The sequence below is a fragment of the Acipenser ruthenus genome, chromosome 41 (genome assembly GCF_902713425.1).
Source record: "Acipenser ruthenus chromosome 41, fAciRut3.2 maternal haplotype, whole genome shotgun sequence".
Taxonomy (NCBI): domain Eukaryota; kingdom Metazoa; phylum Chordata; class Actinopteri; order Acipenseriformes; family Acipenseridae; genus Acipenser; species Acipenser ruthenus.
Genome location: NC_081229.1, coordinates 5,500,552 through 5,788,909, shown reverse-complemented (window position 1 = coordinate 5,788,909; position 288,358 = coordinate 5,500,552). Strand labels below are relative to the sequence as shown.

At 42.7% G+C, this 288,358-nt stretch overlaps 7 protein-coding genes, 2 long non-coding RNA genes and 1 pseudogene across 16 annotated transcripts; 4 read left to right on the top strand and 6 right to left on the bottom strand.

The window, feature by feature from the left end:
* The first annotated feature begins 3,821 nt into the window (after positions 1–3,821).
* Positions 3,822–11,456, top strand: LOC117962313 (zinc finger and BTB domain-containing protein 12-like). The gene is made up of 4 exons (XM_034919339.2): positions 3,822–4,186; positions 6,507–6,813; positions 7,651–8,082; positions 9,005–11,456. Exons 2-4 carry the CDS (start codon positions 6,580–6,582, stop codon positions 10,118–10,120), a joined length of 1,782 nt encoding a protein of 593 aa, XP_034775230.1. The 5' UTR covers positions 3,822–4,186; positions 6,507–6,579; the 3' UTR covers positions 10,121–11,456.
* Positions 11,457–11,539: 83 nt separating this feature from the next.
* Positions 11,540–62,353, bottom strand: LOC117434001 (complement factor B-like). The gene is made up of 18 exons (XM_059010721.1): positions 62,273–62,353; positions 50,653–50,871; positions 50,010–50,195; positions 49,610–49,783; positions 44,990–45,091; positions 40,341–40,474; positions 39,933–40,068; positions 39,502–39,633; positions 39,258–39,356; positions 32,921–33,058; positions 31,776–31,888; positions 31,423–31,573; positions 30,256–30,409; positions 25,245–25,324; positions 24,327–24,421; positions 14,463–14,604; positions 14,316–14,365; positions 11,540–12,099 (listed from the first exon to the last, which is right to left on the bottom strand). The coding sequence occupies exons 1-18, from the start codon at positions 62,328–62,330 to the stop codon at positions 11,935–11,937; spliced, it is 2,328 nt and encodes a 775-aa protein (XP_058866704.1). The 5' UTR covers positions 62,331–62,353; the 3' UTR covers positions 11,540–11,934.
* A 20,741-nt stretch (positions 62,354–83,094) lies between these two features.
* LOC131709062 (uncharacterized) lies at positions 83,095–95,083 on the top strand. The gene is made up of 3 exons (XR_009311363.1): positions 83,095–84,022; positions 92,680–92,809; positions 94,440–95,083. It is a non-coding gene; the product is annotated as an uncharacterized LOC131709062 (long non-coding RNA).
* LOC117964906 (complement factor B-like) lies at positions 88,965–126,435 on the bottom strand. Of its 2 annotated transcripts, XM_059010751.1 has the most exons (18): positions 126,357–126,435; positions 120,323–120,541; positions 119,274–119,459; positions 118,694–118,867; positions 111,153–111,254; positions 109,978–110,111; positions 109,571–109,706; positions 109,136–109,267; positions 107,333–107,431; positions 100,595–100,732; positions 98,439–98,551; positions 98,091–98,241; positions 97,160–97,313; positions 95,539–95,618; positions 95,077–95,171; positions 90,346–90,487; positions 90,199–90,248; positions 88,965–89,256 (listed from the first exon to the last, which is right to left on the bottom strand). In XM_059010751.1, exons 1-18 carry the CDS (start codon positions 126,412–126,414, stop codon positions 89,092–89,094), a joined length of 2,328 nt encoding a protein of 775 aa, XP_058866734.1. In that variant the 5' UTR covers positions 126,415–126,435; the 3' UTR covers positions 88,965–89,091. The 2 variants fall into 2 exon arrangements, with proteins under 2 accessions (XP_058866734.1, XP_058866735.1); XM_059010752.1 differs by lacking the exons at positions 98,091–98,241; positions 98,439–98,551.
* Positions 126,436–128,429: 1,994 nt separating this feature from the next.
* Positions 128,430–146,482, bottom strand: LOC117433872 (complement factor B). The gene is made up of 18 exons (XM_059010750.1): positions 146,344–146,482; positions 145,403–145,666; positions 139,892–140,077; positions 139,566–139,739; positions 139,331–139,429; positions 137,734–137,867; positions 136,915–137,056; positions 136,146–136,277; positions 135,730–135,834; positions 135,433–135,570; positions 134,857–134,972; positions 134,219–134,345; positions 133,951–134,101; positions 132,523–132,599; positions 132,185–132,306; positions 130,329–130,461; positions 129,336–129,385; positions 128,430–128,707 (listed from the first exon to the last, which is right to left on the bottom strand). The coding sequence occupies exons 1-18, from the start codon at positions 146,402–146,404 to the stop codon at positions 128,513–128,515; spliced, it is 2,406 nt and encodes an 801-aa protein (XP_058866733.1). The 5' UTR covers positions 146,405–146,482; the 3' UTR covers positions 128,430–128,512.
* A 7,160-nt stretch (positions 146,483–153,642) lies between these two features.
* LOC117962311 (negative elongation factor E-like) lies at positions 153,643–162,114 on the bottom strand. Of its 3 annotated transcripts, XM_034919344.2 has the most exons (11): positions 161,795–162,114; positions 161,622–161,697; positions 159,381–159,450; positions 158,912–159,057; positions 158,526–158,600; positions 158,011–158,048; positions 156,062–156,252; positions 155,546–155,690; positions 155,332–155,386; positions 154,939–155,041; positions 153,643–154,347 (listed from the first exon to the last, which is right to left on the bottom strand). In XM_034919344.2, the coding sequence occupies exons 2-11, from the start codon at positions 161,694–161,696 to the stop codon at positions 154,274–154,276; spliced, it is 972 nt and encodes a 323-aa protein (XP_034775235.2). In that variant the 5' UTR covers position 161,697; positions 161,795–162,114; the 3' UTR covers positions 153,643–154,273. The 3 variants fall into 3 exon arrangements, with proteins under 3 accessions (XP_034775235.2, XP_034775233.2, XP_034775234.2); XM_034919342.2 differs by having other exon boundaries at positions 159,381–159,532; positions 161,622–162,114; XM_034919343.2 differs by having other exon boundaries at positions 161,622–162,114.
* A 91-nt stretch (positions 162,115–162,205) lies between these two features.
* On the top strand, positions 162,206–195,230 carry LOC117964940 (superkiller complex protein 2-like). The gene is made up of 29 exons (XM_059010467.1): positions 162,206–162,313; positions 162,959–163,074; positions 166,123–166,244; positions 166,625–166,742; positions 167,108–167,222; positions 167,576–167,650; positions 169,705–169,758; positions 170,602–170,777; positions 171,191–171,343; positions 172,852–172,997; positions 173,182–173,328; positions 174,433–174,517; positions 178,132–178,238; positions 178,646–178,792; positions 179,474–179,570; positions 179,842–180,054; positions 181,458–181,568; positions 184,239–184,350; positions 184,596–184,714; positions 185,017–185,154; positions 186,410–186,547; positions 187,612–187,716; positions 188,121–188,265; positions 190,706–190,832; positions 193,161–193,371; positions 193,812–193,922; positions 194,138–194,356; positions 194,586–194,726; positions 194,989–195,230. Exons 1-29 carry the CDS (start codon positions 162,289–162,291, stop codon positions 195,187–195,189), a joined length of 3,774 nt encoding a protein of 1,257 aa, XP_058866450.1. The 5' UTR covers positions 162,206–162,288; the 3' UTR covers positions 195,190–195,230.
* Positions 195,231–208,065: 12,835 nt separating this feature from the next.
* On the top strand, positions 208,066–241,081 carry LOC131709110 (putative C-type lectin domain family 20 member A). 5 transcript variants are annotated; one of them, XM_059011036.1, is made up of 14 exons: positions 208,066–208,390; positions 218,214–218,261; positions 219,444–219,833; positions 222,104–222,142; positions 231,204–231,245; positions 236,317–236,358; positions 236,540–236,581; positions 236,673–236,714; positions 238,552–238,593; positions 238,748–238,789; positions 238,944–238,985; positions 239,212–239,253; positions 240,070–240,158; positions 240,369–241,081. In XM_059011036.1, exons 1-14 carry the CDS (start codon positions 208,306–208,308, stop codon positions 240,486–240,488), a joined length of 1,107 nt encoding a protein of 368 aa, XP_058867019.1. In that variant the 5' UTR covers positions 208,066–208,305; the 3' UTR covers positions 240,489–241,081. The 5 variants fall into 5 exon arrangements, with proteins under 5 accessions (XP_058867019.1, XP_058867020.1, XP_058867021.1 ...); XM_059011037.1 differs by lacking the exon at positions 238,748–238,789 and having other exon boundaries at positions 208,067–208,390; XM_059011038.1 differs by lacking the exon at positions 238,944–238,985 and having other exon boundaries at positions 208,067–208,390.
* Positions 241,082–253,074: 11,993 nt separating this feature from the next.
* On the bottom strand, positions 253,075–255,565 carry LOC131709077 (uncharacterized). The gene is made up of 4 exons (XR_009311367.1): positions 255,519–255,565; positions 253,538–253,579; positions 253,342–253,383; positions 253,075–253,116 (listed from the first exon to the last, which is right to left on the bottom strand). It is a non-coding gene; the product is annotated as an uncharacterized LOC131709077 (long non-coding RNA).
* Positions 255,566–266,345: 10,780 nt separating this feature from the next.
* The window catches only part of LOC117962851 (superkiller complex protein 2-like), a 23,233-nt pseudogene continuing 1,220 nt past the window's right edge, over positions 266,346–288,358 (bottom strand).

The window sequence follows — 288,358 nt, the reverse complement described above, 5'->3', positions numbered from 1 at the left end:
TTTTCCCCTTTCCCGGGTGTCTCACAAACCACGCCCTTTCTCATAGCGCGCCCGCATCTTCTCTTATCTGACCCCGCCTCGCAACGCTGCTCTGCAAAGTACTGGCAGACTGGTGACGTATGGCTGAGGTAGTCGATACATTTCGATAAGGTGAAGCCATCCTCGTTGCCATAATGGGTAGGGGCAAGTAGCCTGTGTCCTCTCGTGATGGTTTGAAGTGCAGGCGGACAGACTGGGTGCGTTCACGGAGATCATTCTGCGCAGGTTCTGTGCAGAATCTGACCAATTTAGCCAATGGGTGCGTTCACGGAGATCATTCTTAGAAGATCATTGGCTAAATTGGTCAGATTCTGCCTCCATCAACGCACCCATATGTCCAATACTCCAGGAGGCTGTTTCCGAAGCAACTTTACCGAAACAGCCTCGTAAGGCGGTTGTAAGTGCAGCCTTTGCAAACTGCAGTGTTTCCCGAATACCAGCGTAACTCCAGTCGCTCTTGAACTACTGCTTGAGTTCACGATGGCGTGAGACTCGACCTGTCCGTGAATGCTGTGTCGTGCACTGTGGGGACGCAAACGACAGAACTTAGCAAGGGCTGCTGTGCGGGGCAGTTGCTCAGACACGCCAGCAGCACCAGTGCAGAAGTCCTCGGAGTCGGCTCCTGCAATATTAAACGTTCAATAAATCCTGCCATTGCTTGCGAACCTCTTTGCCTCGCGGAGGACCATGTGTTTGAACCACTTTCATTGCAATTTCTTTCCACTTCTTTTTTGTTTGTTTGGTCACGTTATTTATTAGTTTACAGAATAATATATCCTTGTTTATTTCTACTTAATAGTTTTACCTACTTTGGGGTAAATTTGTTTTCCCTGCATTAATCAACCAGCGGTGTATTTTTCGTTTGATTTACTAGAAAACTTGCTACTTCATAAATTGGGTTCAAATGTGTTTCCCAACAAAGCCCTGAAGAAGCTCTTCAAAGCTTAACGATGCACGCGAACATCACGAACAAGCTTCACCAGCGGCGGAGGAAGCAGAAGATGAGCCCCGCTCAGGACCTTATTGTGCCCCATTGTAGTCAATGCAATGCCTAATATGAGTTCCACAGCAAGAAACACGGTGTTTTTAGTGCTTATTTTGCCACGTTATGTTGAACTCCTGGTAAAGTCAAACTCAACAGCTTGTCTCAGGTTTTGCCCTTTCTGTTTGTGGTAATATTAAAAGGATGACCCTTAAATTCCACATGTAGCTCTGGAACCTGACCACCAGGTGGTGCCAAAAACAAGCAGCATTCTGTTTTTATTATTTGTATTAGTTTTCCATAGAAGTGTATACATTCATCGCATGATATACAAAGTGCACAAGAAGGGAGAATTCAAAATAAAAGATACAGGCATGTAGCAATATATTCAGATGCAATCATAAGATGTACAAAGCAAAACCAAATCCTATATATATATATATATATATATATATATATATATATATATATATATATATATATATATATATAAAATAAAAACTATAAAAACGAATCAAACAAATGCTTCCAGTGTTTTTTTTTTCTTTTTTTAAACAATGCTGTATTTTGATAGTTTTTATATTTATGGGTGTGGCATTATGAAATACAAAATATTTATTAAAAAAGCACAGCGAAGAAAAATGTGCATTTGTGACTTTTCTGAATGATAATCATCCGATTGTGAAGCTGAGCCCTAAACTGTAGGTAGGGTTCATTTATAAAAAAAAATAAAGAAAGAAATAAAAATTAAATTAAATGCTAGATACTTTGAAAAAGACTACTTAAAACTTTGTAGTTGAATTGTAGTTTCTTCCAGAATGTATAATTTGGGAGAGAATGTTTTGAATGTGCTATGGCCCCCTGAAAGTTATGACATTATTTTGTCAGCTACGAACGCTTTGAGAACTCTCAATGAGACCCGTTTGGACAGCTTTGATATACATGTTCCCGGGTTCTCCAGCGGTGGTGGGTGTATACAGCTTCTCGGGTTCGTATTCTTTTCACTCAGACGGGTTTCCCGTTGAGTTGGTGATACGTAGACACGCCAACAACGTTGGTCTCCATGACAGCACGTAGCCCCCAGTCGTTTTGTCCGTCGCGAATTAAAGGGGAATGTTGTTCTAGGGTGCGGCAGGATGTCCTATGTTAGAACTGGAACGGAGGGTTCTGTGTAATTGAGTTATTGAGTAATTAGACTCACGCATAAGTGAATTGGTTTGTACCATGGGCTGTGCACGATCCGAAGGACGGATGACACTATTCGGTGTATAAAGTTCTACTGTTGGCCTAATGGTTTTTTATAGTGCTGTTCGAACTGCATTTCACAGATTGTGTAAAGGAAATAAATACTACAGGACTGCCCAAATCATAAATTGCAAGTGTATTCAAAAGAAAAAAAAATTACAATATTTAAAATGACAACTGAACACACACACACACACACAAACTGACACACACACACACACACACACACACACACACACACACAAACACACACACACACACACACACACACACACACACACACACACACACACACAGCACACACACAGCACACACACGTATAACATGCCTTCAAGGGAAAGTGTGTTTGAAAACAAACACTGGAGGTGCTTATAAGCTTCTTATGCCATGGCAACTCCACTCACTCATTTCTATTGTGCTCCTGTGTTTGTGATGTCATTTACTACAGAGATACCGATGTGACAATCTATTGCTTTCTATTGAACCCTTCGGGCATCGTGGTATTGAGGGTATTTATCCCTTTGTTTGACTTTATCCTTCTGTATTGTACATGATCTCATTTTATTTCTTCTAAAACTATAAACTGTAGGTCATTCATGTTTTGTTCATTTTGATGAAGTGTAACTATTGGTTCATTTACTTTTTATTTCTTCTGTTTCATCGGTGGTTCTCTATTCTTTTATATAATGTTGTACCCGACTCCCCTACATATTTTATGTTGTTACATTTCTGGCAAAATCTACCATAACAAGCTTGCTAGTTTGCATGAAGAGTTTCTTATGACTGAATATCTGTTTCCTCTATTTGTGATTTCACTTTGATCTTTATAAATATATATATGTGCCTAGTTTACATGTTCTCTTACAGGTTAAGTCCTTTAATGTGTCAGTGATGTTTACTGTGGACCAAAATGTCAACTAAATTAACATCCCTTCTAAAAGCCACTACTGGTGCATTTGGAAAAATTAGTTTCATTCTTTCTGAATTATGAAGTATATGTAAATGCTCCTAAAGTATTTCTGAAACAATATGCATCTAAATGGTATTCTTTCAGCCTTCTTTTCTCTTGTCTTATACTCAATGGTTCATTTCTATTGAGTTTGTCAAACTGGTTTAATTTAATTCCCTCTCAAATATCTGTTCTTATATCCACTTTTTTTAAGATTTATTTTTAAACCCTTTCCCTGGTTTTTATAGTCATTTTCATCAAAACAGATCATTGTTATCCTTATACCCAGTTCTTTAGGAATGTTATTTTGATATATATATATATATATATATATATATATATATATATATATATATATATATATATATATATATATATATGATATGTAGATTACATATGTAGCTACTGATGCATCAGTAGGTTGCAGTAAAGATCTGTGTACTGTTAATAGATTCTTGGTCAAGTTTAACCAAGGAATCGAAGAATTCAATTTCAGATTTTGCCACCGTAGATTCATTGCAACGTTTTTTTTTTTTGTCATTTTTGTACACTGCAGTTATACCTTTTCAAAACTCTCTCACTCTCTGTATATATTGGTCGCCGTCAGAAAACCACTGCAACCTTCCCCTTTAAGCTTGTTTTGTGTTCGTTGCTTGTGCGGAGGAGAGCTGAGAGAGAGGTTCGCTCTCCTCGCGGGATCGAGAACAAAACCAGAACAAAGAACTGAAACACAAACTGGGAAGGGCGACCCGAGGAGAGAGAGACAGAGAGACAGAGAAACGAGGCGACACGAAAGCACTGTAATCAACACCGCCAAACAATCAAACTGAAGCACTCATTTCATGAATTAATGCACTGCCTAACAGAGGGATAAGCCACGGGCTGAACCGTGCCGGGCTGTTGGGTTTTATTAACAGAATAGCGAGGCTGGCCCGAGGTCTTTACTGGAGGACACGGACTGAGAGGCTGCGGTAGGTACAGACCATGACATCATCACAGTAGCGCTCCGCCAGCACCTGCTTTATATTGAGTGCATAGTCGAGATTTCACTCCAGAATGTGCGGGGAGCAAAACAGATTCACAGCTACTGAAACGTGGCAACAGCTTTTTTTGGTGATGGCTACATTTTTGCGTTGTCTTTTTCGTACGAAACGTTTCCTCTGCACCTCCACACACGAGACGGGTATCGCTGCAGACCGCAACCTCATCCAGCGCAGCTCATCGAGGACAGCGCTCTCGTGGTCATGCGTGCGCGGCTGTTGATTACGTCATGCTCCATCGGTACAGCACGATCACATGTTGAGGTTAATCACTTTGTTTTGCGTTTGGATCATTCGCAGTGCTACTGAGGAACACCATTATTAACAAACTCACAGATATTGTTAAGTAATTAAAGTGATCTGACGTGCGGTTTTGACGGGACAGTGCCACTTTTGGAACACTGGTCCCAGTGTCCCCAGAGCCTTTCTTGGGACGCAAAAGTTTTTTTCCCCGGAGTTATCACGTTGTATTGTATTGTATTTTCATGCCGGTTTCATGAAGTTTTTCAGTTCCAATCAGTAATATGTTTTTCAATACCAATCAATGATAAAAAGAAAGCCTGTCCTGTCAATTTGAAAACATCTCTGTGTATTTTACATAGACTAATGCTTATATCAAGGAGGATTAAATAGTATTTCTTTCGTAGGTAACGAAGTGACAGCATTTCATTTGATCAGAAAAGGAATATGATTTAATCTTATTACAGCTGGATCCATGTCTCTCAAAAAAACTCCAGCCAAGATTAGCAAAGAAATTAGCCTTGGTGAAATGCGTAGTTATCGAATTCAGATTGTCAGAAGATGCTTTCTCATGCTCATTGATTATACCGAAAAACTGCGTAATTGAAAATAACGGAATAGGCAGGACATTTCAATGAACACGTTTTGAACAGGCTCCTTTCCGTTTTAAGTGATACCTGTCAGCTTACAGCATGTTGAAGGGGTTGGTTTGGAAATACTATTCAGAGAAGCTCAAAGGGTTTGCCTACGTGGATTACTGTGTACCAGACTTAACAACTACTTCACAAGGACATTCCCATCTGTGCAATCAGGGCAGCTTCTAAACAAAACTCAGAGAAGCTGATTATCAGTGAAAAGGCAGGGAAGCTTCTGGGTGATGCCGTGCCTTCATTTATTGCAAACAGTCAAAAGATATTTAACCCATTTCATCACCTTTAGGCTTCCCACAACATCATATAAAATGCATGTCTTGTTTAATAGTAGAAAGTGGGTGAAAACAATTGTTTCCTAGTGTTAATCACGGTACACTAATGATCCAAGCAGAAACTGCAATAGGAAAAAAATATACAGAACAAATGCCATGCCATATTAAATGTAGTAATACATAGAAATATTGAGATACTGTAAAGCCTAAATATTTGTGACCGAGATATTTGGCTAATCACACTCATAAAACCTATTTTGCTCCAGAAATGTTGGCGACCTGTTGCAATATACGAGCTATATATTTATCATACGTGAAAAACACATAATAAAAGGCTTGCAAATATTCATGGCTTTACAGTATACATACAGGAAGGGCCTGGTTTGCAGACTGGACTGGAGGATAGTATAGAGATAGATAAAAAGAGAGAGAGACGTCTTGAAAGAGAGAGGAGAAGATGCAGTTTCTTAGGCAGAAAAGGGACTAGATTTGCTGCACTAGTCAGCAATAAAATAGATTTTTTTGTAAATGGAGAATCTCTGAATTTGATTTTATTGAATTGCTACTGTGTAATAAATATACTTGTTGTGTAGAAGTGAAATTATAAAGACTAAGATCATTTATTCATTCACAAAAGCCTGGTTTTATCCAGGCAGGTTTGCATGGCGGATGTATAAAACACACACTTGTGTATATATCTGATCCTATTCATTGTACTATATTTTTATTTAATTATTTTTGTTTTTTCTTCATCAGTCAAAAGGTAAGCAGCAGCAACTGTCTGTAAATGACAGGAAATAATAACATGATCACTGGAGTGCTTTAAAATCCATTCTCTCACTAACCTTAATAACATGATCACTGGAGTGTTTTAAAATCCATTCTCTTACCTCTTATTAACTTTAATAACATTTCCGCTGCCCCCCATTTTTTTTTTTACTGTAAAGAGATTCAGTATTTCAAATGTAAGCTATCCATTTTTTTTAATATTGTTTTTATTAGTGTCCTGCCTGCAACTTTGCATAGCTTTACATTCTCTCTCTCTCTCTCTCTCTCTCTCTCTCTCTCTCTCTCTCTCTCTCACAGGGTATTAATGTAATACTTGTTTTGATAATAATAAGGTTAATTATAAGAGAAAGTGTCTTCAGTATTAATTGCAATGATGGCTCTGCTGCCCTCTGGTGGCCCGACTGAGATACTGCGCTTCCAGCTGCCCGGCCATGGAGCCGCCACTCTGCGGAACACGAACCAGCTGCGCTCCGACCAGCGCTTCTGTGACATCACCATCGTCGCCAACGACAACCTCAAGTTCCGGGGTCACAGGGTCATCTTAGCCGCCTGCTCCCCCTTTCTCCGAGACCAGTTCCTGCTGAACCCCTCCTCGGAGCTGCAGGTACACTGTTTGAAATGAAGGCCATTCTAAACAGCCTCTCCCATAACCATCCTCAGTGGTGCAGGAGTGGCTTGCGATGGCTAGCAGTGTTGATCACACTGGCCTCGCTCAGTGACAGTCCCCATCTGCTCCTTTTGATGGCAATGTATCAGTCCTCTCCAATATCAAGGAAACCCATTTATTCAGTATTAAAGGTAGAATAGGCAGGTTGTAGAAAAATAAACAAGTCTCCCACGTATCGTTCATCTTGCATGGTTTTCAATTCTTGTTTTGTTTCTGTTTTTGATCAGAACTTATTTTTCAAAAGCTTGAGCTCAGCAAGAATCATAGCAATATGTTCTCTACTAAAGACCTCTCTCCCCTCTCCTCTCTCCTCTCTCTCCTCTCCCCTCTCCCCTCCCCTATCCCCTCTCCTCTCTCTCTTCTCCTCTCCCCTCTCCCCTCTCCCCTCCCCTCTCCTCTCCTCTCCCCTCTCCTCCCCTCTACTCTCTCCTCCTCTCTCTCCTCTCCCCTCTCCTCCCCTCCCTTCTCCCCTCCCCTCTCCCCTCTCCTCTCCTCTCCCCTCTCCTCTCTCTGTCCTCTCTCCTCTCCTCCCCTCTACTCTCTCCTCCCCTCTACTCTCTCCTCCCCTATCCCCTCTCCTCTCTCTCCTCTCCCCTCTCCTCCCCTCCCCTCTCCCCTCTCCTCTCTCTCCTCTCCCCTCTCCTCCCCTCCCCTCTCCCCTCTCCTTCTCCCCTCTACTCTCTCCTCCCCTCTCCTCTCTCCTCTCCTCCCCTCTCTCTCCTCTCCTCTCTCCTCTCCTATCCCCTCTCCTTTCTCTCCTCCCCTCTCCCCCAGGTGTCTCTCCTGCACAGCTCACGCATCGTGGCTGACCTGCTGCTCTCCTGCTACACGGGGCTCCTGGAGTTCGGGGTGCGTGACATTGTCAACTACCTGACAGCAGCGAGTTACCTGCAGATGGAGCATGTGGTAGAGAAGTGCCGCGCCGCTCTCACACAGTTCATCGAGCCGCAGATACACAGCCTGCATGAGGGGGCTCCTGGGGCGAGCGCAGGGTCGAAGGGCAAGGCAGGGGCGGGAGGAGGTAACCCGGGCAACAGGAAAGGGGCGGGGCTGACCAAGCAACAGAAACACCCGGTGCAGGCACTGTCCCACTCACACCAGTCAAACCAGTCCCAGCCCAGTCCGTTCCAGCTCCTGCAGCACAGTCACCAGCATACCCGCTACCAGCACACTACTGGACAGGCTGAGAACCCAGAGGAGCTGAAGGTATTGGGAATGGGGAGGCTGACCCTGGGAATGAGGAGGGTGACTCTGGGAATGAGAGGGGTGGCTCTGAGAATGAGGAGGATGACTCTGGGAATGGGGGGGTGACTCTGGGAATGGGGGGAGGGTGACTCTGGGAATGAGAGGGGTGGCTCTGAGAATGGGGAGGCTGACTCTGGGAATGGGGAGGCTGACTCTGGGAATGGGGGGAGGGTGACTCTGGGAATGGGGGGAGGGTGACTCTGGGAATGAGAGGGGTGGCTCTGAGAATGAGGAGGATGACTCTGGGAATGGGGGGGTGACTCTGGGAATGGGGGAGGGTGACTCTGGGAATGAGAGGGGTGGCTCTGAGAATGGGGAGGCTGACTCTGGGAATGGGGAGGCTGACTCTGGGAATGGGGGGAGGGTGACTCTGGGAATGGGGGGAGGGTGACTCTGGGAATGAGAGGGGTGGCTCTGAGAATGGGGAGGCTGACTGGGAATGAGGAGGATGACTTTGGGAATGAAGAGTCTGACTCTGGGAATGGGGTGGGTGACTCTGGGAATGGGGAGGCTGACCCTGGGAATGGTTATACTGTACGTTTGAAGTAATTAAAAGTCAACAATAATCCGCACACTGCTATTTGAAGAGTGGCAATAAAAAACCACTACAAAATTATGCAAAGAACTTTATTTGTAGAACAGGCAAAAGTTGTGTTTTTATTGCCACTCTTCAAATAGCAGTGTGAGGATTATTGTGGACTTTTAATTACTTCATGCATTTGGAGATCTACGCACCTGGTTTTGTTTGTTTGTTTGGATTTCGCTTTTAAGGCGCAGTAAGGACTTCATCTAAAATTATACTGTACGTTTACCATAGTTTACCATGGTTTGTTTTTTAATATACGTTACCATAGCTCTCTGTGCTTGTCTCTCCGTTCCGCAGGTCAAAGTGGAGGAATTCCCTGAAGATTGCGCGGACGACTTTGAAGATGAGTATGAGGAGCTGTCCGACGTGTGCATCGTGGAGGATGGAGGGAGCATGGGGGGATGGATGGGGAGGGAGAGAGAAAGGGAGGAGGGGGTGGAGGCCGAGGGAGGAGGCAGTGAAATCCTAAACAAGGAGGAGGAAGAGGAGGAGGATAACAAAGAGACACTGATGACAACAAATGAAGCCCAGACGACATCGACAACAACAGCCAGGAGCAGCGGCAGCCCCAAGACGAGGGGCAGGAAGCCGACGCTGTGGGATTACAGGCGCCAGCAGCAGGGCATTCTGGGAAGGGAAGGGACGCCTATCCAGGAAGGAGACGGGGTTCACTCCACGGGAGAGGGGCTGGGAGGCGGAGGTGGGGAGGAGGAAGAGGGAGGAGGGGAGTCGAGTCTGGGAGAGGAAAGGGAGGAAGAGAGGGGCTTCAAATCCTATTACCAACCCCTACAGGAGCATCACCTCGGGGAAGGACATGGCCTGGCAGAGGTGGAGGAGGAGGGCTGTGTAGGTTTGGAGTGCCCGGAGGATGCTGCCCGTAGAGTGGGCTCCACCTCTTCCAGCTACGAGGGATCCTCCTCCTTCTCCGTGGAAATGGCCCAGAGGGATTTCCTAGCCCCGCATTGCGGGCTGTTCCCACCCCAGCAGCAGCCCCCCGTCTCGCTGGGCTCTTCGGGGGTCAAAACCATCAAGTGCAGCCGGTGTGAGGAGTTCTTCCAGAGCGTGGAGAGGCTGGTGACGCACATGCGTGCCTCACACTGCGTGTTCATGTGCCCGCGCTGCGGGAAGCAGTTCAACCACACCAGCAACCTGAACCGCCACATGAACGTACACCGCGGCATCAAGTCCCACGCCTGCCACGTGTGCGCCAAGAGCTTCACGCAGAAGTCCACTCTGTACGACCACATGAACCTGCACAGCGGCGAGCGGCCCTACCGCTGCTCCTACTGCCACGTGAGGTTCGCACACAAGCCAGCCATCCGCCGCCACCTGAAGGAGCAACATGGCAAGACCACCGCCGAGAACTGCATGGACGCCAACAGTGTGGCAGAGATCAACGTGGTGGTGCGCTGAGAGGAGGGGGGAGAGAGGAGAGGAGAGGAGGCTGAGGAAACTGGTTTAAATAAGTGTAGTGGTGTGCTAGGAACCTGCTGTAGGCTTAGTAACTAACTACAACAAACAAACACATTGTATGTATGTGCAAACAAGCACATTGTCAGTACTGGATATTGTTCACCAGTCATGTTTGCAGGCATCTGCATTTTAATTTGGGGGAGGAGGTGATAGACAGGGAAAGAGTTTTTGCATGGCAGAGATCAGCATGGTGGTGCGATGAGAGGGGGAAGGAGGAGAGGGATAGAATAGGACAGAGACGGGGAGAGGGAGACAACAATGCATATCAGTAAGTATTATAAAGATATGAAAGGATGTGATGAAACTGCACAACATTCAGCACACTCCAGTGACTTTTCTATGACATCAATCAGTGAGACGGGTAAAGGGAGAGATGGAGAGAGAATCTCTTATTTTTTAGGGAGGTGACAATGTTTGTAGTTTGTTTTATTTACCACTCCATGATTCAAACTTGTAAACATGCAACACAATAAACAAGATCGGACCTTCTCAAGGTGGTGGCTACAAGCAGACAACACGGTTCACTGATTACCAGTCACTGTTACGCTGGGGTACAGTTGTTTCAGAGGGACAGGTCACTGTTACGCTGGGGTACAGTTGTTTCAGAGGGACAGGTCACTGTTACGCTGGGGTACAGTTGTTTCAGAGGGACAGGTCACTGTTACGCTGGGGTACAGTTGTTTCAGAGGGTACAGGGCACTGTTATGCTGGGGTACAGTTGTTTCAGAGGGACAGGTCATTCTTACGCTGGGGTACAGTTGTTTCAGAGGGACAGGTCACTGTTACGCTGGGGTACAGTTGTTTCAGAGGGACAGGTCACTGTTACGCTGGGGTACAGTTGTTTCAGAGGGACAGGTCACTGTTACGCTGGGGTACAGTTGTTTCAGAGGGACAGGTCACTGTTACGCTGGGGTACAGTTGTTTCAGAGGGACAGGTCACTGTTACGCTGGGGTACAGTTGTTTCAGAGGGACAGGTCACTGCTACGCTGGGGTACAGTTGTTTCAGAGGGACAGGTCACTGTTACGCTGGGGTACAGTTGGTTAAGTTCAGACATGATTCTCAGAGCTCTATTGAGTTCACAGAGTTGATTTAAAAAATGCTGTGATTAGCCTCCCCCCGCCTTGCTTCCATGAGAATCCACTGTGAGTTGTATTAACCGTCTCGGCATTAGAATTATGTTTTTTACTCGTGTAAATAAGGTTTTTAACAAATCTGCTTCAGAAGAATAAAACAGATTCTGTGTTTTTATTAAAAAATGTTTTTTTGTCATTTTGTTCTATGCTTCATAACTGAAAAGTATAAACTATATTTGTACCCCTTTGCTTATAAACTGAATACACGTTTACCTTAATGTGTGCAACTTTTATTTAGGACAAGAAATGTGGTCTGTTATATATCTTTTTAAAAAAGCAGTACAAATGGAAATCACAGTAAACTCAATGCTACTGGACTCAAACTCTGAACTGAGACTACCCCACTAAACAAAAACAGACATTATCAAAAGAGACATGAAGAAATGTATTTCAATATTACATTCACCGGATCAATACTGGATAAGATATCATAACCCTGACATGTTTTACTGAGCCTCTTCTGGTGTAAAGCAGTGAATGGTCAATAACACAGAGTTTCCTTTGGCCTTGTTTATTATTATTAACATGTTTCTTATAAAACTGTTTGTTAGCAAGCCAATGAAAAGTGCAGAAGATGCAGAAGACGGCTCTGAAAGATTTACAGTTGAGTACATGCTGGTTATTGGATGAAGTTCAGGTCTTTTGGTTCATTTGTTCCCAGTTTATCTCTCAAGAAGTCCTGCACCTCAAAGAGATTAATATGATAATCTCGGGAGTCTTTCTCAGTGGGTTGCCTCCTGCCTCCAACACAAAGATTCTTGTTCCCCCAGCTTATAACTCCCACCTGAAAACAGAGGAAAACAATGCATTCAAAGCATGTTGTTTTTAACTTAGTTTTAAACAGAGCAGACTGCATGATGAGCTCCGGTACATCGGGGTGCATGAAACCCCCACAATCACAAGCAGACATAATGAGGTGCTTTTTTACAGCTGCCCAGTCAGTTGCGCTGAATATTTTGTAGCGAGCTCTTAAATCTAGTCTGATTAGTCTGATTAGGACTAATACAAATCTACATATGGATGCATTTCAGTAATATATTAACATGGAAGTACATCAGAGTACCGCTGCAATGCATCAATAGAAAAGCTGCTTCAATAGTCATGAACAGCTTGTACCCCAATGCAATCCGAGACATCTGTAGGAGGCTCGGAGTGTAGGATTAAGGGCTGCTGAAGATTGGTTTATAAATCAAGGCACATCTCATGTTCACCGTTCCAGAGTGCAGCAGACAGACGGGCGGATGCATTGCAGTGCACAGGGATCCCATTTCCAGGAAATGACTGATAGGCAGTTGTTATATAATATAGCCACACCGAATTGGGGTTTATGTCGCTATCTGAAAATACTGAACACAGTGATAGTGAAAGGCCCTTATACAGTGAAATACAGGACTTGCACAATTGTACGGTCAACGTGGGTTAACCGTGGATTAAGCAAGTCAGTGATTTTGAATGGTGGAATTGCGAGCGAGCACTGCATACTGTAAATGCACCAGTTTCTTTTAGATTATATCTTAGTAAGTTTATTGATTTATATAGCGCCTTTCATACAACAGTATCTCAAATTGCTTTACAAGTCAAGTCAAATTAGAATAAAATCAACTAAAACAATTAAAAAACATGAACATGAAAAAGTTTAGTAAAATAAATCAAAACACCAAAAAAATGTTAGTAGAGAAATAAAATTAGAAGAAAGAACACTTAACATTTTGTATAAAATGCTCGTCTAAAAAAGTGAGTTTTTAATCTTGATTTAAAAATATTAAGTGACTCTGCATCTTGTAAGGATATTTTTTGTCAAGTTATAATGTATGAATTATTATAAAGACTACTCTTTGCAGTTATGAAGCCAGACTGTATTTTAGCGGTTGTGTGAACTGGCATTCTGTGAGACCTGGGAGAATTGCAATGTGGTCTCACAGTCCTTGTCTTGAGGAGGTGATGATTGCTTGTCCTGAAGTGATTAACATATCTTCAATGGTACTGCATCTACTTTTGATTGCTCTTTGAAACAGTCTTTTGTATCTCTGATCAGCACATTATTTGCCAGACATGTCTCCTCTCTCATTAGCATTGTTGCCCACCACAAAACTATATACACTATACACCACAAAACTATACACACTGGTTTGCAGAAGTATTCACCCCCTAGCTCTTTCGCGTTTCCTTATTGTCTTAATCTTTGGGAGGGACAGGAGACCAGAATCAGCCTACCTTAAAGCAGGTCTAGGTACATATAGGGACAAGAGCTGTTTTAGATAATCAGGTGCCAGGCCATGAACTGTTTTGTATGGAGTTATGTGGTGACTTTTCCTATTTTTTTGCTAAGTACCCATGCCGCTTTATTTGAACAAGCTGTTTCCGTGAAAAGGCAACCCAGCAAAAAGAGCATTGCAGTAATCAAGTCTAGATGAGACAGAAGCATGACTTAGCTTCTCAAGCAATGAAAGACAAGATCTAATCTTAGCAATATTTCGTTGATGATAAAAAGACACTTTGGTGACATTACGGACATAAATCAGAATCAAATCTGAATCCCACATTTCTGGTCTCTGATTTGTGGTTTGAAGTTAAATTACTCAACTCTGTTTAGAGAATTAGCAAATTCTATTTGTTGCTGAGAACCCAAAAATCAAAACTTCTGTCTTATCTGAGTTTAACTGCAAAACATTTTAAGGCATCCAGATCATTTCTCTTCTAAACATTGCAGTGCATCCATTTCATGCCGCCTCCTGCAACAATGACATATTATGTTGTAAAATGTATTGTCCAGTTGATTTCTGACTAATGATGTGGGATTAAAACGTTCAAAAGGGTCTGCAATATGTTTCAAACATACGCTGCGATACAGACAGCAGGGGACACAGACAGGTAATGTACTGAGTTTTTGTACACGTTGCAGGGTGTCCTGTAACGCTGCATGATTTTATTAGAAAGCTGTAACAGCAGCAGGAGCACACGCGCAGTCAGGAGGGTAGTTGGATTCCTGCTTGTACTGACCTGAAACATTCTTCTTTTCTTCTCGAGAAACAGGGAGCCCCCAGAATCACCTGTAAACACAACAGAGGCGTGATGTGGTTTTATTACTGTACCAAAATCAGAGAAAACAACAAAAGTCAAGACCCTTCTCTCAGTGTGGGAATGTACCTTTGCAGGTTACGTCATCTATCACTGGGTCTGTGCCTCCAGTGCACAGGAATCTGTCCGTCACAACGTCAGGCCAGTCTATACCAGGAACATCCTTATAGATTGGGGCTTTCAGTGCGTCTTTATAGCATTGCTGTTTGAGCTGTCAAACAGAAAAAAAGAGAATCTTGATTCGAAAAGTCAGAAAGAAACAGGAAGGCTTTTAAAGGAACCGTGACATCTTTAAAATCCATTCTCTTACCTCTTATCTTTCTTAACGTTATTATCATCATCTCAGCCCTCTCCTTTTGAATAAGTGTTACCCACGGTATCTTTTAAAACCCATTCTCTTACCTCTTATTAGCACCAGCAACAATATCACTGGCCCCCTTTAAAGGAGTGCTAAGAAAGGCTCTTCCATTTGATCTTTGGACACTTGGTTGTATTTCTGAAAGGCGAATCCGCCCCTTAATCAAATATGTAATTATCAACACATACATACAGTGCCTATAGAAAGTCTACACCTCCTTTCAAAATTTTCACCTTTTGTTGACTTATAGCCTGGAATTAAAATGCATTAAAATAGTTTTTATTTCATTTATCTAGACATTCTACCCCACAACTTCCAAGTGAAAAAAATATTCTAGAAATGTGTAGGAAATTAATTAAAAATAAAAACTGAAATATCTTGGTTGGATAAGTGTCCACCCCCCTTGTAATAGCAATCCTAAATTAGCTCAGGTGTAACCAATCGCCTTCAAAATCACACACCAAGTGGCCTCCACCGGTGTTGAATTGTAGTGATTCACATGAATTCAGGATACATTCAGCAGTTCCTGTAGGTTCCCTCTGCTGGGTAGTGCATTTCAAAGCAAAGACTCAACCATGAGCACCAAGGCGCTTTCAAAAGAACTCCGGGACAAAGTTTAAAGGCACAGATCAGGGGATGGGTATAAAAATATCAATGGCCTTGAATATCCCTTGGAGCATGGTCAAGACGATTATTAAGAAGTGGAAGGTGTATGGCACCACCAAGACCCTGCCTAGATCAGGCTGTCCCTCCAAACTGGATGACCGAGCAAGAAGGACACTGATCAGAGAGGCTACAAAGATGCCAATGGCAACTTTGCAAGAGCTACAGGCTTTCATGGCCAAGACTGGTCAAAGTGTGCATGTGACAACAATATCCCAAGTACTCCACAAATCTGGCCTGTATGGTAGGGTAACAAGAAGGAAGCCATTACTTAAGAAAGCCCACCTTGAATCCTGTTTGAAGTATGAAAAAAAAAACACTCAGGAGATTCTGTAGCCATGTGGCAAAAAGTTTTGTGGTCTGATGAAACTAAAATGGAACTTTTTTGGCTAAATGTAAAGCGTTATGTTTGGTGCATCACCCAAAGAACACCATCCCTACTGTGAGCATGGTGGTGGCATCATGTTATGGGGATGTTTCACATCGGCAGGGACAGGGGCACATGTCAGGATAGAAGGGAAAATGAATGGAGCAAAGTACAGAAAAGTCCTTGAGGAAAACCTCTGCAAGAAAGCTGAAAAAGGGACGGAAGTTCACCTTTCAGCATGACAACAACCCAAAGCACACAGCTAAAGCTACACTGGAGTGGCTAAGGAACAAAAAAGGTAAATGTCCTTGAGTGGCCCAGTCAGAGCCCCGACCTAAATCCAAACGAAAATTTGTGGCATGACTTGAAGATTGCTGTCCATCAACGCTCCCCAAGGAACTTGACAGAGCTTGAACAGTTTTGTAAAGAAGAATGGTCAAATGTTGCCAAATCTAGGTGTGCAAAGTTGGTAGAGACCTATCCCAACAGACTCACAGTTGTAATTGCTGCCAAAGATTCTTCCATCAAGTATTAACTCAGGGGGGTGTAGACAATTATGATCTTTCAGTTTTGTATTTTTAATATATAATTTTTTTCTAAATAAAAACTTTTTTCCCCTTAAAAGTGTGGAGTATGATGTGTAGATAAGTGGAAAAAATCTAAATGCTAAAAAAAAATCTAAAAATTTAAATGCATGAACCTCTGAGGCACTGACACAACAAAATGTGAAAAAAGTTCAAGGGGGTGTAGACTTTCTATAGGCACTGTATACCCCCTCTCATCCATGCTCTGTATCAACACATATATATATATATATATATATATATACCCCCTCTCATCCACGCTCTTTATCGTTCATTTGTTTGGTATCGTTTCATCTGTTTGGTTTTGTACTCTCACATTATGGGGTTGTGTTGCTGTTCTCATCCTACCTTCGCATTATGGATTCGACTTCTCCAATGGTAGACCCAGCTCTAGGTTTCGGCAGGAAAAGGTAGCCGGCTGGTGTCTCGACAGGAATCGTCTAACACAAAATCCATTTTCCTGCATTCTGCTGTGATCCTCCATTCTACAGTTTCTGGTTTAGACCAGCGATTACCAGTCCAGTCACTCTGTCGCAGACCATCCCTTGGTCCAGGAAACTCCATGCTCAAATTCGCGAAGGTAAGAACGCAAATGTAGTCATATTGTTACTTTATTCCTTGTAATGTATGTCTGCAGCTCTCCGCTTGTTCAAAGAGTTAACTCTTCTGGAATTGTTTTATCTTTAGTCCTTAGAGACAGCTCTCTTCCCCTGTCAGGAATGCGTCAATGTTTTTCTATGGGGTAGCCAAACCTCTTGAGCAGTCATACTTGCAACAGGATCACAACATAACATTCATAATCTACAAATCAGTCTTTCCATCCTACGCTCCTGATAATAACAGGGTGGTCATCTTTGCGATTTGTGGAGACTTTGAAGCTCCATTGGACGTGGAAACACTCAAACATGCTCGAATGTTTTGGACGGACGTGTAGCAGACAAAACGTTTTATTGAGGTATGTGCATGTTTTGCGATCATGAATGCTGGGATGATCTAGCATAGGTTTCGGGACTGCTGCATAGGGGATGCACATGCTCTCTCCTTCTTGTGAGAGATTGAAGAAAAAACAAACAAAAATAACACACATTGTTCTCTGGTACTGGAGTCGTCGTTTTCATCAGAGTTGAAGTTACAGCTGAAGTGGCAGCTGCAGACCATGGTATCACATACCATATAAAACATTGCTATTGGACACACATTACGTTACAACCAAGTCTGATATAGTTGTGATCCTTATTCTAAGACAATCTGCATAAACAGAGTGCTTGTGATGCACTGTGCAGAGCAGTGTGGTGCTGTGCCCGAGCTGTGCTGTGCTGTGCTTCACTGTGCGTGCGCTGTGTTGTGCAGCAGTCATTTTCAATGCTTCATTTTGTATTACACTGGCAGGGTTGTTTTAATATGTTTTACCAAATCACCCGCCTCGACAGGTCGTTGACACTCTGCCTCGCCTCAGATCAGACGTAATATTATTCGAAGCAGCAAAGTTAATGTTAAACAATACCATCCAGCAAACACACAGTGCCGTTTTCATCATACATGCAGCTAGTGCAGTGATGCTCATTCTGTTCCATACGCCTGCTTTCTCTAAATGTCAACCATCCGTTTTCATTGCCTCTACCCCGATAAACTGGAATGTATCCACTCACTCACACACTCAATTCTTCCAGATCAACGAACAATTCAAACAGTAACTTCTTCGCTCGCAGGGCATTTCAAATTCGTCATTTGCATTATTTCTCAAGGCAGGACATATCTCGTCTCATCGCATTGTATCTATAGTTAACAATACTTGTTTTGAATTTCTCAGGATCAAACTGGATTCACTTAAAATCCTTTCTGAAATAATAGGATGGTAAGAAGTTCATTCATACATCTACAGTATTTATAAAGTCTCTGCTTTATTTTCTCCTTTTTGATTTTTAGAAAAACCACAATGTTTCTGAACAGGATCCTGTACTCAGTGGTGCATCAGAGTACATTACAAAGAGACATTTTACAAAGCTGCTTTGCGGCCTCAGAGACTGTTATGTTTGGTTTCTTTAAACGATAACTGTCCATCTTTATGCTTCAAACCCCTGATAAACTGGAGCGTATCCATCACTCACTCTTACCAATCTTACAGATCAACGGGCGATTTCAAAACGGTAACTCTTCACGACTGGGGCATTTCAGTTTTGTCATTTGCATTATTCCTCAAGGCAAATCACGTCTCTCACTCGTATACTACAGTAAACACTACTTGCAGCTGCACAGTATGCTTTACATATGGATGTAGGAGCAGCCCTCTTATTTCAATTCACTTTGAAGCGGGATTCATGATAATCTATCTACCATGACAATAATTAATAGCTCTCCTGCCTGTCAGTATGGATTGGGTCTCCCAGAACGTGGCTCGCTCTACGGCCCGTACCGACTCTCCAGCCTTTTTCTGAGCCCACTAATGACTAGACATAAATATATATATATATATATATATATATATATATATATATATATATATATATATATATATATATATATACACACAGTACTGTGCAAAAGTTTTAGGCAGCTGTGAAAAAATGCTGTAAAGTAAGAATGCTTTCAAAAATAGACATGTTAATAGTTTATATTTATCAATTAACAAAATGCAAAGTGAGTGAACAGAAGAAAAATCGCAATCAAATCCATATTTGGTGTGACCACCCTTTGCCTTCAAAACAGCATCAATTCTTCTAGGTACACTTGCACACAGTTTTTGAAGGAACTCGGCAGGTAGGTTGGCCCAAACATCTTGGAGAACTAACCACAGTTCTTCTGTGGATTTAGGCAGCCTCAGTTTCTTCTCTCTCTTCATGTAATCCAAGACAGACTCGATGATGTTGAGATCAGGGCTCTGTGGGGGCCATACCATCACTTCCAGGACTCCTTGTTCTTCTTTACGCTGAAGATAGTTCTTAATGACTTTCGCTGTATGTTTGGGGTCGTTGTCATGCTGCAGAATAAATTTGGGGCCATCAGATGCCTCCCTGATGGTATTGCATGATGGATAAGTATCTGCCTGTACTTCTCAGCATTGAGGAGACAATTAATTCTGACCAAATCCCCAACTCCATTTGCAGAAATGCAGCCCCAAACTTGCAAGGAACCTCCACCATGCTTCACTGTTGCCTGCAGACACTCATTCGTGTACCGCTCTCCAGCCCTTTGGCGAACAAACTGCCTTCTGCTACAGCCAAATATTTCAAATTTTGACTCATCAGTCCAGAGCACCTGCTGCCATTTTTCTGCACCCCAGTTCCTGTGTTTTCGTGCATAGTTGAGTCGCTTGGCCTTGTTTCCACGTCGGAGGTATGGCTTTTTGGCTGCAAGTCTTCCATGAAGGCCACTTCTGACCAGACTTCTCCAGACAGTAGATGGATGTACCAGGGTCCCACTGTTTTCTGCCAATTCTGAGCTGATGGCACTGCTGGACATCTTCCGATTGCGAAGGGAAGTAAGCATGATGTGTCTTTCATCTGCTGCAGTAAGTTTCCTTGGCCGACCACTGCGTCTACGGTCCTCAACGTTGCCCGTTTCTTTGTGCTTCTTCAAAAGAGCTTGGACAGCACATCTGGAAACCCCTGTCTGCCTTGAAATTTCTGCATGGGAGAGACCTTGCTGATGGAGTATAACTACCTTGTGTCTTGTTGCTGTGCTCAGTCTTGCCATGGTGTATGACTTTTGACAGTAAACTGTCTTCAGCAACCTCACCTTGTTAGCTGAGTTTGGCTGTTCCTCACCCAGTTTTATTCCTCCTACACAGCTGTTTCTGTTTCAGTTAATGATTGTGTTTCAACCTACATATTGAATTGATGATCATTAGCACCTGTTTGGTATAATTGTTTAATCATACACCTGACTATATGCCTACAAAATCCCTGACTTTGTGCAAGTGTACCTAGAAGAATTGATGCTGTTTTGAAGGCAAAGGGTGGTCACACCAAATATGGATTTGATTGCGATTTTTCTTCTGTTCACTCACTTTGCATTTTGTTAATTGATAAATATAATCTATTAACATGTCTATTTTTGAAAGCATTCTTACTTTACAGCATTTTTTTCACACCTGCCTGTATATATATATATATATATATATATATATATATATATATATATATATATATATATATATATATATATATATACAGTGCCTTGCATAAGTATTCACCTCCCTTGGATTTTTCCACATTTTGTAGTGTCACAACCTGGAATTAAAATGGATTTAATTAGGATTTTTTGTCACTGATCTACACAAAATAGTCCATAATGTTGAAGTGGGGAAAAAAATCTACATATTTTTCAAAATTATTTACAAATAAAAAACTGAAAAGTCTTGATTGCATAAGTATTCACCCCCTTTGCTGTGACACCCCTAAATAAGGTCTGGTGCAACCATTTGCCTTCAGAAGTCACATAATTAGTTGAATGGATTCCACCTGTGTGCAATTAAGGTGTTTCACATGATCTCAGATTAAATACACCTGTTTCTGGAAGGCCCCAGAGTTAGAGAGCATATCTAAACAAACAGCATCATGAAGACCAAGGAGCTATCAATACAAGTCCGGGATAAAGTTCTGGAGAAGCACCAGTCAGGGTTGGGTTATAAAAAAATATCCCAAACTTTGAACATACCCTGGAGCACCGTTAAATCCATTATTAAAAAATGGAAAGAATATGGCACAACTGCGACTCTGCCTAGAAAAGGCCGTCCACCAAAACTCAGTGACCAGGTAAGGAGGGCATTAGTCAGAGAAGCAACCAAGAGGCCAATGGTAACTCTGAAGGAGCTGGAGAGATCCACAGCTGAGATGGGAGAAACCGTCCATGGGACAACTATAACCAGGACGCTCCACAAAGCTGGGCTTTATGGAAGAGTGGCGAGAAGAAAGCCATTGCTGAAAAAAACCCATATCAAATCCCGTTTGGATTTTGCCAAAAGGCATGTGGGAGACACAGCAAACATGTGGAAAAAGGTTCTCTGGTCTGATGAGACCAAAATTGAACTTTTTGGCCTTAGCGCAAAACGCTATGTGTGGCGCAAAGCCAACACTGCTCATCACCCTGAGAACACCATCCCCACGGTGAAGCATGGTGGTGACAGCATCATGTTATGGGGATGCTTTTCATCGGCAAGGTCTGGGAAACTGGTCAGGATTTAGGGCAAGATGGATGGAACCAAATACAGGGAAATTCTAGAGGAAAACCTGTTTCAGTCTGCAAGAGACCTGGGACTGGGGCGGAGGTTCACCTTCCAGCAGGACAATGACCCTAAACACACAGCCAAAGCTACACTGGAGTGGTTTAAAAACAAGACCCTGAATGTCTTAGAATGGCCCAGTCAAAGCCCAGACCTCAATCTGATTGAGAATCTGTGGCAAGACTTGAAAACTGCTGTTCACCAACGGTCCCCATCCAACTTGACAGAGCTTGAGCAATTTTGCCAAGAAGAATGGACAAAAATTGCAGGATCCAGATGTGCAAAGCTGGTAGAGACTTACCCAAAAAGACTCACAGCTGTAATTGCTGCCAAAGGTGCTTCTACCAAGTATTGACTCAGGGGGGTGAATACTTATGCAACCAACAAATGTCTTTTTTTTTGTTTAATTATCTTTTGTGTCACAATAAAAAATATTTTGCACCTTCAGAGTGTTAAGTATGTTGTGTAAATGGTAAAAATCCCAATTAAATCCATTTTAATTCCAAAATGTGGAAAAGTCCAAGGAGGGTGAATACTTATGCAAGGCACTGTATATATACTGTAGGTGCTGTCTAATCTACTGGGATTAGAAAAAAAAACGTAGCAAGGTAGTATTGGTGGACTGTCAATAAAAACTCAAATTCGCAAATCACAGCTGACAGGTTGTCTATAAGAACATAAGAAAGTTTATAAACAAGAGGAGGCCATTCAGCCCATCTTGCTCGTTTGGTTGTTAGTAGCTTACAACATTACTAGGGAATTGGTTCCAGACCCTCACAATTCTCTATGTAAAAAAGTGCCTCCTATTTTCTGTTCTGAATGTCCCTTTATCTAATCTCCATTTGTGACCCATGGTCCTTGTTTCTTTTTTCAGGTTAAAAAAGTCAACATTGCCAATACCTTTTAGGATTTTGAATGTTTGAATCAGATCGCCACGTAGTCTTCTTTGTTCAAGACTGAATAGATTCAATTCTTTTAGCCTGTCTGCATACGACATGCCTTTTAAACCAGGGATAATTTTAGTTGCTCTTCTTTGCACTCTTTCTAGAGCAGCAATATCCTTTTTGTAATGAGGTGACCAGAACTGAACACAATATTCCAGGTGAGGTCTTACTAATGCATTGTAAAGTTTTAACATTACTTCCCTTGATTTAAATCTAACACTCCTCACAATATATCTGAGTTGTAACGAATGCATTTTTACAGTGGCCTAATTTTTGAGATGCAGACATGTGTTTTTTTATAGAAATGTTTTCATACTAACTTTTGTACTTGATAACATTCATTTAAAAATCCAATTGATGCCTATGATTAATCAAATTGATTAATCTTGTTACATAATTGATTTATTTAAAAAAGAAAAAAGTTTTTGACCAATTCAGATTTTGCTGTATTTATTATTTTGAAAAGGATTTCTTCATGTTGTGCTGCACAGTCTAGCACCAGAGCCCAGTAAACCCTAGCGCCAGCACTGTTTCAGTCAGATCACCTCCGGAAAATTCTACTGTAGCAATGCAATCCACATCGCTTTTCACATACGTCGTTAACAATGTCACTTTCGTTAATCGCCGTTCAATAATGCTCCATCATGTCGACTACTGAAAATTCTACTATAGAAGTGATTACTCTTGCTTACTCAATGCAATCATGTCTCTACGATATGTCGTTACTGATCAGGTCGACAATCTCACTTCAATACTCGCAGATAATGTTCCCCCTTTTAAGTCACTACCTTGTATACAAATGTTGCTGCGGAATATTCAAAGATCTGCTCCCAACCTTCATCTTCCAAGCCACCTATCACAAAGGAGTCCTGGAGTCCCTCGTCAGCACTCTACAAGTGGGATGCTTCTCCACATTCAAGGATGTCCTTTTGGAGTTCCTCTGTGCGGCAAAATCACTTCCTGAAACCAGTCCCTTGATCCATCCTCTGCATCGGAGACCTCAAACTTCAATCTCAGGTCTTGTATTCCTTACATTTTAAAGCACTCAATCATATTATTTGTCCTTTTTCTTATCTTTCTAGCTACCTATCAATGCGTCCTGCTGTAGTTCATACAATCCCCTTTTCTTCACCCAGAGGGAACATGCTCTCCAGGACTTGATTCATTAATTATATCACTTATCTCTTGTCTGTGCTGGACATTATCTGTACGTTTATAATATGTAGATAAAATGTTTAGCTCTTGACTACCATAAGGAAATCTTGTATATATTATGTACATGTATAACATGTATATGAATATATATGCAGTCAAAAAATGTTTAGCAAATAATGCCTGAATGCGCTCTCTTATGGAATGTAGTATTCTTTTTGGCATCTGTGTAATGTTAGGTCTGGGTTTTTGTTTTGTTCCCTTCACTTTTTTATCTTATTTTATTGGTGGCCAAATGAGGCGGGCTGCACTTGCAGTTCAACACAAGCTAAAAACCTCTTGTAGACCCAGTTCAAGAAAGCTTCAAGATACCAGCTGTCATGCAAGGCTACACTGGAACGTTGACAGGCACATTTAGACATACCCTCCCGTACTCTATTATTAATAGGGTCATTTTTATTTGGAAGGAAAATTCCTCTTACTAAAAGAAAATTAACCTCATCTAAACCCAAATTGCAGGAAAGGTACTAATAACATAGTGTGCCAAAAAAGAGAGACTTATTTTTGCATTCACCCTGCCAATGTTAACAAAGCTATTAGGAGGTACACAAATTGATTTTAAAGCTGTTTTCAGATCCACCCACCTCTTTTCTTAGTTTAATTTTTACGTCCTTTTTATCTGATTTATATGTCAGGAAGCTTGCGTCCTCAGTAGCAAGGTCTGGCAGTAGAGTCTCACCTGTGAGGAAAGAAAGTGAAATATTGATATTGTAGATCCACTCTTTGTCTGTCATTGTAGTGCCTCTGTCTGTCTGTCTGTCTGTCTGTCTGACATTGTAGTGCCACTGTCTGTCTGTCTGCCATTGTAGTGCCACTGTCTCTGTCTGTCTGTCTGCCATTGTAGTGCCACTGTCTGTCTGTCTGTCTGTCTGTCTGTCTGTCTGTCATTGTAGTGCCTCTGTCTGTGTCTGTCTGTCTGTCTGCCATTGTAGTGCCACTGTCTGTCTGTCTGTCTGTCTGCCATTGTAGTGCCACTGTCTCTGTCTGTCTGTCTGCCATTGTAGTGCCACTGTCTGTCTGTCTGTCTGTCTGTCATTGTAGTGCCAATGTCTGTCTGTCTATCTGTCTGTCTGTCTGTCTGCCATTGCAGTGCCACTGTCTGTCTGTCTGTCTGTCTGTCTGTCTGTCTGCCATTGTAGTGCCACTGTCTGTCTGTGTCTGTCTGTGTGTCTCTCTGTCTGTCTGTCTGTCTGTCATTGTAGTGCCACTGTCTGTCTGTCTGTCTGTCTGTCTGTCTGTCTGTCATTGTAGTGCCACTGTCTTTCTGTCTGTCTGTTTATACTTGTGCTACCATTACCCCATGTATAATATAGAACCATTGCCACAGAAGTTCCACTGTTTGTTTGACATTGAACATCAAACATACAGTAGTTAGCATACTGTGGTCCCATTCTACCAATGGCAGCCTCATCCCATTGTAGCTGCCCTATACTTGTGCTAACAAAGACCTTTCACAGAAAGTAAAATCTGAGTGGAGCATGAAAGAGGGAAAGTGAGTTTACCATGCTGTTTGCAGGTCGTTGTCTTTTTATCAAGTCTCAGCGCTCCAGAGGCCTGCTCAGTGCAGGGGATGCAGATTGGCCTAAAAGGAAACAAGCAGTCTTGTTACCATACTGAGGAAATCAGCCAGTTTCTAAACAATTAAAGCACACAATATTAACAAAGTATGTCCAGTAGGGGAGTGGTCAGAAATGAGGGGGGGTCACTGTTACTGTACTGTGCTACTGTGTGGTCTGTATCAGTGGCCAGATGTTAAAACAATGTGGCAGTGAAAGGGTTTGTTTTTACTGGACAGCAGGATACAACTGTGTACCAGTCACAGGTCAATGCCACACTCACCAGCACATTTACAATGGAGGGTTGATATAGCCCTGCAAATATGAAGTCACTACCTCAAATAGGATCTGAGACATGGATCCTGTGATGATGGCAGCTCTGCAAATAAACTGGTGAAAAACGCTTCATTTCTCTTGTGCGATACCCACAATCAAACTTGAGTGAAAGTACCACAGAATACAGTTGTGTGCTGAGAATGAAGGTGTATTCTTGAAATCCTTTGTAAGAAGAAACTTAGTAAAGTTCTTAAGACGTTATTTAAGATCTTCCTAAGATCCTTCTTAAGTGTAGTTCTCCAGATTTTCTTACAATCTTCTTAAAAAAGCAACTATCTACATTTTGCTGTAAAAAGCATTTGTGGCCTAACTCCCTGTGGCAACAGCCAGCTCTATTTTTATACTAGCCAAAACCTGCACTTCTGCCTTGGGAACCTACATGGAAGCTGTGATTAGTACGATGGCTTCTGAAAAAAAAACATACCACATGGAGCAGAGCATGTTCTTGAAAGAGTTTAAACACAGTCACAGAAAATTCAAATGTAAAATGATGAATAATGCTGGCTGCACAGCAGAAGCAGGGAGCTAAATTAGGATCATGCCTGCCCTCTCGCTCCTTGCTTCGGCTACTGTGCCCTAGTCATCAGCTTCCCGATTTCCATTACACGAGAGTAGATGTTAAAACTTCATGCTGATTTGAACTCGGCTCTCGCCAAGATAAGCACCAACTAAGACGTAGCTTTACAGTAAACTAATGTGATCCATAGGTGTCTCCATCCATTTGCTCTTCCTTCCATATGATGATGTAGATATCCTTCTGTCTTTTGTTGATGGCTGAAGTGTAATGCTGGCTCCAGGGATCAGATTATTTTGCCTCCCTAGCGCATCAGCACACACAACGGCTACGATGGTGGCTCAACCACAGTGCGGTCTCCCCAGCGCATCAGCATGACAACCGTCTGGATTGAGCTAAGTAGGATACATCTCTGGGGTCTTCAAGTGGGCACCTTCCTTCCTCTGTGTTTCATCGACTAGCCCACGACACCTCAAGAGGGCTCGACGGTGATGCTGGCGTCCCAGCATCACTCCCCTCCGTCCCCCACTCAACTCAGCCCAGCTTACTTACCCGTACATCAGCATTTCTTTCTTTCTATTGTGCTTGAGATCCCCAGCCAGAATCTTTCCGTCTCAACCATAGCCAGTTGCTGCTCCTCTCTGCTGCTTCAGATAAGTTCTTCACTGTGCGACGCAACTCTTGGCCACTGAATCCGACGTCTCTGAGAAACCGGGTTGTAGAGTGTGCCACAAATCCTCAACAACCCACCTCCACTGGGTAAACCCGGACTCTCCATCCTCGCTGTTCCGCTTCAGTGGCTAGTTGAGCATACCGCAGTTTCTTCCTCTCATACGCCTCATCTACAGCATCCTCCCATGGCACTGTTAACTCTACCAGGTGAACAAGGCGTGCTGATCCAGACCACAAGACAATATCTGGTTGAAGGTTAGTGGTGGCAATCTCAGGTGGAAAAATAAGCCGTTGACCAACATCTGCCGGCATTTTCCAGTCTCTAGCAGCTTCCAGTTGTCCTGGGCGAGGATTGGTTTTAACACCTTTTCTTGGTGGTTTCTCTCCTGGACGGAGGAATGTTGTCTTTTGTGTGTAATGTTTTGATGGAACAGGTGGCAACTTATTGGTCATGTTACGCTTGTCTTTCAATGCTAAAGCCAAACATCGCAGTACCTGGTCATGGCGCCAAGTAAACCGTCCTTGGCTAAGAGTCACCTTACATCCTGTCAAAATGTGCCTTAATGTTGCAGGTGATGAACACAAAGGACATGAGGGATCCTCTCCTACCCAGAGGAAACTGATCCTGCTCTGTTCCATTCACCATAGGTCTTGCCAGCCAATCTTGCTTTGTTCCACACTCTCCCATCTCATCCATTCTCCCTGCTTGGCCTGGGAAATGGCCTTTATACACCTCATCCTCTCCTCCTGCTTTTGCACCTCGTTGACTACCATCTTCCTCCGTTGAGCTGGGGCTGCCTTGTGCCATGTAGGAGGAGCTGAACTGAGACCAAGACCCCCTCTTCCATGCTGAACTTGCCCCATGATATCACCAATTCGAAGGGCAGCCTTTGCATCCTCCACAGCTTTCTTTGCCGCCCACTTTCTTCCAGTTTTCAGCGCAGGTGCTGCTTCCCTTACGCATTTGTCGCATGACTCTACTAATGTAATTTCCAGTCTGACCTTGGCGCACTTAAACTCCTCGGTTAGAGTGGATGCTGGTAGCTGCAGTATTCCTTTACCATAAAGTCCCACTCTACTGAGGCAGCGTGGAACTTCCAACCATTTCCTGATGTATGAACTGATTAAGGCTTCCAGCTTCTCTACTGTTGTCAAAGAAACCTCGTACACAGTCAGTGGCCACAGCAACCTCGGCAGTAGACCAAACTGAAAGCACCAGAGTTTTAGTTTGCTTGGTAAAGCGCTGCTGTCTATGCTCTTCAACCCTTCCACTGCTTGTTGTCTAACTTCTCCCACACGAACTGTGTCCTTTAGATCCCCGTCGTACCATCTCCCAAGACTCTTCACTGGCTTCTCAGACACTGTTGGTATTGCCTCACCATTAATGAAGAACATTTTATCTACTACCTTCCCTTTAATTATAGAGATGCTCCTTGATTTAGTGGGCTTGAATTGCATTCGTGCCCATTCAATGTTATTGGTTAATTTGCCCAATAACCGATTAGTGCAGGCTACTGTTGTAGTCATGGTTGTCATGTCATCCATGTATGCTCCAATTGGTGGTAGTCGCATTCCAGAAGCCAAGCGCTCTCCTCCCACTACCCATTTTGATGCCCTAATGATTAATTCCATTGCCATTGTAAAAGCCAGTGGAGAAATGGTGCATCCTGCCATTATTCCAACTTCTAGGCATTACCATATAGTGCTGAGTTCTGAAGTTGAAAAACTAAATTGCAAATCTCCAGAGTAGGCTTTCACTAAATTTGTTATTGTCATCGGTACACTGAAAAAATCAAATGCTGCCCAAAGTAGTTCATGTGGCACTGAACCATATGCATTAGCCAAATCCAGGAATGTCACATGGAGCTCCTTCCTCTCCTTTTTAGCTGATTGAATTTGTTACCAGATCACATTGATGTGTTCTAAGCATCCTGGGAAACCTGGAATGCCCGCTCTGTGTACTGAAGTGTCAATGAAGCAGTTCTTTAATAGGTAAGTTGACAATCTCTGAGCAATAATGCTGAAGAAAATCTTGCCTTCTAAGTTTAATAGGGAAATAGGGCGAAACTGACTGATGCTTGTAGAATCTTTTTCTTTAGGTATAAAGACTCCACCTGCTCGGCGCCATGCTCTTGGTGCAGCCTGTTTTTCCCATGCCACTTTCATCAATTTCCACAGGATTTGTAGAACTCCTGAAGCACTCTTGTACACTCTGTACGGAACTCCATTAGGCCCTGGTGATGATGAAGCCCTTGCTTTTTTCACAGCTTGCTCTACTTCTTTCCACTTAGGTGCACAGTCCTCCATTTGGTATTCTGGTGGATTGATAGGTGGGATGTCTGAAGGAATTGACATAGGCTCCTGCCTTTTTTGAATCTGTGTGTATTTCCTCCAAATATCTCTCCAGCTCAAACTTAGATGCTTTTAGTGTGCCATTCTTCTCACTGGTGAATAACTTCTTTACAAATTTGAATGGGTCTTTATAAAAGTTAGTTCTCGCACGCTCCTTCTTTTTGTAGCATTTCCGTAGGCGCTCAGCTCTGCGCAATGTTGCAAGCTTATCTTTTATGACCCTTTGTAAGAGACTTAGTCCCTCCTTCTGACTTTGTTCTGCTCTTCTCCATTGTTTCCTCAGCTGTCTCCTTTCTCTAACTAAGCGTTCAATCTCCTGCTGCCGTCTAGACTTTCCAGGAATAGTTTGTACTTTTTCCTTCCTTTTTTCAACTCCAAACCTCTCACTTCCATATGCGTAGATGATGTCCCCAAATTTATCCAGCTTCTTTTCAACATTTCCACTTAACCTTTCCAATGAGTTAGTCCTGCATAACGTATTACCTTTTGGACTGATGATAGGCTTTTTAGAAGAAAAAATAAGGTTATATTTCTCACAAATAGTCTTGCAGTATTCAGCAGCATTTTCAAAAGGATGAAATGCTTTCACACATTTATTAAGCTTAGAAGGAGATAAAATGATGAAACTATATAAGCAGATTGTCAGATTAAAATATATATTGTACTTGGACAAGAAATAGAAACACCTGCCAGGACACTGTCAATAGGGTGCAGCTATTTATCCTTCAGGGAGTCATCCCTTTTCAGACTGTACCTCCTGAATTATGGAATTTATGTAGCCTAGTGTTGGATAAGGAAGCACCTGCCAACCAAGCACCTATGGTGCTATCAGCTGTCTATCAAAGTCTGTCAGATCTCTTGCCCATGGTGATTGAAATTAACTTGCAACAGGGAAATGCAACTTTTATATATTGCATAACAAATGAATCAGTCATGTGAGGTTCAGCCCACTACACATAATATATCAAAGTTTACAGTTTTGTTAATAATAATAGTTCTGCTAGTTCTGCTAACTTTTAAATGTATTTCTTCTCCATATCTAATAAGAGCTACTCATTTACAAAAAGGACTTTGCTATCTTACCGCACATTTTTCGAAAAGAGAATTGTAGGGTTTTTTCCGTCACTCTTCAGTTCAATCAGTGCAACGTCGTAGTCGTAGTATTCGGAAATGTTTTCAGCTTTCTTTTTTGCAATGTTATATTCGGGATGAATGTAAATCTGCTCCACATCTTTAACTGTTGAGAAAAAAGAATGGAAAAATGAATGGAACTTGTTTGTTTAATGTGTATCGGTGTTTCATATACGAAAGGGGCAACACATCAGGTCAGAATCACTGGAATGTTCTATTTTAGCTGCTCCACGAGGGAGGGTTTTATAGGAGCTGCTCCACGAGGGAGGGTTTTATTGGAGCTGCTCCACGAGGGAGGGTTTTATTGGAGCTGCTCCACGAGGGAGGGTTTTATCTTAGCTGCTCCACGAGGGAGGGTTTTATTGGAGATGCTCCACGAGGGAGGGTTTTATCTTAGCTGCTCCACGAGGGAGGGTTTTATTGGAGATGCTCCACGAGGGAGGGTTTTATCTTAGCTGCTCCACGAGGGAGGGTTTTATTGGAGATGCTCCATGAGGGAGGGTTTTATTGGAGCTGCTCCACGAGGGAGGGTTTTATTGGAGCTGCTCCACGAGGGAGGGTTTTATAGGAGCTGCTCCACGAGGGAGGGTTTTATTGGAGCTGCTCCACGAGGGAGGGTTTTATCTTAGCTGCTCCACGAGGGAGGGTTTTATTGGAGATGCTCCATGAGGGAGGGTTTTATTGGAGCTGCTCCACGAGGGAGGGTTTTATTGGAGATGCTCCATGAGGGAGGGTTTTATCTTAGCTGCTCCACGAGGGAGGGTTTTATTGGAGATGCTCCACGAGGGAGGGTTTTATCTTAGCTGCTCCACGAGGGAGGGTTTTATTGGAGATGCTCCATGAGGGAGGGTTTTATCTTAGCTGCTCCATGAGGGAGGGTTTTATTGGAGATGCTCCACGAGGGAGGGTTTTATTGGAGCTGCTCCATGAGGGAGGGTTTTATCTTAGCTGCTCCACGAGGGAGGGTTTTATTGGAGCTGCTCCACGAGGGAGGGTTTTATTGGAGATGCTCCACGAGGGAGGGTTTTATTGGAGATGCTCCATGAGGGAATGTTTTATTGGAGCTGCTCCACGAGGGAGGGGTTTATTGGAGCTGCTCCACGAGGGAGGGTTTCTGACCTTTAGAGCGGCCAGGAGTGCCAATCGTGGAGTCATCGATTATCACCTTCACATCCTTCGCCTGCTCCTCTGTGGTGAAGCAGTGAGCCGAGGTCAGGACGTGGCGCTCGCTGACGACGGCTCCTTTACAGTCCTCCTTCCCGCTTTGCCGCTGCGATGACACAAGTTTACAGAGAACAGTGAGGCTGCTGTGAAATAGGGTGTAGTGGAGTATACTGTAGGGAAGTATGGTGTAGTGTAGAATAGGATTGTGAAGTGGTCTAGTGTACAATAGTGTTGTGAAGTGATGTAGTGTACAATAGTGTTGTGAAGGGTGGTGTAGTGTACAACAGAAAATAATATGTTAGTCTTACTGTTATCGTGATGGAGACGTGCCAGGGGTACTTTTCTTTCTTTGTTTTCTCTGATTCTGATTCTTTGTCATACTCCCGGTACAGCCCACACAGACCCACGCTGTCAGATTCATCTGCACATACAGCACAACGTATGAATACAAATATATATGCAATCTAAAGTACATTTAATTTACTGAAACTAAAAGAAAAAGACTATACAGTCGCAAAGAAGATGAAAAATGTTTACGATTCAATAATTCACACATTTGGTTCATTCACTGCTGGTCTGTGTGCTAGGACAGTACACTGTACATGCCCTGCCTGTATTGTCCTGTATGAGGGCCTGTGGAAGGATGGCTGGCAATTCACTGACACACAAGGGAGACAGAAGTTTGATTTGAAAACACTGTACTGCTGTTTTTATTTTAGCCCGCAGAGGGCGCTGTTGTCCGTGGCCTGAGTACTGGCAACGGTACACAGGACCACAGGAATACCAATACTGGTAAACAGTTAAAAGCTGGCGCACTCACAGGTGCTCAAAATAATAATGAAAACAAAAGGTGAAATGAAAAGGGAAAATAAAACACAGTAATAAAACTACAAAATAAAGGTGCTGCTCACACAGTGCCCCCACTGCCGCTAATCCGGTCAGCTTGGGATCTCCGTCCTATGCTGTTATGCACTATACACTGGGGTGGCCAAGGTTCCCCTATCACTACACACGTACCCTCGGGTACGTAACAATATATTTTAATAAATGGTTTATTTATTGCTGGCTGTCTTCCTCAGCCGTGCTTGCCTGTTTTGGTCGCTCGCTCCAACCACTGGGCTTCTCAGCCAGCGTCTCTGTGTGTTTCCAATCACAGCCACCCGAATGCACAACCAATCGCAGTTCTTATGGGCCAAGCAATCCCACAAGGCCCGCCTCTCAACCACTCAGAGAGAGGGAAAGCCAACACACCCTCTTCCCCACCTCTCCGTGTCATCACCATGACCGACAGGCGGATCTTATGAGACTGCTGCCCTCTTCCTGCAGAACCACGCATACGCCAGATAGTCAGCACAGATCTCCCCTGTTACAGGGCCCTTCATTCATTTAATTTTGATATACAGGGGAGCACTGCACTGTACTGTACTGTACTGTACCTCACTCATTGGCTCACCTATCATCTGCTCGAAAGTCTCTGCCAGTTTCTCAGGGTTTTCCAGTTTGAAAACGTGCTTCTCTTTGTCCTTCTTTGACGCGATCAGATTGATTTCATCCTCATCAATGTCTTCACCAACTCCAAAAACGTAAATATCTGTAGGGGGTGAGATACAGAATAAAGGTCTTTCTGCTAACCTCCACTTGTTCAAAATGCTGCAGCCCTGTGTTTAAACTCCATCTCAACTCAGCATCATCATCACTCCAGTCTTTAAATCTCTGCACTGATTGACAGTTTTAAAACTGCTTTAGGAGATTGGGACACAGGCAGCTGTAAGTAGCTGGCATCCTTCCACTCTGCTTGACCCTCTTCAATCCGGGTTCTGCCCTGAACACTGCACAGAGACCGCCCTCCTCTGTGTAACTGACTCTCTGCTCTCTGCTCAGGTTGCCTCCCTCCTCTCCATTCTAATTATCATTGAGCTCTCCTCTGCCTTTTATCATGCTATTCTCCTCTCATCTCTCTGACTTGAGCATCTCAGGCCTGGTTATCTTTCTTAACACTCTTTCGAGGGTTCCTGGTGTGGCTATCTCTCTTCTCCTCACTCCTCTCTGCAGGTGTAACTCAAGGATCTGCCCTGTGGCCCCACACCTGTTCTCACTCTACACGCATTCGCTAGGTACTCATCTCCTATTTTGGTTACTCCTACCACCTTTATGCTGATGATGCCCAGATCATCCTCTCCTTTCCCTCCTTTGATTCCCACATCTCCTCCCGCATGTCAGACTCTCAGCTATCCCAACCTGGACACATTCACATCACAAACTCAACCTCTAAATCTGATCTCCTCTACTTTCCTTCTGCTTCCTCTCCCTCCTCTGACCTCTCCATCTCAGTATCCCTCTATCACTCTTTCTCCATCTCCTTCTGCTAAAAACCTGTGTGTTACTCTTGACCCCTCCCTCTCCTACTCCCTGTCATGCACTTGCAGCTTCTTTCCTAGCAACATCTACTGAATCTGTCCTCACCACTTATAATACCCAACTCCTGGTCCAAGCTCTTGTACTCTCCAGACTCGACTACTGTAACTCTCTCTGTGCTGGTTCCCCATCTTTGGCTAGTGCCCCCTTCAGCCCATTCCAAATTCTGCTGCTTGTCTTGTTTTTTCCAAACCTTGCTACTCTCATGCTACCCCTCTGCTTCGCACCCTGCACTGGCTACCAATCTCTGCTCGCATTCAATTCAAGACCCTTGTTCTTGCCTATCGCTCTCTTCACCAGACTGCCCCCTCCTATCTCCCAATCCCTTGTGTCTCCCTACACCCCCTCTCGCCCTCTCCGCTCCTACTGTACAGGCAGACTGGTCAGTCTTCCCTCCACTCTCTATCCTCCCATGCCTGCTCCCTCTATTCCCTAGAACCTCTGGGGTGGAACCAGCTATAGGAGAACTTCCGCCCAATTCAGACGCTGAGCAAAATAATCTGTTATACAAAGACATTAGAAGTATGTGTAGAAAAGGAGAAGCCATACTAATGGGGGATTTCAACTTCACCCATATAAAATGGGAAAACCCAGTGGGGAGCACGACGGACGAAATTGAAATGGTGGAAATGACAAATGACTGATTCCTAACGCAATTTGTCAAGGCACCGACTAGAGGGGAGGCATGCCTTGATTTAGTCTTTTCAAATAACGAAGACAGAATAACTAAAACAGAGGTCAAAGAGCCATTGGCAAACTCAGACCATAACATGGTCTCATTTGAAGTGTTTTTTAAAACCCCAGAAGTAATGACTAAAGCTAAGGTTTACAATTTTAGAAAAGCAAACTATGAAGGTATGAAACAGAGACTAACAGAAGTAGATTGTAGTAAAATAGAGAAAACATCCACAGAAAAAGGATGGCTGTTTTTTAAAAATGTAGTACTAGAGGCGCAAAACAACTACATCCAAAAGTAGACAAATCTAAATCTAAAACAAAATGGCCAAAATGGTTTAATAGATTAATTAAAAAAAAAATCATAGAATGTCATTGCTCCCGCGGCCCACCTGGGACTAAATAAATAGATCAAATACATACAACCATGCATACATTAAATTAAAAAAATAGACTAGTGAGCACCAAATACTTACCAAATTATTTAGTTTTCAAGCTTTCACTCAGCAAAATTGTACTTATTAAAAACGTTTTCCATACATTCATTACATTTATTTGTGTGCTAACAAAACCTGAACAATAACTCCTAATCAATAACTCCTAATCAATAACTCCTAATCAATAACTCCTGCCGTGTTGTTTAATTTGCCCTGGCATTTTTTATTTATTTTTTTAAATATCGAATATCGACTAGCTACTCATTTTGGTAAAATACAGCTGTTGCATTGTGCCCGAGTTTTTAATTAATTCAGATTCGCAATTTAGCTGTTGAAAAAAACTAAAAACATACCGGTATAAATTAGTGGCAGTTACTGGTGCTATGTTTTGAATGCAGTTTATTCATATTGTCACTTTACAGTGCTGGCAGGATGCAGCCTGCTTGTTTCTCCCCCAGTCGACTGTATAATTATTAAAAGTGAACTCCACCACTGCAGGTACTTTAATGTACTCTCCATGTTGTTGTTGCTTTGTTTTTTTCTCTGTCAAAACTCAACAATCACTATTTTCCTCAGTAATGGTCTTAACAACCATGGCAGACACCTGTTTATGTGCACAATGACAAGGTGACTGCGTGCGTTAGAGAGGGGCTGCATGTAGTCCAGTGGTTAAAGAAAAGGGCTTGTAACCAGAAGGTCCCGGTTCAAATCCCGGCTCAGCCACTGACTCATTATGTGACCCTGAGCAAGTCACTTAACCTCCTTGTGCTCCGTCTTTCAGGTGAGATGTAGTTGTTAGTGACTCTGCAGCTGATGCATAGTTCACACACCTGAGTCTCTGTAAGTCGCCTTGGATAAAGGCATCTGTTAAATAAAATGTAATGAAATAAGTTTGTTATTGATTTTATCATAAAAACAATGACGTGAGTCAGATGGAGACACTTTTGCGTGACTCGAGTCGAGTCACGTCTTTTGAGCAGGGAGTCGAGTAGAGTCGAGTCTTTGCTTGCAGGGACTCGAGTCAAGTCGAGTCATTTGATGGCAATGACTCGAGTCGAGTCCAGTCACGAAAAATTGCGACTTGATTCTGAGTCAAGTCAAGTCACTGACTCGAGTCATTACAACTCTGGTGTTCACCATAAATGACATAGTTTATAAATATTAGAAGTAATTATCATAACATGTTTTGCCTTGTACCGATTTACCACATTGCCAGAATTTGCATGAAAGTTTCTAAAATGGCAAGAGATGTGTGGGACAGTAGGGATTAACATTAAACAAACAGGAACCAGAAAGTGCTGCTTCAGATTTGGTAAGCGAGTCAGAATTGGGATACAGATACAGGTGTGCTTCACGCTTTTCAAACACAGATCCAACTTGCAAGGTACTTGTTAAGTATAGCGATCAATGTTTTGTTTTGTTGTGAGGCGAGCTCCACGCCCTCTATGGCCGGACCATCGGTGGCTCTTGGAGCCCCAGAGCCCCTCCTCCATGACCTGTCCCAGGACCCCCTGCTAGGCATCCCCGATGCATAGGCCGCCCACAGTCGCTTCCCATCTCCGCAAGCAAGAAGGGTGAAGCGTTCCAAGCAGGCAAGGGACATTATGGACCTCAAGGCCCAGATGGCCCAGGTCCTAGAGCTCTTGGCTAAACAGGCGCCGGTGGCCCAGGCCCCTGTCCAGGCCACGCTGCAGCCCCAATTGCCATACTTCCCCTCCCCCAGAGGAGTTCAGGGTGGATGGGAAGGGGCGTCTCAGCTGGCGCAAGAGGACATGCTCTCCATAGCGGCCTCTGGGGAGAACCATGCCGGTCCGCTTTCCAGATGCAGGTGATGGCTCCTCACCCTCAGAAGTTCCCGGCCTTCTCAGACTTAATGGAGGAGGTATGCTCCTCCTGGGATCGTCCAGCCTCGGGTCCAAGTGTGCTGAAACAGGCTGCACCACTTGTCTCCTTAGAAGGCGCGGATAAGCTTGGCCTAGCGGAGTTCCCCCGGTTAGACTCTACCATCGCGGCCCTAGTTAAGGCCCCGTTGGTGGGTGGGTTGGCTAGAGACCCGGTGTGCCCAAACCCTCAATGTAAGGTGACAGAAATGCATCTCAAGCAGGCGTATGCAGCAGAAGCTCAGGAAACACGCCTGTCTAATACAGCGAGAGTGCTTACTGCTTACATGGACGGTGTACTGCACGAGGCCCTGCTCCCTGAGTTACGTCTCCTGTCCAGCACACTGCTGCAGATCACCGGTCTCCAAGGGCATGCTCATGACCGGAGCCTGGCTAGCTTGATTGTGACTCGTAGACAGCTATGACTGTCACAAGCCAGAGTTCCTGATGCGGATAAGGCCGCACTGCTTGACGCACATACCTTTGGGCCAGCCATGGAGCAGATCTTACAGAGATCCCACCGGGAATGCGAGGCGTCCCGGCAGGTGGCAGCATTGCTACCTCTCTGTGAATCCACGTGGGGCAGGTCAAGCTGCTGGCAAGCTCCTCAGACGCGGACTGTCACTAGTACAGTTCCAGACCACATGGCTCCACTGGGTGACCTAAGGCATCGCCTACAGGGCACACCACCAGCTAGCAACTGGGCCCAACCGGCAGGCAGGTGGAAAGCAGGACATGGCCAGTCCACACACCAGCATCACAGGAAGCGTTTTCAGGGCCAGCGACCTAAACAGCCACCCTAAACTGCCCAGCCTCAGCCTCAGCAGGCCGAGCAGGGCCCCTGAAGGCTGACGGCTTTAGACCCCCTTTTTGGCACAAAAGCTGCAGTAATGGCGCACTTGCACCTCAGACTCCTGGGTGCTCGCCACCGTGCAAAACGATTACGTGCTTCAGTTCCGCTTGGGACCTCCTCCCTTTCGAGGCACCACGAATACTGTCGTGACACACCCTCTCCAGGCCTCTGTACTTCAGAAGGAAGTGGCCACCTTGCTGTGCAAGTGAGCCATTCGTCTCATAGACCCCACCTCCCACGGAGAGGTGTACTACTCAAGGTATTTTCTGGTACCTAAAAAGAATGGTGGCTTTCGCCCCATCTTAGACCTGAGGCTCCTCAACGGGTTCTTAAAAGAAAGGAAGTTCCAAATGCTGAGGCACCGTTACATTCTCCAGTCTGTCCGGTCGGACGACTGGTTCACCACCGTGGACTTACGGGACGCGTACTTTCACGTTCCCATTTGTCCAGAGCACAGAAATTATCTCCTCTTCTCTTTTCAAGGAAGCATTACGAGTTTGCTGTGCTGTCATTCAGCCTCTCCCTAGCTCCTTGTACGTTTTCAAAGTGCGTGGACGCTTTCCTGGCTCCCCTACGGCTCATATGCTGCCATTCCTTCTCCCTCGCGACGGCTCTGGTATACATTATCCCATACGTTGGGTCTTGGTGGTCGTCTTCGAATTGAAATGGAACGTTAGGTTACTTACCATAACCCTGGTTCCCTGAAAGAGAAGACAACCACCAACCATGAGGTCGCATCGGTCACCCTCAAGGGTTCGACGGAAAAACATAAATGGCTTCCTTTGGACCGAGTGCATCATCTCAGGAAGGGGCCTACCTGCAGCTCTGGTATAGAGAGCGCAGCAATACCTACCAAATGGGCAGGCATATCCCATACGTAATGTCTTGGTGGCCATCTTCTCTTTCAGGGAACCAGGGTTAAGTAACCTAGGTTTTAGACAAACAACTTTAGCAAGTGGTGAAGGAAAAGCTTTTTATAAATCTTTATTTTTCACAGCAGCACTATAGTTAATGAAGCCACGTTCCAAACACATATACATCGTAAATAAGCTCTGTATTGCAAAGGCTGGAAGTATGTATTTGAAAAATAATGACATCATTAATATTTATGAACATAACAAACACTGCAGTCACATATGCCAACATTGTTCAATGAATGTAAACATTTCTAAATATGCATTAACAAATGGTGGTATGGAATAAAGAGCAGTTTTTTCTTCATCAGCACCACAGCAAGGCAATCGCTAGGGCTATCGTTTTCTTAAAGGGAATGTCAGTAGCTCCTGATTTACAAGCAGCTTTCACCTCCCACTTTTTCTTCACTGGTCAGTGCTAACGAAATTCCGCCAGCGCTGCTCAAACTCCCTTCAAAATCACAGCATGAAGGGAGCAGTGCAATCCAGTAAGCACTTTTACGTTTGCGTTTCATCAAAATCAAGCTGAGTTATATTACTGTTTTAGGATTTACTAACCGCTGTGTTTCTTTTTTAAAGAAATGTTTTGGCAATACGCCCCACATTTTTCTCTTACCCAAGAACTCCTCTCTGATGTGTCCAGGGTTTGTGATACCCAACAAGGAGCGCATCTGCCTCACAGCATCCTCGGGTTTACCTCCCATATTCTTCTTTCCTGAGGGGTGGGAAATCATACAGTATTTCAACAATAATAAGGTTACCAGCCAAGCAGGCAAACATTTCAGCTAATGCCTTCTTCAGTGTTATTGATGGAAACATGTGATTGATTATCGAATACATAGATATATAAATAGCAATACCGTCAGTGATGAGCAGAACAACGTTCCTGACTTCTTCAAACTCATTTTTCATTCTAGCTTTCAGAAACGACATATCCTTATATACAGTGTCCAGGGCTTCTTTGATATTGGTTCCAGACTGCTCCTGGTGCACTGAAACAATAAGCACACATCCCAACATGGACAGGTGACACTTCTGTAGTGTTAGGGTGTCTTGATTTAAATAGGATTACTAAGTGTTATGTTACAACACTGCCATCTAGGGGAATGGGGATGTTACTTCAGCGTGGGGAATGTGAATGATACTTAATAAAGCCGGGTTGTTCAGTTTATACTCCCACTCCCATCCTCTTTAGTAATTACACAACTTCAACCTCCTAAACTCTGAGTCACAGTAAAATGAAAAGCTATTTTGTCAAAGGCACTGAAAGGGTGATCAAAACAAGACTCACCAGAAAAATCAAAGTCACTCAGCTGGCTGTATGCTTTGGATATGTCAATTGTTTCGTCCACAATATCCACAATCTTCTCAGCATTTGTTGCAAAAGTCACAATGCCCCATTTTGGCTCAACTTCATAAGAACTAATCTGGGAGGAAAGAACAGAAAAAACAGAACAAGATAAAGGCATACTGTTAACGGGTTGCAATATGCAAATATGTTCCTTTTTTTTACTGTCCCCTACAGGAGAGACTGCCTTTACAAGCAGGGGGAGGGTGTGTACAGAGATCCCAGTTAGACAGGAGCTGAGCGACCCAGGGCAGCTTTTAAACTGCTTTACACTGCCCCCTACAGGAGAGAATGTGCCTTTACAATCAGAGGGAGGGGTTTACATGGAGCCCAGTTGGACAGAAGTTTTACCTTGTCCATAAAGTCCAGAGCGCATTTCTTTGACTTTTCAAAATCCTCTTCTCCGACACTTTCAGAAGCATCTAAGATGATGTAGATGTGAAGTTTCCCTCCTTTCTTGAGGACTATCTTTCTTCCAAGTTGTTCTACAAAGAGCAGGCAGCAAAACAAAAAAGTGTGTCAGTAACATTCATACCAGAAGAAATGTAATTCAATGAGAAATGCTTCAAATGAAAGTCAGTTGAAAAAGACTTTCAGTCATACCATGTGTCACTGAATTCATTAAGTTTCCTTTAGTGTTTCATACTGTACATAGTGTACAAAGTGTTTGTCTAAACTTTGTCAACTCTGCTTAGGATTTAAAAAACAATGTTTATTTTATTTATTTATATAGCACCTTTCACACAAAGTGTCTCAAAGTGCTTTACAATACAATAAAAAACAACAACAACATCAGAATTTAACACAATTTTTACAGCAAAATTGGTAATATTAATAAAAAGTAAGCAACAACTCAGTTAAAAACAGAAATACAGTGAACAAATTAAAAATAATAATAGATTGATACATAAAATCAGGATTCAAAAGCTAATCTAAAAAAATGAGTTTTTAACCTCGACTTAAACATGCAGTGACTCTGCTTCTCTGATGTCGGATGGCAATCTATTCCTCAGTCTTAGTACTTTATTATAGCTGAAAGCTCTTTCATCCTTTCTCTTGGTCTTGGTCTTTGGAACAAGCAGAAGAGTGTAGTCGGCTGACCTTAGAGCACGGACAGGTGCAGGTGGGCACAGGAGCTCTTTAGATAGTCAGGAGCCAGACCATGGAGAACGCCTTGTAAGTCAGCAGCAAGACCTTCAAATCAATTCTAAAACGTACTGGAAGCCAGTGAAGTGCAGCCAACACTGGAGTTATGTGCTCTCTTTCCTTTGTTCTACTTAGCACCCTGGCAGCTGCATTTTGAACAAGCTGCAAATGGCATGTTGTCCATGTCCTCCTTTGTAAAAACCTTAGTAATCATTTAATATATTTGCTATTTTTTTTCTTCGTCTATGACTTTGCCATTACCTTTGTTGAAGCTGACACCCTGGGATCCTTCAAGAAGCTGCTTGATGAGATTCTGGGATGAATAAGCTACTAACAACCAAATGAGCAAGATGGGCTGAATGGCCTCCTCTCGTTTGTAAACTTTCTTATTTTCTTATGTTCTTATTTGTGTCTCTTAGACATTTACCTCTTCTTTGAATGTTTTCTTGCTGTTATAATATTGGAAAAACATTCTGGAATTGGTTTTAACCCCCTTAGCAATATTGATTTCTATCTCTCTCTTGGCCTTTCTAACTTCCTTTTTGACTTGTGTTTGCAGTTCCAAGTACTCTTTCTGTGTACTTTGTTTTTGGTCCCTTTTAAATGCTCTGTAAAGTGCCTTTTTTCACTGATTTTTTTTTTAAAAATTGACTATTAAACCATTTTGGCCATTTTGTTTTAGATTTAGATTTGTCTACTTTTGGGATGTACTTGTTTTGTGCCTCTAGTACTACATTTTGAAAAAAACGGTCATCCTTTTTCTGTGGATGTGTGGCAATGTGCCCCGTGGTGTATAGATTGGTACACGGGATATAAATGGGTCTGTGTTTCACGTGTGATTTAAAAGTGTAGATTTGTATTTAGGCACGAAGAGGGCACAAATCACTTCACATGCTGGTTAAATGTAATATGTGAGCACGGGGTTGCACGTAATGAATTCACGTGCTGGGATTCAAGTGAATAATTAATTAGTAATTGAATCCCAGCACAACAGTATATATAGAGACACATAGCTCTCACTCGGGGGTTGGGTGTTCGGTGAGTGGAGAACGGGATTGGAGACGGAGGTAATTGTGAATTTTAAAAGTAAATAGTTAAAGTATCTGCTCACCGTGTTTGTTTGTCTGTCTAGTCCGTTTTGTTCGTCTATTTATTTTGGCTACAAGTGCCGTGTCCTGTTTTGTGCTGTGTTTTGTTGTTTCAAACCTTTTATTTTCTGTTCTGTTTATTAAATGCTGAGTGAAAGCATTCGCTCAGCTTCACCAAACCACACCTCTCTGTCTGTTTATTTCCTGCTTCTGGTCTGACGCCACCCACTCCGGCCATCTTTGTGACAGGATGTTTTCTCTATTTTACTCCAATCTACTTCTGTTAGTCTCTGTTTCATACCTTCATAGTTTGCTTTTGTAAAATTGTAAACCTTAGCTTTGGTCATTTCTTTTGGGGTTTTAAAAATCACTTCAAATGAGACCATGTTGTCTCTGACCTCTGTTTTAGTTATTCTGTCTTCATTATTTGAAAAGACTAAATCAAGGCATGCCTCCCCTCATTTCCACCATTTCAATTTCGTCCGCTCCTCACCAGGTTTTCCCATTTTATACGGGGGAAGTTGAAATCCCCCATTAGTATGGCTTCTCCTTTGCTATACACATTTCTAATGTCATTGTATAACAGATTATTTTGCTCGGCATCTGAATTTGGCGGTCTATAATATGTTCCTATTATTATGCCCTTTGAATTTATGTCCATTATTTCTTTGTCCAGATTTAACACCTGGGCTTCAATACTATTTCTGATGTATAGCGCTACCCCTCCGCCTCTTCTGTCCTGCCTGGCTTTCCTATACAGTGTGTACCCACTAATATTATATTCATCTCCATCACTCTCAGAAAACCAAGTTTCTGTAACACCTATCACATCGTAGTTACTTAGTGCAGTAGCTTCAAGTTCTAACATTTTGTTTCTGAGACTATAGGGGCAGAGCTGTGAATATTAACAACCCTGTGAGAGGCTCTGCTTTCCTGGGTGAGGGGCAGAGCTGTGAATATTAACACCCCTTTGAGAGGCTCTGCTTTCCTGGGTGAGGGGCAGCATGTGAATATTAACACCCCTGTGAGAGGCTCTGCTTTCCTGGGTGAGGGGCAGCGCTGTGAATATTAACACCCCTGTGAGAGGCTCTGCTTTCCTGGGTGAGGGGCAGAGCTGTGAATATTAACACCCCTGTGAGAGGCTCTGCTTTCCTGGGTGAGGGGCAGAGCTGTGAATATTAACACCCCTGTGAGAGTCTCTGCTTTCCTGGGTGAGGGGCAGCGCTGTGAATATTAACACCCCTGTGAGAGGCTCTGCTTTCCTGGGTGAGGGGCAGCGCTGTGAATATTAACACCCCTGTGAGCGGCTCTGCTTTCCTGGGTGAGGGGCAGCGCTGTGAATATTAACACCCCTGTGAGAGTCTCTGCTTTCCTGGGTGAGGGGCAGCGCTGTGAATATTAACACCCCTGTGAGAGTCTCTGCTTTCCTGGGTGAGGGGCAGCGCTGTGAATATTAACACCCCTGTGAGAGCTCTGCTTTCCTGGGTGAGGGGCAGCGCTGTGAATATTAACACCCCTGTGAGAGGCTCTGCTTTCCTGGGTGAGGGGCAGCGCTGTGAATATTAACACCCCTGTGAGAGGCTCTGCTTTCCTGGGTGAGGGGCAGCGCTGTGAATATTAACACCCCTGTAAGAGTCTCTGCTTTCCTGGGTGAGGGGCAGCACTGTGAATATTAACACCCCTGTGAGAGGCTCTGCTTTCCTGGGTGAGGGGCAGCGCTGTGAATATTAACACCCCTGTTAGAGGCTCTGCTTTCCTGGGTGAGGGGCAGAGCTGTGAATATTAACACCCCTGTGAGAGGCTCTGCTTTCCTGGGTGAGGGGCAGCGCTGTGAATATTAACACCCCTGTGAGAGGCTCTGCTTTCCTGGGTGAGGGGCAGTGCTGTGAATATTAACACCCCTGTGAGAGTCTCTGCTCTCCTGGGTGAGGGGCAGCGCTGTGAATATTAACACCCCTGTTAGAGGCTCTGCTTTCCTGGGTGAGGGGCAGAGCTGTGAATATTAACACCCCTGTGAGAGGCTCTGCTTTCCTGGGTGAGGGGCAGCGCTGTGAATATTAACACCCCTGTGAGAGGCTCTGCTTTCCTGGGTGAGGGGCAGAGCTGTGAATATTAACACCCCTGTGAGAGGCTCTGCTTTCCTGGGTGAGAGGCAGCTGTGAATATTAACACCCCTGTGAGAGGCTCTGCTTTCCTGGGTGAGGTGCAGAGCTGTGAATATTAACACCCCTGTGAGAGGCTCTGCTTTCCTGGGTGAGGGGCAGCGCTGTGAATATTAACACCCCTGTGAGAGGCTCTGCTTTCCTGGGTGAGGGGCAGCGCTGTGAATATTAACACCCCTGTGAGAGGCTCTGCTTTCCTGGGTGAGGGGCAGCGCTGTGAATATTAACACCCCTGTGAGAGGCTCTGCTTTCCTGGGTGAGGGGCAGCGCTGTGAATATTAACACCCCTGTGAGAGGCTCTGCTTTCCTGGGTGAGGGACAGCGTTGTGAATATTAACACCCCTGTGAGAGGCTCTGCTTTCCTGGGTGAGGGGCAGCGCTGTGAATATTAACACCCCTGTGAGAGGCTCTGCTTTCCTGGGTGAGGGGCAGCGCTGTGAATATTAACACCCCTGTGAGAGGCTCTGCTTTCCTGGGTGAGGGGCAGCGCTGTGAATATTAACACCCCTGTGAGAGGCTCTGCTTTCCTGGGTGAGGGGCAGCGTTGTGAATATTAACACCCCTGTGAGAGGCTCTGCTTTCCTGGGTGACGAGCACCTCTTACCTTCACTAGGAGGTGTGTCTGAATCTGCTACATGGAGCAGCGCATTGAGGGAGGTTGAGAAGCCTTGAGAGGCCTCCTCTGGTGTGTCATAGGTGTTCTTGTCTGCAAACACAAGAAACAAACAGACACCACAAAATGTTACACACGGGTTTGTATTATTAAAATGGGTAAGGTGACCATATGGCTCCGTGTTCAGCAGGACGGTTTGGGATAGTTCGGGCTTTTCAACTCACAACCCAATGCATTGTGGTAAGCATAGTCCTGCTTCTCTTAAAGGTAAGAATGGTACCTGAGATAGGTAAAACGTACCAGAATGCATTGGGTTGCGAGTTGAAAAGTCTGAACTGTCCCAAACTGTCCCGCTGAACATAGAGCCATATGGACATCTTAAAAATAGGGGTATGTGCCAGTCTTGGCTACTTCTGCCAATTAAAAGTGTTTTAAAATCACGAGAAGGAACTATAACAGTCTATGACAATTGTTTTGTCTAGACGTCTTTCTGTACATGAAGTGAGGCAGGGAAGCATATTAGCGTTGCACAGCAGGTGAGGTATTTGTGCACGGAAGCCTGTGCAGCGCTGATATACTTCCTGACTATGAGCCTTTGCAGTATTTTCCCCCTACATTTGCCTTTTAAAGACAGTCTCTGTTTAAATGTTTTCTAATTGGATATTGCTAATATCCCGTCCAGAACGAACTGCACTAGTGCTCCACCTCCGCTCTGGCGTGTTTATGGGCCTTGCACATCTGTCTAAACGACCCAATAACAGAATGTAAACAGGGACACATTTTGCAGGAAACCCTCACAATTATTAACGTGACCCGATGATAAATAGCTACAGTCGCGCTGCCACATGCAAGACTGTAAACACTTTGTTACAATGCCATTCCTGTATATTTGCCACTGTGAAACACGATGAAATATGTAACAAAGCAATACCTTATTTGGAAACACTTTATAATAAAATGCTGCTTATTAATGTTTTATAAGTGTTTTATAAATATATATAATAGATTCTTACACCTTTTCTTGGTGGTTGCTTTCCTGGATGGAGGAATATTGTCTTTTGTGTGTAATACTTTGATGGAACTGGTGGCAACTTATTGGTTATGTTACGCTTGTCTTCCAATGCTGAGGCCAAACATCGCAGCACCTGGTCATGGCATCACGTAAACCGGCCTTGGCTAAGACCCACCTTACATCCTGTCAAAATGTGCCTTAATGTTACAAGTGATGAACACAAAGGACATGAGGGATCCTTACCTACCCAGAGGTTTAAGTTCTGTGGTGATGGGAGAACATCATATGTTGACCTGATGAGGAAACTGATCCTGCTCTGTTCCATTGTCCATAGGTCTTGCCAGCCGATCTTGCGTTGTTCCACACTCTCCCATCTCATCCATTCTCCCTGCATGGCCTGGGAAGTGGTCTTTATGCACCTCATCCTCTCCTCCTGCTTTTGCACTTCGTTGACTACCAGCTTCCTCGGTTGAGCTGGGGCTGCCTTGTGCCATGTAGGAGGAGCTGAACTGAGACCAAGACCCCTTCTTCCATGCTGAACTTGCCCCATGATATCAACAATTCGAAGGGCAGCCTTTGCATCTTTCACGGCTTTCTGTGCCGCCCTCTTTCTTCCAGTTGTCAACACAGGTGCTGCCTCCCTTACTCTGTGCACTTAAACTCCTCCGTTAGAGCGGAGACTGGTAGCTGTAGTATTCCTTTACCATAAAGTTTCTGAGGCAGCGTGGAAGTCCCAACCGTTTCCTGACGTATGAACTGATTAAAGCTTCCAGCTTCTCAACTGTTGTCAAAGAAACCTCATACATAGTCAGTGGCCACAGCATCCTTGGCAGTAGACCAAACGACAGCACCAGAGTTTCAGTTTGGCCAGTAAAGCGCTGCTATGCTCTTCAACCCTTTCACTGCTTGTTGTCTAATTTCTCCCACATGAACTGTGTCCTTTAGAACCCCGTCGTACCAATTCCCAAGCGCTCTACTCCCACTACCCATTTTGATGCCCTAATAATTACTTCCATTGCCATGGTAAAAGCCAGTGGAGAAATGGTGCATCCTGCCATTATTCCAACTTCTAGGCATTGCCATGTAGTGCTGAATTCTGAAGTTGAAAAACTAAATTGCAAATCTCCAAAGTAGGCTTTCACTAAATTTGTTATTGTCATCGGTACACTGAAAAAATCAAATGCTGCCCAAAGAAGTTCATGTGGCACTGAACCATATGCATTAGTCAAATCCAGGAATGTCACATGGAGCTCCTTCCTCTCCTTTTTAGCTGATTGAATTTGTTGCCAGATCATGCTGAAACCTGGAATGCCCGCTTTGTGTACTGAAGTGTCAATGAAGCAGTTCTTTAATAGGTAAGTTGACAATCTCTGAGCAATAATGCTGAAGAAAATCTTGCCTTCCACATTTAATAGGGAAATAGGGCGAAACTGACTGATGCTTGTAGAATCTTTTTCTTTAGGTATAAAGACTCCACCTGCTCGGCGTCATGCTCGTGGTACAACCTGTTTTTCCCATGTCACTTTCACCAATTTCCACAGGATTCGTAGAACTCCAGAAGCACTCTTGAACACTCTGTATGGAACTCCATTAGTCCCTAGAGATGATGACGCCTTTGCTTTTTCACAACTTGCTCTACTTCTTTCCACTTAGGAGCACATATAGGAGCAATATAACCGTGAAACTCCATCTTCACCAGACATCTGAATTTGGCTCCGAGCCAAGCAGGACCGGGGGCAGGGGTAGGATTTTCGTCATTATGTTGCGTCAGTCAGTACACTCCAGAAAGACAAACAACAAACAACATGACAGGCAGCGAGTGTGATGAGAGGAAAGTACAGCCTGGGATGCTGAGGAAGTGCAGGCTCTAGCTGGTGAAATAAAGCCTTGAACAGAAACAAGTGTCTTTTAAGTTTTCTGCCTTCTCTGAAAAGTTACAATATATACATTGCATAATGTGGTGCCATTGCAGATCCCATCACCACACCTTGAATTTGTAAATAATATGTGCTTTCAAATCTACTTAAAACTAAAGATATTTTAGGAACTGCAAATAAGTTGCAAGAAATGTGTTGCATTTTCTAATCCGATTTTGCAAAGAAACCGAGTCGCAGAATTGCGAGAGAGGCAGGATTTCCCAATCGAGCTGTGTGACGGGGTGCCCACCCCTTGTGTATATTATATACGATGTGTTTGTATTATTATTATTGTATTTGTATGCGGGGGGACAAAGCCGTCCATCCTAATCATTATTATTGTGTTATGTGCGGGCGGTCGAGCACCGTCTGTCTTTTATTATTTACTATTTGAGCCTTATAATGTATAGTCAGCCTGTCTTATTATGTATAGTCAGCCTGTCTTATAATGTATAGTCAGCCTGTCTTATAATGTATAGTCAGCCTGTCTTATAATGTATAGTCAGCCTGTCTTATAATGTACAGTCAGCCTGTCTTATAATGTATAGTCAGCCTGTCTTATAATGTATAGTCAGTGTGGATGGGGCTAATACCCCATCCCTAAAAACTCTCGTGGGAATGTGTCTGGAGCCTTAATAAGGTCATTTATTAATAGGTAATTAAGGCTCCAGCCATAAATATAAAAGGACCCACTCTCGACTCATTAGGGGAAGAGTGTCCGAGGTGAGACAAGAGATAAGAGACATGAGTCTGAATTGAGAGAAAACAACTGCTATATATCCAAAATACACATGTTTTTCGTTATTGTTTATTTGTTTGGCCGCCGTGCCCTTTTGTTTTGAAAAAGTGTTTTTTTTGTTTAAGCTGTTTGTTTATTATTTTAATAAAACACTGAGCACAGCCGTAGCGCTTCAGTTTCAGCCCGGACCTTTTTGTCGTGTTGCACTTCTTCCCGGTCTGTGATGTCACCACACCTGCACACTACAACCACTCTGACACAAGCTGTATTTATTTTTTTTATCTTAAAATAAGCTTTATTGTTTGGTACGGTGTGCTGTGTGAGAAACAGACATTATTATTGTATGTATATGAATGAACTGTGCATTTATTTGAAACAAATCAAATAAAGAAAATCCGCCATTAAACATGTAATTGTATTTTAATGTGTGGCGCTTGCCATTCAAACGATAGCCTATGGATATACACTAATATGGCAAACCGCATTGCATCAGAAGGGGAAAGTTTTAAACATATTATTCACTGAGACAAATAACCAGAGCTTTCTAGGTGCACCGTTGCTTCTGTATTCTTTTGTGAGCTGGAAAGGAAACGTGTGCTAACATAAGAGGATTCCTTTTCTCAACTTAAAGTTAAATATCATTAACTTTGACAAAATAACATTCCTGGTGGCTACAGTAATTTTGCCATAACCTCTGGATCCACAACTCAAATACAGCAGCTCTTAATACTGCATAATCTACCTACGACTTGAGACACTTGTTGCGTGTGACGTCAGCTGCATGGCTCGGCTATGCAGTGAAAAACCAACCTGGTTTCTCCTGAGCCATGCGGGGGTTGTTCGGCTCTGCCCCGGCATGGCTCAGTTGTACAGTGGAAAAGAGGTATAAGACAGATGTCATTTGCAGATCTGTGCTCTTTATAAACCCGCTGCTTTGCACTCACAGTAGCAGGCTGGCTCGGTGCCAGTCCACTCATGGTTCTCCTGGCACTCCCGCTTTGCAGACCCGAACATGAAGAGGCCTCTGTCGCACCGGTAGGTCACCTTGTCATCGATCCCGAACCTGTCCCCTGTCCTGCGGGAGCCGGGTGGGGTGCCTGGGTTAGGACAGTGTTCTGCTGTGCAGGGAGGGAGGGATCAAGAGGGCAACGTCACACACAAGGTTAAAGGGGAGCCAATTAATGATGAGTATGAAGCACAGACCGGACACTCTCCCCTCCCTCCTTCCTCCCCTCTCCCCCTCAATCACAACCATTGTCACACTCTCTCCTCCCCTCCCTCTCCCTCTTTCCCCTTTCCCCTCTTCCCTCTCTCTCTACCCTCTCTCTCGCTCCTCTCACTCACAGCCGTTGTCACAGATGGGGTTCTCTCCATTCCATTTCCCGTTGGGCTGGCAGGTTCGAGTGGGGGACCCCCGTAGCTGGTACCCCTCAAAGCAGCTGTAGGAGGTGATGTTTCCCACAAGGTACTCCCTCAGCATGGGCTCCATCGACCCGTGCTCCAGTCTGGAAGGGTCTGGGCAGCTGATCCCTGAGAGTCAGAGAGAGACACAGAAAGAATCACTCACACACGGCCCATGCAGTCCAGGGTAGGGCTTCACTCAGTACAGTTAAATCATTCTTTTCAGGGAGGTAGTTTGATTATCCAGACTCCCACCCACCATCCCACACATTATAAATATTAAAATCAAACTCAAATTAAATTCAATGAGATAGACCTTTGCCATGGAGTTTGCAGAGTTTGTTGTGTGTTTCTGTGGTAAATTCAGAGAGACTCAAGGGAAATTCAATGACAAACATTTCAATGTCTTCAATCAGAAGGGCTTCCCATAAAGCATCTGTCATCGAGTTTGCTGGGTTGTAGTGTTACTGAAAGAAGCGTATTAAACTCAATGGCAAATCACATCTACAGCAAGAAAGGAAATTTTAGTTGGGTGAGTTTGCTGAGTTTGTGGTGCTGCTCCTGTGACGGTTCGCCCGGGACTCACACTTGCAGACCACCTTGCTGACTGTGCCCCCCGTCGGTGTCTTCAGGGGGCTCCAGCGCCCATAGCGATTGCACTTCTGGCTCTGCACGGGGTAGGGGTACATGCCCTGGGGGCAGCTGTACTTCACCACGCTGCTGCGGCTCACGCCAGTCGGCCAGTAGCTGCCCCCGTTAATCTTGATGGAGTCCATAGCGCAGTCAACAGTCCTACGACGAGGGCCTGAGGGAAACACAGGCACACAGTTAGAGACACAGCGATAACCAGAGAGACACAGACACACATGGGACAGAGAGAGAGACACAGACAGAGACAGACAAACAGAGATAATTCTAGATAGAGACACCCACAAAACCAAATACTTCCTCATATTGATATGTATCGGTGAAAGTGATGGCTTTGCAGGGGTGACGTGAGACCAGAAACAGAAACCAAAACAATGAATGGCGGGTGAAAGGAGGCGCAGTGGCGCTCAATGCTTTTTAAATAATAGAAAATAAAAGATTTAAACAAACACAAAACTAGACAAACAAAAAGGAGCGTTGGCCAAACAAATAAACAATAAACTGACAACAAACAAGTATTGTGCTGGTTTTGGATTAGCAACAATTAATCAATTAATAAACTCGGGAGATCTGCGTGAGGTTTTTATGAATGGGGATTTTAACCCCATCCATGTGACTATATATTATGAGACCAGCTTTTCACCGGTCTCACGCAACAAATAATAATATCGGACGGCTTTAGTCTGTCTGCACACAAACATATATATATATATATATATATATATATATATATATAAAAATCATAATACAAATACAATAATAAACAAAGGGGCGGGACACTCCGCCACAGTATCAAAATACGATCACAGGTTACATTTGTAGATATGTCGGAAAAATAATATTTGTGACAATAAAGATTCGTGGCAACTAGGTTTGTTTCACATTTATCCCACATGAATTATGAAAAGTCTTTTCACATTATAGCAAAAATATAAAAGTTTGTTTGTATTTTGGAATCATCTGTCTCTATCAGCGTTCTGTCAAGCATATTTTTTTGGTTGTTGTCCGAGTAACAATCACAACTTCCTGTTGCTGTTGTCTGTGCCTGTTTGACGCTGACAATGGGGGCGTTGCCCACGAGTGTATGTGGCAAATGTGAGCTGTATTAGGGACTGCTATGTTCACAGCAGAGCAAAAAACAGACCAAAGCTATCACAGAGCTCCTTCTGGAGCAGGACGGCTGGACCTGGGCTGGACCTGAGCCGGCTGCTTACACAATAAAAAAGACCTCTCAGTCAGCTTAACAGTGGCTAGTGTAAATGGGGTACAAGTCCTCCTATTCACCTGAAGGTGTGTGCCTGCCCGTGATCCCAGAGGAAAGGTAAAATACCTGACTCCTAATGCTTGTTGCTACATGTGTATAATGATAATGTTAAGAATAATGTGTCTAACTGCTGAATATTGGAACCAATAAAGAGAACTATGTTCAACTTTTAACCATCAATTGGACATGAATCATTATAAACCAGTGCTGTTCAAAATCAATCGCTGACTAGACACAGGTGCAGTCTAGATATAACATGGCTATGAGTACCAGAGAATAGGACATTACAGTAATCAATTCTGGAAGATACAAAAGCATGCACCAATTTCTCAGTGTCTGAGTGGGAAAGAATACTTCTCAATTTGGTGATATTTCTTTGATGATAAAAATACATTTCAGTAATATTCCAGATGTGTGTCTCAAAAGAAAGATTTGGGTTGAAGATCACACCCACATTCCTCATTTCACCTGCAAGTTCTATCTCTACCTCCATCTCCACTTCCACCTCCATCTCTATCTCCACCTCCATCTTCATCTCCACCTCTATCTTCACCTTCACCTCCATCTCCATCTCCACCTCCATCTCCATCTCCATCTCCATCTCCATCTCCATCTCCATCTCCACCTCCATCTCCACCTCTATGTCCACCTCTTCCTCCATCTCCATCTCCACCTCCACCTTTATGTCCACCTCCATCTCTATCTCCATCTCCACCTCCATCTCCATCTCCATCTCCATCTCCATCTCCACCTCCACCTCTATGTCCACCTCCACCTCCATCTCCACCTCCACCTCCACCTCTATCTCTACATACACATAAGAACATAAGAAAGTTTACAAACGAGAGGAGGTGATCAGGCCCATCTTGCTCTTTTGGTTGTTAGTAGCTTATTGATCCCAGAATCTCATCAAGCAGCTTCTTCAAGGATCACAGGGTGTCATCTTCAACAACATTACTGGGGAGTTGGTTCCAGACCCTCACTCTTGTTTCTTTTTTCAGGTAGAAAAAGTACCCTGGGTCGACACTGTCAATACCTTTCAGAATTTTGAATGCTTGAATCAGATCACTGTGTAGTCTTCTTTGTTCAAGACTGAATAGATTCAATTATTTTAGCCTGTCTGCATACGCCCTTTAAACCCGGGATAATCTGGGTCCCTCTTCTTTCCCCTCTTTCTAGAGCAGCAATATCCTTTTTGTAACGAGGTGAGCAGAACTGAACACAATATTCTAGGTGAGGTCTTACTAATTGTGACGGGGATGTAATAGGGACCCACTGTAATCCGCCCTCCCGATCTCTTGTGGCGTTGCATAGGGCAGCCCGAAGTCGGGGCGAGCGACCTGAAAATGATCATACTGGGAGTTCTGGTGTGGTTGGTCGTTTCGCCCTGACGCGGAACCGCGTGGTCACCAAGCTCGCTTTCTGCAGTCAGCTGTGCTGTGTCCGCCGGTTGGCTGAGGTGGGGGCATTAGCTGATTGCAGAGGCGGGGTTGGGCAGTATTTAGGCTGCGCTGTTTCTGCATTCGGGCTCTCTGTCCTGGGTTAGCAACAGGAGTGCGCTGTGCTGTTGTGTGTGTGTTGCTACTTTCCTCTGCTCCTATTCCAGATCCCTGAACAGGCGGCTGCCTGTGTCCCAACTACTTTCTCCTTCTCTTCTCGAGTGTGTGCTTCGGAGGTACACGGAAGTCTCGTTTCCACTCAGGGCAGTGAGTGCTGGAGTATGCCGCAGCTAGTGTTGGAAGGAGCAAACTGCAGACACAGCGCCACCACCACTAACGTGGCCCTTTAACCCTTTGCGGTCCATTGTCGGACCTGATCTGACATTGCAATTATTCCTATCCGGTCCATTGTCGGACCCTGTCCGACATCATCAAAAAAACGCAAAAAACGGGTTTCTAGTCGTTTTTTCTCCGGAAAAAGCAGAGAAAACCATTCAATGGCCGAGTGGGAGCGACAGGAGCCGAGACAAGCCGATAATTTTTTTTTTTTTTTTAGATGTTATAGTAATAAAATAATGACTTGGATTGCATTATTGAGGAGTTTGGTGATAAAACGAGTGATCGATATGTACGACTATTATTATTATTATTATTATTTATTTCTTAGCATATGTGAAAGCGATAGCAAACGAAAGGGTGGGGCGGGCTGGAGATGCCTAGTGAGTGCTTTGTTGATATGCCGGGCCTTTTAAACCCATTTGACTGTGGAAAAAAATACTTTTAAACAGCGCATCTAAAATTAACTGCGCATGTGAAAATAAATTGGACCTGACGCGCCTGACGCGCATTTAATAAATAGACTGCAAAGGGTTAAAGAACGACAGCTACTATCTTTTTGGTGTTCTATATTATTATTGTGTGGGACTTGTTTGTTTACTCTTTTTATTCTTAACCCGGTTCTACCATAGTTGGTACTACCAGGGGTTTTGTGTTTATTTTTGTAATACCTGCTACCCTGCCTGGGTGCTGACTGTGGCTTTGGCCCTGTTGTTTTTTTTTGTTTATTTTTAATCAATAAACCACTACTCAGTCGCCAGGTTTGCCCACAAGCTTCCTGTGTGTGTGACGTCATTGCTGGTCCTCCATAAGACTACACATACTACCCTCTAACACGTGGTTTTAGAAGTGGGATGTCTTTGGACCAGCACACCCTGAAGGCCCTCCTACAGGACCAGGAGCGACACCGGGACGGAGGAGCGAGATGCACAGCGGGATGTCGAGAGGATGGCCCACATGTTGGAGATCTCAGAGAAGGTGGCGGCGATGTGCCAAGCGGTGCAGTCCCTGGTACTAGCACAGACTCAGGCGCCCACGGCAGCAGCACCAGCGGGGCAGCCGCTGCCTAAGATTCGGCTTCAAAAGATGACGTCTGAGGACGACCCAGAAGCGTTCCTCACGACGTTTGAACGGGTCGCCGAAGCGTCGTCTTGGCCGGTTGAGTGTTGGGCGGCGCAGCTTGCCACATGCCTGTCGGGAGAAGCACAGGCAGCCTACCGGGCCCTGAGCAATGAAGCTGCCAGGGACTATCAGCAAGTGAAGGTGGTTATACTACAACGGCTGAATATCACCCCTGAGTCTCACTGCTGTCAATTCCGACAATATGTCCGGCTGAAGGGAGCCCGCCCGCGCATCATCGCTCAACAGCTCTGGGACCACCTCACTCAATGGCTGTGACCCGGGGAACGTACCAAACAACAGTTGATGGAGTCGGTGGCTGTCGACCAGTTCTTGTCGGTGTTGGAACCAGGAACCCGGGACTGGGTGGCCAGGAACACCCCAAACACCATGGAGCGAGCAGTGGAACTGGCGGAGGCGTATGAAGATGCAGCCCTTCGACAGGACCCCAGCCCGGCTCCAGTGAAACTGAAGGCCCCGACTCCAGCCCCCCGACCCCCACCGAAGCCGGTGGCTTCCATCGACCCATCGGGCGCCTCGCCTCCAAAGTGGAGAATGAGGTTAGCCCCCAGCTGGGCTAGATCATCTCCCTGGAACTCACCAAGTGGTGGGGTAGGGAACAAGCAGCCGGCGTCAGTAACGCCACCCCCTCTCATCTGCTTCCGGTGCCACTGGGCATATTGCCAGGATGTGTCCCGCCGCCATGGAATGTGATGTGGCCTCTCGCTATCCAGCTGCACTGGAGGGTGAGTACCGGGGAAAGGGACGGAAGGGGCCTTGCATTGTGTCTGTGGTTATTGGGAAAGTGAGCACCCACGCTTTAGTGGACTCGGGGTGCAACCACACCATAATTCGTGAAGCTCTCATGGAGGGGGTGGCTGGGTGGCCGCAGGGAACTGTGGCAATTTCGTGTATCCACGGAGACACCAAGCTATACCCAACCACTAAAGTTAGATTGACCATAGATGGTCAGACGTGCCATGTAGTTGTGGCCGTCGAGAAGTGGGTTCCGTACCCTATAATTTTGGGTCGAGACTGGCCTTATTACTCAGAGCTTAAGGTTAGAACGACCCGGCCACCGACTGGAGAAGGGGTGGCCTCAGTGGGAGATTCAATTGGCCGGATCTTTCCGCTGAAAGCCGATATGTTTACCGCTAAGTTCCGGCCCCGTAAAACTAAACAAGAGCGAAGGGCCGAGAAACTGGAGTGGGCAGTATCAAGGCAAGGCTGAGGGCTTGTGGGAGAGTCTCCTCAGCTTACCAAACGGAAACTGAAGGGGGTGGGTGTTCAGTATGACCAGCGGGAACTGGCTACTGAGGAGCCCAGGGCGGAAGCTACCGAACCTCCGCTCGACATGCCGCGAGTATGGGACCGGGATGTGGACCTAGAGTAGGAGCAAGCTAACGACCCCACTCTGGTGCACATCCGGGGGCTGGTCCGGTCTGTCGAGGGGAAGGAAGTTGACGGTTGCGGGCCGCTCACATTTCCTCACTTCGTCATGGCTGGGCACCTACTGTATAGGGTATCCCAAGCCCCGGGCACAGGACAGACCGTAACACAATTATTGGTTCCGGGGTCTTTTCGCCGAGAGGTCATGCGACTAGCACATGACATTCCATTTTCAGGCCAACTGGGCTGGGAAAAAACCCTGGAACGGATATTGGCCCGGTTTTATTGGATGGGACTGCACGATGATGTGAGGAGATATGTGGCGGAGTGTCCCGAGTGCCAGAGGGTGGCACCGGCTCGAGTTTGCCCGGCTCCGCTGGTCCCAGTGCACCTTGTGGGAACCCCCTTTGAACGAATAGTGGTAGACATAGTGGGGCCGGTGCAACCCGCCGACTCTGGATACACGCACATTCTAGTAGTGGTGGATTATGCTACGCGATATCCAGAGGCGGTGCCGCTCCGGTCCACTAGTGCTGTCGCTATAGCGAAATAACTAGTACAGATTATGTCAAGAGTAGGGATCCCCAAAGAGATTCTGACGGACCAGGGAACCAACTTTATGTCAGACACCTTGAAAAAGGTATCAAATTCTAAAAATTCGCCCCATCAGGACGTCTGTGTACCATCCTCAGACTGATGGACTGGTGGAGTGCTTTAATCAAACTTTAATGCAGATGTTGAGGCGATTTGTAGATCAGGAACAGAAGCATTGGATGCGGCTCCTTCCTTTCCTTATGTTCGCTGTGAGAGAGTTGCCACAGAGCTTCCCGTTCGAGCTGCTGTACGGGAGACAACCCCGAGGCATCCTCGATCTAGTGCGTGAGGGTTGGGAGGAGCAGACAACTTCTTCAAAAAATGTAGTTAAATATGTGCTACTGCTCCGAGACCCCCTGGAATTGGTCGGTCGATTGGCTCAAGAGAACCTACGTAACGCTCAGCAATTGCAACAGCAACAGTACAATAAAAAAGCTAGAATTCGGACCTTTTGCTTCTTAGGTAGCTTAGGTACTGTTGCTTCTTCCGTCCTCGGAATCGAAACTGTTTGCCAAGTGGCAAGGCCCATATGAGGTGGTGCGGGCAGTGGGAAAAGTTAATTATGAGATTAGGCAGCCCGGCCACCGTAGACCCCTCCAAATTTACCATATAAATTTCTTAAAGCCGTGGATAGAGAGAGGCCTTGTTTATTACCCACGATAGCCCCGGCGAGGATTTTGGTCCTGAAGTGGGGCCACTGGGTCAGACAGTTTCGATTATGATGGGGGAACAGTTGCTTCCCCGGCAGAAGGTAGAGCTGAGGTCATTGATTGAGGAATTCAATTGAGGGCAGCAGTGTGGAGTAGTGGTTAGGGCTCTGGACTCTTGACCAGAGGGTTGTGGGTTCAATTCCCGGTAAGGGACACTGCTGCTGTACCCTTGAGCAAGGTACTTTACCTAGATTGCTCCAGTAAAAAACCCAACTGTATATATGGGTAATTGTATGTAAAAATAATGTGATATCTTGTAACAATTGTAAGTCGCCCTGGATAAGGGCGTCGGCCAAGAAATAAATAATAATAATGATGTGGTATGGAACAGGAATTCGATGACGTTTTTCTGAGGTGCCCGGTAGGACTGATGTCATCGAACATGCTATTATCACTCCTCCAGGTGTCACTGTTCGGCAGCGGCCATACCGGATCCCGGAAAGTCAACAGGGGGTCATGCAACGGGAGGTGGACAGTATGCTTGAGCTTGGAGTTGTGCAGCCTTCCCAGAGCGAGTGGTGCAGTCCAGTGGTAACGGTACCTAAGAAGGACGGCACCACCCGTTTCTGTGTAGATTTTCGGAAGGTCAACGCAAAGGGATATTGGCAAATCCCGTTAACATCCAGCTGTAGGGAGAAAACCGCATTTGCGACCCTGGGGGGCTTGTTTCATTTCCAGACCATGCCTTTTGGATTTCATGGAGCCCCGGCGACTTTCCACAGAATGAAGGACAAGGTGTTGGCCCCACATCGTTAGTATGTGGCAGGGTGTATTGATGACGTGGTAGTGTTTAGCTCCACCTGGAGGGAGCATTTAGTTAGACTCTCATCTGTCCTTCAGTCTCTGAGAGAAGCAGGGCTAACAGCTAATCTGGGGAAATGCGCGTTTGGCAAAACCGAGACCCAATATCTTGGCTTCATTATGGGTAATGGTAGAGTGAAGACGGTAGCCTCCAAGGTCCAGGAGTTGGTGGACACGTCGGTTCCTCGGACCAAGGCCCAGGTGAGATCGCTTTTAGGACTGGCAGGCTATTACCGCTGTTTCATCCCCGAGTATTCCACCATTGTTAGTCCTTTGATCAACCTCACCAAGAAGGGTGCCCCAAATTCTGTGCAGTGGACAGGGCAGTGTCAGGGAGCGTTTGATAGGATTAAGGAGATTCTGTCCCAGGCCCCTGTGTTGATAGCTCCAGATTTCAGCCGGGAATTCATCATCCAGACTGACGCTTCGGATGTGGGTCTGGGGGCTGTTTTGTCCCAGGAGATAGACGGAGTGGAGCATCCTGTGCTATACCTTAGTAAAAAAATGGCTCCACGTGAGCGTAACTACTCCGTCATAGAGAAGGAGTGCTTGGCCATTAAATGGGCCATGAATTCGCTTCGCTATTATCTCCTGGGACGACCGTTTACCCTTGTCACAGATCACGCTCCTCTTAAGTGGCTAAGCACGATGAGGGACACGAACGCCCGGATTACTCGGTGGAGTCTGGCGCTGCAACCCTTTAACTATACAGTTAAATATCGTGCGGGTAAGGAACATCAAAATGCTGACTTTTTCTCGAGGGAAGGGGGCCAATTGGGGAAGTAAGAAGAGGCCGAGTGGGCCTACGGCTCCACTCTGAGGGGGGGGGGGATATGTGACGGGGGCGTAATAGGGTCCCACTGTAATCCCGATCTCTTGTGGCGTTGCATAGGGCAGCCCGAAGTCGGGGCGAGCGACTTGAAAATGATCATACTGGGAGTTCTGGTGTGGTTAGTCGTTTCGCCCTGACGCGGTCATTGCTGGTCCTCCCAAAAACTACACCTACTACCCTCTAACACTAATGCATTGTAAAGTTTTAACATTACTTCCCTTGATTTAAATTCAACACTTTTCACACCCCCACCACCTCCACCTCCACCTCCATCCCATCTCTAGCTCCAGCTCCAGCTCTAGCTCTAGCTCCAGTTGTAGCTCTATCCCTATCACCAGCATCAATTCTAATCATTATAACCCTTTGCGGTTCTTTGTCGGACCTGGTCCAAGATTGCAGAAAACCTTGTTTTAAAGGCCATGTGTCGGCTCTGAGTGGAGAAAGCTGACAGAGGGTGTTCCTCAGTCGTGTCTAATCAGAAACAAGGCAGAACCAGCCAAGTATCTCTTCAAAAGCCGGAGAAAAATGATTTGAGCAAAGAAGCACAGAGACAGGACTTGGAGAGAGCATCATGGCAGAGAGCAGACTGCGGAGAAAGACATGGCAGCCTGAAGACCTTGCAGAGATGATGGAAAGTAGTTTAGATGGAGATTTAGAAGAATCCAGTGAAGAAGAAATTCATTTTTCTCAAAGTGACGAGTCAGAGGAGGAAAATGAAGAAAGCGATCATGATGAGCCAGATGTGGAGGGGGGTGGAGACATGCAAGCACCTGTAAGCGCAGATAGTTTTGTGATAGACAGGTGTCTGCTTTGAAAAGTATCACACTCTGGATACTTACAGATAAATCTGTGAATAGCATGTACATAGTTATATTTGTTCTATAATTGTTGTTGGTTCAAATGTGTGCACTATCTTTTGTCATTTGCATTTTGCAGTTTTCAAATAAATAGTTATAAAATACATAATAGTTGTTGGTTATTTTCTTCTCTTGCTTTCTTTGTTAGGGATGTCTCAGTTTGAACCTGAGTGATTGCTCTAAAGTCACTCTAACTCAGCAGAGCCAGAGGTGACTTAATAGATGTATTTAAAATTGTTCAAGGGGTTTAACAAAGTAACTGCTGAGAACAGAACCAGGGGCCACAGGTGGAAGCTGAAGAAGGGCATATTCAGAACCGAGGGGAGAAGGAGCTTTTTCACAGAAAGGGTGATGAACCATTGGAACAGGCTGCCGGACAGAGTTGTTGAAGCAGAGACTATCAGATCCTTCAAGAATAGACTGGATGATGTGGCTCCCGAGTGGCGCATCCAGTAAAGGCGCTCCACGTGGAGTGCAGGATGCGCTCTATAGTCTGGACGTCATGAGTTCGAGTCCAGGCTATTCCTTTGCCGACCGAGGACGGGAGCTTCCAGGGGGCGGCGCTCACCGCCCGGGAGGAGGGAGGGTTAGGTTGGCCAGGGTGTCCTCGGCTCACTGCACACCAGCGACACCTGTAGTCTGGCCGGGGGCCTGCGGCTTGCCTGTAAGCTGCACGAGAGATGCGTTGTCCTCCGACGCTGTAGCTCTTGGGTGGCTGCATGGTGAGTCCACAGTTTGATAAAAAAAAGCGGTCGGCTGACGGCACACGCTTCGGAGGACAGCGTGTGTTCGTCTTCGCACTCCTGAGTCACCGCAGGGGTGGTAGCGGTGAGCTGAGCCTAAAAATAATTGGCCATTTCCAAATTGTGGAGAAAATAATAAAAAATAATTGGCAACAACTAAATTAAAAAAAAAGAAAAAAAAATAGACTGGATGCTGTCATGAACAATACTGTATAACCCTCTCTGTGACCATAATAAGAACTTTAGCTAGCCGTCTGGAGGAATGGTGGTCTGTTTAGCCATGGATTCTCAGAGGTTTAATTTCCTATAACCTAGTTAGGGTTTTTTTGCTTTCCCTCTCCTGCGTGTTAATGGACCACCCTTGCATCAAAGCGAGGGAGCATAGGTGGGCTGAATGGCCTTTTCTCGTTCTAGAATTTTGTATGTTCGTATATTCAATTGTCAGCTCTGGCCACATTCCCATGTGATTTTGCAGGAGGAATTTAACCCCCTCTGCCACCCAAATGGCCTCACTTGTATTGCAAAGCTATCTCCCACAGCAGGGTTGACACTCACATTGAACTAGATGGTATGGATTTGTTTTCCTTTTCATGTCGCTTACCTCACCTCCCTCAAGTCAAGTATGTATAAATCCTCCGTTTATACACAATTTTAGCAGATCATCGAAAAGCAGTAACCAAGAAAGTAAAGAACACACAATGACCAAAAACACTCTTACGCACTGCTTTTCATCTTACCATTTCAACAACAAACGCACAAAAAGGTCAACATGCACATGCATACACTGTGAGATCACCTGCCTGATGACGGTGTCTTATTACTCATTCTTTATTTATGAATCAAAATGCAATTCACCACGTGGCAAGTGTATAACGTATTGGACAACAGTGTAAACCACATTGTAACTGACATTTATGATCACTAGACTAGACTGTATCAGAATTAGATTTTAACTGCAGTTTCAGATCAGTAGACTAGACTACTGGAATTACATTGTAACTGCAGTTTAAGATCACTAGACTATACTGTACTCGAATTACATTGTAACTGCAGTTTAAGATCACTAGACTCTTCTAGAATTACACAGTAACTGCAATTTGAGATCACTAGACTAGACTACTAGAATTACATTGTAAGTGCAGTTTAAGATCACTAGACGAGACTGTATTAGATATACATTGCAACTGCAGTTTAAGATCACTAGACTAGACTGTATTGGATTTACAGTTAACCCCTACAGGTAGCAGCACATGTAACAGAACTTCACTGAAAGGGTACATTCTGTATCAATGAAATGATTATTTATTTATGCCATCAAAAATAAAATGTTACCATAGTCTGAATGCATAAAACAATATGTATTGTATGGTATATATATAGATAGATAGATAGATAGATAGATAGATAGATAGATAGATAGATAGATAGATAGATAGATATAGATATGGAAAAGAGATCAATGAAACACACTTACTTGCATCTGCGCATAGAAGCAGAGTTAAAACTGTGAATATCCACGGTACAGCCAGCATTGTGAACTGTGGGACTGCAGAACTGATGAAATCTACAAATAATCAGGCAACATATATCCCACTCCTTATCATTTATTAACCCAAACTCAAACAAACTTTTTTATTATCACAGAGGAACATTACACAGAAAGATAAACAAATAACTCAGTTTGACCTTTTTATTGATTTCCTCCAGTCATTGTATTGCCTCTCCTAATGTGTGGGAGGTCTCAATATCTATATGTTGTTTATATATATATATAGAGAGAGAGAGCTTTATGGGTGCCCAAGAGTCCCCCCAGGTAAAGGCACAACTGCGTGGTGTGCAGGGGGAGTCATACAGTAAGTGACCTACAAAAAATAACTGTGGTTTCTTTTACATCAACAAAAATACAAATACCTAAAAATGTACACCCCCACACTGTAGATTCACACTCCCTGCGCAGCAAGTATTAGGACTCCACATCTTGCTAAACAGGGAGTGAATGTACAGTTTGGTGTGTCTCTATACATGACAGTATCTATGTGTCTGTGCATGTGACTCTTTGCGTGACAGTGTCCGTGTGTCTCTCTGTGTGTGTGTGTGAGAGTGTATGTGTGTCCCTGTCTTTGTGTGACAGTGTCCGTGTGTCTCTGTGTGTGTGTCTCTGTCTTTGCGTGACAGTGTCCGTGTGTCTGTGTGTGTGTGTGTGTGTCTCTGTCTTTGTGTGATAGTGTCCTTGTGTCTGTGTGTGTGTGTGTGTGACAGTGTCTGTGTATCTCTGTCTTTGCGTGACAGTGTCTGTGTGTGTCTGTGTGTGTGTGTGTGTGTGTGTGTGTGACAGTGTCTGTGTATCTCTGTCTTTGCGTGACAGTGTCTGTGTGTGTGTGTGACAGTGTCTGTGTATCTCTGTCTTTGCGTGACAGTGTCTGTGTGTGTGTGTGTGTGTGTGTGTGTGTGACAGTGTCTGTGTATCTCTGTCTTTGCGTGACAGTGTGTGTGTGTGTGTGTGTGACAGTGTCTGTGTATCTCTGTCTTTGCGTGACAGTGTCTGTGTGTGTGTGTGTCTGTGTGTGTGTGTGTGTGTGTGTGTGTGTGTGACAGTGTCTGTGTATCTCTGTCTTTGCGTGACAGTGTGTGTGTGTGTGTGTGTGTGACAGTGTCTGTGTATCTCTGTCTTTGCGTGACAGTGTCTGTGTGTGTGTGTGTCTGTGTGTGTGTGTGTGTGTGTGTGTGTGTGTGTGACAGTGTCTGTGTATCTCTGTCTTTGCGTGACAGTGTCTGTGTGTTGGAATCTCCCTATTAAATGTCTGGAGCCGTGCTGTTGGTTTGTTTTTGCTTGTGCAAACAATTTCCAGGAAATGGCTTTGTGGACCTGCCGAACAGAACAATCTTTCTTACCACTATTATTTACAAGGAGCAGCAAACTAATGTGTTTTTTTTTTCCTGAAAGCTGAATTAATTTCTGTAGTTTGAAAACTACCACTAGGATATTTGAATGGAATGTGATTGGAATGGAATGAGGAAAGGTGTTCAGAGCCCAGCACTTAGGATTCTGCAGACAAGCCCAAAGCAGCTGAAAGCCAGGGAAAGGCAGATTTAGAAAAAAATATATAATAACTCAATATTGAAGGAGCAATGGAACCTAGAATTTTGTGGGCAAAAAATGTATCCCCTTTTAACTCGTATTTTTTGTATCAGCTATAACAGGAATTTCCAGAATTACCAGAAATGAGTCTTGTTTAAATAACCTCTGCCTGACCGGCATATCGATTGAAAAACTTTCAGAGGACAAACTTCTGTAACCACAGTCTGCAATAACCCAGTTTGACACAAACAATATATAACTCCTCCTTCTTGGTGTCTGGGTTAGTTTACTACAGTCTTCCCCTTGTAAAAGCACAGCAAAGTGTAATAAAGCATAGTGGAAGCACGCTAAAGCACAGATAAGCATTAGAAAGCAGTGAGTTATGTTAAAACATATTAAAAACATGACAAACTGTGCTAAATGCAGAGTATAACCATGGGAAAAGCATGTTCAAACTGAAGTGTGTCCAGCATACAATTACCCATTTATACAGTTGAGTTTTTAACTATACCAATCTAGGTAAAGCAGCAATGTGTCCCCCATCTGGGGTTGAACTCATGACCTAACACAGAGCCCTAACCACTACTCCACACATGCTTATGACAAGGGCTTCTCAAACATATGGCTGTAAGTGAAAGATCTCATTGTATAACATATTTTCTGGATATTTTCAAACAGGAAATGGAAAATGTCCAGAATCGAGCAGAACCTTCAGGTTTTCAGCGAAAGCTGGTCAGGCATTGATGTAAGCTTAAAAAAAATACTGCATTTCAATAACAGCGCAGTGGCGCAGCGGGCGAAGGCTGTGTGCACTTCAAGCACTTCATGTTGCAAGTTCAAACAATGTTTTATTTATTTTTTGGTGCGATATGTGCTGTTTTAAATATATTGTTTAATATAAATGGTGTGGGTATCAAACTGCTTGCATTCCCTGGTTTATTTTGATGTTGACCAACATGTGGAATCACATGATTTGTAGATGTCCAGTTATTTAGCTTTTCTGTTTGAAAAGTCACTACACACCATTAAAACATAAGAAATGGAAGAGGAAGAGGAAGAAGAAGGAGAATAACAATTTTAACTTAGCTTTATGACTTATATCTCATTGTGTATAAGAGGTATTTACATTTTTTTTTTTAACATTTGATGTAAGAATGTTTCAAACTTTTGGTACTGGTACAAAGTACCAGTAATTCTAAGTGATTTAGTTTTGCCGCTGCAACATGGTGAAAACATCAAAACTCTTGGAGCTGTATAGAGAGTCTCACAGTTTTCGACAAGTTCTTGTACGAGGAACTGTCATTCCTCTCATTCATTTTATATATTGTGATGTACTTTGGTCTTTTCAGCCGGAGTCTGTGCTGTTCTTCCCAACAGGTGTCTGTCACTTTAATTACACACGAAACAAGGGTAGTGTTCTTTAAACGCCGTGGCGTACGTTTATTCAGCAAACTGATATTTCAAACAAAAACAAAATACACAAAACAAAACCTAGCCTTTCTTCAGGCGCTACCTAAACTGAGTAACAGTAAGGCTAACTAATGCAGGGCAGGGTAAGCCTGTTCCCCTGTTTAAACTAATTCCACGAATCACCTAAGCCAAATCACCGTCCAGAACTCCGTTGTCAAGAATACCCGTACCTTTGTTTTGTTAACAGCAAATCTTTTGTACAACACGCTTGTTTCACCACTTCAACCCTTTCTCCCTGAACACACAAACTGAAGCCCTTTTAACCCCGACCTGATCACTTCCATCTGATCAGCATTTACCCATTAATTATACAATTAAGCACTTGTTAGACTTGTTTCAACAAAGTGTGTGGCTACCCCCCATGGTCCTAAAGCCTCCAAATTACTGTATGGTACATACACATCATCACATACCCTCCCCCTCTGCACGATCCCGTGGGGTCGGGCATACAAGATTTCTGCTGGCTGCGGAAACCTAGACAGGAAATCAGCATTTATGTGTTCTTTACCTTTTCTATGTATTAAGTCAAAACAGTAGGGCTGTAATGTTAAAAACCACCTGGTTATTCTCGCATTCTTGTCTTTCTGACGATACATCCACTGTAATGGGGCGTGGTCTGTAACCAGTGTAAATCTCCTTCCCCAGAGATAATACCTCAAAGAGTCCACGGCCCACTTAACAGCTAAGCACTCCTTTTCTATTGTGGCATATGCTTTTTCCCTTGGGAGGAGCTTTCTGCTCAAAAATAAAACAGGATGTTCCTTCCCACACTTCTTTGACAACGTCTAAAATTCCCCTCGGCTGTCTCCCATACAATAATTCAAACGGCGAAAACCCAGTCGAGGCTTGAGGAACCTCTCTGATAGCGAACATAAGATAAGGAAGAAAACTATCCCAGTCTTTGCCGTCTACGTGCATTACCTTCTTTATCATTTGTTTTAACGTTTTATTAAACCGTTCCACCAAACCATCCGTTTGTGGGTGATGAACAGAGGTAGTAATTTTTTTTACTTTGCACAACTTACACATGTCTTTCATAACTGTGGACATAAAGGGGGTCCCTTGATCGGTAAGGATCTCTTTAGGGAAACCGACCCTAGAAAAAACCTGTATCAACGCTTGTGCTATATTCCTTGAATTAGTGTTCCTTAACGGTATAGCTTCGGGGTATCTAGTGGCATAATCCACAATGACCAGAATGTACTGGAACCCTGTTTTAGATTTTTCCAAGGGCCCAATTAAGTCCATTCCCACTCTCTCAAATGGCACGTCTATGACAGGTAACGGGACAAGCGGGGCTCGAGTAGGTTTCCTGCCAGCGACCCGTTGACATTCTGGGCAAGCTATACAAAACCGCTCTACATCCTTATAGACTCCTGGCCAATGAAAACGCATCATTACCCGGTCTCTAGTTTTCTGTATGCCTAGATGCCCTCCTAACAGATGGCTGTGAGCCAGCTGTAGTATTAAACCTTTAAACTTACTTGGCACCAGTAACTGTTCTAACCACTCGCCACATTCAGTTCTAGTGACCCGATACAAGAGATCATTTTTAACAATGAAATGTGGTACAGTGTTAGTGTCCCTGTTTTCCCAATAACATTCGTCCGCTACCACAGCTTGATTAAAGGCATATTGTAAATTTTTATCTTCTATTTGTTCTCGTTTGAAGTCCAAAGGAGACACTGCTAGCTCATCCCACATCTCGGGGAGGTTTTCTTCTAAACTTCCTAATGACTCAGATTCCCTGTTAGGCTGCCCTACACGCCTTTGGGGGTCTGCACTTTTGCTTGTATATTTCCCCCCAGGGAGCCTTTGCGGTTTAGCTTGGGTCCTATACTTTTGACTTCGTGTCTTCCTGGTTTTTCCTGGTTCAGCTAGTATCTCTTCGTCAAACGGAAACAATTCAGACAATTCTTGGTTCTGGCCACTAGATGGCCCTGCCTCCTTAGTAGCAACAAAAACCTCTCGTAACTGTACTAAGCGAGCAAATTCGATACAATCACGACCCACAATCACTGGATAAGGAAGTCTAGGTAACACTCCCACTTTTAACTTTACCTCCTGGGAACCTATTTTTAGATTTACGGTGGTAGCTGGGTAGGTTTTAATATCACCGTGGATGCACATTATTCGTACTTCTGCCTGGTCTGTAGAAAAGTGTTCCCCCACCAGGTCAGAGGATATTAAACTCTGCCCACAGCCTGAATCTAACAAAGCTACTGTGCTTTTATCGCCTATTTTAACAGCAACCACATACTCTGTTTTTGGAGAACTGCAGGAAAATAAGTTATTAACCGTAGTCACTACATGACAGTCCATTGACTCTACCGTCTCCTTTTCGGGACAATTTCGGGCAATGTGCCCCCAACCATCACATTTAAAACATTGCACCCTGTGATATGGCACACTCTGCATTTCAGTCCACAATTTATTCTCCCCTGCCCAAGGTCCCTTCACGGTTCTAGACCGCTCTTCAGCGCCCCCTTTTTCCCACACATTCTTACCGGGATTCTCGGCGGTGCGTTGTTTCGGGCTTGTGGGGCGCCAGTTGCTTTTGGCAAAACGGGATGTGGGCTGGGCAATTTCCAGGGCAGTGAGTTGACGCTCGACCAGAGCGATTAGTTCATCGGCAGTGTTTGGACTGCCCTGTGCCACCCATTTTCGTAAGCCCACTGGAAGATTCCTCAGATAATGGTCGAGGACCAGTAGTTCCACCACCCGCGCAGAGCTATTCGTCTCTGGTTTAAGCCACCTACGGGCTAAGTGGATTAAGTCAAACAGCTGTGACCTTGGTGCTTTTCCCTCTTCATATCTCCAAGAGTGGAAGCGTTGAGCCCTCACAGCTACGGTGACCCCGGCTCTCGCCAGAATCTCAGCTTTCAGAAGATTATAATTAGCTGCTTCTGTTAGCTCCAAATCAAAATAAGCTTTTTGAGCATCTCCACTCAAAAAAGGCGCAACAATGCCAGCCCACTGCTCAGGTGGCCAAGCCTCTCGCTCGGCGGTCCTTTCGAACGCCAAAAGGTAAGCTTCCACGTCGTCTGCTGGGTTCATTTTCTGTAAAACATGGCTAGCTCTTATAGGACGTGGTCCGGCAGAAGCGGCCCCCACCCGTTCTCCAGAATTCATCTGGCTCCATAATTCTCTCCACTCTCGACGATCCTGCGCTGCTTGTTCGGCCAGGACTTTGGTATGCTCCTGCAAAGCCGCTGTGGCGTGCTGCTGAGCTGCCGTTGCTTGTAGAACTGTTTTAAGTAATTCTTCCATGTTGCGGGGTTCTCAAAGAAAACAGAGCCCCACTTCTGGTACCAAATGTGATGTACTTTGGTCTTTTCAGCCGGAGTCTGTGCTGTTCTTCCCAACAGGTGTCTGTCACTTTAATTACACACGAAACAAGGGTAGTGTTCTTTAAACGCCGTGGCGTACGTTTATTCAGCAAACTGATATTTCAAACAAAAACAAAATACACAAAACAAAACCTAGCCTTTCTTCAGGCGCTACCTAAACTGAGTAACAGTAAGGCTAACTAATGCAGGGCAGGGTAAGCCTGTTCCCCTGTTTAAACTAATTCCACGAATCACCTAAGCCAAATCACCGTCCAGAACTCCGTTGTCAAGAATACCCGTACCTTTGTTTTGTTAACAGCAAATCTTTTGTACAACACGCTTGTTTCACCACTTCAACCCTTTCTCCCTGAACACACAAACTGAAGCCCTTTTAACCCCGACCTGATCACTTCCATCTGATCAGCATTTACCCATTAATTATACAATTAAGCACTTGTTAGACTTGTTTCAACAAAGTGTGTGGCTACCCCCCATGGTCCTAAAGCCTCCAAATTACTGTATGGTACATACACATCATCACAATATATATATATATATATATATATATATATATATATATATATCCATGCAGTGGGGTGCATTAAAGGATAGTTTGTTTAGACCTGTGGATTCATGTCTGGTTTGGTAAGACTTTCGTTGTTCTTAATAACACCGTGTAACAATTTTTTTTTTTTTTTTGGTTCCTGGGTAGTAAGTGTTATTTCCTAATTGCTTATGCCTCAAAAGTATAGAAAATGGCTATTATTCCCCACAAACTTTGCTTTTGTGACCAGGACAGTGATACTTTGAAATTTACCTATTTTCCAGAACATTCCAGATAGATTCAGTGCTGAGTAAACTTGGAGTAACTTCTAGAACTTTCTAGAACCAGTTCAGTTTAGTTCCAGCTGCCTATGTGGATACATATCTGCATTTTTCTGAGATGGCATCAAGGTCATAGGAGACTTCAAAATGGTGGCATTCCTGATGGGTCTCCAAGGCGGTTTTACCAAGTTTCCCTGCTATCTTTGCCTTTGGGACAGCAGGGACACCAAGGCGCACTACCACAGACGGGACTGGCCACAGCGGACCGAGTTCTCTGTGGGGAGGAACTACGTCAAGTGGGAGCCACTGGTGGACCCCCGGAAGGTGCTGATGCCACCACTTCACATCAAATTGGGCCTTATGAAACAATTTGTCAGAGCTCTAGATAAGGAGTCAGCAGCCTTCAGGTACCTTCAAGACTTCTTCCCTAAACTGTCTGAGGCAAAGGTCAAAGCCGGTGTCTTCGTCTGACCACAGATAAAGAAGATCCTGGAGTGCAATGAATTCCCCAAGAAGCTCACTAGTAAGGAGAAAGCGGCTTGGAACAGCTTTGTCGCAGTGGTTCGGGGCTTCCTGGGCAATCACAAGGCCGAAAACTATGTGGAGCTGGTTGAGACTCTGGTGAAGAACTACGGCACAATGGGCTGTAGGATGTCCCTCAAAGTCCATATCCTTGATGCTCATCTTGATAAATTCAAGGAGAACATGGGAGCGTACTTGGAGGAGAAAGGCGAGCACTTCCACCAGGATATACTGGACTTTGAACGCCGCTACCAAGGACAGTATAACGAGAACATGATGGGAGACTACATTTGGGGGCTGATTCGTGAAAGTGATTTACAGTATAATCGTAAATCTCAAAAAACTACTCACTTCTAAATCTTTTGTAGTCATTTTTGTATTACTTTAGTATAAATACATGTTAATTTGAATTCATATGTTGTTTTTTTCTTACTTTATGTGAACGAAAAGACACAAATTCGCCCGTTTTCTCATTGGAAATAGGTAAATTTCAAAATACCACTGTCCTGGTCACAAAAGCAAAGTTTGTGGGGAATAATAGCCATCTTCTATACTTCTGAGGCATAAGCAATTAGGAAATAACACTTACTACCCAGGAACAAAAATTGTGTTTCATAGTGTAATCTTTCTTTTTATAAGAGTACACTTAGATTGGCCTTAGTGTTTCAAACTAGACTGTTACAGATTGGTGGCCCACATGGGGAGCGATTCCACTGTTTATTCTACTTGCTTTCTCTTTGTGCATCTGTGCAATTTTATCTATCATGGCTTCAGATTCCAACACACTCTTTCCTATTGCTGTTACTGACACTGGTGGTTCAGACCCTGTTGCTTTTCCTGACATAAATGCACCTGTTGTGACTAGGAGGGGTTAAATAGATCATTGAGCTGCTTCTTTTAGTCTTTTATATCTGAGTGAGCCAGAGAGTGGAGATGAGGGGTACTTGGTTAAGGTACTTGGGTAACGGGGTCAAAATGACCTGTTATTTCACATTTTTATTTTGCACTTTTATTTATTTGTACATTTTGATTTGCGCTCGTTTTCTTTCATTGATTTTGTTGCACTTTATTGTTCCTTCCCCACTCAGCTAATTATTTAATGACCCGGCAATTGAAAATACACACCTGACTATAAATACCCCTTGATGTTAGTTTTCCAGGATGGCCATCCACCGTTTGTCTTGTGTTTTTTTTAATTTGATTTATTTATTTATTTCTTAGCAGACACTCTTATCCAGGGTGACATACAATTGTTACAAGATATCACATTTTTTTTACATACAATTACCCATTTATACAGTTGGGTTTTTACTGGAGCAATCTAGGTAAAGTACCTTGCTCAAGGGTACAGCAGCAGTGTCCCCCACTGGGGATTGAACCCACGACCCTCCGGTCAAGAGTCCAGAGCCCTAACCACTACTCCACACTGCTGTTTGTTTGTTTGTGCATGTAGGAGAGGGGACCTGAGACGGAACGAAAACGAAAATAACTGGTAAACCTAGTACTACTAGCTGCTGCTACTACGATGACGATGATGATGTTTATCGATGTCCCCTCCTCTGCACTCACTGGCGTTGTGTTTTGTGCCTGTTTTTAAACCGGTTGTTTTTATGCCTCTGATTTTTATTGTGATTTTAAACAAAACCCTTTGGTTGTTTTTTTTGTACAAAGCACTTACATGCTATTGTAATGATCTGCTGCTAATTCTTAATTCTGTGCAATAAAACATTATTTAAATTGACAACAACTGTGTCCTGGTTACTCTCTTCCCTGATTTGCCCCCCCGAAAAAGAGAACTTTAATTCTGAGGGTGCAATTCCCTCGGTGGCGTAGTCAGGACTACCTTGCAGGTGTTACACTTGGACCGAGTGAAACGGGATATACAAACCATAAATGACTGCATAAGTAATGTAGAGCAGGATATACTGCAAGCTCAAACAAGTAGCTATTCAGAGAGCAGGTATGAACACGTTTGAGCAAACTGAAGAGTTTATATTAGAGGCTGTGTTCAAATTAGAAATGGCTATTGTTGATTGTTTGTTTGGGCAAGGGAGAAAGCTTGGGAGCACAAACTTAACAAGTTAGCCAGAAAGGCAAGCACCCCTTTATTACCCTCAGTCCCAGCTGTGAACCAGGCTGAGAAGCAGGCAGTATCATTTAGTTTTGAGGGCCTGTCACATGCCAAAGAGGTTGCCTATTAGAATTAATTTTCCAGAATTTGGTACAGATGAACATCTGATGCAATGTCATATGTGGAGCTGTGTGAGTTTTTAGCCTTGCGCTCTATGTCCGACCCTGAATTACCTTGTCTTCTGTTCTGAAAGGATCGGTGGGTTACGGAACATCACAATATACATTCATGGTCTGCTTTAAAACATCTTTCTTAAAGGCTTTTTTACCTTCAGATTTTCAAACTGAAGAAGAAGATCGACTGAGCAATAGAGTGCAGTCCCTCCAGCAGTGCATTCGAGATTTCGCCTGTGACTGACATTGCAGAAGCAGGCGTGGTGCACCGTATCCTCAATAATACCAGTCCCAAACTCGCTAGTGGGCTGTGTGGGGCAGTTAAGTCTGTGTTTGAGCTTGTGCAGGTGGGAACTATGATTGAGAGAGACTAGGCTAACCAAAAGGTGAATAACAAAAACCCTCCAGAGCCACGCCTACAAAAGAAGCAAAAGAAAGCGACAGCTTTGCTGGCCACAGGCAGCACACACTCCCTAATGTGCTGGAAGCTATGGACGGAGCTTTGCCATCCAGAAGAAGAACTGACACCTTGTGCGGAGCAGCAGTTTCCATTGGTGAATGGAACCTCTCACGCGGCAATGGGTAAAGCTCACATTACTTTCAGCTTTCATGACACTTTCTGGTTAGTTCCTGTTTTCATCTTGGCAGGTAAAGGCCTGGCTTTTCCTGTTACCCTCGGGCTGGACTTTCTTGACAAGACCAAGACCGGAATTGACAACAAGAATGTACGGAATGGAAGGAGATATATCTTCCACCCCTTGCAGGAAAAGACAGCAATGGAACAGGCATGGCGCCCCAGAGACTTGTTGCCCAGAATCTATTTGCAATATGCGCTTCCACATCAAAGCCCAAAGACCATCACAGTGCACATCAGCACTATTACCACAGAACCATCAGGTGAGCAGAGTGATTTATTGTCATCATTACGACCTGACCTTGTGGGAGTGATGAGGCAGTGGACACAGGTGTGTTCATCCCAGCTGAGAAGAACCAATGTTACAAAACATATAATACATTCACCACCGCTTAGAACAGGTGTGTTTGTGTTATCATGATTCACCCACAGTAAGCGATGGATGGTATAAACTCCCACACAGTAACCTAACATTCAAAATGCCCCCCAATCACCAGTACAGTAATCAAACAAGTGTGTATGCGGTTCAAAATCTTTATTAAGATATTCATTACACTAATAAAAAAAGATGTATTAAAACCTATGAATGTAATAGAAAGTACAGTAGTCCATCACGTATCCGACTGTGATGGGAACAGAGTAAGGGCGGATATGTAAAAAGGTGGATAAACTAATCCTCTTTTAAATACCATTACACACAGCAGGAGCATGTCAATTCACCCACGACAATTGGTTCCGTGCGATTACTGGTCCTGCCGACAATTGGTCCCTGAGATAATTGGTTCTGCACAATTGGTCCTGACGATAATTGGTCCTGACAACAATTGGTGCCCACAATAATTGGTCCGGGTGACAATTCGCCCCCATGACAATTGGTCCCCAAAAGATATTCTCCATATGAAGATTTGTAGCCACGTGCAAGTGTTTAACGCTGTTGCAATATCATTGCAAACTGTAAGAATTAATTGTGAACCACTTGTGTGAACGGGGCGTGTTGTGGTTTATGGCTGTTGCTTCAGCTGTCAGGTCTCTGTCCCTCCCTTCTGAGCGTGACCAGCCGCTATGTGCTGGTCTGAGTTCAAGTGGTCTCAAATTGAGTCTGCGCATATGGCAGTGCTTACAAAGTTACGACGAAAATGTTCCTGTCAGGAGAACTGAGGAAGTCAGCACCTCCGGTCACTTTTTTTTAAAGTAACAAAAACGCTTTTTCGCTGCCAAACATGAACTACTTTAGATGTGTAATGGTGCAGTATAGGATACTGACCTTAGGTTTAGGGTTTTGGTGGTGGGAGAGGATTATTCATTGTTTTATTAACCATAATATGATAACCAATCAGAGTGCAGTGTCCTGACAGGAACATTTGGTGGTACCTTTGTAAGGACAGCACGCAAACATGAGCCAATAGGTACACTTATATGATTAATGTGTTTGTGTCTGTTGTTGTTTATCGTTGTTTTTAATCACCTACCTCAACAATTATCCTGCAAAACATTCAAAATGTTATATTTAATAAGCTGGCCACTAACAGGAATTAGTTTTCCTACTGAAGCGCTGTGGTGTAGAGGTGAAGATGATACTGAAATTGAAGAAGGAATCTATGAAAAAGACCTAGGAGTTTATGTTGACTCAGAAATGTCTTCATCTAGACAATGTGGGGAAGCTATAAAAAAAGACCAACAACATGCAACAACAACAAGGAAGTAATGTTAAAACTTTATAATGCATTAGTAAGACCTCATCTATAATATTGTGTTCAGTTCTGGTCACCTCGTTACAAAAAGGATATTGCTGCTCTAGAAAGAGTGCAAAGAAGAGTGACCAGAATTATCCTGGGTTTAAAAGGCATGTCGTATGCAGACAGGCTAAAAGAATTGAATCTATTCAGTCTTGAACAAAGAAGACTACGCAGTGATCTGATTCAAGCAAAAATTCAAAATTCTACTGATTACTCCTCCACAGGACCATCTGGGATTAAGGACATGACGTGTTTGGATTTTTTTTAAATGTATATTTTGTACAGATTTTTTTTTTTTTTTTAAATAAAGACTTTATATAGTTACCCTTGCTTCTCTGCCCTGTCGTATCCGCACTGAACCCACTGTTTTCTTTCTAGCATGATGCTTTTATCCAGAGCGAGTTCGCTTTTGTTGTTTGAAATTAAAATGTTGTAGTCAGATAATTCACCTTTATGTACTTGCTGGGAATGTAGTTATTATTATTATTATTATTATTATTATTATTATTATTATTATTATTATTGGAGGCAAAATAAGCTGATCCCTGGAGCCAGCATTACACTTCAGCCATCAACACCAGACAGAAGGATTTGGGTGTTACACTTCCATAAAATAAGGTTTGCAAACTTTGGACGACCACTGTATACGCACACACACACACACACACACACACACACACACAGACACACACACACACACAGACACACACACACACACAGACACACACACACACACACACAGACACACACACACACACAGACACACACACACACACACACAGACACACACACACACACAGACACACACACACACACACACAGACACACACACACACACACACACACACACACAGACACACACACACACACACGGTATACATCCATTCTCCAGCAGCTCTGCCAAACGGGCACACGAACGTTTCTACATATTGTGGCGACGGCGGACAAAAGAAACACATCAAAGGCAGGTTTGGGGCCAAAATAGCGGAACAACCACAACTGTTTATTTCTTCCTTGAGAAATGGACGCTCTGAGGAATGGGATGAGGGGCTGCTAGTAAAACCTGGAATGAAACTGCTTTGCAATTGTGCAATACGAGTCTTACTGACACTGCTAGTGTAACAGGTGCAATTTGAATTTGCACTGTTCCTTTAAATTTGTATAGTTTGTTCAATAGTGCCTCATTTTGAGGTCAAGAGTAAGAGACGATCTGCGCAGGAACAAGTCGCTCCGGGCTTGCTTCTTACGGTGAGGCTGCGTGTTTGAGGTGCTCTCATTTATAATATTATCATTTTGATTTTTACACGTATTTTGTTAAACTGTCTGATCGGTATATATGTTTATGTTATAAGATACACACATAGAGCATTATGTGTTGTGAAAAATGTTAAAATATTTTTTGTATGCTGAGTGCGGCGAAACGTGGTTAGCATGTGTTAATATTGTGTACACTAGCAATGTAAATGTGATTGTTCTTTTGGGATTACACTTATTTTATCTGAAGTGACTCCGGACTTGCTTCTTACAGACCCGACGCTGCATGTGCAGAGCAATAAAAGCCGTTGATTTATGAAATGTCGTCCTGTCTGCTTTACGTGGGCCTACACTGAGTGGAAATCAGCGCACACGAAAAGAGGAAAAAAAGTTTCAACGCAGAATACGAAGGAAGTGTGGGGTTACATTTGGTGCTGTGACTCAGATGGAAGATCAGCTCAGCCGATCGCGCTCAGCCGATCGCGGTGGGACAAACGTGTGATTCAGGTCCTAAGATAGTGCAGACGGGTATAGGGGAGGTGTAATTGCAGAATAGTGGAAAATAAATACGATATACACCGCATTACGATATACATTGATGTTTACAATTTAAATTTGAAGTCGAGTGTGTAACGTGATTCCTGGAGCTAGCGGCTATACCTGTTCAGTTTATGTAAATAAACACGGTTTTCATTTCAATGTTGTTTTCATTTCAATGTTTTGAACTATTGTAAGTTTTCTTTTTATAGAATTACAATGGCACACTGGAGTGATAAGACTGTTAATGTAGAACAATGCGAGTCAGTAAACCCTAAGCAACAGTGGCGCGAGTTCAGCCCTGTTGCAGCTGCTGGTTTCAGTGCAGCAGGAATGGGAAGGGGGTGGATTAGAAATGTACTGGCAATGCAAATTCCACCAGGCGGCGCCAGAGTGTTGAATCTGGTGTTTTGGGTTTCAAAATGGCAGAAATGCAGCAGTCTTGTCCATCCTTTTGTGTATCTGATTCAAATAACGCTACTTGTGAAACAGAGCATCAAGGACTTTCAGGGGAGATGCTAACACAAGTAATTGTGCAGTTGGGACAACAAATTGGAGAATCTATTGTTTCTCACTTAGTTAATAGTAAGTTAGTAGAAAGTGTAAATTCCCCAAACCATGACAGTTCACATGATGATAACAGTGTTGGTTTAAAAAAACATAATAGGGTTTCTGAAACAGCTAGCACACTTGACTCTCAATGTGATTGTAAAGTCTGAGGTTAAGGAACCACCTACATTTCGTGGTTCAGTTCTGGTCACCTCGTTACAAAAAGGATATTGCTGCTCTAGAAAGAGTGCAAAGAAGAGCAACCAGAATTATCCCGGGTTTAAAAGGCATGCCGTATGCAGACAGGCTAAAAAAATTGAACAAAGAAGACTACGCGGTGATCTGATTCAAGAATTCAAAATCCTAAAAGGTATAGACAATGTCGACCCAGGGGACTTTTTTGACCTGAAAAAAAGATACAAGAACCAAGGATCACAAATGGAGATTAGATTAGAGATTAACGATTGTAAATCGCCCTGGATAAGGGCGTCTGCTAAGAAATAAATAATAATAATAATAGATAAAGGGGCATTCAGAACAGAAAATAGGAGGCACTTTTTTACACAGAGAATTGTGAGGGTCTGGAACCAACTCCACAGTAATGTTGTTGAAGCTGACACCCTGGGATCCTTCAAGAAGCTGCTTGATGAGATTCTGGGATCAATAAGCTACTAACAACCAAACGAGCAAAATGGGCTGAATGGCCTCTTCTCGTTTGTAAACTTTCTTATGTTCTTATGTTCTAATGTTTATGAATGGGAATAAATAATGCAAAATTATTTGCGAAAGAAAGACTTTGAAGTTCAGATGCATTCACGTGAAATTATGGATAAATTGAGAGGAAAAGCTAAAGACGTTGTGAAAATTGCAGTCAGAAATAGCAATGTAGATTTGCAAACAAATTCTGAAGTGATCTTTAGCATACTGAAGCAGCATTTTGGTGATGCAATTTCGTCTACAACTCCACTGGCCGATTTCTATGCTACTTTGCCTCGGCCCAATGAAAGTGCATTTAATTATTGGATAAGGGTTAACAAGTCTATGGATCTTGTGACTGAATGTTTGCAAAGAAGGGGTAGGAAGGTTGATGACCCAGGTTTAGAGGTTGCAATGCTGTTCATTAGACACTGCTCCGATGCACAACTGGCTAGTGCTTTTAAGACCAGACCACTGGAAAAATGGTCAGTCCAAGAAGTACAGGATATGCTGGATAGCCACCAACGAGAGCTAAGATTAAAAAGTAACTGGCTTAGCACTGGTGCTACAAGAGGTCAGAGTAATATTGCAGTTGAGTCTAGGACAACAAGCAAACAAGCCAAAGAGGAGGCTTCTGATGTGACCCATGTGCAGCCTGAACACAAGTGTTCGCAGCCCAGTGCCAGACAAGGTTCAGAAAATGATGGCACACTGACAAAGTTAGTTGATCTGCTTGCAAAGGCTCTTAACAATATAGGTGGGAGACCTCAAAAACAGAATTGGAAGGTCAGACCGAAAAACCATTGTCAGATATGTGATGGGAGGGATCATAGCATGAAGACCCATTGTATACGTGACCATCTTTGTTTCACATGTTTTTCGTCGGATCACAGCTGCAGAAACTGCCCAGTCAGTAACCAGGCAACTGATCCTGTGGCTGCTCCGAAATCCGATAATCAGCAGGAAAACTAGATTGTCCACACTTGAAGTGGGACCGTGTGGGCAGTACAATAAACCCCCCCAGCCTTAGATACTGATGATCTCAAATCCATATATAGCAACCATTGTGGCAAAATTGAGAAAAACAAGGAAGCTATTTTTCAAAGAACACAACAATTGGTGGACAGTGACAGCCTATTTTACACCATGGTTTCCATAGGTGCAGACCTGAAGTTCCCTGCTCTTGTGGACAGTGTCTCTTGTGGACAGTGTGCTCCATTAATGTGCAGACAGTGATAGAGCTTACAGAACACGGTGAGCTAAGTGTTAATGATAGTAGAGAGGCAAATGTCACACTTATAGTTTGTGGGGGGGCTCCAGGTTCAACCCAAATGCATTTATGACCTTGAAATAACCCTGTATGGCTATCAAATGATTGTTCCTGTTTTAGTGGTACCAGGACAAGTGGATGCATTTATTATTGGTACTAATGTGATAAAACATCTCATTCAGGTTATGAAAAGCAATGACTATTACTGGAGGCTCCTGAAAGAGCCTGACAAAGGGTAGATGGGTGAGAGTGGTAGATTTATGACTCTCTTATGGCCAACCTTGTGCGATGGAGAGGAGATCACATTCCAAATAAGGTGGGAACAGCAAAATTGAGGAAGACAGTGGTCCTCCAACCTCACAGTGAGCATGTGGTATGGGGTAAGCTACCAGATAAAGTCCAAATATTGGCTGGTAATACTGTTGTGGTTGAATCTTCCACTTCAAGAGCTGTCAACAGAAATGTACTGGTCGGTCGAGTTGTTACACCTTTGTGGGGAGATGGGTGGGTGCCTGTAAAGGTAATTAACTCTTTGAGTGAGCCATTGACTTTGAGACATAACACAAAAATTGCAGATGTGCATCCATGTATTGCTCTTGAGGATTTTGACTGGGGACTCAGTACGGACAGCACCCATGTTAATAGCAGAACTGAGACGGAAGGCATTCAAATGAATTTCCAATGTACAGGTAATGTAAACTCCATTGTCACTGAGTTGGAACGTGCTGGATTGGACTTGAATTCATGTGAAGTATGCGATCAGTGGAAGACTAAGCTTAGAGATTTAGTTATTAAATACAAGCAGATTTTTTCAAGGAACAAACTGGATTGTGGTGAAGCTAAAGACTTTGTACACAGGATACACCTGAAAGATGAGCGTCCTTTCCGTTTACCTTACCGTAGGGTTTCACCTGCAGACTATCACAGGCTTAAGCAGGTTCTCAATGATATGGAAGAGAAAGGCATTATTAGGAAGTCAAATAGTGAATGGGCTTCACCGTTGGTTCTTGTGTGGAAAAAATCAGGGGATATGCATGTGTGTACTGATTTCCGTGAACTGAACCGACGCACCTTTAAGGATGCCTATCCATTGCCTCATCAGTCAGATGCTTTAGCTGCTCTTGGAGGCAATTCCCTGTTTAGCTCTATGGACCTTACTTCTGGCTTTTATAATGTTCCATTGCACGAAAGCGATAAGAAATATACTGCTTGTACTACACCAGTTGGCTTGTATGAGTATAATCGAATGCCACAGGATCTTTGTAATTCTCCAGGCTCTTTTATGAGAATTATGAGTTCTATCTTTGGTGACCAGAATTACACCAGCTTGTTGTGTTATCTTGATGATTTACTGGTGTTTGCACCCAGTGAGGAGATAGCTCTTCAGAGGCTGGAAATGGTGTTTAGTCGTCTTCAAAACCATGGTCTTAAGTTGTCTCCAAAGAAATGTCACTTTTTGCAAAGGCAACTGATATTTTTAGGGCACGTGGTCAGTGAATAGGGTGTGTCCACTGACCCAGACAAGGTGGCAGTAATAGCTAATCTCACTGAGAGAGACTTAATGCTGGAAGATGGCTGCACACCCTCTCCTAAGAAAGTCAGGTCTGTTCTAGGGATGTTGAATGATTACAATCATTTCATTGAGGGTTTCTCTGCAAAAGCTAGACCGCTGTACAAGCTGACTGCTGAACAAGGCTCAAAGGGTCACTCGAAGAGAGTCAGGTTTAAGAAACTGAGTCCTGAAGACTGGACAACAGAGTGTCAGCAATCTTTCTTAAGCTTAAAGGAGGCTGTCTTACAAACAGTGGTATTGGCTCACCCTGATTTTGATAAGCCTTTCGTTTTGTCAGTTGATGCCTCTTCCTATGGTTTAGGTGCCTGCTTGAGTCAAGTGGCAGATGGAGAACAGAGGGCCAGGCCTGTAGCTTTTGCTAGTAAATCTTTGAATCGGGCGCAGACGAAATATCCAGCACACCGCCTTAAGTTCCTTGCTTTAAAGTGGGCAGTCTGTGACAAGTTTAGTCACTGTTTGAGAGGAAGAACCTTCACAATATGGACAGGTAATAACCCATTGACTTATATACTAACAAAGCCCAAACTTAATGCTTGTGAGCAACGGTGGGTGTCAAGACTTGCTCCATACAATTTTGATTTGAAATGTGTCCCAGGTGTCAAAAATGTAATTCCAGACTGTCTGAGCAGGTCCTCCTTTGTGAAAGCAAGTGTGACGGAGCATCTCACCCAGGCTCTTGTAGACGAGTCGGAGTCAGTTCAGAAGAAAGATGTTCATGATGCTTTCCATCTGACGGTCAACACTCAAGCTTTGGTTACTTCTGCAGGTAGTGAACGGTTGGCAGGTATGGTAACAGCTGAGGAGGTGACAGCTATTCTGGATGTACATTGTCAATGGGGGTGCTCGGTGCAGGACAGAGCAGTCAGTTTGGCAGCGAACAACCAGTGTGTCGCACTTCATTCTCAGCAGACCATTCCGGCCTTTTCCCATAACGACCTTAAACGAAGGCAAGAAGAAGACAGCATAGTATCCAGGGTGATGTTCTACGTGCAAAGGAAGCGTCGTCCGTCCAGATGTGAAAGGTGTCATGAAGGTGTTCGAGTGTTGAGGCTATTAAAGCAATGGAGAAAACTCCAAATCAAAGATGGCATACTGTATAGAGTGTCAAAAGACGTTATCTCTATACAAACCTTTTCTCCTCTTGAATTGGTTTGCATAGACTTCTGGTCATCTGAGGATCATAGAAATAGCAACGTGGATGTTCTTGTGGTCACTGACCATTTTACTCGTCTTGCACATGCTTTTCCCTGTACAAACCAAACAGCTAAACAGGTAGCCAAGCTCTTGTGGAATGATTATTTCTGTGTATATGGTTTCCCACAACGCATTCATTCAGATCGTGGTTCGAATTTTGAGTCACAGCTGGTGCAGGAATTGCTTGATATAACTCATGTAGAAAAATCTCGTACAACAATTTATCACCCGGCTGGGAATGGCAGTGTTGAACGAAGTAGTTTTGAGTGAGGCTGGATTTTCAATGGTTAAAATATTGGCTAGAAAGGTTGCAGTGTTTTTGGCGCAGTGCGAGATTGACAGTTTGTCTGTTTGTTGGGAAGTTTGCAGGGAAGTTTGTCTGGTTGATTGGAAATCTGCAGGTCCGTACAGCGTGTCGTATTAATGAATTGACAAATTAATGAATTATTAGATGAATTAACAAATACGTTTATGAATTACTGTATGAATTGACACATTTATGGACGAATTGCTGGACAAATTGACCAATTCATGAATTGACAAACAAATTGACAAATTAATGGCTGGATAGTTTTGGCACAAATGGCGCTCCAGAAAAATGAGGGGGGGCGGGGGGAGTTCCTGGTAAGTGACGTGTTTGTGAACTTCGCAGAGTCTTTTGGGAATTGTAGTTCGGCGCGGTGATGTCGTACCATTGTAATGGTCGGCGCTGTAATGTCCGTCGCGGTGATGTCATAGCGCTGTTATGGGCAGTCGCTGTAATTGCCCCCACCACGATGTCGCGCGGTCTTGGACTCGCGGTGATGTCGTGATACGGGCAATGTGCACACAGCAATGTGCAATGTGAATTCATTTACTCATCTTAACTTAAGTGTGTTAGTGAGACAGATAATATGTATTATCTGTATCACTTACCTGTCTTCTTTCTTTCTACCTGTCTTGTGTTTGTGTTTTTGATATCACACTATTTTGCACAGGTGTGTGTGTGTGTGTGTGTGTGTGTGTGTGTGTGTGTGTGTATATATATATCTACTGTGTATATATATATATATATATATATATATATATATATATATATATATATATATATCTATGTAACAAACGGTCAGTTTGGAACACTAGGGGAAGGTATCAGTAACGTGGGATTCTGATATCTGGCCCCTGAGTTTGGTAGATTACAACAGCGTACACTGTAAAATGGGAGGAGTAAGAAACTTCAATCCTCATAATCCTGAGGTAGATTCAGGTGATCGGTCCGCGGGAATTGATGCAGATTTAAAAAGCGGACAGAACAAGTGAAGGGGGTGTGTGTTTAGGAGGAGTGCATAGAATCAGTGTAGCAAGACGGTGGAGAATACAGCTGGAAGTACGCTGTTTCATAATAACAAGTTTGAGCTACCGAGTGGTGGTGTCGGTGGAGCAAAGAATAAAGAAAGAGCAGCGGTGTTTGCAAAAGCTGTACGGAGACCAGGGATCGATAGGGCTGCCGTATTCAGTATAACCAGAACAGACTTCAGAGTCCATCACCCACGGGACCTGTGTGGAGGGACAGATACAAATATACAGCGAGCAGAGCTTTGTTTCGTCTGGCGGTGGAGCTGCAACGTGTCTGCAGTTTGAGCTGAAGTGAGCTGGTATATGCGTCATACAAAGACCCTGTCATGAGTAACCCAAGCCGCATACTGACGGGATTCAATATTGTGTATTGTTGGGAAAGAAAGGCAGCGTTCTGGGTTGCACCTGTGTTAAAAAAACAAACAAAACAAAAACAAAGAAGCCACAAGAATACTAGGACTGTGGTCGCGTGTTGTGCATATTTACCTGCTGTGTGCGTTTCTGTTTATGACAAACGGGACTCTTTATTTCAGATTTATTTCAGAACGTTTAGTGTGTGCACACACTGAGGATTTAAACGTTGGTTATTTATGGACGGGTCTTTTTTATTGTTTGTTTAAGCAACAGCCTAATTCCTAGGACAGTTACTATAATGAAGGCTGGTTGCACCAACGAAATTAAAAGAAACGCCATTTTTATCTTACGGTCGAGGTGACTGTGAAATGGCTGTAATTGTAATGGATGTATTGTTTATTTTTTTGAATGTAATAAGAATGAGTTTTATTGTGTGATTTTTATTATTTTTACTGTTGCACTGTCCCTTTAAACCCCAGGGAGACTACTGGTCTCCATAGTAATTGCAGTGATAATTCGTAATGGGGCCAGCTGTATAAAAACAGGTGGGGTTAATCAGCGGGAGAGCGACCGGGTTTGAGAGATTTGTGAGCTGAGAGCACGGGTCGGGGAACTTCTGTTTGGTAAGGATTGTAACTTTGCAAGTGTAATAATACTGAGGCGCTGTGAAGTGGCTGAAGCGCTAGAAGTTAATGGTAAACTACTACTATTCATATTGAATAGTTTGGTCCGCTCTATATTGGAGTGGTTTCAGTGAAGTATCCCCCGTCCTCTTAGATGTCGGTCGCAAGTGTGTGGGGTTGATTACAAAATAGAATGTGCATTGTCTGTATTCTGAGTTGGTAATTACGATCCTGTGAATTTTGATGTAATATTTGAGCGCTGCATACGAACTTCTTTCCTGTGTTATTGGTTGTTTTAGACTTTTAGAGTAGCGTCTTTGTCCTGATTATTCTAACTGTAATTGTGTATGTGTTTACAATGTATAGTTATAAAAGGCCTGTTAACTGTTGATTGCACACCTGCACTTTATCAGCTTGTGTATTAACTAAAATAGCGGCTATTGGAGTGTTTAAGCATTAGGCATTGTTTTTAGGTAGCATGACGTTTTCTGTTTTTCTATGAAAATCACTGATTATTAGTTTTTTTAAAGTGTGTTATTTAAGGTTTGTTTTATTGTTTGGAATTGTGTTGGTGGAAACCACTATTTGCTTTGAAGGCTGTTATTTAAGTGTTATTGTGCTGTGAATTATCTTTTTATTTAGAAGTGTTGGTGTGACATGACTTGGTTTTAAGTATCCTAGTGCTTAGGGTCTGATGGGATCGCTCTTGGTTAAAAATCTGCTGCTATAGTTTAAAGGGTGCTGCTATCAAATCTGCTGCTATAGGTAAAAACTGTGATATTTTGTTTAAATAAAATTCTTGTTGTTTTTATACCTTGTTGTCCTCACTTTACACACTGTGCTGTCTTGATTTTTTAAAGAACCTGTTATTTATTTGGAGTTATATTAGCCTCAAATTGGCGTAGTCATTAATTTTACTTAATTGGTTGATCGTCAATTTAATTATAGGGATAACCGAGGGGGTTATCCTTGGTGAACTAGTGAACGGTGTTTTGGAGGGGGGCGCTACATAATCGTCTGGGGTTTGTGAATTAGAGGCTCAGACGTGTTTGTTTTTTTGTACATTTTAAATTAACGTTTGTTTAAATGGGCTGTGGGTAGGCTGCGCATTCCGGTGTTCCCCAGCAGAGAGTGCTCAAAGACCACACAGGGTTGCAATCGTTCTAGTTAAGAGGGAGAAACCAACATTGGATTACGTACCTGTTTACCTGGACAAGGACCACAAAAACGTTCATCGAACAGCCTTGTGGATTGTACTAAACAAAGAACATGGGACACTTACCTGATCCAAGGCCAGATTAACCCTTGGCCAGCAGGCACTGGATAAATAAACCCTGGACTGATTATACCATTGCTGGAAGCAATACCAGCTGTTACTTGCCACGAAGTCAGCTGGGGCAAGGTACTAGAGAGGGGCGAAGAAGTGAGTTTAACGGACAGGTTTTCTTTTGTTTTTTTAATTATTTTCATTAAGGGTGATAATAACTGAAAATAATTGCTTAAAAAAAAGTGCCTTTATTTTCACCCCGAACTTCTGTCTACTTGTCACCTCTCATACTGTCAGTTGGCTACCACAATCAAATTCAGAACTTTTTGTTCACAATATATATCATTTCCTTGCACTGGGGTGCATTAAAGGATAGTTTGTTTAGACCTGTGGATTCATTTCATCTTTTTTATTTCAGCTGGTTTGGTTAAGACTTTCTTTAAGATTGAAGCAAGTGAGAACAGAACAAACTTGTTAAAATGCACAAAGATTGGGCCAAGCAGACAACACTGTGGTTCACCAACTGCAGATCTTTCACAAGACCTTCTCAACAGGCAGGCGAACAGGCAAATGCTAGTCTCGCCAAAATTGAGATTTCTGTTTTTTAAAAAAAAGTGAGTCTTGAATACTGAGGGTTTAAAAGCTTTGTGAAGAGGTTGGTACTTTTGGGGTTTGGACACTTCAGGAAAACTTTTGAATATCAGTTACGAGCAGTGCTTTTCAGTGGAGGTGCTGTCTGTTTTGGAGTTTTTTGTGCACTTTGTTTCTGAAATCCCCTTCATTTGTTCCCTTCATTCAGAAATGTGAAGTTAAATCAAGAGCGTTTCAGAGGGACAGGTCATTCTTACGCTGGGGTACAGTTGTTTCAGAGGGACAGGTCACTGTTACGCTGGGGTACAGTTGTTTCAGAGGGACAGGTCACTGTTACGCTGGGGTACAGTTGTTTCAGAGGGACAGGTCATTCTTACGCTGGGGTACAGTTGTTTCAGAGGGACAGGTCATTCTTAGGCTGGGGTACAGTTGTTTCAGAGGGACAGGTCATTCTTACGCTGGGGTACAGTTGTTTCAGAGGGACAGGTCATTCTTACGCTGGGGTACAGTTGTTTCAGAGGGACAGGTCACTGTTACGCTGGGGTACAGTTGTTTCAGAGGGACAGGTCACTGTTACGCTGGGGTACAGTTGTTTCAGAGGGACAGGTCATTCTTACGCTGGGGTACAGTTTTTTCAGAGGGACAGGTCATTCTTAGGCTGGGGTACAGTTGTTTCAGAGGGACAGGTCATTCTTACGCTGGGGTACAGTTGTTTCAGAGGGACAGGTCATTCTTACGCTGGGGTACAGTTTTTTCAGAGGGACAGGTCATTCTTAGGCTGGGGTACAGTTGTTTCAGAGGGACAGGTCATTCTTACGCTGGGGTACAGTTGTTTCAGAGGGACAGGTCACTGTTACGCTGGGGTACAGTTGTTTCAGAGGGACAGGTCATTCTTGCGCTGGGGTACAGTTGTTTCAGAGGGACAGGTCACTGTTACGCTGGGGTACAGTTGATTCAGAGGGGCAGGTCATTCTTACGCTGGGGTACAGTTGTTTCAGAGGGACAGGTCACTGTTACGCTGGGGTACAGTTGATTCAGAGGGACAGGTCATTCTTACGCTGGGGTACAGTTGATTCAGAGGGACAGGTCATTCTTACGCTGGGGTACAGTTGATTCAGAGGGGCAGGTCATTCTTCCGCTGGGGTACAGTTGTTTCAGAGGGACAGGTCACTGTTACGCTGGGGTACAGTTGTTTCAGAGGGACAGGTCACTGTTACGCTGGGGTACAGTTGTTTCAGAGGGACAGGTCATTCTTACGCTGGGGTACAGTTGATTCAGAGGGACAGGTCATTCTTACGCTGGGGTACAGTTGTTTCAGAGGGACAGGTCACTGTTACGCTGGGGTACAGTTGATTCAGAGGGACAGGTCATTCTTACGCTGGGGTACAGTTGTTTCAGAGGGACAGGTCACTGTTACGCTGGGGTACAGTTGATTCAGAGGGGCAGGTCATTCTTACGCTGGGGTACAGTTGATTCAGAGGGGCAGGTCATTCTTACGCTGGGGTACAGTTGTTTCAGAGGGGCAGGTCACTGTTACGCTGGGGTACAGTTGTTTCAGAGGGACAGGTCATTCTTACGCTGGGGTACAGTTGTTTCAGAGGGACAGGTCACTGTTACGCTGGGGTACAGTTGATTCAGAGGGACAGGTCATTCTTACGCTGGGGTACAGTTGATTCAGAGGGACAGGTCATTCTTACGCTGGGGTACAGTTTTTTCAGAGGGACAGGTCATTCTTAGGCTGGGGTACAGTTGTTTCAGAGGGACAGGTCATTCTTACGCTGGGGTACAGTTGATTCAGAGGGACAGGTCATTCTTACGCTGGGGTACAGTTGTTTCAGAGGGACAGGTCACTGTTACGCTGGGGTACAGTTGATTCAGAGGGACAGGTCATTCTTACGCTGGGGTACAGTTGTTTCAGAGGGACAGGTCACTGTTACGCTGGGGTACAGTTGATTCAGAGGGACAGGTCATTCTTACGCTGGGGTACAGTTGATTCAGAGGGACAGGTCATTCTTACGCTGGGGTACAGTTTTTTCAGAGGGACAGGTCATTCTTAGGCTGGGGTACAGTTGTTTCAGAGGGACAGGTCATTCTTACGCTGGGGTACAGTTGTTTCAGAGGGACAGGTCACTGTTACGCTGGGGTACAGTTGTTTCAGAGGGACAGGTCATTCTTACGCTGGGGTACAGTTGTTTCAGAGGGACAGGTCACTGTTACGCTGGGGTACAGTTGATTCAGAGGGGCAGGTCATTCTTGCGCTGGGGTACAGTTGTTTCAGAGGGACAGGTCACTGTTACGCTGGGGTACAGTTGATTCAGAGGGACAGGTCATTCTTACGCTGGGGTACAGTTGATTCAGAGGGGCAGGTCATTCTTACGCTGGGGTACAGTTGATTCAGAGGGGCAGGTCATTCTTACGCTGGGGTACAGTTGTTTCAGAGGGACAGGTCACTGTTACGCTGGGGTACAGTTGTTTCAGAGGGACAGGACATTGTTATGCTGAGGTACAGTTGATTCTCAGAGCTCTATTGAGTTCAGAGTTGATTTAAAAAATGCTCTTATTAGCGCCCCCCCCTCCCCCCGCCTTGCTTCCATGAGAATCCACTGTGAGTTGTATTAAAAGTCTCAGCATTAGAATTGTGATTTTTACTCGTGTAAATAAGGTTAACAAATCTGCTTTAGAAGAATAAAACAGATTCTGTGTTTTTATTTAAAAAAAGTTGTCTTTTTTTTTTTTATGCTTCATAACTGAAAACTATAAACTATATTTGTACCCCTCTGCATATAAACCGAATACACGTTTACCATAATGTGTGCAACTTTTATTTAGGACAAGAAATGTGGTCTGTTATATCTATTTAAAAAAGCAGTACAAATGGAAATCGCAGTAAACTCAATGCTACTGGACTCAAACTCCGAGCTGAGACTACCTCACTAAACAAAAACAGACATTATCAAAAGAGACATAAAGAAATGTATTTCAATATTACATTCACCGGACCAATACTGGATAAGATATCATAACCCTGACATGTTTTACTGAGCCTCTTCTGGTGTAAAGCAGTGAATGGTCAATAACACAGAGTTTCCTTTGGCCTTGTTTATTATTATTATTAACATGTTTCTTATAAAACAGTTTGTTAGCAAGCCAATGAAAAGTGCAGAAGATACAGAAGACAGCTCTGAAAAATTTACAGTTGAGTACATGCTGGTTATTGGATGAAGTTCAGGTATTTTGGTTCATTTGTTCCCAGTTTATCTCTCAAGAAGTCCTGCACCTCAAAGAGGTTAATATGATAATCTCGAGAGTCTTTCTCAGTGGGCTGCCTCCTGCCTCCAACACAAAGATTCTTGTTCCCCCAGCTTATAACTCCCACCTGAAAACAGAGGAAAACAATGCATTCAAAGCATGTTGTTTTTTATTGAGTTTTAGACAAAGCAGACTGCATGATGAGCTCCGGTACATCGAGGGGCATGAAACCCCCACAATCACAAGCAGACATAATGAGGTGCTTTTTTACAGCCCAGTCCAGTCAGTTGCACTGAATATTGTGTAGCGAGCTCTTAAGTGTAAGGATTAATACATATCTACATATGGATGTATTTAACCTGACCTGCAAGCTGTCTCACCTGGGTGATCCTGGAACATACAATAACGTTTCTTTACGTTTGAAAGCATTTTGTGTCAGGACTTTCATTTTGAAGAAGAAACTTGTTTCTGAAGAAAAATAACCTTACAATCTCTAATATCAGATAGTAGTTTATTACACAGTCTGGGAGCATTGTAACTAAAAGCTCTTTCGCATTTCCTTTTTGTCTTAATCTTTGGGAGGGACAGGAGACCAGAATCAGCCGACCTCAAAGCACGTCCAGGTACTTATAGGGACAAGAGCTCTTAGATGATCAGGTGCCAGGCCATGAAGTGTTTTGTAAGTCAGAAGTAGGATTTTATAATCAACTCTAAATTGTAATGGAAGCCTGTAGAGAAGCCAGCATGGGAGTTATGTGGTGACTTTTCCTTTTTTATTTGCTAAGCACCCGCGCTGCTGCATTTGAACAAACTGTAACCATGAAAAGGCATGGTCTGGTAACCCAGCAAAAAGAGCATTGCAGTAATCGAGTCTAGATGAGTCAAAAGCATGAATTAGCTTCTCAAGCAATGAAAGACAAGATCTAATCTTAGCAATATTCCGTAGATGAAAAGAGAATATGTTGACATTACGAACATGAACCTCAAAACATAAATCAGAATCAAATATGAATCCCAAATTTATGGCTTCTGATTTGGGGTTTGAAATTAAATTCCTGCTTGTACTGACCTGAAACATTCTTCTTTTCTTCTCGAGGAACAGGGAGCCCCCAGAATCACCTGTAAACACAACAGAGTCATGATGTGGTTTTATTACTGTACCAAAATCAGAGAAAACAACAAAAGTCAAGGCCCTTCTCTCAGTGTGGGAATGTACCTTTGCAGGTCACGTCATCTGTCACTGGGTCTGTGCCTCCAGTGCACAGGAATCTGTCCGTCACAACGTCGGGCCAGTCTATATCAGGGACATCCTTATAGATTGGGGCTTTCAGTGCGTCTTTATAGCATTGCTCTTTGAGCTGTCAAACAGAAAAAATGAGAATCTTGATTCAAAAAGTCCACAGACAGAAACAGGAAGGCCTTTAAAGGAACCGTGGCATCTTTAAAATCCATTCTCTTACCTCTTATCTTTCTTAACGTTATTAACATCATCTCAGCCCTCTCCTTTTGAATAAGTGTTACCCACGGTATCTTTAAAACCCATTCTCTTACCTCTTATTAGCACCAGCAACAATATCACTGGCCCCATTTAAAGGAGTGCTAAGAAAGGCTCTTCCATTTGATCTTTGGACACTTGGTTGTATTTCTTAAAGGCGAATCCGCCCCTTAATCAAATATGTAATTATCAAACCATATACAGATGTGCTCAAATTTGTTGGTACCCTTACAGCTCATTGAAATAATGCTTCATTCCTCCTGAAAAGTGATGAAATTAAAAGCTATTTTATCATGTATACTTGCATGCCTTTGGTATGTCATAGAATAAAGCAAAGAAGCTGTGAAAAGAGATGAGTTATTGCTTATTCTACAAAGATATTCTAAAATGGCCTGGACACATTTGTTGGTACCCCTTAGAAAAGATAATAAATAATTGGATTATAGTGATATTTCAAACTAATTAGTTTCTTTAATTAGTATCACACATGTCTCCAATCTTGTAATCAGTCATTCAGCATATTTAAATGGAGAATAGTCACTGTGCTGTTTGGTATCATTGTGTGCACCACACTGAACATGGACCAGAGAAAGCAAAGGAGAGAGTTGTCTGAGGAGATCAGAAAGAAAATAATAGACAAGCATGGTAAAGGTAAAGGCTACAAGACCATCTCCAAGCAGCTTGATGTTCCTGTGACAACAGTTGCAAATATTATTAAGAAGTTTAAGGTCCATAGAACTGTAGCCAACCTCCCTGGGCGCGGCCGCAAGAGGAAAATCGACCCCAGATTGAACAGAAGGATAGTGCGAATGGTAGAAAAAGAACCAAGGATAACTGCCAAAGAGATACAAGTTGAACTCCAAGGTGAAGGTACGTCAGTTTCTGATCGCACCATCTGTCGCTTTTTGAGCAAAAGTGGGCTCCATGGAAGAAGACCCAGGAGGACTCCACTTTTGAAAGAAAAACATAAAAAAGCCAGACTGAAATTTGCTAAAATGCATATTGACAAGCCACAATCCTTCTGGGAGAATGTCCTTTGGACAGATGAGTCAAAACTGGAGCCTTTTGGCAAGTCACATCAGCTCTATGTTCACAGATGAAAAAATGAAGCTTTCAAAGAAAAGAACACCATACCTACAGTGAAACATGGAGGAGGCTCGGTTATGTTTTGGGGCTGCTTTGCTGCGCCTGGCACAGGGTGCCTTGAATCTGTGCAGGGCACAATGAAATCTCAAGACTATCAAGGCATTCTGGAGCGAAACGTACTGCCCAGTGTCAGAAAGCTCTGTCTCAGTCGCAGGTCATGGGTCCTCCAACAGGATAATGACCCAAAACACACAGCTAAAAGCACCCAAGAATGGATAAGAACAAAACACTGGACTATTCTGAAGTGGCCTTCTATGAGTCCTGATCTGAATCCTATCGAACATCTATGGAGAGAGCTGAAACTTGCAGTCTGGAGAAGGCACCCATCAAACCTGAGACAGCTGGAGCAGTTTGCTCAGGAAGAGTGGGCCAAACTACCTGTTAAAAGGTGCAGAAGTCTCTTTGAGAGCTACCGAAAATGTTTGATTGCAGTGATTGCCTCTAAAGGTTGTGCAACAAAATATTAGGTTAGCGGTCCCATCATTTTTGTCCATGCCATTTTCGTTTGTTTTATTATTTACAATATTATGTTGAATAAAAAATCAAAAGCAAAGTCTGATTTCTATTAAATATGGAATAAACAATGGTGGATGCCAATTACTTTTGTCAGTTTCAAGTTATTTCAGAGAAAATTGTGCATTCTTCGTTTTTTGTGGAGGGGGTACCAACAAATTTGAGCACGTCTGTATATACCCCATCTCATCCACAGTCTTTATCGTTCGTTTGTTTGGTATCGTTTCGTCTGTTTGGTTTTGTACGCTCACATTATGGGGTTGTGTCGCTGTTCTCTTCTTACCTTCGCATTATGGATTTGACCTCCAATTGTAGATCCAGATCTAGGTTTCGGCAGGAAAAGGTTGCCGGCTGGTGTCTCGACAGGAATCGTCTAACACGAAATCCATTTTCCAGCGCTGCAATCCTGCATTCTGCTGTGATCCTCCATTCTACAGTTTCTGGTTTAGACCAGCGATTACCAGTCCAGTCACTCTGTCGCAGACCATCCCTTGGTCCAGGAAACTCCATGCTCAAATTCGCGAAGGTAAGAACGCAAATGTAGTCATATTGTTACTTTATTCCTTGTAAATTTTTGTCTGCAGCTCTCCGCTTGTTCAAAGAGTTAACTCTTCTGGAATTGTTTTATCTTTAGTCCTTAGAGACAGCTGTCTTCCCCTGTCAGGAATGCATCAATGTTTTTCTATCGGGTAGCCAAACCTCTTGAGCGGACAATCTGGATAAACAGAGACATGTGCCTGTGATGCACTGTGCAGAGCAGTGTGGTGCTGTGCTGTGCTTCACTGTGTGTGCGCTGTGTTGTGCAGCAGGCATTTTCAATGCTTCATTTTGTATTACACTGGCAGGGTTGTTTTAATATGTTTTACCAAATCACCCGCCTCGACAGGTCGTTGACACTCTCCCTCGCCTCAGATCAGATGTAATATTATTCGAAGCAGCAAAGTTAATGTTAAACAATACCATCCAAAATATATTACGAGACTGGGGTCAAAATGTTTCTGAACAGGATCCTGTACTCAGTGATGCATCAGAGTACGTTACAAAGAGACATTTTACAAAGCTGCTTTGCGGCCTCAGAAACTGTTATGCTTGATTTTTCTAAACGATAACCGTCTGTCTTTATGCTTCTAACCCCGATAAACTCTCTCACCAATCTTGCAGATCAACGGGCGATTTCAAAACGGTAACTCTTCACGACTGGGGCATTTCAGTTTTGTCATTTGCATTATTCCTCAAGGCAAATCACGTCTCTCACTCGTATACTACAGTAAACACTACTTGCAGCTTCACAGTATGCTTTACATATGGATGTAGGAGCAGCCCTCTTATTTCAATTCACTTTGAAGCTTGTGCGGGATTCATGACAATCTATCTACCATGACAATAATGAATAGCTCTCCTGCCTGTCAGTATGGAGTGGGTCTCCCTGAGTGTGGCTCGCTCTGTGGCCCGTACCGACTCTCCAACACAAGACCCTGTACCGGTTTCATACCCACTGTGCAAGCAACTCATCATGTACGAAATCAATTACTATCAGATTCTGTACTCAATCATACTTTGTCAGATCACCTACTGAGAATTCTACTATAGCATTTTGCTTTACTCAATGCAATCTGCGTCGATCTTCACATACGCCTTTACTGATCAGGTTAACGATATCACTTTTGTTAATCGCCGTTCAATAATGCTCCATCACGTCGACTACTGAAAATTCTACTATAGAAGTGATTACTCTTGCTTACTCAATGCAATCATGTCTCTACGATATGTCGTTACTGATCAGGTCGACAATCTCACTTCAATACTCGCAGATAATGTTCTCCCTTTAAGTCACTACCTCGTATACAAATGTTGCTGCGGAATATTCAAAGATCTGCTCCCAACCTTCATCTTCCAAGCCGCCTATCACAAAGGAGTCCTGGAGTCCCTCGTCAGCACTCTACAAGTGGGATGCTTCTCCACATTCAATGATGTCCTTTTGGAAGAGACGTTCATCCCTGCTACTGTGAGCTCCTCTGTGCGGCAAAATCACTTCCTGAAACCAGTCCCTTGATTCATCCTCTGCATCGGAGACCTCAAACTTCAACCTCAGGTCTTGTATTCCTTACATTTAAAGCACTCAATCATATTATTTGTCCTTTTTCTTCTCTTTCTAGCTACCTATCAATGCGTCCTGCTGCAGTTCATACAATCCCCTTTTCTTCACCCAGAGGGAACATGCTCTCCAGGACTTGATTCTTTAATTATATCACTTATCTCTTGTCTGTGCTGGACATTATCTGTACGTTTATAATATGTAGATAAAATGTTTAGCTCTTGACTACCATAAGGAAATCTTGTATATATTATGTACATGTAGAACTGTATATGAATATATATGCAGTCAAAAAATGTTTAGCAAATAATGCCTGAATGCGCTCTCTTATGGAATGTAGTATTCTTTTTGGTATCTGTGTAATGTTAGGTCTGGGTTTTTGTTTTGTTCCCTTCACTTTTTTATTTTATTTTATTGGTGGCCAAATGAGGCGGGCTGCACTTGCAGTTCAACACAAGCTAAAAACCTCTTGTAGACCCAGTTCAAGAAAGCTTCGATACCAGCTGTCATGCAAGGCTACATTGGAACGCTGACAGGCACATTTAGACATACCCTCCCGTACTCTATTATTAATAGGGTCATTTTTATTTGGAAGGAAAATTCCTCTTCATAAAAGAAAACTACATCTAAACCTTGCCAATGTTAACAAAGCTATTAGGAGGTATGCAAATTTTAAATCAGTTTTCAGATCCACCCACCTCTTTTCTTAGTTTAATTTTTACGTCCTTTTTATCTAATTTATCTGTCAGAAAGCTTGCGTCCTCAGTACCAAGGTCTGGCAGTAGAGTCTCACCTGTGAGGAAAGAAAGTGAAATATTGATATTGTAGATCCACTCTTTGTTTGCCATGGCAGTGCCACTGTCTGTCTGTCTGCCACTGTAGTGCCACTGTCTCTGTCTGTCCTGACTGCCATTAAGTGCCTCTGTCTGTCTGTTTATACTTGTGCTACCATTACCCCATGTATAATATAGAACCATTGCCACTGAAGTTCCACTGTTTGTTTGACATTGAACATCGAACATACAGTAGTTAGCATACTGTGGTCCCATTCTACCAATGGCAGCCTCATCCCATTGTAGCTGCCCTATACTTGTGCTAACAAAGACCTTTCACAGAAAGTAAAATCTGAGTGGAGCATGAAAGAGGGAAAGTGAGTTTACTATGCTGTTTGCAGGTCGTTGTCTTTTTATCAAGTCTCAGCGCTCCAGAGGCCTGCTCAGTGCAGGGGATGCAGATTGGCCTAAAAGGAAACAAGCAGTCTTGTTACCATACTGGGGAAATCAGCCAGTTTCTAAACAATTAAAGCACACAATATTAACAAAGTATGTCCAGTAGGGGAGTGGTCAGAAATGAGGAGGGAGGGAGGGGGGGTGTCACTGTTACTGTGCTGTGCTACTGTGTGGTCTGTATCAGTGGCCAGATGTTAAAACAATGTGGCAGTGAAAGGGTTTGTTTTTACTGGACAGCAGGATACAGCTGTGTACCAGTCACAGGTCAATGCCACAGTCACCAGCATATTTACAATGGAGGGTTTATATAGCCCTGCAAATATGAAGTCACTACCTCAAATAGGATGTGAGACATGGATCCTGTGATGATGGCAGCTCTGCAAATAAACTGGTGAAAAACGCTTCATTTCTCTTGTGCGATACCCACAATCAAACTTGAGTGAAAGTACCACAGAATACAGTTGTGTACTGAGAATGAAGGCGTATTCTTGAAATCCTTTGTAAGAAGAAACTTAGTAAAGTTCTTAAGAAGTTATTTAAGATCTTCCTAAGATCCTTCTTAAGTGTAGTTCTCCAGATTTTCTTACAATCTTCTTAAAAAAACAACTATCTACATTTTGCTGTAAAAAGCATTTGTGGCCTAACTCCCTGCGGCAACAGCCAGCTCTATTTTTATACTGGCCGAAACCTGCACTTCTGCCTTGGGAACCTACAGGGGAGCTGTGCTTAGTACGACGGCTTCTGAAAATGAACATACCACATAGTGCAGAGCATGTTCTTGAAAGAGTTTAAACACAATCACAGAAAATTCAAATGCAAAATGATGAATGATGCTGGCTGCACAGCAGAAGCAGGGAGCTAAATTAGGATCATGCCTGCCCTCTCGCTCCTTGCTTCAGCTACTGTGCCCTAGTCATGAGCTTCCCTGAGTTAGTCCTGCATAACATATTACCTTTTGGACTGATGATAGGCTTTTTAGAAGAAAAAATAAGGTTATATTTTTCACAAATAGTCTTGCAGTATTCAGCAGCTTTTTCAAAAGGATGACATGCTTTCACACATTTATTAAGCTTAGAAGGAGATAAAATGATGAAACTATATAAACAGATTGTCAGTTCAAAATATATATTGTACTTGGACAAGAAATAGAAACACCTGCCAGGACACTGTCAATAGGGTGCAGCTATTTATCCTTCAGGGAGTCATCCCTTTTCAGACTGTACCTCCTGAATTATGGAATTTATGTAACCTAGTGTTGGATAAGGAAGCACCTGCCAAACAAGCACCTATGGTGCTATCAGCTGTCTGTCAAAGTCTGTCAGATCTCTTGCCCATGGTGATTGAAAGTAACTTGCAACAGGGAAATGCAACTTTTATATATTGCATAACAAATGAATCAGTCATGTGAGGTTCAGCCCACTATACATAATATATCAAAGTTTACAGTTTTGTTAATAAAAATAGTTCTGCTAGTTCTGCTAACTTTTAAATGTATTTCTTCTCCATATCTAATAAGGGCTACTCATTTACAAAAAGGACTTTGCTATCTTACCGCACATTTTTCGAAAAGAGAATTGTAGGGTTTATTCCGTCACTCTTCAGTTCAATCAGTGCAACGTCGTAGTCGTAGTATTCTGCAATGTTTTCAGCTTTCTTTTTTGCAATGTTATATTCGGGATGAATGTAAATCTGCTCCACATCCTTAACTGTTGAGAGAAAAAAGAATATATATATATATATTAATGGAAATTGTTTGTTTAATGTGTGTCTGTTTCATATACGAAAGGGGGAGACTTCTGAAATGATGCAACAAACATCAGGTCGATTCACTGAAATGATTTATCTTAGCTGCTCCACGAGGGAGGGTTTTATTGGAGATGCTCCATGAGGGAGGGTTTTATCTTAGCTGCTCCACGAGGGAGGGTTTTATCTTAGCTGCTCCACGAGGGAGGGTTTTATTGGAGCTGCTCCACGAGGGAGGGTTTTATTGGAGCTGCTCCACGAGGGAGGGTTTTATTGGAGCTGCTCCACGAGGGAGGGTTTTATTGGAGATGCTCCATGAGGGAGGGTTTTATTGGAGCTGCACCACGAGGGAGGGTTTTATTGGAGATGCTCCATGAGGGAGGGTTTTATCTTAGCTGCTCCACGAGGGAGGGTTTTATTGGAGCTGCTCCATGAGGGAGGGTTTTATCTTAGCTTCTCCACGAGGGAGGGTTTTATTGGAGCTGCTCCATGAGGGAGGGTTTTACTGGAGCTGCTCCACGAGGGAGGGTTTTATCTTAGCTGCTCCACGAGGGAGGGTTTTATTGGAGCTGCTCCACGAGGGAGGGTTTTATAGGAGCAACTCCACGAGGGAGGGTTTTATTGGAGATGCTCCATGAGGGAGAGTTTTATTGGAGCTGCTCCACGAGGGAGGGTTTTATTGGAGCTGCTCCACGAGGGAGGGTTTTATTGGAGCTGCTCCACGAGGGAGGGTTTCTGACCTGTGGAGCGGCCAGGAGTGCCAATCGTGGAGTCATCGATTATCACCTTCACATCCTTAGCCTGCTCCTCTGTGGTGAAGCAGTGAGCCGAGGTCAGGACATGGCGCTCGCTGACGACGGCTCCTTTACAGTCCTCCTTTCCGCTTTGCCGCTGCGATGACACAAGTTTACAGAGAACAGTGAGGCTGCTGTGAAATAGGGTGTAGTGGAGTATACTGTAGGGAAGTATGGTCTAGTGTAGAATAGGGTTGTGAAGTGGTCTAGTGTACAATAGTGTTGTGAAGTGATGTAGTGTAGAATAGTGTTGTGAAGTGTAGTGTAGAATAGAAAATAATATGTTAGTCTTACTGTTATTGTGATGGAGACGTGCCAGGGGTACTTTTCTTTCTTTGTTTTCTCTGATTCTGATTCTTTGTCAGACTCCCGGTACAGCCCACACAGACCAACGCTGTCAGATTCATCTGCACATACAGCACAACGTATGAATACATGATTTCCATCACACGAGAGTAGATGTTAAAACTTCATGCTGATTTGAACTCGGCTCTCGATAAGATAAGCTCGACTAAGACGTAGCTTTACAGTAAACTAATGTGATCCATCTGTGTCTCCATCCATTTGCGCTTCCTTCCATATGATGATGCAGATATCCTTCTGTCTGGTGTTGATGGCTGAAGTGTAATGCTAGCTCCAGGGATCAGCTTATTGCCTCCCTAGCGCATCAGCACACACAACGGCTGCGATGCTGGCTCCGGGGATCAACCACAGTGCGGTCTCCCCAGCGCAACAGCATGACAACCGTCTGGATTGAGCTAAGTAGGGTACATCTCTGGTGTCTTCAAGTGGGCACCTTCCATCCTCTGTGTTTCGTCGACTAGCCCACGACACCTCAAGAGGGCTCAACGGTGATTCTGGCGTCCCAGCATCACCCCCCTCTGTCCCCCACTCAACTCAGCCCAGCTTACTTACCCGTACATCAGCGTTTCTTTTTTTCTATTGTGCTTGAGATCCCCAGCCAGAATCTTTCTGTCTCAACCACAGCCAGTTGCTGCTCCTCTCTGCTGCTTCAGATAAGTTCTTCACTGTGCGACGCAACGCTTGGCCACTGAATCCGACATCTATGAGAAACCGGGTTGTAGAATGTGCCATAAATCCTCAACAACCCACCTCCACTGGGTAAACCCGGACTCTCCATCCTCGCTGTTACGCTTCAGTGGCTAGTTGAGCATACCGCAGTTTCTTCCTCTCATACGCCTCATCTACAGCATCCTCCCATGGCACTGTTAACTCTACCAGGTGAACAAGGCGTGCTGATCCAGACCACAAGACAATATCTGGTCGAAGGTTAGTGGTGGCAATCTCAGGTGGAAAAATAAGCTGTTGACCAGCATCTGCCAGCATTTTCCAGTCTCTAGCAGCTTCCAGTTGTCCTGGGCGAGGATTGGTTTTAACAGCTTTTCTTGGTGGTTGCTCTCCTGGGCGAAGGAATGTTGTCTTTTGTGTGTAATGTTTTGATGGAACAGGTGGCAACTTATATATGCAATCTAAAGTATGTTTAGTTTACTAAAACTAAAAGAAAAAGACTATACAGTCACAAAGAAGTTGAAAAATGTTCATGATTCAATAATTCACACATTTGGTTCATTCACTGCTGGTCTGTGTGCTAGGACAGTACATTGTACATGACCTGCCTGTATTGTCCTGTATGAGGGCCTGTGGAAGGGTGGAGGGCAATTCACTGACACACACGGGATACAGATAAAAACACCGCACTGGTGCCCAGTTTTATTATTTTTGATGTTTTTCTTTTAGCCCGCAGAGGGTGCTGTTGTCTGTGGTCTGAGCACCGGCAACGGTACACAGGACCACAGGAATACCAATACTGGTAAACAGTTAAAAGCTGGCGCACTCACAGGTGCTCAAAATAATAATGAAAACAAAAGGCGAAATCAAAAGGGAAAATAAAACGCGGTAATAAAACTACAAAATAAAGGTGCTGCTTACCGTCCTACGCTTTTATGCACTATGCACTGGGGTGGCCAAGGTTCCCCTATCACTACACACGTTCCCTCGGGTACGTAACAATATATTTTAATAAATGGTTTATTTATTGCTGGCTGTCTTCCTCAGCCATGCTTGCCTGTTTTGGTCGCTCGCTCCAACCACTGGGCTTCTCAGCCAGCGTCTCTGTGTGTTTCCAATCACGGCCACCCGAATGCACAACCAAGCGCAGTTCTTATGGGCCAAGCAATCCCACAAGGCCCGCCTCTCAACCACTCAGAGAGAGGGAAAGCCAACACACCCTCTTCCCCACCTCTCCGTGTCATCGCCATGACTGACAGGCGGATCTTATGAGACTGCTGCCCTCTTCCTGCAGAACCACGCATATGCCAGATAGTCAGCACAGATCTCCCCTGTTACAGGGCCCTTAATTCATTTAATTTTGATATACGGGGGAGCACTGCACTGTACTGTACTGTACTGTACCTCACTCATTGGCTCACCTATCATCTGCTCGAAAGTCTCTGCCAGTTTCTTAGGGTTTTCCAGTTTGAAGACGTGCTTCTCGTTGTCCTTCTTTGACGCGATCAGATTGATTTCCTCCTCCTCAATGTCTTCACCAACTCCAAAAACGTAAATATCTGTAGGAGGTGAGATACAGAATAAAGCTATTTCTGCTAACCTCCACTTGTTCAAAATGCTGCAGCCCTGTGTTTAATCTCCATCTCAACTCAGCATCATCATCACTCCAGTCTTTAAATCTCTGCACTGATTGACAGTTTTAAAATTGTTTCTTTTAGTGAAACTTCACTCAAGTTTTCAAATACTTTAGGAGATTGGGACACAACTGTAAGTAGCTGGCATCCTTCCACTCTCTGCTTGATCCTCTTCAGTCTGGGTTCCGCCCTGAACACTACACGGAGACCGCCCTCCTCTGTGTAACTGACTCTCTGCTCTCTGCTCAGGTTGCCTCCCTCTTCTCCATTCTAATTATCATTGAGCTCTCCTCTGCCTTTTATCATGCTATTCTCCTCTCATCTCTCTGACTTGAGCATCTCAGGCACTGCTCTTGTCTGGTTTCCCTCCTATCTTTCTAACCACTCTTTTGAGGTTTCCTGGTGTGGCTCTCTCTCTCCTCCTCACTCCTCTCTGCAGGTGTAACTCAAGGATCTGCCCTGTGGCCCCACACCTGTTCTCACTCTATACACACTCGCTAGGTACTCATCTCCTCTTTTGGTTACTCCTACCACCTTTATGCTGATGATGCCCAGATCATCCTCTCCTTTCCCTCCCTTGATTCCCACATCTCCTCCCGCATGTCAGACTCTCAGCTATCTCAACCTGGACACATTCACATCACAAACTCAACCTCTAAATCTGATCTCCTCTACTTTCCTTCTGCTTCCTCTCCCTCCTTTGACCTCTCCATCTCAGTATCCCTCTATCACTCTTTCTCCATCTCCTTCTGCTAAAAACCTGGGTGTTACTCTTAACCCCTCCCTCTCCTACTCCCTGTCATGCACTTGCAGCTTCTTTCCTAGCAACATCTACTGAATCTGTCCTCACTACTTATAATACCCAACTCCTGGTCCAAGCTCTTGTACTCTCCAGACTCGACTACTGTAACTCTCTCTGTGCTGGTTCCCCATCTTTGGCTAGTGCCCCCTTCAGCCCATTCCAAATTCTGCTGCTTGTCTTGTTTTTTCCAAACCTTGCTACTCTCATGCTACCCCTCTGCTTCGCACCCTGCACTGGCTGCCTATCTCTGCTCGCATTCAATTCAAGACCCTTGTTCTTGCCTACCGCTCTCTTCACCAGACTGCCCCCTCCTACCTCCCAATCCCTCGTGTCTCCCTACTCGCCCTCTCCGCTCCTACTGTACAGGCAGACTGGTCAGTCTTCCCTCCACTCTCTATCCTCCCATGCCTGCTCCCTCTGTTCCCTAGAACCTCTGGGGTGGAACCAGCTATAGGAGAACTTCCGCCCAATTGAGACGCTGAGGAAAATAATCCGTTATACAAAGACATTAGAAGTGCGTGTAGAAAAGGAGAATCCATACTAATGGGGGATTTCAACTTCCCCCATATAAAATGGGAAAACCCAGTGGGGAGCACGACGGACGAAATTGAAATGGTGGAAATGACAAATGACAAATGGAAATGACAGATGCTTCCTAACTCAATTTGTCAAGGCACCGACTAGAGGGGAGGCATGCCTTGATTTAGTCTTTTCAAATAACGAAGACAGAATAACTAAAACAGAGGTCAGAGAGCCATTGGCAAACTCAGACCACAACATGGTCTCATTTGAAGTGTTTTTTTAAAACCCCAAAAGTAATGACTAATGCTAAGGTTTACAATTTTAGAAAAACAAACTGAAGGTATGAAACAGAGACTGACAGAAGTAGATTGGAGTAAAACAGAGAAAACTTCCACAGAAAAAGGATTTTTTAAAAATGTAGTACTAGAGGTGCAAAACAACTACATCCAAAAGTAGACAAATCTAAATCTAAAACAAAATGGTTTAATAGATCAATTAAAAAAAATATTCATCGAAAAAAGGCACTTTAAAAGAGTGTTTAAAAGGGACCAAAAACAAAGTACACAGAAAGAATACTTGGAACTGCAAACACACGTCAAAAAGGAAGTTAGAAAGGCCAAGAGAGAGATATAAATCAATATTGCTAAGGGGGCTAAAACCAATTCCAAAATGTTTTTTCCAATATTATAACAGCAAGAGAACATTCAAAGAGAAGGTTAAATGTCTAAGAGACACAAATGGCAAAATGAAAGATGAAGAAAAAAAATAGCAAATATATTAAATGATTACTTTTCACAGGTTTTTACAAAGGAGGACACGGACAACATGTCCCACATGTCGACCTGTTCCTATCCAGTTTTAAATAACTTTAACATAACAGAGGCAGAAGTGTTAAAGGGACTAGGAGCTCTTGAAATAAACAAATCCCCAGAGCCGGATGAGATCCTCCCAATAGTCCTCAAAGAAATGAAAGAAGTTATTTACAAACCGCTAACCAAGATCATGCAACGGTCTCTTGACACAGGGGTTGTACCGACAGACTGGAAAATTGCAAATGTAATACCGATCCACAAAAAGGGAGACAAGGAGGCTGTGTGGTCCAGTGGTTAAAGAAAAGGGCTTGTATCCAGAAGGTCCCTGGTTCAAATCCCACCTCAGCCACTGACTCATTTTGTCACCCTGAGCAAGTCACTTAACATCCTTGTGCTCCGTCTTTCGGGTGAGACATAGTTGTAAGTGACTCTGCAGGTGATACATAGTTCACACACCCTAGTCTCTGTAAGTCGCCTTGGATAAAGGCGTCTGCTAAATAAACAAATAATCTGCTAAATAATCTGCTAAAACCAAACCAGGTAACTACAGACCAATAAGCCTGACTTCTATTATATGGAAACTATAATAAGATCCAAAATTGAAAATTACCTATTTGGTAACAGTATCCAGGGACAGTCAGCATGGTTTTAGGAAAGGGAGATCGTGTCTAACTAACCTGCTTGATTTTTTTGAGGATGCAACATCGATAATTGCAAAGCATACGACATGGTTTATTTAGATTTCTAGAAAGCTTTTGACAAAGTCCTGCATAAAAGATTAATTCTCAAACTGAACGCAGTAGGAATTTTAGGAAATGCATGCACATGGATTTGGGAGTGGTTAACAGAAATAGAAAACAGAAAGTACTGATTAGAGGAGAAACCTCAAAATGGAGCGAGGTAACCAGTGGTGTACCACAGGGATCAGTATTAGGTCCTCTGCTATTCCTAATCTACATTAATGATTTAGATTCTGGTATAGTAAGTAAAGGTCATTTAAACTAAATGTGTTAATTAAATCAATTCGTTAATGCTTTGAAATTGAGTCGATGAGGTCGTTAATTAACTAATTTCTTGTTAAAAAGCTTAACACCTACATCACTTCGTGTCTCAATGACTAGATAAGTGGAACTCGTTAATCAAAATACATGTTAACGAGATCAAGAAAAATGAATGAAAGCATAATTCACTGTTATGGAAACTACTAGCGTACAGACTCTCCCATCAGCGAGCAGCAGCCAAATGGAAATAAAAAATAATGGGAATAACTATGTTGTGTATCATTTGTAAACTTCATTTAAAATTGTGCATTTTGTCCTGCAGAATGTACATTTATTTTTAACAGTTCACATATAAAATACTGATTTATGATTATCTGGCGTGTGGGTAAAAATCGGACGGCACGGATTAAAAAAAATAATAAATAAAAATTAAACCCCACTTACCCTCTTTATTGTGGATATTTTGCCACAGTTTACTATATACAACTCTTTTAATATGCATTTTGCAATCTTTTTTTGGTTAAAAATAAATACCATAAGTTATCTATTTATTGGTTGGAATTTATTTTCTTAAGTTGAGATCTACTTTTGTCTGTAATTTAGTCTGTACGATTGTAGCCTGTAAATAAATACGTTTGAAGTGCCATTTGTGTTTGTAGTTGTTAGCTATATCATACATGTACTGTATACCATGTATGTAACTCTTCATTATACATTTGTTAAGCTTTTAAAATTACGATAGAACGCCCTACCCAATACACAATGTGTTTATAATTAATTGTTCAGTGAATTCCTCTAATCATGCATTTTCTCTGGTACTCTTAGCTCGCCTCCGCGATAAATAAACTCAACATGATTAGAAGTAGTCACCTAACACTTACAGTATAATAAGAACATTTTATATGCATACAAACGTGTGAAGGTGAACATGTACATTGTACATAAAGTGTGGGGGGAGTTTGACAACATTAAATACGTTTTGGCAAATTTCATGTGAATGACCTCGATCACATTCCTAGTGGATCTGTGTGCCCTTCTACGCCTGTTCTTTGTTCTTGTGTGGATAAGACACAGGTGTTAAAAGTCAAGGACGCATTGCAATCACCTAAGGAAACTTATTGTAATATCTAACATGCCGTTTCCTATACCAAGATTTCAGTTGTATAATTCAAATAAAACCTACAGTAGAGGTCAGCTGTCATATAATGTACGTATGCAGAATTCAAATAGGATACAGTTGCATTGATAATTTCTTGGTAGTAACATTACACTTCGTGCAAATAACGGTATATAATTTTAGCAAAACAACAAATGTTCCATAAGGTTACAAATGGTTAAAACAAGTGAATAATTCTCCTTCATAACCACAAGTATAGAAAAGGCTAAAACATTTTCATAACTACAAATATTGAATTATCAAGGTTGTCTGTAAGAAATTAACTCTGGTCCTGTACACGCTCCCTCCCTGAGCCGCAGTCTTACATTTCTGTTTCAAGGTGAGTTATATACTGTTTCGTTAATTAAAACCCTCCTTTTCCAAGTGCAAATTAACTCCTGATAAATTATAACAATTAACACGGATTTGCTTTTAAATTCCCACGCAAACAAAAGAAATAGTCACAAGAATCACTGCTCGTTAAGATATTTACATTATTTAGTAAAATAACATAATTTCGGAAATCACATTAGGCAGGGGTGAAATTCTGCCGGTACTCACCGGTACTCTGTACCGGGACTTATTTTGATAAGAACATAAAAACATAAGAAAGTTTACAAACGAGAGGAGGCCATTCAGCCCATCTTGCTCGTTTGGTTGTTAGTAGCTTATTGATCCCAGAATCTCATCAAGCAGCTTCTTGAAGGATCCCAGGGTGTCAGCTTCAACAACATTACTGTGGAGTTGGTTCCAGACCCTCACAATTCTCTGTGTAAAAAAGTGCCTCCTATTTTCTGTTCTGAATGCCCCTTTATCTAATCTCCATTTGTGATCCCTGGTCCTTGTTTCTTTTTTCAGGTCAAAAACGTCCCCTGGGTCGACATTGTCTATACCTTTTAGGATTTTGAATGCTTGAATCAGATCACCGCATAGTCTTCTTTGTTCAAAACTGAATAGATTCAATTCTTTTAGCCTGTCTGCTTATGACATGCCTTTTAAACCCGGGATAATTCTGGTTGCTCTTCTTTGCACTCTTTCTAGAGCAGCAATATCCTTTTTGTAATGAGGTGACCAGAACTGATGTCAGTAGTGGGTACCGGGATTTATGTAATCTGCTTTATTTAATCTGCTTTTCATCCAAGTCTACTTTTATACTGTTTCTGCCTGGAAAATCTTTACATGGAATAGATAATGGCAATTAATCTACACAAAAAAACACAACAGAGAAACACACAGAATATATTATTGTAGGATAAATAAAAAGTAAAAAATACATAAAACAAACAGGCATATATGTTCTAATCCCTATCCAAGGCTATTATTGTAACATGGCCAGGTCCTGTTGTAGGCGAGTACCCAGGGTCTGGAAAGCATGGGGATTAAAATGGCCAAGTACATCATAGTAGCAGTGCCTGTTACATAAAATATTTGAGGGGTATTTTAGCCCCTATTGTGCATTGTTTGACTTAGACATTTTTGTATCATTTTTTCATAGCACAGCTGTTTTGTTTTTTTATACCATTTTTTGTAACATCATCCCTTTTTTTAGGATACCTTGAAACAAAACTCCCTCTCTATTGCAGTTACCGCACAGTGCAATATTTGTGCATGAGTACCCGCACTTTTTTGTTGAGAATTTCACCCGACGATTATTTAATAACGAAATAGGCATAACGACGTTTGAAAATTCCAAAAGCAATGCTACATACCGATTTCTTGATTAACACTGGAGTTATCATTTGTGAACTTTTGAAAATCCTGCCCAAATTGTCTTAATCCTAAATTGTTATTTCTTATCTCATATTGTATTCTGGCGTCTGCCAAATAATAATAATAATAATAATAATAATAATAATAATAATAACATTTCTAAATCTGCATTAACAAATGGTGGTATGCAATAAAGAGCAGTTTTTTCTTCATCAGCACCACAGCAAAGGCAATCGCTAGGGCTATCGTTTTCTTAAAGGGAATGTCAGTAGCTCCTGATTTACAAGCAGCTTTTGCCTCCCACTTTTTCTTCACTGGTCAGTGCTAACGAAATTCCGCCAGCGCTGCTCAAACTCCCTTCAAAATCACAGCATGAAGGGAGCAGTGCAATCCAGTAAGCACTTTTACGTTTGCGTTTTATCAAAATCAAGCTGAGTTATATTACTGTTTTAGGATTTACTAACTGCTGTGTTTCTTTTTTAAAGAAATGTTTTGACAATAGGCCCCACATTTTTCTCTTACCCAAGAACTCCTCTCTGATGTGTCCAGGGTTTGTGATACCCAACAAGGCGCGTATCTGCTTCACAGCATCCTCGGGTTTACCTCCCATATTCTTCTTTCCTGAGGGGAGGGAAATCACACAGTATTTCAACAATAATAAGGTTACCAGCAGGGCCAGTGCTAGGATTTTTGCCACCCTAGGCAAACGAAATTTTGTCGCCATCCCTTTTCACTCTTTATCGGCGTATAAACAAATTATTGTACACCAGATTATGTTTCTTTTGTTGTTGTTTTTTTACATCGTCACAAAACTATCTACAACTATATACAATCATCACTCTGGTTACAAACGGTAGTGACATCTACTGTCAGCTCTACAATGACAATACATATGATAAATTGATTCTACCATCATACATGAGCTTAGAGTTATAAATAACAATTGATACAGGATATGCAGGTTACTTCAAACACATCATATTTTCATTGTAACTTATTTGTACAGTACGGTATTGCGTTCCGTAACTACTATAAAACTGGTGTCTAACGTGTAGGTTAGTGATCATATAATCGTGCACAGCAAATCCTCTACAGGCAGATCTTTGACTTAAGAATTTACTTTAAAGAATTAAAGAATCTTTACTGGTGTGTTATGAAAATGCTTAAAGCCACACAACCGCTCTAATTTAGGTGCCTGGGCACCGATGAAGCAATCTCTTTTCCTTGTTGTGTCAAGGCTTAATAAGCCGTGCGGAAATCAAATAATTTTTTCTGACCTTCAAACAGTGTTGCCAGTTTAGCGAATTGCTCGCCAAGTCTAGAGATTTTAAGGGCTGAATTGGCGAGATTTGTTGTCAAAAGCAATTATCTACAAATCTAGAGATTTTCAGGAGAGTGATCAGATAATTTCAGAGATATAAAATCGGTAAACGTTTCGATTATCCTGTATTAGCAACATACTTTTATAAGACTCATTGTCAGGGTAATTAAATGAAATCCAATAATGCCCCGCCCCATTTGAATGCGCAAGGAACTTCAATGCGTCCTTTGCTTAGCATTGGGCTCAACAACCACAAGCCTGTTCCCAGGGGAGACCAGATTTCGTTTGACACCACTTGATTTAGGACTACACCACTGCTCATGATATGGTTCCGTAACATCAGCAATAACTTTTGCAGAACAAGAAACAGTGATCTAAGGTGTTGAACTTTTTATGACGAACGAAATGTGAAGTATAAAATCTAATTATGTACCGTTTTTGCTGCCCCCTTCAATTTGCCACCCTAGGCGGCCGCCTGTTCTGCCTATATGGTTACGCCGGCCCTGGTTACCAGCCAAGCAGGCAAACATAAGAACATAAGAACGTTTACAAACGAGAGGAGGCCATTCGGCCCATCTTGCTCGTTTGGTTGTTAGTAGCTTATTGATCCCAGAATCTCATCAAGCAGCTTCTTGAAAGATCCCTGGGTGTCGGCTTCAACAACATTACTGGGGAGTTGGTTCCAGACCCTCACAATTCTCTGTGTAAAAAAGTGCCTCCTATTTTCTGTTTTGAATGCCCCTTTATCTAATCTCCATTTGTGACCCCTGGTCCTTGTTTCTTTCTTCAGGTTGAAAAAATCCCCTGGGTCGACATTGTCAATACCTTTTAGAATTTCGAATGCTTGAATCAGATCACTGCGTAGTCTTCTTTGTTCAAGACTGAATAGATTCAATTATTTTAGCCTGTCTGCATACGACTAATGCCGCCTTCAGTGTTATTGATGGAAACGTGATTGATTATCGAATACACAGATAAATAAACAGATACATAAATAGCAATACCGTCAGTGATGAGCAGAACAACGTTCCTGACTTCTTCAAACTCATTTTTCATTCTAGCTTTCAGAAACGACATATCCTTATATACAGTGTCCAGGGCTTCTTTGATATTGGTTCCAGACTGCTCCTGGTGCACTGAAACAATAAGCATACATTCCAACATGGATAAGTGACACTTCTGTGGTGGCAGGATGTCTTGGTTTAAATAGGATCACTAAGTGTTATGTTACAACACTGCCATCTAGGGGATTGGGGATGTTACTTCAGCGTGGGATATGTGAATGGTAATTAATACAGCCGGGTTGTTCAGTTTATACTCCAACTCCCATCCTCTTTAGTAATTACACAACTTCAACCTCCTAAACTCAGTCTGAGTCACAGTAAAATGAAAACATCTTTTGTCAAAGGCACTGAAAGGGTGATCAAAACAAGACTCACCAGAAAAATCAAAGTCCTTCAGCTGGCTGTATGCTTTGCCCATGTCAATTGTTTCGTCCACAATATCCACCATCTTCACAGCTTTTGTTGCAAAAGACACAATGCCCCATTTTGGATCGACTTCATAAGAACTAATCTGGGAGGAAAAGAACAGAAAAACAGAACAAGATAAAGGCGTATTATTAACAGGCTGCAATATGAAATAAGTTTCCTTTTTTTACTGCCCCCTACAGGAGAGACTGCCTTTACAAGCAGGGGGAGGGTGTGTACAGAGATCCCAGTTAGACAGGAGATGAGAGACCCAGGGCAGCTTTTAACCTGCTTTACACTGCCCCCTACAGGAGAGAATGTGCCTTTACAATCAGAGGGAGGGGATTACATGGAGCCCAGTTGGACAGAAGTTTTACCTTGTCCATAAAGTCCAGAGCGCATTTCCTTGATCTTTCTAAATCCTCTTTTTCAACACTTTCAGAAGCATCTAAGATGATGTAGATGTGAAGTTTCCCTCCTTTCCTGAGGGCTATCTTTCTTCCAAGTTGTTCTACAAAGAGCAGGCAGCAAAACAAAAAAGTGTGTCAGTAACATTAATACCAGAAGAAATGTAATTCAATGAGAAATGCTTCAACTGAAAGTCAATTGAAAAAGACTTTCAGTCATACCATGTGTCACTGAATTCATTAAGTTTCCTTTAGTGTTTCTAAAGTCAGTAACATACTGTACATAGTGTACAAAGTGTTTTGTCTAAACTTTGTCAACTCTGCTTAGGATTTAAAAAACACCTGGAATAAAACATATTCCTTTCCAGCCCTGGTTGCTCTTCACTGGACTCACTGTGTCCTGTTTGAATGACAGAATTGAAAGTTTAAACCAGAACTCTTCACCTTCGCGAGCGGTATAGTGAAGCAGAGCCACGGGTGAGGTTGAAGAGGCCAGGCTAAGTAAAAATAAATCTGTTATTTTCAGTTGTGGCGTGGCATATTAGATTTACACAGTGAGTGCTTCTGTATTTTAACTGTCCTCGCCCTTGTAGTCTTTTTAAACCACATTAAGAGCTTTGAATAGGATACTCCACTTACAAATGAAAAGAGACAATATAGGGGAGCAGGGGTGAGGCTCTGCTTTCCTGGGTGAGGGGCAACACTGTGAATATTAACACCCCTGTGGGAGCCTCTGCTTTCCTGGGTGAGGGGCAGCGCTGTGAATATTAACACCCCTGTGGGAGTCTCTGCTTTCCTGGGTGAGGGGCAGCGCTGTGAATATTAACACCCCTGTGGGAGCCTCTGCTTTCCTGGGTGAGGGGCTGCGCTGTGAATATTACCCCTGTGGGAGGCTCTGCTTTCCTGGGTGAGGGGCAGCGCTGTGAATATTAACACCCCTGTGAGAGGCTCTGCTTTCCTGGGTGAGGGGCAGCACTGTGAATATTAACACCCCTGTGAGAGGCTCTGCTTTCCTGGGTGAGGGGCAGCGCTGTGAATATTAACACCCCTGTGAGAGTCTCTGCTTTCCTGGGTGAGGGGCAGCGCTGTGAATATTAACACCCCTGTGAGAGTCTCTGCTTTCCTGGGTGAGGAGCACCTCTTACCTTCACTAGGAGGTGCGTCTGAATCTGCTACATGGAGCAGCGCATTGAGGGAGGTTGAGAAGCTTTGAGAGGCCTCCTCTGGTGTGTCATAGGTGTTCTTGTCTGCAAACACAAGAAACAAACAGGCACCACAAAATGTTACACACAAGTTTGTATTATTAAAATGGGGTTTGTGCCAGTCTTGGCTACTCCTGCCAGTTAAAAGTGTTTTAAAATAACTAGAAGGAACAATAAAAGTCTATGACAAATGTTTCAGCTAGACGTGTTTCTGTACATGAAGTGAGGCAGGGAAGTATATTAGGGTTGCACTGTGCAGCAGGTGAGGTATTTGTACACTGAAGCCTGTGCAGCGCTGATATACTTCCTGACTATACCCTTTGGAGTATTTTCCTCTCTACATTTGTCTTTTAAAGGAAATCTCTGTTTAAATGTTTTCTAATTGTACTTTACAGATATCCCCTTAATCCCCCTTATTGACAATTAGCGTTGGTGATGATGTGACTGTATTACTGTTAAATAAAAAAATAGAAAGCAGACTTCACTTTTAAATAGCATAGCTAACTGTGTTTCATTACATAGAAAACATATACAACACCCACTCGATATATCGCGGGTGTCGGGGTCCAATACAAATCCGCTAGTATATATCGAGGGCCGCTATATAGCGAGAGACCCACAGAAAAACAAATAGACCTAGGCTAATAACAAATACTGTACAACCATTCCCTCGTTTTATCGGGGGCGTCAGGGTCCAGTCTAAATCCTCTACGCAACATGCTTTTTCTCATTTTTCGTATAAAAAGCAGCACACAGTTTTAATTCGTAAAGCGGAGGGCAATTGCTTCTCATCAACTTGAGTCCAATAAATTTCACGAGTCTTCCTCCTTTCTCAAATGCACAAACCCGCTGTATTGAAAGAATCAATTCACATGGAAGGGTTGTTGCTAGGGAGCTGACGTCACTGCCCTGTGACTTTTGCTAGTGCGTAGCTGCAACTCGTGAGATCCTCGTTGACTAAAATAAAAATCGCTTAAGCATGTAGATTTTGAATTTGCTTTGTGTTATTGTGCAATACGTGTGTATATGATAACAGTACGATATTAATGCTTTGTTTTTAATTGTTTTGTGTAGTGTTGTTTGTGATGTGCAGTACGAAATAAAACGAACAGTAACTCTAAGTGCCTATGTAAATTGCAGATAAGGTATTCGCAGTTAGACAATGGAGAGCCATATATATCCGAATCCGCTGCGAGCGACGATATAACGAGGGGTGGGTGTATAAGTATTTATTTTTTAGACTTACTACTACGCGGTAAGTCCGTGTTTTGGCGCGCGTTCGTCCTTGAAAGGCTAAGTGGAGTTTTTTTTTTTTTTTTGTTTTTTTTTTGTAGCGGTTATTTCTGTCTGGATCGGTCGACGATATGGCGCCAAAAATCTCGAAATATGTGATATTTGATTTTGTCAATGAACGGAAGGATTGGTCTGGAGGAAGTGACCGTGATTCAATGTGATAAACTACAAGAAGTCAGGAGGGGGTCTGATGGAGTGAAGTGGACAGACAGAAAAGCCTACCCAGCAAATATTCTGGATTTAGGAGGTAAGTTTGGTCATAGACTCAGAGTGCTGACTTATTTATTTACTCTGTTTTATTCCAAATGTAAATGTAATATTCAACTGTAGCCTGAATATGGAATATAAAAATCGAGTTAGTTTCAGGTCACATTCTAAAACAACGAAATAGTAGTAATATTTACAGCCACTTAAATCTAGTTAAAGAAAGGGCACTATCATTAATGTTTAATACATTTACATTCAATAATACAGATATCATTTACAACGGGACAGGGAGTACTAGATAACAAGTAGTGGTTAGGGCTCTGGACTCTTGACCGGAGGGTCGTGGATTCAATCCCAGGTGGGGGGACACTGCTGCTGTACCCTTGAGCAAGGTACTTTACCTAGATTGCTCCAGTAAAAACCCAACTGTATAAATGGGTAATTGTATGTAAAAATAATGTGATATCTTGTAACAATTGTAAGTCACCCTGGATAAGGGCGTCTGCTAAGAAATAAATAATAATAATAATAATAATTCAGACGTGTAACGTAACATGGCAACAGGCATAATTGGAACGGCTGCTTTGTTCTGATTGGACCATATTATATTTGCATGACAAACCAGATACCACAAATGGCAGCGACGTTGTTGCGCAGCAACAAACATTTCTGATTTCATGTGTACACGATCTTATAGTGCACAAGTTAGTGAGTACATCACTGGCACATTGTGTGTAAGTAGTTAATCAACACTTTGAAATAAAAATTTCCTTAATTTTAAATAAGAAAAGATAACGTTCCCCCCCCCCCCCCTTTTTTTTGGCTAAAATGCCCTTCTCTCCCCCTCCCCCCCCCCTTTGGCCCCCGTTGAGAAAAACTGGTCTAGAAGATTATACTTGACCTTTGATCCATATTTGGCTCCTGTGCATCCCGAACACTTTCAAACAAAATGTCTCGTTTTAAATCACTTGACAACACCCACAATTCACAAGAAAACACAAGCAGTGCTTTCTGAGTGGATGCGGAGATTGCGTCCAAATGATTAAAAATAATTAAACTGAAAGCAGGTCTTCTCCATTTCTTGCCGCCGGCGAAAAGCTACAATATGCCTTTTCATGTTTTATACTTTATTTTAGTCAATGTTCCACTTGGAACATTGACTTCTTCATTCACACTGCCTCATGCTGTTGTCTATGGTACTGTTTCTGTGATGTCTTTTGCCTTGTGGATTTTCACCACTCCATGCTTCCAGTTGCGTTTTCTTTGATGTTACAGTATATCATCTGAGGGGCGATTACTTGGGGATCGGATCAGCCTTCATTTTAAGTTTACTTATAATTAATGATTAATGTGAATATTATGTCATGGAACGTGCAAGGACTTAATACAGTAAATGCCTTGATTTTGTGCACAGCAAACGGATAGCTATTGCTCTTGTACAGGAAATTCACCTAAGATTTTGTAATGTACATTGATTTCAAAATAAACATTTTAAAATGATTTCCCACTTGTGTGTCTCTACTAAGACGAAAGGGGTGATTATTTTAGCTGAAAGGAAACTTAAAATCACTATTGAAAGACAGAAGGGGCTACTCCGAGGGTAGATTCTGTTTTTGTCACTTGTTTTATATAATATTAAATTTATCTCTGGCCTCGGTGTATCCTCCTAATGTTTTTGACCCAGAATTCCTTGAACAAATTAGGCTTGAGCTGTCTGTTACACAGGATAGCTCACTTCTTATAGGGGGACACTTTAATGCACCTTCTGATCCCGTATTGGACGTCTCATAGTACACCTCCTTATCTTTTGCATCCAGATCTCTCTCCAGAAATTCACACAAGAATTTAATCTGTGGGATCCTTGGTGAATCAATAATCTGGGACTTTGTCAATCTCCCGACCTGTGAGGGCACAGTATAACAGGAACAGTGTGCCCCGGACTGGATGGTTTGATAGTTTATTCCAGGGTCAGTTGGCCATCCAAAAAGGGGGCGAAGCCACAATACTAGAAATCAGCGCCTTACTGTGGTAGGTGATGTGTCAGTCATGGATTGGAGGAGACGTGATTGCACTCGCTACCAAAGGGGGGCGTGACTGAAAGTATATCGGTGTGTGGCCGAACGATCTGTTCCTTTGTTATGGTTGCGAAACAGAGCACTGAAAACCATAAAACAAAACTGTGAGTGTTTCTATTTTTGTTAATCACTGTTTATTTGTATTTAGTAGACGGCTAACAACCAGGAGCTGTTGCTGTTCCAGCCAGCATTAAAACCCGGATTCCAAATACTGCACGAGTAAATATTCACCACGAGCACTGAAGCACCGCGAGAAAGGACGTGGAGCCATGCCTGTATTCTTGTATTATTATTTCGGGACTGAAACCCTGTTTTGCTTAGCTGTGTAACTACACGTTGCTGTATAGTTGCCAGCATTATTATTTAACTGTGCCAAACCGTGAACACAATTAAAACAATTGGAACGATCTGTGGGCAGTTTTAGAGTGATTTGATTTTGGCCATTCATATATCAATATGATTTGTACTCTGTACAATAACCCTACTGCATGTGTTCAAACTGGTTCTGTTATATCCTCTCAGTTTCCTCTCGAACGAAGAACACAGCAAGGATGTCCTCTATTGTTTGCCATCTCATCGGAGCCTCTTACTCAGGCCGTCAGACAAAGTACTGTCATAACAGGGGTGTACAGGGATCCAAACACCATGTATCCCTTTATGCTGATGATATACTGTTGTTCTTATCTGATATCTCAAAATTGCTTCCCCAGGCCCTTAAACTATTTAACAACTTTGATGTAATCTCTGGTTATAAAATAAACTGGTCGAAATCAGTCTTATTGCCTTTGAATCCTGCATCGAAAACTGCTCCCCTCCTCCTTCTGATCCCTCTCCAACCTCAGTCTGCTGGCTTCCCATATCTGTGAATTAAGATATATTCTGACATCCAACAAATTTGCAAAGACACATTTTTTAGACCCAAAGACCCAAAACACTTGGTGGATTAGCATTATTTAACTTTAAATTCCATTATTGGGCCTTCCAATTAAAAATACTTAAGATCTGGCTGAATCCAGAGATTTCGGTCTATTGGCGTCCCATCGAAGAATCCTTAGTTAAACCAATCTGACTTCATGACCTCCTTAATTCTCGCTTGGCTCGACAAGTAGCCAGTGGAGAACCACCTGTACCCGTACCATTACCGAGCCCTCATGGGTCAGATGTGCCAGTGGAGAAGAGGTATAAAAATCTGGCACACCAATTGATTCATTTTAAATTGACCAATAGATTTTACGCAACTCCTTATAGAAGATTGTCCCAGACCCTCTGTGCTCAGGGTGCAGTTGGTACATATTTGCACATGTTTTGGGAATGCCCCAAGATGCACATTTTTGGAAATGTATGATGTCAGTCATGTCTAAGTTACTTGAACTGCAGGTACCACTGTGTCCCAGACTGCTCCTTCTTGCGGATGACTCCCAATTGGCCCTTTCTTTGCAATCAAGGTGACTCGTCCTAGCGGGACAGCCAAAAAACGATTCTAAAGGGCTGGGTAGAGTCTGGTCTACCCTACAGCATCACGTGGTTACGTTACCTATCTGTAGGGATCTACTTAAATCACGGTAAATTTACGTATTTTTCACGGGTATGTTGTGGAATAAAATTAGGATTTCACGGACATTTCGCGGACAAGTTTAAACATTAAAAAAAACCTAAGTAGACAGTATTTCAGAACACTATAAAGCCTACAAATAGTGGTACTTGCTTCCTTACTAAAACAGAGTGCTGGCATTTGTTAAAGGCGAGTATGCAGCATCCCCCTGCAGTTGACTTGCCCATACATTGAGACTGCACGTCTGCATCCACTGAATTGGTTGGAAGTTAAGGCAAAGCTTTGCCAAGTTATACAGATGTGGAAATCGATTAGAAACAGCCCAAAAACTCAGTTACACAAGGGCATCTGGCATACTTTAATAAGGTCAATTATTATTATTATTATTATTTATTTCTTAGCTGACGCCCTTATCCAGGGCGACTTACAATTGTTACAAGATATCACATTATTTTTTACATACAATTACCCATTTATACAGTTGGGTTTTTTACTGGAGCAATCTAGGTAAAGTACCTTGCTCAAGGGTACAGCAGCAGTGTTCCCACTGGGGATTGAACCCACGACCCTCTGATCAAGAGTCCAGAGCCCTAACCACTACTCCACACTGCTGCCCTATGCAGCACGTTCGTTGTCATGTTATTTGTCCCATCCAATAATTTATTTTATTAGTACCGAGTCAAAACAAAGAAGACGTGGCTATTCGGGTCTAAAATTCCAATTGTAAGCAGCAGGTTGAAGCGAGGTGGCTGTGCTGGATCGTTTTAGTACTGATTTAACTTGCAGACAGGAATACTTTTTGTCTGCACTGACTTTCCAGTTTGGTTTCTGAAAGCTGTTTATTTTACGTTCTGTTCAGCAGCCTCTGTAGTAGCATTTTGTTTAATGTGTGATTCTGAAGCTAAATAGCGACCGATCGTATTTCCTCCAAATACACACTAAGATATGGAAAACAATTACCTCAGTCTGCATGTAGTTTCTTTGGGAAATATCTTAAAACGATCATCAGCCGATATATACTTTGCTTTTTTTGTCGTCCATTTGTACTATTTTCCCTCCAATGCTGAAAACTAGATTTTAGCAACCTAAATCGAAACAATGCAGAAGGAAGATACGTAGTTTGCGTCACTTGTGTTGTGCAGTAGTTCATTTAAACAAGTTTTCTTTTTTTCCCCCTCCGTACTTGTTTGTATGCATTGGCCCCTAAGAGGTGAATTTCGCGGTGACCCCTCAATTTCACAATTTCCGCGAAATCGCGATTTAGGTAGGTCCCTACCTATCTGACATAATTTTGCTGGAAAGATCCACAACAAGGCTCCACCTTGCTATCCCAGCCACATTAAGTGCTTGGTCAACAGCAGTAAATACTGTAAATGCTTTTATTTTTAACAAGAAACCCACAACGTTTTAATTCTCTTATTACTGCCATTTTGCTATCATTTTTTTTAAATCTGTTATTACTGTTTTGACTCTGCTATTTATTTAAGCATATATTTTTTAGCATTGATTTTATTTTTATTTATTTACTTCAGTACAGATTGTATATTTTATTTTGATGTTTCTTTATTGTAAAACTATAAACAAATAAATTGTTCCCAAAACAAAGCTGCATCATAAAATGTGCGTGAAGTTTGACGAGCAGCTATGTTAATATAGCGGTACTGTATCGAGAGTAATAAAGGTAGTGGGCTTTACTGTTTACAGCAGCTCTCGAGCACCACAATAATTGACATGCACAAATGTAAATTGGTCCTCTAACCCTGAATCCAAGTTGCCCTCAAATCCAACTCACTCCTCCCAAATTTGGACTTTTATGTCATTCCAAAAAGTGCAACTTAAATTTGAGTAAATACTGTATTTTCTCTGCTCTCTAGTATTGGTACTTTTGCTTATTTCTTTAAAACAAAACTGCACATTTATTTCAAGTGCACAGCAACAGTGTTACGTGAAGCTGTAAACATACACATTTACATAGGCCTATCATTTTTTGTCAATCACTGATTTATAAATGTGATGGATATTATAATCGATAATGAAAGTGATATTTATAATATCAGGAGTGAACAATTCTGTTATCTACATCCCATACCAAAGTTTCCGCACAGTAAAAGCACAGCAAAGTGTAATAAAGCACAGTGAAAGCATGGTAAAGCACAGCAACGTGGAATAAAGCACAGTGAAAGCATAGATAACCCAGAGAAATGTGGTACATCATAATAAAAATCATAGCATACTGTGGTAAACCAAGGTGAATGCATAGTATGTATGTATAACCATGGGGAAACTGCAACGTTTCTGTTCAGATTTACTGTGGTAAATGTTTATAAGGGATGGCATTCTATGTAGGTGACACTCACAGTAGCAGGCTGGCTCGGTGCCGGTCCACTCATGGTTCTCCTGGCACACCCGCTTTGCGGACCCGAACATGAAGAGGCCTCTGTCGCACCAGTAGGTCACCTTGTCATCGATCCCGAACCTGTCCCCTGTCCTGCGGGAGCCAGGCGGAGTGCCGGGGTTAGGACAGTGCTCCGCTGTGCAGGGAGGGAGGGAATGACAGAGCAATGTCACACACAAGGTTAAAGGGGAACCCCCTTTCCCTCCCCCCTCCCCTCCGTCTCCACCTCTTCACAACCATTGCTACAGATGCGGATTGCTCCGCTCTCTCTCTCCCCCTCCTCTCTCACGCAGTCATTCTCTCCCCCTCCTCTCCCTCTCAACCTTTCTCACACCCCCTTTATGACAGTCGCTGTCACTCTCCTTCCCTCCCATCCTCTCCCCCTCACTCACAGCCATTGTCACACTTTCTCCTCCCTTCCCCTTCCCCTCTCCCCCTCACTCACAGCCACTGTCATTCTCTCTCCTCCCCTCCCTCTCCCCCCTCCCATCTCCCCTCCCCCTCACTCACAGCCATAGTCACACTCTCCCCCTCTCACTCACAGCCGTTGTCACAGATGGGGGTCTCTCCGCTCCATTTCCCGTTGGGCTGGCAGGTTCGAGTGGGGGACCCCCGTAGCTGGTACCCCTCAAAGCAGGTGTAGGAGGTGCTGTTGCCCACAAGGTACTCCCCCAGCATGGGCTCCACCGACCCGTGCTCCAGTCTGGAAGGGTCTGGGCAGCTGATCCCTGAGAGTCAGAGAGAGACACAGAGAATCACTCACACACAGCCCATGCAGTCCAGGGTAGGGCTTCACTCACTACAGTAAAACCTAGATTACCTTAACCCTGATCATCCCCCTTCAGGGATGGAAATTAGACTCCCATTGCACAGCTGTTTGATCCATTCCTGGTTTTACTGAGTTTAATAAGACACACCTGAGTTTATTGTCTATACAATGTAAAACCTGGAATGGGTGTAACTGCTATGCAGCAGAAGTCTTATTTCAAACCCTGCCCTTGTTAACCTGTCCTGTTGTGTGCTGAGCTCTTCTGCCCTGTTCTCATAGAAAACTGGGTTAACCAGTCCTCACTCCCTGGTATAACGGTGGAGCACTGCATATTATGTATTTAAAAGTAATGGGGTTGAAGTATTTCTTTTTGGGAGAGGTTTTTTGATTGGGGAAAGTCATTCATTTCACAGGTAGTTTGATTATCCAGACCCCCCTTCCTCCAGCATTACAAATATTAAAATTCCATTCAGTGAGAAAGACTGTTGCGGTGGAGTTTGCAGAGTTTGTTGTTGTGTTTCTGTAATGATGAACTGAAACAAAGCCATGTCACCCCTAGCTATTGACTCGATGTGGTAAATTTAGAGAGACTCAAAGAAACTCAAAGGAAATTCAATGACAAACATTTCAATGTCTTCAATCAGAAGGGCTTCCCATAAAAGCGTTTTACATTGAGTTTGATGGGTTGTAGTGTTACTGAAAGAAACGTATTAAACTCAATGGCAAATCGCAGCTACAGCGAGAAAGAATTTGGGTGGAAACTTTAGTTTGAGTTTGCTGAGTTTGTGACGCTGCTCCTGTGACCTTTCGCCCGGGACTCACACTTGCAGACCACCTCCCTGGCGGTGCCCCCCGTCGGTGTCCTCAGGGGGCTCCAGTATCCGTAGCGATCGCACTTCTGGCTCTGCACGGGGTAGGGGTACATGCCCTGGGGGCAGGTGTACTTCACCACGTGGCTGTGGCTCACGCCGGTCGGCCAGTAGCTGCCCCCGTTAATCTTGATGGAGTCCATAGCGCAGTCAACAGTCCTACGACGAGGGCCTGAGTGAAACACAGGCACACAGTTAGAGACACAGACATATAGAGACAGACAGAGACACAGACACAGATAGGACAGCCAGAGACACAGTACCACATCTAAAACCATGTTACTTTTAACAAAGGACTGTATTTCCCCCGTGAAGGAAACCTTTCATTTTCACAGTGACTTTACCGTTTAATTCTAGATAGAGGAACCAGGGTGAGTCAAGGGACTACGGGTGAGTTGCAAATTAACACAATACTCAACCAAACAAGTACTATGCTGGTCGAAATCCAGCACAAGTTTTATGTTCCTCCTCTCTGAACAACCAACCCCTCGGTTAGCAAAAGCTGCTGGTTTTTATTTTGTGGTCAAGGGCTTAACCAACAAATTTGAGCCGCTTCAACATTTAGATGCCCAAAACAAACATCAAGAGAATGAAAGGAACAACATCCAGGACCCTATAAACAGTGCTGGCCAGTGCTGCACTTAAACAGAAAGGGAACCAATCTACTCGGAGAAAGGATCCTTGAGGAGGTCCAGAAGCATTTCAACTAGAAAGGAAGGGGGGAAAAAACAAAAAAACAGAAGGGAGACCACATCAAAACAAGGGCAACAACTCAGGTAAGACTAAATGTATTTATCTTAATGCTAGAAGTCTCAGAAACAAAATGTTAGAACTTGAAGCTACTGCACTATATGTAAACTGATGGAAACTATAATAAGATCCAGACTTTTTCGACCTGAAAAAAGAAACAAGAAAAAGGATGGCTGTTTTTTTAAAAATGAAGTACTAGAGGCGCAAAACAATTGCATCCCAAAAGTAGACAACTCTAAATCTAAAACAAAATGGCCAAAATGGTTTAATCAATTTAAAAAATATTCAGAGAAAAAAGGGCAGGATTTACTGGGCCCTGGTGCAAGACTGTGAATAGACCCCTCCCCCCCACAAAAAAAGAAAAAGAAAAACACACAGAGCAGCTCTAGCATTATTTGTTTATTTATTATTATTATTTGTTTATTTAGCAGACGCCTTTATCCAAGGCGACTTACAGAGACTAGGGTGTGTGAACTATGCATCAGCTGCAGAGTCACTTACAATTACATCTCACCCGAAAGACGGAGCACAAGGAGGTGAAGTGACTTGCTCAAAATCACACAATGAGTCAAGTTGCTGAGGTTGGATTTGAACCGGGGACCTCCTGGTTACAAGCTCTTTTCTTTAACCACTGGACCACACAGCCTCCTCAACACAACCAAAAGAAAACCCCTGTAAATAAATACATCAGCAGCAAAATTTGAGTCGATCAAAAACGTGTTTTTTTCCCCCAACAAAACCTATTCTAATGTTATTTTAAGATGTCTGTGAATCAGACAGTAATCAATCAACTGCAACAGTATATCCAAACATTTAAATAAATTATGTAACATGATTAATCAATGATTAATAACTCAATTTAGTTATTATTCAAACATATGAATAGATTCAAATTAGTCACAAAAATGTTTTAATCATAGGCATCAATTGGGTTTCTAAATGAATGTTATCAAGTACAAAAGTTAGTATGAAAACGTTTCCATAAAAAAACACATGTCTGCATCAAAACTTAGCCCACAGTACAAATGCATTCAATACATATGAACACACAACAACAACTATCCCAAAAGCATGCCATATTTACCATCCATTGATTACATGTGCCAGCAGAAAATGGCTACAGAATATACAAGTGGCATTTTCTGACCTCAAAACACAACTTGCCACAATTTACTACCTAATTTTTCCTACAGAATATTCAAGTGACATTTTATGACCTCTGTGGAAGGGTTGGGGTATTCACTGACACGGGAGACAGAAAATTTTATTTGCAAACACCGCAGAGGTGCCCAGATTTATTTATTTTCTTTTTTTTATTATTTATTTATTTTAGCCCGCAGAGGGCGCTGTTGTCCATGGCCTGTATACTGCCAACAGTAAACCAGGACCACAGGGTTACCAACACAGGTATACCATTCTGTGCACCTACAAGTGCTCAAAAATAATAATGTAAACAGAAGGCGAAAGAAAAAGGGAAAATAAAACACAGTAATAAAACTACAAACAAAAGTGCTGCTTATTATTTGTTTATTTAGCAGACGCCTTTATCCAAGGCAACTTACAGAGACTCGGGTGTGTGAACTATGCATCAGCTGCAGAGTCACTTACAACTACGTCTCACCCGAAAGACGGAGCACAAGGAGGTTAAGTGACATGCTCAGGATCACACAATGAGTCAGTGGCTGAGGTGGGATTTGAACCGGAGACCTCCTAGTTACAAGCCCTTTTTCTTTAACCACTGGACCACACAGCCTCCACCACTTATGCAGTGCCCCCACTGCTGCTAAGCCAGTCAGCACAGGTCTCCGTCCTACACTCAGTTGTTCCTATACACTGGGGTTGGCCAGGGTTCCCTGTGACTCTACACACGTCAACTCGGGTATGTATTTATTTATATTGCTTTGTGAAATTAATTATTATGGAAGGCTGTCCCTTCAGCCGGGCTCGCCCGCTCCTTGTTTCACTCTAGCCTCTTCTGTCAGCGCCACTGTATTTCCCCGAACACGGCCACCCGAGTGCACAACCAAGCCAGTTCTTATGGGCCGAGCAGTCTCCCAAGGCCCGCCCCTCAGCCACTCAGAGAGAGGGAAAGCACACACACCCTCTTCCCCACCTCTCCGTGTCATCACCATGACCGACAGGCGGATCCCACGAGACTGCTGCCCTCTACCTGCAGTAATACGGATGTGCCAGATAGTCAGTCCAGATCTCCCCTGTTACAACCTGAAAATACAATTTGCCACAGTTCACTACCTAACTTGCCCTTTAGAATATGCAGGAATGGCATTTTCTGACCCCAAAATACAACTTGCAACAATTTAATATCTATTTTTTCCTGCAGAATATGTAGTGGTGGTATTTTCTGACACTGCTGTATGATTTACCGTCATGTACTACCTTCCTTTCCTGTAAAATATACAAGGGTGGCAATGTCTGTTTGGGTGGCAAATTTTGGCAATTACAGGGTCTCTCAAAAGTATTCACCCCCCTTGGACTTTTCCACATTTTATTGTGTTACAACATGGAATCAAAATGGATTTAATTAGGAGTTTTTGCCACTGATCAATACAAAAAAAGTCCATAATGTCAAAGTGAAAAATAAAATCTACAAATTGTTCTAAATTAATTACAAATATAAAACAGAAAATAATTGATTGCATAAGTATTCACCCCCTTTGCTATGACACACCAAAATAAGCTCTGTTGCAACCAATTGTCTTTAGAAGTCACATAATTAGTTGAATGGAGTCCACCTGTGTGCAATTAAGGTGTTTCACATGATTTCAGGTTAAATACACCTGTCTCTGGGAGGTCCCACAGTTGGTTAGTACATTTCCTAACAAAGACTACATCATGAAGGTGAAGAAACATTCAAAGCAAATCCGGAATACGGTTCTTCAAAAGCACCAGTCAGGGGTAGGATATAAGAACATTTCCAAGGCATTGAATATCCCCCGGAGCACAGTAAAGTCCATTATTAAGAAATTGAGAGAATATGGCGCATCTGTGAATCTGTCTAGAATAGGCCGTCCTCGAAAACTGAGTATCCAGACGAGAAGGGCACTAGTCAGGGAGGCCACCAAGAGGCCTATGGCAACTCTAAAGGAGTTACAGTGTTCCACGGCTGAGCTTGGAGACACTGCATACGGCAACAATAGCCGGGTGCTTCTCAAAACTGGCCTTTATGGGAGAGTGGCAAAAAGAAAGACATTGTTGAAAAAACCTCGGCTAGAGTTTGCCAGAAGGCATGTGGGAGACTCTGAGACCAAGTGGAAGAAGATTCCATGTTCTGATGAGACCAAAATAGAGCTTTTTGGCCTCAACGCTAAGCGGTATGTTTGGTGCAAGCCTAACACCGCACATCATCCTGAGAACACCATGCTGACTGTGAAGCATGGTGGTGGCAGCATCATGATATGGGGATGCTTCTCTGTGTCAGGACCTGGAAAGCTCGTGAAGATTGAGGGCAAAATGGATGCAGCAAAGTACAGAGAAATCCTGGAGGAAAACCTGCTGAAGTCTGCAAGAGACCTGGGACTTGGGAGAAGATTCATCTTCCAGCAGGACAATGACCCCAAACATACAGCCAAAGCCACACTGGAGTGGCTTAAAAACAAAAAGGTCCTGGAGTGGCCTAGTCAATGCCCAGGCCTCAATCCAATTGAGAATATGTGGAAAGAGTTGAAAATTGCTGTTCACCAAAGGTCCCCATCCAACTTGACGGAGCTTGAGCAATTTTGTAAAAATTGCAGTGTCCAGATGTGCAAAGCTGGTAGAGACTTATCCAAATAGACTCATAGCTGTAACTGCTACCAAAGGTGCCTCTACCAAATATTGACTCAAGGGGATGAATACTTATGCAATCAATTATTTTCTGTTTTGTATTTGTAATTAATTTAGAACAATTTGTAGATTTTATTTTTCACTTTGACATTATGGACTTTTTTTGTGTTGATCAGTGGCAAAAACTCCTAATTAAATCCATTCTGATTCCATGTTGTAACACAATAAAATGTGGAAAAGTCCAAGGTGGGTGAATACTTTTGAGAGCCACTGTATATCTGTCACAAATTACTACTGGTAGCAAATTATGTCAGGGAGGCATATTCTGGCAGTACACATGCAATTATATTTATCATTCCAGAGAAAGATGCTCTCCATGATATAAAAGTGGCATTTTTACTAAGTGTCTGGCTTTCCATATGTATTGGAGGCTATTGATTGCACCCATGTAACACTGTCACCACCACCAGGATACAGAACATATCTTTCGTAACAGGAAGCAGCTATCCTGGCACAGCACATGACATGTACATTCTCAGACAGTCTGGGATATATGAAGAGTACAAGGCAGGTGTATTTGGAGCTGGTTGGCTTCTTCTCATATGGAACAATTTCTTCTATGTTAATATATTTCTATAGTCACCAGGTATGTGTTATATTTAGGTAGGCTATGCTTAAAATAGCTTTAAATATACAAAAGAAAATTATGGAAACTGTAAAGGTCCAATAAATGAATGTACACAGAGTGAAAGTTGCTCCGCAGTCATAACTACAAGCAATCAAACGACATCTAATGTTAAAAAAAATGATGTTTCACCAAACAAGATCTCTAGACTATTCTAGAATTACATTGTAACTGCAGTTTGAGATCACTAGACTAGACTGTACTAGAATTACATTGTAACTGTGTTCCTGTATATCAGGGGGTTCCAATCCTGGTCCTGGAGGGCCAGTGTCCCTCCTGGTTTTTAAGAACATGAGAACATAAGAAAGTTTACAAACAGGAGGAGGCCATTCAGCCCATCTTGCTCGTTTGGTTGTTAGTAGCTTATTGATCTCAGAATCACATAAAGGATCCCAGGGTGTCCGCTTCAACAACATTACTGGGGAGTTGGTTCCAGACCCTCACAATTCTCTGTGTAAAAATGCCTCTTGTTTTCTGTTTTGAATGCTCCTTTATCAACTGCAGTTACAATTACATTGTAACTGCAGTTTAAGATCACTAGACTAGACTGTATTGGATTTACAGTTAACCCCTACAGGTAGCAGCACATGTAACAGAACTTCACTGAAAGGGTACATTCTGTATCAATGACATTTTTATTTATTTATGCCATCAAAAATAAAATGTTACCCATAGTCTGAATACATAAAACAATATGTATTGTATGGTATATATATAGATAGATAGATTAGATATAGATATGGAAAAGAGATCAATGAAACACACTTACTTGCATCTGTGCATAGAAGCAGAGTTAAAACTGTGAATATCCACGGTACAGCCAGCATTGTGAACTGCGGGACTGCAGAACTGATGAAATCTACAAGTAATCAGGCAACATATATCCCACTCCTTATCATTTATTAACCCAAACTCAAACAAACTTTTTTATTATCACAGAGGAATGTTACACAGAAAGATAAACAAATAACTCAGTTTGACCTTTTTATTGATTTCCTCCAGTCATTGTATTGCCTCTCCTAATGTGTGGGAGGTCTCAATATCTATATATTGTTAAAAAAATAATAATAATAAAATTATATATATATATAGCGCTCGAGCGGTCCCCATATGTCTCCCCTGGTAAAGACAGAACTGCGTGGTGTCATACAGTAAGTGACCTACAAAAAATAACTGGTTTCTTTTACATCAACAAAAATACAAATACCTACAAACTGACCCCCCCACGCTGTAGATTCACCCTCCATGAGCAGCAGAAACTAGGACCCCACATCCTGACACCCCCACACTGTAGATTGTGTGTCTCTGCGTGACAGTGTCTGGTGTCTGTCTTTTCATGACAGTGTCTGTGTATCTCTGTCTTGCGTGATAGTGTCTGTGTGTCTGTCTTTGCGTGACAGTGTGTGTATCTTTGTCTTTGCGTGACAGTGTCTGTGTATCTCTGTCTTTGCGTGAGTGTCTGTGTATCTCTGTCTTGCGTGACAGTGTCTGTGTGTCTGTCTTTGCTTGACAGTGTCTCTGTGTTGGAATCTCGCTATTAAATGTATGGAGCCGCATTGTTGGTTTGTTTTTGCCTGTGCAAACATAGGATTCAGGATGTTGGGAAACCCTGCTGTCTGTAAACAGTTTCCAGGAAATGGCTGTGTGGACTTTGCTGACAAAATCTAAGCAAACTTCTGATTTGCATATTGACAAGCCTGTGTGTACATGCAAAATAGAACAATCTTTCTTACCACTGTTATTTAAACTAATGGCTTTTTTTTCCTGAAAGCTGAATTATTTTCTGTAGTTTGATAGATTTAGAGTAGATAGGGGGGCTGGTTGAAAAGACACATCAGCACATGATTGGAATGGAATGAGGAAAGGTGTTCAGAGCCCGGCATTTAGGATTCTGCAGACAAGCTCAAATCAGCTCAAAGCCAGGTAAACACAGATTAAGACAAAATTATAATAACTCAATATTGAAGGAGCAACAGAACCTAGAACCAGTCAAACAGAACCTAAGAATCCACTACTAGACATAAAAACAGCATTTTGAGAAACATTTCTATCCCCTATTTTTTTTATCAGCTGCAGCAAAAATTGCCAGAATTCTTGTTTAAATAAACTGTTTAAATAACCTCTGCTCTGCCTTGAAAAAGTTAGATAAACTTTCAGAGGACAAACTTCTGTAACCACAGTCTGCAATAACCCAGTTTGACACGAGCAATATATAACTCCTCCTTCTTGGTGTCTGGGTTAGTTTACTATGTTCTTCCCCTTGTAAGAGCACAGCAAAGTGTAATAAAGCACTGTGAAAACATGCAAAAGCATAGATAAGCATTAGAAAGCAGTGAGGTATGGTAAAACATATTAAAAACATGGCAAACCAGGGTAAACTGTGGTAAATGCAGAGTATAACTACGGGAAAAGTTTGTTCCATATAGCTGAAGACAGACAGTGTCTCGCAATCCTGTTCAGTTTGATGCTTTAATAGAATTCCTTCTTGGTGTCTGTGTTAGTTTACTACATTCTTCCAGTGTTTAGTTTCATTAAAGCAACAGACACATAGGGAGGGTCCCACATATAAAGATACTTTTTCAGATCCAGCCTCCATATCTACAGCAGTAACTAGAACTGCAGAGCAGATCCTGAACTCAGGAAAGCACCTTCAATTAAAAAATAAAACTACAATAATACTAATAGTTGAGTAATTGAATTACTGCACTCTGAATTATTGCAAACATTATTAAAAGGTAAGGGGACATAGGGGGAAAACGTTTAATATAAAATCAACATTTACTCCATGCAACTTCTCAGGTGAACAGCAATAGCATACTGAGTCAATAAATGGGTGTCACTGTATTTTAATATAATATTTTAATTGATTAAAATTCCATAAATTAAACACGCATTGCAGAAAATTTCCTATGGAGACCCGAGCATCTATTTCTCACACATGGAGATAAGCTCCTCCCCTTCCTTAAGTTCCGTTTTCGGCAGGAAGTCGATGTCGCTGGCCAAGTGCTTCTGTAGCCACGGCAACACTTTGAAGATGCTGATGTGGAAGTCTCGTGCGTTGGCGGGGGGCGTGTCTCTCAGGTCGCACACATCCATGGTGCCCCAGCTTATGACTCCCACCTACAGACGAGGAGGGGAATTGCATTCTAAATACCACTGTCATTATACAGTCAAGTTCAATGAAGAATAAGCGTTATCTCAAAACCAATAGACACACAGCATGAAGGTGCTGTTCAGGAGTTACTCCAGTAATGAGGATGAGGCTGAATAACCCGGACGAGCCCCCGAAGGGTCGTCTATCCTGCTAAGTGAAATAAACACAGCAGCACTCCATGTGCGCTTGAGGAGTGTATATATAACAAGTAAAGGAAGGTGCGTCTAAAGATTCAGCAGCTGTATTGAGGGGAATTACTTTAACAAGTTTCGTAAAATAATTGTCATGGAAGGGTTCATTCCTCTTGTACGCCACCCACAATCAAACTTGAATGAGAGAATCACGGAATACAGCTGTGTACTGAATATGAAGGCAGTATCTCAAAGCGCTAGGAAAACAAAGTCACATGACCCCAGTATGCTGGCCATCTTAGGGCACAGGTCAAAGTGAAGGGTGTTGTTAGAGTTTGAATGAAAAGTTTACACAACACTGAAAATATGAAGTTCCCAACTGAAATGGTTTATGAGATATTGGAAATCTAAGTAATTTACGTTGAAAGTGAAAATACATATAGAAAGAGAGAATTGATTTTACCTGGAAATATCTGCGCTTCTTCTGAATAAATAGAGAACCACCGGAATCGCCTAAAAGAAAGGACAAGGGAGGAGAGACACTACAATATCATTCCTTCTTGGTGTCTGTGTTAGTTTACTACATTCTTCCAGAATTTACTATCATTAACGCTGCAGACAGACGTACAGTGTCCTACAATCCTCATCAGTACAATATCAGGTGGCGTAATTCGAATTGGACAGTTCAGTGTTTTGCTGAATACACTGAAGACTGAAGTTAGTTAAAGATGGCGCTCAAATTATAAAACAGAGGTAAAGTAGGAACCTTTAAATGAGAAAAATTGGACAAGTGGGCCTGCATAGGATTTGATACACTTGGATAGGTTCATGTCCATGTGGTAGTTGCATTAAAGAAACGGCTTCAATAAGAAAAATGTCATTTCTGGCCATCACTTATAGGCTTGCTACTATTCGATTTTTATTTTTTGGCCAAAACTACGATTAATATCGACGTTTATTTTTTGAAGAATTTACCTTTTTTTTTTTTTGATCTTTATTTTTCAATTCAAGCAGAGCATGGGTGAAATTGATTTTTATCCTTAAGAAAACCTCGCAGGCGCCCGGCCAGACTACAGGGGTCGCTGGTGTGCTGTGAGCCAAGGACACCCTGGCCGACCTAACCCCCCCTCCCCCCGGGCCACGCTCCGCCAATTGTGCACCGCCTCCTGGGAGCTCCCGTCCACGGTCAGCTGTGGAATAGCCTGGACTCGAACTCATGACGTCCAGACTATAGAGCGCATCCTGCCTTTGCTGGATGCGCCACTTGGGAGCCCTGGAAAAACCCCAGACTTTTTTTATGCCATTGAGAAACGTCTCATTTAGAGAAACCCCTTTTTACCTTTTTAATTAAAATCGAAAAGTAGCAAACCTACTTATAGGCAAAATTCACATTTTTTTTGACCCCTTGTCCTTTGGGAGAGAAATTAACTAAACCGATTGATTTAAGATCACTTACCTTTACAAGTTATCGACTCCTTAAACAGACTTGATCCTCCAGTGCACAGGAATCTGTCCGTCACAACTTCAGAAACTCTCGTCACATTTTCATAAATGCGTGCCTCCATCGCCTTCTCGACACAGGCACAGAGCTGCAACCACAACACAGAGAAGGTGAAAGGCTGGTCTAGTGCATTAACATGACCTCACTAGCGCCACTTAGCACTGCTGATTGGAACCCAGTCCTCCAAAGAAATGTGAAAGGCTAGTATAGTGAGCAAAGTCATATTTCAAATATACTGTCAATGTACTTGTCTTAAAAGGAAAATATCGCACATGGAGTGCTGCTTTTACGATTCTATTGTTTATTATAGTTGTTGCAAATATATGAATGCCTGCTGTTTTAAAATAATTACTGCAATAATATTCTGTAATTGAATTTATACAACTGTTCAGTTTATGGCTATAGCTATGTGACAGAGAGCAAATTAATCCTAGTTAACAATCTCCCTCCTGACCTGTGAGGGCGCTGTATAACAGGAACAGTGTTCCTCGTACTGGAAGGGGGCGGAGTCACAATGCCCGAAGTCATCCCCCTAATGCAGTACGCGATGTGTCAGTCATGGATTTGAGGAGACGTGATTGAACTAGCTATCACAGGGGGCATGACTAAGGGTATAACAGGGGGTGAGACTATGTAATCTGTTCCTTCGATATGGTTACTGAAAGGACCCGTTTGGGAAATGAAAGTAATTAACTTCTGTGTTAAGTGTTTTGTTTTGAGGGTTGTGGGTTCAATCCCAGGTGGGGGACTCTGCTGCTGTACCCTTGAGCAAGGTACTTTACCTAGATTGCTGGGTAACTGTATGTAAAAAAATAATGTAATATCTTGTAACAATTGTAAGTCGCCCTGGATAAGGGCGTCGGCTAAGAAATAAATAATAATAATACACAAATAAACCTGTAAATCACCACTTTCACTAAGAGCACTCACTCTGGACTTGTGGCTGTGTTGTGTCTGTGTGTGTCTTGTTTAGTCTATTATTATTTCGGGACTGAACCCCGTGGTTTGCCCGGGCGATACACATCGTTGTGTAGAGCCAGGTATTATTATTTGTCAGCAAATAAAGAGCTGCTTTTTCACCGTGAACTGTCTTGTGTCTCTCATTCCTGAGCACCGCATCACCACTGCACCTGTGCACTACGAACCACTTTGCCACAAGCTATTAATGAAACGTGTCGAATAGAATGATAGAATAAAATCAGCTTTTTAGTGATGAAGATTAAAAAAAAAGTACTTTGTAACTGATTAATTTAGGATGGGTCAGCTTACAGGTTTAGTATGTGGCATTTTCAACAAGAAGAGCAAGAAGACATGGTCTGTCTCAGAGTGACAAATAGCAAATTGCAAGCTAGCAGTCAAGGGGGGACATACTGAGAAATTAGTCCCACACTGAAACGTGGTTTAGTTTTATAGTTTTTCGGACTCTTTATGACCTGATCAATGGTCACAATTTATGTAATTTTTTACATATCCCAATAGTTGCTTGTTTTTGCAGTTTCTCTTGTTCCCTTATTTAATATATTAAACATAAACTGTAACACAAACTCTGCATTTTTGGTGAACTGTCAATTAACATTATACTGGGCCACTAAAATGTTCATTTCAAGCCCTGTTGTTGTTGTTGTTTAGATTCACTTGTCATCACACATCTTGTAACTATTTCAAATAAGTTAAAAACACCCCTATGGTCTCAATCAAAGCAGTTCAAACCCTCATGTGGGTCTCTCAGCTCCTGTCGAACTGGGCTCTATCTACACTACCCCTTCCCCCTGCTTGTAAAGACACGTCTCACCTGCAGGGGGCAGTCTCACCTTGTCTCCATGTTGAATATAGGTCGTCTTCTTGTCCGTAATCTTTTGATCCTGTTCTTTCTTGTTCTTCTCCTCAGATATAAATCCTGACAGGACCTCGTTCCGATTCAAGAGCTCGTTCTCTGGGGAGACAATTGGAAGGTGCGCTTAATAAAGAACTGGGAGCATGGAAGGAAGGAAAAAGAGCAGGAGAGATGGAGGTTGAAAATGAAGGAAGGAAATAAGGAATAAAGAGAGAAAGCATGCGAAGGAAAGAAGAAAGGGAAAGAAGGACAGGAAGGAAAGAAGAGAGAAAGGGTTTATTCCTGGTTAAATAAATAGAATGAAGCCCCTCTCACCGTGATCCTGGCACGTTGCTGTGGAGACTTTCTTCAGTGCGCGCGTTGCTGCTTGAGTGCATGGCAAACAAATGGGTCTGAAATCAAGGCAAAGAGAAATTAACTAAGAGCTTCATCAAGCAGACCAGCGTTTCAGCTAGTGCCTTCATCAGTGTTACTGACACGAAGAACCTGAGTCAAGCAGACAAGCGTTTCAGCTAGTGCCTTCATCAGTGTTACTGACACGAAGAACCTGGGTCAAGCAGACAAGCGTTTCAGCTAGTGCCTTCATCAGTGTTACTGACACGAAGAACCTGGGTCAAGCAGACAAGCGTTTCAGCTTGTGCCTTCATCAGTGTTACTGAAACTGAGTCAAGCAGACAAGCGTTTCAGCTAGTGCCTTCATCAGTGTTACTGACACGAAGAACCTGGGTCAAGCAGACAAGCGTTTCAGCGAGTGCCTTCATCAGTGTTACTGACACGAAGAACCTGGGTCAAGCAGACAAGCATTTCAGCTATTGCCTTCATCAGTGTTACTGAAACTAGAAGAAACTGAGTCAAGCAGACAAGCGTTTCAGCGAGTGCCTTCATCAGTGTTACTGAAACTAGAAGAAACTGAGTCAAGCAGACAAGCGTTTCAGCGAGTGCCTTCATCAGTGTTACTGAAACTAGAAGAAACTGAGTCAAGCAGACAAGCGTTTCAGCTAGAGCCTTCATCAGTGTTACAGAAACTGAGTCAAGCAGACAAGCATTTCAGCTAGTGCCTTCATCAGTGTTACTGACACGAAGAACCTGGGTCAAGCAGACAAGCGTTTCAGCTAGTGCCTTCATCAGTGTTACTGACACGAAGAACCTGAGTCAAGAAGACAAGCGTTTCAGCGAGTGCCTTCATCAGTGTTACTGAAACTAGAAGAAACTGAGTCAAGCATACAAGCGTTTCAGCTAGTGCCTTCATCAGTGTTACTGACACTAGAAGAAACTGAGTCAAGAAGACAAGCGTTTCAGCGAGTGCCTTCATCAGTGTTACTGAAACTGAGTCAAGCAGACAAGCATTTCAGCTAGTGCCTTCATCAGTGTTACTGAAACTGAGTCAAGCAGACAAGCATTTCAGCTAGTGCCTTCATCAGTGTTACTGACACGAAGAACCTGGGTCAAGCAGACAAGCGTTTCAGCGAGTGCCTTCATCAGTGTTACTGAAACTAGAAGAAACTGAGTCAAGCAGACAAGCGTTTCAGCTAGTGCCTTCATCAGTGTTACTGACACGAAGAACCTGAGTCAAGAAGACAAGCGTTTCAGCGAGTGCCTTCATCAGTGTTACTGAAACTGAGTCAAGCAGACAAGCATTTCAGCTAGTGCCTTCATCAGTGTTACTGACACTAGAAGGAACTGAGTCAAGCAGACAAGCATTTCAGCTAGTGCCTTCGTCAGTATTTCTCCATGACATCTTACCTGACTTTCTCCGATATCTTGATTTTGTTTTTGAGTTTAATTAACGCGATGTCATAATCGTAAAACTCCTTGATGCCCCTCGACTGCAGAGCTCTGACCTTGTACTCATGGTGCATTTCAATAGAAGCAGCGTTGACACCCACATCACCTCCTTTACAAGACAAGAATGAGACTGTCAGACACACAGGGGCTTGATGTGAAGAGACTGTCAGACACACAGGGGCTAGGTGGGGGTAGCAGTTAATGTTAATTAACATTTATAGCTTACCGTGGGTAATGGAGACTTTCTCTGGGTTCTGCACATCGTATTCTCTGAAGCAATGCGCGGCCGTCAGAACCCAATTCTCTGACAATATGGAGCCCATACATTTGGCGCCCACACTCTCTATGTGTTGCTGGGAATGAAATGAATATAGACCTGGGATGAGGATCTCAAAACAGGAAGGTAAGGGAGTGTGGGAACGATTTCATTATGAAGCTCTGTTATAAATGTTGTCCATAGTGAAAGCATGGTAAAGTGTAGTAAAGCACAGAGAAGGCATGGTAAAGTATAACAAAGCATACTGAAAGAATGGTAAAGCATAGGTAAGCATTGTAAAGCACAGACAGGTATGGTAAAGCATATTGATAAACATGGCAAAAATGTGGTAAATTCATGGTATAACTATGGGAAAAGCATGGAGGAGACTGCACAATTACTGTGCAATTTTCTCAGGGTTATCCTGCACAATGGTTGGAAGAAGTATTGAATAAAGTATATTTTAAAGTCTGCACCAAGGACAACAAAAAAAGATTTGTCTTAGCCTCATGAGTCTAGTAACCCCCCCCCACACACACACACACCTTACAACAGCAAAAAATACAAATCTGCAGACAGAAAAGCAGCAGTTAAAGGGAGGTACTTACAGGGATGTGGACCTGCACGTGCCAGGGGTGAGTCATGTTGCCAAAGTGCTTGGAGTCTCCTGCCGACTTGGCTGTGACGTCACGAGCAATCCCACACACACTGGAGGAGCTGTCCTCTAGAGGGTGGAGGGAGAGAAAGGAGAGAGATGGGTGTGGGAAGGAGGGAGAAGGAGAGAGGGCAAAGAGAAGATAAAGTAGGAAGAGGGTGAGAGGAAGAAGATGGGAGAGGAAAGTAGGAGGAAAGATAGGGGAAAGGAGAGAGATAGAGAGGGAGATGGAGGAGGAGAAAAGTAGTAGGGATGAACAGAGGGGTTAGAGAATAGAGGGAGTGGGAGGGAGGAATGGGAGAGAAATAGAGAAGGGAAAAGAGAAATAAGTAATGATTGTAGGGGGGAGACCTACAGGGATGGGAACATTATTGCATAGCAGTGTCATCCATTCCAGGTTTTACTACGAGTCTGATTAGCTCCAGTGTACAGGTAACCAGCTCAGGTGTGTCTGATTAATCTCATAGTAAAACTAGGAATGAATCAAACTGCTATGAAAGCCTTGTTCCAATCCCCACTCGTCTCTTACGGATCATTTCGTCAAAGACCCGCCGCAGGTCCTGGTTGTCCTTCAGCAGGAACACGTGTTTCTCTTTAGATTTCTTAGACGCCATGGAATTGAGCTCCTCCTGGTCCACATTATCCCCCACCCCGAACACATAGACATCTGAAACAGAGGGGAGGGGAGAGGAGAAGGAGAGTGGTAGGGGATCCTTGGTTAGCACTCCTTCAAAGGTCTACAGTAAAAATGCTCATAAAGCTAATAAGAGGTAAGCGCATGTTTCAGGTGATGAAGCTGTGACAGACTTTGCGGTCGAGGTCTTACCTAAATAATCATCCCGTTTGTTGGAGTCTCGTCCTTTTTCAATCCCCAGCAGGGATCTGATTTTGGACAGTGCTGGTAATGGATTCCCACCAGTATTGGATTTACCTGCGGGGACAACACAGCCAGCCCGTCTGTCTTTCTGTCTGTCTGTCTGTCTGTCTGTTAGCCTAATTTGCTTCTTACAATTACAAAAGAATAATAATAATAATAATAATAATAATAATAATAATAATAATAATAATAATAATAATAATCAACTTGATCAGAGGTAGCCACCAAACACTTATAAGTAATTAAATTTAAATATAAAACAGGCGCTGATCTGATATTAAGGTATGTAATCTGTTTATATAGAACCTGTTGAAATGAAATGATAATAATGATGATGATAATAATATTGCTGACAATGATGATACCATCTGTTAAGATGAGAAGGACGTGTCTGGTTTCGTTGAACAGCTTTGGTTCTCTTTGTTTCAGAAAAGCCATCGTCTCGTACACCTTCTCCAGCGCGGCTCTCAGGTTCGTACCAGTTTTACCGACGTGCTCTGAGAGGAAATACAGAAATAATTCAACATTCATTTATTTCTACTGGGAGAGTGTAGTTTCTTTAAAGCTTCAGACAGAAAGATGGCATCCTGCAATCCTGTTCAGTTTGACATTGCAATATATAATATAATTCCTTCTTTATGATGTCTAAAAAGAAGTCTCAGAGAGAAAGAGGTAAGGAGGGGGGGGGGGGGGGAGAGAGAGAGAGATCATATGATTTGATTTGACTGTTCAGCACTTACGATTGTCCAGACAAGCTAGAAGCAGTAATCCAGATTTAGAGAAAATTGTTAAGAACTCAATAGTATTATTATTATTTATTTCTTAGCAGACACCCTTATCCAGGGCATCTTACAATTGTTACAAGAGATCAGAGATTACACATTTATACAGTTGGGATTTTACTGGAGCAATCTAGGTAAAGTACCTTGCTCAAGAGTACAGCAGCAGTGTCCCCCCACCTGGGATTGAACCAACAACCCTCCAGTCAAGAGTCCAGAGCCCTAACCACTGCTCCACACTGCTGCCCTATTGGATGGGCAACACAACCCACAACCCCTCTGAATGATTGAAGCAAATGCAAAGTGTAAAAATGAATGAAAAAGACATGCCGATTGTTCAGTAATGCCCCCATACCTAAGTGTTTGAAATCAGACAGCAGCTCCAACACAGAGTCCATGTCAGTACTGACCACAGGATCCATCATGGAAACAATCTCTTTCACTTCAGAAGCATAGGAAATGATCTCGAAGTTCATTCTGACTTCGTACGTGTCTAACTGCAAGACACACACAGGCACAGACACACAGAGAGACACACCCAGACACAGACACGCAGGCACACACACAGGCACAAACACAGATACAGGTACACAGACAGCCAGACACAGACACACACACACACACAGAGACAGACACACACAGACACGCAAACAGATACATGCACAGACAGGCACAGACATACACAAAGGCAAACAGACGCAGACACAGACAAACACACGAATACAAATAGAAACACACATACAGAAAGACAGAGTTAATCAAGTGATTCAACAAGATTATTATGTTAAAGTAGCTTCAAATAGTTTCCAATTACATAAACTAACAGAAGTGAATCTGTCCAGTTGACCCCTTTTCCCCATCTCTTATGGTACAAGACCACTGTCTTTTCACTAAATAAACTAATAGTGGTTTGCTGTATTCGTTGACATGGTTTACCATACCTCTCTGTGCTTAACACTCCTTACCTGTGCTTTGCCATGCTTTCAATGAGCTTTGATCCACTTTGCTGTGCTTTTACTGTGGAAATCTTTTCTAAGAGTTAGTTTACCATGGTTTATAGTGTGGTTTAACATAGCGCTCTGTGCTGCACAGTGCTTACCAATGCTTCATTACACTTTGCTTTGCTTTCACTGTGGTACTCTTTACTAAGGGTAGTGTCATTTAAAGTTCATACTTTCTCTATGAGGCTGATGGTGGCGTTCTTTGCCTCTTTAAAGTCCTTTGTGCTGATGCTGCCCGATGCATCCAGCAGGATATAAATGTTGAGCTTCCCGTCATCTGTGATCTGCACCCTCCTGCCGTACGACGCTGAACACAAAGAGACATTCGCGGCTTTAAAACACTCGATCAGAGTCATAATGCAAAACCACATCTGAGTTAGTTTCTTATAGTTTCACGTTCAAACATAGAAATAAACCAAACAACAACAAATCTATATTTGAGAGCTAGGAAAATAATATATATTCTCTATATTGGAGGCACAGAGAGAGGGGGAGAAGGGCAGAAGGTAAAGAGAGAGGGGAGGGAGAGAGGGAGGGAGGGGGTAAAGAACATAAGAACATAAGAAAGTTTACAAACGAGAGGAGGCCATTCAGCCCATCTTGCTTGTTTGGTTGTTAGTAGCTTATTGATCCCAGAATCTCATCAAGCAGCTTCTTGAAGGATCCCAGGGTGTCAGCTTTAACAACATTACTGGGGAGTTGGTTTCAGACCCTCACAATTCTCTATGTAAAAAAGTGCCTCCTATTTTCTGTTCTGAATGCCCCTTTATCTAATCTCCATTTGTGACCCCTGGTCCTTGTTTCTTTTTTCAGGTCAAAAAGTCCCCTAGGTCGACATTGTCTATACCTTTTAGGATTTTGAATGCTTGAATCAGATCACCGCATAGTCTTCTTTGTTCAAGACTGAATAGATTTGATTCTTTTAGCCTGTCTGCATACGACATGCCTTTTAAACCCGGGATAATTCTGGTTGCTCTTCTTTGCACTATTTCTACATCAGCAATATCCTTTTTGTAACGAGGTGACCAGAACTGAACACAATATTCCAGCTGAGGTCTTACTAATGCATTGTAAAGTTTTAACATTACTTCCCTTGATTTAAATTCAACACTTCTCACAATATATCTGAGTATCTTGTTGGCTTTTTTATAGCTTCCCCACATTGTCTAGATGAAGACATTTCTGAGTCAACATAAACTCCTAGGTCTTTTTCATAGATTCCTTCTTCAATTTCAGTATCTCCCAAATGATATTTATAATGCACATTTTTATTGCCTGCGTGCAATACTTTACACTTTTGTTTATTAAATGTCATTTGCCATGTGTCTGCCCAGTTCTGAATGCTGTCTAGATCATTTTGAATGACCTTTGCTGCTTCAACAGTGTTTGCCGCTCCTCCTATTTTTGTGTCGTCTGCAAATTTAACAAGTTTGCTTACTATACCTGAAGGGCATAGAGAGTGGAAAGAGGGGAGGGAGATATGGAGATCAGAGAGGAGAGGGGGAAAGAGATGTAGAGAGGACAGAGACAGATGGGAAGGAGAGAGGAGCGCAGGGGTGAGAAGAAGAGGGGGAGTGAGAGGAGGGAGAGAGAAGGGTTAGGGGAGAGTAAGAGCCAGCTGTCTATCTGTCTCTGTCTGTCTGCCTACCTGCCTGTCTGTCTGTTTGTCTGTCTCACTGCCTCTCTGTCTCTTTGTCTGTCTATCTGTCTGTCTGTCTGTCTCTCTGTCTGTGTGTCTGTGTCTCTCTCTGTCTGTGTGTCTGTCTGTACCATGCTGTGGCTTGTCTGAGGTCGAGACGTCCATCACTGCAGAAAGAGAGGATCCGAAGAAAGAGGCAACTTCCTCAGGGGAGTCAAACACGAACCTTGCTGGAGAGAAAATAAAGACACAGGTGAGACGGGGGGGTGGGCACTGAAATAAGGTTGAGGGGAGGGGAGGGGAGGGAGGGGGAGAGATGGAAGTGGGAGGGGGGAGGAATGGAGCGGAGGGTGTGTCAATACTCACAGTAGCAGGCTGGTTCTGTTCCGCTCCACTCTCCTCTCTCCAGGCACTCCCTTTCTTTGGACCCGATCAGAACCAGTCCGCTCTGGCAGCGGTACTGAACCCGGTCCCCCACGGAGTACCGAGAACCCGTTTTCAGAGAGGCCACAGGGATCCCAGGGTCAGGACAGTCATTCACTGAGAACAACAGAGCAGAGCAGAGTTTACACAACAACACAAATACAACAACACAACATCCCACCTCCCTCCTCAGAGACGGAGGTGTCGCCCCTTCACCTCAATTCCTCAGAGACTTTCCTCTCTTTCCTCTCTCTCCCCCCCCCCCTCACCTCCATCCTCACAGACGGGGGTGTGCCCAGTCCACGTCCCCCTGTGGGTGCAGTTTCGGATGGCGGACCCTCGCAGGGTGGATCCCGTCTGGCACTCGAAGTGCAGCGTCTCCCCCGGGGCGAAGGAGGCCTGGCGAGGGAAGAAGAGCCCGTTCTCAAAGGACAGCTGGGGGGGGCAGCGCAGCTCTGAAACACATGCAGCATGGGGAGGTTAGAAACCAAACCCCCAAGAAGAAACTGTAACCAAGTGCAAATATGAACTGCTGTACCTGAATCTGTGAACAAAAGAGCGAGCAGCTTCAAATCTCATTGTCATAGCTGCTTTTACTGGCCCATTTACTTTGTAAGATATAAACTAATCTGTGGTGTGTAGGGTTTCTCTTATATAAACTAATCTGTGGTGTGTAGGGTATCTCTTATATAAACTAATCTATGGTGTGTAGGGTGTCTCTTATATAAACTAATCAGTGGTGTGTAGGGTATCTCTTATATAAACTAATCTATGGTGTGTAGGGTGTCTCTTATATAAACTAATCTGTGGTGTGTAGGGTATCTCTTATATAAACTAATCTATGGTGTGTAGGGTGTCTCTTATATAAACTAATCTGTGGTGTGTAGGGTATCTCTTATATAAACTAATCTGTGGTGTGTAGGGTGTCTCTTATATAAACTAATCAGTGGTGTGTAGGGTATCTCTTATATAAACTAATCTGTGGTGTTTAGGGTATCTCTTATATAAACTAATCTATGGCGTGTAGGGTATCTCTTATATAAACTAATCTATGGTGTGTAGGGTGTCTCTTATATAAACTAATCTGTGGTGTGTAGGGTATCTCTTATATAAACTAATCAGTGGTGTGTAGGGTGTCTCTTATATAAACTAATCTGTGGTGTGTAGGGTATCTCTTATATAAACTAATCTGTGGTGTGTAGGGTGTCTCTTATATAAACTAATCTATGGTGTGTAGGGTATCTCTTATATAAACTAATCTGTGGTGTGTAGGGTATCTCTTATATAAACTAATCAGTGGTGTGTAGGGTATCTCTTATATAAACTAATCTGTGGTGTGTAGGGTATCTCTTATATAAACTAATCTATGGTGTGTAGGGTATCTCTTATATAAACTAATCTATGGTGTGTAGGGTATCTCTTATATAAACTAATCTATGGTGTGTAGGGTGTCTCTTATATAAACTAATCAGTGGTGTGTAGGGTATCTCTTATATAAACTAATCTATGGTATGTAGGGTATCTCTTATATAAACTAATCTGTGGTGTGTAGGGTTTCTCTTATATGAACTAATCTGTGGTGTGTAGGGTTTCTCTTATATAAACTATGTAAGTTCATTCTTGCAGAAAAGGCGCTTGGTAAAAACTTTGCATATAAGCGCAACTCACTGGATTAAGATTGTAAAGGAATAAAACAGTAAAAACACAAGAGATTTCCATTATCTCGATGGGTTTGGTCACACAAATGAGGACAATTAGGGGTTTGAGCAAATACAGACAGGCTATACATTAAACACACGCTATGATAGTAAACAGCAGTGGGCGATGCCATGTGTAATAAAGGGTTTGACAGAAGTATTCCCCTTGCTGTATCCTGCAACTATTAACCAAAAAAATCACAAATGAAATGTATAATTAAAGTTCGGGAGGAGGGTCAGACACCAATCTCTGCATCACCAAATTGAATCATTCAATTTACACATTAGCTAATTAAATTGTTAGCACTATAAATACCCTCTTCACTTATCTCTCATTTGCTTTTTGATTTCATCGTAACCCACCACCTCCCCATCTCCACCTTTCTTAATAACAGTTTTTATGTTTTATCAATGGGGGTCTCAGCCTCGTCCAGTCGGCCAGGCAGCGAACCCTCAAACCAAGTTAGGTTTGATGCCAAATGAATGTGTATATACAGCATACTTTTCTGTAAAATCGCATACTCCGCATTCTCTACAATAAATATTTGTACTAAACCATTTTGTGATTGGTGTTTGTCCCGAACTACTGAACTTGAAATTTTAAATAGGCTTCAAATTAGGGATATATATTCTGGCATAAATGCAAATTTGAAGGAGTTTTTTACATTCAGCCAAATCCAACAATTCGTGTGGATCAGAAAAAAGTGTATTTTTATTAGTGAGCGCCAGTGGCATCTAGTGCACAGATAGTGTATTGCCAGCAAAACAAAAGGAAACTTGATCCAAAGTGGCAGACCACTAGATGGTGCTGGCTACCGATTGCCATTACAGTCTTTTCAAACCCATAAGAGCCTTGAATTATGATTCTCCACTTCTAAAACAGTGCTATTGGGGAGCCCAGTGAGTCACACAGGGTTTCATAGCCCTCTGTTGGACAGTTAGATATTCATTAAAGGGAATAAAACGTGTCAATTACAGGAGTGTACCGATATACTAATGTCACGATACGATACCTAATACTGTATGTTTCACAATACATGTGATGATCCAGATGCATAATAAGATCAAATGATCTATGAACTATTTTGTTAAAAGACTCAAATTCGATGAGATAGGGAAGATACGTGTTCATACCAATTATAAAACACATATTCTTCATCCAAGAACCACACGGTGAACTGCAATGAGCTTGGGTGTGCTTTTGGTCTGTATCACGATACATATTATACGATATAGCATGTAATTCAAGTATCACGATACACAATGAATCATTACACCCCTATTAATTACTCAACACAAAACAATGCAGTCCCTCGGTTTCCCTTGGTTACACAATTATTGATTATCAATCAATAACAATCTGTTATTTAATACAGAACCTGCCGTGATCAAACTAAAACTCAATTATATTTTATAAGCGATTATTTGTCTAACCTTTCTTTTATCCTTTTGCTATGATATATTTTTTTCCTCTCTTTCGTTGGTTTCCTTAGAAATGCATCCTATGTAACCCTTAGCAATACATGTCTGTGACAGAAATATAATGAATCTTGGTTGTAAATCTCCCTCCTGGCCTGTGAGGGCGCTAAGTAGAGAAAGTAGAGTTCTTTGGATGGGCTGACCTGACAGTTCTTTCCCAGGGTCGGGAAGTCGGTCAGTCTGGAAGAAGGCGAGACTCTGTTGCAGGAACGTATTGACCCGGAAGGGAAACGACATAGCAGCTGCAGAGTGTAGAGACAGCTGCACTCATTTACCAAGGGGTCATGCGTGATAGCATAAAAGGGGACAGAGAATCACAATCTACTCCTTCGCTTGGTTTTTGGAGACAAAGAAACTGGACGGACAGGGAGTGACCCAGAGAAAAGTAAAACAAGTATTTGTGAGTGTTTTTTGGGCAACACTTTATAATACAGGTACATTAACTACAGTGTAACTACACTGTAATTACACTGTAACAAGAGTGTATTTAGTAAGTAAATTATGTGTAGTTACAGATAAAATCCTATTATCGAATATGTAATTACACCACAAGCTTACTTACAGTTAACTACATGTAGTGTGGCTTAGTGGTCCTTTGTTACAGTGTAACATATGATTATCACGAGTTCCTTCTTACATGTAATTACATTACATTATATTACCAGCCCAATACATGTATTAACATGGTGTAAGCACACCAATTAGCATAAATACACAAAAATCTGATGTTTCTGTGTTTGGAATACAACACATTCGGAGTAATGTGAGGAATATTAGAAAGAGACCAAAAAATGATGTTTCCCACGTGCAAAATACAGTACTGTGCTAGAAAAACCTTTTGCCAAATGTTCTGAAATACCTTGTTCTGTAGCTTTGCCAAAAGCACTGTTGTACAAACTGCTGCTTGTGTGTATACATCTAACCAACATTACAAATGAGACATCTTTCTATATATAAAAAAACATAATAATTGTATAGCCTTACGAAGCGTACTTAATTGGATTTTAATCATTCTTACCTCACAAAATTAGAAACCAGTTGTACGTTGCACCAGTGAAGTTGTAACTCTGTGGTACTTCTGTTTGTTTACATTTGTGGTCTTCTCTGAGCGTGTAACATTCTGAATCTCAGCTTTATACACTGCATACATTACTCCTTTTGTTTTGTGATGTGAGCGCCTGATTCTATATTGACATTATATGGACAATGTGTTGCCATCTAAAACATTTTGTTCTATGAATATTGGTTTGTCCTCTTATGTAAAGAATAATCTAATGATTGTTACTCCTTTGGAAGTGTACAGTATTGTGGCATGACTCACTAATACCATGTTATAACAACAACAGTTTAGTTTAGTTCTATTATAAACCATGTTAATTACAATAAAGAAACATGTAATCATTAAGGTCACAAAATGTTGCAACATTTTACTTGAAGGTGTAATGTAACTAAACCACACTACATGTAACTAAGACAAAATACATGTAGTTAACTGAAGTAAGCTTGTGGTGTAATTACATCTTCGATAATAGTATTTTATCTGTAACTACACATAATTTACTTACTAAATACACTCTTGTTACAGTGTAATTACAGTGTAGTTACACTGTAATTAATGCACCTGTATTATAAAGTGTTCCTGTTTTTTGTTTGTTTGTCGTCGTTAGTAATTGTCTTTGTTTGTGAATCAGCAGACGGCTAACACATATCCGGAGCTGTCGCCTTGGACCAGCACTACACCACAGTCACTTAATAAATTGTTATCACCCACCACGAGCACTACTGCACGCACCCGGACTGGTGACCGTGTGTATTATAGTAGGGCAGATAACGTGTGTTTATTATTTGGGTTGCAACCCATTATTATTGTTCCTCCATGCATTACACTTTGGTGTGTATTGCCGGAGGTTTATTGTGTGGTCGCTAGACTGGGATTTAAAATAAAAGACCCCTTTTCCAAATGGATTCCAGTTTCTGGTTGTGATTATTCCTGCACTGCAGCACCTCTGCACCTGTTCTCACTCAGCAGCCACTTTGCCACAATGTCCCAGTTTCCACAGCGGTAGCGCAAGTTCGGTTTAAGGAATTGGGTGCATTTGCTAGTTTTGCAACATATTTTCATTGTCAGTTTATGCAGTGCTGCAGTAAAAATTCCAGTGCCCCAGATGAGAAGGAAATCAGCTTATAAAACACTCAATGCAGGAGTCAGTTGCTATTGATTGGTACTCAATTGCAAAGGTGAGGGAAGGTCAGCTTTTCTTGTTTGAAATCAACACTTAATAAATACGTGTGTTTTGACTCTGGCAAACTATATACTATGCATTTACCGTATATGGTGATACTATGCATTCACCGTAGTTTACCCTGGTTTACAATATTGACGATGGCCCTTTTGCATCGAAATGTTGGTGACTCATATATTAAAGCCAAGCCCAATATTAGCATGAAGTAAATACCAGCTACTCTCATGTAATGAAAATCGGGAAGCATTTATAAGGGCATTTTTTTATACCTGCTGACAAAACCTTCTTAAAGGGAATTACATGGAACATCTGAGTACAGGCACAGCCCTGATCTCAGCACAGCCATGTGTCTGAGTCTCACCTCTGCAGCTGGCAGTCCGGACAGTGCGGCCCTGCGGTGACCTCATCCTGCTCCACTCCCCGCTGCTCTGGCACGTCCTGCGGCTCACTGGGTAAGGGTAGTGCCCGGAGGGACAGTGGAAGGTGAGCTGGCTGCCCACACTGCCCCCTGCTGAGAAGGAGACCGAACCGTTGCCCTCTATTGTCACAGTGAGAGGGCATGAGATGGTCTCATTCCCATACTCAGCATAGTCCTCATAGTCTGGACTGAAGTCTGAACAGAGGCCTAAGGGTGAGAGGGAGGATGAGGGGGAGAGGGGGAGAGAGGAGGGGGAGAGAGGGAAGGAGACATAGGGTGATAACTAAAAGAAGCAGATACAGAAAGGAGTGCCAACCAAGGTTTTTAAATCAATTTATTCACCTCTTATTAGCTCTATCAATATTATTTAAAACACCCCCCCCCTTTAAAGGAGTGCCAACCAGACTTTCAGATCCATTGTACCTCTTTCTAGCTCTTGTAACATTATCACTGAACCCTTTAAAGTAGGGGTCTCCAACCCTGGTCCTGGAGAGCCCCATTCCTGCAGGTTTTATAGGTGTCTTTACGTCATCAAGGGTTAAAAATCTGGAACACATGTTAATCTTGAAATTAAGCCAATGATTTGTTCAATTAAGTAACTGAGAGCTCGGCTGAAATGAAAACCAGAAGACCCAGTAGCTCTCCAGGACCAGGGCTGGAGACCCCTGCTTTAAAGGCATGCTGACCAAGATTTAACATCTTATTAGCACATGTAATACGATTACTGTACTGCCCACATGGCACGGCTTCTTACTTGTTGTTATCATGAGCAACACCATCACTGCTCCCCTTTAAAAGAGTGCTCACCATGGAACATTACATTTCAAATACATTTTAAACAGCGGTCACAAGATTCGAACATACCAAAAAAGTAAGACTCTTACCTTCGTTAACTGAGAAGGTTATTAGAATTCCACCAATTACTGCACACAGTGAGAGCAGCATTCTCGAGCAGTGTGTTTTGTGTCTGTGCGTCTGTGTTCTGTATCAACTGCTCCACTAGTGAAAGTGTTCTGTATCAACTGCTCCACTAGTGAAAGTGGGGTTTGTGTTTTTTTTTAAACAAACAAACATATTTAACAAAGAGTAACTCATTAACAAGCTGAGCCAGCGGCCTTCATTTTGATGTATGTAGACATCCAAAGTTGACAATAATAATGATAATACTAATAATAATCTTTATTTTCAATATTGTGCCTTTCGCAATAAAAAATTGCCACAAAACACTTCACATGAATAAAAAAGACAAATGTTAATAGGAAAGCAAGAAAAACACATAGAACAGTAAAACAAGGAACATCATTTTAGCATAAAAACGCTACATGTGTTTTTAATCTTGTTAATCTGAAAAACAGTGACACTTGGTGTTTCCCTTACAGAGCTAGGCCCTATATCTGAATGCTCTACCACCTGTGTTTTTTTTTTAAATTTGTGGGACAATAAGCAAGCTGGCATTCTGTGATCTGAGTGAGTGTCTAGAAATATATGGTATTAATAGATCATTTAAATATTAACACCTTATAATCTATCCTGAATTGGACTAAAAACCAGTGCATAGATGCTAGCACAGGAGTAATGTGCTTTTAAGGAGGCAGTGTGGTCCAGGCCTTGTAACCAGTAGGTCACTGGTTCAAATCCCACCTCTGTCACTTAACCTCCTTGTGCTCCATCCTGCAGATGAGATGTTAAATCAATGTCCTATTGTAAGTGACTGTGCCTACTTCTGTAAAGCGCTTTGTGATGGTGGCCCACTATGAAAGGCACTATATAAATATCTCTTAGTCCCGGTTAAAATTCTAGCTGCAGCATTTTATATAAGTTGCAGTCGAGATATAACATGGCTAGGAATACCAAAAGTTGTACTTAAACAGAGCGCAGTTTGACAGGAGAAACCCAGGGCTGGGTTTAAACTGCTTACACTGCCCCCCTACAGGAGAGACTGTGCCTTTACAAGCAGGGGGAGGTGGGGTGTAAATAGAGCCCCACTGTTTGTACGGTCAAGGTCCTGCCTGTAGACGGCAGTGTAAACACAGATAACTCTGGTATTGATCGCATTTACTGTAAAAGGGAGACATTCTTGTAACCAACAAAGGAGTCATCTCAAAAGTTATGATACCTGTACAAATTTAAACAGATAGGGAGTGTCTGCATTTTACAAAACGAGTGGAAAGTGTTAAAGCAATTTTCTTAATTTTTTGGTAAATTGCATGTTTCCTTGCCCTTTTGTCTGTATCAAGGTTCTGTGAGTTAAGGAGCTGCTCTTCTAAACTAAAGGAAACATGATCCAGCTGGGCAGATCACTAGATGGTGCTGCCTCGTAATTCTACAAAGACCATTTTCTTTTTTAGTTTTGTTTGCAAAAACACAGAAATCTTTCTGAGTAATTGTGGCAAAGTGGTTAACAGTGTGCAGGTGCTCAATAAACAGACAGACAATTATAATCCAAGTGCAATGTTGTTTAATGATTTGTAATCCGGACGGCAAAACAAACAGTATTATTATTATTTCTTAGCACATTATTTTTTACATACAATTACCCATTTATACAGTTGGATTTTTACTGGAGCAATCTAGATAAAGTACCTTGCTCAAGGGTACAGCAGTGTCCCCCACCTGGGATTGAACCCACGATCCTCCGGTCAAGAGTCCAGAGCCTTAACCATTACTCCACACTACTGCCAGTAAACAATAAATGATGCTAAGCAACACAGCGGTGTGTATTACTTTATTTATAATCCCCGGGTTTGTCCTGAAATAATAGTCCCGTTCTTTATACACCAACATGAAACACAAAACACATACACAAGTCTGTTAGTGGGTGAATTAGTGCTCATGGTGCAATGCAGTTCACAGTGATACAAGTGCAGTGGTATTTGTCCGGTTGTCCACGCTGCCAATGGAATAACTATCTATTATGTAGGATATGCTGTGTTAAACTTTGCAGTAGGGGGATCTAGATCCCAGATCGAGGCTTGGTGATCGAGGCTGATGACTGCTTGGGTGCTGAAAAAGGGGGTGTTGGGGATGAACGTCATTTTGCATTGCTGGAAAGAGCTGTTTGGTGGAGGTCACCTAGAGGTGATGGCATTCAAGGCCACCATGTCTGCCAAGGCAAAGGGAGAAAGCCTTTGCGGAATGCCAGAACATTGAGCAGGCAGAAGCCGTGGATGGGAGAATGGGGTCTGCCCAGCTCCTATACAGATCCCCTCAGATAGTGAGATGATTGAGTGGACCCAGCCAGCTCATGTAGAATATTGTGCCCCAATTGAAGCTCCAGATGAAGGGGATGGATGGCAGGTGGCAAGAACTGGTCCCGGAGCGGCTCTTCACCACTGGCGGATCCGTCTGGTTCTCTTTTTCACCACCTGGAAAACAGTTCACAGAGCCGGAGAGTAAAAGCCCCCACATCCTCATCGTTACTTTGATTACACCTAAAGAACCGGACTTGTAATTGTGCCACCGATGCGTGGTCCCCATACAACTCATCTAACACCTCCCAGATTAATGCACTAGTTGCTTTCTTAGCTGGTTCCAATAATGAAATTTCATGTTTAGAGTCCCCCTCTAGAGCTCCGCAAAGGAAATCGACTTTTTGTCCTTCACTAAGGCCTTGAGCCCTCAACATAGCTTGTTCCTGAGCCTGCCATTCCTCATACTTAATCCCCCCACAAGGCATTCCTATAAACCATGGCATCATCATTGTATTAATTTGTGCAGGGTTTCCTTCCCCTCCTACTGCCCCTGCTTCTTGCATATTGAAGAGTATTGTGTGGTTACTGGGTTATTTATGTCATGATAGACAGGTAAATAGTGGGCAAGTAGATTTATTCTAATTACAATAGATAGCCAAACTACGCCACCTGGTGAAAGGTACGGGCACCAGGTGCCATGATTTTGGTATACGCTGGTAATTAGGAGGATTAGCTTTTACTATGTTTACTGTGTTTGCAGGGTGCTTGGAAACAAAAGTCCATGTTTAGCGTAACTCCCTCTTGCCTCCAGGAACGCTCACAGATTCTCCCGTGTGGCAATGATAAAGCTTCAGCTGATAACAGCGCTGGGCTCCGGCGCAACAAAGCAACAAAGTCACTATTCAGCACAACTGGTTGTAAGAACAGATTTCAGTCCCGATACTGGTTCACTCGATAGTCAATATTTGTTACTTAATTTGTCTATCAAATATAGAAACACAGTCTCAGCTTACTCATTCCAACCTGGTTTATATTGGAAGGGGCAGGTGTTTAGCGCATTTAACAATCAATACAGTAAACGTTCGCCTCATTGAGGTACTACCAGTTACACTGCATTTAGGGACCACAGCTTGCTTCCAGTGCATGATTGAACACACTGCATAGAGCTGCACAATGTTTTAAAAATGCCTTCAGCAAAGAAGACACCAGCTGCACCAAAGCTCAGAAATACTTCTACTAAAGATCGCTCTGTCCAGCACAAGAAGGGCACATGTCACGTGTCTGTTGTTATTTTCACATTTATTTATGTTTTTATTTTGTTTAATCATTCAGTGACGGTGAAAATAGAATGTCTTTAAAAGGGGGACATAAAAAAAAAATCTACAATTTTGCATTTACTGTTTTTTAGGTAAGCATTTAAATTAGGAACATTTGGGTGTATAATGACAAAGAAAATGATCAATTTGGAATGTGACAATGCTATTTTCCTGCTTTCATAAACATTATGTTTAATCGTGAAATATCTTGAAATACCTATTTATAGACAGTGAAAAAAAAAAAATCTCTGCTCATTTTCCCTGACCTTAGCAACTCGCCCTGGGCTGCAGTACGATTGATCAGCTCAGACAGTACGAGAATTTTTTTTAAAAAAACATCAGTTTTATTTTTGCAGTTAGAGATAGTAGCTACAGTAGGGTTTCGGTGGAGGAGAGCGAGAGAAGCCGAGACTCAGCCCAGTCTGAGGGGACGGCTTGGAGACGATTCACAATAATAAGGTCAATTTCAGTTTAAGCTTAAGTAAAGTCTGCTATACATTGCATTGTTTTTGTTTTTTAGGAGATTTTGTGTTGCTTACCTGGCATTAACATAACTGCAAAACAAAGAAATGTGTTCACTTCCCTGCTGTTATATAGTTATATTACCTGGTATTAGATTAATAAAGTTCTATTTCCTGGCATTATGCACAGTATATAGTTCTGTGGCATTTAATGTATATATTTCCCTCATTGGGAATACACAGTAAATAGTTGGCTGTCAGGAGTTCCATATCTCTTTATAGTCTTCTGTGGCAAAGTGGTTAACAGTGTGCAGGTGCAGGTGATCAATAAACACACAGACAATTATAATCCATGTGCAATGTTGTTTAATAGTTGTATTTTGTAATCCAAATGCCTGATGGCTGACAACAGTAAATAATAACAATGTCAATGAGAAGCAATACAGCGGCATGTATTGTTTATCTGTAATCCACGGGTTGGCTTTGAAATAATAACAGTCCTGTTTTAATTCACCCACACGTAACACAAACGCAAACACAAACACGCGTCCACAGTGCGTGCTCTAGTGCTCGTGGTGAAAATACAGTACTTTATTGCAAACACAGTGCAATGTTGTCCAGGTTTGTGCTGGCCTTTAGCGACAGCTCCTGGATCATGTTTAGCCATTGTGACAGAAATACAATGAGTTTGGTGATAAATCTTCCTCCCGACCTGTGAGGGCGCTAAAGAACGGGAGGAGAAGTATCTGGAAGGGCTGGCCTGACAGTTCGTTTCCGGGACCGGGAAGTGGGTCAGCCTGGAAGGAAGCGAGACTCTGTTGTAAGACCGTATTGATTTGACAGGTAAACAAGGGGCAGCTGCAAGTAATAAGGCAGCTGCAACCGTTTACCTAGATATCATGCGGGATTACATATAGGGGCCAGGGTAACGCTGTTCTTTTCCTTCATTTGGGTTAAGCGTTTGGAGAGAGAAGGATCGAGAGAGGAGCTCTCATTGTTAAACAATAAGAAAAAGAATTACGTGTTGTGTTGCGTTGTGTGCGTCTGTATAATTGTCTGTGTTTTTCACCACCAGACAGTTAAAGCACTACTCCGGAGCTGTCGCCAAGGGTCAGCACTGTCCGGAGCACCACTGCACACCGCACTATCTGTGTTTGCACTAAAGCACCATCACGACTGCACTCACCCAGGACTGGTGACCGTCTGTTTGTTTTTGTTCGGGACTGTGCCCTGTTTATTGTTATCCCCGTGCGTTACACATTGTTGTGTATCGCCGGGGATTTAGTTATTTTTCGGTCACCAGACCTGGAAAAGAAATAAAGCACTTTTTCACTGGAATACCGTTGTCTGCCTGTCACTCCTGCACCGCATCACCGCTACACCTGTTACCCTTACCAGGCACTTTGCCACAGGAAGCTATATTATTATTATTATTTATTTCTTAGCAGACACCCTTATCCAGGGCGACTTACAATTGTTACAAGATATCACATTATTTTTTACATACAGTTACCCATTTTTACTGGAGCAATCTAAGTAAAGTACCTTGCTCAAGGGTATAGCAGCAGTATCGCCCACCTGGGATTGAACCCGTGACCTTCCAGTCAAGAGTCCAGAGCCCTAACCACTACTCCACACTCCACAAGCTACAAAAAAAGGCCAACAAGATGCTCGGATATATTGTGAAAAGTGTTCAATTTAAATCAAGGGAAGTAATGTTAAAACTTTACAATGCATTAGTAAGACCTAATCTTGAACATTGTGCTCAGTTCTGGTCACCTTGCTACAAAAAGGATATTGCTGCTCTAGAAAGAGTGCAAAGAAGAGCAACCAGAATTATCCCGGGTTTAAAAGGCATGTCGTATGGAGACGGGCTCAAAGAATTGAATCTGTTCAGTCTTGAACAAAGATGACTATGCGGTGATCTGATTCAAGCATTCAAAATTCTGAACGATATTGACAAAGTCGACCCAGGGGACTTTTTTGACCAGAAAAAAGAAACAAGGACCAGGGGTCACAAATGGAGATTAGATACAGGGGAATTCAGAACAGAATATAGGAGGCACTTTTTTACACAGAGAATTGTGAGGGTATGGAACCAACTCCCCAGCAATGTTGTTGAAGCTGACACCCTGGGATCCTTCAAGAAGCTGCTTGATTAGATTCTGGGATCAATAAGCTACTAACAACCAAACGAGCAAGATGGGCCGAATGGCCTCCTCTCGTTTGTAAACTTTCTTATGTTCTTATGTGTCAGCGGGGGAGGGGCGCAGCAGAATGTATGCTAAGAAACGAGGGCAGCGTATAAAAGGTTTGCACACCACTGCTCTAAATCACTGCAGGAAGAGCGTTTAAAAAGAAAACAAACAAACAAAAAAAACAAAACAAGTCTTTTCTGTCCCATACCACACCATGAATCGTTATTGCTGTGTTACCTGTGTGACGATGTGGGCAATAACCCTTACACTATCAGTGCACTGGAGGAGACATTTTGAAAACAGCTTTCAAAACAGACTAAGGGTGCAAGTGTAAAAAGTAGTCAGGATGTTAACAATGAAAAGAAAAATTACAGGTGCATTATTTAAACAGTTTCAGCAACTGCGTACAAAGCTATTCTTGCTTTTATGTGGGGAACATAAGGACTATCTATACGCATGATGTAAAATGAATGAGACTGGGATACAGCACTACAGCAGAGTACCACCAGAGACTGGGGTGCAACGCTACGCCGGGGGAGCGACAGAGACTGGGGTACAACTACGCTGCAGAACCGTGTTCAGTCTCATTTGTATAGCCTCCACTGCCAGCTGACATTTTGCTTAATATAATTTTGAACACCTTTCATCTCGCAGCAAATCTTGTTTTACCAGAAATGGCTCTTTCATTATTATTATTATTATTGTGTGTGTGATCAAGCTCTGAAGCACCAAGCATCAAGTAGGAGCCAGTACAGACGTGAACTCGATAACAGTGGTATGGAACAATGTATCAAAACCGCGGAAATTGTATACTGTGAAATCCCTACTCTCAGTAACCAATCGCTGGTTTTGCATGATCTATTAAACATTTTGCTTAGTGCCTTCATCAGTGCAATTGAAAACTAACAGAAACAAGTCAAGCAGACAGGCGTTTCGGCTAGTGCCTTCATCACTGTTACTGAGGCAAAACTGGAATCTGTGTAATCAATGCATTAACAAAAAAACAAAAGGCATGTATTTATTTGAATGTTTATTTTATTGTCTATTGAATTGGAATGCCACACTTAACTGATATTAGTTTAAATGTAATTTTTTCCCCAGTGCGAATTTGGGACCTTTTTACCCTCTATAAAAAGTTGCACAATACAATTTCAAAGGGGGAGGGGGATTCAAAAGCCTTTCATTCCTGCCTTTCACCTTTTAGGCATGGGTTCCAATCTGGGGGGTCTAGGTGGGGCAGCGGGTAATTCGGTAGACTATCCTCCCATCTCGGTAGGGCTTGATAGCACAGACAGAGAGATAGATAGACAGCAAGCAGTTTCACCAGCCTCTCATTCATGCTTATTGGCTTTCTCTGAAGGTGAAAATCCTGTGGGGCTAATGGTTTAATGTAATTCACAAGACTTTTGCTCAGGTCACAAGTGAAATACATTTGGTAGGTCAGTGGTCTCAAATGCCTAGCCCCAAGAAGAACAGACAGTGGACTTGCAGTGTAATCCGCATCACACAAAAACACACGCACCGCAACAGTTTGAGGCCACAGAGAGACTGAAAGGGGGGAGGGTCTGTCTCGCTCTCTCTCTGACTCTCGTGCAGGGGAAACGCAGAAAAATAAAGTGAACTGCAATGTAAATGTTTGTCTTGAGACTCAGAAGAGATCTTCGTTGTACACAATCTGGTTCCTCTTGTCTCTGTGGGATCCTTTAGCACTGTTCTGAACCGCTGGTGTGAGAAAGAAAGAGAGGAGAGGCAGAAAATCAGAAAAATAATCTGCGATTCAGTATGCATCTTGATACGTGTGAAAGTCCTGATGGGCTACTTGTGTGATGCGCAGGAAGATTAAATGATCATTTAATGATGGACTATTTTGTTAGAAGTCAAAAATTAAACGAGATATAAAACACAACGTATTATTTATCCATGAGCCATTCTACAATAAGCTAAGATGTTGAGATTCTGTTCTTGTATCATAACACAAGCGATACATACCTCTATTATGATATAATATCCCTTATAAAGGTTTACCATAGTAATTTTGCAGTTTTACCATGCTTTTCCCATGGTTGTATTATGTATTTACGGGAACCTGGTTTGCAAATGTTTTTAAAGGCTTTATCGTACCTTTCTGTGCTTTACAATGCTTTCACTGCTTTATTACATGTTGCTACGCTTTTACTAGTGATAATATTTATAAGGGTTCTCATGTAAAGAAAGTAGAACGTTCCTCAATACACTAAGGTGTTAAGGGTGTGTGAAGCAAGCTGTTTAGGAGAGCTCTGATATTTTGGTTTGAAATGAAAGACCGGTTCTTACCTAGAGGGGCCCAGACAGACGTCCCTGTTGCAGCTTCCAGCATGGGCTGCTTACGAGCGATACTAACTTTCAAAATCACATCACCGACACACCTGCCATTCAGCTGGGAGAGGGAAAAGAGAGAGGGAGCGGGGGGGGGGGGGGGTAGAGGTAGAAAAGAGGGGGGAGAGGGTTCTCTTTCAGGGATTGCATATTGGTATAAACTCAGACACAAGTTTTGCAAGGGTATGGAGATTAAAAACGCCAAGAGACCAAAATTCAATGACATATGTTTCAACTACAAGGCTTTTTATTTTACTTTCTTGTAGTATTTAAACATAATTTCACACTGCAGTTGTAGTTATAGTAGATGAGGCTGGGGTCAGATTCAAAATCGAATTCAGTGAACCTCACCTCTGCGATGGCCTGGTCAGCTGACTCCATCTTCTCAAAGGTGATGAAAGCACAGCTAAAAAAATAAAAACAGAGATTAAATACTGAGACAACCCAAACGCACTGTCAAAAAGACATACACACAGAGACAATCACACCCTCACGAGACAGACACACGAAGACAGAGACAGACGCACACAGACACAGAGAGAGTAGTGTGCAGTGTGAGTCTCACTTCCTCTGAGGGTCCATGGACAGGTCTATGATGTTGCCGCACACAGAGAAGGCTGCTCTCAGGCTCTCATCGCTCATCCCCACTCCGTACACATACAGCGTGTTCCCCTTCCGAGGGGGGCGCCGATCCGGGAACGAGTCCGAGCCTGGGCAAGAGGGGGAAACAAAAAAATAATTTTAAAAAAAAGAGTGCGTCATAAAAACCAGGGTAAAGCACTGCAGTTGAGTTTCAAATATTAGCCAAGTGTTAAACGTTTGAGTTTTGCCTGAACTTTGTTGAAAGAATGCAGGTTAAAAAATAGACCTTGGTGGACTATCGAAACTAGAAAATAGGGAAAAGAGAATTGATTTTAAAGACGCCTTGGTTTGCACTGTTTTAAAGCAGGCTCAGTGATAATGTTGCTAGTGCTAGCAGGAAGAAAGACAACGTATTTTAGACTAATTGACAGTGATAAGGATAATTAGGCTGCTGCTGCTGCTAACAACAGGTACAAGAAAGTGTTTGTATAATACTCACGTCTGAATGGTGCGTCTCTCTCTCTGTCTCTCTCCCGGTCCCTGTCCCCTCTCCCTCTGTCCCTGTCCCTGTCCCTGTCCCGGTCCCTATCTCGATCCAGCTCTCGGTCCCTCTCTCCTGTGTTCTGTAGCACTCCATCCCCACTCTCCCTGTCAGAGTCTCCAAGTGTGCGAGCGCCTGAGCTGACAAAACTGAGAGGGGAAGAAACAAACACAGAAAGAAAGGAAGAGAGGAAAAGAAAAAGGAAAAAGAACAAAGAGAAGTGAATAAAGTGAGGAAGAGATACAGAAACAAAGAGTAAGAAACAGAAAGGGTTATATATATATATATACACACACACACACACACACACAGTATATATACACACACATATATACACATACAGTTGTAGTCAAAAGTTTACATACCCCAATGGAAATGTATAATTTCTCAAACAAATATTTATAGGGAAAATCTTTTGTAGCAAAAGTTTAACTTTTTTGGATGAGGGAAAAAAAAGTTACAAGAAATAGATGTCTACAATTAATTATTGCAAAACTCCAAAAACGCCAATTCAAAAGTATTCATATCCTTTGATGCTATGATAGTATAAATGTCAATATGATAATGCAGAACCTAATTCTAGAAAAGTCTACAAAATGCTGGATTGTAGGTGAACATGCTTAGAGAGTTTAAATGGCATATTGCTGTCATTACCAATAAGGCAATATGGGAGAAAGTAAAGAGCTATCTGAAGACCTTTGGCAGAAAATGATTTATTGTCATAAAGCTGGATAAGGATACAAGAAGATTTCCAAGCATTTGAGTATCCCAATTTCAAGTATTGTTTCTATTATCAAGAAGTACAAGACTCATGGTACTGTCACAACGCTCCCTCGGTCTGGAAGAAAGAAGGTTCTTTCACCAAGAACAAGTAGAAGAATTGTGAGGAAGGTTAATAACAATCCGAGATTGACTGCCAAAGATATTCAAAGTGAATTGGCTGCAAGTGGGACTGGGGTTTCCATTTCAACCATACGTCAGGTATTGCATGGTGAAGGTCTCAATGGTCACAGGCCAAGGAAAAAGCCACTCTTAGGAAAACATCACAAGGACAATTGCTTAAAGTTTGCAAAATGGCATTTGAATGATGGATACGAGTTCTGATCAAAGGTTTTGTGGAGTGATGAAACAAAAATCGAGCTATTTGGTCACGCTGATAGTCGTTAAGTTTGGAGAAAGTGTGGTGAGGCGTACAAAGAAAAGAACACCATACCTACTGTCGAGCATGGAGGTGGCAATATCCTTCTATGGGGCTGTTTTTCCACTAATGGCAGAGGAAATATAGTTCCAGCACATGGTAAGTAGCAATTATTTTCATTTCCCTTGTCAGGGTATTAATACTTTTCAATTAGCATTTTTGGAGTTTTGCAAAAAAAAAAAAGAAATGCTGAAATAAATAATTGTAGACATCTATTTCTTGTAACTTTTTTTCCTCATCCAAAAAAGCAAAACTTTTGCTACAAAATATTTTTCCTACAATTGTTTTTGAGAAATTATAAATTTCCATTGGGGTATGTAAACTTTTGACTACTATATACACACACATACTGTCTTTTCAATACTTCTACAAGAGCTCACCCAATCCATTATACAGTAGTCAGTAATTCTCTGATGTGTCTTAATTACACTAAAGCACATTATGCAAGACCTTATCTACACAATGCTGTTTTAAGAAGTTTTAAAAGAATACATAGCAGGATCAGAATTAATTACTGAGTTATAAACTACACTAAAATGTTTTTTTTAGTTTACAATGTGTGTTCCATCCATCATGGTCTATTGCTGTTCCTGCTTCCATCATTATTGTTTTCCAAGTGAACTAACTACCCCAGAATGAGAAAGCTTCTGATAAAAGGCAGCAAGAGGAAGGTTTAGTGTGCAGTCAGGATGTGCCAGACAGGCCCTACCTCTCATACAGCATTTTTCTCTGGGGACGCTTTGAAGACTGCAGCAGAAAGAAAGAAAAAGCTTGTAAGTCTAAAAACACACACACACAAGCAAGCAACATATTCTCGCCCTTACCACCTCAGCAGACAAACACAGACAGACAGACACCCCCTACCCTCAGAGCTCTTCTTGTCAGCATACACAGTCACTCCCTCTCACCTTATAGCCATCCTTGTCAGCACACAGACAGACACACCTCCCTCTCTCCCCTCAGCAGACACAAAGACAGAGACACACACCCTCACTCATTCTCTTACCTGTCCTCCTCAGCACACTCTCCATTCTCTTTCCCTCCTCCACAGAACACACACACACTCCCCTCCCCTCAGAGCTCTCCTCCTCAGCAGACACACACTACCCCCTCCTCATCAGACACTCCCCCTCCCCTCCTCAGCAGACAAACACACACCCCCTCCCCTCCCCTCCCCTCCCCTCCTCTCCTCAGCAGACACACACTTGCACCACGTCCCCTCACCTCAGAGCTCTCCTCGTCAGCAGACACGCTACGTTGAAAAGGCTGAAAGGTTGGCACTGGGCCTTTCTCTGGGTCCTGTGTGGGGAGAGAAAGAGGCAGAGTGAGAGAGGAGAGGGACACTTTAGAATGGAACACCCTGAACAGAACCAAAATAAAAGAGGAGGGGGGTTGCAGTGACATTAACCACAGAACTACAGCACTACGCCAGTTTCATTTGTATAGCACGCTAATAAAGAAGCTTGTGTTTTTGGGTAGCTAGCTAGGCACCACAGTGGTTAATCATTCAATGAATGTTTGATTGAGGCTGGGTCAAAATAAATGCCATGCTAATCAATAATCAATTAATAGTCGATTCTTTTGCTGCATCCTTAGCTCTCTGTCTGTACCTTGAGTTTACCCTCCAGGGTGCGAGAGCGCTTGAACCCTGAGTTCTTGTTCTCTGCTTTGATTGCACTTATGGCTCCGGTCTTTATTAACATCTTCGCCTGCTCTGTTGCTGTGGCTGTGTCCACAGTCGGCTGGTCTGAAAGTGCTGAGAGACAGAGAGAGGTTACAAATCACAAAACAACTTTCAAAAGTCATTGCCGCTAACAAAACAGTGTGTTGCACTTTACATAAGGTCTCAAAAGTGCAGTTTTGTATTTTCATTTTAAAATATGACATGTGGTACTGCTTTACGTTAAAGAAAGTTCCCAGTTTCCATGCCTTAATCACAGGAAATCTGTTACTTTTCCACTTCTGGGTTCATTTAACCTCAGCAGCGCCATCTTCTGGGTTTTACAGGCTTAAATCAAAATATATTTGAGCAAGTGCAATTAGAAGCACTCAGAATGATAGCTAAAAAACAGCACTTACTTCTCTTCAGCCCTCCCTGCGTGGCCTGACTGGTCGAGCTCTGTTTCTTTAAAGCCATCAGCGCCTTTTTCTGTGATAAAACACCACAACAATAAAGCAGGGATGGAAATACGACTCCCATTGCAGAGCAGTCTGACCCATTTCTGGTTTTACTAAGAGATTAGGAAGACACTTGTTACCTATACAGTGTGGCTAATCAAGCACATATTAAAAGTACCTAAGAGAAATTCTGTCCCCATGAGGAGGCTGTGTGGTCCAGTGGTTAAAGAAAAGAGCTTGTAACCAGGAGGTCCCCGGTTCAAATCCCACCTCAGCCACTGACTCATTGTGTGACCCTGAGCAAGTCACTTCACCTCCTTGTGCTCCGTCTTTCGGGTGAGATGTAATTGTAAGTGACTCTGCAGCTGATGCATAGTTCACACACCCTAGTCTCTGTAAGTCGCCTTGGGTAAAGGCGTCTGCTAAATCAACAAATAATAATAATAATATAAACCTCTGCGCACTTTAAGGTCGGCTCACGCCGGACTTTTGTGCCTCCCAATGGTAAAACTGAAAAGGAGAGGAGAAAGTGCGTTTTGTTTTAATGCTCCCAAGCTGTTGAACTCTTTGCCTTCCTCTATTAGAGATGCTGCTTCGGTCAGTATTTTTAAATCAAGATTAAAGATTCTGTTATCTATTTTTATCTGCTAACTTTGTATTTTATTTGTTCTTATTTACTTTATTTTGTCCTATTTAGATATTTGTTATTTATTGTTATTATTAATATCATTGTATTTTGTTGATTGTGTGATTACACTGTTCTGTCTTGTTTCTTGGTCATGATGCATACTGTCTGTATGAAAAGCGCTATATATATATATTTATTATATATATATATATATATATATATATATATATATATATATATATATATATATATATATATATATATATATATATATATAATAAATATATATCTCCCTTAAGAAAGATATGTACAACATATCGAAACGTTGGGCAGCTGGCTCTTTGAGCTAAAATATATAAATTATATTATATATATATATATATATATATATATATATATATATATATATATATATATATATATATATACACACACACACACACTATTTATTTACACTTATTTCATTTAATTATTTTATATATTTGTCCCTATTTCGTTCCCTATATTAGTATTTACTGTTACATTTTACATTTTATTCTTAATTTATTTATTTTGTCTTTGATATTGTTTATTATGCAGCCACTCCTGTTTATTTATTTATTTATTTAAACACAGCTTTTTTCCTTACATTACAATTGTAGTGATTCAAAATGGTTGTTTTTGTTAAAGTTCTAATGCCACCTTCGAATGTAAACATCAATCTCTCTTTCCTACTTTCACCTGAAGAATAGACCTTTGATCTCTTGAAAGCTTGTGATTAATTATTGTTTATTTAGTTCAATAAAAGGTATCACATCTCCTTCTCTTTGTCTGAAGCTTTACTGAAACTAAACTGGGTTGTTTTTTGGATGATTAATAATAATAATAATAATAATAATAATAATAATAAATTACAACCCACTTAAATTAGATGGATAAAGTAATTGTATCAATTAAATATGCGATTAAAACCGAGATTAACTGAGATACATTATTTTCCCTCAAGATTAATCGTGATTGATTTTTTAAATCGCTCGATAGCCCTAGTAATTTGTAATTAATTGCAATTACAGTGTATTTGTAATTGAAGGTTCAAGCATTATCATTCACAGTTCCATGCTGTGTTTCACGTTGAGTGTAAAAACATGCTCGTATTTTCAACCCCTTTTAGTGTCCCCATTGGTTTGAAAAAACGTTCTATATAATGTTTGTGTATTTGTACCTGCGATTACTGGTAAACTATAAACAGAGTAACTGTGTAGCGAGTTATGTTACTTTTTCGTGTAATTGTAATCATAATTGCTATTGTAATTGTAATTGTAATTTAATAAAATAGCATTGTAATTTCAGCAAACAATGATGCTGTCATTGTGTGCATGTAAATTCTGACCCCCGGTCTGACACAGGCAGAGACCATGCATAATAATGAAGAAAGTACATTGTATTGTCAAATTGAACAGCATTTGCGTGGCATTTTCTGTCTGTCTGCAGCCTTAATGAAATTAAACTTTGGAAGATTGTAATAAACTTACAGAAACATCAAAAAAAGAATCGTACCATTGTCAAAATAACATCAAATAAAAATTGACGCTTACTTTCTTTTTGAGCTTGGCATATTTTTTCTGCAGCGATTCCTCTTCGTCGGTTAGACTCGTTGGAAACAAAACCATTCTGCAATAAACACTATTTTGTTAATTAAATTAAATGTACGTCTGCACCTAGATGTACATTCGCTGGTCAAGTTAATTTAAAAACACAGGCAACGTACCTGTCTGTTATTGTTTATCAACTCTCATTGAAGACAAAAAACGAGCCCCGGAATGTGACGTCATTATGTGTGCGCGAAAAGTTGACGGAAAGGATTTATGTGTTCAGAAAACGGAAAAAAGGGGAGTTAATCTGCCTAGTAACAATGCTTTGTTTTTTTTGTTTTAGTTACCTTTCTATATCAAGCAAAGTAAATAATGTTTTAATGTGTTTAATAAACTCGCTGTAATATTTTGAACTGGACGGTGTGGAATGTGTTGTTGATGTTTAGTCATTTCAAGTGACGTCCTTGTAAAATAAAAAAAATAAAAATATAATCACGAAAAAACAGTGAGCTGTCCATAAATTACATTTAATAATTTGCATGCTATTATTCACTGAGTAAGGTTTTGCCCCTCAGTGCGGTGGGGGATACACATACACTTCCGCCCCGATAGCAAACTGTTCCGAGTCAAAGGTCGAAGTGACAGCAAGCTGAAGTGATGATAATCGAAGATGGGAAGCGAAACAGACAGGATGGGTACGCAGATTGTATACCGTTATCATGCAATATATAAACATTAGTTACAGGCTTGTACACGAGAATACCAGCCTACTTAAACTAACTACTGACAAATACTGCTGTGTTTACCATGACAAATGTAAAGACAATGCCAAAGTTTTAACACTGACAAAAACTGTCATGCAGAATTCGAACACAAAATATATTATTAGTGTTGTTGTTTTTCACATCGGCAAGGTATATATATATATATATATATATATATATATATATATATATATATATATATATATATATTCTTGGGTGATTTGTTTATTAACTTAAAGTCGGTACGTACACGATTGTGGGATTAAAATTAAAATAATGTGTGTTTTTGGTTAGCTACTCGTTAGATTATTATTATTATTATTATTATTATTATTATTATTATTATTAATAATGTTATTATTATCATTTAAAAACACAAACCGGTATGCTTTTTTTTTTTTTTTTTTTTAAAACAGATTCATATAAAAAGTAGTTGAATCAAGCATTAATACCTGTTCCTAAGTGCTCCCCCCCCCCCCCCCCCCCCAAACTGTTGAAACCTTACAACACATAAGCTTGATTAAGCATCGGCACCTAGTTGTTTCTTAAACTAGGCTGACAAACATTTCTTCCCAGTTTTGCCTCCAATGGACGGGGCCGATCTCCCCCTGTCGCTGCTGCAGATGGGCTGTTCCGGTGGCTTTGAGCTCATCTCTCAAGAACAAACCAACTGCCTGCTCCCCCACAGCACTGTGAGTATGCATGAGTGCAGGGGGTGAATCTGTAGTGTGGGGATAACACTGCTATCATAGCAGGATATATGGACTCCTCTATTTTATCCCCATGTGAAGGGGATATAGTGGAGACGGTCGTACCTACATATATGGGATGCTGTGTGGTCCGGTGGTTAAAGAAAAGGGCTTGAAACCAGGAGGTCCCCGGTTCAAATCCCAGCTCACTCTGACTCATTGTGTGGCCCTGAGCAAGTCACTTAACCTCCTTGTGCTCCGTCTTTCGGGTGAGACGTTGTTGTAAGTGACTGCAGCTGATGCATAGTTCACACACCCTGGTCTTTGTAAGCTGCCTTGGATAAAGAGGTCTGCTAAATAAACAAATAATAATATATCTGTAGAGCCGATTGGCATGGAACTTGATATTAACTTTATTTAGAATATCTCGATGACGATATCGGGTCCTGGGATTGTATGGAGGTGTCTGTACAATCCGTTTCTCTTTATGCAACACTTACATTCATGTATACATCTGGAGAACCGCTTATCAAGTTATGATTAAAGATTGAATTGCCTTCTGTGGTGGAACCAGCTACCGGAGAACTTCAGGACTGCTCCGTCTCTCACAGCCTTCCGCTGCCTCCTCAAGACCCCCCTGTTTAGCCAGCACTTGTAGATCTCTTGATCTGACCCTATGCTGGACTTGCCTGACCTCAGCACCTCGTGACTAGATCCTCAGCTGATGCACAATCCTTGCACTATTGCACTGTGTCATTGTAGATATAACTTGTTGCAATCCTGACTTGTTGCATCCTGGTTCAGATTATATTTTAGTAGTATTATTTGCACTAACTGTAAACTATACTCTATTTAAATATTAATCGTGCATTGTAACACTGTACTGCCCTGTAACACCAGTAAATCGCCTCAGATTAAGGTGTCCGCCAAATTAATAATAATAATAATAATAATAATAATAATAATAAACTGCTCTTCAGTTTTAGTTGCCTATACATATATATATATATATATATATATATATATATATATATATATATATATATATATATATATATATACACAGTACTGTGCAAAAGTTTTAGGCAGGTGTGAAAAAATGCTGTAAAGTAAGAATGCTTTCAAAAATAGACATGTTAATAGTTTATATTTATCAATTAACAAAATGCAAAGTGAGTGAACAGAAGAAAAATCTACATCAAATCAATATTTGGTGTGACCACCCTTTGCCTTCAAAACAGCATCAATTCTTCTAGGTACACTTGCACACAGTTTTTGAAGGAACTCGGCAGGTAGGTTGGCCCAAACATCTTGGAGAACTAACCACAGTCCTTCTGTGGATTTAGGCAGCCTCAGTTGCTTCTCTCTCTTCATGTAATCCCAGACAGACTCGATGATGTTGAGATCAGGGCTCTGTGGGGGCCATACCATTACTTCCAGGACTCCTTGTTCTTCTTTACGCTGAAGATAGTTCTTAATGACTTTCACTGTATGTTTGGGGTCGTTGTCATGCTGCAGAATAAATTTGGGGCCAAACAGATGCCTCCCTGATGGTATTGCATGATGGATAAGTATCTTCCTGTACTTCTCAGCATTGAGGAGACCATTAATTCTGACCAAATCCCCAACTCCATTTGCAGAAATGCAGCCCCAAACTTGCAAGGAACCTCCACCATGCTTCACTGTTGCCTGCAGACACTCATTCGTGTACGGCTCTCCAGCCCTTCAGCGAACAAAGTGCCTTCTGCTACAGCCAAATATTTCAAATTTTGACTCATCAGTCCAGAGCACCTGCTGCCATTTTTCTGGACCCCAGTTCCTGTGTTTTCGTGCATAGTTGAGTCGCTTGGCCTTGTTTCCACGTCGGAGGTATGGCTTTTTGGCCACAAGTCTTCCATGAAGGCCACTTCTGACCAGACTTCTCCGGACAGTAGATGGGTGTACCAGGGTCCCACTGTTTTCTGCCAATTCTGAGCTGATGGCACTGCTGGACATCTTCCGATTGCGAAGGGAACTAAGCATGATGTGTCTTTCATCTGCTGCAGTAAGTTTCCTTGGCCGACCACTGCGTCTACGGTCCTCAACGTTGCCCGTTTCTTTGTGCTTCTTCAAAAGAGCTTGGACAGCACATCTCGAAACCCCTGTCTGACTTGAAATTTCTGCCTGGGAGAGACTTTGCTGATGCAGTATAACTACCTTGTGTCTTGTTGCTGTGCTCAGTCTTGCCATGGTGTATGACTTTTGACAGTAAACTGTCTTCAGCAACCTCACCTTGTTAGCTGAGTTTGGCTGTTCCTCACCCAGTTTTATTCCTCCTACACAGCTGTTTCTGTTTCAGTTAATGATTGTGTTTCAACCTACATATTGAATTGATGATCATTAGCACCTGTTTGGTATAATTGTTTAATCATACACCTGACTATATGCCTACAAAATCCCTGACTTTGTGCAAGTGTACCTAGAAGAATTGATGCTGTTTTGAAGGCAAAGGGTGGTCACACCAAATATGGATTTGTTTTAGATTTTTCTTCTGTTCACTCACTTTGCATTTAGTTAATTGATAAATATAATCTATTAACATGTCAATTTTTGAAAGCATTCTTACTTTACAACATTTTTTCACACCTGCCTAAAACATTTGCACAATACTGTATATATATACAGCAGTGTGGAGTAGTGGTTAGGGCTCTGGACTCTTGACCGGAGGGTCATGGGTTCAATCCCCGGTGGGGACACTGCTGCTGTACCCTTGAGCAAGGTACTTTACCTAGATTGCTCCAGTAAAAACCCAACTGTATGAATGGGTAATTATATGTAACAATAATGTGATATCTTGTAAGTCGCTCTGGATAAGGGCGTCTGCTAAGAAATAAATTATTATTATTTATTATATATATATATAGAGATTATATATATATATATATATCTAAAGACACTCTGACTGATCTAGTCTGTGTTACATGTTACATGTATCTATGACAGGCAACTAGAATTGCAGCAATGGTTTGGCGCAGAATGATGAAACCGTGCATTTGATCATTTTTAATGCAGCTGCCCCAAGGTTTGCCGCCCTTTGCCCTGGATCTGGTCTCGGAGGTGGAGAGGCGCTTCCTGAGCGATCCAGAATGGCTTCCCATCCACAACTTCGAGAATGCCTTTCAAAAATTCCATAAGTAAGTTCCCACATTTCGCTGGAGACCTGGGTTCTAATCTGGGGGAGGGTTAGGTGGTGGTAAATGTTAATGCATTAGATACAAGCCTTTCACCTTTCTCTGGAGACCTGGGTTCTAATCTGGAGGTCTGGTTGGTATGTGGTGCTGGTGGGGTAATGTTAATGCACTAGACTAGCCTTTTTCTCAGGGCTTTAGTCTGGGGTTGCCCATGTGTGTTTCTCTGGGTTCCAGTGTGGGGTTGCCCATGTGTGTTTCTCTGGGTTCCAGTGTGAGGTTGCCCATGTGTGTTTCTCTGGGTTCCAGTGTGAGGTTGCCCATGTGTGTTTCTCTGGGTTCCAGTGTGGGGTTGCCCATGTGTGTTTCTCTTGTTTGTGCTGCAGGGTTTTCAAACGCTCGCAGTGCTTTGACTCCCTGCTTCATGTGGAGCCCAGCCCCGTACATTCCACACTGAAAGTGGTGAGGAACCCGACGACTGGGGAGCTGCTGGACTTTCAAGAGGTTTGTGTGTCTGTGTGTCTGTGTCTGTCTTTGTGTCTGTGTCTGTGTGTGTGTCTGTCTGTGTGTGTGTCTGTGTGTGTCTGTCTGTGTGTCTGTGTTTTTGTGTGTGTGTGTGTGTGCGTGTGTGTGTTTGTTGTGCCTCGCTACAGAGAAGGACAATCAGGCTAATCCTGTTATTTAATGGCATTAGCTAAATTGAGCAGATTTATTAGAATTAAAATACATTTATAAAAGCCTAAATTGTGGAGAGAGAGAGGAAGGGAAACTAGGATTGAGAGGGAGACAAAAATAGGTACAATTGCATTCCTTTTGTGAAACCCTTTGCAGTTGTGTCACTGTGTGCGTTTGTGTTGTGTTGTGTGTAGGAGCTGCTTGAAGACACCGGCCTTTCTTCCAAAAACTCGCTGTCCCTCCAGCGGCCCCCCGGACCCCCCTCTCAGGGGGTGAGAGGCAGCACCACCAACTACCCCTTCTGGCCAGGTACGTATCCCTCCGCCACTGACACAGAGCCGGGACTATTTTCCTACGCTAAGAAACACTGATGATGACACTAGCCAGGCAGACGAGAGTTTCAGCTACTGCCTTCGTCAGTGTTACATTATTATTATTATTATTATTATTATTATTATTATTTAGCAGACTCTTTTATGCAAAGCGACTTACAGAGACTAGGGGGTGAACTGTGCAGCACAACTGCTGCTGCAGAGTCACTTACAATAGGACCTCAGTTTTACGTCTCATCCGAAGGACAGAGCACTTCATCTGTGTTATTGAAGGGAACATTTCTTCAAAAGTTTTTTTTTTTTTTTAAATGGTTCCAATGTTACTTTTAGGGGGAATGGATGAACCAAATTTGGACCAAATTAAAAAGAAAGGACAGCTTGAAGAAGATATTGACTTTGATAAAGGTAAGAAAATAAAATATTTCAACAAACACTGCTTGAAATGACCATGTTCATATTCGTTCATATAGCAGAGTGTATAAATTACTGCATCAAAAAGATATCATGCATAGGAAACCAGTGCATGAATGACATCTAAAATCAATAGTGCACATTCTACTGTACAAAACAGGGTTTCTCTCCTGACACAGTCTGTCCTGTAGGGGGCAGTACAAAGCAGTTTAAACCCTTGATTTAGGTCACTGATTTTAAAATCCACTCGGATTACAGGCAAGCCCACAGGTGCCCGGCCAGACTACAGGGGTCGCTGGTGCACGGTGAGCCGAGGACACCCTGGCCGTCCGAACCCTCCCTGCCCCAGGGCAGCGCTTGGCCAATTGAGCGCCGCCCCTGGAAGCACCCGTCCTCAGTTGGCAAAGGAATAGCCTGGACTCGAACTTGCGATGTCCAGACTATAAGGCACATCCTGCACTCCACACGGAGCGCCTTTACTGGATGCGCCACTCGGGAGCCACAACTGACAGATTTACAGCATTGGTTTTACTTAGCTGATGGGAAGTACCTAACAGCATAACCTCAGTCTCATTACAATTTAGGTGTAAAACATTTTGCGACATCCAACTTTTTATATCAGAGATACAGGTAGTAAGAACAGAGGCAGCAGCATCAATATCAGGTTTAGAATGAATATAGATCTGAGTGTCATCTGTGTAAAAATGATAATTCAGACTGTCTGATCTTAATATGTGGCCGAGGGGAAACATATAAATACTAAATATCACAGGGCCCAGGATAGAGCCTTGTGGGACCCTGATGTTACTGACCCAACCTCAGAACTAAACCCGCCCAATTACTTCCTTTGATTTAAATTCAACATATTTCATTATATATCCGAGCATTTTGTTGGCCTTTTTTTTATAGCTTCCCAACATTGTCTAGATGAAGACATTTCTGAGTCAACATAAACTCCTAGGTCTTTTTCATAGATTCCTTCTTCAATTTCAGTATCTCCCATATGGTATTTATAATGCACATTTGTATTGCCTGCGTGCAGTACCTTACACTTTTCTGTATTAAATGTAATTTGCCATGTGCCTGCCCAGTTCTGAATGCTGTCTAGATCATTTTGAATGACCTTTGCAGCTTCAGCAGTGTTTGCCACTCTTCCAATTTTTGTGTTGTCTGCAAATTTAACAAGTTTGCTTACTATACCAGAATCTAAATCATTAATGTAGATTAGGAATAGCAGAGGACCTAATACTGAGTACTGTGGTACTCCACTGGTTACCTCGCTCCATTTTGAGGTTTCTTCTCTAATCAGTACTTTCTAAATAAACCATGTCATATGATTTGCAATTATCCATTGTCGATGTCGCATCCTCGAAAAAATCAAGCAGGTTAGTTAGACATGATCTCCCTTTCCTAAAACCATGCTGACTGTCTCCCAGGATACTGTTACCATATAGGTAACTTTCCATTTTGGATCTCATTATAGTTTCTCTAAGTTTACATATACTTAACTATGAGTTTTGGTCAACTGTTTTCTGGAGTGATGAAACAAAATTCTAGCTATTTGGTCACACTGATTTGCACAAGAGAAGTCTTCAGAATTTGAATGAACTGGAACAATTTTGCGTTGAAGAATGGTCAAAAATCACTAAAGAATCATGCCAAAAGCTCATTGACAAATATCCTAATTGTTTAAAAGAGGTTATTGTTGCTAAAGGCGCCTCAACTACCTATTAATTTCATTTTTCTTGTCAGGCTATGAATACTTTTGAATTAGCATTTTTGGAGTTTTGCCAAAAAAATATATAAATAAATAATTGTAGACATCTATTTCTTGTAACTTTTTTTCCTCATCCACAAAAGCAAAACTTTTGCTACAAAAGATTTTTCCTATAATTCTTTGTTTTCAAGAAATTTCTAGAAATGATAAATTTCCATTGGGGTATGTAAACTTTTGACTACAACTGTATGTATGTATGTATCTATCTATCTATCTATCTATCTATCTATCTATCTATTTTTTTAATTAAAATTGTATTTTGATTTTCCAGATCTTCTCTCCATTCCTCCAGGATTCAAAAAGGGAATGGATTTTAGGAAGAAAGGTTTGAAATCAAATAATTTTCTGTTTTATACATTAAGTACTGTGTTACAAACATTCTAGCAGCTATAGCAATCCAAAACAGTGTGCTCTAGTCTAGCTGCTATAGTCAATCAAACACTGTGCTCTAGTCTAGCTGCTGCAGTTAGCAATCAAACACTGTGCTCTAGTCTAGCTGCTGCAGTCAGCAATCAAACACTGTGCTCTAGTCTAGCTGCTATAGTTAGCAATCAAACACTGTGCTCCAGTCAAACACTGTGCTCTATTCTAGCTGCTATAGTCAAGTCAAACACTGTGCTCTAGTCTAGCTGCTATAGTCAATCAAACACTGTGCTCTAGTCTAGCTGCTATAGTCAATCAAACACTGTGCTCTAGTCTAGCTGCTATAGTCAATCAAACACTGTGCTCTATTCTAGCTGCTATAGTCAATCAAACACTGTGCTCTAGTCTAGCTGCTATAGTCAATCAAACACTGTGCTCTATTCTAGCTACATTAGTTAGCAATCCCCAAACACTACATTATAGTCAAGCTGTTGTAGTTAGCAATCCCAAACACTGTGTTATAGTCTAGCTGCTATAGTTGCTGTAGTGTATGTAACAACTTGATTAGGAAATTCACCCGCTATTGAGTGTATCTGAATCTGGGTGTGTGTGGATGCAGTACCAAACTTTTGTCATACATCCTAGGCATTTTAGATTGTGTTTGGCTATGATCCACAGGTATACAAATGTACTTGTAGGTGTTTACTACGAGATTATGAGATCCCTCTGTAGGTGTTTGTATGGGATATGTGTGTGTGTGTTAATAATTACATATTTAAAGTATTTGTTTATTTTTCTCCGTTAGACCCCAGTGCACCTCCCTCCTCTCTCAACCTCCTCTCTCTGCTGTCCACTCTTGATGACATCATCGACCTGGGACAGGAGGAGGAAGAGGGAGGGAAGGGGAGAGGAGGGAAGGAGGAACTGTCTGCAGGCAAGACTCTGCCCAGATCAAATAGTTTGGAAGAATTCGGTCTACAGGTGACACAAAAGCATCTTTCTGTCTCTCTGCCTCTGTTTTTATTTGTAACACTTTAAAACAATGGCTGCAATGGCTGCACTTCAAAATGGCCACAATTTCATAACGAATCCTGGTGGAATAGCAGCTAATGTGATGAATTTAGTCGTTCGTGTGGTCTTTTTATTTGTTTATTTATTTGATTGAATGATTTGTTTTCAGTTGGATATTGCTCAGTGTTTGTTATACAGCACTCCCTTGCTAATACAGACACCGTTATGCTGTGCATACGGATATGTCGGACACAACGTATGCCCCCCCCCCAATAATCTCCAATTAAGTGTGACGCTAGATCACTGTGAATTGAGAGCTTCTGAATTGGGGGGGTGTATGGAGGCTCTCTGTATCCTGAACTGCCCCTCTCTCCCCTCTCTAGAGCTCTGTTGCCCCCCCGGAGTCTGTCCCGCCCTTCCTTGTCCCCCCATCTCCTGGGGCGGGTGAGAGGGAGAGAGAGCGCTGGGCAGTGCCGGTGGATATCAACTCCCCCTGCACAGACTTCTACAAGAGAATACCAGAGCCAGCATTCAAGGTACTGACTCTGTGTGTCTGTGTGTGTGTGTGCTTCTACATGAGAATACCAGAGCCAGCATTCAAGGTACTGACTCTGTGTGTCTGTGTGTGTGGGTGGGTGTGTGTGTGCTTCTACATGAGAATACCAGAGCCAGCATTCAGGGTACTGACTCTTTGTGTCTGTGTGTGTGTGTGTGTGTGTGTGTGTCTGTGCTTCTACATGAGAATACCAGAGCCAGCATTCAGGGTACTGACTCTGTGTGTGTGTGTGTATGTCTGTGTGTGTGTGCTTCTACTTGAGAATACCAGAGCCAGCATTCAGGGTACTGACTCTGTGTCTGTGTGTGTGTGTGTGTGGGTGGGTGTGTGTGTGCTTCTACTTGAGAATACCAGAGCCAGCATTCAGGGTACTGACTCTGTGTGTGTGCGTGTGTGTGTCTGTGCTTCTACATGAGAATACCAGAGCCAGCATTCAGGGTACTGACTCTGTGTGTGTGTGTGTGTCATTGTGTGTGTGTGTGTGCGAGTGTGTGTGTGTGTGTGTCTGTGTGTCTGTGCTTCTACATGAGAATACCAGAGTCAGCATTCAGGGTACTTGTTTGTGTCTGTCTGTCGGGGTGTCTGTGTCTCTGTCTGTGTGTGTGTCTGTCTGTTTAACTGTGAGAGTGTCTGTCTGTGTGTGTTTCACTGTGAATGTGTGTGTTGTAAGAGGAGTAAGGGGTGTATGTGTGTGTGTGTGTGTGTGTATATATATATATATATATATATATATATTGGTATGAAGTATTTATTTATTTTTTTATATAAAGTTCTACAGTTATTTACTGCTTCACACACAAATTACATGAAATGGTAACAAATTTTTCAACAGTTCTGCAGTGTTACCAGATGACGAATGCAGCAAAATTCACTACCAGACAAACTGGGCTTCTCTGCACTCATTCATTCCCATATGATCTGTTAAAAGCTACCGCTGTAGAAGCTGGGGGCACAGCGAGCAAAACGTTAGCGTTATTGTCTATCAACACAGTTCCGGTGTCGTCTTAATTTGTGGATTTATTTGACTTGTCTGTGTCACTGTGTTTTGGAAGAACGATGAGATTCAAGGTATATGGTTGTTGTCCAATTAACAATCCCAACTTTCTGTTGCTGTTGTCTGTGCCTGTTTGATGCTGACAATGAGGGTGTTGCCCACGAGTGCACGTGACAAACATCAGCTGTCTCGGGGAACGCTGCGTTCACAGCACAGCAAACAGAAACTTTTAGGACAGCTGGACCTAAGCCAGTTAAAAGTGGCTAGTATAAACAGGGTATTTGTGTCTCTGTGTCTGTGTCAGTGTCTGTGTGTGTGTTATTCTATCTGTCTTCCTATGCATCTTTATATGTCTGAGTGTGTCTCTCTCGCCCCTTTATTTTTCAGTTGAATCCACTTAATTTAAATGTTTATTTTTTTATTTACTCCTCTCTCCCCTCACCCCCTCCTCCTCTCCTCTCTCCTCTATAACCCCCCCCCCCCCCCCTCCTCAGTGGCCCTTTGAGCTAGATGTGTTTCAGAAGCAGGCGATCCTGCACTTGGAGAATCACGACTCCGTGTTCGTCGCTGCACACACGTCCGCTGGGAAGACCGTGGTTGCAGAGTACGCCATTGCGCTGTCGCAGAAACACATGACCAGGTGAGACAGCTGAGCGTTTGCTTGGCTGCTGTAGAGTTTATACATTTTTCATATAGATTTACTATAAAACCCGCTATAGAATTACAGTAGCTACCCAACATGGTTCCTAAATAAAGTTCAAATTTGCTGGTGTAAAGAGGGGTGTGGCCGGATGATGCAATGAGTTGTTTCTGCTTTCTGATAGGACAGTCTACACCTCACCCATCAAGGCCCTGTCAAATCAGAAGTTCAGAGACTTCAAGACCACATTCCAGGATGTGGGTCTGCTAACTGGAGATGTGCAACTGAACCCAGAAGCCTCCTGTCTTATTATGACCACTGAGATACTGAGGTACATACCTGCAATACAATGTGGTGTTTAATACCTGCACTACAATATACAGTGCTCCCTTGCTATAACGCGGGTCCCTGGGGACACACAATATGAGCGTTATAACCGAAGAGCGTTGTAAACGGGGGAGGGGGTGGGGGTCACCGCGGGACACATAACACACATCTGACTAAAATACAAAATAAAATAACTCCCTCTCTATAATGCACATAGTGTGAAGCAAAAATGTGGCTTAAGGTGAATTAACCATGTATAAAGCACCATGTAATCAACGCTATATTTTTTACGAAAAAAAAAATAATAATAATAAAAGGTAACATTCCCACTCGTGGATCATTTTAATTTGCAGTTTTTAAACTATAATAGCCTGGTTAAACGGCGGTCAGGAGTTCAGTTCGAAGCAACAGACAAGCAAACCAAGTGCGAGGAGAGCGGGTCGGGAGAGGGGAAGAGGGAATGGGCTCGCCCCAGGTTCAGCTGCTGGAGTGGGGCTGAAGCGTCTCGTCTCCCAGAGAAAGCCGCAGCAAAAAAGTAAATACATTAAGAAAGATAACCACGTAACAGGCCTAATATTTATTTAGTTATAACACAAATACTGATTAAGATGTTATAACGTGCCAGCGCAGCATTTCTTCAGATCAGATACTGTATCAAAAGGGAGAGACAGAAACTGAAGTTAGACTGAGAAGTTGTTTACAGTTTGAACAACACCGGTATTGTATTTACTGTAGAAATATTGCATGAATCACTAGCATAGGGAATTGGGGGACATGCTGTAGGAGCGTTATAACCGAGAGCCTTATAGTGAGGAAGCACTGTAGTGTTTAATGCCTGCAGTACAATATAGTGTTTAGTATTTTATTGTATTTTATTTTATAATCGGACCATTTAAATAACATATTTAAATAACAGTATACACATAATATAGAAGCAGCAATTTTAAAGTTACATTAAAACCCACTAAGATAAGAAAGCCATTTTATAAAAGTGCGTTTTTAGTCTTGACTTGACTTAATCCCTGCAATACAATATAGTGTTTAATACCTGCAATACAGGACTCTGTGCTATAGTGTTTAACCCCTCCATGTCTCTCTCTCTCTCCAGGTCAATGCTGTACAATGGCTCTGATGTTATCCGAGATTTGGAGTGGGTGATATTTGATGAGGTGCACTACATCAATGATGCAGAGGTACTGTCTGTCTGTCTGCCTGCCTGTGTGACTGCCTTTCTGTCATTATCATGTGTGTCTGTCTCTCTCTCTCTGTCACTCTCTCTCGCTCTCTCTGTTTTATATTGTTTTCTCAGAGGGGTGGTGTGGGAGGAGGTGCTGATCATGCTGTGTCTCTCTCTTGTTTTCTCAGGGGTGGTGTGGGAGGAGGTGCTGATCATGCTGTGTCTCTCTCTTGTTTTCTCAGGGGTGGTGTGGGAGGAGGTGCTGATCATGCTGTGTCTCTCTTGTTTTCTCAGAGGGGTGGTGTGGGAGGTGTTGATCATGCTGTCTCTCTCTTGTTTTCTCAGAGGGGTGGTGTGGGAGGAGGTGGTGATCATGCTGTGTCTCTCGCTTGTTTTCTCAGAGGGGTGGTGTGGGAGGAGGTGCTGATCATGCTGTGTCTCTCTTGTTTTCTCAGAGGGGTGGTGTTGGAGGTGCTGATCATGCTGTGTCTCTCTCTTGTTTTCTCAGAGGGGTGGTGTTCGAGGTGCTGATCATGCTGTGTCTCTCTCTTGTTTTCTCAGAGGGGTGGTGTGGGAGGAGGTGCTGATCATGCTGTGTGTCTCTCTCGTTTTCTCAGAGGGGTGGTGTGGGAGGAGGTGCTGATCATGCTGTGTCTCTCTCTTGTTTTCTCAGAGGGGTGGTGTGGGAGGAGGTGCTGATCATGCTGTGTCTCTCTCTTGTTTTCTCAGGGGTGGTGTGGGAGGAGGTGCTGATCATGCTGTGTCTCTCTCTTGTTTTCTCAGAGGGGTGGTGTGGGAGGTGCTGATCATGCTGTGTCTCTCTCTTGTTTTCTCAGGGGTGGTGTGGGAGGAGGTGGTGATCATGCTGTGTCTCTCTCTTGTTTTCTCAGAGGGGTGGTGTGGGAGGTGCTGATCATGCTGTGTCTCTCTCTTGTTTTCTCAGAGGGGTGGTGTGGGAGGAGGTGCTGATCATGCTGTTTCTCTCTCTTGTTTTCTCAGAGGGGTGGTGTGGGAGGAGGTGCTGATCATGCTGTGTCTCTCTTGTTTTCTCAGGGGTGGTGTGGGAGGAGGTGCTGATCATGCTGTGTCTCTCTTGTTTTCTCAGAGGGGTGGTGTTGGAGGTGCTGATCATGCTGTGTCTCTCTCTTGTTTTCTCAGAGGGGTGGTGTGGGAGGACGTGCTGATCATGCTGTGTCTCTCTTGTTTTCTCAGGGGTGGTGTGGGAGGAGGTGCTGATCATGCTGTGTCTCTCTTGTTTTCTCAGAGGGGTGGTGTTGGAGGTGCTGATCATGCTGTGTCTCTCTTGTTTTCTCAGAGGGGTGGTGTTGGAGGTGGTGATCATGCTGTGTCTCTCTCTTGTTTTCTCAGAGGGGTGGTGTGGGAGGAGGTGCTGATCATGCTGTGTCTCTCTCTTGTTTTCTCAGAGGGGTGGTGTGGGAGGAGGTGCTGATCATGCTGTGTCTCTCTTGTTTTCTCAGAGGGGTGGTGTGGGAGGAGGTGCTGATCATGCTGTGTCTCTCTCTTGTTTTCTCAGAGGGGTGGTGTTGGAGGTGCTGATCATGCTGTGTCTCTCTCTTGTTTTCTTAGAGGGGTGGTGTGGGAGGAGGTGCTGATCATGCTGTGTCTCTCTCTTGTTTTCTCAGAGGGGTGGTGTGGGAGGAGGTGCTGATCATGCTGTGTCTCTCTTGTTTTCTCAGAGGGGTGGTGTGGGAGGAGGTGCTGATCATGCTGTGTCTCTCTTGTTTTCTCAGAGGGGTGGTGTTGGAGGTGCTGATCATGCTGTGTCTCTCTCTTGTTTTCTCAGAGGGGTGGTGTTGGAGGTGCTGATCATGCTGTGTCTCTCTTGTTTTCTCAGAGGGGTGGTGTGGGAGGAGGTGCTGATCATGCTGTGTCTCTCTCTTGTTTTCTCAGAGGGGTGGTGTGGGAGGAGGTGCTGATCATGCTGTGTCTCTCTTGTTTTCTCAGAGGGGTGGTGTGGGAGGAGGTGCTGATCATGCTGTGTCTCTCTCTTGTTTTCTCAGAGGGGTGGTGTGGGAGGAGGTGCTGATCAGGCTGTGTCTCTCTTGTTTTCTCAGAGGGGTGGTGTTGGAGGTGCTGATCATGCTGTGTCTCTCTCTTGTTTTCTCAGAGGGGTGGTGTGGGAGGAGGTGCTGATCATGCTGTGTCTCTCTTGTTTTCTCAGAGGGGTGGTGTGGGAGGAGGTGGTGATCATGCTGTGTCTCTCTTGTTTTCTCAGAGGGGTGGTGTTGGAGGTGCTGATCATGCTGTGTCTCTCTCTTGTTTTCTCAGAGGGGTGGTGTTGGAGGTGCTGATCATGCTGTGTCTCTCTTGTTTTCTCAGGGGTGGTGTGGGAGGAGGTGTTGATCATGCTGTGTCTCTCTTGTTTTCTCAGAGGGGTGGTGTTGGAGGTGCTGATCATGCTGTGTCTCTCTCTTGTTTTCTCAGAGGGGTGGTGTGGGAGGACGTGCTGATCATGCTGTGTCTCTCTTGTTTTCTCAGGGGTGGTGTGGGAGGAGGTGCTGATCATGCTGTGTCTCTCTTGTTTTCTCAGAGGGGTGGTGTTGGAGGTGCTGATCATGCTGTGTCTCTCTTGTTTTCTCAGAGGGGTGGTGTTGGAGGTGCTGATCATGCTGTGTCTCTCTCTTGTTTTCTCAGAGGGGTGGTGTGGGAGGTGCTGATCATGCTGTGTCTCTCTCTTGTTTTCTCAGAGGGGTGGTGTGGGAGGAGGTGCTGATCATGCTGTGTCTCTCTCTTGTTTTCTCAGAGGGGTGGTGTGGGAGGAGGTGCTGATCATGCTGTGTCTCTCTCTTGTTTTCTCAGGGGTGGTGTGGGAGGAGGTGCTGATCATGCTGTGTCTCTCTTGTTTTCTCAGAGGGGTGGTGTTGGAGGTGCTGATCATGCTGTGTCTCTCTCTTGTTTTCTCAGAGGGGTGGTGTGGGAGGAGGTGCTGATCATGCTGTTTCTCTCTCTTGTTTTCTCAGAGGGGTGGTGTGGGAGGAGGTGCTGATCATGCTGTGTCTCTCTCTTGTTTTCTCAGAGGGGTGGTGTGGGAGGAGGTGCTGATCATGCTGTGTCTCTCTTGTTTTCTCAGAGGGGTGGTGTTGGAGGTGCTGATCATGCTGTGTCTCTCTCTTGTTTTCTCAGAGGGGTGGTGTGGGAGGAGGTGCTGATCATGCTGTGTCTCTCTCTTGTTTTCTCAGAGGGGTGGTGTGGGAGGAGGTGCTGATCATGCTGTGTCTCTCTCTTGTTTTCTCAGAGGGGTGGTGTGGGAGGAGGTGCTGATCATGCTGTGTCTCTCTTGTTTTCTCAGGGGTGGTGTGGGAGGAGGTGCTGATCATGCTGTCTCTCTCTTGTTTTCTCAGAGGGGTGGTGTGGGAGGAGGTGGTGATCATGCTGTGTCTCTCTTGTTTTCTCAGAGGGGTGGTGTGGGAGGAGGTGCTGATCATGCTGTGTCTCTCTCTTGTTTTCTCAGGGGTGGTGTGGGAGGAGGTGCTGATCATGCTGTGTCTCTCTCTTGTTTTCTCAGAGGGGTGGTGTTGGAGGTGCTGATCATGCTGTGTCTCTCTTGTTTTCTCAGAGGGGTGGTGTGGGAGGTGCTGATCATGCTGTGTCTCTCTCTTGTTTTCTCAGAGAGGGGTGGTGTGGGAGGAGGTGCTGATTATGCTGCCTGATCATGTGCGCATCATCCTGCTGAGCGCCACTGTGCCAAACACCCTAGAATTTGCAGACTGGATTGGGTAACTGTCCTTATCAATACAGCGATGCATTGAAATAGCTATCAATGCTGCTCAATACAATCCATCTTTCAATACAGCTCAATACAGTCCAGCTATCAATACAGCTATGCATCAATACAGCTATCAATACTATTCAATATAATCCAGCTATCAATAATACTCAATACAATACAGCCCAGTACAATACATTCATACAGCTATCACTACAGCTATCAATACAGCCCAGTATAATACATCCCTGTCTCCGTCTATCCTGTGCCCAGCATGCTGGAGTTGACAGACAGGATCGGGACGGGTACCTAACTACCAGTGCAGCTATCCATCTATATATCAACACAGCTGAGATATATATATATATGCCTCAGCTGAATCAGCTTGTCACCCCCCACCCCCCCCTCTCTCTCCAGGCGTATCAAACAGAAGCAGATCTTTGTGATCAGCACTGTGAAGAGGCCGGTCCCTCTGGAGCACTTCCTCTACACAGGAAACAGCAACAAGACTCAGAACGAGCTCTTCCTGCTGCTCGACGCCAACAACAACTTCCTCACCAAGGGGTGAGCGGAGAGAACTGTCTTCCTGTCTGTCTGCTTGCCAGCCTGTCTGTCTCTACCTGCCTGTCTCTGTCTGTCTGTCTTCCTGTCTGTCTGCTTGCCAGCCTGTCTGTCTCTACCTGCCTGTCTCTGTCTGTCTGTCTTCCTGTCTGTCTGCTTGCCAGCCTGTCTGTCTCTACCTGCCTGTCTCTGTCTGTCTGTCTTCCTGTCTGTCTGCTTGCCAGCCTGTCTGTCTCTACCTGCCTGTCTCTGTCTGTCTGTCTTCCTGTCTGTCAGGGATGGAAATAAAACTCCCATTCCAAAGTAGTTTGATCCATTCCTGGTTTTACTACGTATTTAATAAGACACCTGAGCTTGTTACTTGTTATTGAGAGTGTGAAGGCACCTGTCCATCTGTCTGTCTGTCACCCGTCCATTTTTCCACAGGCATACAGTAGCTGCAGGTCACGGTGATCCTCTTTCACGTTACTGATGGTTAAGTGTGTATTCAGAGCCGTGTCAGTGTGTGTGTGTGTGTCAGTGTGTATTTCAGCGTGTATCAGTGTGTTTGTCTGTGTGTGTTTCTTTTTGCAGGTGTTTGTTTGTGTTTCTTTGTGTGTCAGTCAGTGTGTTTCTACGTGTGTGGGTGTGGGTGTGTGTTAGAGGCCTGTGCACTGGCTGATGTGTCTGTTTGTTTCCTCTCAGGTACTACGCTGCAGTCGAAGCCAAGAAGGAGCGAACCAGCAAACATGCCCAGTCATTCGGTGCCAGACCTGGAGCACACAGCTCTACTAGCAGCCAGGTGGGGGAGTGGAAGGGAGCAGGAAGGGGGTAGGGAGAGAGGGAGGAGGAGGAGGCGAGAGGGAGGGTAGAGGGGGGAGAATGAAGGAGAGGGAGCAGGACCTGTACTGCCAAGCAGGTGAGGAAGGAAACACGAGTGGTAGTGGAAGAGGGGACACTCTAGTCTCCAAGTTTTCGCTCCATCTCACTCCCCTTCTCTCACACTCTTTCTCTTTCCCCCTCTCCCCCTCCCCCTTGCCCTCTCTCTCTCCCTCCCCCTCTCTCTGTCTCAGGATCGCTCAGTCTGGCTCTCCCTGCTCCACTCTCTCTCTAAGAAGGACCAGCTGCCCGTGGTTTGCTTCACGTTCTCTCGTTCCCGCTGCGATGAGAACGCCCGCGGCCTGGCCACGCTCGACCTCACCAGCAGCGCTGAGAAGAGTGAGACCCACGTGTTCTTTCAGAAGTGCATCACACGACTGAAGGGCTCTGACCGACAGCTACCACAGGTGAGAGAGAGGGAGCGAGAGAGAGAGAGGGAAGGAGTGCGAGGGAGGGAGTGAGTGTCAGAGAGAGCTGTGTATGGAGACAGTCTGTCTGAGTGTGTGAGAGAGCTGTGTGAGAGTGAATGGAGACTGTCTGTCTGAGTGTGTGAGAGAGCTGTGTGAGAGTGTATGGAGACTGTCTATCACAATGGCATACATACATTTGTCTAGAGCAGTGGTTCTAAAACGTGGAATATATCCCGGCAGGCGTGAGAAGGTTGAGGAAAAAAAATGTAAAGAATGGCCACACACATCTAGCCTATATATATATATATATATATATATATATATATATATATATATCATTAACATGAAGCCTCCTGACAGGTCAGAGTTTCTACATGGCGCTGTGCATCTGACTGTTTTTTTAAGCTTGCATATTATTGGACGAAGTCCGCTGCCAACTGGTGATCAGTGCTGCCAGACTGGCGGTTTTACAGCCAAATTCAGCTTGTTTTGAAAGCATTTAGCGGGTAAAGATTGTCTTTGGCGGTTTAGCTATTTTCGTACATGTTTTAAATTGTTCTGGGCAATTTAATTCTACATGACATTCTGAATATAATTTCTTTTCCTGGACCGACCGCACTTGATCTCATCACATAAGAAACAGCGCTGCTGTAGAAAAAAAACAAGCAAAGCAGAAAAATAAAGTAAAACATGGTTTTTAACATTACTTACCTGTGTTAGTTTTTTTATTTGAAATAAATGTGTAGCACTTATTTATGTTTTATAATATATAGTTAAGTTTTAAATGTAAAAGTAAGGTTTTTGACTGGTTGAAAAAACACAATTTGGCTACTTTTTGGCTGGTTGGGGTGTCGCAAACCGAATCTGGCAGCGCTGCTGGTGATGTATGTTGTTCATTGGCTTACTACATGGTGTGCACATTAGGAAGCGTTGGACAGTCGCTAAACTATTATCTGCAGTGTTAAGTTTGCTCTTATTACGATGGATCGGTGGCTGGTTCGTGCAAAAGAAAATAACACAACCGCAGTGACATACAGAGAAGCCAGTAACATGTGGGATTTATATGTACGTGTGTGTGTGGGGAGGGGGCATCAATACCACAGCCAACAGGAAGGGGGGCGCGGGCCAAAAAGTTTGAGAAGCACTGATCTAGAGAACCCCTTGTCCAATTGTGATGAAACCTACTGAGGTCCTACTTGAGCACTGCAGCCTGTTCTGAAACACTATGCATGTGCTGAGTCCGACCCCTCTCTATCTCTCAGCTTCTAGCACTGCAGCCTGTTCTGTAACACTATACATGTGCTGTGTCTGACCCCTCTCTCCCTCTCAGCTTCTAGCACTGCAGCCTGTTCTGAAACACTACATGTGCTGTGTCCGACCCCTCTCTCTCTCTCTCTCAGGTTCTCCAGATGAGTGATCTGCTGAAGAGGGGTGTGGGGGTTCATCACAGCGGGATCCTGCCCATTCTCAAAGAGGTGGTGGAGATGCTGTTCACTCGCGGGCTGGTGAAGGTGAGAGCAGCACACTGGGTCAGCTCCCTCTAATCAAGTTGAGAGTGTGTTTCATTCTCGCTCGAGAAGGTAATTAGAGGTAGCCAGTGAACACTTAATTCATTAATTAATTAAATTAGTATTTTATCCAAAGCGACTTACAGAGACTAGGGGGTGAACTATGCATCACAACTGCTGCTGCAGAGTCACTTACAATAGGACCTTGGTTGTTTTACGTCTCATCCAAAGGACGGAGCACAAGGAGGTTAGTGACTTGCTCAGGGTCACACACAGGATTTGAACCGGGAGCCTCCTGGTATCCAGCCTTTTTCTTTAACCACTGGACCACCAAGCCTCCTTTATACATATTGTAAGTCATTAAATCTAAATAAAAAAATGACAAAATCCTGATGTGTATGTAAGTAATCAATTTCTATAGAACCTGTTGTGGTTTAAACCTTTCGAGTGAGTGTCATTGACACTCATTGATCCCACATTGAGTGTGGGATCACGCTCTCAGTGTAGCTGCTGCTTATGGTTCCAGTGGGGACAGGACCTACTATAATAAATAGCCTTCTACACTGAGCAGTACTCCGATGTATTTGTTTGTCGAGTTTAAGTCATACCCTACAGTCTACATCCCACAATTCACTGCAGAGACAACGCAGTTCCATGGAGGTGAAATCCGAAATGATTTTTCCATTCCTGGTTTTACTATAGTCTATGAGTTTACTAAGACACACCTGTTACCTGTAGAGTGAGGCTAATCAAGTACCGTGGAATGGGAGAAACTGCTATGCAATAGGAGTCTTATTTCCATCCCTGTTTTCTATCAAAAGGGTAAAACATGGTAAAGCAGATAATCGCTGATGAAATATGAGTGCTTTTAGTTGGTTTGGTTAGGACAGGTTCAGTATTAAATCACATTGTCATATTGTTATTGATTGGCAGTCAATAACTGTAAACAAAGGCAACTAAAGGAAGGGATTGCATAGCAGTTTGCTCCATTCCAGGTTTTGCTACGAGTTTAATAAGACATACCTGAGCTTGTTACCTATACTCATAATAGGTGGCTCATGAAGCACTTATTAAAACCTGGAATGGATGAAACTGCTGTGCAATAAGAGCCATGTTTCCATCCCTGATTTGTGTTGTGTAATTAACATGTTTTATTTGATAAATACCTGACAGCTTCAAACATGTTAAAGTGAATTTCTCTGGTGTTGTGAGTATCTGCATGCCCACTGGGACTGTTAGATTATCTTTTATTTCCTAAATGTGTAAACTTTAAGATCAAACACGTTTAAATGTTGAAACTGTAACACATTGGCAATGCTTGATAATCACTCCTAATTAACCTACAACAGTAAGATAACCCATAATCACAAGAAGCACTCCAACAGAGTTTTAAATGAATAACTACAATATTAATGTGTGTGAGACTGCCCATCTACAACATTAGCATGTCTATTGAACAGACAATGAATAATGAATTTAGCTGAAAATGTTGTTGCATAATAGCCATCTTGTCTAACTGTGATGAACCTTATTTGAATTTATTGACAATATCAGAATCGCAGTGTGTGGCCGTCACAGTAAAACATCTCTCTCTCTCTGTCTCGTGTGCGTGTTTCCTGTGCTCTGCATGTGTTTCCTGTGCTCTCTCTCTCTCCGTTTCCTGTGCTCTCTGTGTTTCCTGTGCTCTCTCTCTCTCTGTGTTTCCTGTGCTCTCTGTGTTTCCTGTGCTCTCTCTCCGTTTCCTGTGCTCTCTGTGTTTCCTGTGCTCTCTCTCTCTCTGTGTTTCCTGTGCTCTGTGTGTTTCCTGTGCTCTCTCTCTCTCTGTGTTTCCTGTGCTCTCTGTGTTTCCTGTGCTCTCTCTCTCTCTGTGTTTCTTGTGCTCTCTCTCTCTCTGTGTTTCCTGTGCTCTCTGTGTTTCCTGTGCTCTCTCTCTCTCTGTGTTTCCTGTGCTCTCTGTGTTTCCTGTGCTCTCTATGTTTCCTGTGCTCTCTCTCTGTGTTTCCTGTGCTCTCTCTCTCTGTGTTTCCTGTGCTCTCTGTGTTTCCTGTGCTCTCTCTCTCTCTGTGTTTCCTGTGCTCTCTGTGTTTCCTGTGCTCTCTATGTTTCCTGTGCTCTCTCTGTGTTTCCTGTGCTCTCTCTCTCTGTGTTTCCTGTGCTCTCTCTGTGTTTCCTGTGCTCTCTCTCTCTGTGTTTCCTGTGCTCTCTCTCTCTGTGTTTCCTGTGCTTTCTCTGTTTCCTGTGCTCTCTCTCTCTGTTTCCTGTGCTCTGCGTGTGTTTTCTGTGCTCTCTCTCTGTTTCCTGTGCTTTCTCTGTTTCCTGTGCTCTCTCTCTCTGTTTCCTGTGCTTTCTCTGTTTCCTGTGCTCTCTCTCTCTGTTTCCTGTGCTCTGCGTGTGTTTTCTGTGCTCTCTCTCTGTTTCCTGTGCTTTCTCTGTTTCCTGTGCTCTCTCTCTCTGTTTCCTGTGCTTTCTCTGTTTCCTGTGCTCTCTCTCTCTGTTTCCTGTGCTTTCTCTGTTTCCTGTGCTCTCTCTCTCTGTTTCCTGTCCTCTGTGTGTTTCCTGTGCTCTGTGTGTGTGTTTCCTGTGCTGTCTGTATTTCCTGTGCGCTCTGCGTGCATTTCGTGTGCTCTGTGTTTGTTTCCTGTTCTCTCTGCGTGTGTTTCCTTTGCTATGCAGGTCCTGTTTGCTACAGAGACGTTTGCCATGGGGGTGAATATGCCTGCCAGGACCGTGGTGTTCGACAGCATCCGAAAACACGACGGGACTGCCTTCAGAGACCTGCTGCCAGGTGAGAGACAGACACTGAGACACACATAGACAATCTCAGAGACAGATATAGAGACACATACTGACACACAGACATGGAGACACTGAGAGACATGCAGGCATTGACACAGAGACACACACTGACACAGAGACACACTGAGAACCCGGGGAGTATATTCAGATTGTTAACCTGCCTCCACCCCCTCTCTCTCTCTAGGGGAGGATATTCAGAGTGTTAAACCCCTCTCTCTCTCTCTCTCTCTCTAGGGGAGTATATCCAAATGGCGGGGCGTGCAGGACGCAGAGGTCTGGACCCCACGGGCACGGTGATTATCCTGTGCAAGGGGGGCGTGCACGAGATGGCAGACCTGCACAAGATGATGCTGGTGAGATCAGGGGACTGTGAGAGACACTGTGGGTCTGACGGGCAGAGTGCAGTGCTGTGTGTATGTTGTATTGTATTGTAATGCAGTGTATTGTGTTGTGTTGCATTGTAATGCAGCATGCTGTGCAGATTACAGTGTAAGCCCACTCTGCTCTACTATCAGTTCATGCTGACCTCTGTGTGTGTGTGTATTGTATTGTTTTGTATTACAGTGTGTGTGTACTGTATTTATTGTGCAGTGCTGTGTGTTGCAATGCAATGTATTGTGTTGTAATGCAATGTGCTGTGTTGTATTGATTACAGGGTAAGCCCACTCTGCTCCAGTCTCAGTTCAGGCTGACCTACACCATGATACTGAACCTGCTGCGAGTGGAGGCTCTGCGCGTGGAGGACATGATGAAACGCAGCTTCTCCGAGTTCCACACACGCAAGGACACCAAGGTACCGAGGGAGAAGGTCTTGTTCTTCTCATCTTGATGTTCTCTCTCCTCTCTGTCTCTCGCATCTCTAGAGAAGATGGGCTGAATAGCCTCCTCTCCTTTGTAAACTTTCTTATGTTCTAGAGGCAGTCCAAATCTGCAGGAAAATCTGCAAAAAACTGGAGAATTTCAGTAGATATCTGTGGAGTGTTCTGTAGAGCATCTTATGTGTTTAGTTTTTGTATTAATAATGGCTTCTAAAAATGTATCTCCCGTAAATATAAGCATATCAAACACTGTATGGGTTAAGTAAAATTTGTTAGTAAAATCTTTGGAAACTGTTAAACAAAAACATCACATTACATAAGACTTCTTAAACTCCAGTCTTTAATTGACTCCTACTTTTTGAAGGAGACAAAACATGTCAAGTTAACAAAGCTAGAACCGTACCTGTTATGTATTTAGCAGTCTGTTCGTGATAATTATGATGATGATGTGGCTGCAGAATACAGCGAATCTGTGGAAGACACCAAATCTGTGGAAGATTTCAAATTCTGCAATTTCTGAGGAATTCTGTTGTCCGCAGGTTTGGACTGCCTCTACTCATCACCCCTGCAGGTTCATGAGCAGAACATCTCCTCTCTGACCTAGTCTCTGTACAGAGTACATGGTCTCCTTATGTTGATTTCCTCTCTCTCCTCTCTCTGACCTAGTCTCTGTACACTGTGCAGGGTGTCCTCATGTTGCTTTCCTCTCTCTCCTTTCTGACCCAGTCTCTGTACAGAGTGCAGGGTCTCCTCATGTTGATTTCCTCTCTCTCCTCTCTCTGACCCAGTCTCTGTACACTGTGCAGGGTCTCCTCATGTTGATTTCCTCTCTCTCCTCTCTCTGACCCAGTCTCTGTACAGTGTGCAGGGTGTCCTCATGTTGCTTTCCTCTCTCTCCTTTCTGACCCAGTCTCTGTACAGAGTGCAGGGTCTCCTCATGTTGATTTCCTCTCTCTCCTCTCTCTGACCCAGTCTCTGTACAGAGTGTAGGGTGTCCTCATGTTGATTTCCTCTCCCCCTCTCTCTCTCTCTCTCCTCTCTCTGACCTAGACTCTGTACAGAGTGCAGGGTCTCCTCATGTTGATTTCCTCTCTCTCCTCTCTCTGACCCAGTCTCTGTACAGAGTGCAGGGTCTCCTCATGCTGCTTTTCTCTCTCTCGCTCTCTCTCTCTCCTCTCTAACCCGGTCTCTCTGCTCCTCTATGTTGATTTCCTCTCCCTATCTCTGCAGGTCCATGAGCAGGGCATCTCCTCCCTGACCCAGTCTCTGTCCAGTCTGCCGGAGGTGGAGAATGTGGGTCAGCTGAGTGACCTGGTCAGTTACTACGCTGCCGTCCAGGAGCTCACCCACACCAGGGCAGCACTGCAGGTACAGCCAGCGCTAACCATGGAGAACTGGACACACACACACACTGAGACACAGCGGTATCCCACAGTGACACCCACCCTCACAGCGCACCCTGAAGCACAGCGATATCCCACAGTGACACACACCCTAACAACACACCCTGAGGCACGGCGATATCCCACAGTGACACACACCCTCACAACGCACCCTGAGGCACGGCGATATCCCACAGTGACACACACCCTAACAACGCACCCTGAGGCACGGCGATATCCCACAGTGACACACACCGTCACAACGCACCCTGAGGCACGGCGATATCCCACAGTGACACACACCCTCACAACGCACCCTGAGGCACGGCGATATCCCACAGTGACACACACCCTCACAACGCACCCTGAGGCACGGCGATATCCCACAGTGACACACACCCTCACAATGCACTCTGAGGCACGGCGATATCCCACAGTGACACACACCCTAACAACGCACCCTGAGGCACGGCGATATCCTACAGTGACACACACCGTCACAACGCACCCTGAGGCACGGCGATATCCCACAGTGACACACACCCTCACAACGCACCCTGAGGCACGGCGATATCCCACAGTGACACACACCCTCACAACGCACCCTGAGGCACGGCGATATCCCACAGTGACACACACCCTCACAACGCACCCTGAGGCACGGCGATATCCCACAGTGACACACACCCTCACAACGCACCCTGAGCCACGGCGATATCGTGCCATATTCCTTACCTATCCCGACTGCAAAGGGTGTGTAGTGAAGACGGACGCTGTCACACTGCACATTTTTACCCATATCTAGAGAACCGCTTATCCAATTATCATGAAACTTGGTATTGACATTATTTAGCGTAAGTCAGTGAGCGTATCAGATTCTGTCTGTCCATACAGCGTCCATTTTAAAACATGATATCTGGTACTACACTAGGTTAAATAAATAATTAGTAATAACTCTTATGAATGCACATACCAATAGACAGTATATACATTCCAGGGTTTCTTCTTATTTTTTGAGTATCTCTGTGTGTGTGTGTCCTGTGTTTTCAGAAGCGTGTGATGGAGTCGGTGAATGGACTGAAGGCTCTGTCAGCAGGGAGGGTGGTGCTCGTCACTAACTCTGTGCACAGCAACGCGCTGGGACTCATTCTCCAGGTCCGCTCTCTGTGTTCTTGTTTTCAATCACACCGTATGGAGATGCTTTGTTTCTGTTCATTTGTAGCTGGCGCTGGGGGTGAATGAATGTCCCTGGTTCCCTTCAGTTATAAAAGTTCACTGCAGTAATTCAGCAGTGTTACTATGGATATATGCATTTACCATAGTTTACCTTGGTTTGCTATGCTTTTTTTAATAGTCTTTACCATATCTATTTCTGCTATACAATGCTTATCTATGCTTTATTATGCTTTCACTGTGCTTTATTACACCTTGATGCACTTTACCATGCTTTCACTGTGATTTATCACACTTTACTGTGATTTTACTATGGAAAACTTTAATAATGGTGCACACACCTTTTTTCTTTTTTAATTTCTGTCCAATTTTTAAATATTTTTTAGGTTTCCTCAGATGCGATGAGCAGGACGTTCACCACCCTGGTTCTGTGCGAGAGACAGAAAGAGGAGGAAAGGCCGGGGGCACAGAGAGGGGCCGAGACCCCAACCCCAGAGGAGCTGCTGTCAACGAGGGTCTTTCTACCTGACGGTACGAAACCGCTGCAACCCTCCTCCCACAGGACAGCAGTCTTAAAGGGATTGCTGCTAACTGTAAACCATTCCGTGCAGCTCGGAATTCTGTTTGTTACATAGGGCTCGAATGGGCAGCTTTGAAGCAAACACGTATTTTCCTTTAAAAACATGATAATCTGGTCCTACGTTAGGGTTAGGGAAAGCTCTCGGTTTCCATGCCTCACTCCCAGGAAATATATTGCACTTCTTGAATAAAAAAAACTAGAAGAAACTTAAGAAAGAAAGTCAAGCAGACAAGCATTTCAGCTAGTGCCTTCACCAGTGTTACTGAAACTAGAAGAAACTGAGTCAAGCAGACAAGCGTTTCAGCTAGTGCCTTCATCAGTGTTACTGAAACTAGAAGAAACTGAATCAAACAGACAAGCGTTTCAGCTAGTGCCTTCATCAGTGTTACTGAAACTAGAAGAACCTGAGTCAAACAGACAAGCGTTTCAGCTAGTGCCTTCATCAGTGTTACAGAAACCAGAAGAAACTGAGTCAAGCAGACAAGCGTTTCAGCTAGTGCCTTCATCAGTGTTACTGAAACTAGAAGAAACTGAGTCAAGCAGACAAGCATTTCAGCTAGTGCCTTCATCAGTGTTACTGACACTAGAAGCAGCAGACAGACATTGAAATAGTTATGCAACTAAGCGTAATTATTTAACAAAAATAAAGGAATTCTTTTTTTTAAATTTATTTATTTATTTATTTATATATATTTATTTATATAGCGCCTTTAATCAAGGCGCTGAACAATTTTTAAACTAAACAGTACATTCAAAAGAAAAGGCTGAAGGAAGAAGGTACGTTTATTGGGCAAGGGTGAGTAAGTAGAGTGGTGCTACAGTGAGAACAGAGGCTAGGGCAGGGTTGGGCAAGCAAGCAGGGTCCTAACCGGGGGTTAGGGGCTAGGACACGCAGTGGGATGGGCTAGGGTGAAAAGATGAGTTTTAAGGGAGGAGCAAAAACTGCGTAGTGTAGGGGACTGTTTTATATGGAGTGGGAGTTTATTCCAATAAAGGGGAGCCAGGAGGGAAAAGGAACGGAAAGAGGATTGGGCACAGGGCGAGAGTGAGACCGAGAGGGACAACAGAGTTTGAGAGCGTAAGGGACGGGAGGGAACATAGTAAGTGATAAGTGCAGCCAGATCGGGTGGGGCGAGACCATGGAGGGATTTGTAGACTAGGGTAAGGAATTTAAATAAGCAGCGATAGTAAACAGGGAGCCAGTGTAGCTGGTGGAGAAGAGGGGAGGTAGAGGGGAGTGGGGGAGGGTTGAATATGATACAGGCAGAGGCGTTTTGAATTTGCTGTAGTGGTGTGAAGGCGTAGGAGGGAAGGCCAAGGAGGAGGGAGTTGCAGTAATCGAGGCGGGTGAAGATTAGAGCATGAACCTGGAGTTTAGTGGCAGAGAAAGAGATGGAGGGACGTATTTTGCGGATGTTGAATAGGTGGAATCGGCAGGTGCGTGTAGTGGCCGAGATATGATCAGCAAGGGAAAGGGTTGCCTCAAAGATGACACCGAGGTTGCGAGCAGAGTTAACCGGAATGAGGGACAGGGGAGGAAATGAAATGGTGGGGGTGGGAGGGGGGGAAGAACGGGAGGGGAAGAAAAGGATTTCAGTTTTTGATGGATTGATGAGGAGGTATTGGCATGCCATCCAAGATTGGATAGCAGTCAAGCAAGCAGTTATACGGGAGGAAAGGTCAGGGGTGAAAGAAGGGAAGGAAAAGAAAATCTGGATGTCATCAGCAAAGAAATGGTGGGGGAAGTTAATTGAAGAAATTAGAGCTTCAAGAGGTGAGGTGTACAGAGAGAATAACAAGGGTCCGAGGACAGAGCCCTGGGGAACACCAACAGTCAGAGGGAAGGAGGGAGAAGTGAAGCTGTTGAAAGCAACAGCAGAGGTGTGGGAAAATAGGTATGAGTGCAGCCAGCTACGAGGTGTTCCAGAAACAAGTAATACAAATTTACAGTGACACTTTTAAGAGCAACCCACTGGGGCTCCTTCTTAAACTCCAGCCTCTACAAGAGAGAACATGCAGGTCAGTGGCAGCCTTTTATACACACCTGCAGCAGTTCAACCAGATTGAATAACTGAGTAGCCCACCAATCAAGACCCACATTTAACTCCATTCCATGCACACTCTCACATGGAAATTAAATATTTTGAACAAGGCTCAAAATGAACCTTTTCCTTGGTTTAGAACACACACATTAACCAAAACTTAACACATTTAAATATGAAAATAGCGAAAATACAGTTATTCATGTAGTTGTTAGAATTATGTGCATTAATACTGTAGAATATGAAAGAACCAGTACAAAATAAGGAAACACTAAAAAAATTGCAGAAATATAGCTTGTTTACAAGTGCGTGGTTCACGGCCCGTCTCAGTCCTGTTTTGTTCACTCAGGACCCTGCAGCCACACAGTGGAGAAGCTGAAAGCGGAAGACATCTCCAGCATCACTGTGAAGACCCTGCGGATCAACGCAGAGCGCATCATCGACGACTACAACAAGAGGCAGATGCCCAGGTTCAAGTGAGTGGAGCCTGACAGTGTAGCGCAAAGCAGAGGGGATTCTCCTGAGCTTCAGCACAACTTCCACTGTCTCATAAAATCAACTTCCATTCTCTGTTCTACCCAAGCAGTTTTTTATTTGGGTGGAATCTATTTCATTAAAGCAACTAGAACCTGTCCCTTGTGCAGAACTTAAATATGTGAACATGTCTGGCAGTATGTAATGTATTGCATCTGAAAAAGAGTCGGGATTGTGAATACAGCTTGCCAAAGAAAGAAGCCTCCTCAAGACTCACTTGTTTAGACTGCACTTACTATGCACTGTATTCTCCTGACCTCAGCACCACGTTACTGGATCCTCAGCTGATACACTATCCTTGCACTGTTGCACTACTAGATATACAGTGGCTCTCAAAAGTATTCACCCCCCTTGGACTTTTCCACATTTTATTGTGTTACAACATGGAATCAAAATGACTTTAATTAGGAGTTTTGCCACTGATCAGCACAAAAAAAGTCAAAGTGAAAAATAAAATCTACAAATTGTTCTAAATTAATTACAAATACAAAACAGAAAATAATTGATTGCATAAGTATTCACCCACTTGAGTCAATATTTGGTAGAGGCACCTTTGGCAGCAATTACAGCCATGAGTCTATTTGGATAAGTCTCTAACAGCTTTACACATCTGGACACTGCAATTTTTGCCTATTCTTCTTTGCATAATTACTCAAGTTCCGTCAAGTTGGATGGGGACCTTTGGTGAACAGCAATTTTCAATTCTTTCCACATATTCTCAATTGGATTGAGGTCCGGGCTTTGATTGGGCCACTCCAGGACATTGACCTTTTTGTTTTTAAGCCACTCCAGTGTGGCTTTGGCTGTATGTTTGGGGTCATTGTCCTACTGGAAGATGAGTCTTCTCCCAAGTCCCAGGTCTCTTGCAGACTTCAGCAGGTTTTCCTCCAGGATTTCTCTGTACTTTGCTGCATCCATTTTGCCCTCTATCTTCACAAGCTTTCCAGGCCCTCACGCAGAGAAGCATCCCCATAGCATGATGCTGCCACCACCATGCTTCACGGTAGGGATGGTGTTCTCAGGATGATGTGCGATGTTAGGCTTGCGCCAAACATAGCGCTTAGCGTTGAGACCAGGAAGCTCTATTTTGGTCTCATCAGACCATAGAATCTTCTTCCACTTGGTCTCAGAGTCTCCCACATGCCTTCTGGCAAACTCTAGCCGAGATTTGATGTGAGTTTTTTTTCAATAATGGCTTTCTTTTTGCCACTCTCCCATAAAGGGCAGTTTTGTGAAGCACCCGGGCTATTGTTGCCGTATGCACGGTGTCTCCCAGCTCAGCCGTGGAAGACTGTAACTCCTTTAGAGTTGCCATAGGTCTCTTGGTGGCCTCCCTGACTAGTGCCCTTCTCGCCCGGATACTCAGTTTTTGAGGACGGCCTGTTCTAGACAGATTCACAGTTGTGCCATATTCTCTCCATTTCTTAATAATGGACTTTACTGTGCTCCGGGGGATATTCAATGCCTTGGAAATGTTCTCATATCCTACACCTGATTGGTGCTTTTGAAGAACCTTATTCCGCATTTGCTTTGAATGTTCCTTCGTCTTCATGATGTAGTTTTTGTTAAGAAATGTACTAACCAACTGTGGGACCTCCCAGAGACAGGTGTATTTAACCTGAAATCATGTGAAACACCTTAATTGCACACAGGTGGACTCCATTCAACTAATCACTATGTAACACAATTTTTGTTCCTGGGTAGTAAGTGTTATTTCCTAATTGCTTATGCCTCAAAAGTATAGAAAATGGCTATTATTCCCCACAAACTTTGCTTTTGTGACCAGACAGTGATATTTTGAAATTGACCTATTTCCAATGAGAAAACGGGCAAATTTGTGTCTTTTCGTTCACATAAAGTCAGAAAAAAACAACATATGAATCCAAATTAACATATATTTATACTAAAGTAATACAAAAATGACTACAAAAGATTTAGAAGTGAGTAGTTTTTCGAGATTTACGATTATACTGTAAATCACTTTCACGAATCAGCCCCCAAATGTAGTCTCCCATCATGTTCTCGTTATACTGTCCTTGGCAGCGGCGTTCAAAGTCCTGAACTCATAGTGAAAGCCTCTTAACACAGATTTACCAACAACAACAACAAAAAAACAGAATATGAGTAATGCAATAAGAAAAAAAATAAATATTAGGTGCTTTGACACACTGATGACACTGAGAAAGACTTCTAGTCGAAACATTTGTCATTGAAAGTTCTAATCTCAGCACTGTGGAGTGTTTAATAGGTGTGCTTCACCCTCTGTACAGACTGGACCCCCCAGGCCAGGCTGTTACCAAGGCAACGCAGGAGCTGCTGCGATTGGCCGAGTCGAACCCCGACGGGATCACGCCCCTCGACCCTGTGAATGACCTGCAACTGAAGGACCTGGACGTGGTTGAGGGGTCAATGAGGGTCAGGCACCTGCAGGACACTCTGCTGACCTTCACATGCGCACACAGCCCCAAGTTCACACAACAGGTACGAACATGAAACATGGTTTAACAAACAGATCTGAGGATGTGATGCTGTTTATTAGATTAACTATGAAATAAAATCACTAGTTTTCAGGACCTCAAAAGTCTCTTCTTAAGGTTAAAGTGGAAACTCCTAGTCAAAGCACCTTGAGAGATTTATAAGAAAAAGGTTCTTGCAGCAGTTACTTATATATACTGTGTTTCTGATCATTCTGTGTGAAGAGGCTTTCACTATGCATTGAGGGGCAGCTCTTCAGCTGGAGTTGCCTCTCATCGATATATGTAGTAAGAGTTTATAGAATTGAGAGTCAGTGCCATCTAGTGATCTGCCTCTGCAGATCAAGTTACCTTGTGTTTTTCCAGCTCTTCAGTAACTGAATGTTAAATGAAAGTCTGGTTCATGTGATGTGTGTCTGTAATACTGTGTGTGTTTTTTTGTTGCAGTACGCCCGGCTGAAGCAGAGAATGCTGATTCAGGACGAACTGGAGCATCTGCAGTATTTAATATCAGACCAGAGCCTGAGCCTGCTGCCTCAGTACGAGCAGAGAATCAACGTGAGTGCGCTGAGAGGCTGAGACACACACAGACAGGCTGAGACACACGCAGAGACACTGTGATATACACACGCAGAGACACACACACGCAGAGATACAGAAAGAGACGCTGAGAGACTCACACAGAGACACACAGACACTGAGACGTACACATGACACACAGACATACACACAGGATATTGATGGATTATTGATTGAGTATTGATTCCTCCCAGGTTCTGAAGACTCTGAAGTACGTCGATGACTCCTGCACGGTGCAGCTGAAGGGCCGGGTGGCCTGTGAGATCAGTAATCATGAGCTGATGGTCACAGAGCTGGTGTTTGAGAACGTGCTCAGTGACCTGCCCCCCGAGGAGATTGCGGCCCTGCTCTCCTGCCTCGTCTTCCAGCAGAAAACACAGGTCACCCCCGAGATCAACACCTCCCTGCAGCAGGTACCAGTGTGTCTCACTCTATCTCAACACCTCCCTGCAGCAGGTACCAGTGTGTCTCTCTCTATATCTCAACACCTTCCTGCAGCAGGTACCAGTGTGTCTCACTCTATATCTCAACACCTTCCTGCAGCAGGTACCAGTGTGTCTCTCTCTCAGGGTGTGCAGTGTTGATAGTGCTGCCTGTGTGTGTCATCGCTCTCGTTGCTCTCTCTCTCTCTCTCTCTCTCAGGGTGTGCAACGCATTGTGAGTGTGGCGGAGCGCATTGCGACCCTACAGAGGGATTGTGGGATGAACGAGTCTGTGGAGGACTTCGTGGCGCAGTTCAAATTCGGGCTGCTGGAGGTGGTGCACTGCTGGGCCCGGGGGCTGGTGAGTGAGAGGAGGGGAGAGTAGTTACTTGTGAGATACAGGAGGACTTGGGTAAAGAGGGATTGTGGGACTGTGTATCTCCTCTGTGTATTTCTGTGTCCCTCTCTCACACACAGTGTATTTCTACGTTGTTTCTCTGGCGGATGTGCAGAAGGCGATTGTGGTTCACAGTCTTCCTCCTCTGTCATTGTCTCTCACACTCTCTCTTTGTCTCTCTCCACCTTTCTCACTCACTCACTCCCTCTCTCGTTCTGTCTCTAAGCCCTTCTCGGAGATCGCTCAGCTCACGGATGTGCAGGAGGGGATAGTAGTGCGCTGTATCCAGCGATTGGATGAGACGTGCCGTGACGTGCGGAATGCTGCGCGCATCATCGGTGACCCGGTGCTCTATGCCAAGATGGAGCAGGCCTCCATGATGATCAAGAGAGACATCGTGTTTGCAGCCAGCCTCTACACCCAGTGACTCACAGATAACAGGACAATAAAACTGAAAATGATACTCTCTACTGCTTCTTGTTTGTAATGTATAATGTATTTATAATTGTACACAGTGACCGGGGTTAGAAACACACACTATTCTTGCATCCAGTCCTGGTTTGCAGCTTGCACTATGATATGTATCACGATACATGTGGTGGTCCTGATGGGCTACGTGTCTGATGTGTTATAACATAAAATGGCAATTGAATGATGGACCATTTTGTTAAAAGATAAAAATTAAAAGGGATAGGGAGAGCATATCTTCATACCAACTATTAAACACACTTAAATATTCAGTCTAGAACCATTTGGTGATCTGCAATGAGCCATGTTGTGCTTTTGGTATACACAATACAAATGATACATACAGTGCCTATAGAAAGTCTACACCCCCTTTCAAAATTTTCACCTTTTGTTGCCTTATAGCCTGGAATTAAAATGCATTAAGTATCCACCAGTAAATGTCCTCCCCTCTTGTAATAGCAATCCTAAATTAGCTCAGGTGTAACCAGTCGCCTTCAGAATCACACGACAAGTTAAGTGGCCTCCAATTGTAGTGATTCACATAATTTCAGGATAAATTCAGCAGTTCCTGTAGGTTCTCTGCTGGGTAGTGCATTTCAAAGCAAAGACTCAACCATGAGCACCAAGACGCTTTAAAAAGAACTCTGGGACAAAGTTATTGAAAGGCACAGATCAGGGGATGGGTATAAAAAAATATCAAAGGCCTTGAATATTCCTTGGAGCACGGTCAAGACGATTATTAAGAAGTGGAAGGTGTATGGCACCACCAAGACCCTGCCTAGATCAGGCTGTCCCTCCAAACTGCATGACCGAGCAAGAAGGAGACTGATCAGAGAGGCTACCAAGAGGCCAATGGCAACTTTGCAAGAGCTACAGGCTTTTATGGCCAAGACCAGTCAAAATGTGCATGTGACAACAATATCCCAAGCACTCCAACAATCTGGCCTGTATGGTAGGGTGGCAAGAAGGAAGCCATTACTCAAGAAAGCCTACCTTGAATCCTGTTTGAAGTATGCAAAAAAAACACAACAGATTCTGTAGGCATGTGACAAAAAGTTTTGTGGTCTGACGAAACTAAAATGGAACTTTTGGGCTAAATGCAAAGCATTATGTTTGGCGCAAACCCATCACAGCACATCACCCAAAGAACACCATCCCTACAGTGAAGCATGGTGCTGGCAGCATCATGTTATGGGGATGTTTCTCGTCGGCAGGGACTGGGGCACTTGTCAGGATAGAAGGGAAAATGAATGGAGCAAAGTACAGAGAAGTCCTTGAAGAAAACCTGCTGCCCTCTGCAAGAAAGCTGAAACTGGGACGGAAGTTCACCTTTCAGCATGACAACAACCCAAAGCACACAGCCAAAACTACACTGGAGTGGCTAGAGAATAAAAAGGTAAATGTCCTTGAGTGGCCCAGTCAGAGCCCCGACCTAAATCCAATCGAAAATTTGTGGCATGACTTGAAGATTACTGTCCATCAACGCTTCCCAAGGAACTTTACAGAGCTTGAACAGTTTTGTATAGATGAATGGTCAAATATTGCCAAATCTAGGTGTGCAAAGTTGGTAGAGACCTATCCCAACAGACTCACAGCTGTAATTGCTGTGAAAGATGCTTCCACCAAGTATTAACTCAGGGGGTGGAGACTTATCCAATTATGATCTTTCAGTTTTGTATTTTTACTATATAATTTTTTCTCAATAAAAACATTTTTCCCCTTACCAGTGTGGAGTATGGTGTGTAGATAAGTGGAAAAAATCCTTATTAAATGCATGAAACTCTGAGGCACTGACACAACAAAATGTGAAAAAAGTTCAAGGGGGTGTAGACTTTCTATAGGCACTGTATATAAAATAGGAGGTTAAATGTCTAAGAGACACAAATGGCAAAATCATAGACGAAGAAAAAAAAATACAGGTTTTTACAAAGGAGTACACGGACAACATGCCCCACATGTCGACTTGTTCCTATCCAGTTTTAAATAACTTTAGCATAACAGAGGCAGAAGTGTTAAGGGACTAGGAGCTCTTAAAATAAACAAATCCCCTGGGCCAGATGAGATCCTCCCAATAGTACTCAAAGAAATGAAAGAAGTTATTTACAAACCGCTAACCAAGATCATGCAACAGTCTCTTGACACAGGGGTTGTACCGACAGACAAATAGCAAACGTAATACCGATCTACAAAAAGAGAGACAAAACCGAACCAGGTAACTACAGACCAATAAGCCTGACTTCTATTATATGTAAATTTATGGAAACTATAATAAGATCCAAAATGGAAAATTACCTATATGGTAACAATATCCTGGGAGACAGCCAGCATGGTTTTAGGAAAGGGAGATCGTGTCTAACTAACCTGCTTGACTTTTTTGAGGATGCAACATTGAAAATGGATAATTGCAAAGCATACGACATGGTTTATTTAGATTTCCAGAAAGCTTTTGACAAAGTCCCACATAAAAGATTAATTCTCAAACTGAACGCAGTAGGGATTCAAGGAAATGCATGCACATGGATTAGGGAGTGGTTAACATGTAGAAAACAGAAAGTACTGATAAGAGGAGACACCTCAAAATGGAGCGAGGTAACCAGTGGTGTACCACAGGGATCAGTATTAGGTCCTCTGCTATTCCTAATCTACATTAATGATTTAGATTCTGATATAGTAAGCAAACTTGTTAAATTTGCAGAAGACACAAAAATAGTGGCTAACACTGTTGCAGCAGCAAAGGTCAGAAATTGAAGAAGGAATCTATGAAAAAGACCTAGGAGTTTATGTTGACTCAGAAATGTCTTCATCTAGACAATGTGGGGAAACTATAAAAAAGGCCAACAAGATGCTCGGATATATTGTGAAAAGTGTTGAATTTAAATCAAGGGAAGTAATTTTAAAACTTTACAATGCATTAGTAAGACCTCACCTAGAATACTGTGTTGAATTCTGGTCACCTTGTTACAAAAAGGATATTGCTGCTCTAGAAAGAGTGCAAAGAAGAGCGACCAGAATTATCCTGGGTTTAAAAGACATGTTGTATGCAGACAGGCTAAAAGAATTTAATCTATTCAGTCTTGAACAAAGAAGACTACGAGACGATCTGATTCAAGCATTCAAAATTCTAAAAGGTATTGACAATGTCAACCCAGGGGACTTTTTCGACCTGAAAAAAGAAACAAGGACCAGGGGTCACAAATGGAGATTAGATAGGGGCATTCAAAACAGAAAATAGGAGGCACTTTTTTTACACAGAATTGTGAGGGTCTGGAACCAACTCCCCAGTAATGCTGTTGAAGCTGACTGTTTAAGCATGTGATTGCTTATGCCAGTCATAGTCTTCATCCCACTGGAGAAATGATGGAAACTAACTACAACTGCTCTAAGAGCCTGGTTTGGGGTTGAGGGTTGGCACCTGAAGCTAATTAGAGAGGCTGCTGCACAAGAAAAAAAGGTAAAAGGGTATGAAACAAATGCAGATAGACCGAGTGCAGAAACAAGGCAGCGGACACAGACAGACTGAACTAAGAGTGGCAGAAATAAGCAAACGAAAGATAGAGAAAAGAACAAGACATGCGAGAGAACCCCATGTAGAGTACACACCGACAGGGTCTCTGGATTTGATGAAAGCGACCAGCCAGCAGACACAACTGGGAAGCAAGGAAGCGCAGCTGGGGGAGAAGAGAAGCAAGGACCGTGCTTAGCCACCCAGCACAGATTTACAATATACAGGGAGTATACTTGCTTAATCGACTTGAGAGGTTAATACTGTGAATATTGGAGCTCAAAGTGGTGGAAGCCTGTTAACGATTAAGAAGAGAATTGTAATTGTGTTGAGCCAGTGTGATGAAGTATTATAGCAGTCCAGTGATCTGTACTGTTCTTGGTCTGAATTGAAGTTGCTTGTATTAGTGTGGAAAGAGCGCTTCCTCCCCAATAATCCTAATTGCTGTGCTTGCACAGCTTCTGCTCTGCTTTCCAGTTCCTCGTTCACAGCGCCGCTCAGAAGCCAGAGGGGAGACGTGGGTCCGAGAGACGGCTTGAGCTAGAGCAGGAAGGAGAACTACTAGCGCCGCACCCTGACACCGGGTCGGGGCCTTTAAGTTAAGCACTCGTAGTAAACAAGTAAATTGGCAAATTGTACAAATGGGCTCCGACTAGGGCTAGGGTTTGAAAAGCAGTTGTCAGATTTGCCATCGCGTTGCAGAAAAGCCAAAAAGTAAGGCCTGTGTCTCCGACTTTTGTTCATCAGCACCAGCAGTGCAGCCAAGGGGGAGCCCAGCCAGTGAAGGACCAGCCTGGCTATTACGTGGTGGATTTACAGCAAGATTTCAAGACTTTGCATTAGCGGGTGTTTAATTAACGGGTCTGTGATTAGTGGGGTTGTTCTGTACTGCCTCTGCTAATAAGTAATGCCTTTGCTAATTATCATTGCCTTTGTTAATAGTTATTGCCTGTGATAATAGTTGTTGTTTGCTGATAGTTATTGCCTCTGCTAATTTCAGTGGTGGGGGTTGTTACTAATTGCTTAGCTAGGATTGTATCCTTGTTATAACCCAGTGTCTGCCACATTATTATGGTGATTGAGTTAGCCCTGCCATTATTATTTATTTGTACTTTGCATGGATGTTGTTATACGGTTGCCACAGTATCACTACTATTAGTAAGATTTGCGTGTGTAATCTGGGTGCTAATAGTCCGGGCACGGTTTTGTAGGTATCATCACCATAAAGTAATTGAGCACCTGCCGTGGTGGGAGTGGGGCATCACGGTGCCCAGTCAAGACAGAGCCCTGTGGGGTTTTAAGGGCTATTTTAGGGTTGTGATTTATTTATTATGATATTTATTAAAGGGTTATTTATGAATTTTATACAGGGTAAGTTATCCCCACACTGATGGGTTATTGGTGAAGACAGTTGGACGGACAGGTCCAGTGCACAGGCTTCCCGGCCTGGTGATTGTGGAATAGCAGGTCAAACAGTCCAATTACAGCAGGCTGTGGTGATTAGTAAGTCAAGCAATTAGACCTTTTTATTTTATTTTTGTACAAAGATTTGTGTTATAAATGTTGTTTTATAACATAACTATATACTGTGTGTGTGTGCTGGTGCATTGGGTCACATTTGGGTTACATTGAGATCCTTGAACAGTGGCCTTTGAGCTGGTATTAGGACACCGAGGACCATTGTTGCCACGAGGTAGTGGACCCCTTTCATAATTCAATATGTTAACGGAAAATTATTCAGCAGGTTTCATTCGACTTTATGAAGCAAAATTAGTTAATTCTATAGGGTGAGGCAAAACTTTTGGCCAGAGCTGTATTTAAAGGTGCAGTTTTAACTACAGATTTAGAGAAGACAGGTTCCTCATAAACCCAAATTAAAAAATATAAAGAACATTTAATCTAAAAATCTATTTCATTTAATTCTTCCAATGTATTGTTTTAGAATTGCTATAAATACATACGATATATTCTGTAATAAATTGATTACATATATCCTTAATTTAGTTTTAAAAATGTATCATTTATATTATTACAATTGTGGTGTGTTGCTTTTTCAATTATATTCTAAAAATGTGGTTTTTGCCTTTATTATTAATGTTCTTATTAAGATGCATTACTTAATTATTGTTGTGGAGGTGGTTAGTATTATACTGCAGATTGTATCCAAGAGCCCAGTATTTATCTGAATGCCTATACCGTCCATCTTATTCTCAAAGCTTAACTTTATAATGTTTTTTTTTTTTTTTTAATGCAGTTTGATATTCATGATTATTTATTATTCTCTCATAGATAGACGTTATCTATAGGAAATGAATTTAAGACCAAGTGATTATTTGAGCAGGTATTATATAAAAAAAAAACACAGATATACATTTATGTTTAATCAAAAGCACAAAGGCTTTAGTTTAAAAGCAGGTGAACCGTCCTACTTTGCATTGCCCTTCTGCTTACCCTGCTCAGACTAGCCAAGGAAAAATTCAAATCTCTTAGCTCACCCTTCAAACAAATCAGATGCTTTCAATACTGCATCACCTGAGACTGGGTAAGAGGTTCGTTGCTAGGTCTTTATGCAAATACAGGAAGCGCATCTCAATCGCCCAATTACCTACACTTAAAAATGTGACTCTGTATATTCAAAATATTAATGTTGTCTGCAGAAGTATTTGCATTTTCAATGTTCAGTAAATGAGTCAATGAGCAGTAAAGCTCTTGATTGTCACAGTGGCTCTGAAACTCACTGGCTCTGTCTATTTTAACTCGACTTATCCTGAACTTTGTTCCGCCAAACAATTAAAAACTTTTCTGATGTTTTCCGACACGTGGAATAGTCGGCGAGAAAACGATTCAGTATTTAAATGAGAAACATATATGTTAATGATGCAGGATTTCAATCAATGAAACAGGTGGGATTGAAAGGTAGTAAAGGCAGAGAAAAACAAAACGACGTGTGTTTCAGGAGCTATGGCGAAATACGAGAAGATACATTTAATGGGACATAATTATAAAGCAAGTACATCAGGACAGAGAGAAAAAAAATAAGTTAGATAACTCATTTTAATGTCATTTTGTAAATGTATGTTCTGCATTAAAGAAAATTATAGTTTCATGAGTGTACAGAATATCATATAAACGACCAGTGGCAAAGAATGCCAAGGCTGTGAGAGATACTGGCAATGCATGAGCCCTCAGGGTGCTAGATTCTAAAGAATGCCAAGGCTGTGAGAGATACTGGCAATGCATGACCCTTCAGGTGGCTAGACTCTAAACAATGCCAAGGCTGTGAGTGATACTGGCAATACATGACCGGGTGCTAGATTCTAAAGAATGCCAAGGCTGTGAGTGATACTGGCAATGCATGACCCCTCAGGGTTCTAGATTCTAAAGAATGCCAAGGCTGTGAGTGATACTGGCAATACATGACCCCTCAGGGTGCTAGATTCTAAACAATGCCAAGGCTGTGAGTGATACTGGCAATGCATGACCCCTCAGGGTGCTAGATTCTAAACAATGCCAAGGCTGTGAGTGATACTGGCAATACATGACCCCTCAGGGTGCTAGATTCTAAAGAATGACAAGGCTGTGAGTGATACTGGCAATGCATGAGCCCTCAGGGTGCTAGATTCTAAACAATGCCAAGGCTGTGAGTGATACTGGCAATGCATGACCCCTCAGGGTGCTAGATTCTAAACAATGCCAAGGCTGTGAGTGATACTGGCAATGCATGACCCCTCAGGGTTCTAGATTCTAAAGAATGCCAAGGCTGTGAGTGATACTGGCAATACATGAGCCCTCAGGGTGCTAGATTTTAAACAATGCCAAGGCTGTGAGTGATACTGGCAATACATGACCCCTCAGGGTGCTAGACTCTAAACCCTTTTTAAGTTCATCACATAAATACAATATAGTAGCTTTATCCATTCTATATCTTCGTACCACTTGCTCTTCTGTAAGGTCCAAAGGGGTGGCCCTTTGACGATACACCTGTTGGGTGTACCTTTGGCACCGTCTGTGTTTCCATACTGGTGGGGGAACTACACTATCCATTTCATCCTTTAAAATCGCAGCAATCCCTAGCAGCACATTGTATGCAGTAAACGTGCCAATAGTATATTTTAATTAGTTAAGTTACTGAATTATGTATTTATTTCAGATTTATACTGTATTATATGTGCATCGCTGCGGGTCTCAAGTCTCTCTCTCTCTCTCTCTCTCTCTCTCTCTCTCTCTCTCTCTCTCTCTCTCTCTCTCTCTCTCTCTCTCTCTCTCTCTCTCTCTCTCTCTCACTCTTCCCAAGGTTTGATTCTCCCCTAGCATCAACACACGTCACCTATAACTCTGCCAGGTACAACGTCACACAGCATGCAAAGCATTAGAGATTGGAAAGTTTAGCTAAACGCATTGCAAGGCTACACTTGTGGAATCTTTTATTGATAAACTGATTTGGCTCTCAAAAGTATTCACCACTCTTGGACTTTTCCACATTTTATTGTGCTACAACATGGAATCAAAATTGATTTAATTAGGAGTTTTTGCCACTGATCAACACAAAAAAAGTCCATAATGTCAAAGTGAAAAATAAAATCTACAAATTGTTCTAAATTAATTACAAATACAAAACAGAAAATAATTGATTGCATAAGTATTCACCCCCTTGAGTCAGTATTTGGTAGAGGCACCTTTGGCAGCAATTACAGCCATGAGTCTATTTGGATAAGTCTCTACCAGCTTTGCACATCTGGACACTGCAATTTTTGCCCATTCTTTTTTGCAAAATTACTCAAGCTCCGTCAAGTTGGATGGGGACCTTTGGTGAACAGCAATTTTCAACTCTTTCCACATATTCTCAATTGGATTGAGGTCTGGGCTTTGACTGGGCCACTCTAGGACATTGACCTTTTTGTTTTTAAGCCACTCCAGTGTGGCTTTGGCTGTATGTTTGGGGTCATTGTCCTGCTGGAAGATGAGTCTTCTCCCAAGTCCCAGGTCTCTTGCAGACTTCAGCAGGTTTTCCTTCAGGATTTCTCTGTACTTTGCTGCATCCATTTTGCCCTCTATCTTCACGAGCTTTCCAGGCCCTCACGCAGAGAAGCATCCCCATATCATGATGCTGCCACCACCATGCTTCACGGTAGGGATGGTGTTCTCAGGATGATGTGCGGTGTTAGGCTTGTGCCAAACATAGCGCTTAGCGTTGAGGCTAAAAAGCTCTATTTTGGTCTCATCAGACCATAGAATCTTCTTCCACTTGGTCTCAGAGTCTCCCACATGCCTTCTGGCAAACTCTAGCCGAGATGTGATGTGAGTTTATTTCAACAATGGCTTTCTTTTTTCCACTCTCCCATAAAGGGCAGTTTTGTGAAGCACCCGGGCTATTGTTGCTGAATGCAGTGTCTCCCAGCTCATCCGTGGAAGATTGTAACTCCTTTAGAGTTGCCATAGGCCTCTTGGTGGCCTCCCTGACTGGTGCCCTTCTCGCCTGGATACTTTTTGAGGACGGCCTGTTCTAGACAGATTCACAGTTGTGCCATATTCTGTCCATTTCTTAATAATGGACTTTACTGTGCTCCGGGGGATCTTCAATGTCTTGGAAATGTTCTTATATCCTACCCCTGATTGGTGCTTTTGAAGAACCTTATTCCAGATTTGAAAGTTCCTTCGTCTTCATGATGTAGTTTTTGTTAGGAAATGTACTAACCAACTGTGGGACCTCCCAGAGACAGGTGTATTTAACCTGACATCATGTGAAACACCTTAATTGCGAACAGGTGGACTCCATTCAACTAATTATGTGACTTCTAAAGACAATTGGTTGCACCAGAGCTTATTTAGGGGTGTCACAGCAAAGGGGGTGAATACTAATGCAATCAATTATTTTCTGTTTTATATTTGTAATTAATTTAGAACAATTTGTAGATTTTATTTTTCGCTTTGACATCATGGACTTTTTTTGTGTTGATCAGTGGCAAAAACTCCTAATTAAATCCATTTTGATTTCATGTTGTAACACAATAAAATGTGGAAAAGTCCAAGGGGGGTGAATACTTTTGAGAGCCACTGTACAGGGAGTGAAAAAGAACATAAGAGTTTGAGAACGAAAAAGGCCATTTGGCCCATCAAGGCCCGTCCCTTGTTAGCACACCATTCTCCCATACTGGGGGAAACTCATTTGATAGCACAGAATCGAGTCTTTTTAATGTTCCCAGTGGTTTAGATACTGCTACTTCACCTGGTAGGCTATTCCATGCATTTCTAACTCTCTGTGTAAAAAAGTGCTTCCTACCTTCTGTTCTAAACTTACTTTCTCAGCTTCCACTTATCTCTGTGTTAAATTTGAAGTAGTTTCTTGGGTTAACTTTATCTATACAATTTTTTTTTAAAGACTTCAATCAAGTCCCCTTTTTCCCTTCTTTTTTTAGGCTGAAGAGATGTAATTATTTTAACCTGTCCTCTTAGCTCATGTCATTCAGTCCTGGGATCAGCCTGGTTATTATTATCATTATTTATTTCTTAGCAGACACCCTTATCCAGGGTGACACAATTGTTACAAGATATCACATTATTTTTACATACAATTACATTATTTTTTTTACATACAATTACCCATTTATACAATTGGGTTTTTACTGGAGCAATCTAGGTAAAGTACCTTGCTCAAGGGTACAGCAGCAGTGTCCCCCACCTGGAATTGAACCTACGACCCTCCGGTCAAGAGTCCAGAGCCCTAACCACTACTCCACACTGCTGCCCTGGTTGCCCTGCTTTGTACCTTCTCCATTGCAATGATTTTTGAAGTGAGGTGACCAAAACTGCACACTATTCTAGGTGGTGTCTAACTAGGACATTGTATAATCTTAGCATAACCTCTCTAGACTTGTATTCCACGCTTTATGTAAAATAACCTAACATTCTACTTGCCTTTTTAATTGCCTCTCCACATTGGCAAGATAAAGTCATTGTCCCCTATTTCCATCCTGTTCATTGTATACTTATAATATGGTTTATTACACCCAATATGCAATATGTTACATTTTTTAACATTAAAATTCATTTGCCACAAGTTTACCCAGTTACAGAGATGGTCTAAATCTCTTTTCATTAGCTGGAGTGTAGTTTCAGAGTCCACTAATCCCCCATTATATGTCCTCCCCTGTATTCCTGCTGATTTTGATGCACTTATTAGTCTTTCATGTAAGACTTGTCAAAGGCATTGCCTTCATCTACACTAGCTGTAACATCCTCAAAAAGTCAAGTAGGTTACTCAAGCATGACCTCCCTCTTCTGAACCCATGCTGGCTACCCCCTATAATAGTGTTGCTGTATAAATAGTCTTCAAGCTTACCTCTTAATACTGCTTCTATCATGTTGCATGTTACGGAAGTTAAACTAATAGATCTATAATTGCCCGAGTCTGTCTTATCCCTCCCCCCTCTGCTTTTTATTTTTTAATTGTGAAACATTTGCAAGCTTCCAGTCTTCAGGGATCTCACTTTTTTCTATAGTACAGCTCATGATACTAGCCAGTGCTCTACTGATTTCTACCCTTGTTTCCTTAATCATATCTGGGGCCGTTGATTTGTTATGTTTTAGCTCCTGTAGCTTATTGAAAACCTCTGCTTGACTGATGCTGAAATCTTTGAGACCTGTGTGTGTGCAAACAGGTAGCACTGGCGGCATAATATTTGTATTCTCTTAGGTGAAAACATTCAAAAATGATTTATATAATACATCATATATTTTGCAGTCCTCATGAACCCTGTATTTTCATTATACTATATTTTTTGGTATATTAGGTTAAATAAATCTACGCTTGCATTCCTTTCCTTTCCACACTGAAAGTCAAACAGTCACACAGGACAGAAATGAAGCTTCAGGAATGTGTACATGAGATAAAGTAGAGCTGTCCAGTCATCTTGACTGAACAAAAAACGAAAAAAAAAAAAAAAAGTTTAGTTTCTAAAACTAAAAGCTGATTGAATTGTAGGAAAAACAAGTACCAGACTATAATAGGTATTATGCTTCAAAAAAAAAATTCCATTAAAACGTAAAATTAAAAATTAAAAAAAGTTCAACAGAGTCTACAAGCCCTTTACTTGAGGATCCTGGACACAAAGGGTTAAAGCTTGGGCAAATCATTTAAATAGAAAAATAAAGAACGAGCTTGGATTGGTCTGCTGTGAAGCGACTTTTATTCAAATGTGATCATGCAAAACCGTCTGAAATTTTCACATGGGGAGGGGGGAGCAACCTGTTTGCACATTTTTGCAAATCAAAACGGCTGTCCAGACCTTCACCTGGATCTGGTGTCTGTTTTTTTTTTTTTGTGGTGGGGGGGTTGGGGAGAGGTTGGGGAGAGCAATGCAGTGGGTTAATGTTCGGCATTAGACTAGCCTTTCACATTTCTCTGAAGGCCAGGGTTCCCATATGGGGGCTAGGTGGTGCTAGCGGAGACTGCACTAGACTAGCCTTTCACCGTCATTAATTGTCTTCATTACTGGTGATTTTTTTTTTTTAATTATTGAAGTCTGATACTTACTGGGAACTGTTTTTAACACAATTGTACAATATAGCCCAGTAACTGGTCCTCACAAGATATTAACGGGTGAGGATAAGAAACTGATAATAGCAGAATATTTACACAATGTGGCATCAGAGAGCACAATGCACGGACCGTTTGTACCCCACGACTCAGAGAGAGATAAAAAGAATGATCCTGGGTATCTGTGTCCTCTTCAGACAGGTGAGGGCTTATTCCAGGTGTCTGTGCTCCTGTGCACCTCTAGTGAACAAAGTGAGCTTGACTGGTGTTTCCTGCCTAGTAACAGATGAGCACTTAGTTCAGCTGACCATTACAGAACATACTATCATTACAGTACCATGTGATACTGATACAGTATGTTCATCCACCTGTATGTTTGTTTTTAAATAAATGCATCTATTCCATCTAAAAATTACCTATGAAATATACTTCTAAAAACTGATATTTTAGTGTTAAATATGTATAGGAAATACTTGGGCTTTGCCACAGCATATTATACATCCATGACAAATGTCATTTAAACCATTGAAATGGTCCTATTTAGTGAAGATAATCATTTGTTTCAACAAATCAACTAATTATTACTTATAATTTTTGTTTATGTCTGTAGATAATAATAATAATAATAATAATAATAATAATAATAATAATAATAATAATAATAATAATAATAATAATAATAATAATAATAATAATACATTTTATTTATAAAGTGCCTTTCCAATCCCAAAGCACTTAACATAGTTGATAGAAGACAAGATAAACGACAGGGCAAAATAAGATACAGTATAAAAAAACAATAAAAATACATTCAACAAAGTAAGAGGGTGGCTGACTGAATAATGTTTTTATGCCACGGTGAATTTCTATAAACAGTAATGTAAAATAAATTGTTATAATTGATAGTGAATTAGTTAAGGGTCAACGATCAAAGGATATTTGGAATGGGTTTCTTTGGGAGTTTATAATAAAGGCTGTCTCAATCTTAGCACAGTATTGATTTGCATTGGGTTGGGTGTGCCAGTGTGATCTCGTTAATGTGCAGGTTAATACAGCAGCACCTTCATATCCAGCGAGCAGGACACAGAGACAGACAGCAGCTACTCCACTCTCTAGTAATCGGTAAGCACACATCTAAATGATTCTTCAAATGTTTTTTTTATTTATTTATTTTATTTTATATGGATTACAGATTAATGAAAATATATGGTGCATATATATATATATATATATATATATATATATATATATATATATATATATATATATATATATAATGGGCCAATTTCTATATATGAAAAATATAAGGATCATACTTTTCTACCATATATTAAAAATATGTTTTTTCCATAAGGGTATTCTTATGGTTTAGCTCATCAGTGTGATCACTTTTGTATTGTATTTGTTCAGAATGTGATAAAGCTGGACTGTGTTCTTATTTTCTTATTGCCACGCCTGCTGAATCTAAAAGCAGTGCTTGTTTTAATTACAATTCACATTGAACCTGCAGGTCCAAGAATCTAATTTAGAATAAGAACAACTATATTTGAAGGTTAGATAAAAAAAAAAAAAAAACATGTACTGAGAAATGTCTTCTAAATTGTTAGAATAATTTAGTTAAACTAATTATTTATTTCAACAACTCATTTGATAATTATTATTTATTGCATTTTCTTCATCGTTATTGCAGTGTACTTAGCTTCACTTAGACCTGTTCTTTACACAATTGACCTGAACTAGAAGACCCTTTAATACTGAATCAGATAAGTGTCTGTTTTTGCCTGTATAGGCTACATACATGTTTGATAGTAAGATGTAAATTAGTAAATTCATATTTAACAATCAAATTCTATTAGGAGCCTGTCTAAATCTTTTGCAAAGTATTGATTTGTATGCAGGGTTGTGCATGAGAGTGTGGTTTTATTAATATATATGGAAGTTCATTTTTTCTGTTTTTAAAAAAACTTATAAAGCTGGACGAAATTCTTGTTTTTTTGTTGCCATGCAACACCTTGTGCCTTTCTCTGGAGGTCTGGGTTCCTGGCTGGTTGACTAGGTGGTACAGTGTGTTAATGTTAATGCAGTAGACTTGCCTTGTATCTTTCTCTGGAGGTCTGGGTTCCTGGCTGGTTGGCTAGGTGGTACAGTGTGTTAATGTTAATGCAGTAGACTTGCCTTGTATCTTTCTCTGGAGGTCTGGGTTCCTGGCTGGTTGACTAGGTGGTACAGTGTGTTAATGTTAATGCAGTAGACTTGCCTTGTATCTTTCTCTGGAGGTCTGGGTTCCTGGCTGGTTGGCTAGGTGGTACAGTGTGTTAATGTTAATGCAGTAGACTTGCCTTGTGCCTTTCTCTGGAGGTCTGGGTTCCTGGCTGGTTGGCTAGGTGGTACAGTGTGTTAATGTTAATGCAGTAGACTTGCCTTGTATCTTTCTCTGGAGGTCTGGGTTCCTAGCTGGTTGGCTAGGTAGTACAGTGTGTTCATGTTAATGCAGTAGACTTGCCTTGTATCTTTCTCTGGAAGTCTGGGTTCCTAGCTGGTTGGCTAGGTGGTACAGTGTGTTAATGTTAATGCAGTAGACTTGCCTTGTATCTTTCTCTGGAGGTCTGGGTTCCTAGCTGGTTGGCTAGGTAGTACAGTGTGTTCATGTTAATGCAGTAGACTTGCCTTGTATCTTTCTCTGGAGGTCTGGGTTCCTGGCTGGTTGGCTAGGTGGTACAGTGTGTTAATGTTAATGCAGTAGACTTGCCTTGTATCTTTCTCTGGAGGTCTGGGTTCCTGGCTGGTTGGCTAGGTGGTACAGTGTGTTAATGTTAATGCAGTAGACTTGCCTTGCATCTTTCTCTGGAGGTCTGGGTTCCTGGCTGGTTGGCTAGGTGGTACAGTGTGTTAATGTTAATGCAGTAGACTTGCCTTGTGCCTTTCTCTGGAGGTCTGGGTTCCTGGCTGGTTGGCTAGGTGGTACAGTGTGTTAATGTTAATGCAGTAGACTTGCCTTGTATCTTTCTCTGGAGGTCTGGGTTCCTAGCTGGTTGGCTAGGTAGTACAGTGTGTTCATGTTAATGCAGTAGACTTGCCTTGTATCTTTCTCTGGAAGTCTGGGTTCCTAGCTGGTTGGCTAGGTGGTACAGTGTGTTCATGTTAATGCAGTAGACTAGATGGTTGGCTAGGTGGTGTAGTTGGTTAGTTTCAGCTCTTCAGCACATGTATTATTATTATTTATTTCTTAGCAGACGCCCTTATCCAGGGCGACTTACAATCGTAAGCAAAAACATTTCAAGCGTTACAATACAAGTAATACAATAAGAGCAAGAAATACAATAACTTTTGTTCAAGTAAAGTACAAGTTTGACAAACCACAATTCAATAATAGCACTTGATATCATGTAATGGACACAAATTACTTTAATTCATGCAAGAGCCCTGTGACAGGAATGGCTGAGTGGTCTGACGTCACGGCAGAAGGGACCACAAAAACAAAAAGGTATGGTGCAGTGGCGCGGGCGCCGTTTTATTTAAAGCAACCAAAAAATAAATAAAATATTTAAACAAAAATAAACTTTGCGCTCACAGAGCAAAATAAAAGGGTCAAACAAAAACAAATCACGAACACAAAATAAATCAAACACAGGTCAGGCTGGACAGATTGCCTTCACTGTTCCTATGTTTACTTTCTTTTAGTTTTGCTTTTAATCTCCGTCTCGCTCTCTCCGCACCTACAACACCCACCACGAGTTGGAGATCTGCAGGCTTTTTATAACAGGTGACCATCTCCCGATTAGCAACAAATTAAATCACCTAATTAATTCGGGAGATGGCCACCTTCTGCACGAGTTTTAATTATTACTCCTGGCAGAGGACGAGCACCGATCTCGCCTCTGCCAGGACACGTTTTAAAAATAAACAAAACAATAACACGGCGCTACGCCGTCATAAATACAATACAATAAAACATACGGCGCTCGCCGACATAAATACAATAATACAATAAATCATAATAAACAAAAACAATACTCTGCACAGGGGCGGAGGGGGAGACCCCGATCTAAAAATAAACAATGTCCCGGGCTGCTCGCCCTGTTACATATCCCCCCCCTTGTGCAACGCACACATGGCCCCAATGGCCACCTCCCCCCTCAGTCTCAATGTCCCGGAAGAGGGGGAAGCAAGTTGTTTCTGGGGGGTGGCCATGGTGGAATCTCCGGCACCCCCCAATTCCTCGTGGCCGGCAGCTCCCTCTTCCGGGGCTCCCTCCACACTCTCTCCTGCCGCGAAAGTGCGGCTGGGGGAGCTGGTCTCCTGACCTTCCCCCTTCTCTTCATGGCCAGCAGTTCCCCTCCGTGGGGCTCTGACCACGCAAACTCCTGCCGCGAAAGTGCGGCTGGGGGAGCTGGTCTCCTGACCTCCCCCCCTTTCTTGATGGCCGGCAGCTCCCCTCCGTGGGGCTCCGACCACATTGTAGTGATCCCAGGCGAAGCCGGATCCCTGGCGACCCCAGGCGAAGCCGGATCCCTGGCGACCCCCGGCGACGGCAGTGGACCCTCGGGAGGCGACGGCAGCGGACCCTCGGGAGGCGACGGCAGTGGACCCTCGGGAGGCGACGGCAGCGGACCCTCGGGAGGCGACGGCAGCGGACCCTCGGGAGGCGACGGCAGCGGACCCACGGGAGGCGACGGCAGCGGACCCTCGGGAGGCGACGCAGGACCGGCAGCAACCCTAGGAGACGCAAGGGAAACACAGGCGACCCCAGGCGATGCCGACGGCGGGAGGGGAGCCCCTGGCCATGAAGGCGGCAGCAGGAGCTCCACTTCTCCCAATGGAGGTGGAGGTTGAGGTAGCTCCTGCTCCTCTCCTCCTGATGGTAAAGGTGGCAGGGGCTCCTCCTCTTCTGGCGGCCAAGGCTTCTCCCCTTCTGGCAGCCAAGGCGGCACGGCTTCCTCCCCTTCAGGCGGCCAAGGCGGCAGGGCTTCCTCCCCTTCAGGCTGCGAAGGTGGCAGGGCTTCCTCCCCTTCAGGCGGCCAAGGCGGCAGGGGCTCCTCCCCTTCAGGCGGCCAAGGCGGCAGGGCTTCCTCCCCTTCAGGCGGCCAAGGCGGCAGGGCTTCCTCCCCTTCAGGCGGCCAAGGCGGCAGGGGCTCCTCCCCTTCATGCTGCGAAGGCAGCAGGGCTTCCTCCCCTTCAGGCTGCGTAGGCGGCAGGGCTTCCACCCCTTCAGGCTGCGAAGGCGGCAGGGCTTCCTCCCCTTCAGGCTGCGAAGGCGGCAGGGCTTCCTCCCCTTCAGGCTGCGAAGGCGGCAGGGCTTCCTCCCCTTCAGGCTGCGAAGGCGGCAGGGCTTCCTCCCCTTCAGGCTGCGAAGGCGGCAGGGGCTCCTCCCCTTCTGGCAGCGAAGGCGGCTCCTCCCCTTCTGGCAGCGAAGGCGGCTCCTCCCCTTCTGGCAGCGAAGGCGGCAGGGGCGCCTCCCCTTCTGGCTGCAACAGGGAAACCAGCAGGCATGTTCCCTCTGCTGGCGGTGGTGGAAGCGGAACCAGCAGGCATGCTCCCTCTGCTGGTGGTGGTGGTGGGAGCGACATGTCGTCCTCCCACGGTGATGGAGGCGGCACCAGCAGGTATTCTCCCTCTGCTGGTGGTGGTGGGAGCGACTCACAGTCCTCCCATGGAGACAGAGGTGGCACCAGCAGGTATTCTCCCTCTGCTGGCGGTGGTGGAAGCGGAACCAGCAGGCATGCTCCCTCTGCTGGTGGTGGTGGTGGGAGCGACATGTCGTCCTCCCATGGAGACGGAGGTGGCACCAGCTGGTATGCTCCCTCTGCTGGCGGAGGTGGGAGCGACTTACAGTCCTCCCAGGGCAGTGGATGTGGAACCAGCAGGTATTCTCCCTCTGTTGGTGGTGGTGGGAGCGACACGTCGTCCTCCCACGGCGGTGGAGGTGGAACCAGCAGGTATGCTCCCTCTGCTGGTGGTGGTGGGAACGACACGTCGTCCTCCCAGGGCGGTGGAGGTGGAACCAGCAGGTATGCTCCCTCTGCTGGCGGAGGTGGGAGCGACACACAGTCCTCCCACGGCGGTGGAGGTGGCACCAGCAGGAACTCTCCCTCTGCTGGCAGGTACCTGGGCTGTGGACCTGGGCTGTGGACGTTCGGGCTCCTCCCACTCAGGCGCAGGACATTCGGGCTCCTCCCATTCCAGGTCCGTGTTCCCTCTCTGCCTCCTTCTCCTCACCTTCCGCTCTCTCCCCTCTCGCTCCTGGTAGACCCAGTCGACCATCTGGGTCATCCTCTCCAAGGCCTCTATGAGCCCTGGATATCCTCTGGTGATGGCTTTTTCCTGAACTTCTGGCTCCAGCCTAACGAAGTCCAAGAGGATATCCAGGTTGCTGTCCCCCAGCAGATGTCTCCCCTCTGTTTTTAACCACAGCGGGGCGCTGGGGTCCATCAGCCAGCTCTCATACCTCTCCATCCTTCTCTGGAGAGGTGGCCTCTGTGGAGCACTTTCCCTCCGGTAGTGCCTCACCTCCGTGAAGTGCAGGCACCACGAAGCTTCCTCCCACCTCTTTCCTCCCATCTTCCTTCCTCCTCTTCACTCCACACAATCAAAAAACGAAAAAAAACGAAAAAGCTGCAGTACCCTACTTCTGCCTGCGTCCTGGAGGCGCTGCAATCCCACGCAGGACACCACGTGTGACAGGAATGGCTGAGTGGTGACGTCACGGCAGAAGAAGGGACAACAAAAACAAAAAGGTATGGTGCAGTGGCGCGGGCGCCGTTTTATTTAAAGCAACCAAAAAATAAATAAAATATTTAAACAAAAATAAACTTTGCGCTCACAGAGCAAAATAAAAGGGTCAAACAAAAACAAATCACGAACACAAAATAAATCAAACACAGGTCAGGCTGGACAGATTGCCTTCACTGTTCCTATGTTTACTTTCTTTTAGTTTTGCTTTTAATCTCCGTCTCGCTCTCTCCGCACCTACAACACCCACCACGAGTTGGAGATCTGCAGGCTTTTTATAACAGGTGACCATCTCCCGATTAGCAACAAATTAAATCACCTAATTAATTCGGGAGATGGCCACCTTCTGCACGAGTTTTAATTATTACTCCTGGCAGAGGACGAGCACCGATCTCGCCTCTGCCAGGACACGTTTTAAAAATAAACAAAACAATAACACGGCGCTACGCCGTCATAAATACAATACAATAAAACATACGGCGCTCGCCGACATAAATACAATAATACAATAAATCATAATAAACAAAAACAATACTCTGCACAGGGGCGGAGGGGGAGACCCCGATCTAAAAATAAACAATGTCCCGGGCTGCTCGCCCTGTTACATATCCCCCCCCTTGTGCAACGCACACATGGCCCCAATGGCCACCTCCCCCCTCAGTCTCAATGTCCCGGAAGAGGGGGAAGCAAGTTGTTTCTGGGGGGTGGCCATGGTGGAATCTCCGGCACCCCCCAATTCCTCGTGGCCGGCAGCTCCCTCTTCCGGGGCTCCCTCCACACTCTCTCCTGCCGCGAAAGTGCGGCTGGGGGAGCTGGTCTCCTGACCTTCCCCCTTCTCTTCATGGCCAGCAGTTCCCCTCCGTGGGGCTCTGACCACGCAAACTCCTGCCGCGAAAGTGCGGCTGGGGGAGCTGGTCTCCTGACCTCCCCCCCTTTCTTGATGGCCGGCAGCTCCCCTCCGTGGGGCTCCGACCACATTGTAGTGATCCCAGGCGAAGCCGGATCCCTGGCGACCCCAGGCGAAGCCGGATCCCTGGCGACCCCCGGCGACGGCAGTGGACCCTCGGGAGGCGACGGCAGCGGACCCTCGGGAGGCGACGGCAGTGGACCCTCGGGAGGCGACGGCAGCGGACCCTCGGGAGGCGACGGCAGCGGACCCACGGGAGGCGACGGCAGCGGACCCTCGGGAGGCGACGCAGGACCGGCAGCAACCCTAGGAGACGCAAGGGAAACACAGGCGACCCCAGGCGATGCCGACGGCGGGAGGGGAGCCCCTGGCCATGAAGGCGGCAGCAGGAGCTCCACTTGATATCATGTAATGGACACAAATTACTTTAATTCATGCAAGAGCCCTGTGACAGGAATGGCTGAGTGGTCTGACGTCACGGCAGAAGGGACCACAAAAACAAAAAGGTATGGTGCAGTGGCGCGGGCGCCGTTTTATTTAAAGCAACCAAAAAATAAATAAAATATTTAAACAAAAATAAACTTTGCGCTCACAGAGCAAAATAAAAGGGTCAAACAAAAACAAATCACGAACACAAAATAAATCAAACACAGGTCAGGCTGGACAGATTGCCTTCACTGTTCCTATGTTTACTTTCTTTTAGTTTTGCTTTTAATCTCCGTCTCGCTCTCTCCGCACCTACAACACCCACCACGAGTTGGAGATCTGCAGGCTTTTTATAACAGGTGACCATCTCCCGATTAGCAACAAATTAAATCACCTAATTAATTCGGGAGATGGCCACCTTCTGCACGAGTTTTAATTATTACTCCTGGCAGAGGACGAGCACCGATCTCGCCTCTGCCAGGACACGTTTTAAAAATAAACAAAACAATAACACGGCGCTACGCCGTCATAAATACAATACAATAAAACATACGGCGCTCGCTGACATAAATACAATAATACAATAAATCATAATAAACAAAAACAATACTCTGCACAGGGGCGGAGGGGGAGACCCCGATCTAAAAATAAACAATGTACAGGGCTGCTCGCCCTGTTACAAGCCCTTTAACACTGCTTCAGGAATGTCACCTAAACTGTTCAGTAATTGTAGTTTGGATAATTAATTTTGTAAATTATTATTTATCATTTATTTATTTATTTATTATTACTGTTGAAATGTTGTTTTATATGAAGTAATTAAGGTACTTCATTTTTTTTACACAATTGAAACCTGGACCTGGATTAAATCAAAATGATGGGGGGGGGGGGGGGGGGGGGTGTACAGGTGCAGGAGTGATGCAGTACGTAATGAGCCAGACAGTTATTCCAAGGGAAAACTGAGTTTTATTTTCAGTCCAGGTCTGGTGACCAAAAGAAAAAGTCCCGTACAATACACAACAATGTGTAAAGCACAGGGAAAATAACACGGGTTGCAGTCCTAAATAATAACAACAATAATAATAGGTATCTCTCCCACATCTGGTGACAAGTCGTGCAGTGGTGTTCCAGGTTTTTGGTGACCCTTGGTGACAGCTCCGGAACTTGTTTAAGTGTCTACTAATAATAAATCACAATAATTAGTACAAAAACAAATAAGCACTCACGAACAGCAATCACAGAGGTTTTCTGTCCTTCTAGGTTATTTACGTTTTAACCAAAGCGAAGGAACCGATCACGTCGCTTCATCCTCTTAATATACTGTCATACATGACCCCTTGGTAAACGATTGCAGCCACTCCTCCAATCCGTGGCTGTCACATCATTTCCATTCCGGGTCAATGCATTTGTGTATCGAAGCTCCGTCCTCTTCCAAAATGACAGACTTCCTTTTAACCCGTGGAATGAATTGTCAGGCCAAAAAGTCCAAGGTATTCGGTCCTTGTTACTTGGAGCCCTCACAGGCCAGGAGGTATATTTACCACCAAGAATCATTGTCTTGACAGCTGCAGGTTCTTATACTCTGGCCGAGGGGTTAACTGTTAATTATCTTATTACCCCTCGGCCACAGTCTGCATGCGTTTGGTAAGGATGCGTGACTGTCAGCTAGTTAAATAATCAGTAGCTGATCAGCCAGGTTTTAAATTATAAACAATAAGAAATACGCGCCGCAAAGAATAATACAAATAATAATAAATAAATACATAGGGGCGGGACACTCCGCCACAATGTTAGACAGAAAGTTTTGTTCCATGATCAGTCAAAATCTCCTTGGGGATCCCAACTCTAGCCATAATCTGCACTAGTTCTTTGGCAATTTCAGCTTCACTAGTGGACCTCAATCTACCACCACTAATATATTCATATACCCAGAATCAGAAGGTAGCAAAGGGCCCACTATGTCCATTGCAATGCGTTCAAAGGGAGTGGAAATAATCGGCAGTGGAACCAAAGGGACCCGGCGCTACTCGCTGGCAGTCTGGGCATGTGGCTACATATTTTGACACATCAGTATGAAGTCCTACCCAAAAGAATCGAGCCAATATCTGTTCCCTTGTTTTGTCAGCTCCGAGGTGCCCCGTAAAAGGGATATCATGCGCCAGCCTCATGACCTCGGGCTGACAAAATGGGAGAACCAATAATTGTGTTACAGGCTGTCCTGTGCCCGCGGCTAGGTTTACCCTATACAGTAATTGCCCCTTGATACTAAAGTGCGGAAATACTAGCGCCCCAGCACCTTCAACATCCTTACCTTCAATAGACCGGACCTGTCCCCAAGCGTGCACTAGTGACGGGTCATTATGTTGGCCCCACACTGTGTCCACACTTGAGTGCCACATGTCCGGTATATTGAGAAGGGGAGTAGCATATATATATATATATATATATATATATATAACGGCAGGATTTGAACCCTAACTAGTCATACTTTCACTACATAACCGCTACACTACACACATTCTTTCTACTAACTTGGCTTGTGTTTTTCAGGCACAATGAAAGCAGATCAAATGCATGACATCAAAAACACAAACCAAGTTAGTAGAAACAATTGGGGCAACCCTGGCCCCCACCGCTTTGACAGTTGTGCCTGTTTGCTTGGTGTTGGCCAAGGTTGCCCTAATTGTTTATTGAAACTTGGCTTGTGTTTTTGATATCTCCACTTTAAATGGCATGGCACTTTTGATAACTTGGCGTTTTTTCACATTTCCAATGTGTTTTTGTTTCAGATTGTATAAATACACAGCATATTGTATATGTGAGTTTTGAGTAACTTGAAGCTTATAAAGGTGATTAATAGAAAGTCTTCTCTTTGTAATGCAGAGTCTGCTGTGATGGGGGAGAGGGGATTGCTTATCCTTCTGCTTGCAGGTGGGTTTCCTTTGTTCTGTTTTTATCACTGTTTGCATCGATATTTTACACACTCACCCCAAACATGTGATTGCTGGGTGTGTGTTTACTGCAGTCTTCCATAGGTTACTCTGCTGTGCACTCCACTGCTTCAAAGCAGGCCTTGTTGGCGTTACACTTTCATTGCATTCCAAAGGTAGTTTCCTCTGCAGCCTCACATGCCTTCCTGCCACTCTCCCTCTGTGAACTAAACAGACCAGCGAGAGCAGGAGGGCATGAAACAGGGAGCTTCATTTTCAAAAAGTGCTTTTGTTATAACAGTATGGAGGGGTGACATCCAAGCAAAAGCAGCATGAAGAGGAATTTGCTCAGTAGGGGCGATCATCTGTCATTGCCAGAACATTAACCAAAGTCTCAGCAAGGTTTTACTAGTGCCGTGCAGTGCAGTGTAGTGTAGTGTAGTACAGCAAAACCTGTCTAATCTGGCATCACTTTGGACTGGAAAATAGTGCCAGATTATACAGTATGCTGGTTTACAGAGGTGCTGTAAAATCTAAAAATGCACCCAAAATATAATACAAGTATAAATGACAAACTAGAACTACAGTAGAAGTACTGTCCAGTTATACGTATAACTGTAGTATTGTACTTTTTTCCATTATGTAAACATGGATTTTACAGTCCTATACAATGCTGACATGTGTGTATTTACCCAACGTACTTCAATATAAACTTAGAAAAGAAAAATCTCATGACTTGGGCCGGACTGCATAGTCAGATTTACATTGATTTCAGGCAGAAAATATTTGCAAATCATGCCGGATTCCAGAATAGACTCCGGATTGTAGAGGGGATGACACTTTCAATTACAGTAGGGATTTTGTCAGGACTCAAACAATGCTGAATTCTACAGAATGACTGTTTGTAGAGAGGCTGGATTAGACTGTGGATTAGCTATGTACTGTGTGGGGATTAAAGAGCCCCAGTTCTGGTCTGGTTGACCTAAAATACTCCCCCTGCTGGTTATTCCCTCCAGCCCCGGCTGATTTAGTTTTAAACACACCTCTTGCTGAACCCTTGTGTTAAATGAGGACAGGACAGTTCTGAGAATGAGATGGTCTGGGAGGGTATCCTGTGTCACTCTATGAATCGTCCACTCTGAATAGCTAGCACCTTTCTTAATAATGTCTTTTTTTTTTTTAGGACTATGTGGGCCTGCTTCCAATCAGATCAGAAAACATGTGTTTGTGCCAATTACACTGAGCTGGTCTCTAGCTCAGACCTACTGTAGACAGCAACACACAGACCTGGCCACTGTGCGCAGCCAAGAAGAAGCAGAGCAGCTCTTAACTCTTTCAGAATTCTCTCTCATTGATTCTGCCTGGATCGGGTTGTATCGTGATAACACACAGAACTGGAAGTGGTCTAACAGCGATGATGTCATCTACTCCAACTGGAACAGTGGGGAACCAAACAATGTGTTTGGCATTGAGAATTGTGTGATTATGAGCCTAAGGAATGGTCTGTTTACATCCAGAGGTAAATGGGTTGATGTGGTTTGCGGCGGGATCCTCCCCTTCTTCTGCTATGAGGGTAAGGCTTCCTGTTCAGTCTGTGTTCTTGTTCAGCTCAGTGTTTTTACCCCAGTCTGTGAGCAGGGACTCAGTGGCCCAGTCCATATAATCCTATAGTAGCTGTCTGTCCCCCAGAGCAGGGCAGGGTGTAGACTAGAGCTACGAAGAACCAGAAACCAGCCCCGTCATTATTGGTGCATTTACACTTACAAGTCAGAACTGAGCTGTCCTAGAGTAGACCAGATTCAAAGATTTGTATCATTTCAGCCACTCTGTTTACACTTAAGCACAGACCTAAGCTGCCTTCGGCTCTGTATGCGAGTGCATAGCCCCTGAACTGCATTGCGTGCCCGATGATATCATATGCAGAAGTTTTTAAATCAACAGCAAGCCTGTCACTTTGCCATCAGAAATGGAGCGAAGCAGCGAAAACTTGCATATTAGATCTTCTGATGTTAATAACACGTTTGTTAATGTCCACTGTCAAAGTCTCTTCTTCAGGGGTATGTGGACATTTATAGAAACAGGTGTTATTGAAAACATTTACACATCAGCCTGACAACTCTTCTTGGATATAAACAATAACTCCTTTTTATTTTATTGCCCCTGCAGAATATTAAATTTTGCTATTTAACACAAGTAAAACGCATTTGGTTAATAACTAAAAGAAATATCTGCGATTTTCACTTGTGTCCGTTCAACCCCCAGAACTCATGTTTATTCAATACTAACAACGCATAGATAGAGGTACCCCCGAAACCGAACATTTCCTCATATTGATACGTATCAAAATACGGTCACAGGTTACGTTTGTAGATATGTGTGCAAAACAATATTTTCTGACAGTGAAGTTTTGTGGCAACTAGGCTTGTTTCACATTTATCCCATATTAATTATTAAAAGTCTTTTCTCATTAAAAGTCTGTTTGTATTTTGGAATCTTCTGCCTCTGTCTCTCTTAGTGTTCTGTCACAAATATTTTTTGATTCTGCCGTCTGATTAACAATCACAACTTTCTGTTGCTGCTGTCTGTGCCTGTGTGACGCTGACAATGGGGGCGTTGCCCACGATGTATGTGGCAACGTGAGCCGTCTCAGGGACTGCTGTGTTCACAGCAGAGCAAAACCAGACCAAAGCACTCGCAGAGCCCCCACTGGAGCAGGACACTTTTAGGACGGCGGAACCTGGGCTGGCTGCGTTTACACTACAAAAAAAGACGTCTCAGAGTCAGCTTAAAAGTGGTTCCTGTGAACGGGGTATAAGAGTCTGTGAGCAAGGAGCAGCACTTGTTGTTACATACAGGAGAGGCAAGTGTTGAAAAATACATTCTCGTGTATTTATTTTAAAACATTGAACCTTTTAGGATGACTGAGACAACATGTCATTGGAGCATTGCCCTGGTAGAGACAGCAGCACAGATTCAGTTTCATTAAAATTCATTTAAACAATACACAGGACTGTGGCAAAGTGGTGAAGACGTGCAGGTGAGTACAGTGCAGAGCGGAGTAATCACACAGACAACGTCTGTACAGGTGCAAGGGTGTTTATTTAATTTAATAAATGTCCAGAGCCTTAAGGCAAACCTGCAAATAATAACAGTGTTGGAAGTGGTACAGCGGCGTGTATCACTTCGGATTGTAATCCCACGGGTTTGACCCGTAACCCCAAAGTCCCGTTCCGTCACCCACACAAAACACAAAACACAGACACAATTAGACAGTGCGTGATTCTAGTGCTAGTGGTGAAAACAAAGACAGTTCCGGTAGTGGAAAAGGTGAATGGTGAAGTCCGGGTTTTTCGCTGGCCTGCGGCTGCAGCTCCGGATCGTGCTCAGTAATCTTCAGTGACAAATAACACACAAGACACACAGTGTTAATACACAGACACGAAAACACTCACGGTTTATTCACAGTACGGGATCCTTCTCGGTTGTTTAACTTAACCATATGCAAAGGAACAGATCACTCAAGCCATGCCCCCTATTTATACCCTCGCCCCTGACCCCGAGGTTAACGAGCGCATCCGCTCCTCCAGTCCTCGGATGCCACGCCGCTTACCGTCCGGGTCAATGAGCTTGGGTGCCATAGCTCTGCCCCCTTCCTAAATGACGACTTCCATCTACCCTTCGGAATAAATTGTCGTGCCATTTAATTAAGGGTACTCTGTTCCTCTTGCACCGTGCCCTCACAGGTCGAGAGGGAGATCTAACACCAAGAATCATTCTATCTCTGTCACAAGGACATACTAAATTGTGTTGTTTTTTATGTTTTTTTCTGTGTTTTTATTACAGATATAAAACCTACAAACCTCTCCGCTCTGATCATTCAAAGTAAGTGCAGTTTGTAGGGTGTAGTTTGTTTTTACTGTTTATTTTAACAATGCATTTCTCATTAACACTGAAATGCTGCATCTCATTGTCAACATTGCCCTGGTGGGGCAGCAGCACACAGTTTCACTGAAACAATTTTATTTTAATTTTCTTATAGATCCCAAAACTTAGATTCATAATTTAGGAAACAGATTCAGAATGGGATTATGGTTTAATTAGGGCTTTTGAGTGTGTGTGTAATTTTATATTAGCAACTACAACGAAACTACTGTCATTAAAATCAGGTGTAGTTGAATTATGTAAAGATAATTCACACGTGAACAACAGTCGTTTTTACGCAAGGAGGGCAAACTAGTGAAGTCCCAGTGGAAAAGAACATTAAAACATCAAAGGACTGGGAGTTTAGAAAAAGGCAAGATACACAAATGATCTCATGAAAGTGGCTATTTAGCAGTGAAAAAGACTATAAATATCCAAGCTAAACTAAACATTTTGCGCTCCACATCGAATGCTAAACAAGGTGCTGTCAAAGCTGCAACTCCGGAACTGCCTAAAAACAGAATCAAGACAGGACTCTGCCTGAAAACAGAATAAGACGGGACTCTGCCTGAAAACAGACCCAAGACGAGGAAGCAAGCTGCAAGCGAGTCAACGACCACAAGCAACGAGACTGAGGCCCGGCTGGAGGACCGCCGAAAAAATTACAGCGACTGTTATCAGACAAACCAGTCTGGGTCTGCTGTACACCTACAACCACAGTATCCAAAAGAAACTGTGCCATGCTACCTGTGTAGCTAAAAGATTCAGCGAAGAGGACAGAGCAGACGGGTGCTGTTGTGGATCCTATACAGAGGATTGAAGACTTTGTTGCAGCTGTTTGTTGATTCTGTTGAGAATTGAAAGCTTTGTTGCCAAGTTTGATCCAACGTGGGATTGAAGACTTCGTTGCTGAGAGGAGATCCTTTTGTACTGGACACTTCAACCGAATGAGTTTCTAAAACAGCGGACCAAAAGTCTAAGCTTCAAGGAACTGTTGAGTAAAATTCCAGTTGCATTTTCCTTTCATGGAACTCAATTAATGAATTGTAACACATTCACATAGAATTGAACTGTTAATTATTTAGTTTGCACACTTTCCGTGTGAATTAACCTTTGGTGAAACTTGATGAAGTAACTATAAGTAATCAACCTCATATTGTTGTATGAAGAATTTCTTTAAAAGTAAACTTGCCATAGCCTTAATCTATATACCATTAATAAGCTTAATGTGATATATTCTCAGATTGTCTGCATCATCTCAGTTGAGGCTGTGCTGGTATGTGGGTGTATGTGAGCAAGCTACTAGCTACGTCACAGCTTACTTGAGCTGCTGCTTGTGTGTGAGGAGACAGGCGGTGTCATATTTAAATTGCCTGCTAGCCAGCATGAGTGCAGTGAGAGCTTGGATTTTTTGTTTTGTGTTTAGAGACTAAGAGATTTACTTTCTGACTTCTCTGTTTTCTTTCTATTGTTTGTGTAATACTACTGTTACTTAAACATTCCTTGTGTCTGCGTGTGTGTGTGTTCATAGTAAATCCTCGATCTTTGTAACACATCAATTAAATATTATTAATAAGAGAACTAATGAACCCAGATAAACATTACATTATCAATTATTGAATTGTTCCCACAGGCTTAAAAGACAATCAGCCCAGTGTTTTAATCTGGAATTTTAATTCATAAAATGTGAGACAGTAGTAAACCTCCTAATCAAAATAAATCTATTTTATTATCGATCCTCATTGAACAGAAACAAAAGCTTCACGCAGATTGTTTTAAATTCGCTGGATGGATCAGAGCGCTGGGCTATAAATTTGTTTAAAAACTGTGTCACATCACATTGAAGAAATGTTATCCATGTAATGTAATGAAATTTGAAATACTGACCCCTCATTAAATCAGCAAGAGCTTCTTGATGCGCAATCCCAGTATATATACACTGATGCACAAAAGAAACACAACACTCAGGTCTAATGGATTTAACCAAATATTTTAAACATAGATATAAAAAAAAAATCACAGAAAATGTGAACAAAAATACAGATCAAAGAATCATGATAAGTTTTCAGTATGAAACATGACACGCAGTCAGAATGAAAACATTACAAAGTTAGTGTCGGGTACGACCTCCCTGAGCATTAACACAATCCTGGCAGTGTTGACGCATAGACCTGATCAGCCTCTGGATAGACTGCTGTGGGATGTTCCACCATTCTTCCTGGGCAGCTGCAGCCAGCTGGTGAAGGTTGGCAGGTCGCGGTTGTCTCCTGTGGATGGCACTGGTGATTTGGTCAAACAGATGTTCTGTTGGACTCAGGTCAGGAGAAAAAGTCGTGCAATTGTAATCACTGTTTTAGAGTGAATTAAAATCATGTCTTTTTGAATGGCTATTTATACAGATTTATTCTTTTTTTTTTTCATCTGACGTTGCCAATTATTTTTATTATTATTTTCTCCCAATTTGGAATGGCCAATTATTTTATTATTCTCAGCTCAACGCTACCACCCCTGCGCTGACTTGGGAGGGCAAAGACGAACACACACTGTCCTCCGAAGCGTGTGCCATCAGCCGACCGCTTTTTTTCACACTGCGGACTCAGCATGCAACCACCCAAGAGTTACAGCCTCTCCACTGACATTTTTGCTCAGGTCTCGTGACCTTATTCTATTAATGTGAACGACAGTAACATCTGTTTAGCATGCCATCAATGATCCTAAGCTGCGGCCATAATTGGGCATATCGGCGCCAGGGAAACTGCTTCCAATCTGTAGGTCTATTGCCGTGTTTAACAGCTTGAGTGACCTTGTGGAGAACTGAGTCCTCCTTCTGGAGTGTTTGCAACTGCTCACATGTAATTTCTGATTCCAGCATGGTCACTGCAATACTGTCTCCTTGCAGACAGGTCTGGACAGTGTGTCAGCATTTATGTTTTCACACCCTTTTTTGTACTTGATGAAGTCAAACTCTTGAATTGCCACAGACACCGGCATAACATTCCTTCCATTTTTTGTGACTGTAGCCAGTGTAAAGGCTGGTGGTTTGTAAATACAGTAAAATGTTAGCTAAGGAGATAGTTGCGAAACTCCATTATGACATATACCAACACCAAACATTCCTTTTGGATTGTGCCATAGTTTTTTTCTCACTTTTGGTTAAGGTTCTGCTTTTGTATGCAATAACCTTGTTGCTTTGTTCCAGCATGGTCCCCAGGCCGGTGTCTCTGGCATCGGTGAAAAGCTGAAACTCCTTGCTGGGTCTGGATAAGCCTGGACTGCAGCACTGGTTAGAAAACGTTTAAGTGCTTTAAATGACTGCTCACAGTGCGCATCCCACAAAAAGGTAGCTCTTTTTTCCAGCACCTGGTTCAGTGGTTTTGCCACTGTGCTGAATTGCAGCATATAGCGGTGGTAGTAAGATGCAATACCTAGGAACTGTCGCACTTCTTTAATGTTGCTTGGTATAGGCCAGTTGTCAATGGTATCAGTTTTCTTGGGGTCTGGCAACATTCCAGTAGAGTAGAAAATATGTCCTAGATATGTGACACTTAACAGGCCAATATTGCATTTTGACCCTTTCAGTAGGAGTTCTGCTGCCCGTAGTCTGTCCAGCACAAGCGACAGATCTTTGAGGTGTTTTGCAGTGTCTTTTGAAAAGGCTAAAACATCATCTTATTATTATTATTATTTGTTTATTTAGCAGACGCCTTTATCCAAGGCGACTTACAGAGACTAGGGTGTGTGAACTATGCATCAGCTGCAGAGCCACTTACAATTACGTCTCACCCGAAAGACGGAGCACAAGGAGGTTAAGTGACTTGCTCAGGGTCACACAATGAGTCAGTGGCTGAGGTGGGATTTGAACTGTGGACCTCCTGGTTATAAGCCCTTTTCTTTAACCACTGGACCACACAGACTCCTATCTTGGTAAACCATTATACAGTCCAGGTCACCTGCTATAGTGTGCATTAAGCGCTGGAATGATCTGGGTCCTCCAGTCACCCCGAAAGGCATTCTACAGAATTCATACAGTCCTAACACAGGTCCAGGACAAAATGCGGTTTTGGGCCTGTCCTCTAGGTGTACTGGCATTTGCCAGTAGTTGGACCATTTTATTCTTGTCGCTGCAACTGGCAAAATTTCAAATTGGGTCACCTCTATTGTCGATTCCCTCCACGCGGGGTGACGCCTCGTTTCCCTGGTACTGCATTCGAGAGCGACGGAGGAGATTGGGACATTCACGTGCTATGTGCCCATATCCTCAACACTCATGACACTGGGGCCTCTGGGCCTAGGTTTGCTGTTGTGATGTACAGCTGCAACTTCATGGTCAGTGTTTAAACGTTCGAGGTGCTGAGCCATGTTTGCAATCTAATCTCTAATCTGTCGGTTTCCCCAGAGGTCAGTAGTGCAGCAGCGGAGTTAGCATTGGAATAAGCCGTATTTGTTGTTAACCGCAAATGTGCAAGTTCAAGAGCCTCCTCTAAAGTTCTAACATTGGGCTGTGCATGTATATGGTTTCCAACAGACTCGGGTAGACCGTCAACAAAATAGTGAAACAAAAGTTTTCCTTTAGCCGGCAACAGCTTTTGACTCGGCTCGTTTGTACAGTGGTATCGGCGCTATGCCTCATCCGGTGTGATGCTGCTGCCTGCGGGAACTGAGGTTTGCTACAATATATATATATATATACAGTGCCTTGCGAAAGTATTCGGCCCCCTTGAACTTTGCGACCTTTTGCCACATTTCAGGCTTCAAACGTAAAGATATGAAACTGTAATTTTTTGTGAAGAATCAACAACAAGTGGGACACAATCATGAAGTGGAACGAAATTTATTGGATATTTCAAACTTTTTTAACAAATAAAAAACTGAAAAATTGGGCGTGCAAAATTATTCAGCCCCTTTACTTTCAGTGCAGCAAACTCTCTCCAGAAGTTCAGTGAGGATCTCTGAATGATCCAATGTTGACCTAAATGACTAATGATGATAAATAGAATCCACCTGTGTGTAATCAAGTCTCCGTATAAATGCACCTGCACTGTGATAGTCTCAGAGGTCCGTTTAAAGCGCAGAGAGCATCATGAAGAACAAGGAACACACCAGGCAGGTCCGAGATACTGTTGTGGAGAAGTTTAAAGCCGGATTTGGATACAAAAAGATTTCCCAAGCTTTAAACATCCCAAGGAGCACTGTGCAAGCGATAATATTGAAATGGAAGGAGTATCAGACCACTGCAAATCTACCAAGACCTGGCCGTCCCTCTAAACTTTCAGCTCATACAAGGAGAAGACTGATCAGAGATGCAGCCAAGAGGCCCATGATCACTCTGGATGAACTGCAGAGATCTACAGCTGAGGTGGGAGACTCTGTCCATAGGACAACAATCAGTCGTATACTGCACAAATCTGGCCTTTATGGAAGAGTGGCAAGAAGAAAGCCATTTCTTAAAGATACCCATAAAAAGTGTCGTTTACAGTTTGCCACAAGCCACCTGGGAGACACACCAAACATGTGGAAGAAGGTGCTCTGGTCAGATGAAACCAAAATCGAACTTTTTGGCAACAATGCAAAACGTTATGTTTGGCGTAAAAGCAACACAGCTCATCACCCTGAACACACCATCCCCACTGTCAAACATGGTGGTGGCAGCATCATGGTTTGGGCCTGCTTTTCTTCATCAGGGACAGGGAAGATGGTTAAAATTGATGGGAAGATGGATGGAGCCAAATACAGGACCATTCTGGAAGAAAACCTGATGGAGTCTGCAAAAGACCTGAGACTGGGACGGAGATTTGTCTTCCAACAAGACAATGATCCAAAACATAAAGCAAAATCTACAATGGAATGGTTCACAAATAAACATATCCAGGTGTTAGAATGGCCAAGTCAAAGTCCAGACCTGAATCCAATCGAGAATCTGTGGAAAGAACTGAAAACTGCTGTTCACAAATGCTCTCCATCCAACCTCACTGAGCTCGAGCTGTTTTGCAAGGAGGAATGGGCAAAAATTTCAGTCTCTCGGTGTGCAAAACTGATAGAGACATACCCCAAGCGACTTACAGCTGTAATCGCAGCAAAAGGTGGCGCTACAAAGTATTAACTTAAGGGGGCTGAATAATTTTGCACGCCCAATTTTTCAGTTTTTTATTTGTTAAAAAAGTTTGAAATATCCAATAAATTTCGTTCCACTTCATGATTGTGTCCCACTTGTTATTGATTCTTCACAAAAAATTACAGTTTCATATCTTTATGTTTGAAGCCTGAAATGTGGCAAAAGGTCGCAAAGTTCAAGGGGGCCGAATACTTTCGCAAGGCACTGTATATATAATATTCTTTGCAAAAAAAACTTTGTTAATGCATCAATTAGGGTTGATATTAAGTGGCAAAAGTAGGCAAATGCGATGTTAGGGTTTTTAACCCTAATTCTGCAAGGCAACACAAGCAACCACAACAATCCTCAGTTAAGATGAACAACATAAGAACATAAGAACATAAGAAAGTTTACAAATGAAAGGAGGCCATTCAGCCCATCTTGCTCGTTTGGTTGTTAGTAGCTTATTGATCCCAGAATCTCATCAAGCAGCTTCTTGAAGGATCCCAGGGTGTCAGCTTCAACAACATTACTGGGGAGTTGGTTCCAGACCCTTGCAATTCTCTGTGTAAAAAAAGTACCTCCTATTTTCTGTTCTGAATGCCCCTTTATCAAATCTCCATTTGTGACCCCTGGGTCGACATTGTCAATACCTTTTAGGATTTTGAATGCTTGAATCAGATCACCGCGTAGTCTTCTTTGTTCAAGACTGAATAGATTCAATTCTTTTAGCCTGTCTGGATACGACATGCCTTTTAAACCTGGGATAATTCTGGTCACTCTTCTTTGCACTCTTTCTAGAGCAGCAATATTCTTTTTGTAACGATCAACTCTCTTTTAAATACTGAATTTTGACCATCTGTTAGTAATATTCAAAGTTGATGGAATTTTGTGAGGCGGAAGACTCTGACACATTCAGCTTGTTCGATGTGGAATATATATATATATATATATATATATATATATATATATATATATATATATATATATATATATATATATATATTAGCTCAAAGAGCCAGCTGCCCAATGTTTCGATATGTTGTACATATCTTTCTCAAAGCATGTGTTTGAATTATGACAACTACTTGTTATTGTTTATATTCAGATCCATGATTTATTCTTACATGATGTAATGGTGTTCTATATATTGTGGCATCATTTTTTCTTCTATCTTTGAATCTGTATTCATTCTAATTAACATTAGTTTATATAAACTTATATTTATATTATCATGCAATGCTGGCTCTACGGATCAGTCTTGATTTGGACTCCCCAGCACATCAGCATGCACAACTTTTGAATGAATTTTGTTTAAATGTTATATATTTATTAGAGTTAATTAGTTCATTCTTTTCTGTTGAGTCCCGCTGGCATAATCGTGTTCAGTCTATTTATCCATTTACTTTCTTTTATTCTTCTATATGTCGCATTGTCTAATTTGAGCTGTTCTAATACTACAAACTTGACATCATTTATGTCATGTCCTTGACTGGTGAAGTGCTGTACTTTTTATTTTTTTATTTCTAATTAATGTGGTTCTGAATTATTTAATATAAAGTCTCTCCAACATATTTGATTTCATCACATTTTCACAGGCTATTCCATAAACAACATTGCTATTTTTACAGTAGGTATTAGTTTTTAGTGGATATGTGGTGTTCTTATTTTTAATTTTATTTTTTACTTTTGTCCATGTATTTACACACTTTACACGTACTATTGCGAGTTATTATTATTCTGTTATGTTTACTGTGAACTAAAATATCACCTAAATTAGCTTCTCTTTTGAATGCTACAACTGGGGCCTTAATGAATATTTTTTTCAATTTTTCTGAATTATGTAGAATCCACAAGTGTTTCCAAACTATCTTAGAAATGTTAGGCAAAAGTTTAAAGTAAATAGCTTTAAGTTTAGTTGCTTTACAATAATACCTCAATACCTGATTGTCTGAATTTGTAATCAATAATTGATTATTGGTACACTTGTTAGCCCTTTCAAATACCGTAACTACTAGTGATAAACTGCGGTTCTGTTGAGTGTGTGGGGAAACAGGGACCCCAGGAGGCGTGGTAGGGTTAAGAGAGCGGCGAGAGGGGAGGGGAGGGGGGAGTGGGGGTAGATAATAGCGACCCCTCGCTTCTAAATATAGCACTACACCCACTTTAAAATGTATACATGACACAACGTTCTGTAGATAGCGTGGGTTGATTCTATGGTAGTATAACTGATCTATATAATGTCAGTGGCTTCAATTGAACTATAATTTAAATTTGTGTGTTTTAGTTTTATATTAATTGTACATTGTCTACAGTGAAACACTTTTATATTTAGGTGATAATGCAATGGTTTGTAAAGACTTGATGCTACAGAACTTCAAAAACAAGAAACTTGGCTTGCTTATCGGACAGAAAGGGTTCAGACACACAGCAGATAAAGAACATTCTTATTTGCACAAAGTTCCTAAAGTGAAAGGAATTTGACAGCTCTTGATCTGAACTTTCTTTTTTCTCCGGTCTCTCGTGGTTAGTTTGCAGAGTGCAGCATGTATTAACTGTTTAATTTGATAGTGTGTTTCTCATTAAGACTGAAATGCTGCATCTCATTGTCAGCATTGCCCTGGCGGGGCAGCAGCACACACACAGTTTCATTGAAACGCATTTTTTTAAATCTTCTTACAGATCCCAAACCTTCAAGACCTCCTTCACCACTAGTCACTGGATGTATGGAGTGAAAGCATATATTTAGGAAAAGTCAGGAAAGCACAGCTCTGTATCTTAAAAAGATGCACCGCAAATTAAATTGAAATTCCAAAAACAGTCAAAATGAACATCTTGGTCATTCTAGTGTTAAAATTCATTTGAACAATACACTTGAAACAGGAAATACTACATCTTGTCGTTTTTGTGATTTTTTTTTTTTTTTTACAGATCAAGAATCCTCAAGCCTCCCCTCCACTCTGATCTCTCAAGGTAAGTGCAGTTTTGTGGCAAAGTGGTTTGCAGTGCGCAGGTGTAGAGGTGATGCAGTGCTCAAGACAAGGACAAACAACAAAGAACTGGTGAAATGGTGGTTTATTTATAATCCAAAGTCTGGTGTCAATAGTGAAGACTAATGAGAACTGGCAATACACAACGATCGATGTGTATTGCTCAGTTAAATCAGTCCCGAAACAATAAACATGGTATTTAACCACACACAATAAACACAAACACAGTCACAAGTCCAAAGTGAGTACTGTAGTGCTCGTGGCGTTGTGTGGGTTTAGTGCTGGCCTGTAGTGACAGCTCCGGATCGTGTTAGCCGTCTAATAACAACAAACAAGTAGGTTTTAGACAAGACAAAACAAACAAAACACTCACGATAACAATACGTGTCTCCTTCCAGTTCAGCATTTAACCATACAAAGGAACAGATCACCTCGCTACATCCCCTTATGTAGATCCCCTTGGTTAGAAATTGCAACCGTTTCTCCTCCAATCTGCGGTTGCCACATCGCTTCCCTTCCAGGTTGATGACTTGGTGTACCGTAGCTCCGCCCCCTTTCTAGATGGCTGACTTCCACCTAACCCTGGGAATTAATTGTCAGGCCATCCAGTCCAGGGCACTCTGTTCCCTTTACACAGCGCCCTCACAGGTCGGGAGGGAGATGTATCACCAAGAATCATTTTGTCTCTGTCACAAGTTTGTAGAGTGCAGTTTGTTTTAACTGTTTCATTTAGTGGTGAGTTTCTCATTCAGACTGAAGTGCTGCATTGTGTTGTCAGCATTGCCCTGGTGGGGAAGCAGCATACTCACAGTCTGGTAGAAAGTTTTTTTTTTTCTATCTTCTCCTTCAACACCAGTCGCTAGAGGTATGGAGTGGAATCAGTTCAGTGTGATTTATAACTAGGCTTACTACTTTTTGATATATTTCGGATTTGACTGAAATAAATTTATATACAATAAACGTTGGTAAAATCACTCACTATTTTTTTTATTTTCTTACAAAAAATAATCATTAAGAAATCCTCTCTAGTTTATGTGGTTTTTATACTTGTTCTTTGTCCTGTCTCCGTTCCGCTCTGAATGGCTGGAGGTCGCTGTCAGTCATCTCAGTGGTCCGTTAGTACTGTAGTTTAACCCTATTCTGACAGATCTCGTTGACTGAAGCAGTGCTAGAATGCTCTCATTTCTTTAAATGACTGTCAATTATCAAGACCTGCACCAACTGTGCACTTTAATTTGCCAGCTACAGCGCCTGTCATTCAAAGCGCCTACTTTGAAATTAGTGGGTTACGGTGTAGGTAAGCTTTTGCTTTAGGTATACCGTGACAGTTACTAGTTTGATTTGAAAATGGAGTGCAAGAGAAAAACACTTAATGAATATTGTGCACAATACCCTGGCCGACGGCTGAAGTCTCCGCGGCAGGACGAAGCGGGCCCGTCTGCCTTGCCTAAAAGTCTGTGTAATACACTTTTTTATATGTTGCGTTTTCTATGGTTTATTTGAGAGATTTTTTTAATTGTTGATAATCATGGTTTTGTTGCATGTTGAACATGATATGGTAAAGGGAATTCGCTAAATGAGACGTTTTTCAATGACATAAAAAATATATATATGTCGATTTCACCCATTCTCTGCTTGAATTGAAAAATAAAAACGGTAAATTCTTTCTAAAATAAACGTCGATATTAATTGTCAATTTGGCCAAGAAAATAAATATTGAATTGTAGCAAGCCTCTTTATAAACCACAGCTGCAATGTGTCTGTTATAAATTACTGTGGCAAAGTGCCCGCCCCTGTGTGTATTTTGTGTGTTATGTGTTGTATGTATGGTGCGTATGTTAATGTTGGTGTATAGATTGGTACACGGGATATAAACGGGTCTGTGTTTCACGTGTATTTAAAAAGTGTAGATTTGTATTTAGGCACGAGGAGGGCACAAATCACTTCACGTGCTGGTTAAATGTAATATGTGAGCACGGGGTTGCACGTAATGAATTCACGTGCTGGGATTCAAGTGAATAATTAATTAGTAATTGAATCCCAGCACAAACAGTATAAATAGGCACATTTTTAGTCACTCGGGGGTTAGGTGTTCAGAGAGTGGAGAACGGGTGAGAGAGAAGGAGTAAAATCGTAAGAAATATAATAAGTGTTTTTTGTTTGTACTCACCGTGTTTGTTCGTCTGTCCTGCACCGTCTGTTTAGTGTTTTGTCGTTTTGTATGTCTGTTTATTTTGGCATGTAGTGCCGTGTCCTGTTTTGTTTTGTCTGTTCAAACCTTTTATTTGTTAATAAACGCTGAGTGCAGCCATTGCACTCAGCTTATCACAACAACCGTCTGTGTTTGAATTCCTTTCTGGTCTGACGCAACCCACTCTGGCCGTCTTTGTGACACGTGGTGTCATCTTGGGATAGCCGCGCCTCCAAGCGTCAGACCAGGAGGGGTTTTGTTTAAAAAAAAAAATATATATATATAATGGCAGAAGATGCCACAAAATGGCGGGACTGGTTCCTGGAGAATGCTGGGCTGGAGGCCCAGTCTCTGCCCATAGTCGTCCGGGCCCTGTGGATGATGGACAGTGAGAGATGGGAGGCCTATCAGCAGGAACACACCCCAAACACCTTGGAGGAAGGTGTGGAGTTTCTCCTCAGCTACCTGGAGGCAACGATAAATGGAACAGCAGCCCAGGTAGCAGGACCACCAGCAGAGGAGTACCTGCTGTCCCCATCTCCACCAGCAGAGGGTGAATGCCTGCTGGTTTTGCCTCCACAGCCCAAGCGGGAGGCAGAGACAGATAAAGAGGTGAAGGACAGGGAGGAGGAGTGCCGCCTAAGGGCCAGGCATCCACGGCAATGTAACAAGCCATCGCCGGGGTGCCTCCTCTGCGACCAGGATCACCTGTTCGCCCACTGTCCCTTCCGCAGTTATGGGGAGGAGCCTGAGCCTCCACAGCCCAAGCGGGAGGAGCCTGAGCGTCCACAGCCCAAGCGAGAGGAGCCTGAGCGTCCACAGCCCAAGCGGGAGGAGCCTGAACGTCCTACGCCTGAGTGGAAGGAGCCCGAACGTCCTACGCCTGAGTGGGAGGAGCCCGAACGTCCTACGCCTGAGTGGGAGGAGCCCGAACGTCCTACGCCTGAGTGGGGGGAGCCCGAACGTCCACAGCCCAAGAGGGGGGAGTCGGTGCGTCCACAGCCCAAAAGGGAGGAGTCGGTGCGTCCACAGCCCAAAAGGGAGGAGTTGGTGCGTCCACAGCCCAAAAGGGAGGAGTCGGTGCGTCCACAGCCCAAAGGGAGGCAAGTCGGGGCTTCCACAGCCCTGGGACCCAAGCCACCAGCAGAGGGAAAATGCCTGCTGGTTCAGCCCCAGGAGCCGGAAGGGGAGGAGTTACAGGCTCAACCCCCTGAAAATTTTTGGGGGGGAGAGGGGCAGGAGGCTGGTGTCCCCCAGCAGCCTCTATTCATGCTGCTGAGGGCAGCGCGGCGCGCACCAGCCCAACCGCCAGGAGCAGAGGAGCTGGAGCAGCCTCTGCCTCCACCACCGCCAGGAGCAGAGGAGCTGGAGCTGCCTCTGCCTCCACCACCGCCAGGAGCAGAGGAGCTGGAGCTGCCTCTGCCTCCACCACCGCCAGGAGCAGAGGAGCTGGAGCTGCCTCTGCCTCCACCACCACCAGGAGCAGAGGAGCTGGAGCTGCCTCTGCCTCCGCCACCGCCAGGAGCAGAGGAGCTGGAGCTGCCTCTGCCTCCACCACCGCCAGGAGCAGAGGAGCTGGAGCTGCCTCTGCCTCCACCACCGCCAGGAGCAGAGGAGCTGGAGCTGCCTCTGCTTCAGTCACCACCAGGAACAGAGGAGCTGGAGCTGCCTCTGCTTCCGCCACCGCCCGGAGCAGAGGAGCAGGAGCTGCCTCTGCTGCCCGTACCTCCACAGGGAGTACGGTGGCCGGAGCCCCAGAAAGGGGAGCTGCCGGCCACGAAGAAGGGGGACGAGGTCTGGAGACCACTTTCCCCAGCAGCAGTTTCGCTGCAGGAGTTCTTGTGGCCGGAGCCCCACAGGAGGGAGCTGCCGGCTACGAAGAAGGGGGAGGTCGGGGGACCACCTGCCCCCGCAGCTTTTTCGCTGCAGGACGGGACCAGCATGCTGTCAGCCGTGCCACTACCGGCAGGGGAGCTGACAGCATTTCCAGCCATGGGCCCACTGAAGCCTCCCTTCCCAGCCCGAGACTTTGGCCTGGACTGCTGGGTATTTAAGGGGGGAGGTGGCCGTTGAGGGGGGGGGTATATGTGGCAAAGTGCCCGCCCCTGTGTGTATTTTGTGTGTTTTGTGTTGTATCTACGGTGCGTATGTTAATGTTGGTGTATAGATTGGTACACGGGATATAAACGGGTCTGTGTTTCACGTGTATTTAAAAAGTGTAGATTTGTATTTAGGCACGAGGAGGGCACAAATCACTTCACGTGCCTGTTAAATGTAATATGTGAGCACGGGGTTGCACGTAATGAATTCACGTGCTGGGATTCAAGTGAATAATTAATTAGTAATTGAATCCCAGGACAAACAGTATAAATAGGCACATTTTTAGTCACTCGGGGGTTAGGTGTTCAGAGAGTGGAGAACGGGTGAGAGAGAAGGAGTAAAATCGTAAGAAATATAATAAGTGTTTTTTGTTTGTACTCACCGTGTTTGTTCGTCTGTCCTGCACCGTCTGTTTAGTGTTTAGTCGTTTTGTATGTCTGTTTATTTTGGCGCAAGTGCCGTGTCCTGTTTTTGTGCTGTTTTCAAACCTTTTATTTGTTAATAAACGCTGAGTGCAGCCATTGCACTCAGCTCATCATCACCACCGTCTCTGTCTGTGTATTCCTTTCTGGTCTGACGCCACCCACTCTGGCCGTCTTTGTGACAAGTACTCAATTATTTTATTAATTATTTTATTTATTATTATTTTATTTCTCTTACAGATCCAAACCCTTCACACTCACCTTCAGCACAATTTTTTAACTTATTTATTTACTTTATTTTACTTATTTATTCATTATTTTATTTGATTGATTTCCTTCAGATCCAAACCCCTCTGACCTGCCTTCTACACCGGCCTCTAAAGGTATGGACTGGAATCAGTTCAGTGTGATTTATAACCCACAGCAGCAATATGGCTTTGTTATAAAGTACTCAATTATTGTATTTATTATTATTATTTTATTTCTCTTACAAATCCAAACCCTTCACACCCACCTTCCGCACACTTTTTTTTTTTTTTAACTTATTTACTGATTTCATTACAGATCCAAACCCCTCTGACCTGCCTTCTACACCGGCCTCTAAAGGTATGGACTGGAATCAGTTCAGTGTGATTCATAATGCACAGCAGGAATCTGGCTTTGTTAGAAACTTTCTTTTTTCTTTTTCATTTTACAGAAGCAGAACCCTCAAGCCTCCCCTCCACTCTGATCTCTCAAGGTAAGTGCAGTTTTGTGGCAAAGTGGTTTGCAGTGCGCAGGTGTAGAGGTGATGCAGTGCTCAAGACAAGGACAAACAACAAAGAACTGGTGAAATGGTGGTTTATTTATAATCCAAAGTCTGGTGTCAATAATGAAGACTAATGAGAACTGACAATACACAACGATCGATGTGTATTGCTCAGTTAAATCCACGGGGTTCAGTCCCGAAACAATAAACATGGTATTTAACCACACACAATAAACACAAACACAGTCACAAGTCCAAAGTGAGTACTGTAGTGCTCGTGGCGTTGTCTGGGTTTAGTGCTGGCCTGTAGTGACAGCTCCGGATAGTGTTAGCCGTCTAATAACAACAAACAAGCAGGTTTTAGACAAGACAAAACAAACAAAACACTCACGATAACAATACGTGTCTCCTTCCAGTTCAGCATTTAACCATACAAAGGAACAGATCACCTCGCTACATCCCCTTATGTAGATCCCCTTGGTTAGAAATTGCAACCGTTTCTCCTCCAATCTGCGGTTGCCACATCGCTTCCCTTCCAGGTTGATGACTTGGTGTACCGTAGCTCCGCCCCCTTTCTAGATGGCTGACTTCCACCTAACCCTGGGAATTAATTGTCAGGCCATCCAGTCCAGGGCACTCTGTTCCCTTTACACAGCGCCCTCACAGGTCGGGAGGGAGATGTATCACCAAGAATCATTTTGTCTCTGTCACAAGTTTGTAGAGTGCAGTTTGTTTTAACTGTTTCATTGAATGGTGAGTTTCTCATTCAGACTGAAGTGCTGCATTGTGTTGTCAGCATTGCCCTGGTGGGGCAGGGGCACAGTTTGGTAGAACGTTTTTTTTTTTTCTATCTTCTCCTTCAACACCAGTCGCTAGAGGTATGGAGTGGAATCAGTTCAGTGTGATTTATAACTAGGCTTACTAATTTTTGATATATTTCGGATTTGACTGAAATAAATTTATATACAATAAACGTTGGTAAAACCACTTGCTATTTTTTTAAATTTTCTTACAAAAGATAATCATTAACAAATCCTCTTAGTTTATGTAGTCTTTATATTTGCTCTCTGTCCTGTCTCCGTTCCGCTCTGAATGGCTGGAGGTCGCTGTCAGTCATCTCAGTGGCCAGCTACAGCGCCTGTCATTCAAAGCGCCTACTTTGAAATTAGTGGGTTACGATGTAGGTAAGCTTTTGCTTTAGGTATACCGTGACAGTTACTAGTTTGATTTGAAAATGGAGTGCAAGAGAAAAACACTTAATGAATATTGTGCACAATACCCTGGCCGACGGCTGAAGTCTCTGCGGCAGGAAGAAGCGGGCCCGTCTGCCTTGCCTAAAAGTCTTTGTAATACACTTTTTTATATGTTGCGTTTTCTATGGTTTATTTGAGAGATTTTTTTAATTGTTGATAATCATGGTTTTGTTGCATGTTGAACATGATATGGTAAAGGGAATTCGCTAAATAAGACGTTTTTCAATGACATAAAAAATCTTTTTTTTTTTAAAGCATAAATGTCAATTTCACCCATTCTCTGCTTGAATTGAAAAATAAAAACGGTAAATTCTTTCCAAAATGAACGTCGATATTAATTGTCAATTTGGCCAAGAAAATAAATATTGAATCGTAGCAAGCCTCTTTATTAACCACAGCTGCAATGTGTCTGTTATAAAGTACTCAGTTATTTTATTAATTATTTTATTTATTATTATTTTATTTCTCTTACAGATCCAAACCCTTCACACTCACCTTCAGCACAATTTTTTAACTTATTTATTTACTTTATTTTACTTATTTATTCATTATTTTATTTGATTGATTTCCTTCAGATCCAAACCCCTCTGACCTGCCTTCTACACCAGCCTCTAAAGGTATGGACTGGAATCAGTTCAGTGTGATTTATAACCCACAGCAGCAATATGGCTTTGTTATAAAGTACTCAATTATTGTATTTATTTATTGTCAGCATTGCCCTGGCGGGGCAGCAGCACACATACAGTTTCATTGAATCACATCTTCTTACAGATCCCAAACCTTCAAGGCCTCCTTCAACACCAGTCACTAAAGGTATGGACTGGAATCAGTTCAGTGTGATTTATAACCCACAGCAGCAATATGGCTTTGTTATAAAGTACTCAATTATTGTATTTATTTATTGTCAGCATTGCCCTGGCGGGGCAGCAGCACACATACAGTTTCATTGAATCACATCTTCTTACAGATCCCAAACCTTCAAGGCCTCCTTCAACACCAGTCACTAGAGGTATGGACTGGAATCAGTTCAGTGTGATTTATAACCCACAGCAGCAATGTGGTTTTGTTATAAAGTCCTCAATTATTTTATTTATTATTATTATTTTATTTCTCTTACAAATCCGAACCCTTCACACCCACCTTCCGCACTTTTTTTTTTTTTTACTTATTTATTGATTTCATTAATTTATGTTACTTTTTTATTCGTTTATTTTATTTTATTGATTTAATTACAGATCCAAACCCCTCTGACCTGCCTTCTACACCAGCCTCTAAAGGTATGGACTGGAATCAGTTTGAATAACAACCCATTGCAGGAATCTGGCTTTGTTATGAATTACTCTTGAAAGTTTTCTTTATTTTGTGATCCTGAACACTTAGACCCCTCATCCACTCTGCTCTCTCATGGTGTGTAGAGCTGTATGAGAGTTGTGTGCAACTATTCAGCAACACTCGTCCCTCAACAATGCAGCTGTGTTGACCCAAAATTCCCATCAAGAAAAGGACTGAGCAGAACTGGTGACAGTAATCAGGGTTTATCTGTAGTTCAATGATAACCAAGCAAAATAAGCATTTCTGATCACCATATAAAACACTAAAGAAATGCTGCTACACTGAAATTATTTGGCTCCTCATAGGCAACAGTAGCATGTGCTTATTATTGCATGACTCTTAATCTTATCACTGTATTGCACAATGATAAGTCCTGACAGAAGAGAAAACTGTCTGTATTATTATTATTTATTTCTTAGCAGACGCCCTTATCCAGGGCGACTTACAATTGTTACAAGATATCACATTATACATTATTTCACATTATACAGATATCACATTATTTTTACATACAATTACCCATTTATACAGTTGGGTTTATACTGGAGCAATCTAGGTAATGTACCTTGCTCAAGGGTACAACAGCAGTGTTCCCCACTGGGCAATGAACCCACAACCCTCTGGTCAAGAGTCCAGAGCCCTAACCACTACTCCACACTGCAGCCCCTATGTATGTTTTAAGACCTGACTTATACAAGGTCCTGTTGTTTTATATTGTGTGTATATAATGTGTGTGTGAACTCTTCTGTTTGTCTGCACAGATCACATGGCAATCGGAAGGGTCAAACTTACTGCACCAAAAGGAATGAATCTTGAAGACCCCAAAGTGAGCGAAGCCATTTTAGAGCAGGTAGGTGACATTCAGAAATACAAACTGAGAATTTCCTGTGCACAGGACTTTGTGTCAAACTAATTAGCTGATCTCATTTTCATAAGACCGTTGAAGGCATTGCCCGAATCGTTTGACTCTGCTTTGGTTACAGTAGATAGATCGATAGATATATAGGTAGATACATTGATGCTGCGTTCTTTGATGTCTTTCTTGTGGTTGCTGTTTCAGATTCGGGAGTACCTCTCCAAGAATTTTCCGATGGAAGGCGTTAAGATGCGCTGGAGAAAACAAGACGGAGAGATTTTCCACAAGGATGAGGAAGAGGAGGAGACGTCCTCCGAGCCGTGAGATACCATTGCCGGCAGCGGGGTTCGGGGCATTTTGCCATTGGTCTCTATTATAAACATGCCAAACTTCTTAAATTTTGTTAAAAAAGTGATTTGATTTCTTAATATTTTATTTCTTTGGTGGATAGTATCAGGGAAAATTGATTCAGGGTGGGAATAAGGTTTAATCAGGGCTTTTGAGTGTGTGTTTAATTTTATATTAGTAACTACAACGAAACTGTCAATAAAATCAGGTTTATTGAGGGTGTGTTTGTTGTTTCAATTTTCTGTGTATTTTTATATGATAATTCATATATATATATATATATATATATATATATATATATATATATTAGTTATTTGTGCAATCGAGTGATGCAGGCTATTTCACTCAATGTTTTTTCTTCTTTATGCAAGTCAAGGTTGTTATAATAGTAGAACACACTAGTGGAGGCTTTGAGTAAATTGTTGATGCTCATAATGCATCAGAGTAGAAAATTGCAACATGGCTAAGACTTTTGCTTCAGTTGAGCTATCATTTAAATTAGGTGTATTTCAGGTGTTTTAGTTTTATATTAATTTTACATTATCTACTGGTGTGCAACAGTTTTTATATTTAAGTAATGGTGAGTTTTCATTTGATAACATTTCCAATATATATTACGTTAGTTACTAGAGCAACTCTGTTGTTTTATTAAAGCTTTTGAGTGTGTGTTTTAATTTTATATTAAAGTGACTACAACCGTTTATTTCAACCTTTGAAAAATATATCCAGCGTGATTACAATCTAAGTAGGCCACTTTCTCCATTTCATAGCAGCAGTCATATTGATTATGAATGACAGACAAGGGTCAGGCATACAGCAGATGAAGAATATTCTTACTTGCACATGATCCTAACATGAAAGGAGTTTGACAGCTCTTGATCTGAGCCTCTGGCGAAGTTCTGAGCAGGAGCTGCAAGGGAGTCTGGGTAAGCTAGACTAGTTGCCCTAGTGCAGGGGTCAGTAACATTGACCCTTCCAGTCCAGGTCTTTGTTCCAACCATGTCCTTAATCACTACCTGGATGAATGGCCCTCCAGGACTGGAGTTGTCTATCACAATGGAAGCAATCCTGCAGCACAGTTTAAGAGTGGTGGCGCCCCCTGTGGGCTTTATAATCAGCCTGTATTTAAAAAGAAACACCAGCATGTAGAGTGAAAGGACTGCTGTTTATTAACCCAATGTTACATGACAGGAAACTGATCAAGAATGATCTATAAAACTCTACATTAGCCAAATTAACTGAAGATCTTGCTTTATAAATCAAACCTGTTGGACAAACACTTGACATGATAATGTATTGAAAGAGAGTTATACAATATTGTGTTTATAATGAAAAACATACAAAATGCTTAAAAACTTGTTCTGGTTACTTTGTATGAATATGAATAGATAGTTCCCTGGATAAAGAAACTAGGCATTTCTCACTGTTCATATTCTGTATTTCTGAATGTATTTTTGATTAATTATTTCAATAAAGTTTTAGTCTCAATCTCTGGTTTCTCTGACTTCTCTCTATCAATGGATCACTTTTTATATACAGTTTTCATAAGAAACAGTCACAAGACAAAGTGACGGGCAATATAGGGGTTTGAGTAACAGGAGCATCTACCACCCAGGCAAAGAGAGTCAGACAGACCACAATGACTTACAGGAACGCAACTCTGTGACATAACCCATACGAGAGGGGTACAGCTACTTGAGAAGAGCAGTGACTTGGTTTTTAATGTTATAGCTTGAAGCCGCACTAGGGCCCAGCTCTGAGTCCATTTTTTTTTTCTGATCCCACTTTACTGACTAAACGTCAACCTTGTGTTCATCCATGAAAACCTTTTCATTTTTATACCATTTATATCATTTTATTGGTAAAAGTAAAACATAAATAAATAAATAAACAAATAAATACATAAACGGATACATTGACATTTATTTATTTATTTATTTATTTATTTATTTATCTTGATATGTATTTATTTATTTTTCACTAATCATATAAACACTGCCGTTTAATACTGTATGAAACGGAAAAAAAAAATTCAACAGTTCTTGTTCAATTGTATATTAGTGAAGCATTTTGTACATAAAGGTCATCATGCTTTCATATATTTTTATTTTCAAATTTAAAAATATATTGTACCGACCCGGACAGTTGCTTTGTTGCAGGACTTGCTGTCTGTTCAGTTTGTCTCGTCTGTCTTTTATACATTCCATGTATTGTAAGGGGAATGGGATGAGTCACGCCGTTAATGAAAGGGTGTTGTTGTTTACGGGGGTTGCAGAGCATTTGCGAATTCAACACCGTCTCCCTGAGTTAGGTTTGCCACCTGTTTGGGTTTGACCGGACAGTCCGGGAATTGGCATCTGATGTCCGGTTTTTAAGTGAAACGCATACGAAACACCAGCCTTCCTAGAATATTTTCTTTGACATACATTAGTTGCTTAAACGAGTTCCACTATATTATCAGAAGAATGTACTGTTTAGTACTGATCTGTACATTCTACTTTGTCCTCAGCATTTAAATAATGCTGAAGACAATGAACATAACCACGTGGCGTAAACAATCAAAAGTGAGGGGTTGCAGTCACGTGACCCAAGCAGGCTACATACTGGCAGTATTTTGCAGCCACAGAGCATACTTCTTACATCCAGTCACAGGAATTAGAAAGATATCATGTATGATGTACCAGATACTTGGAATGTGTGGCCCCTACTGTGCACCACCGGTGAGCGAGCACACTTTGACATGATTTGACCAAGTTTCTTTTTTCCTTTTAAGAAAACGTACTTACCGGTACAGCATATTAAGAAAAAATACATTTTCAATAGTTTGTTACAAAATACAGTACTAATATGAATTGTATACAAGTATTTCTATGTTGTTCGTATATAAACGTTTAACATATTTCGTTACTCAATTAAAACAATGCATATGACATACTTGGTATAAAAGTATCATAACTTTTGTTCTATGAAGGGTCAGCTTCAGCGAGTGACAGCTAAACGGTTAAGATGAGCCATGGTGATGTCTGTTCAGTTTTCAAGTTGGCTAAAATTACAAGTAGATGGATGCTGTTTGCAATTATTGTACTTTTAAATATGTTAGAAATAATGTTTCCGGGATTTCATATTTGTTCAATAAAATAACATATGTATCATAATGCATTCTGTTAACGGTAAAGACATATTTTATGTAAGGACTAGGAATCACCAACCTGCTTGACTGTGTTAAACTGTATTACAGTATACTGCAGTTTTGATAGACCAAGGCTGACTGAGAAAAATGTCCGGGTTTGGTCTGTGAATAAAATGGCAGCCCTACCCCAAGTACTACTTCCTAAACATGAACACTTTACAGTATACTAAATAAGAGATCAAGCTTAAGATAGTTTGTAATATCAGATGAAAACGTTAATTAAAATCGGAATACATAATCATTATTTACAAAATCTTGCTTCTCATTACTTGTTATAAAAACTGTAACTTTAGTGCTGTACTACTTACATGCTACTTCGTGGTGTGAAAGCTACTGTGCCTGTACTGCAGCCTGCATTAGAAGCATGTCTTGGGTTTGATTCCCACACAGGGTTTATATTGCAAACTTTAAAAAAATTAAATGTATTTATTTATGTGTAACAAACACATTTTTTATGTGAAAAAAATATAATTGATATGAATGACACTTTCATTGAACATACATACTTTTGCACACATAACTTTAACATGCATTTATATTGCTGTTAGTTTCTATTGTATACTGTTGATGAAATAATATAAAATCATGATCGAATTTGGATATGTCAAGTGCATTATGCTGAATCAATTATTATATTCATTAAAATAAAAAATAAAAATCACTTTATAATTTATGTGGCAGATTGCTGCTGAACATATGTAGCACCCGGGAGGGGCACTCGTTCTATCTAATCGGAGTGGGATGAGCCAGGCAGAATACCAGAAGGAAAATATAAACTAGACCACGCTACTATGTCGGGCAGTGAACATCGTTTTATTAAATACAGGTGGTAAACTATACTTAACAAGCAGGGCCGATCTAGAATACACAGTCACGGCAAGCGGTTTGCACTGCCCGTTAATTAAAACAATAAACACAGAATTACAATTTAAAACTAAAAGGCAGATCTGCTTCTATTGTGCCTGAAAAACACAAGCCAAGTTAGTAGAAACAATTGGGGCAACCTTGGCCCCCATCGGTTTTACAGTTGTGCCTATTTGCTTTGTGCTGGGCAAGGTTGCCCCAATGGTTTCTTGAAACTTGGCTTGTTTTTTTTTTTTTTTTTTTTTAAATTTAGTCGTTGCCAATTATTTTTTATTATTTTCTCCCAATTTGGAATGGCCAATTATTTTTAGGCTCAGCTCACCGCTACCACCCCTGCGCTGACTCGGAAGGGTGAAGACGAACACACGTGGTCCTCCGAAGCGTGTGCCATCAGCCGACCGCTTTTTTCACACGGCAGACTCACCATGCAGCCACCCAAGAGCTACAGCGTCGGAGGACAACGCAGCTCTCGGGCAGCTTACAGGCAAGCCCGCAGGCGCCCGGCCAGACTATAGGGGCTGACCTAACCCTCCCTCCTCCCGGGTGACGCTCGGCCAATTGAGCGCGGCCCCTGGGAGCTCCCGTCCTCGGTCGGCAAAGGAATAGCCTGGACTCGAACTCGCGACTCTAAGTGCTTTTACTGATGCAGACCTGCCAACCTTGACATTTTTTTTTGAGTAGCACTCTTTCACGCGGAAATCTCAGGGGGTCTGGGGGGCTTACCCCCAGAATTGTTTTAGGGTATCAAACAGCTAAATGCTACACTCTGGTGAGTTTTGAGTATGAATTTTTCAGTAAAAAAAATAATGAGATTAGCTACGATTGTTTCAGTTTAAATTGAATTTTGTTTACCTTAGTATAGATTAAGCCTTTTTAATTTATACCAACTGAAAATTATTTCAAGTACAGAAAATATCCATTTTTGTAGTATGTTTATATTTTATTTACTGTCAAAACATAACAAATTGAAATGTATAAGCTTCTAAAACAGAGAAACAAAGCACTTTCAAAAAAGGAAAAAAAAAACTTGTAAATAGTCACTGAGTCAGCACCAAATGTAATAGCTGTCCACAAATGAGTCGTTTGGAACAGAAAGGAATCCAACAGGTCAAACTGCACTTTCAGATCTTGAATGTTTAGCTTCAGAGGTGATGGCTTGGCTTTGCTGAGCAAGATGTCACTAAAGGTTTGTGTGTGACACACTTGCTGCTTCGCTGACATCATGACTTTGTGTGTTACCAGTGATCTTAGCATGTCTGTGCTCAGGCTGGCTCTGTGTTGGGTTTTGTTTTTGGTCTTCAAGCTGAACTCTTTCACAGTCAGCATTACTGTGGAACATGACCAAAATGCCGAGCGCGGTAACATTACAGTAATGCCCGATTCTTTTGTTCTGCACAGAAATATAAAGTTTCCTTCTACAGGATTCCTGCTGATCCAGACAGGAGGGTAAAATGGATTTCAGCGATTAAAAGAGAATAAAAAAACGAAAAAGACTGGACCCATTCGTTTGATAGTGAGCACTTCATAAAAAGTTAGTATCAGTAAGCATGTATTGGTAGTTCTGATATTACGTTATTATCAGTAGTAGTCGTAGTAATATTAAGTCCCACTTTAACACGCTTACTTGTGTGGCCGTTTTTTTCACAAATATTTTTTTATTTTTATTATTTTTTTACAGTTAAACAGGATTACATTTATGCGGGTCTATTATTCCCACTCCTACATTAAAAAAATATTGTACCGTTAACAAAATCCATAATGCTACATTAATGATCTTACTGAACTTCAATATAAAATCACAAACCAGTCATTTATGACTTGTTTAAAGCACAATGAAACGGCATTTATCTACAATGTAATTGTACGCTACTTGCAAAGTAAACAGAAGCCTTACGTAGCTTAACCACATTAGCAATGTTAATGCTGTGCTCATTTTTATAAAATCGAATTTTACTGACATCCCTGTATGGTAACAGGCGTTTGTGAAAAACCGGACAACGAGCCAAAAACAGAATATTAAACTTAAATATTGTACTATATTATAATAAATGTTTGTACTTACTCACTCGCCATTCTGGTAAAATCCTCATTCAGCTGTATTTTCTTTTCATGCCATGTATCTAAACCGAGCACGTTTTTATTTTATTTTTTTAACGCAAGTGGGGTTTTTCCCCAGACCGTAGCCAGTTTGAAATAAATAATTTCCTCACAAGTCCCAGTACTTCACACTCCCTCCAGTGTGCCCGAAACTGGCAGTTGAAACACAAGCGAGTCAGCTCAACAAAGCCTGATAGGCTACAGCAGAATGGCAGGGATTATACAAAGAAACTGGGTGATGAGAATTTCTGTCAGTCAACCCACGATAACTTTTTTTTTTTTTTTTTAAACGGTGATTGGATCGTCAACTAAACTCAAAACCTGATTGGTTAATCTATCTTGCTTCCCTTGCCCTAAAGCCGGCCCTGCCGTTAGATGCAACACTTTAACAACAGGCAACATCTTAGACGATGAGCGAAATATGGATTACGTATTATTGCGTATCATCTCTGATAAAAGCGTACCCGCGTGTTACCAACTCAAAACGCGTAGCAGATACGCAAAGGAGGTTAGCAGGTCTGCTGCGGGAGCCCACCGTTGTGTTTTTGATATCTCTACTTTAAATGGCCGGGCACTTGGCGTTTTTTCACATTTCCAATGTGTTTTTGTTTCAGATACCAGATACTTAACAATCTGCTATATATTGTAGTGGCGGCATGTCTGGTTTGCAGCTGGAAGAAACGGAGACGCACAGGATGCAGTTTAAAGCAGTGAAAACTGTTATTTTTATTGAAGCATTGGACCAGGAGGCAAATGGACGCACTCTTATTAAATGGTTTAGCTAAACTAGACAGCTCCAGGACACGCAGCTACATGAAAACCACAACACCTCCCAGAGCTGCACGCAGGCAGCTCCTAAATAGTGATCCCCCAGAGCCCTATTGGCTCACACACACAGGGGTACATTTACACACGGTCCAATCGCTCAGACCCTCGGTCCAGGGCAAGCAGCTGGTTGGCGGAACCAAGCACAAATCACAGTGCAGCCAACACAGACTCCATCTGCATACAGCTGCACTGTGCAGATGACACCCCAGGAAGCACGCCAGCACTGCCTAGACACAAAACATGCTTCGACTCACAGACTCACGCAGGGTGACACACACAAACGGCGGGGAAGACAGCGGACCAATGGAGAACAAGGGGCCGTGTCAGAACGAGAACAACCAATGAAGAACACTCCACATGGACCAGGCACCGCCCAAAATAACCAAACTATCCAATCACAGGGGTAAAGAGAACATTACAAAAGTATGAGCATGACACTCAAACAGCGCTCCCGACACGAAATCCAAGGTTCTGATTATTATTATTATTATTATTTATTTCTTAGCAGACGCCCTTATCCAGGGCGACTTACAATCGCAAGCAAATACATTCAAGTGTTACAATATAAGTCATACAATAAGAACAAGAAATACAATAATTCTCAAGTGTGATACACAAACCAGTCTTTGAACTGTGACAATCTGGAGATCCAGCCTGCGACCAGCTGGAATAGATACCATTTTCGGAATATCCCAGACATAACCTGAAGAATTTCTGTTTCAGTGGCATACCTAAACAGTTAGGGCAGCAGTGTGGAGTAGTGGTTAGGGCTCTGGACTCTTGACCGGACAGTTGTGGGTTCAGACCCGGGGGGGGACACTACTGCTGTACCCTTGAGCAAGGTACTTTACCAATTTCCATTACACGAGCGTAGATGTTAAAACTTTTTAAGATACAGAGCTGTGCTTTCCTGACTTTTCCTAAATATACAGACGTGCTCAAATTTGTTGGTACCCTTACAGCTCATTGAAATAATGCTTCATTCCTCCTGAAAAGTGATGAAATTAAAAGCTATTTTATCATGTATACTTGCATGCCTTTGGTATGTCATAGAATAAAGCAAAGAAGCTGTGAAAAGAGATGAATTATTGCTTATTCTACAAAGATATTCTAAAATGGCCTGGACACATTTGTTGGTACCCCTTAGAAATGATAATAAATAATTGGATTATAGTGATATTTCAAACTAATTAGTTTCTTTAATTAGTATCACACATGTCTCCAATCTTGTAATCAGTCATTCAGCCTATTTAAATGGAGAAAAGTAGTCACTGTGCTGTTTGGTATCATTGTGTGCACCACACTGAACATGGACCAGAGAAAGCAAAGGAGAGAGTTGTCAGGAGATGAGAAAGAAAATAATAGACAAGCATGGTAAAGGTAAAGGCTACAAGACCATCTCCAAGCAGCTTGATGTTCCTGTGACAACAGTTGCAAATATTATTAAGAAGTTTAAGGTCCATGGAACTGTAGCCAGCCTCCCTGGGCGCGGCCGCAAGAGGAAAATCGACCCCAGATTGAACAGAGGGATAGTGCGAATGGTAGAAAAAGAACCAAGGATAACTGCCAAAGAGATACAAGCTGAACTCCAAGGTGAAGGTACGTCAGTTTCTGATCACACCATCCGTCGCCTTTTGAGCGAAAGTGGGCTCCATGGAAGAAGACCCAGGAGGACTCCACTTTTGAAAGAAAAACATAAAAAAGCCAGACTGGAATTTGCTAAAATGCATGTTGACAAGCCACAATCCTTCTGGGAGAATGTCCTTTGGACAGATGAGTCAAAACTGGAGCTTTTTGGTAAGTCACATCAGCTCTATGTTCACAGACGAAAAAATGAAGCTTTCAAAGAAAACAACACCATACCTACAGTGAAACATGGATGAGGCTCGGTTATGTTTTGGGGCTGCTTTGCTGCGCCTGGCACAGGGTGCCTTGAATCTGTGCAGGGCACAATGAAATCTTAAGACTATCAAGGCATTCTGGAGCGAAACGTACTGCCCAGTGTCAGAAAGCTCTGTCTCAGTCGCAGGTCATGGGTCCTCCAACAGGATAATGACCCAAAACACACAGCTAAAAGCACCCAATAATGGATAAGAACAAAACATTGGACTATTCTGAAGTGGCCTTCTATGAGTCCTGATCTGAATCCTATCGAACATCTATGGAAAGAGCTGAAACTTGCAGTCTGGAGAAGGCACCCATCAAACCTGAGACAGCTGGAGCAGTTTGCTCAGGAAGAGTTGGCCAAACTACCTGTTAACAGGTGCAGAAGTCTCATTGAGAGCTACAGAAAATGTTTGATTGCAGTTATTGCCTTTAAAGGTTGTGCAACAAAATATTAGGTTAGCGGTCCCATCATTTTTGTCCATGCCATTTTCATAATGTGTAAAAAATAATGTAATTGTATGTAAAAAATAATGTGATATCTTGTAACAATTGTAAGTCGCCATGGATAAGGGCGTCTGGTAAGAAATACATAATAATAATAATGACTCTTGTTCTTTGCAAAGACATTTCTTTCGTACACTGAAGTGGAGACGAAACGCGAGGAAGGCAGACCCCGGAACCTGGACCTGTCCTTGCCAGCAGGAGAGCCTACGAGCGCCTGTATTGTTGAAGACAGAGATCAGTGGGAAGAGGCAGCGAATGTCCGTTAGGTATTCAATGAGTAGTGTTTTAATCCTCTTATGAACCTGAGAGTAAGCAGACCTTAAAGTAAAATTAACGTTTTGTTTTAGGTAGAATGTAAGAAAAGTATTATTGCTTTCAATTCATGCTTTGAAGTTAATGAACACTATAGAAACAGTTTGTATGTGATTTATACAAATTGATTTGGGTTTTACAAGGCAATTATCATTCTGCGTTTCAGGCTAGAATCCAAATTATTTAGCTGTCTTGATAATGGAACATTCTCGATAGGTTGTCTGGACGCAAATAGCGTCTTTATCTCGCAAAAGTGAGAATTGCCTTCTGAACCAAAACTATATATATATGAGACTGATTTAAAAATGCTTTGATTATCAAATATTAACGAAAGTAAATATTTGTGTTACTAACAATACACCTGTTAAGACTAATCTTCATCTTAAATAGCTGTCAGGAATGCAGTTGTAACCTTAAGGGAATCTCTCGTAGATTGCGTTGGATCGCTGATCAACCAGCGGGAGTGGGGTGTCGTTGTTTATGTTTCCTTTTTCTGTATTATTTTAGTTTAGTTGTTGCACCTTTAATTTTTCCTTTATTTAGTTTTATTTCTAATAAAACTGTTGCTATATATTCACTAGAAACGTTGTTCGGTCTGATTATTTCGATAAAGTTGGGTTCTACATGACTTGAATTCAAAACAAGGTATTTTATTATTACAATTTAAACTAGTCCAAATACAAATATACCTTGCACACTACAAATGTATATAGAAAGTGATCCATTGATAGAGAGAAGTCAAGGAAACCAGAGATTGAGACTAAAACTTTATTGAAATGATTCATCAAAAATACATTCAGAAATACAGACTATGAACAAGAAATGCCTAATTTCTTTATCCAGGGTTTTATCTATTAATATCCATTCAAAGTAACCAGAACAAGTTTTTTAAAGTGTTTAGAAGAATTGTGCTGTTTGAATGTTTTTCATTATAAACACAATATTGTATAACTCTCTTTTATAGATCATTCTTTATCAGTTTCCTGTCATGTAACATTGGTTTAATAAACAGCAGTGGATCTAAACACTGCTGTCCTTTCACTCTACATGCTGGTGTTTCTTTTTAAATACAGGCTGATTATAAATCCCACAGGGGGCGCCACCACTCTTAAACTATGCTGCAGGATTGCTTCCATTGCGATAGACAACTCCAGTCCTGGAGGGCCATTCATCCAGGTAGTGATTAAGGACATGGTTGGAACAAAGACCTGGACTGGAAGGGCCAATTATTATTATTATTATTTGTTTATTTAGCAGATGCCTTTATCCAAGGCGACTTACAGAGACTAGGGTGTATGAACTATACATCAGCTGCAGAGTCACTTACAATTACGTCTCACGCGAAAGACAGAGCACAAGGAGGTTAAGTGACTTGCTCAGGGTCACACAATGAGTCAGTGGCTGAGGTGGGATTTGAACCGGGGACCTTCTGGTTACAAGCCCCAAGGTCAATGTTACTGACTCCTACACTAGGGCAACTAGTCTCGCTTACTCAGACTCCCTTACAGCTCCTGATCAAGCGCTGTCGATGACATTTCACTTTAGGATCATCATCATGATCATGTCTTTATCTGCTGTGTGTCTGACCCCTGTCTGTCTGATAAGCAAGCTTGTTTCTTGTTTTTTACAAATTATTGCAGTGTTTTCTGGTGCCCCCTATAGGGTTTCATTATAACCCTGCAAGTTGCCCATTCATAATCAATACGTTTCCTGCTATGGAATGGGGAAAGTGGCTTACTTAGATTGTGATCACGCTGGATATATTTTTCAAAGTTGGAAACAAACGGTTGTAGTCACTTTAATATAAATATATATTGTAATTATTATCAAATTAAAACACACTTATCATAACCTAAATATAAAAAATGTTGCACCTGTAGATAATGTAAAATGAATATAAAACTAAAACACACCTGAAATACACCTAATTTAAATGATAGCTCAACTGAAGCCACTGATATATAAAACACACACTTAAATCTTTAAACCACATTTGCACAAGTAACTAATGTAATATATATTGAAATTATTATAATATGAAAATACACAGAAAATTGAAATAACTAAATACACATGATTTTAATGTAGTTACTAATATAAAATTAAACACACTCCGATTAACCCTTACTACCACTCTCAATCTATTTTCCCTTATACTATCCAACAATGGAAATAAAATATTAAGAAATCAAATCACTTTTTTAACAAAATTTAAGAAGTTTGGCATGTTAATAATAGAGATCAATGGCAAAATGCCCTGAACCCCGCTGCCGGCAATGGTATCTCACGGCTCGGAGGACGTCTCCTCCTCTTCCTCATCCTTGTGGAAAATCTCTCCGTCTTGTTTTCTCCAGCGCATCTTAACGCCTTCCATCGGAAAATTCTTGGAGAGGTACTCCCGAATCTGAAACAGCAACCACAAAAAAGACATCAAAGAACGCAGCATCAGTGTATCTACCTATATATCTATCGATCTATCTACTGTAACCAAAGCAGAGTCAAACGATTCGGGCAATGCCTTCAACGGTCTTATGAAAATGAGAAAATGAGCATTTCTTTAGTGTTTTATATGGTGATCAGAAATGCTTATTTTGCTTGGTTATCATTGAACTACAGATAAACCCTGATTACTGTCACCAGTTCTGCTCAGTCCTTTTCTTGATGGGAATTTTGGATCAACACAGCTGCATTGTTGAGGGACGAGTGTTGCTGAATAGTTGCACACAACTCTCATACAGCTCTACACACACCATGAGAGAGCGGAGTGGAGGAGGGGTCTAAGTGTTCAGGATCACAAAATAAAGAAAACTTTCAAGAGTAATTCATAACAAAGCCAGATTCCTGCAATGGGTTGTTATTCAAACTGATTCCAGTCCATACCTTTAGAGGCTGGTGTAGAAGGCAGGTCAGAGGGGTTTGGATCTGTAATTAAATCAATAAAATAAAATAAACGAATAAAAAAGTAACATAAATTAATGAAATCAATAAATAAGTAAAAAAAAAAAAAGTGCGGAAGGTGGGTGTGAAGGGTTCGGATTTGTAAGAGAAATAAAATAATAATAATAAATAAAATAATTGAGGACTTTATAACAAAACCACATTGCTGCTGTGGGTTATAAATCACACTGAACTGATTCCAGTCCATACCTCTAGTGACTGGTGTTGAAGGAGGCCTTGAAGGTTTGGGATCTGTAAGAAGATGTGATTCAATGAAACTGTATGTGTGCTGCTGCCCCGCCAGGGCAATGCTGACAATAAATAAATACAATAATTGAGTACTTTATAACAAAGCCATATTGCTGCTGTGGGTTATAAATCACACTGAACTGATTCCAGTCCATACCTTTAGAGGCTGGTGTAGAAGGCAGGTCAGAGGGGTTTGGATCTGAAGGAAATCAATCAAATAAAATAATGAATAAATAAGTAAAATAAAGTAAATAAATAAGTTAAAAAATTGTGCTGAAGGTGAGTGTGAAGGGTTTGGATCTGTAAGAGAAATAAAATAATAATAAATAAAATAATTAATAAAATAACTGAGTACTTTATAACAGACACATTGCAGCTGTGGTTAATAAAGAGGCTTGCTACGATTCAATATTTATTTTCTTGGCCAAATTGACAATTAATATCGACGTTCATTTTGGAAAGAATTTACCGTTTTTATTTTTCAATTCAAGCAGAGAATGGGTGAAATTGACATTTATGCTTTAAAAAAAAAAAGATTTTTTATGTAATTGAAAAACGTCTTATTTAGCGAATTCCCTTTACCATATCATGTTCAACATGCAACAAAACCATGATTATCAACAATTAAAAAAATCTCTCAAATAAACCATAGAAAACGCAACATATAAAAAAGTGTATTACAAAGACTTTTAGGCAAGGCAGACGGGCCCGCTTCTTCCTGCCGCAGAGACTTCAGCCGTCGGCCAGGGTATTGTGCACAATATTCATTAAGTGTTTTTCTCTTGCACTCCATTTTCAAATCAAACTAGTAACTGTCACGGTATACCTAAAGTAAAAGCTTACCTACACCGTAACCCACTAATTTCAAAGTAGGCGCTTTGAATGACAGGCGCTGTAGCTGGCAAGTTAAAGTGCACAGTTGGTGCAGGTCTTGATAATTGACAGTCATTTAAAGAAATGAGAGCATTCTAGCACTGCTTCAGTCAACGAGATCTGTCAGAATAGGGTGAAACTACAGTACTAACTGACCACTGAGATGACTGACAGCGACCTCCAGCCATTCAGAGCGGAACGGAGACAGGACAGAGAGCAAATATAAAGACTACATAAACTAAGAGGATTTGTTAATGATTATCTTTTGTAAGAAAATTAAAAAAAATAGCAAGTGGTTTTACCAACGTTTATTGTATATAAATTTATTTCAGTCAAATCCGAAATATATCAAAAATTAGTAAGCCTAGTTATAAATCACACTGAACTGATTCCACTCCATACCTCTAGCGACTGGTGTGGAAGGAGAAGATAGAAAAAAAAAAAAACTTTCTACCAAACTGTGAGTATGCTGCTTCCCCACCAGGGCAATGCTGACAACACAATGCAGCACTTCAGTCTGAATGAGAAACTCACCATTCAATGAAACAGTTAAAACAAACTGCACTCTACAAACTTGTGACAGAGACAAAATGATTCTTGGTGATACATCTCCCTCCCGACCTGTGAGGGCGCTGTGTAAAGGGAACAGAGTGCCCTGGACTGAATGGCCTGACAATTCATTCCCAGGGTTAGTTTGAAGTCAGCTACAGTACACCAAGTCATCAACCTGGAAGGGAAGCGATGTGGCAACTGCAGATTGGAGGAGAAACGGTTGCAATTTCTAACCAAGGGGATCTACATAAGGGGATGTAGCGAGGTGATCTGTTCCTTTGTATGGTTAAATGCTGAACTGGAAGGAGACACGTATTGTTATCGTGAGTGTTTTGTTTGTTTTGTCTTGTCTAAAACCTACTTGTTTGTTGTTATTAGACGGCTAACACGATCCGGAGCTGTCACTACAGGCCAGCACTAAACCCACACAACGCCACGAGCACTACAGTACTCACTTTGGACTTGTGACTGTGTTTGTGTTTATTGTGTGTGGTTAAATACCATGTTTATTGTTTCGGGACTGATTTAACTGAGCAATACACATCGATCGTTGTGTATTGCCAGTTCTCATTAGTCTTCACTATTGACACCAGACTTTGGATTATAAATAAACCACCATTTCACCAGTTCTTTGTTGTTTGTCCTTGTCTTGAGCACTGCATCACCTCTACACCTGCGCACTGCAAACCACTTTGCCACAAAACTGCACTTACCTTGAGAGATCAGAGTGGAGGGGAGGCTTGAGGGTTCTGCTTCTGTAAAAAGAAAAAGAAAAAAGAAAGTTTCTGACAAAGCCAGATTCCTGCTGTGTGTTATGAATCACACTGAATTATTACACTTCTTACCTTGAAAGACTGCAGTGGTGGGGGGGCTTGTTGGTTCTTGATCTAAAAAACCCCCCCCACAAAAACAACAAGTTTTAGTATTTCCTGTTTCAAGTGTATTGTTCAAATGAGTTTTAACACTAGAATGCACCGGCATAGATTTAGCTAGGGACGGTAGGGACATGTCTCTACCAATGTCAAGGGACCGTTGAATTGTCCCTACCAATAATTTTGATAAATCTGAAACGTCTTTTGTCAAGTCATTTTATCCGCTTCACAAAGGGCTAACTCTCTCAAGATCCCCTCGTTGCTCCTCCCTCGCGGTGAACGTTTGAATAATAACGTGCTAGTAATAATAACAGTGACGTGCCCAACGATACTCCTGATTTTGACCTTTGAGTGCAGCGAGTTATTAAAGAGAGAAAAATAGATACCGGTAGCTTTAAAAAGAATGGCACCCTGGGATTTGTAGGTGTTTGGTGGGGTTTTGGGGTGCAATCAGCAGACATGAAAACTACAAATTCCATAATGCATCACTGTAACACAGTCTCAGTGCGCGGCTGACGTCAGGGACCAAGCAGAGTCTGTGTTGTTTTCATTGAGGCGCGAAAGTACACAAGGACTCGGGAGTGAAAGGTAATTATCCGGGTTTAAAATAAAAAAAAACATCTAGTCACTCTCAAACCGTGTATATTGTGCCACAATTTTCACATTTACTTAAAAAAATAAGAATAAATATAATCAGTTTAATTCGATATTTAGTTTGTGTTTGTTGGTTAATGCGTTGTCACATTATTTCTATCCTTCACCTTCCTTTATAACTAACTTACTCCTTGCTTGATATTTTTTGTATCGTGTGTGTAAAAAGCGAACACGAACATATATTTGATTGAATGGACAGTGTGACTATCCAGGAGGCTCAATAAACGCACTATATTATATAGCCAGGAATAAAAAATATATATATAAAAAGTTAAATTAAAAAGGGGGGGGCAGATGTAAAAATAAATTTCAGTGGGGCGTGAGTAAAAAAAGGTTGAGAGCCGCTGGCTTAGGCTGGACTCTGGAAAGACGCTCAAGTTGCCACTTGCCGGTCAGTCTGATTTCACTATGTAACACAATTTTTGTTCCTGGGTAGTAAGTGTTATTTCCTAATTGCTTATGCCTCAAAAGTATAGAAAATTGCTATTATTCCCCACAAACTTTGCTTTTGTGACCAGGACAGTGATATTTTGAAATTTACCTATTTCCAATGAGAAAACGGGCAAATTTGTGTCTTTTCGTTCACATAAAGTCAGAAAAAAACAACACATGAATCCAAATTAACATGTATTTATACTAAAGTAATACAAAAATGACTACAAAAGATTTAGAAGTGAGTAGTTTTTCAAGATTTACGATTATACTGTAAATCACTTTCACGAATCAGCCCCCAAATGTAGTCTCCAATCATGTTCTCGTTATACTGTCCTTGGTAGCGGCGTTCAAAGTCCAGTATATCCTGGTGGAAGCGCTCGCCTTGCTCCTCCGAGTACGCTCCCATGTTCTCCTTGAATTTACCAAGATAAGCATCAAGGATATGGACTTTGAGGGACATCCTACAGCCCATTCATTGCACTCCAGGATCTTCTTTATCTGTGGTCCGACGAAGACACCGGCTTTGACCTTTGCCTCAGACAGCTTAGGGAAGAAGTCTTGAAGGTACTTGAAGGCTGCCAACTCCTTATCTAGAGCTCTGACAAATTGTTTCATAGGGCCCAATTTGATGTGCAGTGGTGGCATCAGCACCTTCCGGGGGTCCACCAGTGGCTCCCACTTGACGTTGTTCCTCCCCACAGAGAACTCGGTCCGCTGTAGCCAGTCCCGCCTGTAGTAGTGCGCCTTGGTGTCCCTGCTGTCCCAAAGGCAAAGATAGCAGGGAAACTTGGTAAAACCGCCTTGGAGACCCATCAGGAATGCCACCATTTTGAAGTCTCCTATGACCTCCCAGCCGTACTCATCATACTTCAAGGCGTCAAGCAAGGTCTTGATGCTGTTGTAATCCTCTTTGAGGTGCACCGAGTGAGCCAGGGGAAGAGACGGGTACTTGTTACCATTATGGAGCAGCACGGCTTTGAGGCTCCTGGATGAGCTGTCAATGAAGAGGCGCCACTCATTCTGGTTACAGGCGATTCCGATTGCCTCGAACAGACTGGTCACATTGTGGCAGAAGCAGAGCCCATCTTGACGGGTGAAGAAGCTGGAAAAAGGTTGGTGACGCTTCCTCTGATCTGCGACTTGCACACTTTCATCCAGCAAGTTCCACTGCTTGAGCCTAGACGTCAAAAGCTCGGCATTGGACTTGGTGAGACCAAGATCTCTAATCAAGTCATTGAGGTCTTTTTGGTTGGGGTAGTATGGGTTTCTCTCCTCAGCTCCACCTCTGAAATTGTCATCTGGATCTACAACGTCTTCCTCGCTCTCTGACTTGCTGCTCTCTTCTAAAGACGGTTGCTCTCTCTCCGGAGGAGTGGGTACGGGGAGCTCATGGCAGTGTGGCACCGGGGCGATGGATAAAGGAAGGTCCGATTACGTGATAGCAGGTGCATTCTTGCCAGTCCGACGTTTGGAAGGGTCCACCATGCAGAAGTAGCAGTTGCTTGAGTGGGTTCCCACCAAATTCTTGGGATAGCGAACTTCATGGCTCTCTTTTCCCCTCTGTACCATCCTACAAAAATACATTTATTTCACCCATGACTAATGTGTAAGAGATTCTCGCAACATTTTTCATATATGATACATTTTTTCAATAACATTGAAAATTGTAAAACATTTTAAAATTAAAAACTTTTACAATTTTAAAAATTTAAACAAATTTTATAACATAAAATTCCGAGCAACAATTGTCCATCTTGCCTTCCAGAGTTTTTTTGCAGTGCTCGCAGGTGAAATGAGGTGCCCAGGGTTTGTCTTGATCCCCGACAGGCATGCCGAAATATGCCTTGTAGGCCTCACACATCTTAGCAGATGCTTCCACTGAGTACTTTTTCGTTCTTGTCTTGATAAATTGGCCGCAGACATAGCAAAATGCGTCTGCCGGGTGCTTGCAGCCTCTTGATGCCATCTCAGAAAAATGCAGATATGTATCCACTTAGGCAGCTGGAACTAAACTGAACTGGTGGGCTTAAGGCCCCTGTATTTATACTACTATATTTATATTACTGGAAAGTTCTAGAAGTTACTCCAAGTTTACTCAGCACTGAATCTATCTTGAATGTTCTGGAAAATAGGTAAATTTCAAAATATCACTGTCCTGGTCACAAAAGCAAAGTTTGTGGGGAATAATAGCCATTTTCTATACTTTTGAGGCATAAGCAATTAGGAAATAACACTTACTACCCAGGAACAAAAAAAAAAAAAAAAAAAAAAAAATTGTTACACGGTGTTATGAGTGTGAGCCACTGACTGAATGAAACAAAGCCAGGTGCCTGGGCTTAAGGTATTGTCAGGTCGTCAGCAACATAGTTTGAATGAATAAACCTACCTACCTACCTAATGGGCAGGTAGGTAGGTTTATTATATTAGTGACCCATTGCTAGCTGCTAACCCCACGTCCTTGGTGGCTAGCTAGCTAGCTTCAGGGTTCGTACGTTAGTCTGGAAGTCTGGAAAAATGCCAAACTGATTTCCGGGGCTTTTAAAATGCTTGAAGAACCATGTCTCCGTTATGAAAGTCTTGAAAAAGTTTGGAACTTTACTAGTATCACGGGAGAATGAAAATAATTCCGCATTTATTTTTATTTTTTATTATTAATAATAATTTATTTTGAAAGACGGTCAGCAGCGACAACTGTCTAAGCAATTTGATAGTAGTAGCAACGCTATTGCTTGCGACCAAATCGCGCGAGGATTGCCCCGTGTATCACCGCTGACAACGTCATCACAACTCAAGCAATCCTATCCATTCAGCACACTGGTATATGTCACATGACCCTGTCTGCTCCAGTGAAACGAAGGGCAAAAGAATTACAAGCTACTGTACTCTGTTCACCCAGATTCACATTTTGTTATTTTGTTATTTTGTCGTTACCTTTATTAAATCATTAACGTTATTTCCCAACCCAGGGGAAAAAATACGAATACAAAACATGTTATTGTCATCACTGACTCGGATTTAAAAAAAAAAAAAAAGTTTTCTGTAGCCCCTATGGTGTGTATAAACGTAGCATGTTAACGTCGCTTTTTTCATTTATTTAATGTGATTAATAAAATGTACCGGTAATTGTATTTTAAATGTATGGTGCTTGCTTGTAACTTACAGTCCTAAGTGCAGCAGCAGTCTCCAAACCGTCAGCCGAGTGTAGATATACTATTTACATCCTCGCTATATGGCCTTCATTATACGATTAAATACTGATTTAAAAAAAATAATAATAAATAAAAAAAATTATAAACTGTTGCTGATGTTGGTTGTACAGCTCTATGCAACCGCCACGGCAAAGTAACATTGATGTGTGTGTGTGTGTGTGTGTGTGTGTGTGTGTGTGTGTGTGTGTGTGTGTGTGTGTGTGTGTGTGTGTGTGTGTGTGTGTGTGTGTGTGTGTGTTTTGTTAATAAGGAAACACAAAACTGAAGCTTTGTTAATGCGTTTTTTTTTTTTGGGGGGGGGGGGGGGGGGGGGGGGTTGTACTGTGTTCTTCAACGAATAGGATATAGCCAGAATACTGGATGCAGCATGCCACAAATAGGTACTGTACGTGTAATTCTACTTATTCACAATCTCATTGCTGTTATTATTATTATTATTATTATTATTATTATTATTATTATATAAGTGGTAGTAGTGACACATACTGTAATAATAAAGAAAATCAAAGAATAAAAACAGTACTAATATTATTAATAATCTAGCTAATGCCTTTATCCAAGGTGACTTCCTTAACTTACTCCAGCAGTTTATATTGTTCGTTTTGTATTGTCCTTTTACTATAGTGAACAAAAGGTTTTGAACCCAAACAAGGTTGTCTGGTTTTAGTATACTATTGGTACCATTATACTATCCTATTTTGGCACAAGTATACTTGCAGTATACAACTTTTTATATTCTCTTTGTAAATAATTTATTTATTTATTTATTTCTTAGCAGATGCCCTTATCCAGGGCGACTTACAATTGTTACAAGATATCACATTATACATTATTTCACATTATACAGATATCACATTATTTATACAGTTGGGTTTTTACTGGAGCAATCTAGGTAAAGTACCTTGCTCAAGGGTACAACAGCAGTGTCCCCCACTGGGGATTGAACCCACAACCCTCCGGTCAAGAGTCCAGAGAACATTGTTCTCAAATATTGGGCATTTCTTAGATTGTATCTTACTTCTCTTTTGCATTCCTGCATTGTTTCTTGCTAGATATGCACCTCCAGATTCTGACAAATACTTTTAGAAAACCAGGAGCAACTTCTGCTCTGAATCAAAAAACTATAATGCTCTGCAGCTGCCCATCTATGTGGATAACTGTCAAAAAACTAGTAGAAACTAACTAAAACACAAGTTTGGGAAAAACAAATGGAAGTCTGGAAAAAGTACGGAATTTTGATGTTGAAAAAGTGTATGAACCTTGTAGCTTGTTTCACAGATAAATCATTGTGAGAGAGAGCGAGAGAGAGAGAGAGAGAGAGAGGAGAGAGAGAGAGAGAGAGAGAGAGAGAGAGAGAGAGAGAGAGAGAGACCTTGAGACCCGCAGCGATGCACATATAATACAGTATAAATCTGAAATAAATACATAATTCAGTAACTTAACTAATTAAAATATACTATTGGCACGTTTACTGCATACAATGTGCTGCTAGGGATTGCTGCGATTTTAAAGGATGAAATGGATAGTGTAGTTCCCCCACCAGTATGGAAACACAGACGGTGCCAAAGGTACACCCAACAGGTGTATCGTCAAAGGGCCACCTCTTTGGACCTTACAGAAGAGCAAGTGGTACGAAGATATCGAATGGATAAAGCTACTATATTGTATTTATGTGATGAACTTAAAAAGGGTTTAGAGTCTAGCACCCTGAGGGGGCATGCATTGCCAGTATCTCTCACAGCCTTGGCATTCTTTAGAGTCTAGCACCCTGAGAGGTCATGTATTGCCAGTATCACTCACAGCCTTGGCATTCTTTAGAATCTAGCACCCTGAGGGGTCATGTATTGCCAGTATCACTCACAGCCTTGGCATTCTTTAGAATCTAGCACCCTGAGGGGTCATGCATTGCCAGTATCTCTCACAGCCTTGGCATTCTTTGCCACTGGTCGTTTATATGATATTCTGTACACTCATGAAACTATAATTTTCTTTAATGCAGAACATACATTTACAAAATGACATTAAAATGAGTTATCTAACTTATTTTTTTTCTCTCTGTCCTGATGTACTTGCTTTATAATTATGTCCCATTAAATGTATCTTCTCGTATTTCGCCATAGCTCCTGAAACACCAGTCGTTTTGTTTTTCTCTGCCTTTACTACCTTTCAATCCCACCTGTTTCATTGATTGAAATCCTGCATCATTAACATATATGTTTCTCATTTAAATACTGAATCGTTTTCTCGCCGACTATTCCACGTGTCGGAAAACATCAGAAAAGTTTTTAATTGTTTGGCGGAACAAAGTTCAGGATAAGTCGAGTTAAAATAGACAGAGCCAGTGAGTTTCAGAGCCACTGGGACAATCAAGAGCTTTACTGCTCATTGACTCATTTAATGAACATTGAAAATGCAAATACTTTTGCAGACAACATTAATATTTTGAATATACAGAGTCACATTTTTAAGATGCGCTTCCTTTATTTGCATAAAGACCTAGCAACGAACCTCTTACCCAGTCTCAGGTGATGCAGTATTGAAAGCATCTGATTTGTTTGAAGGGTGAGCTAAGAGATTTGAATTTTTCCTTGGCTAGTCTGAGCAGGGTAAGCAGAAGGGCAATGCAAAGTAGGACGGTTCACCTGCTTTTAAACTAAAGCCTTTGTGCTTTTGATTAAACATAAATGTATATCTGTGTTTTTTTTATATAATACCTGCTCAAATAACCACTTGGTCTTAAATTCATTTCCTATAGATAACGTCTATCTATGAGAGAATAATATATAATCATGAATATCAAACTGCATTAAAAAAAAACCATTATAAAGTTAAGCTTTGAGAATAAGATGGACGGTATAGGCATTAAGATAAATACTGGGCTCTTGGATACAATCTGCAGTATAATACTAACCACCTCCACAACAATAATTAAGTAATACATCTTAATAAGAACATTAATAATAAAGGCAAAAACCACATTTTTAGAATATAATTGAAAAAGCAACACACCACAATTGTAATAATATAAATGATACATTTTTAAAACTAAATTAAGGATATATGTAATCAATTTATTACAGAATATATCGTATGTATTTATAGCAATGCTAAAACAATACATTGGAAGAATTAAATGAAATAGATTTTTAGATTAAATGTTTTTTATATTTTTTAACTTGGGTTTATGAGGAACCTGTCTTCTCTAAATCTGTAGTTAAAACTGCACCTTTAAATACAGCTCTGGCCAAAAGTTTTGCCTCACCCTATAGAATTAACTAATTTTGTTTCATAAAGTCGAATGAAACCTGCTGAATAATTTTCCGTTAACATATTGAATTATGAAAGGGGTCCACTACCTCGTGGCAACAATGGTCCTCGGTGTCCTAATACCAGCTCAAAGGCCACTGTTCAAGGATCTCAATGTAACCCAAATGTGACCCAATGCACCAGCACACACACACAGTATATAGTTATGTTATAAAACAACATTTATAACACAAATCTTTGTACAAAAATAAAATAAAAAGGTCTAATTGCTTGACTTACTAATCACCACAGCCTGCTGTAATTAGAACTGTTTGACCTGCTATTCCACAATCACCAGGCCGGGAAGCCTGTGCACTGGACCTGTCCGTCCAACTGTCTTCACCAATAACCCATCAGTGTGGGGATAACTTACCCTGTATAAAATTCATAAATAACCCTTTAATAAATATCATAATAAATAAATCACAACCCTAATAGCCCTTAAAACCCCACAGGGCTCTGTCTTGACTGGGCACCGTGATGCCCCACTCCCACCACGGCAGGTGCTCAATTACTTTATGGTGATGATACCTACAAAACCGTGCCCGGACTATTAGCACCCACATTACACAAGCAAATCTTACTAATAGTAGTGATACTGTGGCAACCGTATAACAACATCCATGCAAAGTACAAATAAATAATAATGGCAGGGCTAATTCAATCACCATAATAATGTGGCAGACACTGGGTTATAACAAGGATACAATCCTAGCTAAGCAATTAGTAACAACCCCCACCACTGAAATTAGCAGAGGCAATAACTATCAGCAAACAACAACTATTATCACAGGCAATAACTATTAACAAAGGCAATGATAATTAGCAAAGGCATTACTTATTAGCAGAGGCAGTACAGAACAACCCCACTAATCACAGTTCTGTTCATTAAACACCCGCTAATGCAAAGTCTTGAAATCTTGCTGTAAATCCACCACGTAATAGCCAGGCTGGTCCTTCACTGGCTGGGCTCCCCCTTGGCTGCACTGCTGGTGCTGATGAACAAAAGACGGAGACACAGGCCTTACTTTTTGGCTTTTCTGCAACGCGATGGCAAATCTGACAACTGCTTTTCAAACCCTAGCCCTAGTCGGAGCCCATTTGTACAATTTGCCAATTTACTTGTTTACTACGAGTGCTTAACTTAAAGGCCCCGACCCGGTGTCAGGGTGCGGCGCTAGTAGTTCTCCTTCCTGCTCTAGCTCAAGCCGTCTCTCGGACCCACGTCTCCCCTCTGGCTTCTGAGCGGCGCTGTCAACGAGGAACTGGAAAGCAGAGCAGAAGCCGTGCAAGCACAGGAATTAGGATTATTGGGGAGGACGCGCTCTTCCCACACTAATACAAGCAACTTCAATTCAGACCAAGAACAGTACAGATCACTGGACTGCTATAATACTTCATCACACTGGCTCAACACAATTTGCCCCTTTATCTAATCTCCATTTGTGACCCCTGGTCCTTGTTTCTTTTTTCAGGTCAAAGAAGTCCCCTAGGTTGACATTGTCTATACCTTTTAGGATTTTGAATGTTTGAATCAGATCGCCGCATAGTCTTCTTTGTTCAAGACTGAATAGATTCAATTCTTTTAGCCTGTCTGCATACGACATGCCTTTTAAACCCGGGATAATTCTGGTTGCTCTTCTTTGCACTCTTTCTAGAGCAGCAATATCCTTTTTGTAACGGGGTGACCAGAACTGAACACAATATTCTAGGTGAGGTCTTACTAATGCATTGTAGAGTTTTAACATTACTTCCCTTGATTTAAATTCAACACTTCTCACAATATATCCAAGCATCTTGTTGGCCTTTTTTCTAGCTTCTCCACATTGTCTAGATGAAGACCTTTCTGAGTCAATATAAACTCCTAGGTCTTTTTCATAGATTCCTTCTTCAATTTCAGTATCTCCCATATGATATTTATAATGCACATTTGTATTGCCTGTGTGCAGTACTTTTCTCTATTAAGTGTCATTTGCCATGTGTCTGCCCAGTTCTGAATGCTGTCTAGATCATTTTGAATGACCTTTGCTGCTGCAACAATGTTTGCCGGTCTTCCAATTTTTGTGTCGTCTGCAAATTTAACAAGTTTGCTTACTTTATCAGAATCTAAATCATTAATGTAGATTAGGAATAGCAGAGGACCTAATACTGATCCTTGTGGTACACCTTGCTCCATTTTGAGGTTTCTCCTCTAATCAGTACTTTCTGTTTTCTACCTGTTAACCACTTCCTAATCCATGTGCATGCATTTCCTTGAATTCCTACTGCGTTCAATTTGAGAATTAATCTTTTATGCGGGACTTTGTCAAAAGCTTTCTGGAGATCTAATTAAACCATGTCGTATGCTTTGCAATTATCCATTGTCGATGTTGCATCCTCAAAAAAATCAAGTAGGTTAGTTAGACACGATCTCCCTTTCCTAAAACCATGCTGACTCTCTCTCAGGATACTGTTACCAAATAGGTAATTTGCCATTTTGGATCTTATTATAGTTTCCATAAGTTTACATATAATAGAAGTCAGGCTTATTGGTCTGTAGTTACCTGGTTCGGTTTTGTCTCCCTTTTTGTGGATCGGTATTATGTTTGCTATTTTCCAGTCTGTCGGTACAACTCCTGTGTCAAGAGACTGTTGCATGATCTTGGTTAGCGGTTTGTAAATAACTTCTTTCATTTCTTTGAGTACTATTGGGAGAATCTTAACCGGCCCAGGGGATTTGTTTATTTTAAGAGCTCATAGTCCCTTTAATACTTCTGCCTCTGTTATGCTAAAGTTATTTAAAACTGGATAGGAACAAGTCGACATGTGGGGCATGTTGTCCATGTCCTCCTTTGTAACAACCTGTGAAAAGTAATCATTTAATATATTTGCTATTTTTTTTTCTTCGTCTATGATTTTGCCATTTGTGTCTCTTAGACATCTAACCTAATATTTTATATACAGTGCCTATAGAAAGTCTACACCCCCTTGAACTTTTTTCACATTTTGTTGTGTCAGTGCCTCAGAGTTTCATGCATTTAATGAGGATTTTTTCCACTTATCTACACACCATACTCCACACTGGTAAGGTGAAAAATGTTTTTATTGAGAAAAAATATATATTAAAAATACAAAACTGAAAGATCATAATTGGATAAGTCTCCACACCCTGAGTTAATACTTGGTGGAAGCACCTTTCAATTATATTATACATTACAAACAAGAAGCAGTAGAGAGTATCATTTTCAGTTTTATTGTCCTGTTATCTGTGAGTCACTGGGTGTAGAGGCTGGCTGCAAACACGATGTCTCTCTTGATCATCATGGAGGCCTGCTCCATCTTGACATAGAGCACCGGGTCACCGATGATGCGCGCAGCATTCCGCACGTCACGGCACGTCTCATCCAATCGCTGGATACAGCGCACTACTATCCCCTCCTGCACATCCGTGAGCTGAGCAATCTCCGAGAAGGGCTTAGAGACAGAACGAGAGAGGGAGTGAGTGAGTGAGAAAGGTGGAGAGAGACAAAGAGAGAGTGTGAGAGACAATGACAGAGGAGGAAGACTGTGAACCACAATCACCTTCTGCACATCCGCCAGAGAAAGAACGTAGAAATACACTGTGTGAGAGAGAGGGACACAGAAACACACAGAGGAGATACACAGTCCCACAATCCCTCTTTACCCAAGTCCTCCTGTATCTCACAAGTAACTACTCTCCCCTCCTCTCACTCACCAGCCCCCGGGCCCAGCAGTGCACCACCTCCAGCAGCCCGAATTTGAACTGCGCCACAAAGCCCTCCACAGACTTGTTCATCCCACAATCCCTCTGTAGGGTTGCAATGCGCTCCGCCACACTCACGATGTGTTGCACACCCTGAGAGAGAGAGAGAGCAAGGAGAGCGATGAAACACACAGGCAGCACTATCAACACTGCACACCCTGAGAGAGAAAGAGAAAGAGAGAGAGAGAGAGAGCGCGTAAGGAGAGCGATGAAACACAGGCAGACAGACTGGTACCTGCTGCAGGGAGGTGTTGATGAGATATAGAGAGAGACACACTGGTACCTGCTGCAGGAAGGTGTTGAGATATAGAGTGAGACACACTGGTACCTGCTGCAGGAAGGTGTTGAGATATAGAGAGAGACACACTGGTACCTGCTGCAGGAAGGTGTTGAGAAATAGAGTGAGACACACTGGTACCTGCTGCAGGAAGGTGTTGAGATATAGAGAGAGACACATTGGTACCTGCTGCAGGAAGGTGTTGAGATATAGAGAGAGACACACTGGTACCTGCTGTAGGGAGGTGTTGATCTCGGGGCTGACCTGTGTTTTCTGCTGGAAGACAAGGCAGGAGAGCAGGGCCGCAATCTCCTCGGGGGGCAGGTCACTGAGCACGTTCTCAAACACCAGCTCTGTGACCATCATCTCATGATTACTGATCTCACAGGCCACTCGGCCCTACAGCTGCACCGTGCAGGAGTCATCGACGTACTTCAGTGTCTTCAGAACCTGGGAGCAATCAATACTCAATCAATAATCCATCAATATCCTGTGTGTATGTCTGTGTGTCATGTGTACGTCTCAGAGTCTGTGTGTCTCTGTTTGAGTCTCTCAGCGTCTCTTTGTGTGTCTCAGCCTGTCTGTGTGTGTCTCAGCCTCTCAGCGCACTCACGTTGATTCTCTGCTCGTACTGAGGCAGCAGGCTCAGGCTCTGGTCTGATATTAAATACTGCAGATGCTCCAGTTCGTCCTGAATCAGCATTCTCTGCTTCAGCCGGGCGTACTGCAACAAAAAAACACACACAGTATTACAGACACACATCACATGAACCAGACTTTCATTTAACATTCAGTTACTGAAGAGCAGGGAAAACACAAGGTAACTTGATCTGCAGAGGCAGATCACTAGATGGCACTGACTCTCAATTCTATAAACTCTTACTACATATATCGATGAGAGGCAACTCCAACTTAAGAGCTGCTCCTCAATGCATAGTGAAAGCCTCTTCACACAGAATGATCAGAAACACAGTATATATAAGTAACTGCTGCAAGAACCTTTCTTATAAATCTCTCAAGGTGCTTTGACTAGGAGTTTCCACTTTAACCTTAAGAAGAGACTTTTGAGGTCCTGAAAGCTAGTGATTTTATTTCATAGTTAATCTAATAAACAGCATCACATCCTCAGATCTGTTTGTTAAACCATGTTTCATATTCGTACCTGCTGTGTGAACTTGGGGCTGTGTGCGCATGTGAAGGTCAGCAGAGTGTCCTGCAGGTGCCTGACCCTCATTGACCCCTCAACCACGTCCAGGTCCTTCAGCTGCAGGTCATTCACAGGGTCGAGGGGCGTGATCCCGTCAGGGTTCGACTCGGCCAATCGCAGCAGCTCCTGCGTTGCCTTGGTAACAGCCTGGCCTGGTGGGTCCAGCCTGTACAGAGTCTTTCTCAGTGTCAGTGTGTCAAAGCACCTAATATATATTTTTTCTTACTGCATGTGGCAAAGTGGTGAGTGGATACAGGTGAGTGCAGTGCAGGTACAAACACACAGACAATTACGAACAGGTGAAAGGGTGTTTATTGATAAATTACAATGTTCAGAGCCTTAAATGCAAATACCTGTAAACAATAATGCTGGAAGTGATTACAGAGGCGTGTATCACTTCGGTTTTTGTAAACTCCCACGGGTTTGACCCGCAACCAAAAAGTCCAGTTTTGTCACCCACACAAAACACAAAGACACAGACACAGTTCCTACGGTGTGTGATTTAAGTGCTTGTGGTGAAAAGACAGTACGTTGTGAAACAGGGAAGTGCTGGTGTCCGGATTTGTTGCTGGCCTGCAGCTGCAGCTCCGGATAGTGTTAGTAGTCTGAACGACACAAACAGAACAATGTTACAAGACAGACTAACAAATACAACACTCACGGTTCTCACAATTGCAGGGTTTCCTTTTGGTTCTTTCTCTAACCATTCACCAAGGAACAGATCACGTACGCTACCCCCCTATTTATATCCTCGCTCATGACCCCTAAGTTAACGAGCGCATACGCTCCTCCAATCTGCAGCAGCAGTTGTGATGCATAGTTCACTCCCTAGTCTCTATAAGTCGCTTTGGATAAAATACTAATTTAATTAATTAATGAATTAAGTGTTTACTGGCTATCTCTAATCAAGTTGAGAGTTGTATGGCAAAGAGTGAGCGAGAATGAAATACACTCTCAACTAGATTAGAGGAAGCTGGCCCAGTGTGCTGCTCTCACCTTCACCAGCCCACGAGTGAACAGCATCTCCACCACCTCTTTGAGAATGGGCAGGATCCCGCTGTGATGCACCCCCACACCCCTCTTCAGCAGATCACTCATCTGGAGAACCTGGCACATGTATAATGTTTCAGAACAGGCTGCAAGCTTAAAAAAAGGCACTAGTCAGATGCACAGCGCCATGTAGAAACTTTTTCTCAACCTTCTCACGCCTGCCGGGATACATTCCACGTTTTAGAACCACTGTTCTAGATAAATGTAAGCATGTCATTGTGATAGATTGTCTCCATACACTCTCACACAGCTCTCTCTCACACACTCAGACAGTCTCCATACACAGCTCTCTCTGACACTCCCTCCCTCCCTCGCACTCCTTCCCTCTCTCTCTCCCTCTCTCTCACCTGTGGTAGCTGTCGGTCAGAGCCCTTCAGTCGTGTGATGCACTTCTGAAAGAACACGTGGGTCTCACTCTTCTCGGCGCTGCTGGTGAGGTCGAGCGTGGCCAGGTCGCGGGCGTTCTCATCGCAGCGGGAACGAGAGAACGTGAAGCAAACCGCGGGCAGCTGGTCCTTCTTAGAGACAGAGTGGAGCAGGGAGAGCCAGACTGAGCGATCCTGAGACAGAGAGAGGGGGAGGGAGAGAGAGAGGACAAGGGGGAGGGGGAGAGGGGGAAAGAGAGAGAAAGAGTGTGAGAGAAGGGGAGTGAGATGGAGCGAGAACTTGGAGACTAGAGTGTCCCCTCTTCCTCTACCACTTGTGTTTCCTTCCTCACCTGCTTGGTAGTACAGGTCCTGCTCCCTCTCCCTCATTCTCCCCCTTCTACCCTCCCTCTCGCCTCCTCCTCCTCCCTCTCTCCCTACCCCCTTCCTGCTCCCTTCCACTCCCCCACCTGGCTGCTAGTAGAGCTGTGTGCTCCAGGTCTGGCACCGAATGACTGGGCATGTTTGCTGGTTCGCTCCTTCTTGGCTTCGACTGCAGCGTAGTACCTGAGAGGAAACAAACAGACACATCAGCCAGTGCACAGGCCTCTAACACACACCCACACCCACACACACCCACACACGTAGAAACACACTGACTGACACACAAAGAAACACACACTGATACACACGCAAAAGGAAACACACACAGACAAACATACTGATACACGCTGAAATACACACTGACAAGGCTCTGAATACACACTTAACCATCAGTAACGTGAAAGAAGATCACTGTGACTTGCAGCTACTGTATGCCTGTGGAAAAATGGACGTGTGCGAAACAGACAGATGCCTTCACACTCTCAATAACAAGTAACAAGCTCAGGTGTCTTATTAAATGCGTAGTAAAACCATGAATGGATCAAACTACTTTGGAATGGGAGTTTTATTTCCATCCCTGACATCCGTACCAAGTTACATCACAGTTGGACAAGTTTATGTAAAATTGTGACAGACAGACAGACAGGCAGAGACAGGCAGGTAGAGACAGACAGGCTGGCAAGCAGACAGACAGGAAGACAGTTCTCTCCGCTCACCCCCTGGTGAGGAAGTTGTTGCTGGCGTCGAGCAGCAGGAAGAGCTCCTTCTGAGTCTTGTTGCTGTTTCCTGTGTAGAGGAAGTGCTCCAGAGGGACCGGCCTCTTCACAGTGCTGATCACAAAGATCTGCTTCTGTTTGATACGCCTGGAGAGAGAGAGAGGGAGGAGGGGGGGGGGGGACAAGCTGATTCAGCATACATATATATATATATATCAGCTGTGCTGATATATAGATGGATAGTTGCATTGGTGAGAAAACAAAAGAGAGACACAGCATGATCAGCACCTCCTCCCACACCACCCCTGAGAAAACAAGAGAGAGACACAGCATGATCAACACCTCCCACACCACCCCTCTGAGAAAACAAGAGAGAGACACAGCATGATCAGCACCTCCTCCCACACCACCCCTCTGAGAAAACAAGAGAGACACAGCATGATCAGCACCTCCTCCCACACCACCCCTCTGAGAAAACAAGAGAGACACAGCATGATCAGCACCTCCAACACCACCCCTCTGAGAAAACAAGAGAGACACAGCATGATCAGCACCTCCAACACCACCCCTCTGAGAAAACAAGAGAGACACAGCATGATCAGCACCTCCTCCCACACCACCCCTCTGAGAAAACAAGAGAGAGACACAGCATGATCAGCACCTCCTCCCACACCACCCCTCTGAGAAAACAAGAGAGAGACACAGCATGATCAGCACCTCCAACACCACCCCTCTGAGAAAACAAGAGAGACACAGCATGATCAGCACCTCCTCCCACACCACCCCTGAGAAAACAAGAGAGACACAGCATGATCACCACCTCCTCCCACACCACCCCTCTGAGAAAACAAGAGAGAGACACAGCATGATCAGCACCTCCTCCAACACCACCCCTGAGAAAACAAGAGAGACACAGCATGATCAGCACCTCCAACACCACCCCTGAGAAAACAAGAGAGAGACACAGCATGATCAGCACCTCCTCCCACACCACCCCTCTGAGAAAACAAGAGAGAGACACAGCATGAACAGCACCTCCTCCCACACCACCCCTGAGAAAACAAGAGAGAGGCACAGCATGATCAGCACCTCCTCCCACACCACCCCTCTGAGAAAACAAGAGAGAGACACAGCATGATCAGCACCTCCCACACCACCCCTCTGAGAAAACAAGAGAGAGACACAGCATGATCAGCACCTCCTCCCACACCACCCCTGAGAAAACAAGAGAGAGACACAGCATGATCAGCACCTCCTCCCACACCACCCCTCTGAGAAAACAATATAAAACAGAGAGCGAGAGAGAGTGACAGAGAGAGAGAGAGAGACACAGGCAGGCAGACAGACAGACAGTACCTCTGCATCATTGATGTAGTGCACCTCATCAAATATCACCCACTCCAAATCTCTGATAACATCAGAGCCATTGTACAGCATTGACCTGGAGAGAGAGAGACATGGAGGGGTTAAACACTATAGCACAGAGTCCTGTATTGCAGGTATTAAACACTATATTGTATTGCAGGGATTAAGTCAAGTCAAGACTAAAAATGCACTTTTATAAAATGGCTTTCTTATCTTAGTGGGTTTTAATGTAACTTTAAAATTGTTGCTTCTACATTATGTGTATACTGTTATTTAAATGGCCTGATTGTGGCAGTTGAATGTGTGACATGATATACAAATGTATTGTGGTTTGCTCTTTTTCTGCTATGTACTGTACAGTGCTTTGCGATACTTTTGTATAAAAAGCGCTATATAAGTGCAATAAAAAATAAATAAAATAAAATAAACACTATATTGTATAGCACTTATTAAACACTACAGTGCTCTCGGTTATAATGTGCCTCAGATATAACGCTCCTACAGCATGTCCCCCACTTCCCTATACTAGTGATTCATGCAATATTTCTACAGTAAATACAGTACCGGTGTTCAAACTGTAAACAACTTCTCAGTCTAACTTCCATTTCTGTCTCTCCCTTTTGTATCTGAACTGAAGAAAAGCTGCGCTGGCACTTTATAACACAGACATCTTATTCAACATTTGTTTTATAACTAAATAAATATGAGGCCTATTACATGGTTCTCACATTTCTTCTGGACTTTTTTGCAGCGAGAGGAGCTGCGGCTTTCTCCGTGAGACGAGACGCTTCAGCCCCACTCCAGCAGCTGAACCTGGGGCGAGCCCATTCCCTCTTCCCCTCTCCTGACCCGCTCTCCTTCTCACACTTGGTTTGCTTGTCTGTTGCTTCGAACTGAACTCCTGACCGCCGTTTAGCCAGGCTATTTATAGTTTAAAAACTGCAAATTAAAATGATCCACGAGTGGGAATCTTACCTTTTATTATTATTATTTTTTTTTTGTAAAAAATATAGCGTTGATTACATGATGCTTTATGCATGGTTAATTCACCTTAAGCTACATTTTTGCTTCACACTATGTGCATTATAGAGAGGGAGTTATTTTATTTTGTATTTTAGTCAGATGTGTGTTATGTGTCCCGTGGTGACCCCCACCCCCTCCCCCGTTTACAACGCTCTTCAGTTATAACGCTCATATTGTGTGTCCCCAGAGACCCGCATTATAGCGAGGGAGCACTGTATATTGTAGTGCAGGTATTAAACACCACATTGTATTGCAGGTATGTACCTCAGTATCTCAGTGGTCATAATAAGACAGGAGGCTTCTGGGCTCAGTTGCACATCTCCAGTTAGCAGACCCACATCCTGGAACGTGGTCTTGAAGTCTCTGAACTTCTGATTTGACAGGACCTTGATGGGTGAGGTGTAGATTGTCCTATCAGAAAGCAGAAACAACTCATTGCATCATCCGGCCACACCCCTCTTTACACCAGCAGATTTGAACTTTATTTAGGAACCATGTTGGGTAGCTACTGTAATTCTATAGCGGGTTTTATAGTAAATCTATATGAAAATGTATAAACTCTACAGCAGCCAAGCAAACGCTCAGCTGTCTCACCTGGTCATGTGTTTCTGCGACAGCGTAATGGCATACTCTGCAACCATGGTCATCCCAGCGGACGTGTGTGCAGCGACGAACACGGAGTCGTGATTCTCCGAGTGCAGCTCGAAGAGCTACTGAGGAGGGGGGAGTTACAGAGGAGAGGGGAGAGAGGAGTAAATAAAAAAAAACATTTAAATGAAGTGGATTCAACTGAAAAATAAAGGGGCGAGAGAGACACACAGAGACATATAAAGATGCATAGGAAGACAGATAGAATAACACATACACAGACACAGAGACACAAATACCCCGTTTATACAAGCCAGCTGTCCTAAAAGTGTCCGACTCCAGAGGGGTCTGCTTTTTGCTGTGCTGTGAACGCAGTGGTCCCCGAGATGGCTCACGTTTACCACGTGCACTCGTGGTCAACACCCTCATGGTGAGCATCAAACAGGCACAGACAACAGCAACAGAAAGTTGGGATTGTTAACCGGACAACAACCAAAAAATATCAGAACGGACACAATTGAAAGTCACAGATGTTTCTTTGAGCTATTAAACATGAGTTTCGTTGTTTTTGAATAGCAAAAATAAGTGTTGGGTAAAAAATAAACAGGAGCTATTGTTTACATTTCCACACAAGTTGTGAGAATGATGTGTACATGAAGCATGTACACTAACACCTGTTTCTTTAAATGCCCAATACGCAAGTTTCCAATGCTCCGCTCCATTTCTGATGGTAAAATAAAATCTTTATTGGCACGGAACAACCACCTTGAAGTAGAACCATACAAGAGACACAAATAAGAAGCTTGTTGTTGATTTAAACACTTCCGTTTTGGGGAGGGGAAATGTCTTAATTACAAATTAATTGAACCCCACTTTTAATTTGTATTTCACATTTCTTCTGGACAGGTTCAGGAACACAGCAATTTCATCATCACTTCGTAAATCTCCATCAAGCATAGGCGCCGGAGACGGGTGGGCCAACGGGCCACTGCCCACACACTTTTTAAACAGGGGGGGCCTGCCCACCCACTTTTAACAGCAAGGGCGAGAAGAAAAAAAAAAAATTATATATATATTTTAATACTTTGAATCTCATCGTTCTTCCAAAACACAGTGACACAGATAAGTCAAATAAATCCACAAATTAAGACGACACCGGAACTGTGTTGATAGACAATAACCCTAACGTTTTGCTCGCTGTGCCCCCAGCTTCTACAGCGGTAGCTTTTAACAGATCATATGGGAATGAATGAGTGCAGAGAAGCCCAGTGTGTGTGGTAGCGAATGTTGCTGCATTCGTCATCTGGTAACACTGCAGAACTGTTGAAACATTTGTTACCATTTCATGTAATTTGTGTGTGAAGCAGTAAATAACTGTAGAACTTTATATAAAAAAATAAATAAATACTTCATACCAATATATATATATACATATATATATACACACACACCCCTTACTCCTCTTACAACACACACATTCACAGTGAAACACACACACACAGACAGACACCCTCACAGTTAAATAGACAGACACACACAGATAGACACACACACCCCGACAGACAGACACAAACAAGTACCTTGAATGCTGGCTCTGGTATTCTCTTGTAGAAGCACAGACACACACACACACACACACACACACAGAGTCATTACCTTGAATGCTGGCTGTGGTATTCTCATGTAGAAGCACAGACACACACACACACACACACAGACACAGACACACAAACACACACAGTACCCTGAATGCTGGCTCTGGTATTCTCATGTAGAAGCACACACACACACACACACACACACGTGTATATATACACACACACACCCCTTACTTCTCTTACAACACACACATTCACAGTGAAACACACACACAGACAGACACCCTCACAATTAAATAGACAGACACACACACAGATAGAGACACACACACCCCGACAGACAGACACAAACAAGTACCTTGAATGCTGGCTCTGGTATTCTCTTGTAGAAGCACAGACACACACGCACACACACACAAACACACACACAAACACACACACACAGAGTCAGTACCCTGAATGCTGGCTGTGGTATTCTCATGTAGAAGCACACACACACAGAATCAGTACCCTGAATGCTGGCTGTGGTATTCTCTTGTAGAAGCACACACACACAGAATCAGTACCCTGAATGCTGGCTCTGGTATTCTCTTGTAGAAGCACACACACACAGACATACACACACACACAGACACAAAGAGTCAGTACCCTGAATGCTGGCTCTGGTATTCTCATGTAGAAGCACACACACACAGACACACAGAGTCAGTACCTTGAATGCTGGCTCTGGTATTCTCATGTAGAAGCACACACACACACAGACACACAGAGTCAGTACCTTGAATGCTGGCTCTGGTATTCTCATGTAGAAGCACAGACACACACACACACACACACACACACACACACACAGAGTCAGTACCTTGAATGCTGGCTCTGGTATTCTCATGTAGAAGCACACACACACACACACACACACACAGACACACACACACAGAGTCAGTACCCTGAATGCTGGCTGTGGTATTCTCATGTAGAAGCACACACACACACAGACACACAGAGTCAGTACCTTGAATGCTGGCTCTGGTATTCTCATGTAGAAGCACACACACACACAGACACACAGAGTCAGTACCCTGAATGCTGGCTCTGGTATTCTCATGTAGAAGCACACACACACACAGACACACAGAGTCAGTACCTTGAATGCTGGCTCTGGTATTCTCATGTAGAAGCACACACACACACACCCACACACACACACACACACAGACACAAAGAGTCAGTACCTTGAATGCTGGCTGTGGTATTCTCATGTAGAAGCACACACACACACACAGACACACAGAGTCAGTACCTTGAATGCTGGCTCTGGTATTCTCATGTAGAAGCACACACACACACACCCACACCCACACACACACACACACACACAGAGTCAGTACCCTGAATGCTGGCTCTGGTATTCTCATGTAGAAGCACAGACACACACACACACACACACACACACACACACACAGAGTCAGTACCCTGAATGCTGGCTCTGGTATTCTCATGTAGAAGCACACACACACCCACCCACACCCACACACACACACACAGACACACAGAGTCAGTACCTTGAATGCTGGCTCTGGTATTCTCTTGTGAAGCACAGACACACAGAGTCAGTACCTTGAATGCTGGCTCTGGTATTCTCTTGTAGAAGCACACACACACACAGACACACAGAGTCAGTACCTTGAATGCTGGCTCTGGTATTCTCATGTAGAAGCACACACACACACAGACACACAGAGTCAGTACCTTGAATGCTGGCTCTGGTATTCTCTTGTAGAAGCACACACACACACAGAGTCAGTACCTTGAATGCTGGCTCTGGTATTCTCATGTAGAAGCACACACACACACAGACACACAGAGTCAGTACCTTGAATGCTGGCTCTGGTATTCTCTTGTAGAAGTCTGTGCAGGGGGAGTTGATATCCACCGGCACTGCCCAGCGCTCTCTCTCCCTCTCACCCGCCCCAGGAGATGGGGGGACAAGGAAGGGCGGGACAGACTCCGGGGGGGCAACAGAGCTCTGGAGAGGGGAGAAAGGGGCAGTTCAGGATACAGAGAGCCTCCATACACCCCCCAATTCAGAAGCTCTCAATTCACAGTGATCTAGCGTCACACTTAATTGGAGATTATTGGGGGGGGCATACGTTGTGTCCGACATATCCGTATGCACAGCATAACGGTGTCTGTATTAGCGAGGGAGTGCTGTATAACAAACACTGAGCAATATCCAACTGAAAACAAATCATTCAATCAAATAAATAAACAAATAAAAAGACCACACGAACGACGAAATTTGTCACATTAGCTGCTATTCCACCGGGATTCATTATGAAATTGTGGCCATTTTGTTCATTTTCAGGATGAGAAAAATCATTACCAAAAACTTACTATGGTATTTTTGCACAGGTTCTTTGCAGTTTTTCCCATGGTTATACTAACATTTACCATAGTTGCCAGGTATATTAATATGCTTTACCATACCTTTCTGTGCTTTCACTGTGCTTTATTACACTTTGCTGTGATTTTACCGCAGAGAAACTTTAGAAGTGTTACTCGGGAGTCCCATCCAACCCTGTGAAACTCTATCAGATGCATGGGGATTTGCAGCCATTGTTTTAAAGTGTTACAAATAAAAACAGAGGCAGAGAGACAGAAAGATGTTTTTGTGTCACCTGTAGACCGAATTCTTCCAGACTATTTGATCTGGGCAGAGTCTTGCCTGCAGACAGTTCCTCCTTCCCTCCTCCTCTCCCCTTCCCTCCCTCCCTCCCTCCCTCTTCCTCCTCCTGTCCCAGGTCGATGATGTCATCAAGAGTGGACAGCAGAGAGAGGAGGTTGAGAGAGGAGGGAGGTGCACTGGGGTCTAACGGAGAAAGATAAACAAATACTTTAAATATGTAATTATTAACACACACACATATCCCATACAAACACCTACAGAGGGATCTCATAATCTCGTAGTAAACACCTACACGTACATTTGTATACCTGTGGATTATAGCCAAACACAATCTAAAATGCCTAGGATGTATGATGAAAGTTTGGTACTGCATCCACACACACCCAGATTCAGATACACTCAATAGCGGGTGAATTTCCTAATCAAGTTGCATACTGTTTGTAACACAGTACTTAATGTATAAAACAGAAAATTATTTGATTTCAAACCTTTGTGAAAAGTGTAAGGTACTGCACGCATGCAATACAAATGTGCATTATAAGTACCATATGGGAGATACTGAAATTGAAGAAGGAATCTATGAAAAAGACCTAGGAGTTTATGTTGACTCAGAAAGGTCTTCATCTAGACAGTGTGGAGAAGCTATAAAAAAGGCCAACAAAATGCTCGGATATATAGTGAAAAGGGTTACATTTAAATCAAGGGAAGTAATTGGGCGGGTTTAGTTCTGAGGTTGGGTCAGTAACATCAGGGTCCCACAAGTCTCTATCCTGGGCCCTGTTATATTTAGTATTTATATGTTTCCCCTCGGCCACATATTAAGATCAGACAGTCTGAATTATCATTTTTACACAGATGACACTCAGATCTATATTCATTCTAAACCTGATATTGATGCTGCTGCCTCTGTTCTTAGTACCTGTATCTCTGATAGAAAAAGTTGGATGTCGCAAATTTTTTTACACCTAAATTGTAATGAGACTGAGGTTATGCTGTTAGGTACTTCCCATCAGCTAAGTAAATCCAATGCTGTAAATCTGTCAGTTGTGAGCTCCCGAGTGGCGCATCCAGTAAAGGCGCTCCGCGTGGAGTGCAGGATGCGCTCTATAGTCTGGACATCGCGAGTTCGAGTCCAGGCTATTCCTTTGGCAACTGAGGACGGGTGCTTCCAGGGGCGGCGCTCAATTGGCCAAGCGCCGCCCGGAGGCAGGGAGGGTTCGGACGGCCAGGGTGTCCTGGGCTCACCGCGCACCAGCAACCCCTGTAGTCTGGCCGGGCACCTGCGGGCTTGCCTGTAATCCGAGTGGATTTTAAAATGAATGGCCTATTACTAAGAGGGTTTAAACTGCTTTATACTGCCCCCTACAGGATAGACTGTGTCAGGAGAGAAACACTGTTTTGTACAGTAGAATGTGTGCTACTGATTTTAGATGTCATTCATGCACTGGTTTCCTCTGCATGATATCTTTTTTGATGCAGTCATTTATACACTCTGCTATATGAACAAATACAAACATGGTCATTTCAAGCAGTGTTTGTTGAAATATTTTATTTTCTTACCTTTATCAAAGTTAATATCTTCTGTCCTTTCTTTTTAATTTGGTTCATCCATTCCCCCTAAAAGTAACATTGGAACCATTTAAAAAAAAAAAAACTTTTGAAGAAATGTTCTCTTCAATAACACTCTGCTCTGTCCTTCGGATGAGACGTAAAACTGAGGTCCTATTGTAAGTGACTCGGCAGCAGCAGTTGTGTTGCACAGTTCACCCCCTAGTCGCTTTGGATAAAAGTGTCTGCTAAATAAATAAATAAATAAATAAATATAATAATAATAATAATAATAATAATAATAATGTAGACCCTGACGAAGGCAGTAGCTGAAACTCTCGTCTGCCTGGCTAGTGTCATCATCAGTGTTTCTAGCGTAGGAAAATAGTCCCGGCTCTGTGTCAGTGGCGGAGGGATACGTACCTGGCCAGAAGGGGTAGTTGGTGGTGCTGCCTCTCACCCCCTGAGAGGGGGGTCCGGGGGGCCGCTGGAGGGACAGCGAGTTTTTGGAAGAAAGGCCGGTGTCTTCAAGCAGCTCCTACACACAACACAACACAAACGAACACAGTAACACAACTGCAAAGGGTTTCACAAAAGGAATGCAATTGTACCTATTTTGTCTCTGTCTCCCTCTCACTCCTAGTTTCCCTTCCTCTCTCTCTCCACAATTTAGGCTTTTATAAATGTATTTTAATTCTAATAAACCTGCTCACTTTAGCTAATGCCATCAAATAACAGGATTAGCCTGATAGTCCTTCTCTGTAGCGAGGCGCAACAAACACACACACACACACACACACACACACAAAAACACAGACAGACACACACACAGACACAGACACACAGACAGACACAGACACACAGACAGACACACAGACAGACACACAGACACACAAACCTCTTGAAAGTCCAGCAGCTCCCCAGTCGTCGGGTTCCTCACCACTTTCAGTGTGGAATGTACGGGGCTGGGCTCCACATGAAGCAGGGAGTCAAAACACTGCGAGCGTTTGAAAACCCTGCAGCACAAACAAGAGAAACACACATGGGCAACCCCACACTGGAACCCAGAGAAACACACATGGGCAACCCCACACTGGAACCCAGAGAAACACCCATGGGCAACCCCATACTAAAGCCATGAGAAAAAGGCTAGTCTAGTGCATTAACATTACCCCACCAGCACCACATACCAACCAGCCCTCCAGATTAGAACCCAGGTCTCCAGAGAAAGGTGAAAGGCTTGTATCTAATGCATTAACATTTACCACCACCTAACCCTCCCCCAGATTAGAACCCGGGTCTCCAGAGAAAGGTGAAAGGCTTGTATCTAATACCTTAACATTTACCACCACCTTGCTCCCCAGATTAGAACTCTGGTCTCTACAGAAAGGTGAAAGGCTTGTGTCTAATGCATTAACATTTAGCGCCATCTAGCCCTCCCCCAGATTAGAACCCAGGTCTCCAGAGAAAGGTGGGAACTTACTTATGGAATTTTTGAAAGGCATTCTCAAAGTTGTGGATGGGAAGCCATTCTGGATCGCTCAGGAAGCGCCTCTCCACCTCCGAGATCAGATCCAGGGCAAAGGGCGGCAAACCTTGGGGCAGCTGAATTAAAAATGATAAAAGTCACGGTTTCATCATTCTACGCCAAACCATTGCTGCAATTCTAGTTGCCTGTCAAAGATACATGTAACATGTAACACAGACTAGATCAGTCAGAGTGTCTTCAGAGATTATATATATATATATTGTGACAAAGCACAACTCACTCGGGTTCGTTGCCCCTTTAAAAATACGACCCAGAACAATGAAATGGATTTTTCAGCGCTGGTGCGCTATTTTTAATAATACAAATATCAAACACACAAAACCAAATAAACACCTAGCTCTTATCGAGCACTAACTACACACAGGAACCTAAACTATAAATCAGGACAGCTAAGCTGTTTACCTGGAACACAAAACAAAATCTTCACCCCGAAACAAACCACACAGGTTTACACTACCTTTCTTCACCCGACTGCTCGGAAGCAGAGCACCTATCCTGCTTCCTTCTCTCTCAGCAGCCTAGAACAGACTGGCTGCTCTCTTTAAATACCCTGCACCTGGCTCTGATTTACAATGATCACCAGGTGCAGGGGATAATTAAATAATAAAACAAAACAATTACATCAACCAATGTGCATTTGCACATGTTTTCTGCAGGGAGGATTTAACCCCCTCCCTGCTGTCTCACACATCCCCCCCCATGTCTTTTCAAGACACCGGCCATACCACGGCCACCTCCCTCCACCCTTAAAAGACCACCCAGCCTCAAGTCCAGCAATGTCCATTGCCGCCCTCTTCCACGGGCGGGCTTGAGGATGGGTCGGTCCTTCCGGCGCTGCCAGGAAGGGACCGCAAACCGGCGACACAGGACCCCACCGGGCTAACAGGGCCGACCGAAGCGTAGGCCGGGGCACTGGAGGATGCCGCAGTGGACACAGGTCTTCCCCTGGGAACTGGCGCAGTGATGTCCGATCACCCAGGGGGAGCGAAGCAGCTAACAGGGGGAGCAACAGCGACGTCTGGCAGCAGCCCAGCGACGTCTGGGTGCTCGGGGAGAGCGGAGCAGGTAACCAGGGGCAGAGCTGTGGCCAGTGCTGCAGACTCCTGGGCTCCAGGTCCAGCACAGGGAGGTCCAGGAAGACCGGCAGGGTGTCCAGGAGCAAGGGGTGAGGGACTGGACGCAGCGGCGCCGAACTGGACTGTAGGGGTGGTGGTCGGGGCTGTGGTGGAGGTATGCTTTTCACCTCCTCCCCTCTGGGCTCCGGAAGCGGCGGCTCCTCCCCTCTGGGCTCCGGAAGCGGCGGCTCCTCCCCTCTGGGCTCCGGAAGCGGCAGCTCCTCCCCTCTGGGCTCCGGCAGCGGCAGCTCCTCCCCTCTGGGCTCCGGCAGCGGCAGCTCCTCCCCTCTGGGCTCCGGCAGCGGCAGCTCCTCCCCTCTGGGCTCCGGCAGCTCCTCCCCTCTGGGCTCCGGCAGCGGCAGCTCCTCCCCTCTGGGCTCCGGAAGCGGCAGCTCCTCCCCTCTGGGCTCCGGAAGTGGCGGCTCCTCCCCTCTGGGCTCTGGAAGCGGCGGCTCCTCGCCTCTGGGCTCTGGGGCTTGAGTCAGTGGGGCACCCCCTGCCTGCTCCCACCTTTGGAGCAGCAGGTCCAGCTCAGTCGGCTCCGGATCCGGTAGCCCCAACTCCTGTCTCCACTTCTTTGTCTGCTCTTTCTGAGCAGCGGTGTTATGATTGATCATTGCGATCAATTCTTTAAAATCCATTTTCTGGGTCGTAGGGGTGCCCACACACTCTGCTCGCATTCTCCACCATATGTGACAAAGCACAACTCACTCGGGTTCGTTGCCCCTTTAAAAATACGACCCAGAACAATGAAATGGATTTTTCAGCGCTGGTGCGCTATTTTTAATAATACAAATATCAAACACACAAAACCAAATAAACACCTAGCTCTTATCGAGCACTAACTACACACACAGGAACCTAAACTATAAATCAGGACAGCTAAGCTGTTTACCTGGAACACAAAACAAAATCTTCACCCCGAAACAAACCACACAGGTTTACACTACCTTTCTTCACCCGACTGCTCGGAAGCAGAGCACCTATCCTGCTTCCTTCTCTCTCAGCAGCCTAGAACAGACTGGCTGCTCTCTTTAAATACCCTGCACCTGGCTCTGATTTACAATGATCACCAGGTGCAGGGGATAATTAAATAATAAAACAAAACAATTACATCAACCAATGTGCATTTGCACATGTTTTCTGCAGGGAGGATTTAACCCCCTCCCTGCTGTCTCACAATATATATATATATATATATATATATATATATATATATATATATATATATATATATATATATACATACATACACACTCCGACACTGTGTGCAAAGATGGTACATACTTACCCCAAAAGACTTAAAGCTGTTATTGCAGCGAAAGGTGGCTCTACCAAATATTAATGTGTGGGGGTTGAATACTTATGCAAGCAAGATATTTCAGTTTTTTATTTATTATTCTTAAAAATATTTCCCAATATAAAACCAATGTCACCTTACAATAATTGATTTTGAGTTTCAGTGTTTTAAAATAAAATATCAAACAGAACGAAATTTCAATGTACCATTTGTAATTCAGTAATATGAGAAAATTGGTCAGGGGTCTGAATACTTCTGCATAATTTGTCTGGTTAAATAACATGCATGCACACACTAGGAATGACTGGTTTGCAGTATCAATAAAAACAAAGAAATACTTTTTATAGAAATCCTTTATTACAGATAGACCAATAAAATAAATAAATACAGTATAGGAGTTATATTTTTAATTATAACACATAAATAAATTCATACAAATAAAACAGTCTGTATATGTTTCGTCACTCTTAGAATAACAAATACACAAGTAAGTGAAAGGCTGACAATCTTTCTTAACAGGTAGATATATAAATATATTAATTATAACTAATCATAATATATTATCCATAATGTAATTAATTTAATTACCATCAAAACAAACACAAACCTAACTTTAGTCACAAGTATTTTATAAAACAAGTATTATAAAAAGATATTAACACATTTATTTTTATTTATTTATTGATTGCATTTATATAGCGTTTTTTATTCAAAAGTATCGCAAAGCACTGTACAGTACATAGCAGGAAAAAAAGAACAAACCACAATCCGTTTGTATAGCAGGTCACACATATAACTGCTACACTCAGCCCATTTAAATACAGATTTAAACAGTATACACAATACAAAAGCACCAATTTTAAAGTTACATTAAAACCCACTAAGATAAGAGAACCATTTTATAAAAGTGTGTTTTTAGTCTTGACTTGAAAACTGTAATGGACCCAGCTTTCCTGATAAACGAAGGCTGAGCATTCCATCATTTAGGAGCTCTGCAAGAAAAAGCCCTACCTCCCGTGTTGTTTTGTTGACCCTATAACCAGCAGCCCCGCATCCTTTGATTTTAGAGTGTGGTTTGGAAGATATGGTGTCAGTAACTCCTGCAAATAATGAGGTTCTAATCCATTCAGGGCCTTGTAAATTAACAGCAAAATCACCATTTAAAAAAGTGCATTACAACAATCAATTCTAGATGAAACAAAGACATGTATTATTCTCTCGGCGTCAGATACGGAAATAATTAGAACATAAGAAAGTTTCCAAATGAGAGGAGGCCATTCGGCCCATCTTGCTCGTTTGGTTGTTAGTAGCTTATTGATCCCAGAATCTCATCAAGCAGCTTCTTGAAGGATCCCAGGGTGTCAGCTGCATTACAGGGGGATTGGTCTAAGTTTGGCTATATTTCTCAAATGGTAAAAATATACTTTAGTAACTGCCCTAGTATGAGTCTAAAATGATAGATCAGGCTCAAAGATTACCCTCAAACTCTTAATTTCTAGTTTCAATTTTGATGAGAGACTGCAAGGGTCGAGCTCATGTAATCCCACATTTCCTTTTAGTTGGTTCTGTGAGCTCACTAGCATAACCTCTGTTTTATCTGAATGCAACATTAGGAGATTCTGTGACATCCAATACTTGATGTCTGTAAGGCAAGTAGCAAATAACACCCAGGCAGAAGAATTTCCTTGCTTTAGAGACAGATATAGCTGGTTATCATCAGCATAGCTGTATACAACTGTAAGTTGCCCTGGGTAAAGGCGTCTGCTAATAAATAAATAAATAAATAAATAAATAAATAAATAAATAATAATAATAATAATAATAATGATTTCCATTACACGAGAGTAGATGTTAAAACAATAATAATAATGGCTAATCCTTGGGCCTGTGATTATTATAGCACAACCAACACCCTTATTGCTTTCCTGACCTGGCGCCTGACAAAATAAAGTTTACTATTCCCACTATACTAGGTGGAGTTTTCTGATCTTTTTGAGTACCCAAAATACATTTTTCAATTTAATATTAGGCTGTTTTTTCTCTGTGGGTATTTGATATTGTACACAAAATACAAGGAAAAAAGAAGCCCATATCTCTGGGTGAGGGCCTCAGGTTATTATTATTATTATTATTATTATTATTATTATTATTATTATTATTATTATTATTATTATTATTATTATTTGTTTATTTAGCAGACACCTTTATCCAAGGCTTACAGAGACTAGGTGTGTGAACTATGCATCAGATGCTGAGTCACTTACAATTACGTCTCACCTGAAAGACGGAGCACAAGGAGGTTAAGTGATTTGCTCTGGGTCACACACAGTGTGAGTTGGGATTTGAACAGGGAACCAACAGGTATGAAGTCTTTGTCTTTAACCACTGGGCCACCTTACCCAAGCGTCATCGAATACCTAGCTAATTCACCTTTTTAACTCTCGACCCTCGCTCTTATGTCATTAGACGAGTGCATGATAATTCATCCAATAATTACACTGTAGCCTATAATATTCTGTGCACAGAGGGAGCACATTTACTAATGAAACAGGAGGAGAGGGGAGGAGGTGTTTTGGGCAGGGGTGTGTTGGGGGCTATTGTTGGTTGTTCGGCAAGGGAGGGAGGGAGCAATTACTGAATGGCTGGATATTATGAGCATGGGCGGGGTTACCTGGGGGGTTTATTATTGGGCTTTGTAGTGGCCACTGGGGTATCAAATAACTTTTATTTGCTCCAAATTCCTGTTACCTTATTAATTTAATAAACATTGGCTTGTAAAATAAATCTGACATGCTCCGCCTCATTCGTACCTACAGGGGTTGTATCTTACATTAAAGGGTAATGAAACCCTAATCTCATCATGCCCAACAGATACCACGTTAAAAATGAGATCCAGTTTAACAATCCGACCTACATCTCACTCGTTTACATTGCAATCTGAATATCACACATTTAATACTGCCGCTTTTGCATCTCACTCTAAAAACAACATCAACAACACTAGCTTGTTAAAGTGAACAAACAACAATTTCTATGTGGTTACACAGTCAACATCTTAAAAGCACACGCACACATTTTTCTTATATTATGACTAAAATATGTACATCTAGTAATAATGATGAATTCTCTCTCTATTAGTGATGAGTGGAACAAGAAGCAGCGCATGGGAACCCAGGAGCAAGCTGATGCTCTCTAACCCCTATACTCTCATCATTCAGTCTACAACAACATCCAGTGTACCACAAACTACCAACACAAGCTTGAATGGTTGTCAACGCAAAGCACAATCAGCAGTTTACAGAAGCCATGACATTTTGGAGAAATGAGTACAGAGTTCTCAGCATACTGCATGGACTATTAAACTGATTATTATAAAGTACAAATACAGAATCTTACACGTGGTTTCAAACAGCAGCAGATAAACGGTTCCACATCTGAGACATAGAACCGTTTTTGCTCCACTTTGTTTTCCTGAGAGTATAAAACATAGCTGAAATTTGATTCTAGTGCTTAATCACAAAAAACAAGATCTGGTCAATAACATGATATTCTCTGTCGTCACCGAATTTGTAGGCAAATGTAGTGTTCCGATCCAGTACAGTATTAAAGTACTAATCAGTGGCCCTTTGCAGGTGTTGGCTGAAAAGTGTAGTTTGTATAGACAGTAAAAATCAGCGAACATCTCTTCGGCTGAATACCCATTCTTGAATTTGCAGTAGATCTACTCATATTAACCCATTTCATGCAGGGAATGGGCAATTAAAAGTCGGACAATTTTTGTAAGTATGTTACTCACTGTATTATGTGTCTTTTTTTCATCTCCTGTGCAGCTTCTGGACATCGTTATTAATCAAGCTGTTTGTTGCACACAATGGAAAATGAAAGGTCGGTTCGGTGGGTATTTTCAATAGTGTTATGATGTCCTCACTTAGTTGTATTGTTTGTATCATTTTTATACTCTGTGCAGCTTCGGAACCCGGTGTTCCGGGCGGTTTTATCTATACAGCTGTTTATTGCACGGAATGGGCAGTTAAAGGTCGGTTCGGTGGGTATTTTCAATAGTGTTATGTTGTTCCCACTTATTTGTATTATGTGTATAATTGTCGTCGTCTTTGCACCTTCGGAACACAGTGTTCCGGGAGCTTTCTGGTGAGAAAAAGAGGGTTCTGGCCCGGAACATGTTAATGACAGCGCGTTATTAATCGGTTCTGATTGCTAAAATATTCTCCTTACCTGTGTGCAACTTTCTATGGTGTTTTTAAAAAGCAATTGAATTAATTAAAGTACCGTTCCGGGACGTTCCGGCTCGTTCCGGCTTTTTTTACCCCATACCAAGAAAATATTCTAGGAAGGTTGGTGTTTCGTATGCGTTTCACTTAAAAACCGGACATCAGTGTATCAGGGCTTGTTAATTCTTGCCCCCCGGACACAGATGTCAATTCCCGGACTGTCCGGTCAAACCCAAACAGGTGGCAAAACTAACTCAGGGAGACGGTGTTGAATTCTCAAATGCTCTGCAACCCCCGTAAACAACAACACCCTT

Coding starts and splice junctions, on each gene's coding strand:
- LOC117962313 (XM_034919339.2), top strand. CDS start 6,580: ATGATGGCTCTGCTGCCCTCTGGTGGCCCGACTGAGATACTGCGCTTC. Junction 6,814..7,650: donor ACCCCTCCTCGGAGCTGCAG/GTACACTGTTTG, acceptor CCTCTCCCCCAG/GTGTCTCTCCTGCACAGCTC. Junction 8,083..9,004: donor AGAACCCAGAGGAGCTGAAG/GTATTGGGAATG, acceptor TCCGTTCCGCAG/GTCAAAGTGGAGGAATTCCC.
- LOC117434001 (XM_059010721.1), bottom strand. CDS start 62,330: ATGCTGGCTGTACCGTGGATATTCACAGTTTTAACTCTGCTTCTATGC. Junction 49,784..50,009: donor CCCCATCTGTGACAACGGCT/GTGAGTGAGAGG, acceptor CTCCCTGCACAG/CAGAACACTGTCCTAACCCA. Junction 33,059..39,257: donor CATCAGAGAGGAGTTCTTGG/GTAAGAGAAAAA, acceptor CACCCCCTACAG/ATATTTACGTTTTTGGAGTT.
- LOC117964906 (XM_059010751.1), bottom strand. CDS start 126,414: ATGCTGGCTGTACCGTGGATATTCACAGTTTTAACTCTGCTTCTATGC. Junction 119,460..120,322: donor CAGGGAGGTGGTCTGCAAGT/GTGAGTCCCGGG, acceptor TCTGACTCTCAG/GGATCAGCTGCCCAGACCCT. Junction 90,488..95,076: donor AAATTAAACTAAGAAAAGAG/GTGGGTGGATCT, acceptor TCTGTTTGACAG/CTCAAAGAGCAATGCTATAA.
- LOC117433872 (XM_059010750.1), bottom strand. CDS start 146,404: ATGCTGCTCTCACTGTGTGCAGTAATTGGTGGAATTCTAATAACCTTC. Junction 139,430..139,565: donor AACAGAACCAGCCTGCTACT/GTGAGTATTGAC, acceptor TTTTCTCTCCAG/CAAGGTTCGTGTTTGACTCC. Junction 130,462..132,184: donor ATATTCAACATGGAGACAAG/GTGAGACTGCCC, acceptor TTGTGGTTGCAG/CTCTGTGCCTGTGTCGAGAA.
- LOC117962311 (XM_034919342.2), bottom strand. CDS start 161,641: ATGCCAAGCTCAAAAAGAAA. Junction 158,601..158,911: donor CCCTGGAGGGTAAACTCAAG/GTACAGACAGAG, acceptor CTCCCCACACAG/GACCCAGAGAAAGGCCCAGT. Junction 155,042..155,331: donor CTGACCAGGCCATCGCAGAG/GTGAGGTTCACT, acceptor TCCCTCTCCCAG/CTGAATGGCAGGTGTGTCGG.
- LOC117964940 (XM_059010467.1), top strand. CDS start 162,289: ATGGGAAGCGAAACAGACAGGATGG. Junction 166,245..166,624: donor GCCTTTCAAAAATTCCATAA/GTAAGTTCCCAC, acceptor TTTGTGCTGCAG/GGTTTTCAAACGCTCGCAGT. Junction 174,518..178,131: donor ACTACATCAATGATGCAGAG/GTACTGTCTGTC, acceptor TTGTTTTCTCAG/AGAGGGGTGGTGTGGGAGGA.
- LOC131709110 (XM_059011036.1), top strand. CDS start 208,306: ATGTGCAGGTTAATACAGCAGCACCTTCATATCCAGCGAGCAGGACAC. Junction 236,359..236,539: donor TTCTACACCGGCCTCTAAAG/GTATGGACTGGA, acceptor ATTTCATTACAG/ATCCAAACCCCTCTGACCTG. Junction 238,790..238,943: donor TTCAACACCAGTCACTAAAG/GTATGGACTGGA, acceptor ATCTTCTTACAG/ATCCCAAACCTTCAAGGCCT.